Source organism: Haliotis asinina, chromosome 2, assembly GCF_037392515.1.
Source record: "Haliotis asinina isolate JCU_RB_2024 chromosome 2, JCU_Hal_asi_v2, whole genome shotgun sequence".
Lineage (NCBI taxonomy): Eukaryota > Metazoa > Mollusca > Gastropoda > Lepetellida > Haliotidae > Haliotis > Haliotis asinina.
Genome location: NC_090281.1, coordinates 85,076,074 through 85,294,687, shown reverse-complemented (window position 1 = coordinate 85,294,687; position 218,614 = coordinate 85,076,074). Strand labels below are relative to the sequence as shown.

The following is a 218,614-nucleotide window of genomic DNA, read 5'->3' as shown; positions in this document are numbered from 1 at the left end:
TACTCAATGAAACGCTGATCATAATCAACACATCATACCAATTCTGTGAGTTTTTTTCCTCATAATAAAAAAACAGTTGTTTAACAAACTATCATTAAAATATTGACTTAGTTCACTGTTTATTACGATTGAGGAGTGCAGAGAAAGGCACAGCCAGGTGTTCAAGAAGCACGTGCACAAGTGCCGAGAAAGTTATATATTCATTAACCGGTGCTGTTTCCATGCTTCCTCGCACACCTGGCTGTCCCTTTCTCTGCACTCCTCCCTTGTAACAAATAGTGAACTGTGTCAATATTTTTAATGATAGTTTGTTAAAGAAGTTCTTCTTTTAAGGAAAAATATTCTGCAAAGACCTCACAGAGTTGGTATGATGTTCTGATTATAATCAACGTTTCATTGAGTATGTTATGTTTATTAGTTTTCGAGCTAGACTGCAATTCATCGGTACACTATTAAGCCGAATGGACTATAAGAGAGGCCTCAGTTATTACAGGGACAGGTAAGATGGGATAAGGTGGGATTGGGCTACTGAAAATTAATTCTTCTTCAAAGGTAGGTCTTGGATTAGTATAGTTGGAATTTAAGGTTGTTTTAATTAAATATGCCCAATCATTGTTGATATAGAAGTTGCAGACATTTTGGTAAGAGTTACTGCAAAAACAGTATTAAAAAAAACATTATTTGATAACTTGAAATAAATAATGGACAGTCAGGTCATGAACAAATTATTGTAGGCTAAAAGTTGAGTATGTTACAAATTTCTCTTTATACATACTTTGATTATTTGTATCGAAGTAAAACTGACGTTTTGTAATGCTCATTGCTGAAAAATCTTTGTTCCTCCCCTCATACATACAGTATGTCTATTGCAGTGTTAAATATCTACATTTGATGGCTGATGAATATAAACAATATGTGTTGTTCACATGTGGGTTGTATATCAGTATAAGTCTGTGTATAAACAGGAACCATCACTGACAAAGATACCTGTATATCTGTAGATGTGTCTAGACTGAGTATGCTGACTTGTGATACAGTCTGTTGAATGTGCCAGTGAATGTGAAACATGTGAAGCAGTTGTGGTACATATGCAAGGAGGTGAGCCTTTCAGTCTTGTGTTGTCAGCAGCTAAGGCCAGATGTAGTGGGGTTTCAGATTTTGATTGTAACTATTTGGTTGGTAGGCAGAAAAGTATAAAAAAATATCATGACTTGTACAGGAATTGTTAAAATCCAAGTAGGATTTGGATTGGTAAATTGGCTAAAATGTACATTTGAGGAAATATTTATTTGTTAATTTTATAGTATTTTTAAAATTATTTTTATTATCAAAGAGAACCTTACCCAAAGCAGTTTAATTTCATCCAATATTTTATTCATTCTGTTACCACTTTTATTTTTATTTTTTGACAGATATGTGAATCAAGCAAAACAGGCTGTCGAGGCCTAACTGTTATAGGTGTGCTTGATGATATTACTTTGAAATACAAACAAGCTTGTTCAGCATTCACAAGACTAATACCTAATGAGTTAAGTTAAATTTTATCTCCATACGCGAAAAGTTAGATGGTAAGGCTTGTATATTCTTTGAGGTATTATTACGAAATGTCAGCAAAAAATAAACAATGTATGATTTGATTCAGGTAAACTCTTTGCTCTCAGTTGTAGCTGTATTTGAAGTAGTCAACACGTGATGAGGTCTGTTGTGTGTTTATATTTATACTCAGTCTTCACTTTTGGAAAGAGATACCTCTGAAAAATGTGACTTAGGAATCACACTGATCTTCTGTCCTATCCTTTGACTTTGCCGAGACTGTCTGGATGTGGAATCTTAATTGTTTTTGTTGTAATCTTTGGTAGGACAGCACTGACACACTGTGATATGAATGAAAAGCTGAATGAAATGATAGTGTTCAACTTAACTGTCTATCAGATTTAACTGTTTATCAGACTGAAAACAGTTTCAGTGTTTAGCATTAGTAAATAGATACCATATGTACTCAAGTGAAGGGCGATGGGGTAGTCCATCATGCAGACTGCATGACTCACGTGGATGCACTGCGTGAAGCCCATTTCTGATGTCTTCACAGTCATATTGCTGAAATATAAAAGCGGCGTAAAAGTAAACTCACTCGCAACTCTAGTGAAGCTTAATTACCAAAATCTTGCTGAGTGAAAACAGGATTCCATTTGTCCTATATTTTGCTTTCATCGATGTTATGAATAGGTATTCATTTTCTGGGCCTTGCTGTCTTTGTCACTAGCCCTGAATATGGCTGTTTATCAACAGGTTTCCCCGCTGCTGCTGTTCTGTGAAACACTTGAATCATTCCATGTTGAAATGTTTATTTCATATTACCTCTGTGAATGATATTATGTATATTCTGTGCCATAGACACATCTTATGTACTCAATTGCAATATGTCTGAAACTGAAAGTATCTGTGCTTGACTTGTAATTACTGTTGTCATGGTAACGAGATAATGGTGTGATTGCCAGTGAAAATATCTGCACAGTGTTGCATTGCTGATTAAATTAACCCATTGATGCTAGATGGTGTTATGTTTTCATTTGCTTATACAGGAACCACATGGATATTGTTGAAGGATTGCAAGGTGATTTGTTAAATTGCCCAGTACAATACAGCTAGTCAGTTTGATATGGATCTGCAAAATGGAAAGAAGCAATAGTGAAGAAAATAAGGTATGGATTCACCATGAAAGATATTACTTTATGCCCCAATGCACCAGTCAGAACAAACGCCTCTTTTTCCTACACTACAGCTGTCTGTGTGAAACATAATCTCTCAATGCAGGTTTGTGTGTAATTATAACTGGAACGCACGGTCTATTGAAGCGTTCATAAAATCTACAACACATTTCACGTAGTAGAAAGAGCTTTCTTGAAAGAGATGGTAGACACGTCTCGCTCAGCTGTGACCCGCCAGTGTTTATTGGTAATATATATGCTCATATCACCGCTGACTCATGAAATCAGCCACATCGCTTTGAGTGTTAGAACTGATCCCAACAGAACGTGCTTTTCGTAACTTGAGATCCATCACAACCATCGCCCTCAAATGTGTGTTGATCATGCACAAGACTCTTTATTTTCAGACCGTTATCACACAGCTTCAACATTGTGTGATAAACACCACACAATCGAACACGACATATGACAGAGCCAGGGGTAGTTTAATAGTTAAAGTGTTCGCTCGTCACGCCGAAGATCCGGGTTCGGGGAGGTCACGTGGTCCATGATTGAGTAAGAAGTCCCCTTTCAGCTCTGCCACTAAAGTGAAAATACGGGCCCCTCAAACTCGGGTACACACCCAAAACGGTAAGACAAAGTAGAAGAAGTCCGAGACACCAAACAAGTAAGCACAATATTGACAAACACTGTGTCAATAATAAATGCATACTCATGATGCACCTGTTCCACACCCTAAGGCATGCTCAAAGCGCTACAGAATATTTACACGGGCGTATATACAGCTGAAATTATTAGTAGTATGCAGAGAAATGGTACGTTTTCAGTCAATTGTGTCCAAGCTTTTAAGGGAGCTTAAAAGGAGACAAGGGAGAGAGTTTGGGGAGAGAGTTTTGTGAGCCAAAGTAGATCTTGTGATTTTGATTGGAAGTTGCGTGCGGGGACATGCGGGTGTGGGAGTTCAGACAGGTAGGAGGGAGCCAATCCATGGAGGACCACATGCAGGTAGCCACTGCAGGTCTTTCAACACGGGTGTTATACGTGAATGTTAAGAAGACATGCTGATAATGCGGGCAGAAGTGTTTTGGATCTTTTGAAGTGTTTCGAGGGTAGAACGGAGGCCTGAAAGGACGCTGTTGATGCAACAAGCGCTCGAACAAGGGCTTCAGTTGCACAAGTTGTTAGGAATTGCCGAATGTTACCGATGGATCTCAGATGAAAGTAGCAGATCCTGCTCAAACAATTGATATGAGCATCCAGAGTCAAGGACGAGTCAGTGTGGACACCCAAATCCTTAACAACGTCAGAGAACTTGATGTCTGCATCTGCAACTTTAAGGAAATCGTTTTTGACTTTGTTGAGTTGTTGCTATGCACCAACGAGAGCTGCTTCTGGTTTAGTGTCATTGTATTTAAGCATATTTGTTCCCATCCAGCAGTTGTCAGTGCAGATGCCCTGTGTACATTTAGCTATGCAGTGAAGAGATGTGGAGAGGTCTGACAGATGAAAGGCTTTCTGGAACTGAGTGTCATCCTCATAGGTATGGTGAGAAACTATGTGGAAACTGCAGTAATCATTCCGACATATCCAGTATTCACAACAAACAGGACCGGACCAAGGACTGACACCTGTGGCACACCACATGTGACTGCAGCGCCTTTAGATCTCTCGCCACCAATGACAACAGATTGCTGTCGGTCAGACAAATAAGATGACACCCATTGAAGGGCATGGCCGTCCGTACTGCTGTTTGAGCCTAGACAGGAGTCTGTGGTGGTCAATTGTGTCGAAGGCCGCAGACAGGTCCAACAACACTAGATCAGCAATCCTACCATCATCGACAGAACGACGGAGCCCATTCGTCACCTGCAGTAGGGCAGTCTCTGTACTATAGTATTGCCGATACGTCGACCGGGATTCATCCAACAGAAAATGTTTGGAGAGATGGTCTTTAAGTCTCACATGCACAGCCTTCTCCATTATCGTGGAAACGAAAGATAAATTTGAGACAGGCCGAAAGTTCTGAAGATTCTGAGGGCCAAGATCCGTTTTTTTCAGCAAAGGTGTAACTACAGCTTGTTTAAATCTGTTAGGAAATACACTGCTCACCAAATTTGAGTTGACAATTTTGGTAATACTTGGCAGAAGCAAGTCAAGATACTGAAACAGAAGTTTGGTTGTGTGGGTAAGAGTCGCATTTGGTTTGCTTTGAAGAGCGGATAATTGATTCAATGTCCTTTGGACTGAAGGGTGCGAACTGCGTCAATGGATCCCCTGTGAAGAGAAGTTCACTGAAACACCTATCAACGTCCTTGACTGAAAGTCCTTTTCGAATGGTATCAATCTTTGAGATGAAGAATGAGTTGTAGGAATCTGCTAGTTCCTTGTGACTTTGTTATCTGTCACATCACCTCCATTACCAAGCAGGGTACAGATAAGCCTGTACAGGGAAGCAGGTGTCCCCATACTATCCTCTATACTGTGAAGAGAATATTTCCTTTCATCGGAGATGATTGGCAACATTTCGCCACTGTTGATACATCTGCCTGTGAATTTCCAGGCGTGTCTTACGCCACTGACGTTCAGCTCTGTGCCGCTGAGTCTTAGAGCGACGAATCGACACGTCGTATCATGGAGGGTGAGGACGGAGTATCTCCTTGTTCTCAACTGCCGGAGCATGTTTTTCAAGAAGAGATGTGAGGGTGTCATGTCACAATAATGGCCGCTTGATTTATGTTAATATTGAAATTAATGGCACATACTGCAAGCTTATTAATATTTATTCACCAAATATTATGAGGGAAAGGAAAAATTATATTTACGAATTAGAAAGAATTTTGGCCAATAAGCCCAACCATGCTATTATTACTGGTGGTGGTTTTAATTGTGTGTTAAAGCCTTCCCAGGACCGTCTTGGATCAAACAACACTCAGTCAAGTCTTGCATTGCATGAAGTAATTGATATAGTTTAGTAGATGCTTGGGGAATCTGAATTCTGACAAAAAAGGATTTACATAGAGGAGAAGTAATCACATTCACTCAAGGATAGATGTTTGGCTCATTTCTTGTCCCCTTGTAAAAAAATCAAATCATGTAAGATTAAACCTAGCATCAGAACAGACAATAAATACATTTCTCTAGAGATATCTTTAGGACAACAAATCAAATATAACTTCAGGAAACCTAACACATTTTTGTCACATGACTATGTTTATGTGGAGGAAATAAGTATTTGATGACGAATTCAATAATCCTGCCTCAAAATGGGAATGGATCAAGTACAGAATTATGGATATATAAGTAGAGGTTTTAGTAGACAGAAAATGAGAAACACTTAAAGAGGAAAAGTGGCTTTTCAAAGAACAAGCCATTTTAGAGGATATGTTAGTAGATTACCCAAGTCATAATGTTTTGACGCAGAAGAATTATTAGATAAAATGGAAATTTAATATAGAAAGAGAAGTGAAGGTGCATTTATTGGATCTAGAGTAAGATAGGCAGAGAAAGGAGAGAGGAGTACACGGTATTTTTATAACTTAGAAAGAGATAGGCAAAGTAAAAGTGTTATATTATGCTTAAATAGAAATGATGGCTCTTTAGTAAAAGAGGAAGTGAAATACTTAATGAGATCTTTGATTATTTTGAAAATACGAGTAAATCCACGATTACAACAACTCGTAGTGATATTAGTAATTCTTTTATCAAGAAATCTCCCAAGTAGACGATAAAGATAGACATATTTTATATAAAAACATATCTGAAAATGATTTAAAACCATCTCTAACCGTTATGAAATCAAACTAATCGTCAGGCACTTATGTACTACCTCGTGAATTTTACAAGAAATTATTTGCTACACGGAAGTCTCTCGAATCTGCTACTTGCCAACAATATCACTGATATCACTGTTATCAGTATCGATGACAAGTATTTCGATTTCATCTTCTAGGGCAATTTCTCAATGCCAGTAACGATCCTCAATTTCAATCACATGTCTCCAACAGTCTAACCATTCCTTCTGGCCAAGAGGTGACAATCGTGATTCGCAAGCTCTTTGTACAGAATCCAATTTGAGATCTCAATTCTAGGACCCAATCCAATTTTTAAATTCGCCCAAGGTGGCATTAAAATCGGCGTGACATGGAGATAACTGGAGAACAGTATGCCTCTGAGTTTACAGAATTTCATCAACATGATATACGGGGTCTCGCTGACATGATTTCTCAAGTATAAGCAACTCAGCATTCAACTCTGAATGTGTAAAAAGGTATATCATGTCCTTGTAGCCACGATTTGATTTCATCTTTCCGATTGGCAGTTGTTGGAGCTTTGCCTATTTGTTTGTTTTGGTAAGGGGCTTTGACCATTACAACTACCGTATTTTGGGACAGACTAGGGGTACGTTTTTCTGGCAGCCACTCAGAGAAATTGTTGACATTCATTTCGTCATGGTAATCGCCGCTCGTTTGTTTGGCTTTACATATCAACGAAACATTAGGAATGAACCCTTCACATGTACCAGCATGGACTATCATTACTTGGAGCTGTCCCCGATGGTACCCGAATACCGCCAACAGCTGCCTTCCCATCAGTTTGCCAACATTTTGATACCGTGTTATGGCCGTGTACACGTTACGTCGATGTACACGACTGGATCGTTTTCTTTACGGCACTGGCGAATCATTCTGAGATATGATATGAGAATGTTGGCATTGTCTTGGTTACTGTGTAGCAGTGTTGAATGTACTGGCAACTTGCGCGCTTGATCAAAATCTTCAAATTCAGTTTTCCTTCGGTACGAGTACGCACTTTCCCTCGGCTTTTGAACTTACTGGTACCCATCGTGGGAACGCATTTACCTTCGTCACTTAGATCTATTTTGCGCATGGTACGGACAGATATACTCGTAGAATCGCTGGCTTCCCTCAGTGCACTCTGTTTACTGTCGGAAATAGTACACATGTACTGAATGACATTGTAGGCAACCTCACGTGTTTGTGAATGAATGTCTTGACCCCGTTCACCTAATTTAGAGTGCAACATGATAAGTTTCCAATACTTGCAGTGTTTACTTTTAAGGGTACTTACTACCCTTTTCACAGTCCACTTTACAAGATACTAGTATACAAATGCTCGAGCAGAAACATGGCGCTTCCGAATCACTGCGCAGAAAGTGAGGAAGGACCACAAAAATCACATGCGCGAAGTTTTCAAACCTGTTCCCCTTCGAGTAGGTAGTGGATCAGTTCACTACACTGTCCCACCTCTCTTTGACAGGTTTTGCTCTCATTCTGCCTACAGACATGATAAAAGTGTAGGCAGAATGAGAAAAATGAGACCACCCCTGATTAAGAAAGCAGATTTGTACAGATAAAATAAAAAAAATCCTCATCGCTCCCACCTAGTGATAAATTACGAACGGTCCCTTAACACTGAAGCTTTGTCCTCCTTTAGTCTCTGCAAACATATATCATGTCCATGTAGAAGGTAGTTCAAATGCACAAAATGATTTTATAGAGAAACCAGTCTGGTCATTATTTTCATGAAATAATTTATAGAGAGAAGTAATCAGAAGAACAAAGGGGATTAAAGGAGGATGAGAGAGAAACTGGTCTGTTCGCTGTTTTTAATTGATTGGTGGCAAAACTGACTGGAAAACGGTAAGTACCAAAAACATAGGAATGTCCATGTAACATGGATGAATCAAGCAGTCTGCATATTAATACAACTCAAAGAAAAAAAACGAAAATCAATCTCTTTCATTTTTTCTTGTATGGAGGCAGGGCCAAGTAACTATCGTTTCATAATTCTGCCTACACAGTAGAGACCAACAGATAATGAGATGTAGGCTGAATGACAGGACACCCCTTTCACAAACGCATCTCTGGAGCACCTCATTCTAATGATGGTTGGACAGTAACAACTAGCTGAAGAGAAATAAAACATTTTAATAACACAATCTGTACATATTGCAGTCAATAGAGATTCACAACTTTACCAAGCATACGTCATCAATATCATGTGCTCATTACCACACATACATTACATCACAGTTAGCTGAGACGGGTACATTCGGAATATCGGCTTCCATCATATACACCAGATTATAATGCCGATGTATGCCGAATGAGACAGTTGCATATCAGCAAGGATTTACACAAGCCATATAGAGAGAGCGTAAGATATAATAAATTGAAAGCCACATGGAACGTATTTTTGTGCACATTGAAACACTTCAAATGATTGATGCACGAATATGTATTCAAACATCTAATTCTACATTCGTTGTAATTCGCCACAATTCGTAACCATTCGTGATCCCCTCGTGTTATTCCTCACCACTTGTTCTTTTCCGTAACCTCCAAGAAGATCGGTGTTGGCCTGTTCCTGAATAACACGAGTTGGTCACGAATGGTTTCGTAACCTCCGTGGAGCAGTCGGCTTGTTCCTTCATGGCACGGGGTCACGAAAGCCATGAGAAGGTATACTTCTAACTAAAGAAACAACATACTCTTCTAAAAACACAACACTTCAAAAAGGTTTTGCGACTACAACACGCAGACGCAAGGCATCTCGATACCAATGACACACACGAGTCTTTCAGCTCTCATTACAGAAAGAAAACTCGTTGACCTGGGTGACACATGCCATCGATCGCAACTGCGTAGATGGTCATGCTGTTGATCACTGGATTTCATGGTCCAGGCACATCGCCGCCTTAAAGCTGAAATATAGCTACGTGCGGCGATATAAAGCAAAGAAACAAACAGAAAAAACACTATGTCACATCAGACTTTAGAACCTTTTCATACCTATGTTTGTGCGAGAAAAAATTCATGATTAGAATATACTGAATTCCATTTTTTTGTAATGCTCATTTCAGTTTACAAAAATATAATTATTATAATTCAAATATGTAATAACATGTCACTAATAGCAAAGAGACAGCTAGCGAAGCCCTTTTAAGAACTGTAATATTTACATTTACTTATTTGTTGCAGGACGAAACTAGAATGGAGCTTCCAAGAAATATACACTTGAAAACAGAAAATGGACTTCATACAGTTGACATCGCTTTACAGGCATGCACTAGAGTTTGTCAGGCTCGATTCGAGCCCAAGTACCTGTACACTTCATAATAAGGCAAAGAGTGTTGTACATTCTTATCCGAGCTAATTGAAATTGGGAGAGAACTTTTGTCTAGTATTCCATCAACATATTACCAATATCTAAATTCTGGAGAACATCATTGGCATGCCCCATATTGTCAGTCCGAAGGGATCAAACCTCCGAACTGACTTTTAGGAATGCATAGCCGCAATGCATTATCAACCGCATATACATCGACTGCAGTGATATTATAAGTTCGATATATCCCTGTTTTCTCATCTACTTCACGTACTGGTTGAGACGTAAAGCACGTCTGAGACACGTGAGCCAGACAGAGACCAGACACCGCACCTAAACGTATCACCCATTGTTGAGCGCTATGGGCGACTCCTGTCGCCAACATCCATACAATATCATGAGTTCATGATAATCCGTCAACCCCGGGCCAATTTTCTAATCCCCAACCAGGTGTCAGAGACCTCCGAAGGCACGCTGATCATTTGATCATGATATTAATGTATAAGCACTTACACAATATTTGTACATCAGATACAGTGCTGTAAATATTATTAATTACGTTCTACAGATTGAAAATGAATGCAACATATGGAGTTTGAGTAGTCCCAGCACAGACAACCTGGAAGGGTGATAATAATAGTATTAAGCTCATTGAAGAATATGCATTTTAAGTATCTTGCAGATGGCATATTGATGGGCAGATTGAAGCATCTGGATCAGCTGACTGTATACTATGAGACCTACATGGATGATACGAAAATAAAAAAGAAGGAGCACATTTTGGATGAGTTTGGCGTTTTCCTGAATCTTCCATCTGACGAAGTCTTTGCACAATCGCTGGCGTATCCTCGGTGTACTGACACGGGTAGAAATCCGATGAGACTACCGTTCTTTTTGGACTAGTAGATTATGTAATACAGATTGATCTTGGGACAGTTCAACTCGCAATGCTGCAGTTGGTTGAATCGGAGAGCGCTTATACCTTGAAACGCTCACGATGGCAAGATGACGATTATAGGGACACACAGACAGAAATCGTGTTCACACGAAACCGGAAATTTCACTAATACCTGCAGCTCACAAGAACCATCTCGTTGTAGAAGTCTGAGACATGTTCATACCTGGTCGTGACACGTGACAGCCTCTTTCCACATATGGTCTTCTCAGATGACACATGGTGCCTTACACACTAACAGGCGGGAATACAGATTATGCTACAAATGACTTGTCTCCATGGCTGTGATGGCCATGTTGGTTTTACGTTTGAGGGACAACCTTCTAAGCACTTTGCCGCGTCTGATTTCGTTAACAAGATCGTCCACAATCTTCTTCTTCTCATCCACGGAGCCCTCTCGAGTACCACCTGCAACATTCAAGTTTAAGATTTTTACAACACAATCATCACAGGTACGTTTATGAATCGCTATCAAAAAGTGATTATACCAGGGTTTGGGGAAAAAATATCCAACTTCATCGGTACTCACTCGTCGTGTGAGTTTACCATTACCTTGGTTAAGCAATATTCCAGCAATATCACGGAGGGGGACATCAGAAATGGACTTCACACATTGTACCCATGTGGAGAATCGAACCCGATCTTTGGCGTGACGAGAAAGCGCTTTAACTACCAGGCTAACGCACCGTCACCACAAAGGCACGTAAAGGCATGACTTATACAACATTGTCAACGGCTTAGGTTACAAGCTTCTCTGCAAGGATTTATGTTCTCTCGGGATTGACCAACAAGGGGAGATAACTTGTCTAATACAATAGTGAGACAATCGTGCCCTCAAAAACCTTGTTTTCAGATACAGGAAGCCTTGATAAGGAGGGTTACTCACTTCTCCTTCTCTCAACCAGCTCTTGCTGAGCCTTCTTCCTCTTCTCCGCCCTCTCGGCCTGCAACTTCCTCGTCTCCAACTCCTGTGCAAATAAACCCGGAAGTGATCATGAAGGAGAGTGAGTGATATTTCTTTTTTCATTTTTCTGCCTTTTTCATTATTGCAGCAGGCTGTGGCAAGGTGCCACCACCAGGGCCATGCTTCATGTACATGAAAACTATCTGAAACATCTAACCCGTTGATGAGCAAACGCTTTATTTAGATGGCTTTATCAGCCCCGAATCTGTGCGTGTGCGTGTGCGTGTGCGTGTGCGTGTGCGTGTGCTTGCGTCACAATCTCCCTTTTCAAAGAATTCTTTGAATACTAGCGTATGATAAACTAGGAGAACAATGGGATAATTATAGGATTACATGTATAGGTCATTCACCACCCATTTATCCCAAAGTGGGCTACACTTTAAAGATTCCACGGTCGAAGTTGCCAACAATACGCATGTCTTGAGTTAGGAGTAACAATTTGTAAGTGAACAAAGTTTTAATAATAGCACTAACTGGAGGAGGAACGGTGACATATCAATCTGTCGCAATAAGAAAAGCCAATAAAAAGATGAATATATGATGTATATAATACGATAATTACAGAAAGTGACATTACAGAATTTCAATGATATATATGCATCCTTTTCTAGTCATAGACTGAGTATAAACGAGTTTCCTCAAACTGTATCCTCGAGGGTGACCTTGACCTTTGTCAGGACTGATCATAGTGTCACAGCAACACTTATTGGTTGTCAAGGAGATAAATAGCTCTATACAGACATGCTATCTCGGTATCCAATTTCATGGAGTAAACATGGGAATCCCACCTAGTTCAGAGCTGCTCATAGTTCAGCCTGGATGCCACCTACCTGCTCCGTCTGCTTGACCATGTCACAAAACTCGCGGAAGGATTCCAGGAACTCGTCTAGCTGAAACGTCTTCTCGTTTTCACAGAAGTGGTTCGCCAGCCTAACTGATAGTTTAGTGAGGCGGTCCAAGCCCTCCTCCACATCGCCCAGGTCGGACTCTGCCTCCTGTACAAGATGAATAAAAGTCATAGGTCATATTACGATCATTGTGTTGCTGAAGATAATTCTTACCGGTTCTGCACGAAACCATTGGAAAATAGAGACGAGAGATGCATCAAAAACGTAAATAATCCTGCTGGCATTGATGTTGTTACTGTCCAGATATTATGAAAACAATCGATCAACATTATCCTCACATTTGTTGAGCTAGCTGTCTCTTCTACTATCTTAAACATACAGTCTCAATACAACGTAAGACAAATATTATACTCAAGGATAGCTGTATAATAAGTGGCTTGTAAATGAACTTAAACCTCACCTCTAGGAAGACCTTGAACTTAGATTTGACCTCTTCATCCACATCTTCTAGTTGCCTCTGTAATTTCTTAATGCTGACCTTGACCTGGTTGAACTCTGCCTTTAATGTGGTAAGACTGAACCTACAAAAATTGGAACAATCATCTCCAGACATTAAAAGAACATTTAGATGCAAGACCTAGAAGCTACTAAAGCGGTTGTAATCGAGGATAGGGTAGATAGAAAAAATATCTTTTAAATACCACCTGTTGTCCCTTCATCGCAACTATTTACTTTACTAACGCTTAGTCACAGAATATGCATGTGTGTAATTTGATTGTAACAAAAACCCATTTAAAGGAGCCCCAAGGAGGGCAGACAGCCTGGGTAAATCTGGATTTGCTTGATGTAGGGCTTCAGCATTTGAGGGAGAACAGAGCTGTAGCGACAATAATATGGCTTAAGGGCTGCGAGACCGAGTACTATCTATTTTACCAGTGTTAATTCATATCAGATCATAAATACCCGTAGGCCTCTTGTGGAGCAAATAATATGTCACTGACCATTCATCTAATTTGAATGACCTCAAAGGTACTGTTGTATTTTAATACCCGATGTTTCAGGTTACACTGTTATGATCTGAATCTCAGATTTGTCGCCATTACTTTACCGGGTCTGCCAGCAGTATTCTCAAAGATTTCAAAAAGGCTTAACAGGTATGGGAGCTCATTGAAAAGATTCATCTGACATGAGACGTACTACCGACATGTATAATGGTTTTAAGACAAAGGAAAGTAACAGACAGTAGAAGCTGTGTAACCTAGACGCCCTTGTACCTATGTCCTAAACCTACCTTGTTTTTTTTTATTTACCTTGAAGCTTTCTGTAGATTCTCAAGTAGATCATCCACGAACTTTAGAGAGTCTTTGTTTTTCTGCGACACCTCCTCCACGACGAAATGTAACAACGTCATCCGCGGAACGTGCGACTTCGTCATCACCAACTTGTTGAGGGAACTTATCCGGAAGGCCACGGCATTACCCGAGTTGCTTTTCTGTCAACATAATACATTTAAAATTTTAAAATTCCAAACTTTCAAACGTTTCTAAATGGTTCCTTTTCCTTATTATATACTCATGGACTAAGCCTGTTTAATATTCTAAAATTCCCGCTAAGTGCTAAGAGCTAAGTTTTTCAGGACAAATGCGTTTCCAGAATATAAATGGGATGAGCTTTAACAAATTCAGTTCCAACAGATTCGGTCAAACCTTTTGACATGTACACACACACATTCGCTCACCTACGCAAATATACGCTTAGCATGGTACATATATTAGGTTACCGTACATGACATACGTGTTAACTACAACTCACATTGCTAAACATATTTCTTTCTGCCAAAAAAGAGCTGGACTGACCTAACAGTTGGTGTCGGCTATATACTTTGTTGTACTGTATTACACTATTCACATGAAGTTAAAAAACACACCATGTTTCAGAAGAAAATAATTAATATGTCATGCCATTAAAATCCCATGAATTTCTTTTCAGTGGTATGTATTGTGAATGGTTTATTTGGTTGGTTTATTGTTTAATCCCGCACACATCGGTGTTCCTGCCACATGACGGCGGGTTTGTAAACAATCGAATTCAGACCAGACTGACTGACATCATGATCACGGTTAGATCCAGTGACTGACATCATGATCACGGTTAGATCCAGTGACTGACATCATTATCACTGTTAGATCCAGTGACTGACATCATGATCACGGTTAGATCCAGTGACTGACATCATGATCACGGTTCTGTGCAATTAGGAAATAATGCCATGTATCAACCAAGTCTGCAAGCCAGACCATCAGCTCCCGTAAGCATAGTTTGCTAACGACCAATAATTATTCTAACCCCGATCTTCACGGTGGAACGGTTTCTTAATGTAACCTACGTTGTTGATGAAGTTGCCAGCGTGGAGGACGTAACGAAGGAAGCTCTTGAGAGACTTGTTGTCGATGAGGCTGCGACAGATGGAGTTGAGAAGCTGGATGTTGGGCCTGATGCTGCCCAGTTGGGAGTTGAAGTCGGCCTTCAGAAGCATGCCCTCAACACGCACCTTGTAGTCGGACAGGTTAACCAGCTGATGGAAGAACTTCTCGGCGCTCCCAAGACGTGTGACGTCACCTTCAAAGTGCTGGATAGTGTCGATCTGGTAAACAAAGGTTACCGTGGTTACTTGAATTATAATGACTGATTATTGTATGTAAGTTTTATGTGTTGTTGAATGCATTTCACAATATTTCATTTTTCTGATGAAGGTCCGGACTTGATCAATTCTGGACCAAACAATCCAATGATTGACATCATGAGGACCGTGACACGATTCTTAGTATATGTTTACCCGTCGTATACGACAAAGGGGATTGTGACTGATAATACACTGTACGATTTACACCCAACGACTGAGATTTACATCCAATGAATGAGGGAAATAATATCAGCACCCTGACCAAGCACTAGTTGCGTTGATATGTGCCCTATAGAAATAAATCCTATAATAACAAAAATATGTTATTACCTGAATTGGTGAAGACCTTTCAAATAAACTTCAAACCACGGACATAAACACATTAAATTCACATTTTCTCCTGGAGTTGGAAGGTGTCAGACTGCAGCGCCAACTGACAATGTTTATACAAACTGTTTGAATGACTGGACGGTGTATGGGAACCTTTACCGTGAATACCTGCAGTCATCAAATATTTTCACTGATACCTGCATATCCACTCACATATGTTTCACAGCAGTGTTGTCGTTTGGACCCAAAGGAATGTGTTTCGCTGATAATCGATATTCTGTATGGGAGTAATGTCCAAGTAACTCTCCGTTCCCTAAAAATAATGGAGTCGAAGCACATTATTTTTACGGAATCGTGAGTTACGAGGATACCACCCTATTTATATTACATTCACTGGGAATATTTCTGTTATGAAAATAAATTGTCAAAATGACAAAATGAAGTCATTTTGAAACTGGTACACATCGCTCCATTCTTGAAAAAAAAAATGGAGTGAGCAGACAATGGAATGACGTCACAAATGTAATTTAACTATTTGATGTTCTATAGCCCCATGTTTTATTGAAATATTACTATCTTTCAAGGTTAACCACCAAACAAGCTCAAGAATTGACCTCCATTCTTTGATAGGTAATTGGTATATGTATGTACTGGTGTTGATAATGAGCATTTAGTCTGAACTGTCTGCCTACCTCATCCTGAGACGGGAGTATTTTCAGCAGACCTTTGAGTTTCTCAGACCCAAATGCTCGAGAGTCACATTTCTTGACGAGATCAATAATGGCGTCGTTGGACTTCCGGAACTGCTTCAGAAAGATGTTGACGTTCATACTTCTTTTTGGATCAAGGAGAGTTATCTGGGGACAGGTAAACATGTTGGATTTAATATCTGAGAACAAAAACAACACTGGCTGCAAATATACTCATGGAAACAAATACAGGAACACGAAAGTGAAAGTGTTCAGCAACATGTTTCCAAAGTTTCACCCACAGTACAATAAACATCTTATGAAGAATCCTTGAAAAGAATCACACCTGTTTTCATGTGTTCCCTTATTCGTTTTCATGAGTATATAAACATGATGAGCTCCAGTGAACTAAAAACACTGATGGAAGTGAGTACCTCTAAGCTTGTGGACGGTCTTCTCATGATGACCTTGTCCTCTGGCTTGAGGTCAGAGGTTGAGTTTTGAGAGGTGAAGGTCTTCTGTGCGAAGAGTTCCTCCAGCTTGCTGTATTCTACTGGAACCTGGTCCTTCATCTTGGATACATCACCCCAGATGCTGGTCTCTGTGAACATGGGCATATTTCAGGTGTTATTTGAAACTTGAATAAGGAATGAATAACACGAACAGGTGTTCCGACAGCCACAGTGATTCTTTCCCCACTGTCCTACATCATTGCTGAACCACCCCAAAACGACCGTCCTGTCTGGCGTTAACGGTACGGCAACGCTGATTCTATCTACACCACACTCTGTTGTTATTGTCAAGGAAATCCAAACTGAACCTCGTTTCATCTGAACACATGACCTGTGCCAAAAGATGATTGGCCCAGCGTTGCTGTTCTTAAGAACAACGATGTCATGTGACCGTTCGACAATGTGGTAAAACACTTGGACGTTGGGCATGAAGCTTCCTTCTATGCAGATCATGACGAACCTTATCCATATCGAGTCTATCTCCTATTTAAGGGGCACTTTGACCGCAGTTTCGAAACGATTTTGGGCACCAGTTTTCAACCAGACCTCTTTCATCAAAGTTATTTGCCTATTGATATTGTGACTAAAATCAATGTGCAAACGTTAAGAGCTCGTGCCAAAATAGTTTGTCTGGTGCCAGTTGCCGAATCACCTCATTAATAAATATCCCATACTTTAGGTGAATAGAATATTTGGATAAAGACTTTGTTAAAAATATATCAACAGAACCTACTTGGTACACTTGTGGGAGCCAACTTGTTCCAGGCAAGAGTCTTCATCTTGCACTGAGGTTCTGGTGTTTTGATGAGGTCGACCTGAGGAATTGGAGCAAGATTCTGTCGAGATACATTTGACGCAGGTAGAGGTGGTGGAACTCCTGGCATCCCCGGGGGTGGTGGGGGTGCAGGAGGACCACCTGGAGGGGGTGGGGGAGGAGGAGGTGCACCCCCTGGGAGTGGAGGCGGTGGAGGCGCCCCACCAGGTGGTGGTGGAGGAGGATGTGGAGGTGCACCACCAGGGGGTGGTGGAGGCGGTGGTGGTGGTGGTGCTCCTCCAGGGGGTGGAGGTGGTGGGGGTATACCTCCGAGAGGTGGAGTAGAGGCCGGTGGGGGCCCGGCCTGACTGTCGACATGCTGCTGTCTGAGTATTGCACTTCTCCGCTGGAGACCTCTGGATGAGATTACTTCCTCCGTCTGTACCTCTTTGTCAAATTTCTTGCCGGCGGACTTGAGAGTCCCTCCCACCAACAGACGCTCTGCCTCTACAGCATTCTCAACGGCCTGGGTAACAAGCTTCTCTGCAAGGATCCACGTGGCCTCGCTGTTGACCAAGAAAGGGAGATAACTTGTCTACTACTATAGTGAGACAATATTGCCCCTAAAACATTAAAACCACCGAGACTATTCGTGCAATAGTATTCAAAACCTTAACAGCAACGATAAATAATGATGCATTGAAAAACATCACTGGCAAAGGCTTTTTTAATTTTCTGAAACAATATATACGATTGATTTAAGGTGTGTAGTATTAAAAGAGGTCATATCTATATCAGTCAATTAACCATCCAGTCAATCATCATCATCATCATCATCATCAACAGCAACATCATTGCCTATCTGGTCTCACCTTTGTGGTGATGTGTGGTCTATCTGGTACAGGCTATACAGAATTGCTAGTAGGGAAGCACCCAGGGGCGTGTCTTGCACCTGCACAAGAAGAAAAGTGTATTCATTAAAATAGTTTAAGTTTGAGGACGCCATATTTGACCTGGTAACCTTGATTCGTACAGAGGATGTAGATCTGTTTGAGACGCCGTCAACAAACGCTAAAGGTGTCAAGAGTCCCTAGTCCTCATTACGTAATGTAAAGGACGACGAATGAGGATTTGGTGGCCACTTTGTGTCTCACAGCGTTCCTTGACACAACGGATAGGTGCATCACCCACTTGTTTACTTTATACGTTGTCTTTGGTTCAGCAATATTCGATCTAAATACCGTGCGCCTGTGAATAATCATGTCTGGACTAGACAATCAGCTGTGAAAATGAAAGCAACCTCTAGTGTCTGTTGAAGCATAATCCGAAAAGACGGTCTTTCCTGAAAGTTTCATGAGAGCGACAGATCAACAGACAGTTTTTGGACAGAGTTCTGAGAGGCAAGGTGTAATAATCATCTTTCAAGGAGTAAACGACATCTGGCAGCGTAAATTATTCACATGACCGACAAGCGATCCTGCTGTTACAGAGGTAGTTGAGGTGAGATACGTCATGTAATGGATTTAGTATCAGGGGACTGAAAAATAGAATTAAGGACTGTCTAACTGTTTCTTCTTTCATTTGTGTGTGTGGGGTTGGGGTGGGTGGGTGTGTGGTTCGACAGTTCGGTCTGACCTTATTGTATACAGCCTTGAACAGGTCGTCGTGCTTTCTGAGGTCGACAGTGGTGTTGTTCATCTCCTCGAGGGCTTCAGAATCAGCAGTCAGCTCCTCCTCAAACACATCACACTGGACGTGGAGGTCCTCGTCTTCGTCGGCGCGGATGCTGTTGATGACGTCGAGGATGTTCAGAGCTGAGGGAGAGAGGGAAACCATTTAACCAGCATCCAAATGAATGAGAAAGAAGGGAATTCTCAAAGACTAAACCCGTTAATGATCAACGTATCTATAATTCTTGTCAGGTGTGTCATCGTGAGATAAATGACACTCCAGGATTCGAAATGTAGATTGTTGTGATACAATCACACGTACCGAGCGTGTCTCGTGATTACGTGTATTAATACACAGGGTGAGTGTACCGAAGATACACATGGGCATGTTATCTCTAGTTATACGCTGTGCGACCAACGGCTGTGAATGGAAACAATGTTAACGATCGCAACACACAGTAGATGCGACACCGTTTCACTTAACCTTGATTCATACTAATATAATATTACCCATAACAGCACCCATATAAGTCAAATTTGTATCTGAAAATTTATATTAAGGATAAGAAGGATTCTACCCTTTTCACTGATTGGTCATACTTCCATAGCAATGTGAGACATTGTCACAAATGACTGAAGATGATGTCATCCATTGTTCGCGGTTCCCTAACGCTTTTTGTTTAAGCTGCTGAGTCTATCGGTGAAATTGCCGACTGAACATAAAACCCTACATTTCAAAAACCTTTCTCATAAAAAAGACATGATATACAGTATTTATTGTGACCTATCACCACTTATCCATGCTCATGCTGTCGATCACATGCCGCCGGGGCGTGTATGAGGCGTTGTTGACAATGAACGAGTGAGTGAGTTTTAACCCGCCACTCAGCAGTATTCCAGCTATATGGCGGCTGTAACAATGACGTAGATTATTCAGATATATGGGTTAGAACTGATCTTCAGTAACCCATGCTTGTCGTTCGATGCGACTAACGGGATCGGGTGGTCAGGCTCGATCACTTGGTTGACACATGTCATCGGTTCCCAATTGCGCAGATCGATGTTCATGCTGTTAATCACTGGATTGTCTGGTGCAGACTCAATTATTAACAGACCACTGCCATATAGCTGGAATACTGCGGCGTAAAGCTAAATTCACTCCTTGTCACAAACATATCAGCTTACAGACGAAGTCATTCCTGATCCTAACTCTGTCCCTGATGTTCTCGTTGGCGACAATGATGGAGTTGATGAGGGCAATGACGCTGATGCGATAACTTGTCAGGTCTGCTCTCTTCAGCTCGTTGACCAGCAGGCTGAACCGGTACGGCAGCTTCTGCCACGCCTGCAACAGCAACGACACTACTTGAGAGATGGTGACAAGAATCACTGCCACACACAGATACTGCTTATAAAATACAGTTTGCTGTAGCGCAGGTACAAAATGGCGTAGGTGAGCATGGCGCTGACAGACTTAGACATAACGAACGAACCTAATTCGAACCCACTATCTTAGTTTCTGAGTTATGACGAGTGGGCCACCTTGAATAGAAGAGTGAGTGAGTGAATAGGGTTTTATGCCTAATTATCATGGAGGGGGCCACCAGAAATGGGCTTCAAACATTGTCCCCCATGTGGGGACTCGAACCCGGGCCTTCGACGTGGTGAGCGAACATTTTTACCACTAGACTACCTTCCTGCCCCACTTGCTTGATTGACGGACGTACATCATCATATACCAGTTGCGTAGATTAATGCTCATGATATCAATCACTTGATATATTCTGGTCCGGTTCAACATCGATTATTGGCAGCCAACGAGTGGAACATGTGTGAGTGCAGCGATAAATAATAATACTAATAATTATAACAAGAAGAAGAAGAAGAACAACAACAACACTGTTATCATGATCATGTTATTGTCCATCATATATGCAAGTTATACACGAGTAGTTCCACCTGAAGTCAGTCGTGTGTAGGATGAATTTTAATGTGTCGATTGATTGTGTGTTGTGACTAATAGATGTGACATTAAAATTACAAATAACAGATGGGTTTTTGTTTCATTCTGGTTAGTCATCAGAGACATGCACATTCTCTTTGCAGCCCTATCTCTCTGATTAACTGAACCGGACGGTAGTTCGGATGGACAATGTATTTTGATGTCACGGAAGAAACAATGCAATATTGTTTTACTTTCATCTGCAGGAGTTTAGTATTTACATCAAGTCTGGGGTCAGTTGGCAGTATGCCATGAATGCAGTTTCACAACAGCCATGTGTCTGGTCACGTGATGTTAGAATACATATATCTATTTGTTTGTTGTTTAACGACGTATAGCACTGTTCCGGTTATAGGAGTAAGAGAGTGAGTTTTGTTTTACGTCGCTTTCAGCAATATTCCAGAAAAATCACGGCGGTGGACACCAGTAGTGGACCTCACTCATTGTAAACACGAGGGGTAAACACGCTACCCCGTCGTGTACAAACATACGATTCCAGTCATAGCATAAGTATACTTTTATTAATTATTGAAACTGATATAACGAGACAGTCACAACGTGTTGTGTGAAACACAGTTACGTAATTAACACATGACGAAATCCTAAACATGGAACCACCACACCCGAAGTTAGATAGTGTGTACAGGATATGTGTTGTGAATATATTTAATAGAATGGAGAACCCATCACGCCAGGAAACAACCTCTGGAAATGTCAGATGGCTTCCTGTTTCCGGTAAACATAATTATATACCCTGCATCTCGCCATGAAATATACATGATACTGACATGCTGTAATTCGGCAATATACATGTTACTACCTACCATTGCAGTGCAATATAAACGATATTAACATGGCATATCATGTTCAGTGTTCCTACAGATACTGCAGGAGCGAATCTTCAAGGATTTGGCAACGGTTATGTGGCTAGGTGAACTGGTTAATTTTTATCGGGATACATTAGTTTGTTCCTCACCTGCGAGTTTGTCATTGTCTTGTTATTTTTCACAATACGTGATATAAGCAATGGCTGTTGTTTATTCACTCGCAGTATTATCATAGTGGCATACGGGCGTATCTTACTCGATGCAAGTTTACAGGTTGGTGGAACTATTTAACAAAGACAGGGTGTGGTGCAGGTAAACAAACCCGATGAACGCTGTGTGTTTGATAGCGTGTGTTGAAATATATCACAGAGCCAGATCAAGTCACTGCTAACCAACATAGCTGTTACCAGAGTCAGTTTTGTTAAGGACCGACTGATTTGACATAATTCTATTTTCTTCATTTTATTTTGTTTTGTCTGTTTTAATATTTGTAAGTTTCATTTTATTCATCACATGCTGTTATTTTGTTTGGAGGGGTGGTGTGTGTGACATGTACATATTGCGTATATTTAAACTGGAAAACTATATTTCATCAGAAAACAGAAACATTCTGGCGAGTAGATGTGTGTAGAGTGGAAGGGGCAGCGAGAGATTCTGTGGGCACAGGTACGTTCGAGCACTGGGTCTCAGAGACGGTCTGTCTTGCATATAGGTAGTATGGTTGCATTTGGTGGCGGTGGCGGTGACGGTGTTATGGTGTGGTGTGGTATGGTGTGGTGTGGTGTGATGTGGTGTGGAGTGGTGTTGGGGATGACGGTGGTGGTGGTGTTGGGGATGGCGGAGGTGGTGTTATGGTGTGGTGTGGTGTGGTGTGGTGTGGAGCGTGGTGTGGTGTGGTGTGGTGTGGAGTGGTGTGGTGTGGTGTGGTGTGGTGTGGAGCGGTGTGGTATAGAGTGGAGTGCAGTGGTGTGGAGTGGAGTGGAGCGGAGTGGTGTTGGGGATGGCAGTGTTATGGTGTGGTGTGGTGTGGTGTGGTGTGGTGTGGTGTGGTGTGGTGTGGAGTGGTGTGGTGTGGTGTGGTGTGGTGTGGTGTATTGTGGTGTGGTGTGGTGTGGAGCGGAGTGGAGTGGAGTGGAGTGGAGTGGAGAGGAGTGGAGTGGTGTGGAGTGGTGTGGTGTGGTGTGGAGTGGAGTGGTGTTGGGGATGGCGGTGGAGGTTAAGGCTATATCACTAAACACACGTACGTACATTATCATTTGTTCATATGTATCGATCTGGTGATTATCGGTCACCTCAAGGTCTACAGACTGCCATACCTTATATCTCTCGAGGGCGTCCAGAGTCAGGTCGTAGCCATCCCTCGAATACACACACAGGGCCGACAGCAGCTCGAATATCTGCAGCTTCACCATGACGTTGTTCGTCTCTAGAGCTGTGGAGAAAAGGACATCAGTTGTAAGTACACCACAGTCCATCATATTAATGGAGGAACAGCTCCACTCACTGGTCTTGACGTGCATTTTAAAGGGTACCCGGTATTTTCACTGTTACCGTTGCTTAATTGTTTGAGACACTGCAGTCTACTAACATTCACTATATAACTTGTGGATCCATGAAGATCCGGGTAATATTGGTCTTTTTTCAACCCACTATCGTCGTCAGAGGAAGAGAGCTGGATGATGCATGCCATCGTATTCAAACTTAGTAGATCGATGCTCATAAGGTCAATCACTGGATTGCCTGGTACAGCCTATATTATGTAGAGACACTAGCTGGAGAGAATCCGGGTTCGATATTAACCAACCAACCAACCAAACAAACAAACAGACAAACTATAATGAGTGAGGGAGTTAGGCTGAACGTCACAATGAACAGTATTCTACAGTGATCTTGATTGTACGTACAGTAAACGCAGCTTAAACACATGGTAACTGTTGGTTGATTGGTATGTTGTTTAACGGTACTCTAAGCAATATTCAGTTGTGTCACGGAGTGTCAGTTTAATGTGGGAAGAATGTGATGCACTTATTAGGCGTTTAGCATTTTTGTGAAACCCTCCATTGGTATGGGTTTGACAAACCTAGGAACATAAAGAGGGTGAACTAGGATTCGAGCCCACCATCAAAAGTTTCCGGTCGAGTCAAGGGACGCAACCCTGACATCAAATTGCGGCGCCTTGATCGACCGAGCCATTCGTGTCCGCCGTTACAGTAACTTGACGAAGGTCTAAGGAAGTATAATTGGTGTAGTTACAATAATGTGTGCAGGAGCCAAATATGTCTGCCACAAACGTGCATTTCATGCGAGAGTCTATTCACTCAGTCATGTAGATCGGTGTCGCGTTGTGAGATACATCATCTCACACCTGTCGTGTGTTTCCAGTGACGCCTGTAGTCTCGGTTGCTGACAAAGATGTGACACGTAAATCTAAAAATGTTCTGAGGTATGTGAAAAACCATATTATTTCTTCCCCGTAATTAACAACTCTCATGTTTCCAAGGAAACCAAGGGTTACTGGCACCCTACTGTATGGTTTATACAATATCTGGAAAACCAGGAAACTTCCCGCATATCAGTTATCATATATACCCTGTACCCATAAGCGTCACCTCAATGACTTCTCCATCTCGACAGGTGTTCCCTATAGCATCCGAACACAGGCGACGTGGGAAATATTTTTATTGAATTTGGCGTGGATGTATTTTTCAGCCCTGTGAATTAAATGAGCTCAAAGAGAATGTTACAGATAGGAGGGAGTAGATGTTATGAGACGGAAATATGCTACAGTGAGACAAGAGGTATGCTCTACAGTGAGACGAGAGGTATGCTACACTGAGACGAGAGATATGCTACAGTGAGACGAGAGATATGCTACAGTGAGACGAGAGATATGCTACAGTGAGACGAGAGATATGCTACAGTGAGACGAGAGATATGCTACAGTGAGACGAGAGATATGCTACAAATACGTGTGATAAAACACTGCAGATAGACGTAATATATGCGAGAGATACATGAAATAAATTACACAGATCGACGTTATATATGTTACAGATATATACTACAGATAGATGGGATATGTGCTACAGACAGACCGGATATATACTACAGATAGAAGGGATAAATGCTACAGACAGACCGGATATGTACTACAGATAGAAGGGATAAATGCTACAGACAGACCGGATATGTGCTACAGACAGACCGGATATATACTACAGATAGAAGGGATATATGCTACAGACAGACCGGATATGTACTACAGATAGAAGGGATAAATGCTACAGACAGACCGGATATGTACTACAGATAGAAGGGATAAATGCTACAGACAGACCGGATATATGCTACAGACAGACCGGATATATACTACAGATAGAAGGGATATATGCTACAGACAGACCGGATATGTACTACAGATAGAAGGGATAAATGCTATAGACAGACCGGATATATGCTACAGACAGACCGGATATATACTACAGATAGAAGGGATATATGCTACAGACAGACCGGATATATGCTACAGACAGACCGGATATATACTACAGATAGAAGGGATATATGCTACAGACAGACCGGATATGTACTACAGATAGAAGGGATAAATGGTACAGACAGACCGGATATGTACTACAGATAGAAGGGATAAATGCTACAGACAGACCGGATATATGCTACAGACAGACCGGATATATACTACAGATAGAAGGGATATATGCTACAGACAGACCGGATATGTACTACAGATAGAAGGGATAAATGCTACAGACAGACCGGATATATGCTACAGACAGACCGGATATGTGCTACAGACCGACCGGATATATGTTACAGTCGTGGAACTCGCGGTGGCTGAGCGGATTGGGCGCTTACGTAATGTGCTGGCGATTGGGTGTGGGTTCGAATCTCGGATGGGACTCAACCCAACAAAAGTACTCGAATTCGTAGAAAGTGTAATCCCAAATATAACACGTCACATGTTACGGGTGAACCTGTAAGATTCTACAGATGGACGGGATACATGCTACAGATCGACGAGAAATAACTCATATGTAGAGGCGAGTGAGTGAGTGAGTTTAGTTTTCGCGGCACTCACCAGTATTCCAGCTATATGACGGCGGTCTGTAAATAATCGAGACCGGACCAGACAATCCACAGACCAACGGCATGAGCATCGATCTGTACAATTGGGAACCGATGACATGAGTCAACCAAATCAGCGAGCCTGACCACCCATCCCGTTAGTCGTCTCTTACGAGAATCATAGTCGCATTATATGGCAAACATGGGTTGCTGAAGGCATATTCTACCCTGGACCTTCGCGGGTCAGGAAGCGTGGACATACGCTACGATGAAACGGGAATATGCTACCAATGGTGGGATAGATGCCACAGGTAGACCCGATATATGCTACAGACAGAGGGGATATATGCTACAGACAGAGGGCATATATTCTTCAGATAGACAGAATATCTGTTAAGATATACGAAAATATGGATTGGATATATGCTATAGATATTCTTGATAGCTTCTACAGATAGACGGAATTGAATGAAGACAGACCGGATATATGATATACTATGATACCTGAGATAAATGCTACCGATGTGTTACAACTGAAGAGGATATATCACTAATGCAAAATGTCTTTTAGACAATTCCCCCATTGTATCTTTATAAAACTTACTTTATGGCCATCATGTTATATAATTTAACACTTTCAGTGTGGACTATGGAGGTAAACCTATTTTTCTTTCAGTGCCGACCTATGATGTCTACAACTGTAGTGAGTGAGTATGATGTTACGCCAATTGTAGCAAATATTCCAGCAATATCACGGTGAAGGACGCCACAAATTGGCTTCAGACATTGTACCCATGTGGGGAATCGAACCCGGGTCTTCGACGTGACGAGCGAACGCTTTAACCACTTGGCTACCCCACCGCCCCTCAGCTTTAACATCGCAAAGTTGGATGAAACATGAAACATATCACGATATTGCCGCGGATGTGTTACAAGAATGATACTGAAAGAAAATACGACAGACGCCTACAGGGTCTGTACTTTTTCCAGACATTGCGAAACACAAGTGCTGACATAGCATTTACATATATAGCTGTTTCAAGCTTACACGAAATGCATTAACGTATATGAGACAAATTGTATGGATAATAACTTCTTTATTTGTTTATCACGATGACTCTAGGCTGGTCATCATCATCATCATCATCATCATCATCTACCTGAAGAAGAGGCAAGAACTAGCCCAGAGGCGTCGTGATAAATATATACATATGGAAATTAATTAAGCAACACCAAATTCAAAGACACATAAAAACTTAACAAAGTTTAACGAAGTAATTTTGATGATTGATTATTCAATTTTGATGTATTGACATACAGCATGAGCTTTTCATGGGTTGATATGACGCGCGTGAAGCTTGCACAGCGCACGTGCATTGCTTTAACCTCAACTTTCGAAAAATGCACTTTTTCCCTGGGGTGTTTACAAGCGCAGGTTGTCGATTGCATTCGGTTTTTCATTCATTTCAATGTCATGGCACGTAGGAAATTATCAGAGGCCACTCGTTGGCAAATAATCGGCATGAGGAATGCTGGTATGTCTCTAAGACAAATCGGGACTCAAATCGGACGACATCATTCCATAATTTCAAAACTTTTGAAAAAATACCGGGCCACTAATGAAGTTAAAGACCTGCCTAGACCAGGAAGACCCAGGAAGACCACAGTCCGGGAGGACAGAGCTTTACTGAGACTTGTACGGCGCAGGTCCTTCGACTCGAGCTCTCGGTTGAGACAGGAGTGGCTTCCAGGGAGACCCATCTCGAACAGGACTGTTCGGAATCGTCTGAAAGCTGCAGGATACCGGGCAAGGAGGCCAATCAAGCGACCCAGACTGTCTCCAGCCCATAAGGCAGCCCGACTGGCCTGGTGTAATGACCGTTTGCACTGGAACATTGCCTCTTGGAGGAAGGTCCATTTCTCAGATGAGAGCCGGTTCTTGCTGCACATGGTGGACGGTCGTACTCGGGTCTGGAGGCAGAGGAACACAGCAATGGCTCCACGGAACATCCAGGAGACTGTGGCCTTTGGGGGAGGTTCCGTTATGGTATGGGGGTGCATTTCCATGAACTGCAAGTTGGATATCATTACCATCCGTGGCAACCTTAACGGTGTTCGTTACCAACAGGAGGTTCTTGACAGGGCTGTGGTACCTCATTTTGAGAACCATCCTCTGGCAACGAGACCCATATTTATGGACGACAATGCTAGACCTCACAGGGCGCATGCTGTAAATGATTTTTTGCGGCAAAATGCAATTGACAGAATTCCATGGCCTGCCATGAGCCCTGACCTCAACCCCATTGAACATTTGTGGGACTTTATTGGCCGTCGTGTGAGGCAGAGAGACCCACCAGTCCATAATCTCAACGAATTGACGGCTGCCCTGCATGAGGAGTGGAACAGGATCCCCCAGAATCAGATCCGGAGACTCATCCAAGGAATGAGGAGGCGTCTGGAATCGGTGGTGCGTGCGCAGGGAGGACACACTAGATATTGATGAAAGTCGGTGTGCAGACTCTCAGATGACTGTTCTTTCTTTCCATGTGACATTTGTGTTAATACACCTGACAACAACGTCTGTGGATGAATAGTAAATTGTGTCCATTTTTTCATGAATTTAAGACAGTTTTAAGAATTTGGATTTCGTTGCAATAAAGCAAAGTCTTGATACTTTTTCCCTTTAAGTTGTTTGTCAGAGATCGTCTGTTGAATAAAAAAGTGTCAAACTATATCAACCCGGCATATTTTGATTGTCAGAACACTTCAAAGTTGCTCCAATAGAAAAAATTGGGGTGTTGCTTGATTAATTTCCAGGTGTATATATAGAAGGTGTTATCCATAATATGAGTCGTGTATGATTTCTAAACGACTTTGAAGAAACTTATACTTTCAATCTTGTACATGAAAATTTTTTACACCTGCAGAATACCGAATGCCTACAAGCGCTAGACATTGTTTAGTGTCACGTCACCCTAACCCTTATCCAAACCCTAACCCTAATCCTTACCATGGCAATCAATAACCCTAGCCCTAAACCTCACCCTAACCCTAACCCTAAACAAACCCTAACCCTTGCCATAGCAATAACACTGACCCTAACCCTAAACTTTCCCCTAACCCTAAACCTTACCATAGCAATAACACTGACCTAAACCTTACTTATCCTAACCCTAAACCCAAATGTGTGCTTACAAAGATGGCGGAAGGTATCTGGCATTCACTAGTCTTACCGAAAATATCGCTATGGTATAATGAGTGAGTGAGTTTAGTTTTACGCCGCACTCACCAATATTCCAGCCATATGGCGGCGACCCCTGAATAATCGAAGCTGGACCTGACAATCCAGTGATCAACAACATGAGCTTTGGTCTACATAACTGGGAACCAAGTTAGCGTGCCTGACGACCCGATCCCGTCAGTCGCCTCTTACGACAAGCATAGCCGTCTATTATGGCAAACATGGGTTGCTGAAGGCCTATTCTACCCCGCATCATCACGGGTCTATAGCATATTGACAAAGTAGTATGACTGTCAAGACAGGTATTAAAAGATACGTCCACGGGTACGACTGAAACCATTAAGCACGTAGAGTTACGACTGGCGTAAGCCTGTGTAAAGGAAGGAAGTTACGATCAAGGCTGCGCTAAGATCGTTTTGAGGAACAAGGCCTAGAATACTGGGAATCCATGCATATCTTCATGGTTAGTAGACGTTTCTACAGAATCAGTGCCAATTCCCAATGCATGGAATACGAGTACCATTGCAAAGGACAAGCATACCTCCTGAATAGTTCCGTCAAGAAGCCTACGACTTAATGCTTAATAATTAATGCCGATCCAACAACTCATGGATAAAGATAATGCTGAGGAATAAATTGTCGAATCGTTTGAATTTACTTTTTGACTTCAGTGATTTTTACATGACATACTGGTTATGTTACATTAGACTATTTATTTACCGACAGGTCAATTTTTCCAAGTTCGGTATGGCAATCCAGTGATCAACAGCATGAGCACTGATCTACGTAACTGGGATATGATGACATGTCATCATAGTCAGCGGTCCTAACCACCCGATCTGGTTAGTCGCCTCTTACGACAAGGGGAAGATTTTAACCCGGATCTTCACGGGTCGACAATAAAATAGCTTGCAGTCTTGGACATGTTAGCCCACTGAGATCACATGTGGTAACAGAACATGGACACGACTCTATTAACGCCATGGTGTGACGCGACCGGGATCGAACTGTGGATAATTTCGTCTCAGAATAGACACTGAATCCACATACACCACGGAGTCGTGCTGTAACACACGAAGTATACAATAGGTACCGATACTGATATCCCTTCATTATACCACATACCGTATTGAGACGAAACTGACGACTGAACAGCTACCTATATGTAGTCCAATATGTTCGTGCATCGACATTATTTGTAACATGGGCTCCGAAACGTAATCTAAAGCAACGTGCTTGGCAACGTTGAACACTGCTGTTGACGACGAGTTGGCTTAGTTACAATGTTCTTGATAGATACAGGCATGAGCAATAAATATACTGATAGGAAAAGCCATGCCACACAGAAGTTTTTATAAATAGGTTTCCAAGATTAGTCAGTTATAGACCTGACAGTCATAGAAAATTAACAAATACACATAAATAATATTTAATATATTTTATATTATTATAATAGTTCATATTTATTTACCCGATATGTATATCATTTGTCCGTTTTGAGATAGATAATAGAAGAACGCTTTCGACTTTAACCTTTGACCTACGTTTAAATGTATAATGATGTGTTTTTCATTTCATGAATTAAACGACATTAAACAACTTGGTTTTGTGTTGGGGATCTCTCTGTCGTATTCTGCAGCATATACTGTCCAACACATGCTCTGTGTGATTGAGATCTGGCATCAGTGTGCGAAACATACTGGGCAAAAATAATTAGGGATATATGCACATTTTGAAATTATGAATAATGATCTATATATTCACAAATACCAATATCCCTAACTTATTTTGTCCGGTGTTTTGTTTTAGTGCTTAGCTAGCCAGTCGGGCTAGCTATGCCTGATAGTTACAAGCGCACAAAATAATTCACCTGCCCGAAATTTGTATGTAAAACAAAGTAAAGGATTAAATAAGTTACAAAAGATTACAATAAGATGCTGTCGGTATGATGGGCTTCATCATTAAGCTGCTAGTATGATGATAATTGTTATGAGGCCATAATCTTGCATGATTTAAAAGTGTATTATGAATGAACAAGTCGAAAAGAAAAGATTTACAATATGACCTCATGAAAATTCACTAGCCAGTAAGGCCAGTGACGATGGAGATTTACTTGCAGGACAGTATATATACTCCTCACGGACTAGCTGGCCAGTGACGATGGAGATTTACTTGCAGGACAGTATATATACTCTTCACGGACTAGCTGGCCAGTGACGATGGAGATTTACTTGCAGGACAGTATATATACTCTTCACGGACTAGCTGGCCAGTGACGATGGAGATTTACTTGCAGGACAGTATATATACTCTTCACGGACTAGCTGGCCAGTGACGATGGAGATTTACTTGCAGGACAGTATATATACTCTTCGCGGACTAGCTGGCCAGTGACGATGGAGATTTACTTGCAGGACAGTATATATACTCTTCACGGACTAGCTGGCCAGTGACGATGGAGATTTACTTGCAGGACAGTATATATACTCTTCACGGACTAGCTGGCCAGTGACGATGGAGATTTACTTGCAGGACAGTATATATACTCTTCACGGACTAGCTGGCCAGTGACGATGGAGATTTACTTGCAGGACAGTATATATACTTTTCACGGACTAGCTGGCCAGTGACGATGGAGATTTACTTGCAGGACAGTATATATACTCTTCACGGACTAGATGGCCAGTGACGATGGAGATTTACTTGCAGGACAGTATATATACTCCTCACGGACTAGCTGGCCAGTGACGATGGAGATTTACTTGCAGGACAGTATATATACTCCTCACGGACTAGCTGGCCAGTGACGATGGAGATTTACTTGCAGGACAGTATATATACTCCTCACGGACTAGCTGGCCAGTGACGATGGAGATTTACTTGCAGGACAGTATATATACTCTTCACGGACTAGCTGGCCAGTGACGATGGAGATTTACTTGCAGGACAGTATATATACTCCTCACGGACTAGCTGGCCAGTGACGATGGAGATTTACTTGCAGGACAGTATATATACTCCTCACGGACTAGCTGGCCAGTGGCCATATCGCACACTGTCTGGAATCCTGGCGGGCCACGGGAGAGTTAGCACCGACCTCTTCACGGTAGGAAATCACCAGCGCCCTGCCCACCATGTGATTTAGTGTTGTCGTCCTTGAAGACTGTCCTTAAGTTCAGAGGATAGTCATCAAAATGTGGCACAATAATCAAGTCTGGGGTGCCAGTGATGTAACGCTTTCCGTTCAGGTTTGTCTGATCACCACAAGGTCAGGTTTACATGTCAAGTGAGAGGGGCCCCAACACCATCAGTAAAAGTAGCCAATAGGTACCTGCTCCAAGATATTCCGTTAGGCACGTGCAGTGTTCTCCGAACTTGGACATCAGTCACGAACAAAAATGAAACCGACTTTCGCCCAACCAGTGGACCTATCCATTGAGGTCAAATTCCGTTCAAGCTTTACACCTGGGTAGCTGTGCTGTGTCGTGCTCTGGGGATAATCATGGATCTGCACCTACCGACTTTAGGAGATTTCGGACCGTTCTGTGAGAGAAAACGCGATATGCAAGCCACTCTGTTTAACAGGTCACTTGAAAAGGACGGAAGAAGTTTTATTTATGATTCTGTGTCGTCCCAAGAAGTTGTCTCCAGTGGTCGACATGTATGCTTCTTGAGGTCATGAGTTTGCTGACGTTTTCTGGTAGTCGGCATATGTTGCGATACTTTTTTCCATGTATATACATGTACTCAGCAGCCCTTACGGTATTTGTGGTATTGTCTCCGTTTATAGATAACTGTCTGGTCCCGGGTGTTCAAAACTATGGAATCCTAGAAGGGACACTGAATGCGACATATTCACTATGTTGCTCAGTCGCATCGTCAAGCATTTTCAGGCTTTCTTGCATATTTCAGATGGGGTGACATTGAAGATTGTCGCTATGTCGCCCTTTGGATGAACAGATAACTATTATTCAAACGCGACAAATGGCCGAAATGTCGTATATTCGCACTTTTCTTAATTTTGCGCCCCGTGAAGGTCCCGGGGTAGAATAGGCCTTCAGCAACCCATGCTTGCCATAAAAGGCGACTCAGCTTGTCGTAAGAGGCGACTAACGGGATCGGGTGGTCAGGCTCGCTGACTTGGTTGACACATGTCTTCGGTTCCCAATTGCGCAGATCGATGCTCATGTTGTTGATCACTGGATTGTCTGGTCCAGACTCGATTATTTACAGACCGCCGCCATATAGCTGGAATATTGCTGAGTGCGGCGTAAAACTAAACTCACTCACTCTTAATCTTGCCTCTGTTTGCTTGTTTTTTGGAGAGGGCGAGAATGTTCTTGCTGGAATTCCATAGATACCTGCAGACCCAAAGTGCGTGAAGTCTTAATATCTGTCTATCCTTTAGGTATGGCAGGGAGATAAAGGCAGTGATAAAGGCAACTCCACTAGACTAGTGCATGGAGACATGTACCACTCATCGACTCAAGACATGGAACAAGAGGTAGTATATACGGGCACTTATACCGCCCTGGTTAGTGTTACTTGTATGAGCAACTTCTTGGTCCTGATATCTCAAAGCAAACGTAAGAAACAGATGATATAGTAGCTTAGTCGCGTTTCTCAACCATTTATTATACAACACCCGAAACCCCTCTGTATCTGTCCATTAAACTGAAATTATTTTTGAGTTCAGTATAGATAATTGAATTTATTTGGGAAATGCATTTTGTCGAGTTTGTTTGGAGAAATGGAGGTCTGATCAACTGACACAAGCTACAGACACGAGACACGTCTACCGAGTCTGGGTGTTCAAATTCATCCGTCAGCAAGTGTTTCATCCTTTATTGGATAACATACGCAGAACAGAGTATTGTGGAACCCTCGTGAATATTTATGACAGTTGCACACCTCGTCCACTGAATGAATAACTGCTCAGTCACCGCTATGTTTAACTTGACACCACAGAGACCGGTGTGTCGGTGATGCATGGACACGGGCGGCTTGTGGGGTTTGGTGATTATGACTGACGAAACCTGAAGGTATACAGCGAAATGTTGACAGAATATGGGGACATGGTTTACACAATGCCATTTAGAAAGTGGTCAAATGTATCATATGTTATGTTTGGGATTATACTTAATGAGGAAAGTACAAATTCAAGTTCTGTTTTCAGTTGAGTCCCATCCGGGATTCGATCCCATACCGTCAGATTCAGGCACCTAATCGCCAGCTTTTATTGGGACATGTTTCGCAACTTTCGTATGACATTGGATATATAGCAGAAGCAAATGGGGTTTGGTGCGTTAGTATTTATAGTGCTCTCTGTACAGTAAATCGTACCGAGGACAGGATATGAGTGTATGTTGTTTTTATTAGTCCCAGATAACGGCAATTCAATAAGTCCTGTGTTTTAATATTTAATTCACATTAAATTTACACCAGGATGGCTGAGGTTGACCTTGGACTTTCCAAACAGTCGTACGACAAAAAGAATAATATCAGAACATATGCAGTATGTCGAGAAAACGGGTAATATATTTCTGTATGCGAACCTGAGCACACTTTACGTATGTCATCTGTCCAAATAATCTGGGAATACATTATTTACAAAAGAATGTGTTTTGGAAAGAACACTGTGTGTGTGTGTGTGTGTGTGTGTGTGTGTGTGTGTGTGTGTGTGTGTGTGTGAGAGAGAGAGAGAGAGAGAGAGAGAGAATGTATACAGGCACACCTGATACTAATTAACAGACCCCTCCAAAATCCGTTTCCTAGTCCCCGACCATATTTAGTTATCCTTGGCGACTGCTCTTTACAGAGAACTACATACAAAGGTTACCTACCAATAACTGGTACTTTTCAATTTCAGTGGACATGTTTCAGAACAGAGGTTTCAGAGACGTGTATGCGTAAAATTCCAAGGTAAACAATAGACAAAAATATAGTCATCGCACAATGTCAGATAATAACTGGCACCTGACACTTTAGACTAATGCTTAGTCTGTGAGTATTATATAATTGTTTCATTCCATTGAAGGGGGGCCCAGAACCCTTACTCTAAGGCTGCACAGAATGATGTGCCATGGATGTATAGTAATAAAATCCTTCGGAGAGACAAGTCTAGATCAGGGGTCAGTACATCTATGGTCCCACTGTCTGTTTTACATTATTTTAAAGAAATTATCATTCAAACTATTATTTTGTACCTTAGAGACGTGTGCAGATCTAATATCCTAGTGAAATGGGATATCCAGATTGCTTAACCTTGCGAAAATCTAGACTTGCTTAATTGTAGGCTCTTGCAGAAAGGAATGGAAAATAATATGGTTCAGGAACTGCGAGACATACTTCTAAATCTATATTCAGTTACTCACAGTCGACCAGCCGTGAACTTTCAAATTAGCATATCCTAACGACTCAGTTGTTGTTCTCTTTAACGGAGCATCTGTTGAATGCATACAAATAATGACAAGAGAAGGTCAACTAAAGGCCAAACGCCGACACGCAGAGTGGTGAACGTTTACGTAGAGTTCATGGGTAATAGGCACAACGGGGAATATCCCAATTCCATACACCCGATTACTGTCGAGATAAGCCGAATGAAGATACGGAAAGTGGTGAGGTATGGTTATCTCGACGGAACAGACTCTCGACACACGAATAGGTGTTCTTTCTGTTTTCGTTGCAACATGAGCCGATAACTGTCTACACATTGTTACGATGGTACGGTAACCGTCTACACATTGTTACGATGGTACCTAGTACCCTAGTACCATATAAAAGGAAAGGTATGTAACGACGAAACCACCACTACTTCAGTCAAAGATTTCACCACGTAAAGTATATATACGGCCTACGGCGCAGCGGAGGCCTACAGATAGAAAGCTGGATGATTTCCCTATAAAATGCGCTGTAAATGGCAACAATCGGACCTTTATGTGAAAAGTTATACACAACTCACCGTGGCAGCAGCATTCCACGGGTCTGAAAACTTACTGCAACATCTACAAATCATTTCCTCGACATTTTCTCCCAAATCATCGGCAATCATACTCACGTGTCGGCCATAGATGGCCTTTTATATGGCACTAGGGTAGGGGCTATACACCTATATGTCTTTCGAACACCACTTCTAAGCGATACAAGCCCCTATGGTTTGCGATAATGCTAAGGTCACTGGAATCGAGTGTGTGAGTGAGTGACTTTTACGTGGCTTTAAGCATGTGTCCAGTAATATCAAGGCGGGGGACACCAGAAATGGGCCTCACTCATTGTGTCCATGTGGGGAATCGAACCCCTCAATGGAATTGAACACAACTCCAATACATATGCAAAGACCGTTGTGTCGATCGTACGGTTATCTCGAAAGAGAGCTAGATTCCTTTCTATTCCTTATTTAGTCATCTTTTTGCAATGTACGTAACCTCTGATATCTTGAAGCTTTTACGTAGGCACCTTCGACTTTGACACAGCGGTGTTTGGTTGTAACACGCACCTGCTATACAGGTAAACGACAGTATATCCGTCTCTTCTCAAGTTCCAGGCTTAATATAGTTAAAAATAAGTACAATGAAATGAAAGAAAAAACTGTCCAGACGTGAAGAGCCCACGCTGGATGTGTATAACGCTGACACTTCACATATATCATATTATAATAACATGTTGACGTTTTGAGAAAAAAACTACTGGTTCAGATTCACGCCAATGTCAGCGTCATGTTACGCGAAAGTGTAGCAATGACACTCTCCAAACAATACACATTAATAAGTTCTACAGTCGCTAAGCGGCCAACGTAGGCTGTATACTCACTACGTAAATAACATAAACTTCTTGTAAATATTTAACTCTGAAATCTATTTAAATATCACCATAAACACATGGTCTTTAGAACGCCACAACTCACAGACGCTGACAAATTAGTTCACGTGTTTCTATATTGGATAGTCAGCCTATATACACGAAAGATCTCATGGGTTTACAAACAAGCTAACCATTAAACGCAGCCCTTTATCTTCGTAGCGGATATAAACTTTCCCCGAGACTTTAAACGACATGTTGTAGGTTAGGGCATGTAATGATATCAGCCTCGTAGCTTACATCTAGACTGTGAAATGAACATATTTTACAGAAAATTACGTCCAGAAAGAAGGATATTTTCTCACTAGTCATGCACCAAGGCAGAACAGAATGGTATGTCTGTGGCCGTAGCGAATATATTTGCAGAGATGTTCAAAGAAGCGAATGCTAACAATTAATTCCTCAGTGACCTGTGCGGATCTACTGTAACAAGAGTTGTAATTCCTCAGTGACCTGTGCGGATCTATTGTAACAAGAGTTGTAATTCCTCAGTGACCTGTGCGGATCTATTGTAGCAAGAGTTGTCTGCCATGCACACCCTGAAACATACACCCAATGCAGCTCATCAAAGTGCGCAAAATGAAGAAGGTTTCTATCCTTCTTTTTTACGAACTGTTTTTTCTGCAAACTATGAGACTAGATGTTAGCCTATACCAAGGGCTGCACGGGAAATATGCTGGAACCTTGTCTTGAACCATAACTAGTTTTCACGGTAATGCTATTAACCGAATCGGAGCAAGTATACACTTTCAACGAATTCTGAATTTTCCATGTCGCTGGACCTCCGTTTTACTTAAATGTAGTCGACTATTTCTGTCAAGAAACTAACCGTTTGTGTCATGTGACTCATCGAGATGTAATGAGAGGGCTCGCATATTGGTGTGATGTTCAGAATCAGCACAGTGTGTCTGCCTACCATCTAAACATTCGCCACATGTTTCATACCTGCTGATATAAATGTTAATATAATAGATTAGCCGAAGAGCCCGTTGCATAATTTTGTCACAGCGGGGTGCTACGTTTGAATTTCCGAATAAGACTATGTAATGTTTGATTCAAGCTGAAACAGAACCTCTGGGAACAGTAACGGAAATATCCCTAAGATCGAGAATACCATTTCCGGTCTTGTGATACAGTGCATATATTGTATCTACTAGTTCCAGTTTAATACCCCCAGTCTGGTGTAGTTTACCGCATGCGACAGCCTAACATGCATTACCTACTCAGGAAAAGTATACCCCATCCATCACTGAGCAGTTTTACAGAGGTTTTATTTTGATAAAGTCATGGGGTTATTGAAAAAGGTTTCGGATGTATTCCTTAGCCTGAGGCCAAGGCGGGCGTTTTACTGTCTGATTTTGTGATCTTCACATTCAAGAGTTGACCTCCGTTTTGTGTGGTGGGGGGAGGTAGGTATCCATGTGTGGTTGTTGTTCGAGGTGGCGGCTGATGGTGATACGGAAGAGCGTTTGTTCAGAATGTTTGATTTTGAAACGGTGCATGACGAGAACTTAAAGATGGGGCATGACTATTCCTTTCGCGTTAGTTCTCAGCTTTCATTGCCTTTCGGGTCGTCTTCTGCCATTACACGATGTGAAATATCTACCGCGCAGCTGGCGATACACAAAACCCACGAGTCGCAAACCAAATTCACAAAATCACATAATTAATTTGGGACATAATTCAGATAATCCATAGTTTGTCTGGATTGTGTACATGTGGTATATATACAACAAATCCAAAAATAACGCAATTTGGAATTTCATTATTTTTCTCATCTGCAGCATAGAGACGATACTGTACAAATGTCAGCTGTACAGATGTCAACTGTACAGATGTCAACTGCACAGATGTCAACTGTACAGATGTCACAGCGGTCTACTTCATGGGCTTCATCTTGCTTGAACGCAGGAGAATGGGGGAGGGTGAAGGGGGGAGGTGGTGCATATTATGCATGTGTCAGCCTTCACGGTGTACATTTTCGTGCAACAGCAAAGCAGCTTGGAAGAAACATGTTAAATAGAATAGTTTTCCTTTTCCAAGATAGCTAAATTACAGTGCTGCATTTTTACATAGACAGTACATGCGAAATACTGACGCGATGCTAACTAGTTCTTACTGTATCCTTTCAGTACCGAACACCAAGCAGCGTGAAACAAGTACAACCATCTCAGAGTTGTTCGACATGACCAAAGGATAGAACCGCTGACCGAGCCTTCTCCAGACAGACGCTATATCCACTAGACTAAGGGGAAAAAGATATTAACTGTCTATGATATTCCTAACATTGATTGACACCCAACTTAAAACAAGACACACGACCACAACGGTTAACTACCTTAAAATTGCAAAGAATATACACAATGAACAATCGAAGAGGAGGTATCTTCGGCTCTCTGGGTCAAAGTATGATATTATACGAAACGCTGCTGAGAGTGTCCAGAGAGGGAATATGCAATCACTGAAAGCCAGGGACCTCGCATCTCAACTTCTTTTCCTCTTGGAAAATGTAAATGGTATGGCTTTCAGCTGTCGGAGTATGAGTACAATATTTACATACAACTCTATGTATACCAGATCACAGACTCTGCTCCGTGCGTTGGCGGGAAGGAGCAGACGATAATGGAATCAAGCCGCTAGGTGGCGCAATTACATCAACATCTGACCTATCATGCACACAGGATGGTTTTGTTTTGGAAAGGTAGCTCAGAGATTTGGGAAACATTAAGCCAATTGGGTCAGTAGCACACACATGAACCATCCTCGTTCCTTCGTTGTCAGGTTCGTCTTATTGATTAATGAAATCCTTAAGCGAAGATCATGACGTGTTCTTGACGAAGAAATATCAGCGTGCGTTTCCCACAAATACTCGCGGATTTGATACGTAAGGTCCGCATGGCGGACAGCATAGAACCCAAGCATCCTTTGATTTGCAAAAGAACAGATTAGTGGACGTCTGATAACCAAACGTGACCGACTGCACGTCATTTACCGTGATGGTGTAAATTTGTTTGTAAAGTTGCTTGCGATGTATTGAAAACAGTAATAGGTTCTCGAGAAAACTGAAATGACATTTACCTGAAAACGTTATACTTACAAAACAATGTTCGCTGAATATGCCGAGTGCTCTAAAATGGGTAGTGAAAAAGGGTTCTACTTTCAGAGCAACTAATCGCATGACTTCGAGTGCCCCTGCATCTGAAACCGGACGCTCTCCTTGGCGGCACCATTGTTTCATTGATACAAAGACCTATTGGCATATCTTCTTTATAGTCGAATTGTCAGGTAGATCTGTCACCAGGTCTTACAGAAATATAATGCTGCCCAATGTTCAACCACATACACATACCACACATGTACCTCTAAATGTATGAACATTGTCTTTGTCAGAGACGAAAGTTTTTCAGATGCAACAGTCTGTACCCTTTGCAACTGATTAATCAGTCCATGAGCTTCGATGTCTTTGTGAAGGTGTGGCCAAACCTAGAACATACCCATGGCGATCTGGGATTCGAATCGATGAAAATTGGTCTTATAACGACTGAGGTACATAGCTCTGTACAGAGACTCCCGTCACACTGTCTCTTTCTTTTTGAAAATGTATCAACCTCGGGTACTAACAGTCAGAAGGATGATCAGTGATTGTTTTCACAAGAAATTGAGTGATAATTTAATAAACTTTCAGAACTAGAGGGAGGTGGGAGTGGGGTGCGCACCCCTGGAAGACCATACCCTGGATTCGCATGTTGGTCGCATGATAAATATTGGGACGCTAACAACCCACTGACCTACAGTCTGTGTTTCCTGAGGCAACAACAACATACCAACTGCACCGACACATGCACGCACCATACTGCACTGACATTCACCGAAGTGCGGTAGTTCAGTCTTGACCTTGCTCGACGTGCAGGGCTGTTCGCTATTGTATTCATAAGACAACAACGTGTGTCTTATCCAGGTCTACCGACATATTGAATTCTTCCCGATATATTCTAGGAACATCAACACGTGTTCTTGCGTGACATGCTTCTTCTCTTACGCAATAAGAGGCCATATCTGTTCCGTGTAGTCGGACGGACGGAATCAGTCGCCATCAGACACGGCATCAGTCAGCAGCCAGACACCAGACACAGACTCTTTGTCTCTCCTACAGGGAAGTAGAGGAATGGAGATGTGGAGATAGTTCACACAGTCCTTATCTTTAATTTCTGGACTTTACATATATAACATCTTAAATAACGCATAGTGCACTGCAATATTCATTACAGACACATTATTGTTGGTGGTTTCAGTGTTCCTTCGTTTTTCAGAAGACCAAGGTTTGTCTCCACGTGAGTACAGTGTGTGAAGCCCACTTCCTTGGTATTGCTGGAATATTCTTAAAAGCCGCTTAAAACCATACTCGCTCACTCTTCCTGCCACAAACCTTTCACCTTCTGGGTATTTCTCGGGTAATCACCTACGCTGACAGAAATAAATCCAACTCTTGTGAATAATGACCGCAGAATCTAAACCTTCCGGGTATTAACATAATAGTCTCCAGCTCGTGGTTACAAAATCAGTACTGCAGAATTCACATCCTGGTCTAATGGCATAAGATTCTCCGAATGTATCGATACGTGAATCTCAACCTGTTGTTAATGACAGTTATGTCCTAACCTTCTTGTAATGACAATTGTGTCCTAACCTTCTTGTAATGACAATTGTGTCCTAACCTTCTTGTAATGACAGTTGTGTCCTAACCTTCTTGTAATGACAATTGTGTCCTAACTTTCTTGTAATGACAGTTGTGTCCTAACCTTCTTGTAATGACAATTGTGTCCTAACCTTCTTGTAATGACAGTCGTGTCCTAACCTTCTTGTAATGACAGTTGTGTCCTAACCTTCTTGTAATGACAATCGTGTCCTAACCTTCTTGTAATGACAGTTGTGTCCTTACCTTCTTGTAATGACAATTGTGTCCTAACCTTCTTGTAATGACAATTGTGTCCTAACCTTCTTGTAATGACAGTTGTGTCCTAACCTTCTTGCAATGACAATACAGTACATGAACCTTCACGGTACAGCACCATAGCTCAGCAGTATTGGGTAGTCAGTTAAACAGATGAATACGTTTATACCCCAGTATTTTCTGCATCATCACTGAAGAGTAACGAAATACCACGCCAAAGCGCACCTCCCGGGGCTGTCTGTTTCGAAGAGGAAGAACATTTCAAGGCCAATACAGCCACGACAGAATGTACAGGCGTATGCAGAACGTTTTCGTAGACGTCGCAAAAATAGTGCATATCTCTTGAGCCCCACAAGCCGTAACACATGAACTGTATTTCATTCTAGGTTAAACGGGCATGACTGAGTGAAGGCTTTTACAATAAGGCGGGTGAGATAGCCCTATACAAAAGTAGATTTTGAAATGTTGAGTCAAAAGTTACGGTCACGAAAATTACATTTGAGTCTCCTTCACTATTTACAACCCATGTGCAATAGATACACATACATTTCTATGTGAATTGAAATTTGGTTCCCCATCACTAGTGAAATCTTTAAATTAAGGGTTGCACTGACCTCAGTTTGGGTTTCATGTTATTTTGTTAGACATGTTTGCTTTTAAGAAAGAAAACCTTACTTCTGGGATTAAATGTCAGGCTGCTTCAATGACTCGGGTTTTTATGAGGAGATGCGGAGAACTGACAAACATGCCTCGACTTAGGCTCTCTTGACTTTCACTCTGGTGAGATAAAAATTAAAGCATGTTTTCTAAACATCAACAAAATAATAGCTTTTATTATAACCTTGTTTACACACACATATCTATAACCCCAACACTGTCTAAAATGACGAGATGACACTTTGTAACAGGCGCCATTTTGTTTGGCGAACAAATACGCCTGCAGCATGTATATCCGTACTACCAGCGGGTAATTGTAATGCCGAGTTTGTCCAAGGCAAACATGGCAACCTCAAGTGTGACATTTCAATTTAAAGCCGTCGTTTGGTCCTTCCAACGGGGGCAGTTTGTTTATTGTTTATTCAAGAAAGTATTTGAAAACATATTTTTTGCGCTTTTAGTCCCACAAATAGAAAAAGGCGTTATAAATGTACATACAGCATGTGAAAGCGAATGTTTAGAATTACAAATCTTAGTCCTTTTTTAAAGAAAGTACAGGGTATAACGGTATAACACACAGTTAAAACACAGTAACTGTGGCTAATTGTCAATTTCCGATAATTGTCGATAGGTTTTAACATCATAAAATAAACATTACCATATTTTCCACTATTTAATATCCTACAAGGCATACCCCGCCGACGTAATATCTGGAAATGTTAGCTTGAAATTATAACGTAGCGTTTCACTAAGTACATGTATACGTATATTAATATATATAACATATGACATTTATAAATTGTTACGTTTAAATCACAATCTGCGGTCTGACGCCCGTTTCGCGAATTATAAAAGATGTTTAGAGAAATGTCATGACTAAATTAGAACAGCATTTCGACGTCCGTAAGTGAGATACCATTTGTCTATAGGCATACATTACGTGTTATGATCGATTACTGAATCACGTAAGAAGAAATGTTCTGAAACATGTGGATGGTATACCGTGCCTTCCGACATTTACCCTGCTAGTGTATCATTACAGGAAAACCTGGGATTCGAACCCACCACTGTCGTCTGCAGCATGGCTAATAGTGACAACAGATGACCCGCTACCATTCAGAAACAAGTTACCATTCCCTGATACGCTCCATGGTTTCCACTCAATCTCCTTATTTAAGAACACCAAGACGCACCTATGAAGCCTGCTCTGCACTAAGTTTAGAACATGTTGTTATCGTTTTCGAATAAAAAACGTGGTGATAATATGTAGATAGTAGACATTACCCCTCACCCTCTGTGCAGGTTATATCAGAGGAGCAACATCTTTAAATAGCCCGGCATTACCGGGATTTCAAAGTGCAGTACGCTCGCCTTAATGCAGCTTCATCTCAAGCTACCGATCCGGTCGAGCAGATGCCTGACTGTTGACTTCATATCACTAACTGCGTATATACCCTCTCCTGGGTCCCTTTCACAAAATACTAAGGTGATCGTAAGTCACTAAGGTAATCTTAGTGCAGTGTTAAAGAATGGGATTTAAGGTTAACCTTAGTAAAGGTTACTCCTGAAAATATCCCCTGTTACGTAAGAACCAGATGATTGTTGCCACCTGTCTGATTCGTAGGATACATTTAAAGCAGATATAGCCATGGAGCTAGTCAAAATAATCCATCGTTTGTCGGAATTGATTTTACAAATTTTGTCGACTCAAGTAAAGCAGTATAAACCACGACATATTTCATATACACGTTAACTCTGGTTAGAAAACGTTATACATGTTAACCGCAACGTAAACCGTCTCAAAATTGGTCATCCTACAGCTGACCAATGGTTCTCATACCTCGGGTGCTCATACCAACTACTATGGCTAGCAGCCTCAAGTGACGTCATGCACAACGCTTATCAAATGCGTAAATATAACATAACTATGTACGGTTGGTATTGAGGTTCTCTAGCTGATAGGCGTCATAGATACACAACGTCCTAGTTTACATACAAAGACATTAGAATCAACAATGTAACTTTTTTCATTTCTGTTTACACCTGTGGGTTATTTTGACTTCCTTTTCGCTTTACATATAGAACAAACAGGTACAGTGGCAGTCTAACAATATAACATGTTTTAACATCTCCAAATTGTGTTCTAGCAATAGCCTTATGGTTAAAGCATTCGCTCGTCACGCCGATGACCCAGGTTCGATTCCCTACTTGTTTAGAATGTGTGGAACTTATTTCTGGTGTTCCCCGAGGAAATATTGCTAAAAGGGATTTAAAACCCAACTCACTCACTTAAAAGTGAACCAAACACGTCAGTCTGTTAAAGGGATATTTAATATATTTTCTTGATATCATCATTAAAACTATGAATTATTATCTTAGAGACCTGTTCAAGCCTACACATGTGGCCGTTGTGCTTCTTCTTCTTTTTGACAGCCATTGCATCTTATGTCGTCGTCACTTGTTGACAGAACTGGGGTTACTGTCGTTAACTGTTAATAATCGAAAGAACCCTCAGACGAACGCTAACAACAAAGCTGCTGGATAATCGAGGGTGCACATTTACACGCTGGCGTGTAACTGATATATTGTTCAAAGCATCGTCAGATACAACACTCACTCACTCACAGGCCGAACCATGTTGTGATCAGGAGGTATATTGTGATAATTTACACATTAAACTGAAACTAACTGAACGCGTGGTCGTCTATCTTATGCTACATCCGTGTTTGAATCCGAGTTCGCTGTGTGAGATGTTTGGTTCGTGATTCCTATTAAGGCTGTGGCAACAACCATCGGCGCCTATCATATTTAATTATCTGACGACTGATGTTGGCAAAGGCGGTAGATGCCGTTCCCATGCCAAAAGTAACTTGACACCTCAGATAAGACCAAATCAAACCACAGGCCCCTAACCCATTCCTGCTTTTCCAACCATTCTCAGAAACAAAGCATCACTATGTATGAAGGACACATACATATTTGCAGTCACCATATATCAGTCTTTCCGACACCTACATAATATAATCTCAATTTCTATATCTACTCAACCTAAATATATAAGCAGATTTCCTGTATAGAAGCAATAAGATATATTATAGACAGCTAACAGACGTGAGGTTCTGTTAGGACAGTTAAGCATGAAAGCTGTCTTCTCTTCGTAAAATATGTTGAACAGAATCTCAATACAACACCGTGGATTGTCGAGGATGGTCTTAACGGTTTTTGGTGTGGGCATGAGTGAATGAGTGAATTTTGTTTTACGCCGCTTTTTCAGCAGCATGACGCGGAGGACACCAGAAATTTGCTTCGCGCATTGAACCCATGTGGGGAATCGAACCTGGGACTTCAACGTCACGAGGGTACGCTTAACCACTAGGCTACCCCACCGCCTCGTTTGGCTATGAAGAGTGCGTTGATGGATGACCACTAGCAGAGTAGAATCCCACGTGGGATCCATCCGATTTAAACGTAAAAACTGGACTAATATAGAGTTTTCTAACTGATGGCATGTATATGGTTAAAAAAGTACAACAAACTCAAATGACTACTAATTGTACTTCGATACAACCGTTGTTCGTTATACACATTCAGAACTAAAATATACACCAAAAGGTCGAGACAAAACATAGTTCGCTATAAACACGAGTTGGCTATAAGGCTGTTCGTTATAAACACGAGTTGGCTATAAGGCTGTTCGTTATAAACACGAGTTGGATATATGGCTGTTCGTTATAAACACGAGTTGGCTATAAGGCTGTTCGTTATAAACGCGAGTTGGCTATAAGGCTGTTCGTTATAAACACTAGTTGGCTATAAGGCTGTTCGTTATAAACGCGAGTTGGCTATAAGGCTGTTCGTTATAAACACTAGTTGGATATAAGGCTGTTCGTTATAAACACGAGTTGGCTATAAGGCTGTTCGTTATAAACACGAGTTGGCTATAAGGCTGTTCGTTATAAACACGAGTTGGCTATAAGGCTGTTCGTTATAAACGTGAGTTGGCTATAAAGATTTTCGTTCTAAACGCGAGTTGGCTATAAGGCTGTTCGTTATAAACGCGAGTTGGCTATAAAGATTTTCGTTATAAACACGAGTTGCTTATAAAGCTGTTCGTTATAAACGTAGTGTACAGTAATTCAAGAGAGATTCCCTCGTGTATTAAAGAACCCCTACGTCTCTATATAATTGAGCTACAAAAGGGCTGAGGGTGAAATGGGAGTAATGTTGTATTAGATACATGTTTCGGAAGACCATGCTCGGGCAGGGCCTATAGTTTCTTAACGTACATGCGCATCTACATTATGGAGTAGGGGTAGTCGGGGTTGTCGTACCTAATGACGCTGGGCCTTGTTCAAGCTATTACCCACTGGTTGGCCATCAGTGATGGTGAAATATTGATGACCGTGGATAATGTCATCACTCACTCACTCACTCACTCACTCACTCAATCGATCAGTCCCTCACTCACTCACGATAGACACTATATATTGCAATGCACTGATACGAACAGTCTGAGTCACGCAAACGTTCTGTTCTCATGGCAACAGGTGAGAGGCGAATACAAATCCTGGCCGACCGCTACGAGTTGCATCACGCTCTACAAAGCCATGCTCTACAAAGTCGCAACTTTATATCCGTTTCGAGACCATAAAATGTATAATCATACTTTTGACTGTACTACTTACGATCTTTTACTCTGAGTTTTACTGAAAGGATTGCATGTGATAATAGCAGATTCTGAAGTAAATGAGACTTTGATAGACATGTAATAACATTTACTGAACAGCGGAGTGAATAAGCTTGATTTATGCGACTCTTAGTGACACTATGTACCGAAACGACGGGTGGCGCTTAGAATAGACTTCATACAGTGTACCTATGTTAACAAACGAACCCGTGGTGTTTTGGCGAGATGTGCTACAGAGCACACCGCAATCCAACCGTAAGGTGGCGCTCTTCATATACTCGACTCTGAACCAGACAATCATGTGATTAACAGAATGAGTGAGCACTGATGTACGTTTTTGGGACACGATGACATGTGTCAGCTATGTCATCGAGTAGTCGGGTTGCTGTGGACCAATTGTAGTAAGTCATTAGTGGTAAGAGCAAATATGCTATAACGTATCAAGAAAGAAACACAGTTTTCTATCGCCACCTCATCACACAAATATACTTTGAAAGATAATGTTTGTTGTTACCCTGCCTGTTCCATGGGGAAAGAAGAGCGCTATCAAATATGTGGCCGCTAAAAATATTCGACCGTAAAGCGCAGAAAATATCCCATTCTACAAGTAATTTGTTTTGTATTAAAACTGTCTACAAAAGCGGAACTAAGTTTTCATCACAAACATTTTGTTAGTGTTACTCAAGACTACTGCTTTACAAAACACAGACCATGTATAATTTATAGCATAGACTTTGTACTCATTTTTATTCGAAAACAATTTTATCTTGTTCTATACGTCATAATATTTATATTTATGTAACATTAAACATTTACCTCTATTGCATTGAAACACTGCCTTAGTCTCACGTGTGATATCATTTAGAACGATAAGAACTAGACAAGCTATGGGCATAGACTCTTTAGAGACAATCATCGATTGTTAATTTCAAGCGCTGCTTTTTGTGACATAGCGATGTTTGCGTCACAATGACTCTTGTAAACAGCATCCTCGATATGGTTCAGGGTATACGTTCCGATGAATTTCCACCACAAGGGAGACTTAATAGAAACAGAAGACCGGGAGAGGCCGTGCCTCAGATTTCTAATGTTTGCAAATTGAATATACAAACCGTCGATAGTGGACCCCAAATTAAGTGCGGGTGCTTAGTCAGCACACAAAGATGAAATCTACATAGGCCTTTTTCTGAACTATAATTTGATTTAAATCTTATAAACTGACTAAATGAAATCCGCATCATACACACCTACTGAATGGTTTCTTTTGTAGAAAAGGTAAAAAATGTATTAAACAACCATTCTTTCAATTTTCAGTTACATTAAAATTTAAATAACGGCTGTCTATTTTCTTTTGCCCCTCATTTTATGTGTAACCAATGTATATAACCTAGCCTAACGCTTAGTCTCTGCATACATAATTTTGATTCTAACAAGACATCCCATTTAAATCGAAACTGAGCCCCTATGAGATGAAGATACAGATTTAAGACTTGCTCATTTGGGGCTTCAGTGAGGTCTAGACTGTGGGTCTAGTAACGCAGATCATGTAGAGTTGTGAGGCAGAGATGGAAACAGCCGGTCGGATAACTACAGTCATGCTTGTGTCGATGACAGTTGGAGACAGCCTTGTTCAAGTCTCTTTGGCAATAACTATTAATGCAGCCCATAATGGGGTAGGTTAAATAAATAATAAAAACAAGTTATTCTGATAGATGACTGCCGTCCTAGATGTACTGGCTGCTTAGGTAGAGTTTCTTGTCATAAGGACAGAATTACTCCACATCCATAAATTTTTCATTTAGTACAGCCTTGCAGCAAGCCTAGGCAGCGTTGGGGACCGTGTACCAGGAAGGCTGTTGAACATAGCCCGTTACAACAGATAATGACTACAAAGTGTCTTGTGTGTATGTAATGTGATTAAATATATCATAATTCTGTCGCATGGAATTGTTATGCTACAGTCACTATAAATTTAGAGTCTAAGTAAACGTGATCAAAACTGATTCAGAAAACCGTTGATATTAAATTGATATTGTACAAGACATTTTGATAAACAACTGCCCATGCAATATGCGTGTGTCTAATTCTGTATGAGATAATGCAACTTCAAACTACCCCTGCGTAGGGTGAGAGTACGTCTCCATCATTTGAGGTCATATACATGTACATCACTGATACAGAGCGTCGTTGCCATTCCGCCCATCACTTACTGGTCTGAGTGAGTAAGTGTGGTTTTGCGCCGCACTCAGCACTATTCCAACTATATGGCAAGATTCGAGAAATTCAGAACAATCCAGTGGTAAACAGCATGAGCATCGATATACGTAATTTAGGATGCGATGCATGTGTCAGCCAAACCTGTAATCGCCTCTTGCTACAACTCTTGGTTCCTGAAGATAACTTCTTAGCGATATTCCAGCAACATCACGGCGGGGGACACCAGAAATGGGCGTCACTCATGGGGAATTGAACCCGGGTCTTCATGCCCCTAAAAACACACGCACGCAGGCACGCAGGCACGCAGGCACGCACGCACGCACGCAAACACCACGAATCTCTTAGAAATGATAAATTTGAGAATTCGTGAGGACTGGCAGAATTGTGGAAGTTTTGTGACGCATTGCGTTTTAGTTACGATACAGGTGCTATAGAATGACGAACATTCGTGGGATTCGGCTGGACTCGCATGAATATCCGCAAGAATTCACAACGATTTACAATAATCTATTACCAACACTGCATGGACGTTAGGGATCACTTTCGAATAGGTTTAGAGTACGCTCAATGCAAGTACGAATCAGGTACGAATAAATGAATTCGTGAGTATTATTGATAATTTGTGGGAGACAGATCATACAAAAAACGGTCGTTACCCTGTTTGGGCATCAGATCTAAATGGATGTTCTAGGTAGGGCAGCTGTAGTATTGGTCCTTGAACTGGAGTTTCAACACCAGCTGCTGATCACTAGAGGACTGCTTCGAATATGGAGGAAAAGAAGCACCCAGACGGTGGGATCATGGCTTACACCGGGTAGAAGGTCAGAATATGATCCCCACAACAGACTCATGCAGTTGTTCTTGGGACCTTGCTGATTCGTGGATTTCGTGGAACAATCGTCAGCAGCTAATGATTTGAAGTCAATGTTAAACTCTTTAGATACCGAATTTGCCAGCAAACGTAGAAGAATCGAAGATAGTTCTTATCTGCTTCGTACCTACGTGTATTTGTTGGATTCCCTACAGATTCATAGCCGATTCGAATCCACAAATGCGTAAAGAATACCTACAAATGCCTTCTATTCAGCTACGATCACTTAGAATGCACTACGAATTTGTTACGAATTAACTACGATATTTTAAATCGGGAGTTCGTGGACAAAATGTTGAACAGTTCAAACGTATGCCACGAATTCCCCGATTGGTCAAGAATTGCAAGAACTAACTACAACTACATAGTGAATTAGTTAAGAATTTCACAAACTGGTTCTTGTGGCTGTGTATATTTACAGTCGGCATTTGACTGAAATACTGCTAAATGTGCTGTTAAGTATTCATTAATATAACTTCCTTTAGTTAGAGTATTTAGTGTTTGCTTTTACTTCTTGTGCTGTTATTTTTCATTGCCATTACTGCTTCCAGTAATTCAGTGATTCGTCATTCCTTGATATTACTTCTTCAAGGGAATTAAATTCATTTACCGTTATTCCTCGTGAAACATATATATTACACGTCTTCAAGTATGAATTAATGACAGTTATTCCATGACGTTATTAATGAGTACACAGCCATGGGATACAAAACATCATTACACGCTCGCTGACTCATCATCATAGCATTAAGTGGCACGAGACACTGGCTGTATCTCTCACCCTTGACATAGTTACTCCGTCACGTAATTAGGCCCAATGTCATCAGTCGGCATGTAGTCCCAAGCCACATCACCCGCAGTCTAAATCTCATGATTGTCAGTTTAAGTAAGAAACTGGGGGAATCCAGTCTGAAATATTCTAATTTCAAACATGTCTTAATAAATGAACTCGAGGCTGGGATTAACTTGTCCCATAATCCCTCGATATATCCGATGTGGCTGATATACATGATTCATATACGTGCCATTCATACACTTATCTACAATCAGACTGCATTCCTTTATCCTACACTATATGACTCATAAAGGCTGACATTTCGAATATTCAGGAAAAGCCATTTTAACATCGGATATGATTTAAATGTAAGGGAAACAGCATGGTCGTTATACAACTTAACTAAGGGTGCACATAATCCCTATTTCAGAGAGTGAGGTTTGTTTTACGCCGCTTTCAGCAATATTTCAGCAATGTCACAGCGGGGATATCAGAAATCGGTTTCACAGACTGTACCCATGCGGGAAATCGAACCCAGGTCTTCTGAGGTACGAGCGAACACTTTAATCACTACACCACTCCACCGGTCGAGTGAGTGGGTGAGTGAGTGGAGTTTAATACCGCTTTCAACCAGCTAGACAACTCAGTAGCACACAGTTCCCTCCCTCACCCCCTTCATATCTCGTAAACCGACGTAGTATCATTAAGGATGTTTTCACTAAATTCAACGAACACAATGGATAGTCTCACATCCTTCCTGCAAAGCTTCACCTAACGCGATTGAAATAGACGATATTACCAGAAAACAACAATGCATGGTTGAAAACGTTTTATCATAAATGTAGGACACTGACTGACATCAAGAATCCTGCATCTTCCTTGTTTAAAGGAAACAACTTCACATCATTGTTAATCGAATTACCAAACAGACATACTGAAACTAAAAAGGGGAAGTTATCCATAAAACACCATTGTTTGCAAACGAATTCATTACTTGTAAAGCTTGAACTGCGCCGAACAATGTTGACAAGGTTATGCAAAGACATAAAAAAGTCATCTGTGGTCCTGTTCTGTTCATGGAAGTTTCTAGGGAAAACAGTCTCAATTATATTTGATTCATCCCACTGAACATGTCAAACGTCATTTTAGTGTGTCATGCTGACCCTGAACAAATACATCCGATATAGCCCAGGCAAGTCTATAATGGCTTACATTACGCTGGCATGTCAAGATCAGTGTAGGTTCTGAAAACAAGTTCCGGTGTCCATACATATAGTTCATTATGTAACTTATGAACTCTTTTTTCTGTATTTTTTCTAAAGTTAAGAGACTAGCTTTTAACTATCGAGCATCGACCAAAACGTTCATACAATTTTAGGGACAATTTAGGACCCGAAATCATCCGTTATTTCTTTAGTTAAAACTGATGGAACACGGGAACGTGTATATCAATGAAATCTGGGCACTTCCCTATTCGCCGTATGTAAATGTAAGCAGAATATGCGTGTATATATAATGTATTTGTTTTTTGTGTGTTCAGTTTATATTTTAGCTGGATATACGTTTCAAAAGGAATACCAAATGGATGTTGCTGTACCGGGTATTTCAAATGAGCCCCGTTTTATTCTGTAAAGCAATATTTTTCTTCTCTTCTTTCCCGTATTCAGTTACAACATCACCATCAACTCAGGGCTGCATCTACAACGACGGCGATGTGTTGTGACAGGCTCTGCCATCAAGCGTTCCTCCCGGGCGGTGGTGTGTGTTTCATGGTAGTTGTATATTTCAACAGAGGCCAGATCCAGCTGTGCTGGGCAGGGAGGGCAAGTGTTTAGACAATCTTGATATCGTGTCAAGATCATTGTAACGCCCATTTATGGGGTTTCTACAAAAATATGTGTCATTCCATCGTATCGTAGTCAGTTACGCATTCTGTTTAGATCTTAATACGTTTTTTCACTTAAACAATTATGAGCGGATGAGGGTGCTTGGATGGCAGGGGTAGCACTGTGGTTAAAGCGCTGACTCGTAACGCCGAAGACCCGGGTTCGTTTCTCCACATGGGGACAATGTGTGAAGCTCATCTCCGGTGTGATATTGCTGGAATATTGCTAAAGGTGGCGTTAAAGCATACTCACTCACTCACTCACTAAAACTCACTCACTTAAACAAACATGTCTCAGTATTACACTGGAATGTAATCAATCACTGGATTGTCCAGTCCACAGTCGGTTTATTCACAGACCTTCATAAAATAAGATCCGAATTTTATCGCATAGTTGAAACATGTATATACAGCAATTCATATAGCTTGAATATTCTTGTGTTAAACAGAAAACACGCAAACATGAAACACCCAACTATACAATAATGTAACACTCATATACAATCTGGACTTAAAACAGGCATATATACAGGGCTATATTTCATCAATTAATTAATTCATTAATTGCTTGCTTGCTTGCTTGCTTGATTGATACTTCATTACATCATTCAACCGGAAATTGAGTGAGGACGATATAATGTATAAGTCCACTACTGAGTGACGTCTACGTTGGCTGTGCCACTCAGCAGTGATGACGAGGAGTGAAGATAGACCACTTCCTCCTTGACGGCTCCCTCTACTTAACCATGAAAGTACCATTTCGTGCAAATATCTTTAACAGACACTCTGAGGGTGATACTGCTACTTTTCTGAAATTCTTGTTAAGTGTACCTTTATAGCCGCTAAGCTGACAACACCGTTGTCTCGATGTAAACACTTGGTCCGAGCGTATTCTGATATAGTCACCATTTCGCGTTTGTATAGAAACGTGTTCATGCTGTTGGTCACTAGGTTGTCTGGTCCAGATTCGATTATTTACAGACCGTCGGCATAACGCTAAAAATACTGCAAGACGCGACCGCGTAGGTTTAACAGATGCTAGTTCTCCATAACATGACATAGTGTTTCATTATTATCCACCAGGGATGGTCTGATATAGAATTGACCGTCAGTTTAGAACTGGCGACTAACGGGATCGGGTCACACTCGCTGACTTGGTGAACACATGTCATCGTATCCCAATTACGTAGATCGATGATCATGCTGTTGATCACTGGATTCTCTACTTCAGTCTCCATTATTTACAGACTGCAACCATATAGCTGGAATATTGCTGAGTGTGTCGTTAAACAAACAACCAACTGCAACCATCCAACTATAATTATTATCATTACTGTATAATAACTGTGGCAACATATAATGCCATTATTATAATTATGTACCCAGCACCCTCATGGATGTAGATATACAATACAATTGTTTTATTATTAATATTATTAGTTTGTTTTTGTGATTGGGTCATTTATGACTGTTTAGAAGCCAACAGTTCATAGTCTTATATACATTGATATACGTTGTTTTTCCCTATAAACATGCGCTGTTCACAACACATCAGACAGCAGATGACTATAAGCATCCTTCAAATGCCGATGAATCATATTATGGTCTGTGTTAGATATTGGGTGTTTCGGTGCAAATACGGGTTTAATAATGCATTTACTGATCAATGAGCTTTTGCGTTGTCTCAAGAGACCACACCGTTTTAGACAGATCCAACTGGGAGGTGAGTAACAGTTTCGACCGCACCTTCCCCAACAGCACTGCGAAAACACACATCAAGGAAATGAAGAATTTTGTACTATAACGAACATTGTAGAACATTGCAGAGGTCTTCTGAGAAGAGATGAGTCATCGCTATGTTGTCTGTCACCTCTAGGTACACAGACCTTATGACGTCACAGTGACTCACGTGACCTTAGGGTTTCCCTCTGTTGAGGGGCGGGACTGCGAGTGCTTGTTTGCATTGTTTCAGTAAATGTGTCAAACAGTTCAGCCCTTTCTACTATCATTAATGGGAACAAAGTATGACAATAGCACCCGTGGCCAACAGCACAAATCGATGAGGAATTTCAAAGGGGGTTTTCCGTGAGCGGAATAATAAAACAGGGATTCCCTAACGCTCCATCTACATGTGCATGGCGGGCTGTTTAGAGAGCGCGTGTTACCATGGATACGTCGCGAAGTGAATGAGTTCAGACGATATTTCTTAAAAGCTTGAAAACCCGTTCACAATAATCGTAAACTGCACCTCCTCACACGTGTGTCCATATTATAAACTAATACATGCAGATACATGTGGCGAACGTATCGATATATGGGGAATATATTGCATTTGAAAGGCTTGTTGTCCCCGTCATTGTACACCTGGGTAAGATGATGTATCGACAAACTTGGTATTATACTATAGTGAATACTAAGCACTTTTAAACATGTTTATATACTGATGGCTCCGTTCATCTTGTGGCTGGTTGAAAGGAATTAAATTCCTATAAATACATCACGTTGAGTGGTGTTTTGTGAAAAAGGGGGACGTTCGTGTAGAAGTAAGATGAAGTGGTTGTACATTCCACCTCTATTCTTTTGGTGAGAGGGTATAGTGAATAGATTCCACCACTGCTATTACTTTGAATGTTATTTGTAATACTTTCAATCTAAATAATATTACCACCAAAGTTTTCATTTACTGATGGGACAACTACTTCTTTCACTACTACTACTACTACTACTACTACTACTACTACTACTACTACTACTACTACTACTACTACTACTATTACTACTACTACTACTACACGTTGTGCTGCCACCTCCAGTACTACTACTACATCAACACTTTAAACGTCACGACATGGGTCAAGGCCTATGATTGTAAATATCAATCAGTCAACAACATCTAAATGTTCCGTGTCATGTATTGCGCTTATACATGTCATATTTTTTGACATATCACTGATAACAGAATGTTTAAAGCTGTCCTACCTGCAGCCAATCTCCGGCCGAATATATTGTCCTTTTTTCCTTTGAGTTGGAGGAGACAGTCCAGGCCACTCTGGGAGTTGACCACTTCCCTGACGCACATGGCACACTCCATCCGAAGCACCATGTCGGACAAACTGACCCCCTTGTAACTGGACAAGTTTTTGAGGCACTGGAACAACAGCCCTAATCCATCGAACTCCAGGAACTCTCTCATCCAGTCACGGTCATTTGACTTAATAGCTTTCCGAAGTTTGGCCAAGCTTTGGACAGTAGGGTTCCGTATCCACAACAGGAACTGCAGAGAATCGGAATCCAGTTTAGAACTATCATCTTCATCATCCGAATTGGCAAGATCCAGTCCCAGAACAAAGCCATCTGACCGGGCTCTCTTCCCTCGTTGTTTCTTGCGTTTAGCTGCCGCGAATCGCGTTGACCTTTGTACAGGTGGTGAAGCAGTCTCCCCGTTCATGACGACGGCTTTTCCGAATGAACAGTGTCCACAATCTCCAGGAGAGAAACAACACGATATTTTCACTTGAAGTAAAAGCTCCGAGACTCCTCTCGCTCAGAACGCGAGTAACCCATCTGTCAGCCACATGCTAGAGTGAGCGGTGGAGCGACGAGTTGCTGGAGCGGCGTGGCAGCAACTGGTCGACTGAAGTCAGCTCTCACAAGCTATAAGGAGAAACTGTAATGAAACCCTCGCCTACAACCACCTCACTTCTCCTGTATCTCCTGCACTCTCGCTGACTCCTGAAACACGGCGGGCATAACATAAGCGCTCGTTCGCCCTTGATTAGCGGTTAACTGTTTCTAATCTTCACTTGTTTACCTACCGTCTTTAACAGTTTTCCGGACAAATATTGACAGGCTGTCCATGCTGACAGTCGGTTCGATCAGCACACTGATAGTATTATCTGTTTTCTAGATGCCTTGTTTCTCTTCACACTTCAATACACAGGTCGAACTACGCTTGTCCTGTGTATTCTACTTTTACAACAGCAGTAAAGAAGACATTTCAATATATGGAATATTTTCACGGCTGACGGGTTACAACATGCTGATAACGTCCTGGGAACGCAGTAGTAAGGTAGACTGTAGCCCAGTCTCTGAATGTTAATAACTCTCATGGAAACAAATAGTTATTTTTGTATTGAAAAGGAAGCCAGTGAGATGGGCGATCCTGAACTTGAGGAAATCTAGACTTGCTTCATTTAGGGCTTTAGTTTTGCACAAAGGACCAGAAGGACGAGTAAATAATGTGGTTCATTGACTGTGAGACAGGCTATGGTGGAGGCTATGAGGCGTGGTATGTTGTGCTTTTCTGCTCTGCTGGTTACTCTGACATCCAGTGTTATGCCTATGTGCAGTTATGATTTGACAACAATATACTGCTTTATGGCACTTTACGCATGCTCGTATAATGGGAAGGTGACTAACAGATAATTCTATGGCTATATAGCTTCTTTTCTACAAATATTAATGAAAGTCGTGATGTTTTTGGTTCTCCAGTCAGTATACATATATTCAGAATCCGAACCTGGGGAAAACTAAGATTCACTTCATTAAATGTTTTATCATTAACGGCTGTGAGGAATGGACAGTAATAGGGTTCAGAGGCTGTGACATGCGGACCACTGACTAGAGCAGCTAGGTGTTAGGTAAGAACATAGTCGGTGGAGAATGGGTCGGGCAGGCTGTATGTAGGGGGTGTAGCTGTGTGGGCAATCTCCACAGAGTATGTGCTTACTTCCGACAATATTTCTGTATGTGAATGGAGGAGACGACAGACTAGAAACGGGGTTTAGGCATTGACCTCATTTAAGGAATCGAACCCACAGCTACGAGCTAAAACTTTCACCTCGAAGCTGCGGGTCTATCCACACATATATACATTTATGTATACAATATAGTATATACTATATGGTATGTATTCAGAGACTAAGAGTTAACCTAGTCACCATCACCCTTTCTCTATAATCCACTCCACCTACTCCTAATTGTCTTCACCTACTCCAGGTTGACCCGATCGTGACTCTCTTAGCCCCTCCGTCTACCACACACAAATGAAACGTTGTCCGTCCTAGCGCCCCATCCAGTCTACAAGCATATTAACCTTCCTCACACCCTGACACCCTCAATTCTAGAAGTAGGGCCTATATAAGGTCTTTTTTGCATTATTGACCGAGAGACTCACCTCGAACAGAGGATCGCTTGACCCGACTGAGACTCTATAACGCTGAACCTGATAAGGGGCGAATGTACAGTTGTACATTTATATGTACCGTGTGTATTTATAGCTATCTGACTGCAGTGTCGACACAGTCAGTATAGCGTATAAACCGCAAACAAACAGTCCCACTTCAACATGCTTGATACCCATGCGGCAATAGAGAGGAGTGTTAAATAACTGGTACAAAGAACCCTTTGAAATTCATGTGACAGATACTGACATTATTCCACTCAGAGAACTATGAACTATTTCTGCAAGAGGGCAGCAGTTATGTCAGTTTCAGGCGAAATGATATAGTCGTATAATAGTCGGTATATGTCCAGCTGACATCTACACTCAGATCAATAACAGAATGTTGCCTTCATTGCTGTTGGATATTTCCTTCATTACCTATTGCCATGGAGAAGATTATAGATTACGTTATAATCCACGATAACAGTCATATGTGTACTGCTGCAAGTATCACTTCAAACAACAGGGTACTGTTTACGTCACGCGGACGTCATAGATCACATCATTCAAAACTGTTTGTGACGTCAGGGAACAATTATCACCCACTAGAAACTATCCGCGCAGCTGTAAATTGTTGAGACCATCTAACAGTTGTGAGCGTTGACCGCTTCCCCATCTCTCCCTCCTCGACACAGATGCATCACTTCCGTTTGATTTTAAACATTTCTGTAGTTTAGCTCGTTCTCTTTTTTCGTAATTTAAAAAAAACACACCTGACTTGCGGATATCAACAGAACGATGTGTAAACTCAATGTCAACAATAAATACCAACATGGGCATGAAATAAGTATATTCTATACATCTCTAACTACTCGTGACACAAGCCTTGTAAATATTAGTTCAACGCTGTCCGTTACGTATGACATGATACATCCTCTTGTTGAAACAATAAATAGCGTGACGTTTCAAATATTCCATTGTCTCCAACAGTTGAAAAGTAACTCTCATATATTTTCTCTATCTCTTGATCTAAAAAAGCACTGTCACGCTTACATGTGACTTTGTTTTTGTTTGCTTTTTCTTTACCTCTATACGCAGGTGGCCGAGCTGTATTACAAATACAATCCAGTGCTTCACACCGTGCCCATCCATCCACAAGCACAGTTTGATGGGGACATATCTTTCTTGGAATCCCACGGATCTCGAATGCTGTAGTAACCTTGCATGCTGTCAACTATCATTCCACATGAATACCTTCACAATTCCCACTGATAAAGAATGAGGAAGAACAGCTTTCTTAATGATCACTTCTGCGAAAATGCAACCATCAAATCATTTACAGGTGGTTACAGTGATTTGAACCTTCTGATTGATCAGCTACAATCGAGGATGTACAATATTCTAAGTAATATTGAGCCATGTTCCATCTATATGACGGTGACCTGTAAATAATCGAGTCTGCACCGGACAAACGAGTGATTGATAGTTTGGGTTACTTCCGACATCAGTCTGTCAGCTTATTAAGAGAATCTGATCACCAGATACATTTGTATCCGTTACAAAGAGCATAAGATTTCTTCCTCTCCGGGACCGTGAAGGTCCCGGGGTAGAATAGGCCTTCAGCAACCCATGCTTGCCATAAAAGGCGAATATGCTTGTCGTAAGAGGCGACTAACGGGATCGGGTGGTCAGACTCGCTGACTTGAGTGACACGTCATCGCTTCCCATTTGCGCAGATCGATGCTCATGTTGTTGATTCTTGGATTGTCTGGTCGAGACTCGATTATTTACAGACCGCCGCCATATGGCTGGAATATTGCTCAGTGCGGCGTAAAACTAAACTCACTCACTCTTCCTTCACGGAATCTTTCTGTAGTAGCACCTGCAGCATTAGACAGTAGTACTAGTAGCAGCAGTAGCAGTAGTAGTAGCTGTAGTTGCAGTAGTAGTAGTAGCAGCAGTAGTAGTAGTAGTAGTAGTAGCAGTAGTAGTAGTTGTAATTGCAGTTGCAGCAGTAGTAGTAGTTTTGATTGCAGTTGCAGTAGTGGTAGGCTAATGATAGCAGTTGTGAACTTTGGCCGCAAAAATGCCAATGCGTAATGCGTTTTAAAAAAGGTTGCAAGAGTAGCCCCCCTTGGTTTTCTATGTGTATTTTCAGAAGTTTCGGTCATGCAACAAGTTTACGTAATATTTTCCGACCTTTTTGGCAATCATTTCATTAACGTGTAGTCACAACTGCCATTTATGTGAAGTTGAAACAACCCGTTCAGTTATCAAACGGACTTTGATAGTACTGATGCAGTAAAGGTTCTAGTTCTTCAGTTGACGATACGGAATTTGACATTTTACGCGCGCTTTCCGACATATGACAAAATGCGTATTTCGCACACGTTTTCCACATTTCACAAAGCTTTTCATACCTACCTCAACATCTTGGTAACAGTACCTACCCAAGCAGTGGCCCATAGAATATTGGTGCCACCTACAAAGCCACGGATGGAAATCGAAATTCTTACGGCGAATCCTCAATCAGTGAGTATGACATGAGTGTTTTTGTCATTTTTGTGAGGCAGAAAACTCTCTCTCTCTCTCTCTCTCTTGCCTCAGCCAGAAATAAAGGACTTTTCTCTGTAGGACCAGTGTGCTGCCATTTATCCAACAACTATATGTAACCAACATGATAACTCAAGGCATCACACAGCAAGACTGACTGACTGCTTTCTGCATAACGTCAAACACCTGCCACCTGCTACAAACATAGAACAACGTCTCCTACAGGAATGGCAACGGATAACGCCTAACGTTAGCGTTGTCCTCCGTCATCTGGCTAGCTATTCTCGAAACGTTCGTAGCCCTAAGAACTTCTTACGTCCATACTCAACACTTTGGCTACGATCAAAGTTAAGAATTCTTAGGGTTACGAACGCTTCGAGAATAAGGGCCCAGTGCATGGACGTGTTTGGGCGTGTATTGAAGCCATGACGGGTGGACGCTCTACTCGCTATACTTAACAACTTTACCTCACCCCACCCCACCACCGAAGAAATGGGGATGAGGATGGAGGCTCCCTTTTGCATATAGTTAAGGTACAGTTCATATTCATTTCAGTAATACACTTCAAAGGAGACCAAAGAAGAATGAAATATTCCACTAACTTCAGCCTTCACTCCCGACTTTTGTTTATTTTAAACCATTTATATCCACAAATGGAACCGGATTAGTAAACAAACAGTATGTTGCTTATCCGCTCCGCAGTGCAAACAGATTATTCACATAACAATCATGAGGTGAAAAGCATGATATTACCAAACAAACAAGCAATAGCTTTCGGGTAATGTAGTAGTGAATAATTGTAAATAACTGCAAATAACTGACTTTCGTTTCACTACATTTTAAAGAAAAAAACGATTTCGAAGATTAATATTTTATGTTATTTCAGCCGATAACAACGTTGTCATGGGCATCTGATATTTCTGTTTAAGGGCTTGAAATGTAGTCTTCAAGGGAATAACCTCAACGTTTAGTATAAATCAAAAATTCTATATTCTCTGTTTCAGATATCCGTTTTGAAAACGCCAGCATAACATGCAGGTTGTAAGCTATCAACACTCTGATATGGTGCTGATACATATTGACACAATGTAATGAAACTGTCACGAGTCTGAATTCGTCCGCTCGACGTCTGTGAATGAATTAATCTTTGGTCCATGAATGAAGCATTATGTAATCAGCTGAAGACTGAGGACTCATTTCATGGTATATATAACTAATTCACTGTATTTGCACAAATGTAGGCCACCACTCCATGGTACAATAGTGATCCGTATAAAGTAAATAAACAAATCAGAAAAAAACTAAAGATGTATACATACTTGAAATAATCAAATTGCAAACATGTACATGTAGTATTATTTCCATACAATTAATTTATAGTCATATGTCGCAAAATGCTCGGGTGCTTTCCACAGTATATGAATGCAGTAACATTTCTAATAAATATTTATTACATACTCGGTTTCGCAAGACATTAATATGTTGAAGAGCAGGGGTTGCATAGTATATAGCATGGTCATAGTATATACAAATATTTAGTCCCAGAAATAAGATATCTATATAATAATGTATACTTCATGGCTAGGTCCGATGAAATATAGACTTGCCAAATATTTGCAGTCGGACATATTAAAATCATTTTCTTGTCACATTGTCAAATCATGCAATGTTCAAATATATATTCTTTGACAGACTTTTTCTCAAACACCTTGCATTTTACACCATTTTGCTTGTACTTGAGTACATATTGTTAATCTTGACAAGGCCGCAGAGGAGATAAGTGGAAGATTACAGCCCAATTAGCATGCTTTCGTTAATTCGTTTAACTAACCCAGACTGAGTAGTGTTCACACGCCGACACGTCAGCTCTCTCCAGACACATTGTTCTAAGCCAAGCATCACATTCCTAATGCGAGTATTCAACAATCAGGTCACCCCATGATGAAGTCGTAATTAAGCGAACCCGCTGAGAAGATGATCTACAAAAGGTCCAGCAACAACTGCTCGAGTCATTTACATGGGATTGTTTGGTTTTAAGAACCTTTTTACATTACTACTGTTACAATGAATCTTACTTCTGTGTCATTGATACTTGTCTGCATGTGTGTTACTTCGTCTCATGGACATGGGTTTAACCGTGAAAGGAGGAGAAAAGGTGGGAAAATAGACAGGAGATATCGAATGAAATTCGGCCGACTGCAGCGAGAGGTTTGTCATTCACCTTATAACAAGTAAACAACTTTTGACTTTTCCCCAGAAAATGAATCCTGCTTTGCATTTCACTTTCAGAATATATAGGTTTCTAAGTATGTGTACCTATTTTGTAATTGTTCAAAGACAATTTGTATCGTGTAGTGCTATGGATATATTTTTAGGATGATATGTTCGTTTTAAGTCGGGATATGTGATAGTCTACTTGCTTTACTGTCCGTGTTTTTTAAACTTTAAATGTATTTTTTATTAATATATATTTGTTCCCGTATGGCTGACATATTGACAGCGTGACGTTAAATATTAACTCACACACTCATCCATAGCCATGTCGCAGGAAACAGTTCTCACATGGAAATACGAACTGGTGAGATGTCGGGTCTATCTGAAGCTCTCGTACAATCCCTACCACCATGTACGTGTATATTTACATGTTAATCAGTACTCCTTGCATTTTCACAAAGTTTATACCGCCTTGTGACATAGCCGGGCACTGATGTTGTTTGCAAACTTGTTACAGATACATTTTTACCATCCGTTATAGACAAGATCTAATCCCTGAAATGAACACACTTAACAAAAGCGGTTCATAAACTAGACCCATAATATATAATAAAGATGAACCAAGATATTTTTTAAAAACTTGAGAAATTTAGATTTGTATGGGCTGTAAGTGATATATTTGTTTCAGGGTCTGTATGACAGATATTCGTTATTGATTTATGTATAGAAAGGGGTATGCTACCAAAAAGGCACGAGCTCTGTCCGTATCACCCACCCCATAAAACAAACAAACAAACCCAAACAAACCAAAATTACACACTGACATGCATACCCCACCCTAAATATACATTCAATAAACTAGAGCAGGCATATAAACAATCAATGAATACTCTTCAGTGTTGGAATATTACACCGTTGTAGGACTCCCCACAAGAGGAAATTTACTATGTTAAAACAGAGGGGTAAAGGCGGAACTCTTTCCAAAAAAATTCTAATTGTTTACCCATCTCGACCAGTAGTCGTTATATGACCTTGATGTTTCTCCGTGTCTTTACAGCATGGCAGCGCCGGCGGTTTATACAACTGGACTCGCCAAGTCACAGATGACGTCACGGTGACGGAGAGAGCATACGTCATCAAAGCTACCAAGACAATTTATCTCAAGTCCAAGGACAGACTGCTAGAAAACATCAATATACAGGGATCTGCCTCAGTGTACGACTATCAGAATGTAAGTAGTGGAATAAGAGTTTCTATTTTTTGCCCAGAAAACAGGAAATTGGTCATCTGGTGTATTACGTTGTACGCTGAAGAATTCCTTCCTGTGGAAGAAACGCGCGTAGAGGTCTTAGCCTAAAATGTTTAATTACAATCAACAGCGTCTGCTCTTTTAGTACTCCGTTACTTTTATATTAGACACGTGAAGATACGCGTATGAAAAGTCTTCAACAACCCATGCGTGTTATGAGGTGCGACTTATGGGATCGAGTAGTGAGTATCCCATGGGTAGATCGACAGTCATTATAGTGACATTCACATCCTGACAATGCGACTAATGCCCTGCTTGTCTGGCCCGATTAGGTTAAGAACAGACTGAGGAGATATTTGGAATATGGCTGCGGTGGTAAAATAGTATTGACTCACTCTATCCCCTGTGTTTGTAGAAGCAGGCTGCTGTGAAGCTCCAACTGAATGGGAGGAAGTTTTGTTTCCTCATCCCCGGGTCTATCCTCCAACATGGCTTCAAGTTCTCTGTCAATGACGTCACGAAGCGATACGTGAGTGCACTTACTAATCATACCTCATTAATTTGACGAAGTTTATGATTTTGGTTATTTTATGAACTATAGTTTCTTTATTAGATTATGAATTGCAATTTGCAAAGGTTGTGGCAAGACTGAAAAAGAAGTTCTGATGTATAGCCAGATAATATTTCTAACCTTTTTGCACTTTTTTTATGCATATTCGTACTGAAATTGAGACAGCATGGTATCCTAGTGGTTAAAGCATTCTCTAGTCTCGAAGACCCGGGTTCGATTCCCCATATTGCTTCAGTGTGTGAAGACCATTTCTAGTGTTCGCCGTGATATAGCTGGAATATCGCCAAACGTGGTGTAAAACTCAACTCACTCATTCACTCGTTCTGAAATTGTGACCGATTTCACGTGGGCAAGTTTTAAGATACCTTCTCAGCGGCCAGTTCATGTGGTAATTTACAAATATCCCAAACTTGTTTAAATGGTATATATTAGAGCGACTGATTTTCATCATTTTGAAACCGTGTAGGAAAGCGGTTTTCAAATGGACCAAGGATATCCAGAAATAGCCCTATAAACCGAGGCCGTTAACATGGTGGTCGTATGTTGTTCAGGTCGTCTCGCCAACACTGAGGGTTGAAGATTTCATTATGACTGGATTCGGCCCTATGACCCACCGTGATGTGAAGGAACTCAGCCGCACCCACCCAACAGTGGCCAAGTTCTGTCGTCGCGCCCGGGATGATCGCCTTGTTGATGTTGTAGACTCAAGGACTGTGGTAAATTCGGGTAATTATTACTACTGTTTCTAGGAAAATACAATTTATCATGCCACCTCCAAGCTTAGTCTGTCATCCTTTTTCAAGACCAAACTCATGTAAAACTTGAACACTGTAATCACTTAACATTGTTTAAGTATACACCGTAGCGGTTGAGCTGTATTGACCACACCGATTTAACTATAATGACCCACGTTTCCTGTCAACTTGGGTAAAACTATAGGCAATAGGAATGTTGTCACTGTATTTTGTTTATTATCGATAATGAGATGATTTTGAACTTATGTTTACTTTAAGAATGCGTCATGCTCTAAATCTGCTCGTGTAATTTTGCAGACACAGATCGCAGTGGTGCGGCCCCAGTGACGGTGCTGACGCTTGGAGGCAAAGTCACCATCTACATCAAGCCATCACTTAACATTGACTGATTGCCAGGAATTGTTCCGACGGATCACGAGCATGTAATGAGTTATCTCCTTTGTAATGTAGTTACTGTGAATTTAATAGAGCTGTGAAATACATTCCACCGTTTAGAAGTATGGGCCGCAAGGACTAGCATCTATATTCCTGACACAATGTGGATGTTTTGCCCCAATTGTGATAATATAACTTTGAAGCTGTTATTTTCTGAAAGTATTTTATATGCATTGTCCAGATTTTAAATCCAAACTTACCGTTTATATTTGACATTTTATTTTTATAAATAACACTGACGCACTGTCTTTCGTTTGTTTGTTTGTTTGTTCCTGAACGACACGCTCAGCAATATTCCAGCTGGATAAAGGAGCTCTATGTAATATAGAGAATTTGGACCATATAATCCAGTGACTAATACGAGCACAATGGCGGACGAAACAGACAGTCTTCAATACTGTATCTCTCTCTCTCTCTCTCTCTCGCTGTGGACAGACCCCTAATTATTATCTTAATGTCTTAACAAAACAGTTTACTCAAAAGAAACAAGGATTTTCAATTCCCTGCATGTGTACAACGTGTGAAGACCATTTTTGGTGTCCATCGCCATGATTTTCCTACGTAGCGCAAAACTCACTAAAACAAAAGATTTCACGTGCGCCCACACCTACTCTTCCGGCAGAGAAGATAGAAAGACAGAAGATCAACAAGCTGAAAATGCATAGATGTTTATTTGTGTAAGAGACTACACGCAGTGGTAGACTGGCTGTTCAACAGTTGTATCGACTAGAAAAATAGAACAGTTTTAGATGGCTCTGCCGAGTTCAATATTGAGCTTAACTGAGGGTCCATGTTTTATCAGCTTTAGCTAAAACCATCCAATGTTCAGTATTCGTGATGACATGCCGCTGTTCATTCGTCAACACTCGCCCATTTCCGTGGCCTCCAAGAAGATCGTCATTCGGCTTGTCCCGGAATAACACGAATGGAAAGACCGCATTCGTGACTACCTCGTCTTATTCCGGGACAAGCCGAATAGCGATCCTCTTGGAGTTTACGGAAAAGGCCGAGTGGCAACGAATGGGAATGTATTAAATGAATACCTGTAGTTGATTATGTGGGATTTCCGGACAATCATGACTTCTCTGTGTCAGCTGACCTTTCTTCTAGTAGAGACCCCGAAACAATGCCAGCTTAATCTCTACAGTAATATGCCTTCTCGTCTCATTGGGAACATACAAATATTGCTTTCAGATTGTCCCGTCACAGCATTAAAATGTGATGTCTTACCCTGTGAATATATTGCAGCCATTGTAAAGCTCTCTCTGTGAGGAACCCTTAAAAACGAACATTTGTTTAAGGACAATAGTAACTTTCGTTAATCTTGACGATTATCATTGGCAAGGATGGTCATATGGAAAAATGCCCCTAAGCCTTTTACTGATGTATCCATAAGTGAATTACTGATAACAGGATACGAATCACTTCATGTAATTACATCTTCGGGGGATAAGGGTTCATTTTCCACAAATTGTGACTATACCTAGCTTGGATTCGGAATGAGGCTTAATGGGTTCGTGTCTAGAAAACATGGACTCTCAATTCAAATTGTAAATGCGTTATTTTAATGTTGTGAACGGAAAGGTTGGCAAATATACAAAAAAAATATATACAGTAAGTATAGGTTATGTACATAAATATACAGATATTAAAACACTACATCGGACTGAAAGTAATTATGCTGAGATTGTGTTTTAAGAATGTAATTCGAAATGAAGCATTATATATATATATATATATATATATATATATATATATATATATATATATATATATATATATATATATATATATATTATAACGTATTGGCTGCCTAATGCTTGTAGATCCAAATTCCACTTGAAGCATTGGAATATTACATTGAAAAACATTGAAAACGTATTCTCAACTTTAATAACCAAAAAACAAAACAAAAAAAACAACAACAAAAGGTGCGTTTTTTTGTGCTCAGGTTCATCACTAAGCCTCTGTGTTCAAGAACTGCTTGCCCTTAAACCCAGATCACCATAATTGGATTGTAAAAAACTGAATATGAATATTTCAAATTACTGCGGCATTTAGATGATGTATCCTTTTGAGGTTAAAAACTTTTAATGAAACAGAAATATCATTCCAGCCTTGGTAATATTAAGTAATAATTAACAGTGTTAATTGCAATACATGTTGTCTAAACTGGATCATTTCTTCAGTCCCAGTGAGTGCCGGTTTAGACAGCTTCCATAGTACAGCCATGTACAAGGATAAAGGAAGACTCGATTATCTCCCTTATACAATGTGTGATCATACACTGTACTTTTCTGGAAACTATACACGCTATATTGCTTACAAACAGTTGATAAGCGTGACAGTCAGATTATTGCAAGTCTATTATTTATAGGCGTTCTAAATATTGGGATTAATCAAGTACATATTGAATATATTTTTTAAGAAACGTGCTGACTCTTACACGCTGGGGTAGTCCGAGAAAAGTTTTTTTAACGCTCATTTTCAAAGAACTGAATTTTTGGCTTCAAAATTCCAATTTAACATATTTCGATTGAATATATTACAATCATCAACAATAACGTTCTCAACAAACAACGGGTAACTGAGATAAAAAAAATGTATAACTATTGGATCCAACTCGGGTCATTCCCAGAAACGCCGAATGTCTTTTCAGTGACGGAAATGTGAGAGTAGTATCGGATCCGTCGGGTTTTCGTCAAGTCAGTCCAAAACGTTCACCTACACAAAAACACCTCGGGCATCTTGACGATACCCTTAGTTACTATTGTGACTTGAAATAGGCATCACAGTCGGAAGACGTCGCTTCAGACGTTTTAATAACGAAAACATTGAACTTTAACTTTCAACAAACATCAGAGGTCCATGTCAGCAGGTAGACTCTGTCTTGGAAGGTTCAACAATAACATCTCCGTTGGCCATGGGTTTCGTGTCCTCTTCAACTACCACCTTGCCAAACGTGGCTTTCTCCGGTCTGGATTTTGTTGGAGCTTTCCTGAGAGAGTAGCCTTTCTTGATGTCCTTGAGGAGACGGTCGATGATACACCCGTCGTCTTCTTGGGGTGGCTTGGTTGCTTTGTCTGTAAGTAGGAAAACACCCGACTTAAGTATCTATAGGTCAGGGCTTTTGGGTTTTTTTTACTGGTTTTAATAGCGATCCATAAACATATCGGGGTGGTGAGATAGCCTAGTGGTGTAAGTGGGTTCGATTACCCACATGTGCACAATGCGTGAAGCCTATTTCTGATGTGCCCCGCCATGATACTGCTGGAGTGTTGCTACAAGCGGCCCAAAACTAAACTCCCTCATTCACGTGTGCTCGTGATAGGGTCGGAATTGTACAGCTGTTTCTGCTGCCGATTTCTGAAGGACATGGGCAAAGTTTTAAACATTTTCTTTCATTAATAGATACGCCGACCATATGAATCCGTTTTGTACACATTCACAATTGAAGCAATCTAAGCGAGTGAGTGAGTATGGTTTTACGCTGCGTTTAGCAATATTCCAGCAATACCACAGCGTAGAACACCAGAAATTGCCTTCACACCTTGTACCCATGTGGGGAATCGAAGTCAGGCCTTCAGTATGACGAGCGAACGCTTTAACCATTAGGCTACCGCCCTAAAGCAATCAAAGGGTTTTCATACGATCCAAAGAGTTTTGTGCAAAACACTGAACAGTATGATATCACCCTTTCTGTCCGTGATACGCCATCACAACGACGGACACCAAGATTAACACATAGAGGGATCGAACCCCAGTGTTTGTATCTGACCAAAACAACACATTATGTGCTTAGCTAATGGCATTATGATGTAATTCTAAACATCGAGTGAGTGAGTTTAGGTTTCCAGCTATATGGTAGCGGTCTGTAAATAATCGAGTCTAGACCAGACAATCCAGTGATCAACAACATGAACATCGATCTGCGCAATTGTGAACCAGTGACATGTGTCAACCAAGTCAGCCATCACCCGATCTCTTTGGTCGCCTCTTACGACAAGCATAGTGGCCTTTTTATGGTATAGGCTGCTGATGACCTATTCTACCCTGGACCTTCAAACTCATATCGACAATATATCAGCGCCATAGAGTGAATGGTTAACAGACCAAAGGGTTATGAAATAAATCTGATATACTAAGATGCTTTGTAAATGACACACAACTAAAAATACAATATTTTCGGTAATGTCTTGATCATGTTTCCCTTTTGTTAGTGCTTGCTGTCTTTACTTAATTGGATTTGCTGCAAATAGCCAAGACTTGGTGTAAGAACTGCTTGTGTGGTATCAATAATTTCCAACATACGTCACGTAAGTTGCCCAAGGCGATACGTGATGTTTATCTTTAACGAGACTTAGAATAACCGGCCTCTCGATCATATGACGGAATAGCAAAAATGTACCTTAATATTTCGCAATATTCTTAGACAATTTAATTTGACGTTCACGCACATCAGGTATTATTTGCTGTGAGGATAGCTGTGCTAAATGTTGAACTTCAGTCCGATATAAGTTACATCATATATATGTGATATTTCTGCCTTGATCGTGTTTTTCATGAACCACGTTCATCAGAAAACACCGCAGTCAGAAGTTGCTGACTACGCACATAATGGACAGACTTCAAGCAATGAAGTATCGAATACCACTGGGATTATGAGAGATGTAACAGCCTTCAAGGTTTATCTTGATACACGTCATGTTGACAGACTTATTGATCGCGACATAAAGAGGCATGTGTATGAGTGAGTTTAGTTTTACGCCGTAGCCAGCATTGTTCCCGCTATAGGGCGGTGGTCTGTAAATAATGGAGTCTGGATCAGACAATGCAGTGATCAATATCACGAGCATCGATCTTTGACATTTGAGATAGGATGACAAGTGTCAACCAGGTCATTGAGCCTAACCACCCAGTCCCGTTAGTCGCCTCTGGTGACAAGCATGGGTTGCTGAAGACCAATTCTAACCCTGACTTTCACAGGTCTTCAGGAACCGTAGGGTGTATGAACCGTATAGTTACTGGAAGGTACATAGTGTCTCTGTATGGACAAGAACAAAGGTTAATCACTCACTTCCGTGTTTGGCTTTCATAGCTTCTTGTTCCTTTTTCCGTCTCTCAGCCTTTTCCTCTTGAATCCGCCTTTGAGTGTTTTCCTTAAATTCAGCAACAGCAAATGATTTTCTCAAATGCAGTAAGCGTAAATATTCTTCTCATCATGATATTCATCTGTATCATTCTGCTATACGATTCTAAATAAATAGTCACTGTGAGTGAATGAGTGAGTTTAGTTTTACCCGGCAAACAGCAATATTCCAGCTACATAGCGGCGGTCTGTAAATAATTGAGTCTGGACCAGACAATCCAGTGATCAACAGCGTGAGCATCTGTTTATGAGAACCGATGACATGTGCCAACCAAGTCAGCGAGCCTGACCACCCGATTCCGTTAGTCGCCTCTTACCACATGAATATAGCCGCCTTTTATGACAAGCATATGTTGCTGAAGGCCTATTCTAACCGGGACCTTGGCGGGTCTCTAAATAAATAAGTACATATTAGATAAAAAGAATGTAACAGACAGTATTATGTAAACAATGTCAACTTCAGCTGTCAATGTTAATTTTACCCCGGAATCCGCCTTGGGAAATAATGTCTCTGGAAACGGTGGACCTACCTTCTGACATTGATTGACCTTCTCACAGAAGGTCTTGAAGGTCGTGAGGCATTCCTCCATCTTGAAACTGTTCTCATTCTCACAGAAGTGGTGTGCCATCTTCTTCGCGAGTTCATCCACCTCCTCAAATTTATCATCAACCGCTTTTATGTCCTCGCTGGCTGACTGAAAAACAGTTAATGAATATGCTTAACTGTGGCTAAATGATGGAATATGTGATATAAGCGCTTTCCCATCGTATCCTCCGTATATCGAGAATGACGCTAATATTACATATTATAGCCTTTGGTGGATTACCTTTTATTACATATTTCTGTTACTAGATAATACTTGCATTACCAAACAAGCAAATGTAATGTTCGTAACCATTTTTTAAAATTTCAGTAAAAAATTTAAAAGAGACAGTAAACATCCCGTGATCACCAGAAATCCCTACAATATGTAGATTTATGCGAAATTATAAACTTAAAATACCAATAAACCAGTGCATTTACTGAACAGAGAGGCATGTTTTATTAAAGCGGCACGACTTGAGGAACGGGGCCCTGATCCACTATCGAATCTTACGATCGGTATTGCTTGTTGTGATTATTTGTAACTCCGCATCCCCATAGGGGATCGTAGTTGGGTAGATGTGGCCAACAATGATCACCCGGAATGTTTTGGTTCTGGATTATAACTGATGGGATGGATACCCTCATATATGTAAATATTTGCTGACCAGCATGAACTTCTGGAACTGGTTTTTGATGTCGTCTCCAGACTTGTCCACCTGAGTCTGTAGCTTCTTGACGCTGGTCTTCAGCTGAGCAAGCTCAGATTTGAGATTGTCCACTGTTAGTCTGAAAAAGCAACAGCAGGAATAGTCGGGTAATCACGGGTACGATTTAACTAAATGATTAGTTATAGTAATAGTAATTTTAGATAAAATGATTAATTCATCGTTACATTAAAATATTTATTCATGAGGTGATAAACACAACATTTGGAGTGAATGGAATTTCCCTGCTTTTAACAATATTAAACCACACCTATATTTGCTTCACGCATTGAGTAAATAATTTTAGTATTACGCCGCACTCAGCAATATTCCAGCTGTATGGAAGTGCTCTGTAAATAATTTGAGTCTGGACTAGACAACCCAGTGATTAACAACAAAATCATTGATCTAGGCACTTGAGATTCGATGACATGCGTCAACCAAGTCAACAAGACTGACCAGATCGAAGACTAAGAACTTCTAAGGTATAAGACTATTGTGAGGCCAGTGATCCTGTCATCACGCACCTGCTTGCAGATGTCAGTGTTGGTAGGAGGACCTGAGCGAAGTCCAGTATCTCCCCACTCTCCTTCTCCGCCTCCCCTACCAGGAAGTGTAGCAGCGTCACCCGGGGTTTGTTGGCCCGTGTGTCCATCAGCTTGGTCAGGGAGGCCACCTTGAAGCCGAGAGCGTTCCCCGCGTACCCACCCTGAAACGCGGATATATAACACGTAGTTGCAACAGTCATAAACACACGGTTAACAATCAAACAAACTTCTACGATTGCTAAAAGTGAAACAAAGAATTGGTTATAGAGCCTTTCAGTCTCGCGAGGCGCCACTTTCAGTCCTATGTTGGTTCACAGCTCCTGCGCGCGCCAACTTGCGGTATGCAAGCAACCAAACCTGCTTCTTGAATACTAGTATATATGCTTGTCACCGCTCCACTCCGCCCACAGAACTAAGGTGGGATTTTGACACTTCCAAAGTATTGCCTCCATCACAGGATGCATGTTTCAGCAAACACAACTTAAGCGTCATTACTATAGAGTTTACACGAACCCTACAATATGAAGCTACTTGCAGAGACTCACCGAGTTCATAAAGTTGCCCGTATGTAAGACGTATCTCAAGAAAGCTTTCAGCGACTCGTTATCCATGACCATCTTCCCGGCATCGATGACGACTTTGACGTTGGGGACGAGAGTCTCCATGACGGTGCGGAACTCGTCCTTCAGAAGCATGCCTTCGACCCTGACCTTGTATCCAGACAGGTCGGACAGCAATAGGTAGAATTTCTCAGCGTTCCCTAACTTTGCCTTGTCCCCGTCATACGCCTTAATGGTCGCAATCTGACAGTGAAAGATGTAACATGTCAAACGTATGTTCCAAATATAAAGCGTCCAAGAGAACTGCCGAAACAGAATATAGTGGGTGTAAATATGTAGGTGAAACTTTCATCGATAAATGAAAAGGAGTAAGCATGTCCTGTCCTAATGGTAACATCCGCCCCTTACACAATGTGATAACAGTAAGTGTTTGTTGTGAGCAATCTTGACAAGACAGGTGATGGGCCATACCACCCAGTACTGACTTTTGTACAACTTAAAACCGTGTGCTAACTTTGATGTACGACATCTCCAGAAACCAGGTTCGAATCCGTAATTACATGAATTCTCCAATTTCTTCCACAACGCCATCACACGAAGTGAGTGAGCGAGTTAAGTTTTACGCCGCACTCAGCAATATTCCAGTTACATGGCGGCGGTCTGTAAATAATCGAGTCTGGACCAGACAATCCAGTGATCAACAACATGAGCATCGATCTGCGCAATTGGAAACCGATGACATGGTCAACCAAGTCAGCGAGCCTGACCACCCGATTCCGTTAGTCGTCTCTTACGACAAGCATAATTGCCTTTTATGGCAAGTATGGGTTGCTGAAGACCTATTCTACCCCGGGACCTTCACGGGTCCATCACACGAAAGTAGTGAAATGTTTGAAGTGGGTCTAGAAACCAGAAGCTTCCTGCTGAAAAACTAATCAACTTTAACTGACCACATTCCGTGAGTCCATGATCTGTGCTGGACCTGCCTAGGAGATTTTTCTATTTCATTTTACCTTTTGTTCTTGATACACATGTCGGACGATGTTGTACACAGGATTGATGGCAAACACAATTGTACCAAAATTAAGAATTGACTGCTATCCTTTATACCCACCTCATCTGGTTCCGGGATGATCTTCTGTAGTCCGCGAAGTCTTTCCGCACCAATGACAGCATCATCACCATCTTTAATCATCTGGACGACTTCCTCATTTTTTGCTTTGAACTGCTTGAGGAAGATGTTGACGTTCATGCTGCGCTTCATGTCCAGAAGGTTCACCTGCCAGATGGTAGTTGCTAGTTATTAGATGTCGCTCAGTACAACACTAGTATTAGCAAAACCCAATAAAGATAACACTATCCCCAAGATAACAGCTAACACACAAGCAGCCAGATGAATTTAACACCACAGCATTCTTTCATATTACTTAGTAGATCTGGCATGAGATGTATACGAGGGAGGTTTTATAGTACTGTCGGAAATAGAAATAAACTGTTTTTTAACGTTTATCTCTACAAATCTATGTGGCTGACAGTGTGAAAGTGTGAAATATCTGTTAAACTAAGTTCGGTCTAACTACAGTTCCAGTGGTGAGGAGATAGGAAACATGACAAGAGGACTTTACTGAGAAGAGATTTGTGCAGAAAAGACGAATCCGTATTGTTTTAAAGTCAAAAGATACTTTTTTTTAACAAACTATGGCTTTATGCAAATTAGTGGCGATGATTTTTGATTACAATTTTCAATGCCCATTTGGAAATTACTCTTAGCTTCATTATAAACGATAGCTGAAAGTATTAATAATTTAGCTAACATGGAGTCTCATTATCCCTACAAAAAGCAAGTAGGAAGGGTCGCCTCAAAAGCTAAACCACTAGGGGTGAAGCTGACGATGGCTGGGGTCGGGCTGGGAACAGAGATATCACCCACGATATGATAATCCCATCGGGAAATTAAAGTAGGGAAGTACATGGCATGTCCTAAGATATATAACAATATCCAGCCCTGTCGATATGCGGGTGGTCATGCCACCTATATATTTTGAGATATTTAATACTATGCTTTTCTATGGGTATCAGGTATCATACTCTTTTACACAACATGAATGAAAGAAACATAAGATGTTAATCAGTAGAATCAACACACATGAAAAAGCACAAAATACCATGATCTTTGAGATGACTCCTTGTGCCAGTAGGCGGCGCATGCATTTCATGCCAGGTGAGTCGACGGTCCGTCGTCATATCTGGCTGAGCGACCAAATTGCCATCTATAGTCTGATCAGAGACTATAACGAACATTTGAAGGAAACCGAGTAACACCCTAAAAAGAGTCCGACAGAACTTAAACTTAAGTTTCACGCGGCTTTTAGCAATATTCAACCTATACCACGGCCCAAACCAGAAATGGGCTTTAGACATTTAACCCATGTAGGGAGTCGAACACGGGTGAGTGAATGAATGAGTTTAGTTTTATGCTGCACTCAGCAATATTCCAGCTATATTGCGGTGGTATGTAAATAATCGAGTCTAGGCCAGACAATCCAGTGATCAACAACATGACCATCGATCTGCGCAATGGGAACCGATGACATGTGTCAACCAAGTCATCGAGCCTGACCACCCATCCCGTTAGTCGCCTCTTACGACAAGCACAGTCACCTTTTATGGCAAGCATGGGTTGCTGAAGACCCATTCTACCCCGGGACCTTCACGGGTCCGAACTCGGGTGAAATGTGTAGGGGCCTAGTGCTGGCCAGCATACAAACATCAACGGGCCACAACCTTCTGGCACCATGAAATACACTGAGCCATAACCCGAGGTCCTAGGGCATTTATTGTACCATGGAATAACCCTGCAGTCGCCTACCAATCAAATCATTTAAACTAGCACAAAGCATTTGAAATAAAGCTCAGTACAGGGTAAAACAGAAGTACAAGGAATTTCCAGTTTTTGATGATTTGTTCACCGTTTGTATTGTAGGCCTGAGGAAGTCTCGATAGTCTTATAATCTGAGCTGAGAGTGGGTTGAGTACAGGCAATGGATGACCTTTCGCTCTCCGGACGGACGCTCTAACCACTACACTATGAGGACCGTTTGTAAGCGAGAATATCCAAGGGAGCCAAGCATTATCCCCCTTGCCTTACCTCTGTCGGAGCCTTGACCTTCGTCTGTTCTACAGGTTTAGTTTTGTCCACAGTCTTCTGACAGAAGAGCTGTTCAATGGTGTCGTACTGGACCTTCACCTTGTCAGACATGGTCAAAACTTCCTTCCACACGTTGCCCTCACCTGGAATGTACACATGTAGAAACATTAGACATTTACGTATGATGAAGAATTGGTATTCAGATGAATACACTCCAGAATCAGATGGTTCTTCTGTGGCTGTCAAAACCAACTGCAGCTTTCGGGAGTTAATGAAATAGTTCAATGTTTTAGAAATCCTTCTTTACAACAGAGATCCTTCTATCGTTATCATACGTGTGTATGAACTTGATGCTTGTGTAAGCCAAACCTTGTGTGCATCTGACAAAACGTCAGCACCAGAGGATAACAGGTCTCGATTGCTCCCGAAATTGTGAAGGATGTATGACTGGATAACTAAAAAATCACTTCTTTTTCACAGAGCGTATGTGGACCATCGGCCCACAATATAACATTACTTGCCTGCAGCTATATTTAATTGGCGGTACTTTACAGCATGAATCTATGGTGACGCTACGCGTTCACGAAAAGGATAGGCATCTTCAGCTCCATCAGTCGCACCCTCCATGTTATCAATTATTAAGTCAGTTCAATGAATGTTATTCCAAACATTTACAGACTAGAGTGTTGACTGCCCCAGTCAGTGTTTGGCGAAACACAATAGCAAAGTCAAGTACCTATTAATCACTTTAGATGATTAAATGGACATTATGAGGTATATCTCTGGAGTCCATGTTTGCGCTCAGTCTGTACTTACTGTTCATTGCCGTTGGCGGCACCTTTGACCAGTTGAAAGTCTTCATTTTGTGTTTCGGTTTTGGTGTTGAGATGCCTTGGAAACTAGGAACAGGACTCCGGAACTGAAGAGGGTGTGGTCGGTTTCCACCTGGCGGTGGTGGGGCACCAGGTGGAGGTGGGGGTGGAGGTGGTCCACCTCCTGGCGGTGGAGGTGGAGGAGGAATGCCGCTGCCAGGTGGGGGTGGGGGTGGGGGTGGAATACCGCTGCCTGGCGGGGGTGGAGGTGGAGGGGGAATCCCACCCGGTGGAGGTGGGGGTGGAGGTGGAGGGGGAATCCCCCCTGGTGGTGGAGGAGGAGGAGGTGGAGGGGGGATTCCTCCTGGGGGTGGTGGTGGAGGTGGTGGTGGTGGTGGTGGTATCCCACTTGGTGGAGGAGGGGGCGGGGGTGGGGGTGGGGGTGGGGGTGGGGGTGGCGGAACCCCAGATGGTAGCGGTGTAGAAGACCCTGAAGCACTTTGAGGTGGTGGAGGTGGGGGTGGAGGGATAGCACCATTTGTTGACGAGTTCTTAGCACCATTTGACAATCCATTACTGGAAGAATCTCTATCACAGACGGCATTTGATGACGAGCAGGAAACTTCACTGGCTGTGCCAATTTGACTCTCTTCAGTCCAGGCTTCTGTTGGTTTTGTTGGTGGCAAAATGAGTCCATCCGTTTGATGGTCTAAACCATTCACTAACACAACCTCTCCTGTCGAAGGGGAGACAACTCCCTCACTTCCTGGCACTTCTCCATTACCAGCTGGCAGTTTTTCAGTCTGTATTGCAATGTCTTTACGGTGGACCTCGTCTCTCGGAGGCGACGCCCGGGGTGACATGATCCTGTCAACCACCATCTTGTTGACGTCTTCTGTATCTTTCAGCACCACCATCTTGCGCGACGCTAACTCCATCAACTTCCACTGGTTGTCACTGAAGATGACAGTTGACTAGAATCAGTGATTTTAGCAATATTCAACAACCATGTTGGGCAACAAAAGCTGTGCCTCATAAACTGTAGCCACGAGAATGTTATGCAAAGTGTTGTTATAGTGGGACATATTTAACATCGTCATTTAACTGGATTTGACAACAAGACTATGATTCACATGAAGAATATAGATCCAGCTGGCGCTGACGTGCATCAACCAGGGCAGTGAGCAAGAGTGAGTGAGTGAGTGAGTTTAGTATTACGGCGCTTTTGGCAAACTTTCAGCAATATCACCGCGGGGGACTCCAGAAATGGGTTTTACACTCTGTGCACATGTGGGGAATCGAACCCGTGACAAGGCTCCCTCACTGCACTACAGGCCTCTCCAGTACTAAATAAACGGAATTAATATACGCGTTTCCCTACACATGTGCTACAAGAGGTATATGTTCTCTGAGATATGTGCTACGTCAGATAGGAGTTAGGTGGGGTGTGTTATCTTACACATGTGTTGTAAGAGATAGATGCTACGTGAGGAGAGTTACCTGAGATGTGTGTCAGGGTCGATCTGCAGCAGCGACTGCAGGATAGACAGGAACACGTCGGCGTGGGGTGTGTTGTACACCTGGAAGGGAACAATGGGTATCTCAACAAGCTGTTAACATAAACACCATCAATGTGTCACATCAACACCGTTTACGCGTTTCACCAATACTCCCACCTGTCCTCGTCTGTAAAGTTGCCATCTTGATAACAAGATGATTGTATAGGTGTGGAGGTAAGAGTGAGTGTGAATGAGTGGTTGAGTGAGTGAGTGGTTGTGTCAGTAAGTGGTTGAGGGAATGAGTAAGTGTGTGGTTGAGGGTATGTGAGTTGGTGAGACATTGGTTGAGTGTATGGGTGGGTGAATGAGTGAGTGGTTTAGGGAATGGGTGTGTGAGAACCGATGGGTCCAACATGCACGTCACATGACATCGGATAACAGTATGAGAAGATTTGGTAATTACTGTCTCGACCTTAAACCATTCAAGGTTACTAGTTAACCACACGGCAAAACCCTTTCTCTGGATTCGACCTTCCGACCGTATGATTCCTGGACGCAACTCTGAAGAACGAATTGTTGCGCCTAGCACGAAAGGGCACGCTATGCCCGTAATCAATACACATCCGACCCGTATTTGTCCGGGGCGTAAACGTATGATGCGAAGCGCCTCAGCTAGCGGACACTGATATTCAATAAATCAATTTTCAATGACACTTTCTGAATTCCATTTTTAACTTGAAGGATTATATTTCAGATTGTTCATATTTTAATGAAGGGAAAATCGCTGACAACTGGAGAAGCTTAGGATGCGGACTTCAGATTGATGGCGCTGCCAGCGGTTGTTCTGAATCCGCCATCAATATCCATTTGAAACCACGAGGAATAAACACCGTCCACCCATCAAGACGCAGGCACGATCCATCACTTCAGCTCCTTTTCACAAAGCTACACTGCTGAATTTAAACTGAGAGGTCTCTGTCGGATATCTTACAGTTCTATCAGCGGAAAAATGAGCATTGTGTTTCCCCCGCCGTCGTGCAATCGCCACACTAACATATCACAGCGGTATGTCCACACCAAAGAGAAACCCTGCGCTGCTCGGACAATAACTTCCAATCACCTCTCGTCTTGGGCAACAGTTGTAAGCCGAAGAACTAGTTTCGATCATGAGATAAGAAGGAAAAAATGGGTTTTCAATTAATTTGGGAATGCGGATCAAGTAGAGCTTAATCTTGATTACGAGTTGTGGTAACCATTTTATCGAAGGTTGTATCAAAATATTTAATTTCATCAGCCTGGGATCTCATCTGTGTAATGTGATCAATTTGAAGTTTGCTTTAAAGGCGTGTGCTGATGCAAGTTATGAAGTTGTTATGGAGATGAGAAATATTGAGACGTTCCAGGTGAAGTCGAGGATTGGAAGACGTCAATATGAGAGAGAGAGAGAAAGAGAGAGAGAGAGAGAGAGAGAGAGTGGTAACGGCGAGACAATTTTAGTGTCACAATTCCGTCGTAGAACATTGCATGAGAAAGTGTTTATGACTAAAAATTACAACTATGTCATTTGTTATAAATAATTCTTTCTGAGTCCAGTTAGAATCAGAAAAACCACTAGACAAGTAATAACAGCCCAGCGTCGGAATCTCCAAAGGGAGGCAACGATGGGCTACATGAGATCAATGACATGGAAGTACCTACTTTGTCCTTCATTCAGACATTAGTTTTGTATTAAGGTTTTAATCGAACGATTCACAAGCAAGGGGATGTAGATATCTGTGTCCGCATTGCGCAGTTTGGGCCATCTGTCCAATAATTTCATAACGCCATATTTAAAGTCCAGCAACACATCGCACTGCATCGATGTTAGATGGAGCGGGAGATGGGGACTAACGTCCACAGATACATTATCAGTTGCCTGGGGTAAAGACTGATGGCACACTAAACATTACACACGTCTTCTCCTATAGGTCAAGTTTCATATAATAACACGACAATAATTATCTCGCCACAAAACACGGTAATGACATTAAGACGGAGAGACGTGCAACGTGTCATACAGGTGATGCAAGGAGTGATGTAGAGGCTGATGGTGGCTGGCCAAGCCTTCCAGTGACCGATGGGTTACACAAATGAATTAGCTCCGACCATGCTCTTAGCTCCGTTTACGTGACTGGAAAACAGCGCGGAGCGCCGTGGCTCGAGGTTATTCAGGAGGCAACTGACAGATGTAGATTTCCTTCGAGACTTATTGGCCATTTTGACAGTCTTTTTTCATACTGTTCGCGCCTGAGTTCACTAGGTTTCCAAAATCATATTTCAAGGTGTCAGCAGAGCTGAAGATGAATCGTTTCCCGTATCATGGTTTACCGCCATTGTATGAATGAGGTTGAACACAGAGACAGGGAATCATTGAATGGATGAGGGGCGGTGAGGAAGTTGTTACAGCGTTCGCTTGTCACGCCAAAGACCCGGGTTCGATTCCCCTTATGGACACAATATGTGAAGCCCATATCCAGTGTCCTCCGCCGTGATGTTGCTGGCATATTGTTAAAAGCGGCGTAAAACCGTACGCACTTTTTTGAATTGATGACAGTGTTTGGCAGCTTGCAGTTGGCGTCTGGTTAATTTCAGGGTTTCATGTAAGATACATTCAAATTAATAATTACTACTGGAAACCCTAGGGGATCTGTAGGTAAATGAGGCAAATAGGCAATAGATACGGCGGTGAAGGGCGCCTCGGTGTAATCCGAAATAGGCCGGTATTCGTTCCGAATGAAGAAAACTAAAACAGTCTGAAACCACATGGAACTATCGCAAGCAAATAACATGAATGAGATTAAGATTTAAGATTAAATGGCTCTATTTGAAAGCAGAAGCTGTAAGCAGATTGAGTGAGTGAGTTTGGTTTAACGCAGCTCCTAGCAATATTCTAGCAATATCGCGGTGGGGAACACCAGAAATGGGCTTCACACGTTGTACCGCTATGGGAAATCGAACCCGGGTCTTCGGCCTGAGGAGCGAACCATTAGGCCACCCCACCGCCTGGTAAGCAGTCAGGGAGAGTCTGTATAATTGTATTAAGAGACCATGCCATTTGCGTCAATTTGATCAGATTTGCTTAGTTTCACTTGTTTTCTAAAGGTACACATCGACCTACCTTCTGAAGGACAACTTTGAACACCTCCTCTGGGTTGCTGATGTCAAGTGCTGCTGACGTCATGGCAGCAAGCTCCTCGTCATCATCGTGCTTCTCGTCGTCAAAGACGTCACACTGAATGTTGAGGTCGTCGTCGTCGATGTCGCGCATCTCATGGATAAGGTCAAGGAGGTTGAGACCTTTGACAATAAATCAGTATTACAATGACGTTATATTAAGGCTGTGACACGAATTAAAGCCACGGTGTTTGCACACATACAAATCCCATGCAGCATTCACTGTCCCACTGGAATATACATCGATTGGATTTACTATTTACCAGATTAGCAAATCACAAATACAGATATATGCCCCTTTGTTCAACATACAATGAAATTCAATACTATCCGTCATGGAACGTTATCAATACATAAATCTGAAAATGTGTTCCACTGGAGACACCAGAATTGAGTTCAATACATTGAACCCATGTGAGGAGTCAAACCCTGACCTTCCGTGTGACGTTTGGGTGTTTTACCGTGTAGGCTACCCCACTGCCCCACTAGAAGCAGTATCATATGTCCAACATATCTAGTAATAAGTGATGTCATGCATTTGGAACCTGACAGAAATCGTTCTGCTGCCAATATCCACATTTTGAGCTGCTAGGCAGACTGATATCACCAGCAGAGAGAAAGATGCGATTCTGATAACAGAGAGTTAAAAAAGTATCCAATTGCTTGTGTGCTAGAACTATTTAAAATTACCCCATGCGTGCAATAATTATGTCAACATCTATCTTGGCTTTTCCAATATTTGATATTCTACAAAGGGGTACTTCTAATGGCAGGTCCAGTTAAATCGAATTTAAACCGCCGTTCCCTGTCAATTGAATTAATTATTCAATTATGCCTTGCCTCTAGTTAGCATTGATACATAAAGATGCAGAAACTGAATTATATCGTGATTTGGGTTGTGGTTGTCACAAGATTGGCGCCAAACACCGCTAAGTGTCACGTGACGTAATTATTCATAAATACATTCCAAAAATAAGCAAATTGCTGAATTTCGAAGCGTTGCTCGAGGCAACATTAACCACCTGCTTCACAAAGATGCCTAAGCGCTGAACAGCTGTCGTGAGATAGTGAGAAAAGGCGTGGGTTTAACGATGATTGTTTTGTAGGGCGGGTTCCTGGACATATGAACTCACCATGGATAGATTTCTGCTGAAGTGAGTGAGTGAATGAGAGAGAGAGAGAGAGAGAGAAAGAGAGGGGGGGGGGGAGAGGCCACGCGGGCGTATGTGAGTGAGTGAGACAGTGAACTTGTGTTTTTGTCCAGTCTCGTAATAGTCCAGCCGTTTTGTGTTGAAACGTCTCAGCAATTTTGTGACGAGGATCCCGTACAGTGGATCCTGTCAGTGTGGAGCCGGCTAACCAGAACACGGAAGTTTGATAATCAGGAGGTTGTGCTCGACATCTCGTCGTGCCGAAGACGTTAAAACATGGTAAATGTCCTTACCCTATCTGACGCGCGGCAAGATGAGGATAAAACAAGGATGGTAGGTAATAATTAAACAATCGCGTGCTTTGAATAACCACGACAGTGCGTGTCATTTCACCCATTTAACGATTTGAATTTCCCACAAAACAGAGAACAGAAACATCACTGGGACTCACCAGGTCGAGGGCTCATGGCAGGGTGGCTAAGTACCCTCATATTTCTGGTTTATGATGGAATCTAAACCTTAAAATGTTCCACTAACGTGACGCAGAATCGGCATTCTCCGATTGCAGTAGTGGAATGGAATGAAATCTGTTCTTATGGACGTGGAGATGACACTCTGGTTTAAACTGGAGACAGGTGTGTATTTCATTCAGGCATCTTTGTTAATCATCCCCGATTAATTACCTACCTGTCGGAGCGAAGCGTTGACTGACAGGGACAGCGTATATTGCAACGCGTGGGTATTGTGAACACTCATTTCCTGGTATTGAAAACGTGTATTGTCAATTGCAGCACGAAAAAATATCAACGGTAAAGTATTTTGTATATAAGCTCTTGTTCCCCATAGGCCATATCATGCCACATGGCCTGGTATCTGTGTTTTGGGAACATTTTCTACTTGTTCTTCAAAATACGCGCCACTATAATAAAAAGTTGGATTACATTTTTGTTTTATTCGTCCCTATTCCTTGTATGAAAATAAAGTAGAAACGATGCTTGTTGTTTCCCTGTCTTTGCTGGGTAAAATTGTGAGTCCACTATGAGACAACCAAGCTCTCATACCCTCAACACCGCTACCCCACCCCAACAAAAAAGGAAAACCCCAAACCCTCTACATTCAAAAACTAAAACATCCCCTAACACCCCACAAAAAATACATTATTAACAGTAACATAAAATATAACTTTAAAATATAAACAATTCTCTCCCTCTCTGTTTCTGTTTTTATTATCAAAAGTACACTCTTTAGGTCTGATGACGCTTTCGTTGAAATAGGTACCTCGATTCACAGATACTAATTTCAAAGAGTCTCAAGTTGCACTCAAGCTAACATTGTATACATGTTATTCACTTACAAGCCTTTCCGTTGAGCGCAGACCAAATTGAAGTACATGTCAATGATATAGCTATTTTGGAATCGGGTCACGAAAGTCTTTTACGATCCAGTTATATTGCCAATATCGCATTATCTTATTGGACAAAGACAAGGACCCAGTGTTTCACAGAACAGTCGTCCAAACCTGGCCAGGATGTGAGGGTGAGGAATATACTGCCTTGTTAAAAACACACCACTTTATCGCCAGTTGAGAGCATGTAGTATTCATTCCATACTTTTAGCTCGTATAACACGATCCGAGTTTGGGTGATAAATCTACTTTTGGTGAATGTGTCGTTATTTTTGCGTCCATTCAGTTCAGATTGAACTGACGGGTCAAGTGTTTTTGAGTGAATTAGATCCTACTCAGACCCACAATCTTAAGAGAACGTGTACTACTCAAATAAAGGACTCGGTCATTTGATGTGAGCATGTATATTTTGAAACATATTTTTTTCCACAAAAGGTTAAAAACGGATTCATGATAGTTGACAAAATGGAAATATTGTGCTTCATGGTCTGAAAAATATGTTATGGTTTCAAATAATACTCTGTAGTATAATACTAATAGTCTGTGACAACGACGGTGGGGTAGCCTAATGATTAAGGCGTTCACTAGTCACGCCAAAATCTAGGGTTCGATTCTCCACATGGGTAAAATATGTGAAGCCTTTTTCTGGTTCAGATTAGGCTAGATTAGTCAAATATTGCTAAAAGCAGAGACAACCCTTACTCATTCACCCCTCAGAACCCACCTATAAACTCGCTCCTAATCATAGTTCGTTCTCTGAGATCGTCGGTGGCCACCAGGATACAGTTGATGAACGCTACCAACGTTGTCCTGTACGGCACCAACTCCGCCCCTTTCAGTTCGTTCACGATCAGACTGAACCGATATCGTAGTTTCTTCATCGTCTGAAAGGGATGTTTGTAAATCTCCCATCATTAGAACAGAATCATAGTAATAACAACACCACTATTGTCATTACAATACATTGTTATCTTTGTGGATTACTCCAATCCAGTTTACTGCGAATTTATTTTGTTATCATTGTACATTTCCTCCCCCACCCTCTTCTGGTGTGTAAACATGTTATAATCTATCTATCTATCTATCTATCTATCTATCTATCTATCTATCTATCTATCTATCTACTTTTTTACTGACTCAGCATTCACCGAAAGAGGAAGAATTAGCTCTAAAACGCCATCTGTAGAATAAGATAACAGAGAAGCTGTTATTCATGCATATTCATGTACTGCCTGGACCATGCTGTACACGTACTTGTTCGCTACAATACTCATATTTGTACAAATTCGCATATTGTTCGCAGAAAGGTTTAAATAATTAATTTAAAGCAATAAAATTCTGTCATGTTTGTTAAGCTTCATGATTGAAATACTTTTCTCCAGACTTGTCTTAAACTTATGGCAGTGGTAAATGGCCGCTCTCAATACACATTATTCTATGTGTATGACGGCGATCTGTCAATAATAAGTCGTCATTTCAAGAGTATCCATCCAGTGTGAAACGTGATATGTTTACACGCATCAACAAAGCCGGCAACTCTCAACACCGATCCCGTTAGTCGTCTCTTACGACAAGCACGTGCTGCTGAAGACCAGATCTAATCCGGGTCTCCAGGGCTATATAAGATCGGGAATGTTTAATTCCATACACGAACTTCAATTCTTTAAATTTCCATTAATGAACTGACTAATACTCATGAAAAAATGTTAAAACAAGTTTTACTCAAATGTTTGTGATTAAATTGTGAGCGTGTGAAACTATGGGTTGAGTCATCAAACTGGGATATTTTTTAATTATTTTAATTTTTTTTAAATTAATATCATTTTCTTTAAATGCAACATTTCCAACAGCCTGTTTTATGGAATGCAAGTATTGATCATATTCAGATTTGATTAAATCACACAGGGGCAGCGACGTGGCCTACCTTGAACGTCTCCAGGGCGTCTAGGGCAAGTCGATATCCCTCGGGGGAGTAGACACACAGGGCAGACAACAGCTCGAACACCTGCTTCTTGACCATAGCGTTCGTCGTGTCCAGGGCTGACAACAGACATATACAGATATATATAATGATCTTTCTACCGTATATTTAAATATGCCTATATTGTCTAAAATATGTCTATATTGTCTAGTATATATATAATGTCTAAAATATGTACTATATATTGTCTAACATACGTCTGTATTGTCTAAAATATGTACTATATTGTCTAAATTATGTCTATTTTGTCTACTGCAGTCTAGCGAATGAATGAGTGGATGCAATGAATTCAGTTTGTTTTGTCTGTCTGTTAAAATCGTGCTCAGCAACATTCGAACAAAACGGCGGCGATATGAAGATTATCGAGTCTGGACCAGGCAATTCGGTGATATGAACTGCAAACTTTCATCAACCACAATGGAATATGACAACCTAGTCAACGATCAGTCCAGTGATTATCGACATGAGTATCGATCTATGTAACTGGGATACGATGACATATGTCTTCAAAGTCAGCTAGCCAGATCTCCCGATCCTATTAGTGTCCTCCTGTAGCAAACATGGGTTCCTGTCTTCTGTCTTCTGGCAAAAATCTACCAACTATATTACGGGAGTTCCTCTCAGAGTAAGCTAACACGTCGTAATAGAAGTGAGTGAGTGATTGCGTTTAGTTGTACGCAGAACTCAACAATATTCCGGCTATTTGGCGGCGGTCTGGTTTGGACAGACACTCACTCACCAGGTCACTGTCACCCATATCAAATGGTGTCTGCACAACCCCCCAATGTAGGCTGTCACTAAAATTTGAAGACACCGGATACAACAGTTCATGAGATATCGGTGCGGCGCGGAGACAACAGATACATTTAAGGCGTCACTTGACATGCGCTTTCAAATTCGTACGTTTTCAAGCATGTTTGAAACGCTACATAATGTTGCAAATGTTAAGCCTCAAGTCTCACAGCATGACCTACTTGATGTTTATATAACAGAAAGAAGTGCGAAGCTGTCATTTCAAATGAATGTGTCTGAAGGTAACAGCCACAGTCACTGTGGCATTTGAATCCTAGAACAGGAAAGTTATCAAACATTACAGATAAATTGCACAAACCGATTGGTCTGATATTAAGTTGGTCCACTGCCTGTAGATGAGATGCTGTTACTGATGATGAAATATTGATTTCAGAGGTTCCCAGACAACCGAGATAGACGCACATTGGTCTAGTAGACATTCCTTTGTCTGAACTTGAATACTGTTCAATACCACTGAATATCAAAGACAACAGTGTCTAGTTCTAGGTGATTTCTAAAAAAAAAGTGACAAAGAGTGCGAAATGAATCCAGGTCGTGATCTCGATTTACGTGAGTGACCTTTTCAGAAGCAAACAGATCATGAAGTTAGTTGCACAACATGTTAAAGGGGCATACTCCGCACTGACAGAGAGTGAGTGAGTGTAGTTTTACGCCGTAGTCCGCAATATTCCAGCTACGTGGCGGCGGTTTGTAAATAATCGAGTCTGGACCAAATAATCCAGTGATCAACAGCATGAGCATCGACCTATGCACGTGGGATACGATGACATGTGTTAACCAGGCCAGCAAAGAGTGAAGAGTGAACACCCGGTCCCTTTAGTATCCTCTTATGGATTGCTGAAGATATTCGATTATAATCCGGATCTTCACGGGTTCACTGATGGAGAAACCACACAACAGGTACCCGGTTTAAGAAACCGTAACTTTCTACTATAAGCCGAGTGTGAAGTTGAAAAGGAAATCATTTTTGTTGGTTTCTTTGTTATTTAACATCGTACAAAGCAATATTCCAGATAATGGTGACGGTAGATAAAAAGAATCCAAAGAGACGGGACCAGACAATCCAGTGATTGACATCACAATCATCGCACGCCAAGTGCGTAAATCGATCTTCAAGATGTTTATCGGTGGATTGTCTGGCCCAGACTCTAGTATTTGCAGAACGCCTCCATAACCATAAAAATATCCACAACAATACATCATTGTACCCAAACCCCTCTCTCATCACCTCACCCCCTCTCCCACCACCTCTCTCATCACCTCACCCCCTCTCCCTTCACCTCACCCCTAATTGCATCACCTCTCCCCTCACCTCGCCCCCTCTCCCATCACCTTACCCGCTCTCTCATCACCTCTCCCCTCACTAATCACCTCACCCCCTCTCCCATCATCTCGCCCCTCTCCCCTCCCCTCACCTCCCATCACTGCATCCTAGACGTGGCACATGCTATATGTAACTTTGATAAAATATGGACATGTATACTCATAATATTTCTCTCTAGTTATTATTCGATAACAGCCCAAGGTATTGCGACATACGCGTCTGGTATTTTGAAACACTTGTTTACCATCCAAACATTGAAGCTATTCTACAAGGGGAGGTAAATCATTACCTTTACACAACAACTAAACATTTAACATGTCACCGATCGTTAGCACAACACCTTCATATTGAACAACCTAAATAGTTTCCTGTTGTCAAAACAAATTAAAAATGACTATCACTATGTCTCTCTTCCCCTTGAGAAAATACACCGAAACAATCATCTTCTTACAAAACACATAAAGAACACTACTGAATAATTCAGTGAAAACCAACCGTTACTTTAAAATATGCTGACAAAGTACCCGGTCATGATCGGGCACGCGCGCGTTAGGTATGCATGGCGTCTCCTTGTCTGCCTCACAGACAGAGCCGTTTTCATTGAGTCCAGTCATTTCTGTAATGCTAAAGCTGAACTAGTCTAGATTTCCTCTGTTTCCGAATCTCCCATCTCACTGCGTCTCCTTTTCAATTTCAAAGGAATTATGGGTTTCCATCCCAATATATACTAAGAGACCGAACCTTAGTCCAGGCATCTCCCATCTGCATCCCCGCCACGCTGTGTGAGACGGCTGTTCCACAAAGTCACTGTCCGAATGACTAAAACATCAGCTATGATGTGCCCACTGTACCGATAACAGATACCTTTGTTTCTGGTTTTATTGCTCAGAACAGGGAATGATATATTTATGAATGTTCGTCTGAAATATCTAGAACCTTCCATCACCGACACACACAGTTGTGCAATAACAGCTTCAAGATATAGAACATGAGATTCGCCGATGCTTTGGTATTTAGTATTTTTGTAAGAAAATGAGTATTTAAACAACATCAAGAGGCACTGTAGTCATATCGGGAGCGTCGCGAGGTGACATGCTACACGATACATGATTCAAGGTACCACTTAGAACTGTAGCAGGTTGGATTACAGGGCAATGACCGATCGCGAGGTTTTATGGGTGTTGAATTTGACCGATGTGGTGCAGCATTTGAAATCTCCAATCGAAGGGCAGTAGGCGGTGCTTATATAAACATATTGATTAATATATTGAAAAAATAAGCCCACTAACCAATACAATGCACTTCGATGTCACGAAGCATACATACAAAGTATTGTGTAGTGAACGAGTGGAGAAGGTAAGAAAAGCACGATTATGGATGCGAAGTTCTTTACTGCGAATAACACGACATTTCGGAGCGTATACTTTCTTCTTTATCAGTTGAAGCTGGTTATTGGATATGTCCGGCCTGTCCGCTGGGCGTTGAATGAATATACTTCACATTGAGTTATTCAATGTCCAGCGAACACAAGCGGAGCTCTCATCATAACACTTAATTGACAGTAACACGACATGACAATAATCTTTGAAAATGTTTCTGATCACATGGCAAGAATTACATGTGAATGGGTGCGTCATGTTATAGGCAACAGGGGAATATAGTTATACAACTAAAGACAAATGCTTATCTATTTATCATCAGTCGTGTGAAGCGGGACTAACGTCAGTTTGATTTGTTTGTTTGTTTGTTTGCTGCACTCAAGAATTTCCCATCTATATGAGGACGGTCCATACATCTCGCAGTCGCGTCCGCCGCTTTGGGCTGCATTTCAGTTATATGACGGTGTGTCAGCTTTGTGTCCGCGAAAAACCCGAATTAACACAACTTGATGAGTGAGTGAGTGAGTGAGTGAGCATACCACGTGTTATTCTATTACATGTTGTTAATGTTAATCCGCTGTTAGTCACAACGCACCATGCATATAAGCTTCTCACCATCTGGCTACAGTCACTTTTAGCTTGATGACGCGTACGATGAAAGAATCTACACCGAAACGCCGTTCAACGTAATAAACAGGAAGTTGTAATCCAAAGGTTTCATTTTTGAGTGTGTATGGTTTTACGTCGCCTTTAGCAATATTCCATCAATATCATGGCGGGGGACACCAGAAATGGGCTTCATACCTAGAAACCTGGGGCAAAGAGGTATTCATCTCCATTTGTGTAAGATGAAGCTTAATTATAGTTGCAAATTGATACCTTATAGTGTATCCCAAAGGTGCTGAACGTGAGAGCCAGTAGAAAACGCTTATCTATAACACACTAGTCTCATTCTCTATCTAAAACTGCCTTCACTGTTTAAACCTCACGACGCCGACTTTTTATCATAGCTGTAATTAGTTGTAATTTAAATAAATTAAATTAATTTAAAAACAATTTAAGACAGCCATGCCAATTCTATGATCATGATTAAGGTGAATCTAGGAAAATGTGATCTCAGCATAATGTAACGGCTCAGGGAGGCAACTCCACACAGAACTGACACAGCAGTTCGCTATTCTACATAGAAGATTATAATTGATGATGATTGCGACAGTGGTGACAAATCGGTTTGATAAATAAATTACATGACACCCACACAGCTAACCGTTTAAAGATGTGACGCCAACGGCAGCGTCAGTAACGTCTCTGTGACACGCTATAACAGGAGGCACTTGGGAAGTCGTCATAAATCAAAGACAGATCTGTTATGCATATCAATGGCTAAACGTCCCCAGCAATACTAGCAGGTAATATGCCGCTCAAAATAAGTTTAGCATGTAAGATCGTATCTTATAACTACAGTAAACTTGACATGGCATGAATATTAATCTTATTTTATTGTGAAAGAAGGGGTCTGAATTGGCCTTCAGTAACCCATGTATGCTTGCCGTAAGAAGCGACAATATCGGTATCGTGTGGTGAGACTCGCCGACTTGCTTGACACGTCATCGCATCCCAGATGCGTAGATCGATGCTCATGCTGTTGATCAGTAGACTGTGTAGTTCAGATATGACTTCTTACACATATAGCCATACAGCAGGAACTTTGCCAAATGAGGCGTTAAACAAAAAAAAAAAAAAACAGCGACAAAAACACCCAAATATAGAAAAAAAAAGAGTTTAGAAGTACGCAAGAGTCACAAGTATTGTATTTCGTCTGAGAGGCATATGTTTTGTATTCATAATATGGATGCTTACATTTTTACCAGCGTTGCAGTAATACAGTTTGTGATGGCCAACAAGGGTCCCCATACAATCAAGCGACAGATGTCAGGCGCATTCTGAGGCCCAATCCGGATGGAGTCAGTGGTCGGGTGGGCAATAAAAGAAGATTTACACTAGTGTTTCCCAGGGATAACCAAGGTTTTCCGGGTGTGGATAACAAAAGCAAATGACTCAGGTAAGTTTTATGATAAAATAAAAAAGAGCCTTGTCTGGCTCAGCGAATACATATCATGTGACACAGTGCTGTTGTTTACTTAGATATTCAGCGTGTGAATCAGAAAGGCAATTCATGTGCTGAAAGCGATCCATGTCTTCGAGTAGAGGAAAAAGTCAACACAGCTGACCACCAGATCCAGTTGTTCGCCTTTTGCGAGTTTGTTTTGTTTATGTTTATTGTTGAACGTCGCACTCAGTACTATTCCGGCAACATGGTGCCGGTCTGTAAACAATCGAGTCTGGACAAAACAATCCAGTGATTAGCAACATGAGCACCCATCTACTCAACTCTCTCTCTCTCTCTCTCTCTCTCTCTGTGTGTGTGTGTGTGTGTATGTGTGTGTGTGTGTGTGTGATATGGTCACATTTCAAACTCACGGTGGCTCAGCGATTACTGATTATAAAATTTATTCATCGGTCTTGGTGACGTTTGCTGAACTTCAAAGCATATACGTTTAACATACATAATGCGACAATACGGAAATAAATATTAATGCAACATTGTATAAGGAGCAATGATGCGAGACAAGTGTGAAATGAAATGTTGAAAATATCAACTTATTTGTGAATGGCCCGGATGAGGTCAAAAACGCCATATCCTTTCTAACACCTTGGGTCATTGTCAGGGTCAATGATTCGGCTGCCTGTTTTGATTGCCCGTGGCCCCTGGAGATGCAACCCGTTTGGACATGGGTCACTTCCTCAAATAGGGTCAAGTGTGCATTGATGATTAGACCCCTTCACCTCCCCAACCCCCTACTCCACTTTGAACGTGAGACAATAAAGAACTCAAGTAGCAGATCGTCTCACAGTCCCCGAACTACATTATTTTCCATGCTGCCGAACCCTCCTAGCAATGCTAAGCCCTAACTGAAAATATAGATTTCCTCAGGTTCTGAATCTCCCTTCCAAACTTGAGCTCCTTTAGACGTTCAAAGCGATTATTTGTTTCTATTGAAATTATGATCAGAGACTGGACATTGTTGATATTGGGATTCGATTTTATATTGAAATCCTGATAGGGGTCGATGGTATTTATGGTTGATCATGAGGACATCGTTCGTCTCTAACTTCCAGAATGGAAAAGGTCTGTACTTTAATTTTCGTTAATCCAGTAAATGAAAAGTAATGCATATGCTTTCACGCGTCAGCCAGTTTGTTTTGTAAGGCCTCGCGGACTCAGTCACATAACGGTGGCCAACCCAGTAATTTCTATTGTGAAAAAACGACACCAAAGACACACCGTAAAGCCACAGGTCTTTGCTGGGACCTATTCTAATACGCAGTTCACACAGGGGTTCTGGATCACTGAATGGTTGTCGAAACAGGTTCTACATGGCAGGCATGAACGCTGGCCTGACCAGTTTATATATACATATGGGAATATCATAACAAAACGGACTACCTTGGTGGTTAAATCGTTTGTTCGGCAGGTCCACGACACGGGTTCGATTCCACACAAGAAAAATGCTTGCAACATTTTCGGGTGTTTCCCGTTTTTGCTAAAAGCACAAATCGTTACCCACTCTTTACAAATGAATTACCTCACAATTTAATTTCTTTATGTGTAGAGAGTGAACATGAATATCCACCTGTAAGATTTCACATTGTTATTTTCTAGATAATACCGCCACTTTCATGCACTAAGACTTACATAATACCAAGCACGACCTTACTCCCTGAGAACCACTACCATAAGTCACCTATCACCATTATACATGTTTATACCTACCAAACACAAACTTGTCACAAACATCGCCGAACGTCAAACAACATTCAGTCATCAAATACAATGTCTGCATGATAAAACAGCCTACCGTGAAGCATCTTATCAGGTGAAATACCTGTTTACAAAATCCATTCCACATCTCACAAACGTCAATAATCGCTGGCTATAAATCCTAACGACAAACAATTCCCTTCCACAAAATACCACTCTCAATACATCTCGATCGTTCTTTACCGTGAACAGAAATCCTGCTTTTCGAAAAAAACCCACCATCTCCGTCCTATCATTAAGTATTTGCAACCACCACTTGCCCTTCACAACAAACAAAAAGGAGGTCTCGCTTCACAAATTTACGTTACATTAAAGCAGGGAGCCTATATAGAGGTTGTAGAGTATCCCTGATTAAAGTAACCAAGATAATCAAAAGGCTATGACTGAGTAGGGTACAAAATGGGTTTGATCAGGGTTTCAGCGATACTGTTCAACACATGTTAAGGAATAAGGCCTCCACAAATTAATCATAGTAATATGAAAGAATAGGTTGTTCTTATTTTTTTCAGTAATTATTATGACGGTGTGTCAGCTTCATAGCGGGTGAAGGTGTGCTCGCGTGATCGTGCACATGTGTGTGTGTGTGTGTGTATTTGTGTGTGTGAGAGAGAGAGTGAGAGAGAAAGGGTGGTGAATACATGTCTGAGACATTGCTTTAACACCCAAACAACCACCTGCACGCTGTCGTCATATTGAAGAATTGTTGCTGGGTGAGCCAATAAACAACAAAGCAAACAAACAAAAGCAAAACATAACAGATGCGTCATCAAAACACCTAGAACCGGTAACGTGAAAGATAAGAGTTAGCCATCATCAGAACCGAGCTAAAGCAGGACTTATTGATTGCGACAAACCGACTGGTGTTATACAACAGCATCAGCGTTTCCTGTATCAAACTAGAGATACAAGGAATCTGGCCACGACGCCGAGGACATGGGCGTTAAGGGGAATGTCGGAGAGACCAGATTGCGAGATCCGTGTAACATGAGTGACTTCAGTTTACGCCACACTCAGTAATATTCCAGCTATATGGCGGCGGTCTGTAAATACTCGAGTCTGGACCAGACAATCCAGTGATCAACAACATGATCATCGATCTGCACAATTGGGAACCGATGACATGTCAGCCAAGTCAGCAAGTCTGACCACTCGATCCCGTTAGTCACCTTTTGCGACAAGCACACCTTGTATGGCAAGCATGGATTGCTGAGGGCCTATTCTACCCCGGGACCTTCACGAATCGCTGTAACACCCAGATCAGGTGATTACACTAGTTTCTAGATTTGCTGGGGCTGGGTGATCCTGGTGTGCAGTGACACGATGTTGCAAGTTAGTAATGAAAGTACAAGTTGATATGGAAGTAATTGTTATGTGCTTATAGGTACTGGAATCAGAATTAATATCAGGATAATATATACCGAAATACACCAAGTACATTGTCTGCCTTATTTTGATATCAGAAAATCAAGTGTTCTTGTGCTTCAAACACAACGAATGAGATCTGAACCCAGATATTGTCGCGTTTGATTTCCTCAAGTCTAAATACCTTGAACATCGCGATAGTGTTTGTTTGGGGCATTTTGCCAAATTAGCGAATGAGTGTACGAACATCTCGTGCTTAAAGAGACACATCGATGACTGAAAACACGAAGACTAAATAACGAGTGAGTGAATAAGTGAGTGAGTGCCCATGCCGTTAGAGCAATATCTCAGACGTCCCTACTTAGTCTGCATTAACATTTTCAGTATCAACGGATACAACTGACTTCCAGAGTTCTTGGAAATTAGTATAATCGAAGTAAAACAGAATAAAGTATTACCTATTGCGAACTTGGGTACGAATTGTCCACTTGTGATTAAACACTGTAATCCAATGGCAGAGTTCATACAGGCTTTAACGCATAACACGCACTCCACACAGAGGACGGCATTGTAGAAACTGGCATGATGACCCAGGTGCTCTCCCATACATTCAAAAAGCAGCTCCAGGCCATGGTGGTCCAGAAAGTCCACCATCCATTGTTTGTCATCGGAGTTGAGTTTCTTCCTCAGTCGAGCTAAGTTGGCCACGCTGGGGTGATGGAGAAAATAGACACACGAGTGCGAGAGGTAGCAGTCGTAAGCAACGTCAGCAAGACGTTCCAGAGACCGTGTTCTCCGTACACAATCCCCCTCCCCCACATCAGCGTCCAAATCGGACAAACTCTCCCCCCGTGGTATCATCATTCGGTCTTGGACGGCAGACAGGAACATATCCGTTTATATCCCGGTAGAGTGTTAATACACAGCTAGATAGATACGATACATTTGATATTGGTAATGGTCATTGGTTAAATGGTGTTAATATCGCTGATAACTCACGTATTAATCTGTGAACATGTTTAATCCAATTTGGATTAAGAACACACGAGTCAATCCGACTGTCATCCGAGAGAATCCGAACGTATTGTCTCCTTTATTGACACAAACATCCGCAGTGTCTTGGCGACAACCGATCCGATTTACACAAGAAACTTGGAGGTGAATGTGACAACTTTTATCCTGGAAATTAGAAATCTGAAAATCATCCACTGTCAAGAAATGAGGCCAGTGTGACCATGGTAACTGTTCCACACTCTCAAATTTGCCATATCATTGTAAAAATCCGGATTCTCGTCTGTCAAACAAGACCCATTAAGCACAGGCCACTTCTTCCCACGATAGGCATCCTGGCCTCACTAAGTCAGGTAGCTGTGCAGAGCCAGTGCGGTAAACCGCATGCCTCGTTCGTTCTCGATCGATACGTTCACAGTTTTAAACGAACCCAGTGTGTGACAGGTCATGTGACCTAGCGGCGCCGTAAGTGGCTGATGGTTGATGTGAATTCTGATAATTTTGAACTGTTAGCAGCCTTAGTCTAATTCCATAATATGTGTTTTCATAGTTTACAAATATATGCTGAAAATGGCGTTTCCGTGTCCGCACATCTTAGCCGATATCATGTTGCCCAAGAACTAATGACAAATGAGCTGTCATATGCCATGTCTATGAGTGACATATATATGTGTGTGAATATGAATGTGGATACACAATGCTAGATATGTCTACGTCTAACAATAAAGGTGACCCAGTATCATGAAATTATTTGTGATGTATGTGAAGACATATTTATGCGTAGAGACAGTCTTTCATCGCGTAGTGTGGCAGGGTGGCCTAGTGGATTTCAAATTCGCTCGTCATACTAATGACACGAGTTTAGTTCCTCGTATGGTTGAGGGTCTTCTTTCTAGAAACAACCTTTACAAGGTTAACCTATTTTCAACACTGCACTAAGGACACCATAGTGACTTAGGAACACCTCAGTGCTTCGTGAAAGAAGTCCCTGGTCTGAAGCTTTAAGTCTGGTCTTTGCGCCCTTCACGATGATACTGGAAATGCATGCGGCCAACTACTGTTACAAAGAACTGGAAGGAGCCATTCACTTTAGTTCGTTCTAACCGCAGTTCTACCCGTGAAGGTCCCGGGGTAGAATAGGCCTTCAGCAACCCATGCTTGCCATAAAAGGCGACTCAGCTTGTCGTAAGAGGCGACTAACGGGATCGGGTGGTCAGGCTCGCTGACTTGGTTGACACATGTCATCGATTCCCAATTGCGCAGATCGATGCTCATGTTGTTGATCACTGGATTGTCTGGTCCAGACTCGATTATTTACAGACCGCCGCCATATAGCTGTAATATTGCTGAGTGCGGCGTAAAACTAAACTCACTCACTCACTCTAACTGCAGTTCGTTCTACGCATTTCGACTAAAATACACAGCAGGTGGTCAGGACAAAAATAAAACAAAAAGGATAATATATCAAAACAAAACGAAAAAACCCGAACAAACACTGTTGCCTGAACCAACAGGCGACCAACAGCGAGAGGCCTGAACCAACAGATGGTCGATAGCGAGAGGTCTGGACCTACAGGTTGTCGATAGTAGGAGGCCTGGAACACACGGGTGGTCGACAACGAGAGGCCTGAACGAACAAGTGGTCGATAGCGAGAGGCCTGGACCAAAAGGTGGTCGATAACGAGATGCCTGGACCAAAAGGTGGTCGATGTCGAGAGGCCTGGAACAAAAGGTGGTCAACAACGAGAGGCCTGAACCAACCAGTGGTCGACAGCGAGAGGCCTGGACCAACAAGTGGTCGACAGCGAGAGGTCTGGACCAACACTTGGTCGATATCGAGAGGCCTGAACCGACAGGTGGTCGATAGTGAGAGATCTGGACCAGCAAATGGTCATTTTTCACAAAAGCACGTACTTTAACGTGCTGAATTTAATCTTATGATGAAAATCCTTCACATACAGGAAAATACTGGACAGGAGGATTAAATCATATCAAAGATTGATGAGTACAATTCTTGTGTGTTTGTTAAAACAGTTCATACCTACTGTTCTCAGAGACTTGAATCGATCAGGTCAATGCTGTCATGATTAGTGCACGGTGACATGTCATACCGCAACATTAGGTGCAGGTCTCCGTGCCGTTACACTACACTGACTCGTCATTGAAATGTTCTACCATCATCCATCAAGGTTAGATGTGTTCCCTGAAATATCACACGAACAAGCACACGCCCTTTCGTTCCGTGCGTCTGTGATACGTTTATGTTTAAAATGATTTATCATAAAGCATTGTGGGCACATTTTACACAGGGCAACAACGTGATCGGTAGCATCGGTAAAACATGACAATGTTTAAACCATCGCCATTATTCAGACCTTGCAACAAATGATTCATCAAATCTTTCGTTAGACACAAGCGGCTTCGACAACTATAATTAACGTAAACAAAATAGAACAGAAAAATCCATTTTTTAAAATTAGTGTTCTGCTTAACTCTGCACTCAGCGCATTTGCTTTAAGATGGCCGGTTATGGGAGTCTGGACCCAACAATCCATTGACTTATATTACGAGGAACTATCCTAGCCACTTACTCACTCACTTAAACGGAATCGTCTCTCAGTTTGGTGTTTTTCTCTGACAATACTGAATAGGGCAGTGTAAGTATGTATGTATCGACGGTAGCTTTGGAGAAGACATTGCTGTGATGAAGATAAGAAAGGATGACTGTCATGATACGCAAACAGAACATACATGTCAACCAACTCTACAGCTACCCGTATCTCTACATCAACTGTACGGCCAACCGTATCTCTACATCAACTGTACAGCTACCCGTATCTCTACATCAACTGTACAGCTACCCGTATCTCTACATCAACTGTACGGCCAATAGTATCTTTGCATCAGCTGTACGGCTACCCGTAACAGAAGCGGACGTGTTCACAATCGTGGCCACACCATCGTTCCTGAAATGCAAGAAGTGAACCACTCACGTAGTCGAAAGTATGGCTGAAAAACGACTCTGAGTAACTTCGGTAGACAAGCAGATATTACACATGCAACAACCTCTTTCTCTTAAAACAATTCAACAATCGTGCTGTTATCCTCCTACTCGAGAAACAAAAGGTCAAGTCAAATGCTGAGCAAGTTTTCTTTGAGAAGAAACTATTTCAACGGCCGCCCACAAGGCTCATTGTGTTTGCTTAGAGTTAAGTGCAAATACCACTGCTAAAGTTACACAGCTTGCAATTTTGTAAGAGACTGTCGTATAACCTGGATCACTTTACTCAGTTCATTTACTGGATTAGGAAGATATGTTCGCTTTGAGAACCTGGCCCATCCTCTAGTTTCAGTCTAGGCTGACCTTTCCGGACAGTGACATAGAATATAAGGGGGAACTATGTCGCCTTTCTATATCTAGCTGTGACGACGTATCCATTGCGTTACTATGGCAGGTGTGTGGTCATAACATTGAACTAAACATTACAAGGATGGATCCATTTTCTTCATGCACTTTGAGAAAAATGGTGTAAAACAACATCTGAGTACGTAAACTTCCATGTTTTCATAAAGGTCAGTTCTTACACCTCAGATCAACATCGATTCAAAACACAGGACGTCGAAATAAACACACACCGTGTGTAAAATGCGTAAAAAACTCGCTAGTTTCGAAATAGTGAGTTTAGTTTTACGCCGCTTCAACCACAATCACAAGATATGTGTACTCGTTGATTGAAGTCATGTGGTAGTTTAGGTCCTCAAAGCCACTTCGTGAGGCTCAATGATTACCTGTAAGCAAGTATACTACACCACCGCTAGTGTACGTGGTATGAAGTGAACTTGATGACCCTGGTTCAGTTACGAAAACGGATGATCACATGGTTAGACTTTACAAGCAGATCTGAATCTGCGATTCAACGTTCCCTTTTTCAAGTTATTTCCACTCAAGGCCACTTTACCAGCAAAGACAGTGAGAGTGGCCACGTGTTCTTCGTCACGGCGATGTATAAATGGGTTGTTGAAGTACAGCCATTAACACATCAAAGGAAGGAAGACGTTTATATAGGCTCAAGGCCTCGTAATTTGAAAGGGGTCAATAAAAAGTCTAAATAAAGAGCTACCAAGATTGGTCTCATCTTGGGCTGTCATCTGTGTAGTATGATTGTTTTTGTGATGAGCGTGAGTGAATACAATTTTACGCCGCTTTAACATTATTCTAGGAAAGGGGGAGCCCAGACATGGGCTTCACTCATTGTGCCCAAGTGGAGAACAGAACCCGGGTCTTGGGTGTGACGAGCGAACACTTCAACCACTAGGTGGTAGAGTTAATATCAGAAAGCTATTCATGCTTGGGTTGTTGCTCATAATATCAAACCCTGGTGTGTTGTGGTTTGCACTGGATTAGTTACACGTCGCCTTTGAAACCTTGGAACAGTGCAACGTAAAACCCCAAACAGTTACTACGATTTCAAGTTTTGTGTTATCTCAAACATGATGTACTCGACTGACACAGGGCAGCTCATGGTAATTGTCACTTGAAAGGACAAACAGCTTGATCGTAGGCGTTATATCGCCACTCGGCGGAAATGTGCACGCCCCGCCTGCAGCAACAGTCTGGTCAATACCGAAGCGGGGGCATTTATAGTCACTCTCTTTGACTGTAATAACAGCATTCGCGTGTGCGATCGCATGAGCGTAGATCTGTTTGTAGTCGCGCGCGCAGTCACACACACAGATGGACAGACGCATGCATGCACGCACGCACGCACGCACGCACACACACACCTGGTCCTGACAATCCGTCCTTAGCTTCTTTAAGGCGCGCAGGCTGGGGTATTGAGTTAATGTGCACTGAAAGACTAGGGTCTCAATGGAGTTAAGCGTAGAGGGGGCGTGAGTGAGGTTTTACGCCGGTTTTTAGCAATATTCCAGCAAGTCGACGCATATTGAACCCATGTGGCAAATCGAACCCGCGTGACAAGTGAACGCTTTAACCACTGGGCTACCCCAACGCCCCAGAGCTAGAGTTAACGATAACCGAACATATATGTACAACATGCGTTGCCATGTTTGGTGTGCCCGACGCTTATACCGACAGAATATTGAATAAAACACTAAAGCTCAAGCTCCCGAACAAAGAAACAAACTGTTACAGTACACTGCGTTTTTAGTGGATGACCTTTTCGTTTTTCATATTTTCAGGCACACCACCTTGATACTGAATAGGGGAAACGATAACCTAAACGCGAATATTGTGAAGTGAGCAATTCTATCGATATGTACATTAGATGGTCATAAAATGTTTTCGAATGAAACGGTCAGCATTAAACCATACTGAAGATTGTCCCTACTTCGACCCCAAAACACAACAAATTCTGTTGACTACCAGCCATCGCACCATTAATTTCAGTCTCTTCCTGCATTAAATGTCATTTCTCCCATATAGAATAATCACAAAACACGCACCCCTTCGTGCTTTATCCGTCCCATGGGAACTTTCACCGTATGTTTCCGTGGGGACTTAACGGTCGTGGAACGTCGACCAATAAAGGAACAATCGGACCACTGCAGGCGACGTAAAGAGCCCGTCTCATTAACACAAGGTACACCTGTCGCTCGCAGTGGGAGACTAAGGCTGTCGAAATATATTCGTAGTGCCAGGGACGTTTCTAACTCTAGCAGCCCTGATCGAGTTCACGATGCAGAGGTCCAGTGACATGGTGGGATAGAGGATGGTGACGTGGTGGCAGTCAGGCAACGGTGAGGATGTTGAAGGTCAGCCGCCAGTGACGATGTGCTTTTGGTTTCTACGTAGGCACGCAAAAACAACTTTGAAAATCACAAATAATTCACCAAAGGTACTGAGGTGAATTATGATCACTGTTTGTCAGTTAGGGAAACGGGTAAATTTTCACACTATCTAAATAGAAAAAAATAAATAACGAAGAGTCCGCGACTGTTTCTTTTTCAAACTACCGAATACTAAATATATATATATATATATTCCCCCGTCTCCTCGCAATCTCGACCTTAGGAAGCAGGTTAAATATGCCAAAAAGTCCGCGAAAGTAGAGCATGACACTTGGTTAATGCTATTTGGTTTTGTTTTGTTTTTCAATGAAAAAGACAAACGTCAACTTAAACTTCTGGAATGAACTAATCTATAGGCGGAAAGAATTTAGATAATCGCGGGATGTAATCAAGACTGCCCTTTTCAGCATTCCACATGTTAACACACTACCAGGGGATAAACATGTCCACGAGTCCATGGTCAGCTGTTTGACATGTACCTGGGATGAAATACCCACGGCCTTGGTAAGACAGACACATATGCTTGAGTGTGGACACATCCGATTTGAAAACGTAAAGGAAATTAAAGGAAAGCACATGCAACTTATCGGGTAACTCCTACATGTAACAGCTGACTCTCAGGATAGGGGTACATGTAACAGCTGACTCTCAGGATAGGGGTACATGTAACAGCTGACTCTCAGGATAGGGGTACAACTTGTAAGCTGACAGAAGCAAGACTGGGTAGAACATTTTGGTGGTATCTGAATACAAGTATTGTTGATGAAACTATTGGTCGCTTTGTTTTGCCTAGACTCGGGTTTTCAGAATAAATCCCTGCAAAATGACGTGAGGCGAGGGGAATAGCGAGGGAGAGAGTTGTATTTTACTACACCTTTCGCAACATTCCAGCAATATCACTGGGGACACCAGAAATGGACTTAACATAATGTTCCCATGTGGGGAATCGAATCCGGGTCTTTTGCGTGACGAGCCAACACCTTAACTACTAGGCTACACGGCCTACCGTCCCTTGGGCAAGGTGAAAGGGCGTTTAGCGCGCCTTTTGGTGACAAAACACCATGCCGAAGTTCACATGGATATCCCACTCCGAAAACTCATAGTGACCCGGTGGTGATCAATACATGGTATAACCCATTCATTAGGACGTCGTATCACACTCGTGTAGATCGATGCTCTTGCTGATGATCAGTGGGTTGTCTGGTCCAGACCGCGACCATATTGATGGAATATTGCCGAGTGAGGCGAACAACCAAACAACCAACCCAAACACTCATTACGAGGCAGAGTAACTACTGCCTTCCTTTATCGTCTTTTGGTATGAGACCGCCGAGAATCGAACCACTGAATTTACACTCGCCGGGAGGGCACTCTCACCACTGGACTCCAACTATGTAAAGGTCAAGATGATATAGCTTAGGATATCGATACTTGCGGCGTATAATAGCGTTCGTTTTATCGCAACGTTAAACCTCAAAGCAGATAAATGTCCAGGCCGCTCTTGACGAACACTACCCATGTCTTATATACGACAAAATGTTATGGATGTCAACTTCTTCTTTACTGTTTTCACAACGTTTCTGGGCTATTCCTTGCCCCTACATCAGGTGGATGCTAACTAACAGTTAAACAGGATATATATACAGGATATATATACTTGTAATGTACATGAAGCCAGAGTGATGATTTTAAGCATGTATATACCATTAAAACATAGCAGATGAAAAGAAAATTAAAATATACACAAGCTGGTGTGGTGTTGTTACAATGGATTAAGCAATAGAAGCCAATGTATTTGATTGGTGTACAATAGTGGGGGGATGATAGTATACAAAAGCTAGGATAAGATACTAAGGGTTGGATGATCCTGTAACAGTGGATTAGCCGGTGATTGGTGAAGCCTTGCGTTTAATTGATTTCCCAGGCACTGGGTAGGTAAATACCTTGGTCTCTGTTCATCTGTGGGGCTAATCTCTTGATGTTGATAGCTTCTGAAATTTTGCGTCGTCGCAAATCATGGATTTTCGATGCTGTGATGTTTGTTGCTTGCCAGTCAATGGAGTGTGACGGATTGCTCACAATATGTTTGGAAAGGGCTGATTTTAGATCTGATTTTTCTTCTGAAGTTCTGTGTTCTTTAAGCCCATTGTCAATGGGGCGACATGTCTCTCCTATATAGCTGCTGCCACAGTCACACATAAGCTTGTAGATGCAGCCCCTGGGCTTGTGAGTGGTCTTGGTTCGTGTACATCTGCTATTGACCTTCAGAATGGTCTTCAGTGTTTTGTCAGACCTGAAGATCACATCTATACCGGCAGTTTTCTTGAGCAGTCGACTGATGTGGTGGCTAATCTGACCTTGGTAGGGAATGTTAATTGTAACTGGGGATGGTTCAGATTTTGGTTGGCGTTCTTCTTGCTGTTACAGGGTTGATGGTTTGGTTCTGTCTACAAGTTGTTTGGGATAGCCCTTGAGGTTGATGAATAAAGTTCTTAGATGGTCTGTTTCAGTTTGGAGATGGTCAGAATCGCAGATAGATTTGGCTTGTCTGGTCAGGGTGGAGACAACTGCATGTTTGATCTGGAGGTGACGGTTATAGAGGTAGTGAATATACTGGTCGGTGTGGGTGGGTTTTCTGTAGACGGAGAAGGTAATGTTGTTGAGGGAGTTCCGCAAGGACCCATGTCTTGTCGAGGAGGTCAAGTTTATTGTACATAATCACGGATTAAGGAGTGTATGATATTTTGATGGTGACTGTCTGCCTACAAGGCGTTAATGACGTGTTTATGTTGGAGGTGACAAATATCACCGCTGTATTCCTAAGTCTGGGATTTACGCAGACACGCTTGGGTTAATTCCAAATCAAAACATGCAGGTGTCATAGTAAACAACCTTCTCAGGTTACGACCTTAGAGGGCACCACGTGACAATACCATGTGATATGATGACGTAAATAAATCTTGTATGATATGCGCAAAAGGTTTGTTCCTAGTACGTATCCGGGAATTTCACAAACCTATCGCAGCGCTACGACTGTCGTAAGTCAATGTTACAGAATAAGAGGTACGGCAGACTTAGCGCTACGGCAGCTTTGTGAAAAGGGGCCCGGGGTGGAAACAGTTCCATAAAATTCTTCACAAAATACCACGTGTCCCCTGACAACAACATACATAAATGATGTAGGATAAGTTATTGTTATTTTTAAGAGCTTGTCTACTGATTTTACAGATCCGTTCATACTGAAGCGGTAAAGATCCGATTATGTGTCGTCAGCAACCCCTGTTTGTGGTAAGAATTGACTAACGGGATAGAGTGGGCAGACGCTCTAACGGGATAGAGTGCTCAGATGCTCTAACGGGATAGAGTGGTCAGACGCTGTATCAGGATAGAGTGGTCAGACTCTCTAACGGGATAGAGCGGTCAGACGCTCGGACTTGCTTGACTCGTCATCGTATCTCATTTACATGGATGGTGCTCATGCTCTTGAACACTGGGTTGTTTGGTCCGCGTTATGTAGATACAATATTGTTGAGAGCAATGCATAACACATAAAGACAGAAGATATAAGATCTGGGCCTAGATTTTCGAAACTCTCTTAGCGCTGATAGTCGTAAGTGCCATTCATTTACATTAACTTACGGCAATCTTAGCGCTAAGAGAGCTTCGAAATCTAAGCCCTGGATTATTAAAAGCCCACGGTTGTTGGTATGGACTTTGCAATCGGCAAATTCCCTTTACCTAATTGCTGAAGTCATGCTTTTTGCTGGTAAGTATACCTTACTTGCAGCAAAGTCCCGGTTAACTTGCGCAATCTTTTCCTGTAAGATCGTACACGTTTAAAGGAGATCGGATAAACGAATCGGGTGTCCCGTTCCCGAGTTGTGTTACAACATTGTTCACATATAATTTGCATCATTAGTGAGTGAAAGTGCGAGGTCTTACGCCACAATATTCCGTGGTTATGATAGGTCCGAGAGGTCGTGATTTGAGCCGAGGAAATGAAATTGACAGAACTACGGAGTCAGATCTCATCAGTGTGGTATGAATGTTTTCGTGATTAGTTCAATATTCTAGCAATATCAGGGTGGGAAACACCACAAAAGGGCTTAACACATGCTCTCGGCATGACGAGCGAACGCTTGAACCACTGGGCTACCCCACCGCTCTATCTGTACCATTAAGGCTCACTTAGGTGATTGTGTTTATGGCATATTAAGAAATGAAACACTGCCCCAGTTTGTCTAAGAGAGAGCGAGATGGACTCCTTCTATGTCATCGCGTCCACACAACGTAGGAGGTGTAATATAAATAAACGATTTCTGTAACCTGACACCTGTCAATTAAAACAAATATATATGGTCGGTACATGAGTAGCCTCTCGGAAGAAATAGTCACGTTAAGTGTATATAGAGTCACAATCGCTACTACACGTATCAGGTTCTGAGAATGGCAATACCTAGCATAGCCGATTGCCACTTGCAGTCCTCATTTGTGACAGGAAGCCATGTTAGAAGGGCAGCCGCTTCCTATAGGAAGAAACACTAGTTCGATATATAATTTGACTGACAGGCGTTCTTTGTGTCATCGACGCGCACAGATGACTACTTCGTGATGAACAAATATACAAACAACTAAAAATAGGCGTTGATAGAAATGAAAAAAATCGGACATCGCCAAGGGCTTCACTACTTTCTATTTCTCTAATCCTTGTTAAATATGTTCTAGTATGTTTTTTATTAATAGAAACACATGTTATTTGCCGTTCAGAGCTCTTAACACGACATTATAACTGTAATTTATCTGTTACAACAGAGTAGGAAAATCTTTAAACGGTTATGCGGACATTTATCGCGATCGTCGATGGTTGAGAATATTTTCTTTTAAGGTGTGGCGGGACAGCGTTAACTACAAACTTTCTCTATCAACCCAGTGGTTGAAGGTGTGAGCAACAATAACCACCACCGTCACAGCTAGGAGCCCGTTTCCCGAGTGAGTGAGTTCATTATTTTATACCATTTTTGTCAATATTCAAACCTTTAATCACAGCTGGGAACACCAGTAATAGACTTGGTACCTATGAACCCAGTGCTTTAATGTGACGAGCAAACACGTTATCCATAAGGCTACCCCTCCAACCAAAACAAGGACAAAATCAGAGGTCATAGTGATCACCCAATCCTCAGACTAGTCTAACCTGTACGAGAGATATGGGACATACTGTGTACAGACAGGATCCATGTTTGTTACAACAAATTCATCAATATTACTCGTCATTCTATCGTGGGGAAACCGCGAAAGCTGGACATTTACGGAAACGCAATGATGCCGCCCTCGCAGCATAATTTCTAGTCATTTCCATTATGCTTTTTGAAATGCCGATTATTTTCTCGTTAAATCAGTTTTATTTATGAAAATCGAAATTTTCATTTTTTATACTCCCATACGTTTTTCGTGAAGCCCATTATTCTCGTGTTATTTCAATTATTGTATTTTGTAACATTTCACTTTTTTCTGTCCGTTTGTTTTCATTGCAATCGCTGTCTCTCATTTAGTTACATTAAAGATCTAGATAATAATCATAATGATGAAAAACATAATCCTATTTCGATTCACAATACAAAGGGGCAGGCCAAAGCGCCACCATGAAAACGTAGTAAACATGATGCTATGTTAGTATATTTTGGGTTGATGGCATGATAATAACAATCATAAAGCATCGTCACTAAGGTGAAATAATCCCCCGCCGCAAATTATGAAACTAAACTTAAAAAGTAATGAAAGCTTAAGATGAATTTAGAATGTCAACAAAAGCATGACCAGTCAACCTCTCTTGATATCTTGCTCTTTAGTTTTCAAGACCGACTTTGACCTTGGCATGAATGTCATTGAAATTGCTTATTGAAAAACGTGCTATAGAAGTCTTGAAAGTCTATGAAGAAAAGAATCTTGCTGGCAATTCAGGTTAACATGCTGAAATCTTCAAATTGACGCCGAGACCTTGAAAATTTCGTGAAGGTCACAAACATGTCTTCCCTAGATAAAGCTTGGCGTTGAATATGAAAGAATATCCAGTCAACGGTTTTTGAGATATCTCACTGACAAAGATAAAACGATAAAATACCCTTGTGACCTTGAAATGAAGGTGAAGGTCATCAAACCTGACTGGGGTTTTTCTCATATTGATCATGAACCTAGGTAGGAAAAGAATCTAGTCAACGGTTCTTAAGACATACCAGTTTGTATATACGAGCGGACATACGGACGTACGGACGGAGCCTGATACTATATCCCCGTGCGGCGGGGAATAATAATGACTGATACCGTCGGACTTCATCGGCTTGTACTGCAGGGCACTTCTATTGGTGCTGCAATTTTTCGTAGTTACAGCCATAAGAACATTCCGAAGAAAACTTGATATCCGCCCAGCCCTGGTGCAAATTCGGTTTCTGTGTATGCTCAGCTGAGACAAATATTCACTTACAATTAACAGCCAGGCTAAATAGAAAATTTTTTTACCTGAAGCTTGTGGTTGCCTCCTCATGATGGGCGAGATCACGTAGGAAACTGGCAGGTGTGTTGTCAAGGGAGTTAACTCTTATCACCTTGTATTACGACAGTATTCAGAAAAACGGTGAATGTCGACTGTTTGGATTTCTTTCTTGTTTTATCTGCATACAACACATTGTCCTACACGCTGTTGATAAATGTATTCTTTTAACCGTCGCCTTTGTGGAACCTGAATCGTCATTTGATGAATATTTTGAAATAATGAGCGAAGCGCAGTAAAATCATGTCTATGACTCTTCAGATGTTCAAGGTACGGAGAGATGTTTCACTTAGCTCTTACAGGATTCAAAAGCAATATTGGTAGCGTTAGTATATAACCTGTACATGCGGGTTTCCCAAAAATGCTTCCCATCAATTTTCGGCAGATGCACTGTGATATATATTGATGAAGGCAAACCAACCTACTTAAATCAGACTTCGCAAGAGGAATTAGGTGGCCAGGCTCGCTGGCCTGATGCATGCCATTGAAACAATATCACGATGATATTGTTCAGTTGTTCACTGGATTGTCTGGCCCATACTGGGATTATTTGCGGATACACGTAATTAGGCTGGAATACTGCCGAGACCAACAAACTGAAAATGTCCATAGTTGATGTAACTGAACTTACACTTGGCCACGTGTCACTTGAAATCACTGTGGTGAACTCAATTATTTTACCAAGGTAACACCACATAACACCTGAGTATGATTTTATACCGCTTTTACCAATATTCCGCCAGTATAACGGAAGGGGCAGGGGACGGCAAAATTGAGGGTTTCACGAGAGGAGAATCGAACCCGGGCCATCGGTTAATCACAAGGCTACCCCACCTACATGTATAAGAATTGATATCTATTAGAACCTGTTGACCTCAGAGGACGTGCATCGATAGTGACGTTGTGACGTACTAAGACATTGTCTCTCGATTATGATGCGTTCATGTTAAGTACAGAATATGGCGGACTGCCTATCAGAACAGACTAGATAACCAGATGCAATCCCCGGTGTGATTATGTGGCTGTGGTCAGGTAAGCTCCAGATCCAGCAACTTCTTCAATGGAAAAGAGGTCGGTGGTAGCCAAGTGGTTAAAGCGTTCGCTCATCTTGTCGAAGACCCGGGTTCGATTCCCTATATGGGTACAATGTGTGAGACCTATTTCTGGTGTCACCCGCTGTGATATTACTCATGAATATTGCTAAAAGCGGTGTAGAAATAAACGCGTTAAGTGTATTAAAGACACAGCATGGTTGAACGTTAGCTATCAGATTCCTATATGTCATTACGAAAAGTATGGGACAGTGGACCTCCCTGTTTCCTGGAATCTCCAAGAGACTCGTACTGATGTCAATTAATGTCAATGAGTCTGGTTACACGTTTAACCGCCAGATCAAACTCAACGTGCTTCTAGGCCGTTGCATCTCATAACGTGCTCATACGATATTGAGTTTATGTGTTTGTGCTCATTGGCCGCTACACTGAACTCCTGTAGGCTGATACGAAAGGTACATCACGACCCAGACTTTCCCTGCTTAAGTTTGCTTTCTGGTGGTCGAAACGTTAAAATGTTATTGATATTTAACCACGACAAACATTTTTTTCGACCCTAGCTCAGGAGCAAAAGAAACTGTAATCATTGACAGAGATCAAGTTCAAACAAAAAGAGAACCCCGTAGCAAGAATATTTGAGGACTATGTTTCTGAACCATTTCTCATGGCTCAAAAGACGCTGCAGTCTGTAAGAGAGAAATGGTGCCTAATGTTTTCCCGGTGAGCAGAGCTGACTCGTATCGCGATAGCGAATGAGTGGATGTAATTATATGTCTTTTGTAGCAGGATTCTAGCAATTCTACAGCAAGGGACACCAGACACTGGCTTCACACATTGTACCCATGTGAGGAATCGAACCCGGGTCTTCGGCGTGACGAGCGAACGCCTCAACCACTAGGCCCCCATACAACATATTAAACAGTTGGTACAGGCTATAACGCGATGATAAATGGGGATGTGGTAATGACAGTTCCTGAAACATGTTCATCTACTGAACTGTATCAAAACCGGAAAAACGGGTACCGTCAAGCCTAATACATTTACACGACCTTTCCACACACTATTCTGTTTACTTTGCATACCGTGTCCAAAAATTCACTGAAATAGAAATGCCACTAAAAGCAATTTCCACACGAATTAGCTCATGCAGCTACTAGGGTGTGGGGATTCATGATGCGTTCGATTAGCGAGAATTTAGAAAACGCGCTGTTCAGGGAAACAGACCATGGTCTCTCTGTCCTACATACTTTAACAGACACATGCCGTATGCCACATGCGTAACCACTTGAAAATGTGGGTGAGTGAGTTTAGTTTTACGCCGCACGCAGCATATATTCCAGCTACATGGCAGCGTTCTGTAAATAATCGAGTATGGACCAGACACTCCAGTAATCAACAACATGACCATCTGTGCAAGTGGGAACCAATGACATGTCTCAACCAAGTCGACGAGCCTGACCACCAGATCCCGTTAGTCACCTCTTACGACAAACATGGGCTACTGAAGATCAGTTCCATACAGGATCTTCCCGGTTTCTCATGATTAGAAACGTCAATATATATCTCGCGTCAGAGGCAGACATTCGACAACATTATTTTCGTTGAAAAAGTTTCAATAACAATTAGACAATTAAACAGCATTAATACAATAACTACACGCTAATCAAACACAACATTAAACACTCCCCGACACGTTCATATTTGACCGTATTTCAACATCACGTTAAGGTTTCAAGCTCAGGGTTAATTTGTCCACGTATTTAAGAAACAGGCTATAGCTGACCCACTTGGAATCTAATTAAATGTCACAACTTTGTTTTCTCAAATCCCCCCACACGATGCTGACATCAACAAGAAAGCAAAATTGCAGCAGAAACCATGACGTAGTAACCGACTGCTCCATTCGTACATGATGTAGACATGAAGGATGATCCTAGGGTCATGGAAACAGGTTTCAAAATGAAGCTGGAACGAAAGGATTTTTTTGCTGTAAAAATACCGCTGAGTCAATATCCATGTTGTGTTTTCTTGCCCAAACCTCCCCAAGTTGGACGTAGTTGTCGAGAAGCCCGGGAACACTTTTGTCCCTTGTGTTGAGAGACGCTTGTTAAGAAGAGTGACACGGCCCTCGACGGCAGGAGGACGCCGTGCATGGAGAAAGTGCATTCAACGCATTTATCTCACATGGCCCGCATCTCTGAGATAACCGCCCTAAATGTCGAGTGTCTCCATCACACGTGGGGATGAACAAGGTGCTCGTTTTCGTAAAATGTGTCAAACCTTTTAAGTGCTATCTAAAGAAATCCTTCATCCAAATCCGAAATTTAATGTTCAGAAAAGTTGCCACTGTTTGCCGGTTACGGATTTAGATCGAAATGGCGATATTGTCTTAGCGGTGAGTTTGAATCTAGCGATGTTTGTTTTTTGTGAAACATTGAATGCGAGTGAGTGAGTCGGGATTTACGCCGCCTTTAGCAAAAGTTCGGCAACTCCACGGCGGGGGACAACAAGAATGGGCTTCACACATTGTTCACACGTGGGGAATCGAACTAGGATCGGACAAGCGAACGCTTCAACCACAAGGCTACACCACCGCTCCTTAAGAGTGAGAGAGAGTGAGAAGGTGAGTGAGTGAGTAAATATGGCTTTACGCCACTTTTAGCAATATCCCAGCAAAAACACGACAGGAAGACACCAGAAATGGGCTTCATACATTGTGTACCCATGTGGGGAATAGAGCGAACGCTTTACTATTAGGATACCCCACTGCTCCTTACAGAGTGACAGAGAATGAGAAGGAAGCTGTAGCGCTACAACTAACCGCCAAAGAAGAGACTGAAGATTTGTCTCTGCATATATACGCGCATAATTTACTTAGCCACAAACGGTATATACTGAAAACGAACTCAAAAGTTATGAGAGATTCAGAACCTTTTGAAAATGTAGGCTTGCCTCATTCTGGATAATGTACAATAATTAACTGTGTCTGCACAATCGCCAGGCCAAGACTAATTATCGAGAAAATTGTGGATATATACTAAAACATACCATACTCGTTATAACGCTCTTTCCCGCGAGTAATGCGAGTTATAACAGTGTGATAAACAGGCCCTACCCCTTTTAGCAGCAATCAGAAGCTAGTATATTTTGCAAAAGCGTTTTTGTCCAGTTTTCAAAGCCATTCATTCTACATGTAAAAAGTTTTTATTATCGATTCTGGTCTTTCGTCGACATGCCTTGGCAACCAACGTCCGCAGCGCAGGTGCCGCCGATATGAAACTAATTGAAGCTGCAACATCAGGTCGGTAGAACCAGGCTATAAATGTCAATGTACTTTAACGAAGCCCGCTGTTATGTCATTTCCAACTTCAAAGAAAGCAAACATTGTGTTCGAATTAAAGGTGTTATGGTGTTCGGGTGCCCTGAAGGGTGCCCTGGGTTGAGATGGAATCTTATCGATCGATCGATCGATCGATCGAGAGAGAGAGAGAGAGAGATTATTTGAATTACAAACAGAATTCACGGTTATCCAGTATCTTAATCACTAGTTTTTGCGTAATGAGGTTTTGTTAGGACGACGTACTGGACATGAGTAAACACACTGGTCCGAGTCTACTGGAAAAGAGACGATAGAATATACCTTGTGCCCTTCACACAAGTTCAGTTTGAGTCTGTGAGTGGCTATAATGCATTGACCTTTAATTGTTTTAAATGTTCACACTACCTAGCCTTTCACAGATTCAAAGGTAACTATCATCTACGTCAAAATGTGTGGCTTTAAATGTAGTTATGATCAATCTCCTCTGAAACGCATCGACCTCGTACTTCGGATAGCTCGATATGGAGTTCGACTAAAAAGATTCGGTGTCGTAACTGCAATATTCAACATATGTCATATTTGGGATTTCACTTTCTTAGTAAAGTATGACATATGTTGCATTTGACAAATATGACATATGTTGCATTTGACCACTTTCTAAATGGCATCGTGTAATCATGCAATATTCAGTCATCCATTTTCACAAAAGTTCTGACAAAGCAAAACATACGGACAATATGATAGTATAGGTCATGGAAAAAAAACCCTAGGCTACACACAACACGTGTACACATTATATATGGGTCAGCTTGTCACTTCTAGATGCAATCACACATTCCTGTTTGGAGGGTTGTGTTGAAGTGGTAACTCGGTCACTTCACTACTAAAACACATAGTGCTTGTGACTATAAAGAGAATGCTCAGTGACCTGTATGCGCGCTATGTACAAGGGCCCCACTGATCTTGTAATTTACGACGACTCGTATGAGAATATAATGTCATAAATGTCACTCCGCTTTCATCTCTGTAGAAGCAGTATGCAAAGTGTCCGGCAAGTGTCGTGTATCTACGAGTACGCCATTGTATGTCAACTATTACGGACGCCCAAACGTGATGGCGGTGAACTTTAGACTCACTATTTACAGGGTGTAAACACACAAAAGCAATGCACTGTTATCACAATAACCAACAATTAATGGGGCATTTTATTCTATTTATTACAAGGTTTTATTCATTGCAGGCTACCTCGTGGCGTACATAATCTGTCTGAACAAACAGACATCACCCGGATAAACGGATTTCTTAGTTAGGAGAGGAAGGAAAAAAGAGATCACAACATTATAGCAAATTTGTTTGTTTGTGTGTGTGTATGTTTTTTGCGTGCGTGGTGCGTACATGCGTTTGTATGAATGTATGTGCGTGCGTTCGTGAATGTGAGCGTAAATGTGTGTATGTGTGTGTATGTGTGTGTGTATGTATATAAATACTGGATTTTATAACATAATGATCAAAACTGATTTTTATTTCAGTTTTTGTTTGTTTCAGATCTTCTGCATTTTGAGGTTAGCTTTAATATAATGTAACATTATATCTCCCCTTTTGTCACAATTACAGTTAAGTCAAAGGTGAGTCTTTAAAAAACAATTACACCTGTACAAACTAAATGCACGCACAAAGGTAATTCATGCATCAGGTGGGCACATAAAGTGTATGTAACCATATTATACACGGGAATACAGTACGTGACCGTATTGTACGACTGTTTGCGGAAGGTGTCTTTGTTTGTTGTAACGAAGCACTTCAAAAGATCCACTTTAAAAAAAACCAAGAATGAATATGCCATGGTTACCGGAAAGATCTCCTTGCACTTATATCTGTCAACGCAACGTGTAAACATGGCCCTTGCCGAGAGACACAATGTAAAGGTAGGTGTAACAAGTAGACTGTCACAGACGGAAATATGTACACGAATCGCCACAATTATATAATCATTACGTTTAGAGGCGAAGGAGGGTTTTCTTTCTCTCTAGGTGTTCGCAAGCCAATTTTATACGGGGCAGAGAAAGAACTATCACTGTATATTGCAGTCTGACATCCGGGAAAGCTGAATGTCGATGATGTATACAACGACTCCCCAACCCTTCTCTCCGTCTGCCATCACTTAATATTCAGTCCACGGAAACATTTACAACAGTACCTTACATACTCGTATTTTGTCACGCAAATTATGTGAAAATGTAAATGTAACATTTAGCAACGGGCCCCAATTTCATTGTCAAGTATAATAAAATATTAATATTTGGCATTGCTAAAAAGCAGCAAATCTGAATCTACTTCAATGTTCGCTTTATTGAACAGGACTCGTGGTCACATTATCGCTGTTCGAAAGTAATTTCACACCCAACGGCTGTTACATCTCTCTGAACAGAGAAATCCTCTCAATCATGACAGTAATTTGATTCACTGGATATGTCTGGAGTCTTTCTGTCCGTATTGTGCTATAAACATATCTGTGGTTACCAATTTTCCCAAGGACAATATCATCATACAATGGAGTGATACTACACCACGTAACCTATAAGGCCACCAAGAATGGGCTTGATGCACTGCGACCCGACTTGGAATCAAACTAGAGCCTACATTGTGACAAGTGAATGCCTTACCTACTCGGTGAGACATACTCCGTAGTCAGATAAAAAGGTCGATCAATAATTGAAACGGTTACCTTTGTGTGAATTCAGTCTTTGAAATGTGAACACGTCTGTTGGCAACTCTTGTGCAAGATCTAGAAATGAGGTCCATTTCTATACAGCTCTCCGATCCGGAAATTTCTATCTGGCTATGTAAATGTTCTTGAACCATGTTTACTGAGAATGGGGTTGAATATGGGGGACCTTGTTCGCCCTTACCAGAAAATCCATCACGAAGCGGCTGGTTCACACCGATGTGTACCAATATCTCGACTTAAGCCAGAACCTAGGGGCATATGACTTATGCAGGCAATTTGGACTGACAGTGTGCATAATTTCTGTATTAAATTGTGTTTTATTATAGCTTTAATCTAAGCTGTTTAATTTGAATTTATTTTCGCGGTCATAAGCAATGCAACGTCATTTTATGGACAAAAAATCCCATGGCCCCATTAGATAATTTCTGTTTCATCACTGGTCAACTGAGGGGAAACAGGGTATTGACCATCAGAAACCGTATCGTCGAAAATGTTGTTTGCATTCTTCAGTGGCGGCAAAAACTTTGATGCATGTTTGCTGAAGGAAGATCTGAAATTTATAGAACGTTGTGAAAATGCCGGCAGCATTTTTATATAGTCAATTGCTTCACCCTAAAGTCACTTTTAATGCTATTTAAGAAATATGACCAAAACACTCGTAACAAAGATATTTTGATTAATGAATAGTTAATGAATAGTACTAATGAACGACCCCTTACCTTTGTGTTTCACACCAACGCTTTAATTACTGATTTCTGTGCAAGTGAGACTGCCGAAAGTGCAAACGCATTTGATGTAAACCTTTAGCGCATGATCCAGTTATATGGCAGTAGGATCAATTATCAGGTCAGTGGTAGTGGTCACGACAGAAAATATATCATTACCTCAGTAGCTGGGTCAATGTTTTTCACTCTAAACATGTTTTCACCAAAGCGGCAGTGTACGGCACTAGAGATCTACTGTCACATCACCCGTGAAGATACGGGTAAGAATTGGTCCTCAGCAAAAAATACATGTCGTGAGACACGACAAGCGGGATCGGGTGGTCAGGCTCGCTGCATAGATCGACGCTCATGTTGTTGATCACTTGGTTGTCTGGTACAGACTCCGTTGTTTACAGACCGCCGCCAAATATCGAGCATATTGCTGAATATGGAGTTTAACAAAACAACCTCCCCCCACCCCCCTATCGGGTATCCACTCGCTGCTGGTTGATAGAGGCAAATATCCTTCAAACGCCACACCCATCCTATCTGTCACGATGAGCTATCCATCTTCTCTCTTGGACCAAGGTGGCTTAGATGTGTGACCTGACCATAGTACACAGGACCAGGAGAAATATCTCTACATAACGAGAAAATGTCACATTTACTTTAAGGGCATGTAAATACATTATTAGTTCTTCAACTGGAATAAACGATAAATGTTTGCTATTTCACGTAACATTGGATTGACTGCTAAGCGATCACCTGTTATCGACCCTTTTTAAAGCATGTCATAGTGGGTAAATTCGGAGTGTAAGCGATGTTTATAGTGATCTTCAGTCCTCGTTTCTAAAGCGAAAGAGGAAAGTCGATTTCGTGATCAGATATGATACAGTCAACTCGCAATGTTTCATTCCATTCAACATGCCATATTTAAGCCACCTTGGAACCTGGTCCGACGTTCTCTTCATTCCAGACGTGGACCAAAGTTAACACAACGCTAAAGTAGTAAACCTTTACGCCAATCCGAGCTTCAAGACAGCTTTGTGAGAAGGCCGCCAGGTGACCTATCCGATACCTACACTGCAAGAACAGAATGGCCACTGTTGTGAAGCACCACAAAATATATTTCATGGTAGATCGGATATACGTGTACAAAATATTTGTTTTGTGATATATTTGACAACCAAACGCAGATAGCTTCACTACACCTACAAGTATATTTGTGACTGAAAACACACCTTCCCTTCTGAGATCTATTCCTTGTTTGACGATCTGAAACTACATGTAATACAGGCTACCCTAAGTAAAGCAATGGTACACCAAACTGATATTGCGTTGACCTGACATGTCTAGTGATGAAAAAATAATCACGTAATTTAAAAATTCTTTTTAGCAGCCTTTCATAAATGTCGACGGCGTTCACAAAACAGTTAACAGCAAATAGACTGGTTAAAACTATCACACCTTCCTGTTATTCGTGTCAATTGAACTTTCCTTTCCTGTGTATAATGTAGGCGAGGGCTGACATGTTCCGGGCGAATCTCTTCCAGCACATTAGGACTGACCTTGGTAATATGTTTGAATGGCAATAAATATGTCCATTGCCCTGGCCGTGATCCCCGAAACCTACGATCGAACCCTGTTCGCTGCAGGCAGCTTGTTTATGTGTGCGCATGACGGGGCATTCACGTGAATGAATATGTAAGTTTTATTTCCGCTATATAATACATCAGTTATGTATTGTCCCACAGCTTGACTCCTGAATGTTGCCAAGGCGGACCTGCCCCCCGCAGAAAACAAATCCGTTCAATGGAGCTGAGAAATGATACCCCGGTCTACCTTCTACCGCATCACACTGAGCAATATTCCGTTTATATGGCGGTGGTCTGTAAAACCAGATAGTCCTGTGACAAATAGCATGAGCACAAATCTAGGATACGATGACCAAGTCAGATGACCTAACCACCCAATCCCGTTTGTCGCCTCTTAAGACAATCATAACTTACGAAAGACCAATTCTAACACGAATCTTCACAGGTAGCCTTGGTGGAATCCATCGCAATATTTAAACAATATTACCATAATTATATTATTATTGGCTTTCGACGTGAATCATTGATCGAAAATGGACTGTTATTGTCTTGGCCATGGTCGTTAAAAGATCCAATTTGACATGTCATGTATATTTTTTTAAGCTAATGTCTAATTTGTTACACATTCCTGTGAATGCATCTTTGCCGTGTAATTATTACCTGATGCCATGAGAATATTGCACAATATTGAATCAACACTTAATATCCACGATTGTCATCCATGAAAACGAACAGCAGTGCATGCAGAGGCAATACTGCGCCAAGAGATGGTGAGTAAGTGAGTGGGGTTTGTCGAAGCTTTGAACAGCATTGCAGATATAAGGGGACCTGGCACCTTACTCTGGATGGAAACCCCTCATGTTTGGATGGCATTAACCGTTTAGACATTAACCATTTAAACAGTTGATGTATCTGTTACATGCCTTTAGCATTGTTTCAGCGAGTGAGATTAGGGTTTACGCCACTTTGATCAATATTCCAGTAATAACACGTCGGATTACATCAGGATTTAGCTTCACACATTGTACCCACATTATGGAATCGAACCCAGGCCTTTGGTGTGACCAGCGAAGGGTATAACCACCTGATGACATATAGGAATCTGATAGCTAACGTTCAACCATGCTGTGTCTTTTATACACTTAACGCGTTTATTTCTACACCGCTTTTAGCAATATTCATGAGTAATATCACAGCGGGTGACACCAGAAATAGGTCTCACACATTGTACCCACATGGGGAATCGAACCCGGGTCTTCGACATGATGAGCGAACGCTTTAACCACTTGGCTACCACCGACCTCTTTTCGATTGAAGAAGTTGCTGGATCTGGAGCTTACCTGGCCACAGCCACATAATCACACCGGGGATTGCATCAGGTTATCCAGTCTGTTCTGACAGGCAGTCCATCATGTTCTGTACTTAACATGAACAGGTCATAATCGAGAAACAATGTCTTGTGACGTCATAACGTCATAATCGAGAAACAATGTCTTGTTACGTCACAACGTCATTATCGATCCACGTCCTCTGAGGTCAACAGGTTCTAGTAGATACGGCTCCTGTTATCCTTCTTATGGAGTACAGATTACCATTGTGCGAGGATATTAATCGCACATAAATAATGGACATAAATAGCATACAACATGTTATGCAATTATTGCACGACAGGCTTTGTCCTCGCTTCATTTCCATAATAGTCACAATGATCAACACTTACAGAGGTTATAACAGACTTGGACTGGCATTAACTGTTATCTTCATATGGTGATAAACTTTAAGGAATGTCTACATCAGACACATTTGCTCATATTATTAGATTGATATTATTGTATACCATGGTAATAACACTTAATTATCTTCAAAGGCCAAACGTCATTTCATTTTGTCGTATTTAGCTACAGATACAACATCCGTGTTGGCATTCACACTATAATGACAACCAGTGGACGACAACCACGTTATTGTGTCATGCTGAAAGCTTATATTCAGCAGATGGCAATTCCGTGTTTAATAACGCCATTGGTTTTCTAAATGACCACGCCCCTTTAACTGTCATAATATTCAAAATCCCAAACAAATTGGGGCGTAGATGTTTAGAATTTTCATATATGAAAAAACAAGAACGAATTTAACAAACCAAATATCGAATTCATAATTCGTGTCCATTCGTGTCTTCAATGATTAAACAGACATGACTTGCGGCCTACATCTTCGAGGTGCTCTGTCAATGCTTGGTGAAAACAACACACTGGGAAGGCAAACTACCAAGTGATCAGACAATGAGCTCAGCCTTCTGTATGGAAGTTATACAAGCGTGACTGGCCACTGGCGATAAAGAAACAATCATTCCTTTCATAACTATTTTCATGGGACTTATAATGTATTTGAATATTATAAATGATCATTACATGTTTGGAAGTGTCTGTTTCCAGGTCATATGCTCCAAGGCAAGCAGCTGTCGCCGTAACGACATACAACGCCTTCCTCACTATGTCACTGTGATCCTACTGGCAACTTTACATAGGGTTGATGTATATAGTATTTTTAAAGTCCAAGTAGTATTTACAAAGTGTGTGAGAACATATACGTTACACTGATGATTTCCTGGAGCAATTTATCAAATCAACATTAAAAGATCCACGTTCTTGACAATGTCTGCCAAATATTCGAACGCCCAGGGTCCATGTTTAAGCTAATTCATAATGCCTGCAGGTAATAAAACAATTAATACCGGGATCGTATTACTCTCACAAGAATGAAAACGGATCGTTGAATGAGTGAGGTTTTACGCTGCCACAAAAAGTATTTTTGAATGTTTCACTGGGCAAAGTTAGATCTTAAACATTGGTCTACATCGAATCCATCCCAATTATAATCTGTTCTGTTCATGGAACGTTTCCAAATACATCAAAAGCGTATGTTGGTTTATTCCGTGATATAGTGATGACACCAGGTATTTGTGAGACATGCGAGTACCGTACACCATCGGTGGCATCCATTATGTTGGTTGGTTGGTGTTAAACTCAACAGTATTATAATACTCAGCAGTATTCAAGCTAGATGGCTGCAGTCTGTAAATAATCCAATCTGGACAAGACACCACAGTGATCAACAGCATGAGCATCAAACTACGCAGCTGGGATAGGATGACATGTGTCAACTACGTCAGAGTGTTTGTCCACCCGATCCCGTTAGTCGCCTCTTGCAACAAGCATGGGTTAGTGAAAAACAGCTCTATCCAGGGTCTTCAAGGATAGTCTTGAAGGAACTCATCGCGATATTTAAACATTGAGCAATATAATGATTATCATTATTTCTGACCTTTCATCATGCATCATTGACGAAGTCAACGAAAATTGTCTTGAACGTTAAAAGAGCGAATTTGACATCTCACTTATAATTAAAAACTAATACTCATTTATTACACATTCGTTTGAATGTATTTTGTGTAATCATTTACTGGTGTCATGGGAACGCTTTTACCACAGGACTGTCACATCGTTGCATGGATAAGGGTGGATATGTTTAACTGCGTAACAGATGCTACAGATACTACTACATACATATGTAACAGATACATGTGTAAAAGCTGCAGATGCATGTGTAACATATACATATGTAACAGATACATGTGTAACAGATGCATGTGTAACAGATACATGTGTAACAGATGCATGTGTAACATATGCATGTGTAACAGATACATGTGTAACAGATGCATGTGTAACAGATGCATGTGTAACAGATACAGGTACAAGGAAATTAGTGTTGATATTATGAACAACGCCTGTTTCGGGATCCGTGCTCACATATGAATTAATCCAGGGAACTCTACATATGATATTTCATATTTTAAACAACCTTAATTTCTGCCATATTACACGTGCCTTGCTGGGAGAAAGTCACAGTGAATGGTTATGACATTTGGCGTATTCCAGTTTTCTACAGTTTTCCACAAAAGAAGGAAGCCTAAAGTGATGTACTTCGAATAACTCACCCTATAGAAGGTATACAAGGAAATAATTCTTTTCATAAACACCCATTCACACAAACATGGCACATTTTCCTTATAACGACATCATCGTGATTCCAGTAGTTATTACACAAGATCTGAATTTAAAAATGTCCGAACCATTTTTAATAAAACTAATCAGTTTGATATATTTCCAAATGGGGGCTGACACAGAGTAAACTGAAGCAGCAACCCTTCACTACATGACTGTCAATTCCTTGCTCTTCACATCACTAACGTCATGGTGGTTATGTATGTACGTTCTCATGACGACAAAAAGACCCTCGTCGCGTTTGAGACATCATGGTACCTTTGCATGTACTTCTGTATGCTGGTAATACGGTTTGTGTCTCTTATACACCAAGCAGTAACTACCACTCATATAATGGGGCCTGGGGAAGTACGTCCTCGTGACGACTGTATCGTATCGCAAAAACGTTATAATGGTATTACTGATGTCTCCATAACAACTCGTTGTAAATTTAAGTGATAAGTATAATATGAAAGACATACCATGTCAAAAGATGTACGTCTACGTAACGACAGTTGGGTGTGCTGCTGTGTTTTGGTCATTTCCAAGATCAGTACAATGTATCATGAATACATGCAGTTGTATTGTGACGACGATGCGAATCACGACATTCTCAACATTTATTACAACTTGACGTCAACCTAAATAGCTAACAATAGATTAACGTCATCATGACGACATAAGGTGCCCATTTCGCTGTGCACACCACTAATCACAGGTGTCGTTTCCGTGGATTTCTGGCCTTGCATCACATAACGATACCTTTGAAAAAACGTCACCATGACGGCACTCGGATTCACAAAGCAAATATAGTTTTTTTTCCTTACCTTTGACGAGTCTGTTGACGTAATCGGGATGTTGGACCAGGCATTCCAAGCCCAGTTTGGAGTTCATCACCACTTTGATACAAGCCACACATTCAAGGAGAAGAAGGGCATCGGACAGCTGGGTTACCCGTTTACTTCCAAGTGTGTCTACACAGTCCAGCAGAGCGTCCAGGCCTTTGGCGTCCAAGAATCCTTGCATCCATTCTTTCCCACTGGACTTTACCTTCTTCTTCAAAGCCCCGAACGTATTCACAGACGGGATTTTTAACACGCTCACACAAATCTCTGGATCACACTGCTCCAAATCAATATTCATCAACGTCGCGCTTATTTTTCGACGAAGTATGTGTTTAATTCCCTTTTTAGACTTTTGATTTTCTTTTTCAGATCCTGTTCCATGTTCCGAATCAACAGAGCTCTCACTGTACATTTCGTTCAGTAACAAACTCGCTTCTTTCTCCGATATGTTCTCCAAGTGACTCAAGCTTGAAGTTTGGGACTCGCCAGACTCGGTCAATTCACTTTCTTTCGAGCCTGTCTGTGCAAATTTAGTATTCGCGCCCTCACGTTTGCTGTCGCCTGAAGCTTGTGATGCAAGCAAAGTCACATTGTCGTCTCCACAAGACGGTGAACTGTTTAACTGAGCACTATCACAACCGTTCACCGTTTCCTCCTCTCGCACGTGAGATTCAACGCTGGACTTGTTGGTATGGATCGTGTCGTCTGCTACTGAGGTGTCCGCCATGTCTTCAGAGTGCGCGTGACGGTCACGGCTGAGTAGCACAGCTTGATCCGTCGGGCTGTTATTTATAGTTCGTTTCACGGAACTAACCTCGGCATGTTTCGTCTCCTCCTCTCTATCTTTCTTTCCTTTCTTTTTCCTCCCAGACTTGGGGCTCTTTTTGTCTTTTTCTCTGGGAGCCGAACGACGGGACCCCCAGACCAGGTTGGACACCCGCCTGAACAGGCTGGACATGTTGGCCCAAACCTGAAACAATATTATGTTTAAATGTCACATATTTTCATTTCGGAAAATTATCAGCATTATCACCCATCGCCCAAACACAGAATACACCAACTCGGGCATTCATATTGTGCTAAGCAGACCGGCCATGACGATGGAATTTCACCTATGGCCACTCACCTGAGGATACTATGAGTTGCTGTTAACCGTCATATATTCACACTTTTTCGAGGACGTCGATCTGTACCAAACGTCCCATGAGACGACATTCAGCATTCAACAACGACTGATCACGCAATTAATCCAACTTGTGTGGAGTTTTGTTGACCTGTGGTCTCCCGTTTACCCTGAATACACCACGAGATGGGTATTCCATGTCGACCCAGTTCATCACACACCCATCCCCGATAACACTATCCCACATAGCCCGCCCTCACATAACCTGTTACCCGTTGTTGTCGTCTGCTACCCACGTTCACATATCACTGTATGTTTCCATCCTTATGAAAGAAGTCTTTCGATTTGTCGCCTACTCTCAGGCAGATTGTGTCGTCATGTAGGAATACTTATTACATTGATAATGCGTGTTGAGATTTAATTCGTATCTCTTAGAAATTTTATTAAATATAAGGTGGAGTTAATGTGTGGATATCTGAGGACGTCACTGGCAATAGCCTGTGTTTCAATCGCTTCATTTCCGCATGGAGGTATATGGTGACCTACTATCACTGGACACTATGTATGGTTTAAACATTTTCAAACCTTTGTCGGGCCATTTTAACACTACCTACAAGGATTTTGTTATATTCAGACGAGGATGGAATTGTGTGTACACTGTCTATGTGTTGTTGTTTGTCTAGCTGTATTTGGAGTGTGTGATGATGAGACTGTAACAAAACTGTTACCAAGAGGTGATTAATGAAAGGTGAACTAATTGATAACACGATAATGACCTTATCCACTTAATGGTGACCCACAGACACGACCATACTGGCTTCAAGCATATAGAAACATTACACCTGCATAATGGCGACTAATGGTCACGGAACATAGACTAACAGATCCTAACACAAGCGTTGGTGATGTAACTACGCCAAAGGTGACGTGACATAAGTGTTTGGGGATAACAGTCCTAACGGTTACTTGGCACAAGCGTTTGTGATGTAACTGTCCCAACCGAGACATAACACAAGATTCGGTGATCTAACAGCCAAACGGTGACTTAATTCAAGCGTTTGTGATGCAACAATCCCAACGGTGACTTAACACAAGCGTTTGCGTTGTAACTATCCTGACGGTTATTTAACACAAGCGTTGGTGATGTAACAGTCCCAACGGTGATTCAACATAAACGCTTGCGACGTAACAATCCCAACGGTGACTTAACTCAAGCGTTTGCGACGTAACAATCCTAACGGTGATTTAACCCAAGCGTTGGTGATGTAACAGTCCCAACGACAACTTAACACTTTGTACATTGAAGAAATATTTTAAAGGCAATGATCACAAACAAGTTGCTGACACTAGGTACAAGACGTCGTATGTTGTCGTTGAGAAAGATACCATGAGAAGTATGCTATGCATCGCTATATTTGTTTGTCGTTGACGATGTTTCTCCATACCCCCCCCCCCCCCCTGCATATCAGGTTTAACATGCTACATAGTGTCTAAGAGTGTGGCTTGAAAACGACCCCATGTACCCGTATATACCCTACCGCTCTTGGTTCACACTGACAACATTAAACATAACTAATTAATGCTTCCTCGTTCGGTTTGAAAACTGTACAGGTCACATCACTAGGAAATAAGCTAAACCTGAAACAAAGGAACAATTCATCAAATTACACGAATAAAGGAAGTTATGAAGTATATACGTTCCGTGTTGTTTCAGTGTGAATCTTGATTAATAGCCAGCAATGTGTTCTTAAAATTTTTTGAGTGGGAGCACTGTTGAAGAAGTCCAATCTGAAGCGTCAAGTTATTTGGCTTCCTTTAGAGTTTTTCCTGTTCTACTTCAGCTAAAGTCAACACTCCAGTGTCTTGATTTTCCGCTCGAAAAGGACCGAGACACCAGCCAGTATACCAGTACTACCAGTGACTGGTATTATGAACATCGTTCTACGCAATTTAGATTCGATGACATCTGTCAACCACGTAAGAGTGCCTGACCACACGATCCCGCTGGTCGCCTCTTACGACAAGAATGGCTTGCTACAGACCAGTTCTAAACCTGATCTTCACGTCTACACGTTACTACAAAGATATGCACCAGAAAAGTGAAAAGACGATAAATTTACACAAATTTAATATACAAACAGAACATTATAATAACTATATCTGCAAAATACTTTAATTAGACGATACAAATAACAGTGCACTTTTCATGATCGTCTACGATATGCTGCTGATTCCGTAAGGAGTTTAAACAATTAACAAGGCGAATGTGATCGCCTGGCAAACTTCATCATAAAATCAGATCGTATCTTCCACTAAGGTAACAAAAGCAGTTTGTTTAAAGGACAATCTACAGATGAGAATTACATTTCGATTGGATTCCCTTTGAACGAGGCCTACAATAAATATTATCTCACGATACTGCCAGAGTACATTTGACGCATTGATCCTTCACACGGGAAACCCTTCACAAGAGGAAGCAAAGAAGGCTTCGTGCGTTGTTGCGTCGGCGTAACGATCGCACTCTTTAACAGTTTGGCTATCACGTATTGTAACGTTAAGTCGTATTTTATCGCCTATTTTTTATGAGATATGGTTAAGCAGTATTCTATCTGTATATTGGGGCCATGAAATTTTATGTATCAGCTACGTAAAAATCTGTAGCAATCTGACTCATGATGTCACTGGATTGTCTGGTCCAGTCACGTTTACAGACCGCAACCATATGGCTGGAATATTGCTGAGTGCGATGTTAAACAACAAAGAAACATGTTATCGGAACCTATCCTTGATTATAATCGATCTACCTTTTTAATCGAGTTTCTGTCTCGAATATACGATATTATGTGACCAGACACGACTAAATATCGTTAGTGACCCGGACCAATATTGTTTTGCAGTTGTTAATGGCCAGCGCTCGTGGTTTAAAATTCAAGGTGAATTTTTTATGATTTGTTTTGATTTTCAAATGGTCCAAGTATGACTGAAAGCTTTTATATATAATGATAACAGATGATTACTCAAAGTCATCATGAAAAATATTTATAAAATTCAAATGCCACATTTGAAAATTAACTAGAGCAGAAAGTTGAGGTGTTTTCTATATTTGTTGATAGATTTGAATAAAAAGACAAAGGACAAATGTAATCAAGTCATCTATTTCTTCATTTTGGGCGTCAACAGAAGACGTAGAAAATACTTGTTCATTACACGAAGTGAAAAGAAAAAAAGAATCTTCGCTGACAATGTGATAGAGTAAGTCATTCGTCCTTGGTTAGAACACAGCGTTCGCCTTCTGTGGAACTCCCCCTGTCAATACCACTACATGTATCTATAACACAAGACCTTTACTGATCCCCTGCTATGTACCTAATTCATTAATGTGTTTCCTGAAACTTTTCCTTTCAGTCCGAAGTTAACAACATCGACGTATAAATCAGTGCTAAAAGGTCCGTCCTGAGCGTAATCACATTGCGGTATTGATTTATGGTCTAAGGGAGTTAACCCTTGTTGACCCGATGAAGATAAAGTTTGCTTCATTTTATACGACTACTTACAGGCCAAGAGTACTCAAGCAAAGTCAAGGGGGTTGTATAAAATTTGAAAACATTTGGTACTGACAGGGCTCCGATTTAAAATATAATTTGAGAAGTGGTACTGGATAAAACATGTCAGTAAAATGATACTTGTAAAAAATAATCCTAATGTTCACATTCGTTAAGATAATGTTGGTTTTATAAATATACAGCCCTACGGTGATTAGGTAGAATGTATACAATAATAGTTTTTTTTCTGTCTTATGAATTCTTTACATAAAATACGGCCCAAAAGCAACACTTGAAACAAAAACAATATTTGTTAATGGTTATGACTTGTGAGCGCTGATTTCTTAATACACGATAACGTTTCAACATGAGCAGGGGCATTTTCTCAGCTGAAAATGAGTGAGTGAGTATGGTTTTACACCGCTTTTAGCAATATTCCAGCAATATCACGTCGGAAGAACCAACAATGGGCTTCACACATTGTACCTATCTGGGTTCTTTTACGATTGCATGGGAACTTGTTGGGGAAAAGTCGAAGTGATTAATTCACAGCCGTTCACCACTACTGCCTTACCCACAGACCCAGACACCAAATCAAGAACATATATCATGCGGACGAACCGGAACTCGAACCTACAATCATAAGATCCTTGCGTTGCAACGTGTCGCAACACTGCATAGATTTGTGGGTCATTGGTGGCCTCAGTGGGATGACTCGGGATGAACAACAGTGAGTGAGTTTTAGTTTTACGCCGCCAGCTATATGACGGCGCTCTGTAAATAATCGAGTCTGGACCAGACAATGCAGTGATCAACAACATGAGCATCGATCTGCGTAAGTGGGAACCGATGACATGTGTAAACCAAGTCAGCGAGCCTGACCACCCGATCCCGTTTGTTATCAACTTACGACAAGCTGAGTCGCCTTTTATGGCAAGCATGGATTGCTGAAGGCTTATTCTACTCCGGGACCTTCACGGGTCGGATGAACAACAAAACATTATTCATGAAATTGAACGAGTGGATGGAGGCTAATAATTAGACCGAATCTGAGTAGGGGAACCAGACAGGAATTTGGCAACCGAATGACCAGTGTGTCACCATGCAATAAACGTCACATACGAGCTGTTTTTCTCGTCACAGAATGAATAGAAATGTCTTAGTTGTACACGAGTTTTCTTAATAACTAACCAAGGTATGGTCTAAAGGACGTTGTGTGGCCCAGTGGTTAATACGTTTGCCAGTCACGCCGAAGGCTCGGGTTCGATTCCTCATATGGGTAGCCATTTTGGGTGTTCTCAATCATGGTAATGCTGTAATAATGCTTGCAGCGGCATTAAACCATACTCACTCACAAACAGGAACGTTAATTTCATGGCAGGCACAAAAGGTTGGAGACATGTCCCCAATAGGCGTCTATTGTTGTACATGTTCCCTGCAATCGAACACTTTGAAGAAACTATATTAACGCTTCTATCAATTTACAAATTCTGTTCTGTAAACTTCAAAACACACTTTGCCATTTAGCCTCCATAAACTCCATGTCAGCTACCTGCTAGATGAAGTTAAAGTCTGAAATTTCCTCCACCTCCCAAGGATTCCTCAATGTTAAAACTATCTGACAGTTCTCACTGACAAGGCAGGGCAGACGAGGGATAGATTTCTCATTAGAGGCTTGCGTTCGGCGCATCACTGGAGACGACAGTTTTATGCAGTATACTACCGCTGCTCAGGAAGAGATTCAACTGTGATGATGGTGTACAAGGTTCTGCCCGAACCACACTGGTATGTCCATGCCAGTGTTTCCAAGATCAATAAAATTTTGAATAACGGTAATGAATAATTTTAGAACTGGAACCAGAAATTAAATACTGCGGGTTTGAGTTGATGGTTCTTGCCTTCCAGGTTATTTTTTCGACCGGGTTTGCGCGCAAATCGAACGACTGAGTATTAGCAGTACCTCAGTCTATCAAGAATTAACTCTTGTTGAACTACCATTACCTACGTAAATGAAGATAAGTCTTCCGGGAGATTGTTGGTTGAGTAACTGTATTGACTGGGCAACAGTAGTATTCAGAACAGGCTGATGACCTGACTGACCCAATCGCTCAAGGCTGTCGGGAGGTTTCACAGAGGTCAACGAGACGATGATGAAAATGGCCATTCCTTCACGAACGTTCTTTAATATTAATATGCATTGGGGTGGGGGTGGGGGTGGGGTGGGGGTGGTGGTTTGTCACTAGGATGTTTGAATATGTTCCTGATCTGTCTTTGATCTACACTTTGGCAGGAAACTGATGGTATCCCATGCGGCGTACTGTGCACAGGCGTATCTTGTATATTAAGGAACTACTGCTCTGAAGTGAGTGAACATGGTTTCACGCCACTTTTAGCAATATTCCAGCCAAATCACGAGAAATGGGCTGAACACATTAACTTCATGTGGGAAATCGAACACGGGTATTCCGCGTGACGAGCGAACGCCTTAACCACTGGGCTACCCCAGCGTGCCTATTGGTCTGGAAGCTTGGTTGTGTTGCTGTTGAGTTTGAAGTCAGCAAGCATTGTGAATCCTTCATTGTGACGAACTGACGAATAGGTAAACGTTTTCGGCAACTTTAAGCATTATTCCACGCATGCAAGGGTGAGATCGACTCGAATGAACATGTATTAATCGTACCTGTTCAGAGGTTTCAGCAATAAGACTAGCTCTGGTGAATGGATGGTGGAGGTGATGAGTGAGTGAGTGAGTGAGTGAGTGAGTGAAAAAACGTGTGGTGTGAGGATAAGTAAGCGCATGGGGGTGAGGTGCTGTTGACGTTCAAGGTCATAGCATGCACAACAAATGCTGGTATTACACTAGTGATTTTCCGTTGATATGCCATGCCACGGGTACTGTGATACCGCAATGAGACAATATACTGACCCAGTAATCCTACTGTCGAGCGTTCGGCAAGACAACAAGAAGTAACTCTTTTAACGATCATTGCTATGACATATCGATTGCTGATTAAGATGTACCTATGGCTTGTTAAGTAAGTTAAAGGGGGCGGTGGGGTAGCCTTGTGGTAAAGGCGTTCGTTTGTCACACCGGAGACCCCAGTTCGATTCCCCACATCGGCACAATGTGTGAAGCCTGTTTCAGGGTGCATTATGGCTGGGACGATGTCCAAAGTTTCTACCCGGGTACCCTACCCCTCATTACCCTAAACCCTGATTTTTAAGACATAATCATGATGAAGAAATTATGAAAGAGTAAATAAACATGGTATTTGATATTAATGTTTACTGGACTGTTTATCGAAAAGTGATAAACAGCGAAAAAGATAACCCTGCTTTATTACCATTGCGAAATTTAATAGTTACATTTTGAGCAGATATGGAAAGAAATCGAAGTATATTTGCAGTTTGAAACCGTAAGCGGAAATTATCAGGTAGCCCATGGATAGGTACGATGTCATCATTTGATTGCCCGAAATGAAAAGTGAGTTGTCCCGGGCGTCGGGATTTTTTAACCTCTGCCCTACCCTATCCTGATACCCATTTTGTTTCTAACATAAATTCATGAGAAATGGACATATATATTTCAGCTCGGAGGCTAAAATTTAGAGTTTTTCAATATCTTAACTATGTATTATATTCAAAAGAGGTGAGTGTAAAATATGTCTAATCTTCAAGGACAATAAAACCTTCACTCATGAAAGAATAACGTAGTACATTGTTGAATCTATTAGTCACGTGATATAACTGGTCTAGGCATTGAGGTGGGTGAGATTTTGAAAAGTGTCATTTGACCTTGAATTAAGGTCAAAGCCGTAAAATGATTGATGTCTACGCTCTCAACATAATTGAAGACACTGGGTGCAACATTTTGAGGGATATCGATGTCGCGTTTACATAAGTTTGAAAAGTGGTCAAAGAGTGATTGTGACCATGAAGATAGGGTGAAGGTCACCCACATCGACTGGTGTCTGTGTAATTACCCAATGTTTACAGTCACTAAATGTGACGAGATTGGGTAGAACAGTGCATGAAATATCGCGTTAACAAGAGTTTAAAAAAGTGGTCAAAGACCTTGGTCTCACAAGCCACAGCAAACAAGTAATCGTTGTTTCAGAACATAACAGATAACGACAGATCCAAAGATTAATATTCCTCAGAGAAACTGAAGATATTGAAGCTTTCCCTCCACTGGCATTTTTTTGATACTTTAATGCAGGATGGTGGAAAAATATAATCTAAAACATTTCCCCTCATAAATATTAAAACCTAGTTGTTGCTAAACCACTTATCAAGGAAATATGCCTCCTGTCAGTTATTCCTACCTAAAGGTTTTAAAAGCAATAATATATATTACGGCGTAAAGTCATCGGTATACTTACAGATGCTCAGATATTGGTACTGCTTGGTTTATGAGGCATGAATGTAATATGCTAAAGGTACAGTTTTGATCGCTTTTTTCCTGACAGATGAGTTAGTTTATTGATATTATTACGGCTGTAAATAAAAATATTCTAATTTCACGTCAACAAATTAAAATAGAAAAGAAACCTACCTTCAAGAGTAGACTCTACAAAACTCATTTTCTATCATAATCAGAAACATAAATTTTACACAGTAGACAAACGGCTGAGAGTAAGAGATATTTTTTTTCAACATGGAAATTAAGTATAGTTGTTTGCATATCAAAGAGTTATAATTCTTTCAAAGAGCAATATGCGGGTGTTACTGTAACGATTATTACTATGGGACTAAGCAGAAACTGTGGAATTAGTTATCTTCTCGTTTGAAGACGTTCTGGTGTTTAAATACCAATATGAAATCTATCCGAAGGGGCACTAGTTCACATTCAGGTTGTCCCAGAAAGACAAGACTTGGACAGGGGTGGATTCGAATGACAAGACGTTAAAGCCGTGAAACAACACACCTACACGAGCGAAACAAATTCTGTGCTAGGTTGGGCATTGGAAAATGAAAGTGTGACGTCACTACAGTGATAGATAGATCCATTTATATAATGCTAATTGAATAGGCATTATCCTGTATAATGGACGATGTTACGCTTGGAGAAACAGGCGGCGATATAAAAACGATTGGTGAGGAGTTGCACTCGACATACACATGTACATAACACTGGTAAGTCGTTATACTGTTAGGATTATTTATCACTGACGTAGACGGATATAATTACTACAGCTACGATTTATCAGTTCAGATATAAATGCCAAGTTGATTAAGGACACTCAAATTTCTGCGATGTGTTGCGAAGGATACACTAGTCTCGAATACTAGTGTGTAGAATTACTTTGCCAATCAACACACGCGGCGTAAACTTAAAAATGATCAACATTATCAAAATGATAATAAGAATAAACATGAGGCGGGTGGTACAAAGTGCATTATTGTATTTAAGTGTTTTTGGCGGTCTCATAGTGTTAGTCCACTGATGCTAATGTTACCATGGATACAGTTCTGGGAAGGAAGAAGATAATGATTATAACTGCGTTGGTAATGTTGTTGTTGATGATGCCGATGATCATTATCATGAGGATAATTTGAAATATAGTTTTGTTATTTTGAACAGCAGAGACCTCGGGTAAACTGTAGCGCAAATGGGTTGCGCAGCATAGAGAAAATGACCAGTCTTCTTACACGCGAGCAAAGGTTGGCAACGTACTTTCCTCGCTTCGGTTATTTGTCATGTCAAAATAAAATATCGCCACCATCAAAGGCATACATCCATTTCTTCACCGGGTTGTGCTCTCACATTTCCAACCCCATGTTAAACAATTACTCACGTGAAATATTTTTATTCAACATCTTAAACGCAACTCGTGGTGTATCGGACCGTTTTTAGCCTCAATACCACTTCAAGCTTCCTGTTCCAACGGAGTGAAGGAACAGGAGGGTATTATTCCATATGGAATACTTACAGTTACCTTCCTTGCTTCATTCGACCATTACGCCAGAAGTGTTTTTAAGTAGACTAAATGTTACGACGACAGTGAAGACAAACAAACCCCAACAGGTTCATGATAAAATTAGGCAATATGGTATTTCTTTTTAATTTCTGCTTATTCTTGTTCTGTCACTCCATTCAACCGGAAGCTGACAGGGGTAATGGAGGCGAAGAAAGATCTGAATACCAGGAGTGGCGTTTAAAAGGTTGAATAAAACATATTTCACGTGAGTAATTATTAAAGATGGGGTAGAAAATCTGAGAGCACAACCTAGTGAGGAAATGGGAGTGTTCCGTTGATGGTGGCGATATTTCATTTTGACATAAAAATATTTTTCAATCCGAGGCGAGGGAAGTACGATGCCAACTTTTGAACTTCATATAAGAAGATTTGTCATATTCTTATGCTGCGCAACCCCATTTGCGATACAGTTTGCATGTGCATAGACTCGCGGCTTTTTTTTGACATTTGTTTTAGTTTCAACTTTCCTGAAATATAAATCCCTTTACGGTGCCCTTAAGGGATCAAGATTCCTTACACCGACAATAAACCTCTATCACACAGCATATATTGGCATCAGGGCATGAAACGAACGTACATTCATTAAGTACCAAATGTCGTGTCGTGTGATTTATGCCTGGCTCGGAAACAGCCGAAATACGACGAAGAACGGTGCATTCTCTCCGGAGACACTGACGATGATACATCGGTACTTTCCGTGCTGGTTTGAGACGATCCTGGAAATACGATCCCATTAGAAATCGACGTGAACTCGCTGTAGACAAAACACTGATTCCACTGGAGATATAGTGAAAATTCATCATTATAGTTTAGGGGGAAAAAAAGAGAGGTGGCCGATTATACTGCAACGGCAATCAGACAGTGGCTTGGTCCGTGGTCATTGCTCGACTGAGCAATTACTCTCGACAAATGAACACACTGTGAAAAATGGTGGGTCGATGTGAGATTCTCAGACGAGCCTGTGAACCCATGAAGCAACCGAAGCGTGGGCAATCCCACAGAACAATCAACCCTCTTGAACGTGAGTTAGACACGCCAGAAAACTATGATTGTGGGTTCGAATCTCGGTCTGCCCCGAGTCAGTATCTTGGTTTGTCAGCACCATGCACATCCATCGAAGTGATAAAAGTGTAATACCTTTATTAGTCTGAGACCCTTTAGAACTCATCTTCAGAAACACATGCTTGTCGTAGGTGGCGAATTATGGGATAGGGCAGTCAGGTTCGCTGACTTGGTTGACACATGTCATCGTATCTCATTTGCACAGATTGGTGCTCATGATGTTGATCGCTGGATTGTCTGATCCACTCGATTATTCACAGATTGCCGCCATATACATGTAGCTGGAATATTACTGAATGGGGCGTAAAATTAAACTCACATCATTACTTTGGACTTTAATTCCATATTAAGCGGTCACTCTGTGATGTAACTGGGATATGACTGTGATGTCACAATAAGAATGTTCATGTGTGAGTTTTTTTGTAAAGTTAGGCGTTGCTTAGAGCAAGTAAACTACTCCCTCGCTCCACATATGGCAGCGTTAATATGTCAGTGGATATGTTCCAGTAATACAGTCGGCATGTATCTGCCCGTCTGTGAACTAAAGACTGATGAAAGGGCGATGCTCACATTAAAATGTTGTGAGTAGAGGGTACTTGGAGTGTCCTTCGAATGCTGTACATCCCTGAGGCCAGTCCCATCGATCAGTGGTCGTCAAGACTGACAGCGTGTATGTGAACGCCGGGTCATCAGTTCAGTTTGTACCTGTGCTGTACACGTGGTATGAACACACGTGTCATCAGGTAGATATATAGAGCTGATAATCCCTCAGCCAAACCCTTAACATGGCGAAAAGGATGTAGGGGGTGATTGTCAACTCAACCGCCCACGTCATCAAAACGATATACAATATCTAGGTCGCTGTTGACTCCGAGGATTGGTTGGTCACTCGGTGATATTCCAGCAATATGGCGGCGGTCTGTAAATAATCGAGTTGGGCCAGACAATCCAGGGATCAACAGCATCGATTTACGCATCTAGGATACGATGACATGTGTCAGCCAGGTCAGCAAGCATGACCACCCGATTCAAGGATATGCCTCCGAACTGAGAAATAACCTGATGATGAGAAAGCAAATTCATTCACTGCATACTATACAAATATCGCATGTATCCGCACGTCATATGACCGATGTCCGTAATGCTTGACCACGACCACATTATATGAACTGAATTGAAATTAATCCAGTTTGGAAAACGTGCCGGATTTTAGAGCTGGAGACAAATGTACAAGATTTTATACCACTGATGACAACATTCCAGATTGGACAGATGCCGGTTTAGACAGCTTCAACTGCATACACTCTTACGAAACACATAGAGACCGAGATTTGAACTTTTCATACATTCAAGCACCTTTATGTCGCACATGGACAAGCCTGGTCCCTCCGTAAAACCGAATCTACGATAGCTCGAATAATTAAGCAGTGGGAGATGATATCCTAACAACGGAATCAGTTAATCCTGAGGCAAATAGGTATAAAGTATCTATTCCTTTTATGGAGATAAGTTATTCTCACTATTTGTGAATGAAAGAATAATGATTTAAACAAGTATTTTCCTTGAGACTTGTGCACGTCTAGGCTGCATCCTGTAGCCAGTGTTATGAAAACATGAATGGGCGACTGCAGAGTAATTATGCTTGTTTACACAATGATGTAAGTGGTCACGTGAGCGATCGTACATCACAATTTTTAGATAACGTCCTTCAAGGCCTTTATCATATGTCAACTTAGTCTGTTTTCCCCCCACAGAACGTTTTCCCACCGTTATTGTATTGCAACATATCCGCTGTCCGTTACCAGCTCCCAGCGTGGCCTACATTGCAGTGTAAGATAATTTGAGTGGTCATTTTAAAACTCAGATGACATCCACCTACCACCCCACCCGACGACACACTGACCCTCCGTCACCACCCTACTCCTTGCAACCAGACCTAGTCAGTGTACGTCTTTATGGACAAGAGACGACGCGGGTCGGTCGCTTTGATACAGGTAGTGCATACCTAAACACTGCTCCCCACCCCACCAATCCACACCCTGGCCCAACTTCATAAACCGTCGATACCGCCCCATTCATGTCTTGCGTGGCAATTTATTCAGTATTGATCTGGGTTGGTTATTGAGGCCATTTTGTCAACTGGCCACACTCGTCATGTGAATATTCGACACTCCCCGATTTTCATCATCAAGAGTACTCCACCCTCGCTATTTGCATATTCACCCCTCCGCTCTAGTTACTCACCATCGTTAGGTGCACCATCCGCTCTCCACCCTCTTTATATGCCCATTGACTGTTGTCACTGACACCATCCACCCTTATCACTTTCACATGCCACAAATCAACCCTTCCAAACAGTTCAAGAGGTCGTTGTGACCCATGTCTGATTTGATCCATTGGTTTGCCGAGCTACAGTTATAAAACCGTTGACAGCGGAGTAAACCAATTTTCAGCATCACTTCATTATCAAATGCCGATTTTTCGATGATTTACTTGCAATGATACATATCCACATTTTGTTTCTGTTAATAGCGTAACTGACTCAGCCAGTCCTATTTAACGAGCTTCAGAAGTGTCGTGATGAGTTATTATTGGTGAACGCGGCCCCCAGCGTTATTTTCAACATTAAACACACACGCCCACGGTGTCAGATTGTAACACAAGTGCAATCACGCTACAGACGGAGTCCTCTAACAAACCAACATCTCCCTTGTTTGTTACATTGCTGGACGTTACATATTAAGGACCACCATTAGAAATGAATCAACTGCAAACAAGAACTCATCAAGAACAGGGCGACTAAAAAGTCACGGATATAAACATGCTCACCTATATGGGCAGTAAAGTAAATCCTATATCCAGCGAGAAGGAACGGCGCCTGTGACAACACTCTTGACTTAAACACACATGTACACAATGGCCCGTACACTGTTTTAGGTGGAGAATCGAGGACTTCCTTCCCTACAGATAGTCACGTTCCTACACTCCTCGTGGTTCAAACAAATCTCCCTCCAGGCGATAAGCGTTATAGCGCAGGACATGCATTGACAAACCAAACTCTGTCTGAAGCAGGTGCCCGTTCATAAAGTCCCTTCAACACTTCCTCTGTGGGCAGACGTCCCGACAGTGAGAAGTTAATCCACTGCACAGAGCAGAGTAGGAGCGCAATGGACACTTGTACGTCTGTCTGCACTAACTGTATTGTAGCACTGGTACAAACAGGTCGGGGCCATAGGCAACATCGATCTGAGCACGATCCACAAGTCTTACCCAATATTCAGGGCACTTGAATCTAGGGAAAGGGTTCAGCTGTATTGGGGTGAGTAAGGGTAGATTTGATTGTGTCCGTTTGCATAGTGTTGATCCACCCTGCCCCATATCATGTAGTGGATGGCAACCGGAAATCATTCGAAAGTGTTTTCAACCGAAATGCTTCAACCAGCAATATCACAACGGGCGACACCAGAAATGGCTTCACACACTGTACCCGTGTTTGAAGTCGAACCCGGATCTTAAGTGTGACAAGCAAAACGCTTTAACCACAGGGCTATGCCCCAACGCTCTGTGACATAGTAGTGCATCCTCAAATGAGGTCTTGCTTAAAAACATTATGTTATCTATGCTCGTTATATGCATTTAGAAATAATAATATGGGAATAGAGCTCAAATATGTACTATTTCAGTCTGTTAGGAAAGTTTAGAATATGTTACTTGACCTTGCTTATAGATACTTTAATCTCTTATCCGGTCTTTCGAATAACTTTGAGTGGTATAAACAGGAATGTGTGTTCGTTGAATAAAGTGGGATATCAGTGACCGGAAAGTTGGTGTGATGACAGAGTGGATTGTCTGTCCCATACGGTTGTATTGGACAGAGGAGCGCTTGGCTCAGCGCATATCCACAAACCTATGTAATGGACATATAATATGCGATGGAGTGTGAATCAACATCACAGGAAGCATGACCTTCCTTCAGTACAGAGTAGCTAAGTGGACACGCGGAATGACGAGTTGAGACTTACATGTAAATTCAAGTTCACTACATGTACATCACATTCAGTGTGAGGAGAATTGGTGCCTGTGTCTGTGACTGGCTGTGTTATACAAAGTGAATGTGAGGAGTGTGCCTTCACATGGGATGGAGTCAAGGAAATGACCCGCCATTGTTTCCGACCTGGGTCAGTAGTGCCTAGCTGTGAACCGCATTTATCACATCGGACATATCAGACAGGTGTCACGTATTACACACTAACAGCCTGTACAAAGCGGCTAGCAGTGAGGGGAGGACATCTATAACCCACTTGTATATTGCATGTGTATTATAGACAGTTCCCAGTCTAGCCTCCTCCTTGACTTGACATGAACTCATACATAACCCCTTTCATATGCAACATACGTATTGCAGACAGTACCCAGTCTTGCCTCGTCCCTGACATCAAATCATACTACATAAACTCTCCTTTTAGGTACACAAACAACATTTGTATAATAGACAGTGTTCAATCTGGTACCACATACCAAACACGCACGATAAGACTGTACCCAACTGAACCTCGACCTTAATTGACAGCAGGGCACACTCTCTCTCACTCACATACGTCCGCATGGCCTCTCTCTCTCTCTCTCTCTCTCTCTCCTGCACATTGTAAATTACGTATTACAGACTGAACCCAGTCTACTTCTGTCCTTGACGGGATGACAAATATGATCCCTTCCCCTACGGCCCGTCGCATTCCTGACAACACAGAGAAAGATGGAATGCTTAGATGTCAGGAATGTGCAAAACGTCATTCATTGTGCACCAGGCAAGGGCGGCACATGTCTGTTATCACCCCGAAGTGTGGGGGAGTGGGATGGAGGGGTTTGGAAGTCGTCAGAATAGACGTCTCCGAAGGGAATGCAGGATACAATCAGAATTAATGAGGCTCCTGGAATTTTATCATTAATGTTTCATAGCATATCATCATACAGACTGGACTCGTCTCTTCTGAAAATATACTAGGTATTTCGATTTTCGTCGTTTGTGACATTATGTTTACATTCAGCATCTTTAATATTACGTGATCATAATTTTCAAGTTATAGCTGGTACCCATTTTCTCCTTAGCTCTGGGGAGGAAATAAATTTAAGTGATCGTTCAATATACTCTTGGGGATATAACGCCTATACATAGTGTTCACGTCGTAATATCTAAGGTCAAGGTCAACATCAGCTCATCGCTCATCAGATAAGACTCTCAATTATATTGCAGGTGTGAACTCTTTAAACTTCTGAAGTAGACAACAAAGATAATTCAACACTGAAGTGGAGTGACGTCCCGGTTACCTGTCGGGAAGAAATTTATGTCAGTTTCCATTTAGATCTGAAAACGGTCAGTGTCCTATCCTCTCTTAAAGGGGGATTACGTTCGGGCGAATTAGCAGTCCCAGCAAATGGTTACATCATTCGAACTTGTTGGAGTGAGTGGGTTTTACGCTGTATAGTTTTACGATGTATGTTCACCTATACATCTGGATGCTGGTCACTTGTACATAATTATAATAGGAATTAATTATTGATAATGGCACTTGTTACACAAACACTCCCCAAACAGAAAAATAGGTTTTTTTTAATGTTTTGCGAACTTTCACATAAATGACATTTCTTTGATTCTAAACAATACATTATTAGTCTTTTGAAAGCCAAAACAAATCAGTCCTACAAAGACTCGAGAAACCAACACATTTAGCGATATTCCAGCAAGAATATCAAAATACGAGTAGATATGTACTGAAAGAAAAAATAAAGTTTACATCCATGTTTGATGGCGACTTATACTGAAATAAGCAAAACCCGTTATCCCATGACAATGTGTTTGATATACAATGCAGTTACAATGGTTGTATTTTGGATCTGCAGGGTTTTGTTGAGTCCTTGCTTTAATACAGTATTAAAAAGTCAAATACAGTTTTCATGTGCATACAGGCGTGACAACACATCGCTACTACTTATTGGTATTAACCTATAGCACCAGTACTACAGACAGCGGTGACCAGGCTTTGGACCTTATGTACTCGGTGATACTATCAGTGTCAGTCGCACATCTTACAAGAAACCAATCAAGTGTCTGGAAAGTAACGAAGAATAACCCTGCACAAGCTATCATTGATTAAACAACATTCACGCTAGCACTATGTTTTTCAGATTTCCTGGTCACAACACTGTTTACCTGGCACTGTCTTTTCAATTATTGTAACTGCTGACACTAAGGATAATCAAACTTGACACAACCCCTATTTCAAACTGTGGGTATACAGATTCAGGTTTTGTTCATGGTTTCCTGTCAAATGCTTTGATCAGTCTATAATTGAGGCGTCAGGGATCGAAATTATGGCCAATGCATCCCTAAGAAGTGTTCATGTATCGAAAAACAGACTCTTGTGTTTGCCCCATGCGCGTGTTGAGTACTTGAGGCACCTGTCCGATATGATGCCTGACGCAGTTCCCTATTTCTGTGAGCACCATGTGTCCTGCATTTTTCTAATAACACTTGACTTGCCTCTGGGTGTGTTTGTGACACAGGCCATGCATTTGTCAAGGTACGTTCACCGGAATACCTGGTGTCGTCACTGTCTGGGTTGGTGCGGTATTAGCTGCATCATCGTCTTACTGACCTTCATGTTTGGTATAAAATATCAATTATTCACTGGTGAAAGCTGATGGGAGTAACCTATTTTAAATGCATATCATCAAACACTATGGCCGAAACGAATATTTCGGCAATGATAACTCGAAAGTGCCTAGCATAATCAGGCCATAGAAATATTAGGCAAAACGGCATGTTCACAGTCGGGCAAGTAGCATGTTATAATGTACCATTGATAAATCATCCAGAAAGGCAAACAGTTCTGAAAACAGGATTAACGACAGACACAGACATAAAAAGCATGGGATTTGTGTTTCAACGCTCCCACAGAAAAATTGAGTGTGTTACAGGTAAAAATTTGCCCTGACAAAAGAGGTAAGAAATCCCCTGAGAACCAGCAAAACAGAACAAAGACAAGTCTAAAACATTCAAATTTTGTATTATTTAGCAAAGAGAGAGCACAAGTCAATTTCACAATACCGATTTCATATACAATACAGATGAGACAAAATCTAAGGCAATGGGTCACAAAATATATAGCAAACTCACCAAGGTCTTCGTGCGAGAGAGAAACAGTTATGCAGAATGTAACACAGCGAGCGGTCTGACGGCGGCTATGAAGATCAAGCGTTGACGAATTTGTTGACGATGATGTATACTCCAGTGAATGTAGGACCGTGACCCAGCACGTCAACTAGCCTTTGTATACATATTCAGTCATAGTTTCAAGAACTTTCGAGCACTTACTGCCATCGCCAACACCGTATAAAGCTCCAGAACTCGTGTTTATATGTTTTTCAAAGGGAGGTAACTCGAAAGTGCTGCCCCAGACGCGTGCCGCTTAAATAATTCTCTGTAGGAAATGTGTCCCATAATACCTAACACTAAAACTTTAAATATTGTGACCCAATTACAACTACCGCAATAATAAGTAATAACAACTCAAATCAGGGAAATTACACTCTCCTAACAAGTGAGTGAGTGAGTGAGTTTAGTTTAAAGCCGCTTTTAGCAATAATCCGGCAATATCAGGACGAGGAACACCAGAAAACTTCATATATTGTGTCCTCGCTGAACAAGAACTAAATTAGACAAGACTGGACGCAATGAGCTCGAGGTTAATACTTTGCAGAGTGATATTCGACCAATACGACATTGTACTTAATAGCCAGTTCATATACATTGTGTTCATTCAAGAAGTCTACATCTACCAAACTTCAACAGAATCAGCCGACTTGGGGCCACTAAGAAAGACATTAAAAAGAACCGTCTCATAATTGCTCTTTGTCTTACACCACTTCCAGACTCGGAACAAGATCGAATCAGAGTACTGGCTGTTATAGGTCTTGTTTCAAAATTGATGACTTTAAACGAGCGAATAGTCCTCTCCCTTCACTTAAAAGAAACAAGTGTCAATCTAATCTACAAAACACAGAACAAGGACTGAAAATCAATCGTTTCCCACGAGTAAGTCCCACGAGAAATAGAATGATCAAAGTACGCTACTGATGGGTTACAAAATAAGGCATTATGGCGTCCAAAAGCGTAGCGCCTCGGTCTCCATGAGGCGAAAACTCAGTTGGAACCCCATTGTCGGAGGCAGGATGATGATATGTCTGAGTGTTAATCAAGTTAAGATGAAAAGGCATGTTTTCGCATTTCTGCCACACATGACAGTATGCACTAGCAGGCACTTAGCGTAGCACAGAGGGCGGAACGCTACGGTTGTTGCTGTGTTCGATTCTTGACTGAACTCTATTTATGACCCTGGTATTGGTATTTCTGATTTTACAACCCGACTCGGGTGGGGTTGTGGTACGATATGTGCAGAGTTGTGGCCCTTTGTTATCTTCCATCAGTTGTGGGTTCGAATCCTAGCCTCTTCCGGAATATCGTGCTGGTAGGTTTTATAGAAGTAGTATATATCACTTCAGGTTTACGTCCGATGTTAAGCATAAGTCCAAAATGTATAATGATACAATGGTCAAAGAAGTGAATACACTTAGTACAGTCTACTTGCCATTGCACGCCAAGTAGAATCCAGCGACGAGGACACGCGAAAGCCTGCAGTACTAATCGACACATGGCACAACAAAAATTCAGACATAAACACACACAGGTATTTTAGCATAACACTGCACGTTGGCTTGATGAGAAACGAACCTATGCACACAAGTACGGTGATGACAGAATTAACAAATATCAGTATGAAGGGTTTTCTGCATACATATGGGACGTAACTCTGCACGAAGAGTTGTCAGCTAAAACATTCAAGAAGCCAAGATGATCTGACATAGTCCAAGGAGAGATAGATAGACGCCACCCGGTAGAAAGAGATAAGACGCGAGACTAATGTCAGCCAAGTGCAATCGGAACCTTCATGGCATACATATTTAAAACACTTGTCGATTAGACAGGAATGTCACATTGAACACTGCCGATCTGAGGACGTTGCTGACTCAGCAGGTATCATGTGATATCAGGATATTATGACTGGATGAATATTATATTCATCTAAAAATATATCGAGGAAAACAAGGCTTTAAAATTAGCTACCAGATAAAAGCGGTGAAACATGAAATACATAAATACAGTATAAAACGTCTAGTCAGATAAAGACACAGTTCACGATACCTTGGGAATCTTACATTGAATTGCAGATGTTCACATGACTTTGAAGAGGCCTGGGAGCGTCGGCAGCAACTCGAGACAGTGGCGATGCCCAAGAATTGGGACATATACAGGTAAATGGAGACTTCACTTGACACAAGAGGAAATTAAGTAGGTCAACCATAAATTTCAGAATATCCGTTTCTGAGCTGGCACATCTCACGTCTGTAGCTTGCAAAACTATAATTCACAAAATATAATTTCTTGTTGCTACAGAGTGGTATTAGGTGACTGTGACATTTCAAATCTGACATTAACACTGTAAATCGACACTGTAGGCTATATGCATTCCTGATTAACTACAAGTCTTGACTTTGCAGACGAACTGCAAGAGTAAAAGAATAGCAAATATCAGTGTTGTTATTGATTTATGCCCTACGGCGTAAAATGAACAGTGAAGATTAACATCGTCACAAACACACTGAACATTCACCCAGTATATTCTTTAATGTTTTCGTATCGTGGGACAAGACGTCACGGTTTTAAAACACGGAACGTCGAGCGTATGGTTCGCTCTGTTGGCAAAGGCACCGCAATCCACAGTTCGGAGTTGCGTCCCTTGCATGCATCAGTACTCGCTTCTGGTCGTCGTTGAATTTCAGTCACAGTACCCTCTGGTTGGGACATCTGGTTTGTCAGCTCATAGATTAAACATGTTAAACGTTTACAGAATGAGTTTCGATAATCTGGTTTTGGTTTCACTAAAATGTCTTTATATATTAATCTTTCAACATAGATCTCAATATTGATGTGGAAAGATCTCAATATTGATGTAGAAATATTTAAACAAAAGCAGTATTACAAAGGCTATGGCGTTCTTCATAATATTACAAGACTGATCCTTCAAGAGCTTATTTTTCAATAGTGTAACTTTAAATCCGTCCTCAGGGTTGTTGAGCTTCGGTTCCCTCTGAGGGTAAATGGGCCCAGAAAGCATCCCGAGTTCATGTAATGTATGACACAAAGTCTTTCAACGGTATCATTAGGAACAGAGCGAAAATATGCTCTGATCACATTTCCATAGCGGGACAAACTAACTAAGTAATGAAATCCCCTTTATTTTATCGAAAGAGCCTTCCAACATGGTGGGGATAAACACCGGTGTGGACACGTATCGGTATTCACACTACAGAGGAAGAGTTATTGATTGGGAGATGACCCATTAGGGCACTGGGAGATGATCTACTGAAACCGGACAGGCTTGGAGAGTCACCTGCGATTGGGTCTAGACTTACGCTAAGTCTGAGAAGACATTTTTTTTTATTTTTACTGAAAAGGAGCCCAAGTGAAATAGCTAAAAAGCTAGACATAATTCGTTAAGGGATATTGTGCACATTACTTACAGACATGCAACAGTCCACCCGAGCCATGAAACATACATTTTTAAGAACGACATTTGAGAAGACTGTTCCTAGACCACGCCTTAGTGTACGAATATATATCATTTCGATAGTATCCATTAAAAGTGAGATAGAGTATCCAGAATCTGAGGACATGTAGACTTGCTTCAATAATGACTATAGAGTTGCATAATTAGCCTGGCAGAAGAGAAAATGGTTCAGGGACTGTAAGGTAGACTAGGCTGGTTTCGGGTTCACGTCGATACACGGAGTGAGTGAGTTTAGTTTTACGCCTCACTCAGCAATATTCCAGCTATATGGCGGCGGTCTGTAAATAATCGAGTCTGGACCAGACAATCCTGTGATCAACAACATGAGCATCGATCTGCGCAAATGGGAATCGATGACATGTGTCAACCAAGGCAGCGAGCCTGACCACCCGATCCCGTTAGTCGCCTCTTACGACAAGCATAGGCGCCTTTTATGGCAAGCATGGGTTGCTACGTCACAGTAGTCGGTGTAGTAACACCGCGGTTAAGGCGTTCGCTCACCTAGCCGAAGGCAAAGGTTTGATTCCCAACGTAGGTACAATATGTGAAATCCATATCTGGTGGAGTAAACCCCAACTCACTCATACCACTAAGGCCCAGATACATGAATTAGGCCTAGTGTAGAGCTATTGGGGCGAGGTGAAACTAATACCTGGTTATACTGAACGACTGGGTAAGTCATGAATTATGAAAAAACGGTTGTTACTGATATCTGCACTGACAAGACAAACATATAAGATTGTAGAAACATCCGAAGTGCGTATTTTCATTTAACCCATATTCGTGAGTTGAGTGTCTCCATCCCAATTTTCAGCAATGACTAATGTACAAATTTCATTGTTTTGTACGACGAATATGTGATTTTGTGGCTTTGTCGCTTTGCACCAAACCCAGCAACGTGTCCACTAAATCATGGCATTGACTACATAACCGTGTCTAGCCAAGGAAACCAATGGAGTTCTAGTTGACATGAGATGGGAGTATGTTTAACGTTGCGTTCAAATTATCGCCACTTATCTAATGTGATGCAACTCTGACACAGTATACTGACCCCAAACCGACCAGTCCTTGCTTTAGCCAATTAACGCCAAACGCCAGGAAGGACAATAACAAGTACCATAGTTTGGTATACCGAGGCCAGGAAGTAGAAATCGGACGTTCCCTAATCATAAAGATACCCTTATCAACCAAATTAGAAGTAAACTCAACAAACAACTCGCAGACGGACGAGCCGATACCTATTTCAATGGGCAACCCGGACCTACATAGGACCCGTTGTGACCTAGAACTCACAGATGCGTTAAGGAAAATGTAACTTTACTGCAGGTAAATGAAGGCAGGGCACCGAATGAAGTCCTCATACATAATGAACTTAAATTTCAACAGTGATACCCTTTTTACGATAAATATAAACGACCTACTCAAACATCTGATGAACTGCACTAAAATAACAGAGACACGTGTTATCAAATCGAACAGAATTTTGACGATTTCAAGGGAAGAAAAGTCAATCATTTTTCGGATTTCGGTCTACAGTATGGTAGACATGGCTTGAATACAGCCCGGCTGTGGGTCATCAAATACTCCTGAGTCAGCAATGATGATGCTCAATAACTTATCATAAACCCGCATTGACACCAGATTTCAAAGATGAAGCACAGTTAATAATCCAGGACTAGTGAATACGTCAGCACATTTATCCAGTTCCTTAAAGGCAGATCGCCCATCTCTTGAGGCAGAACTGATTGAACAGAATCCTAAAACTAAACCTTATCTCATGTCAGATCAGATGAAATGGTTACAAATGATTTTCGCGTCCATTGCTTACGCTATACAAACAGATAGGATCCCAGTGATGGTTGGAAGTAATACAGAGGCAGATCATTCCAGTGGATAAATCTCTATTCATCCTCGGGGAGACATTATGACAGAACGTCTCACTGTAGAATGGCGTGTGGACATAAGTAAATGTTGCTTGAAGTCAGGGCGTCTCTTGAGATTAATGCCCGAGATAACGATTGTGACCTACCCTGCTGACAGTGGTCTGCGTATCACGATTCCACTGGTTTCATCTGACTGAGGAAGCATGGTTTTAAGCCGCTTTTAGCAATCAATAATCCAACGGGTACACCAAAAATGTGCTCCACATATAGCACCCATGTGGATGATCGAACACAGGTCTTCAGCATGACGAGAGGACGATTTTACCGCTAGGTTAGCCCATCACCCCCTTGAGAACGTGATGGGAATGTTAGCTTTAATTCATCTTAGTAACTACCGAGAGGGGTACGTTATGTTACATTTGTTAGCGGAAAAGGTTATAGAATTGTTTGTTCCACGAGTGCTGATGTACTGCTGTAAAGATCCCATGAGGTTCGGAGTGGTAAGTCCTGTTGCACATCTTAAACGCTTATTTCGTAAGATCACATTTTTGCAAACCATAACAAAGAACGATTTACCTCGACTGGAATCTCCGAACAGCGATTTTCGACCAATCCTTGCCCGGTGAGCGTTGATCAAGTGTCACTGCCCTGCTAAGAGCAAAGGCATGATGTCGTCTGAGACTTAAGCGACTGGGAACTGTCTTTATATCCGTCCTCTGCCTACAGGACATGTAAATCCAGATTTATAAGATGAAAAGCTGATGCTGCTCAGCAGACTCAAGCATATACAAGACAGTGCCACACTGTCGGAGACATCGCCCGACTCGGCAACTATCGACCAGACGTGGAGTCTCTGAGCAGACGACACACGTTAAAGCTACGCGCGCATTAATGCATGTTGAGCGAGAAAAATACTCTTCAATAAACATTTCCAACAATTGTGAATCCAGTCCTTGTCGTGGATATCTGTCAAAATATGACGAAGGTTTATCGTGGTTGCCATTGAAGTGTGTCCACCATTATGGAAGACTAGACAGGATGGTGCGCCATTTCTTTAAACGTTACTTATTGTTCTGTCCGTGACCCTAATCGTGGTCGTCTAAATTAGATGTAAATGTATAAGGTCAGTGCAAATGAATACACCATCTTGAACCTGGGCATATATATTCACAATAAATATTTTCATGTCCTGCCTTATTGGCATCATCCGCCATTCAAACAATTTTCTCTAAAAAAGTATTTTCAGCAGGTCAGCGCACAACAGTGCTAGTGTTGTCTCACCTGTCTGTAAAGAAACTAGGGGATCAAGTGATCGATGGCCCGAAAGTCCCTGTTGTTGATATTAAATTTCGTTATATCCCAAAGAGCGAGTGAGAGATTTTAGTTTTCGCCCACTCAGATATACTCCATGGGTAACATACCTATTGTTCCGATCATTGTCCCGAAACATCGGCGAACGTATCGTAATAGTTTAGCAAGGGTAGCGTGTCCTATCGATTTCTAAAGTCCGTGAAAAAGGATTTGCGATTGGGAGTAGTCATTTGGCTCAGTGTGTTGATGTGTATTAACATCGCGTGAAGCTACGAAAGTGATTCGAATACACTAAATCATGCTCAGCTTAAAAGACAATATTTTCCAACCAACATATATGCACAGGTTTGGAGTGTGCAAAAACAAAACACAACTGACAAGTGAGTCATTCTCGCTGCAATAACTCACGATGTGTATTTGAGTCCTCTGTCAGCACCTACATCTCTTAAATTCCATACAGATACAAGATAGGTCCCCGAACTGTTAACGAGCGGATCGGATAAGCAGTTAAGATGCACTACCTTTTTAAAGCTGGTTGAATATCAATCAAGAGAAATATCCTCGCTAAACCGGGCGATACCATCCTTAGAGAAATCACCTGGATATAGAGTACTCAACAGTTTCCGGATAGTGGGGGTTTCCGTATTATCGGGGTACCACAGTACAATTCAGAGGATGAGTAATGTTCCACAGCACCTCAAGATAAAGGCTGCGTTAACTGTCCCCCAACCATGTTTCTTCTCGTTTGGGTAATCATCATAACTATTACTACTTAAAGATATATCACCTGTAAGCTGTCCTCCTTAAAACATACTTGAACGTATCCCTCCTTTAAACATACTTGAAAGTAGTCCCCGTTTAAACATACTTGAAAGTAGTCCCCCTTTAAACATACTTGAAAGTAGTCCTCTTTTACATATACCTGTAAGTACATATATTCGTTCTTTAAATATACTTGAAAGTAGTCCTCTTTTAGATATACCTGTAAGTATTCGTTCTTTAAATATACTTGGAAGCTGTCCTCTTTTAGATATACCTGTCAGTAGTAATCCTTAAAACAAAGTATCATTCTTTAAATATACCCGTAAATCTTTGAATATATCTGAGAGAAGCCCCACTTTAAATATACCTGCAAGCAGCACACACATCCCCCCTCCCATCCCAAAAAACCCTTAAATACGCATGAAAATAACCCTCCTTGAAATATACCCGATATTAACCCCCCTTTATATATTCCTGAAATAAGTCCGCCTTTAGATAAACATGGAGGTAGTCCTCCTTTAAATATAGATGCAAGTGGTCCCCCTTTAAATATACCTGACAATAGTCATCCTTCAAATATACCACGACGAATGAAGCAGCAGACCGAATGAACACCCAACATATATCCTGCTGTACAAGCGTGTATGGTGGTGTTCTCAGGAAAGCAAACATTGACTTGCTTCAGACCCCAACAATATGTTTCACATCTCTACACGGGTATGTCTGTCATTGACGAAGGCATTCAGAGCACACCATCACATAACACGGTACAATAATGTGTACTGAAGGACACAAGTAGGAAATATGATCCCATTGTGTTATACGGTTGTAGCAGAGACACGAATACCCCACGGGAATGAAGTTTCGGTAGCGACAAATACTGGTTTGACTCCATGACAACTTCTGGGAGCGGCATCTTTTCAAACCAAGCAGGCGAGTGCTCCACTAACGTAGACGCGCCATGGCTGACTAATATGGCGTATGACTTCTTTAAGTGGCGTTTTAGAAGCTGGTATGATGATGATGATGACTTCTATAGCTATTCAGCTTCTTTCTTGAAGTTGTATATCCACAAAAGTGTTCATCATAATATGGCCGTAACGGCTGGTACATAAAGTGGGTCCTTGTTTTCAGTTTCAAGGGTAAAAATTCCTTTTCTGCAAATCTAACTATTGCAGTTTTTCACAATTCCATTGTCAAATCAAATAATGGATAAAATGCACGCCCTCACTGGGTCCATGACTGATCTCGGGTTCATGTGACGCATGTCACTTCATCATTTGCTTGACAGCGGTGTTACACCGAAACGTCGCGTTCACTACAATAAACAAGTTGACTATCCATAGAACTTGGTTTTCCTTTATGTTTGATTGATGTTCATTGCCATAGATGTTCATGATATACAATGAAACTACATCAGTCAACATGCCCCTATTTAAGGCAATTACTGCTAACAAACACCCTAAACATACTATGATTACTGTCAGCAAGACCAAGGTCCACTTGGACCCACGCCCATCCACTCTCCGACCATCCTGCTCATATGTCCATTCGTTAATGTAATCACTGGCTAGCCCGGACTGTTTTTAAACTGTATATAACCATTACCTCGTCAAAATCAGCCATTGTATCCAAGCGCATATACGGCCAGATTGGCTCCACAGCTTCACCGCCAATGTTGCCTGTTCAGCATAAATGAGTTTAATGATACTAGTGTGTGTCTACAGTATACACGTGGCCAGCAGTGCAGTGAACAAGACACACCAGGACAAATGGCGCATCATCAGGTTTCTAGAAGCCTGTGATTTTCAATAATGCACAACCACAGCTGCGGTTGATAAGATTTAGGCAACAACAAATGCATTGATAGTATCCTGAACTCATTTGAAAAGGCAAGTTGGCAATAGAAAAACACAAACAAAATTAATAGTCAGGCATTAATTACTCTCCAGACACGTAATTCACAATTATGAGTGAGTGAGTGAGTTTAGTTTTACGTCGCACTTAGCAATATTCCTGCTATATGGCGACGGTCTGTAAATAATCGAGTCTGGACTAGACAATCCAGTGATCAACAACATGAGCATCGATCTGCGCAATTGGGAACCGATGACATGTGTCAACCAAGTCAGCTAGTCTGACCACCCGATCCCGTTAGTCGCCTCTTACGACAAGCATAGTCACCTGTTATGGCAAGCATGGGTTGCTGAAGGCCTATTCTACCCCGGGACCTTCACGGGTCAATTCACAATTATGAGGATGTTAGGGTTAGGTAAATTCTCTGCGCTGTATTCATCTTCGACATTTGTCAAATGAGATCAATGCCATATGCATGAAGTTAACATTTGTGCCAGTACCCCATTTGACGGCTATTTCAATACAAGAGACGATATTGAAACTATTTCCACCTCAAGTAGCAGAGTCGGTTACACGTCTCCGACTGTGCCATGGTTGTAAGCAGCATTATGTCAATCCGCCTGATACATCTACAGGGAAGATGGATAAAAAATTGTTTTCGTGTACTAAAATATACTGACAGAAACAAATAAGGTACACGTAACTATATAAGTGTGGCTTTATTAGTTTCAAGGTTTCATCACAAGCATTGCATTGCACTGTGCTGACAAAAAAAACGGAGAATGAATATTAAGGAGATAGGAGCACTGCGTCTGAGAGGTGCTCCCTTATTTGTTTCCCTCAGTATATTATATATTGGTGTGTTACTGTGACTGTAGCACAACAACACATCACAATAGTGTACCTAGTGCCTTTAGGAGTCAGCTATTTTTGAACTAATGTGCTCAGTGGTGTTGATTGAGCATACCTTGGGCCTGGCTCCGCACACAGAGTCATTTGTTGCCATTCTCATGCTCATCACTGGTACCATGGCAACCGTGAATACATTCCCACGTAGTGTAGGTTCTCTAGATTTGTTTTATATTCCATGCAACAACGAGCTTGCACCATTCCTACAATATCACACAGTCGGATGGCGATAAAACCGCTTTGAGCAGCGTTACTGAATCACGTCTATCATGGGGTGTACGCTATAAACTGGACAAAATCCCAAAGTTAAGCAGATATGTATGGTTACTATTTGGATGATCCAACGAGCACAGATACGGTGCTGGAAGCCCAATTAGGGGATTGTATAATTCGACGATACTTGGCACAAATGGAACCACAGTGCCACTCATGAATTGTCTTGAATTGGGAACAAAACGTGGAAATTAGCGAGTTTAGTTTTACGCCTCACTCAGCAATATTCCAGCCATATGGCGGCGGTCTGTAAATAATCGAGTCTCGACCAGACAAACCAGTGATAAGCAGCATGAGCATCGATCTGTGCGATTGGGAACAGATGACACGTGTCTTCCAATCGGCGAAGTCAAGCTCCACTGAATCTTAGAACACGGTTTATTGGAGCAGACCGGTGAATCCTTGCACGAACAAGGGATGTAACTCTGTAAGGCGTAACGAAGAGCCTTTGCCCATCATCCCGCCATTTCAGAGTGGCTGCGTGGGTACATGCAGTCATTAGCCATGTTCTCGCTATAAAATACATGCATTCGTGGGGCAGTCCCGATGATCAGACAAAAATGCGGAAACTACAACTTGTCATGTCAAATGAATGCGTCATTTATCACAAACTACACAAGCATCGTGAACAGGTGTCAGTTCATTAATTAGCACTATACGCCCGGGCTAATAAGCACAAGTTGGTCTCAAGCCACGAAAAGAACGGTACTTTTTCCGAACACCGGTCGAGGTCGCTCATCTATCACCAGGAAAAGGTTCCCTCAAATCAGTTAAGAAAAATAATAGTGGAAGCTAGACTAAAGCCTAGTCTCTGAATAGATATAATGTTGATGGTAACAAACAAACCAATTATATTTTGAAAAGGAGCCCTAGGGAGAGCAGTGATTGTTATATGTTGGGGCTGTTACACTGCAGAGAGGGCTAGACAGTAGGGAACATAACGTGGTTCAGGGACTGTGAGACATACGAAGTAGAAGCAGAGGAACTTAGAATGTCACGTGGGCAAGTAAATTTACTAAGCGTAATTAAAAATATGTACAAAATGAAAGATACAATAAAGTCGAAAATGTCACACAGGACAACGCTTTACGTCAGGAGCTTAAGCCAATCTGGACTTCATCAAAAACTCTCTAGATTTCAATTAAACATACTTTTGAATATATTTTCAAGGGAAGACAGATTATGGTAACGCTTGCGCCCTCGACTATCTGGAGTATTATACACACATCATGCAATTCCATAAGAATAGCATCAGAGAATTAGACGGCCTGGATAGTCGAGTAGCAGTAGTATCAGTAGTGAGCAAGTGAGTGAGTGAGTTTAGTTTTACACCGCTTTTAGCAATATTCCAGCAATATCACGGCGGGGGACAATAGAAGTGGGTAACGAGCGAACGTTTTAACACATAGGCTACTCCAATTTCCCTAGAAGTAGTAGCAGCAGCACTTGTTGTAATACTGGCTGTGGTTTTATACACTGAAACAGTCCTTTCACTAGATGCGAGTTGGTCTTCAGTTGGGACTGGTCCGGGGCAATACTCTAGCAATAACACTGCACATTGTCTGGACCAGCAAACCCAGCGATTGAACGTGGGAGCAACGGCGCTCAGTATTGGGGTGCGATGTCTCCGAATCTGAACAAACTATCCATTTGGTCGCCTCTTGCGACTGACATCGGTTCAGACTCGGAGTTTATTGGATGCATTACAGAATTAAAATATTAATCTCATCAGATTAGACCTTAAATTAAACTACCGCAAACTTTCTAGAAGACTTCTAAAGTAATTCACATCCAACTATGCATGTAATCTGTAGATCCTTCAGGCGTATCATCAATAACGATGTCAATGCATAATTTACCTTTTCTAAGTCTTCTTCCAAAAAGTGATCGTTTCACCTTAACCCCAAACCATCAATCTCACCCACCATCCAGGCCAATATCCGCCGATTAGCCTCTTGACAGCTTATCCTTCCGCAGCGTGGCGGTAATCAGGCACATAGATAGTCCCACAGACTAATAGGTTGAGCGTGTCAGTGTCACCGGTTATTAGGAAGCGTTATCGAGGTGGCGATACCTGCAGTGTGAGAATGATGTTCTGTCTCTATGGGTCTGGTGGACCGCGGAGGTGTAGAGTTTTAGGGACATGAGGCAAGTTCAGGAAATGTTATAAGCCAGCCTGTCGATGATTTTGTCGCTTTGAGACTGGTCGTATGTTATTTCACTGCGTCACTAATTGGGCGAGTTAAAGCGATACAGCGTATAGGAACTATTTCTAGATTTACACTTAACCTCTGAAAATATTCAATTTGGATAGAAACAAATAACTTTAAAGTAATGTTTACATTGAAATGGGGGGATTCAGTACTTGAGTAAAATGTTCACTTGCTTCATTTATAGCTTTGTACTCAACAGAAAAGGGCTAGGCGGGAGGGTAAATGATATGGTTCAGGAATTGAAGACAGACTAGACATGCCCCTCAAGGCGTTGCATCTAGAAACTGGTTCGTGGCAGCGTCAATGTGTCACAACATCAACGTTTGATGGTTGTCTGTCTGTTGCCTCCGGGTCAGTAATATTCTTGAAGGTCAATCATCTTTATTAAAGAATCGATCCTGCTGGAATGTGATTGTTGTAAAACATCGCACTCAGCAATATCCCAGATGTACATGGCTGCGGTCTGTGAAGAATAGAACCTGGACCAAACAATCCACGGACCAACCTATCCTGCTGGATGTGTAATACACAATGTTGGACGTAAAATGACGAGTAGAAGGGGAAACTTTGGTATTGTCATCTTTCGGTAGACTAGTGCTTAGTCTTTGAATATATACAATATTGATAGTAACAAACTAACCAGGGAGACCAGAGATTCAGAACCTGGGGAAATATAGACTTGCTTAATTTAAAGCTTTAGCATTGCAGAGAGGGCTTGGAAGTAGGGAAAGTAATCTGGTTCAGGGACTGTGAGACAGGCTAATCTTTCGAGATCGAGATCTTAAGAAAGAATTGTAAAATGCCGAGCAAAGAATATTAGAGTAGAGGGAAGGAATAATAAACGTTAATGATTGTGTTGATCGCTGTTCATGGTGTCCGTCACTGGATTGTCTGGTTTACGTAAACTGGATTATTTACAGAGCCCCGTCGTATGTCCGGACATTTGTGTGTGCTGCGTCTGGCAGACCTCGATAAAACGTCAGGGTCGCCGAAATAATACAAACTGAAGGCCCAAAACACAACTCTAATACACGTGCAAAATACGTCACCATGAGAAAACATTTTGTGTTGGTTGCATTTAAGTCACCATCTAAGTGGATGTCAACTTTCTTTGCCTGTCAGTTTGTGTTTTGAGGCTGTGACCGACAGTACGTTTGCGTGTCATAACACTCTTTCACTCACATTCCGAGAACATTAAATGTTGGACGACGTTACACTAAATACTATGTTTTTGTCGAGTCTACAGCAGACATGCGATAGATTGCATTACTACCATGTTCCACGAATACGAAGAATAGGGGGTCCCTTACTTTTGTTATAGTACATTGCGATGTTCCCTTCGGCTTTGAGCTATCAAGATTTAACTTTGTATTGTCTTGTAACACATCTGACTCTGACACGAGTTAGTTGTGTACAAAGGATGGATGTTATTCTCGCCGTACAACTATGTGATTTGAGGTGAAGAGACCGACAGAGACTACCATGGGAAGGCGGAGTAGTCAAGCTGACACATGGGCCAGACTGGCTCGTCAGTGTTCGTCCCTCTTTGTCGCTTTGCCTTCTGCTGATCTGTCCGTTCTCTTCCAACTGTCTGCCGGCTCACTCTCTGCTTGCCTATCCTCTTTACTTTATATTTGCTTCATACCACAAGAATCGGCGGCTACAATGTCACAAGGCGATTTTGTCTTTCCGTAACCTTGCAACGGGATTAATCTTCACATTCCATCGCCTTAAACTTTGCGAACATGTCTTATATCGTTGCTCTTATCACTCGCAGAGTAACAACGTACGTCCATGAATGTAATAGGTGGCACTTTAAATTTCACATCTAAACACAGATAATATAAAAAAAACTAACACGAAGAAGTGACTGGTCGTCTTGAAGGCATCAGATAAAAAATATCACTAATTTCTTCATCAAAACGGACGACGTATCCCCATAATCAATAGTTCTTCAGAAGTACGGTTTTTCATTTAACAAATGCTGACAAGCGCCTACTTAAAGGGCAATGAAATTAAACGGAAAGCCAATCAAACCGCCGGTGAGCGTTATAATGAGGGATGAATTACCTCGTATCCGGAGAGTTATTTATGAACATCTATGACACGAAGCGTGAATGTCAGCCACGTTTCAGCTCTCCATAATTAGCGTCAATGTTGGGACATTATTAGCGTTTTCGTCGTAAATTCTCAACATGCAGCTTTGATGCCGGTAATTAAACTGATCGAAATAGTCCATTGGTAGATATCACAGATATCAGTGCTCATTATTCTAAGGAGAAATACTGAAATTACAGAATTAAAAGAGATATATTATTATAGGATACTTATGTAGCCCACACATCCATGCAACTATTAGCTCAAGGCTGTGGTTTCACAGTAAACTTCGGTTAAGAGGAACTCAAAGGTATAAAAATATTAGTTCGTTATAACCGACGTTAGTTATATGGATTCCGATTGAAACATACAGCAAGTGACAAACACAAAGATAAGAGTGTTCACAATACACAGGTTACCCATGTTCAGTCAATACACCAGCTACTGTGATTTGCCGTCCGCTTCAATCACTTGTGCCAGGTATAGAAATCAAGCAATCGTTTGAAGAGTCAACAAAAATCAAGCGTGTAATAACATCAATGACGTTGTTTGTTTGTTGGTTTTACTGCTGATGGAGGCAAGTGGTACTGATCTGACAACCTTCCAGTCTACAGTTACCTAAGCAAATACGCCGACAAACGAAGCGCATAGGGCACTGACTGACACGTTTTGGACAGGTTACATCCAGGGTGTCATAACACGTTAAAGGGTGTCATTTTGCTGTTTATAACAGTCTCAAAATAGGCACATGTTGAAACATGTTGACGTTCGTTTGTCATGGTAAATTTAGCTAACTGATAAATATTAAATTGGTGTGCAAAGTATGATTATTGTTACATGAGAGTGAAAGTGTTATCTGAACGTAAACAAAACCTCTGACTGCGTTAGTTTAGACATCATTTAAGTCACAAGGACCACCGCTTTCACATCCACCTATAAAATGTTTTCCCTTACGATACATTAACAAAGCTGTACAGTATCCGTTAATTTTACGCTGATCAAATAACCATGGTTTGGTGATGGAATCCGCCCAGAGTTACCAAACCTCGGTCCTTTCGAACCTACGTGGAGATAGGTGCACATCGCAATCCTACGACGCCATATAAGGGCACTCGGGAATGTTCTCTATGAATAGTGAAACAATATTCCCTTGGCAGCCATACTCACTTCAATGGGAGTATGTGATGGCGATGTCATCACCAACGCGTTGCCGAGGGACGTTGAATTTGTTTCCGTTATTTCCTGCCGTTTACGTTTTGGCCAGATAACCCCTTTGGTGACGTGGGGTTTTGCCATTGTATGGATTCTTTTCATTTGAGTACTATTGTCTTAGACTAGTTCAAAAGATGCACTTAAGTTTCCTTTTACTTTTAAAAGTGGTGGCTCTTAGCAAGTTTGAGTAGCATGTTATTACATAAAAAAGATATTACAGTTCCCCAGACAGCTAACTTAAAAGTCTCCGTCCGGTAAAAGTGTGTTCTTTATACAAGTATAGACGCAGTGATAAGCGTCATGCTCGAGTCTTAAACATTATTTGTGCACTTCTGGTCATCGCTACATGCGTGACCACCTTGCAGTGAAGCCTCATTATTCCTGAAGGCAAATTGTCCGGATAAATGAAACACTTGATATAAGTACAGTCATTGCAGAAATTCGTTACTGGATACAACCAGGCTCTCTCCCACGAGTCTCGTCCAGAACATGTCCAGTTCGGACTAATGTTGATTGGTTTGTTGTTAAAGCCACAATCAACAGTATTCCAGGTATATGGCCTCGGTCTGCAAATAATAGAGTCCGGACCAGACAATCCAGTGATCAACATCATAAGCATCGGTCTACGCAGTTTGGAACCGATGACATGTGTCAACCAAGTCTCTGCGAGTCTGGCCACCCGATCCGGTCAGTCGCAAACATGGCTTTACTGAAGACGAATTCTCACCCGGATCTTCACCGGCAGCTAAGACTAAAGGGTTTCCTATTAAAAACGTATTTTAGCATGGTTTAACACCAGGGAGGCGTTTCACGCATGAAATACCAATGTGATAAATTCAACCCACACCTTCCGGGTGGCAGCCCTTAAAGCCACATGACCAAAAAAAAAAAAATAACAAACAAAAAAAACCAGGTAAGTGCAATTATAAACAATAAACGCGTATCAACTATTGACATTCTATTTAAACATTAAAGTAATAGAATTCGTTCAACACTTTTTTAAAATATATATATTTAGTCGTTCATGTGTTTAACTAACCTGACACAAACAACTCATCCCCATTTGGTTGACGGCACCTCGTCCAATCACTGCACCGAATTCCAGAAACACCACGGCAAATTCCAATGCAGGAAAAAACGCACTAAAACCGCCCCGTCACAAAAACAGTGAGTGCAATCAGGGTGTCCAAACACAACATCAAATGCACAAATACCTCATAATCCTACAGACTGACAACTACGCAAGCTTAAACAAAGCGGTGTCTATTTTGCGCAGCAAAAAGCAGTGTCCAAAAACACCCTGTTGATTACTCCACATGTCGCATTGATTTACCTCCGTACTCGTCACGAGGGCTGTTCACATTCCTGTACATTTGCTGGTATGTGTGATATGGTATGATATATTACAACATAACATCCTACAACTTCATCATGCTAGCTGTTGCTAGGAGACGTAACGCTGTCCACGTGTCATTGGATGACCGAATGTACTTGGCTGCAATGTGGAGTGGTCATGACACTCACTACACATCTGACACCTTCACACGGAATTACTTCAATAATTACAAGGGAAAGGTATTAAACTCGCCTATAATGCCAGGTGTTTGTAAATACAATTAACAGATTCTATAAATAGGTTTGTTATCCGGCAAAAATATGGTTTATGAACATGTCGAATAAAAAATGATACTACACATGACTGTTGTTATTGTTGGTGCAGTTGTATACCTATTTTCCTATGTCGAATATGGAAATGGAACAACAGATTATACATGAAACCAACTTACGCGTGGACCCAGACACTTTGCGTGTGCGTGTATATGATATGGTGGGGAGGGGTGGGGTTGCAAACACATGTGCATTTCAGATAACTGTATAAATTATTAATCTTAACAGGGTGACCTTATTTGCTAAACCGTTTTCAAAAGGCACAAGAAATCCAACCTTCTTTTCCTAAACAGTAGTTTGTAGTGATATATGGCTATTGATGCTGTACCAGGCAAATCTTCTTTGACGTCAAATTTTCAAAGCTTAACTATTGCGCTTGAGTGAGTATGGTGTTACGCAGCTCTTTGAATGGGAGTACACTAGCAACAGACTTCCCATATTGTGTATCCATATAAGACAACGAATCGGGGTCTTTCTGTGACGAGCGAACGCCTTACACCCTGCACTAACAAAAGTCCTATCACACCCAAATCACGGGCCTGTATTAATTCCGTAAAGATTTTAATACCTTCCGGAAAAGTGAAATATGAATATTCCTGTTTCCAATATAATGACAAGGTTGGTTGATTTGAAATAATTATTACATTCCTGCTAATTGTAATTGTCTTTAGATGGACGAGTTATTTAACGCCTTAATGCCACCGTTTATTACGTAAAATGTTTGAAAAACAAACCCAAACAAACAAAAACACGAGGAAATTCCTGGTGTAGTGTTTCAATATACTGGTGACTTGTCAGTAATATTAAGTCACGCAAGTGTCGCTGCCATCTGTTCCATAAGCTGGTCTAGGGTGACAAGTGTCGACACCAGTGGGTGCACATACACATCGGTGTCACAACGTTAAATGCCATACACAGGTTATGCGTGGATGTTCATATCACATGGTTAATACGCACTAGGCAATACTGACGGAAAGAAATAATGGAACGGTCATCACGGGAAATGTGCGTTTCGAGTGAAATTTTCCGAGGATATCGATCACCAATACTCGTCGCGATGCAATAATGTGTTTGGGTTTAAAAATCGTGAATGTCCTGAAGATATCAATCATGGATGATTGTGGTGACGCAGCCGTTTGTTTGGGACGAAATATCGTAGAAGTCCTGAAAATATCGATGACCGATGGTTGACGTGAAACAGCCACGGGTTTGAGGTTGAATACAGCAATGTCCTGAAAATGTCTTTCCTCCATGATTGTCGTGAAATTGGGATGTGTTTCGGCTTAAGTATCGTAAAGACCTGTAATATCAATCATCAATGATTGTGGTGACGCAGCCGTTTGTTAGGAATGAACTGAATATCGTAAATCTCCTGAAGATATCAATCACCAATGATTGTCGTGACGCAGTCGTTTGTCAGGGACGAAATATCGTAAATGTACTGAGGATATCGATCACCAATGATTGTCGTGACGCAGTCGTTTGTCAGGGACGAAATATCGTAAATGTCCTGAAGATATCGATCACCAATGATTGTCGTGACGCAGCCGTTTGTCAGGGACGAAATATCGTAAAGGTACTGAAGAATATCAATCACCAATGATTGTGGTGACGCAGCCGTTTGTTAGGAACGAAATATCGTAAAGTTACTGAAGATATCAATCATCAATGATTGTGGTGACGTAGCCGTTTGTCAGGGACGAAATATCGTAAATGTACTGAGGATATCGATCACCAATGATTGTCGTGACGCAGTCGTTTGTCAGGGACGAAATATCGTAAATGTCCTGAAGATATCGATCACCAATGATTGTCGTGACGCAGCCGTTTGTCAGGGACGAAATATCGTAAAGGTACTGAAGAATATCAATCACCAATGATTGTGGTGACGCAGCCGTTTGTTAGGAACGAAATATCGTAAAGTTACTGAAGATATCAATCATCAATGATTGTGGTGACGTAGCCGTTTGTCAGGGACGAAATATCGTAAATGTACTGAGGATATCGATCACCAATGATTGTTGTGACGCAGTCGTTTGTCAGGGACGAAATATCGTAAAGTTACTGAAGATATCGATCACCAATGATTGTGGTGACGCAGCCGTTTGTTAGGAACGAAATATCGTAAAGGTACTGAAGAATATCAATCACCAATGATTGTCGTGACGTAGCCGTTTGTCAGGGACGAAATATCGTAAATGTGCTGAAGATATCGATCACCAATGATTGTGGTGACGCAGCCGTTTGTTAGGAACGAAATATCGTAAAGTTACTGAAGATATCAATCATCAATGACTGTCGTGACGTAGCCGTTTGTCAGGGACGAAATATCGTAAATGTGCTGAGGATATCGATCACCAATGATTGTCGTGACGCAGTCGTTTGTCAGGGACGAAATATCGTAAAGGTTCTGAAGATATCGATCACCAATGATTGTCGTGACGCAGCCGTTTGTTAGGAACGAAATATCGTAAAGGTACTGAAGAATATCAATCATCAATGATTGTCGTGACGCAGCCATTTGAGTGACGTATCATCAATGCCCCAAAGAAACAATCCATTGCTGGTACAGTGTTTTAACATGCTGGTGGTACGTCGCTAACACCCAGCCACGCAAGCATGTGTACCACCTGTTCCAGAAGCTTGTGGAGGCGAAGGCGACAAGTGTCGACACCAGTGGGTGTACATACACACAGATGTTGCAATGGTAAAATGGTATTGCGAGAGCGTGTATTATACAGTGCCATATATCCATATTCTGTTAAGGGAAGCTGTAGGGTAGTCCCACTTGTTAAAGTTCGCCTCGCCGAGGACTTGGGTGAAATTCCTGATTGAAATGAAGGAAAACCAGCGTAAAAGTACAGTCCCTCACTCACAATTCTATTACGTCACAAACATGGACAATCATGAAATGATAGCTAATCCTAAATCTCTAGTATCACCTTTAGGTTCTTAGAGGATATAACCGTGAAGACCCGGGTTAGAATTGGTCTACAGTAACCCATGCTTGTCGTAAGAGGCGACTAATGGGATTGGTGACACATGGTGTTGATCATTGGATTGTGTGGTCCAGACTATTTACAGACCGCCGTGATATAGTTAGTATATTGCTGAGTGGGGCGTTAAACAACCAACCAACCAAACAACCAACCAACCTCAGGGGATATGTTTCCACCAGAATCCTATTGGAACATGAGGGCAAAGTGTTGCTTCATGGGTAATGTGCTTGCTCGTGTCACCAAATACTCGGTTTCGATTTTCCCTTGGGGGATCATTGCGTGAAGACCATTCTTAGCGACACGTATCGAGTTATATGGGGAGCTAAGATATTTAAATGATGTGTTACCATTCTCGTTTTTAGCACAAATAGGGAAAACTGACAATCATTGTTACAATCGTTAGTGATGCTTTTAATATTATAAGTTACATGTATAGGTAAATATAGACAAAAACATGCCGCTAGGAAGTGGGAAGCCAATAATCAATTATCTATTCGGTTGAAATACGTTTCATTATCATCACCCTTCGGGGTAGAAGCAATTCTGGAAAAACAGTAATTTTCCTTTAATAATCACGTCAGTTTGACAGTTTATCCCTTGATCCAATTGGCAACATCTTAAACTCTATCAATTACACATATTATATGTGTCTATATAATGTGTGTTCCATAAATCAGTATCAGAACAGATATGAAAGAAACACAGAAAAAGAGTTTGTAGCTTACAAAACTAAATCTTACCTCCCATGAGAACATTGCGATAAGATCTGCTACAATGACCCCCAAGGTAAGCGTCACCAACGCTGCCCCGCCCCATGGTCCCAGTTCCATAACACTTGGAGATACCTGGCTACCTGTCACCGTGGCTAACGAGCAGAGTAGGGAAACGGGCATGTTGTTTATGATGGCGTATATTAAAACCAGTCAATGGCATTGGAGCGTGCAAAGCAAAGCGGAAGGGATATATGACGGTTGGCGACAGGTTAAGATACAGGTGAACTCATTTAACTTATTTTATGTCCAGATGTTGCCTTTATTTATACATATTCTGCTCAACGTTTCAAATGGATAATTTCATTATATCTAGGCTTTGGGTTGTTGGGAGTTACCTTCACTTTATGAGATACCTCCTGTCAGGCACGTAGCAGCCATTTTTTCGTGTAAGCCCGATCGATTTTTTTATTGAGTATTGAGGGCTTGCACAAACCTTTTCAGCAACATTCACGTGTAAGCCCAGGCTTTTTTCATAATAGCAGGTATGCCGCTGCCTATCAGTGTTAGGGAGTATGACTTTCAGCCACATTGTATTATATTTCAGCAATATCACAGCAGAATGTGAAAACACTAGAAACTGGAATCACACATAGTACCCTTGACAAGCCAGGTCAGCCAGCCACCACCCTCTCGATCCGGTAAGAGGGAAATATTCCAGTATTCCTGTCAACATGTGAGCAGTATATTTATCTACCGTTATTTCTGTCAATCTTTAAAACGGGTTAAAACCTTTGTTTTACAGTTTTAACCATAATGATGAGAATAATTATCTGTGTTAAAACCTATTTTCATTAAGATGAGCACATTAAAACGTTGGTTTTTACCGTAAAGATAAGCATAATTATCATCTGTGTTAAAACCTTGGCTTTAACAATAAAGATGAGTACGTCTGTCTTAACACCTTAGTTTCTCAGTTTTAAAATACATGTGTATATCTGTTAAAACATTAGTTTACTATTCTAATATGAAGAGGACTATATCTGTTAACTCCTCACCTTTAAGCTATCTGTATGAATTTTCACTGTTGCTATCTTCGCTATAAGAGATCAGTTTCTGCGGGTAATTTTGTGACGTTGGAACTGTAATTTTTAAGCGGCCCGGTAACCGTATTATACCACACATCAACTAAGAGAAATCTAGAAGCAACAGATCATACCCACCAATTATACCATTCGAAGTAAGTGAGTAAATTGTCCACTGCCGTTTGTGCTTGGAAGTGTTCACTGTTTGCCTGCAACTAGTATACACCGCCACTACACACAGATATAATTACATTTGCGTCTCCCTGCATGTACAACGTAAAATATAAACAAAATGTCAAATGTTCAATGAAAGCACGTGCAGCATTCCTTGTGGAATTATGAGAGACCAAATCTAAAATAAAGTCTACTAAAAGTCAAAGAAAACGTTTGCGTTAAGAAAAAATACACAATTGCAATCTAACTATTGTACAGCAAAGGAATAAGGAATATGGTCTTGGCAACACTACAAACAACTTCATAATTTGACATTAAAATACAAAATTCTGTTCTTTGGTAAGATTAAAAAATCACTATAAATAGTACAAACACTTTAAAAAAAATGTGATGACACATCACCGTACATCGAGCACTAAGTTCGCTACGCGCTAACACTGGATTCATCTTCCATACAGTTATCGCCATTGCACAACTGGCATGTTCGGGTAGATGTTCATAACGTCCCGTTTCAATTCTAACTGGAGCAACCTCAAATCTAAATTTGGCAAAAGCATTAAACATACGTTAATACATAGTACTATAGACAACATCACCAGAGTGCATTGCGTGCTTTCTCGGATCTACTAAATATACTCATCTTCTACATGTTTATATAGTGATTATTGCGATATATACACCGGGAACCGCTTTTAACCATATTCCAGGGATATCACGATGGGACACGAAATAGGCTTAAAACTGAGCAACCATGTCTGTAGTCATACCCAGACATTTGGTGTGAGGAACGAACCCGTTAACCACTTCCATCTGTGTTGTATTCTTTTAAGTAGCAAACATCTTTTGGCCTCAGAAATACACGTGGTTTTTACAAATTACGTGAATGATACTTATCAGTATCATGCATGTGTAATGAGTTGGACGAGACAGATAATTTACTTACATCAGCGACTGTTCAAGACATGGTTAAATTTGGCAACAAAAACGTAAAAATAATGAAAAGAAACCTACCCTGTTTATGCCTTTGCATCATAATTGCCCAAAGCAATATGCCAGAAATACAATAGCTGTTTGGCTTTATCAAGAGAACCTTATGCTCTTCTTAAGACAAAGCAAAAGAATCCAGATACACAAGGACAATAGAGTTGTCTCCCTTACATTAATTCCCCAAAATGATTTCCAGTGCCTACAACAAATCGTCTCCTTTGAACTATGCACGGGCGTTTCTTCATCCAATTTACGAACCATCATAACAAGTGACATAAGTTAGTGCACACGTGAAACAAACGAACAAACACAACACTGAACACACACGTGCAGGTTAGATCAACCGTGAGAGTTCTACAGCTACAGTGCATGAGACTTACCAAGTCGGTAGCCTCAGCGAGTTCATCGCTATAGAAAGAGTTGGTCTCGTCCATTACTGATGATGGTATATGGTGTCTCACAGATCAGTAGGTTCCTGTAGAGATGGGAAGGGGCAAAAGTATTTCCACTGTTTATTCGGTTCCAATACTGAAACCACTGCCTGCCTAGCAGACGTGTTCTAAGTTCCTTCCCGGAATGTAATCATGGGATTATCAGGGATAATCCATAACATAGCCTACCTGCCTATGTCAATATACCGTAAATCTGCCAATGCATGTGACTAAATCTCGGTAACGTTATACGCGGTTTTAAAGTTTATGCGACGTGCATACATGTGTGTGTGTGCGTGTGTGTGCGTGTGTGTGTGTGTGTGTGTGTGTGTGCGCGCGCGCGCACGCGTTTCTAGAATTTGTCCGCGCTAATGGGATACAATACGTCAGTTTGAACGTGAAAAACATTACTCGGTCACTGTTAGTGACTCCCATTCTACAACTCTACTAGACAACGAAGGTGGGCAGACTTAACAACAGTTATAGGTTACAGTGCACGTCCCGACACACAGATATTTCAGTGAGAAAGTGTAAAACAATTTGAAAAACTTCTTTATTGCTACGAGAGCGACGTTTCTGTGTCTGTTCTAACACCGTTACCAAGTAAGTTATCGTAGCAATATACAAGGTGTTCGTTCATATATTGTCATCCTTCTTTACTGGCTTCCAAATGCCTCTTAAGGAAGGTCTCACAAAGTACTGAAAAGACACACAGACTGTAGGGGAATTATATCTCATCTTATACGTTTAACTTCCTAATATATACGTAGTTATTGTGTAAGAGGAGGACACTCGAGCAAGTCACTTTTTTGGTGCAATACGGTGCTACCACCCAGCTGAATGGCGGTGGATCACACGGTGTGCAAGAACATGTGTTACGTTTCGTACCGTAACATTATGGAGGGGCAAATGTGCGTACTACATCATTATATAACACCACACAAAGATTCTTTTCCAAATGTTATGGAAAGCTTACTTTAATATTAAACCATGTGTGTGTATATATGTACACACAAAGACACGGGGTTAAATGCTGCGAGTAGTGATAGCCTAGTGGTCAAAGCGTTCGGTCGTCATGCCGGACACCCACATTCGATTCCCCACATGGGTACAGTATGTGAACTTTTCATTTTCCACGAACAGCTATGTGTACATTTGACTCAAGGGTTCTTTCCGAGGCTGTAAAGTGTATGCTGGAGACATTGGATGAGCTCTAGAACGTCATCAGTGCACACGCTCAGGTGTCCAGTTGATGAAAGTCACCTGCCAACAAACCCGTAAAGATCCGGTTAGAATTGCTCTTCAGCAACCCATGCTTCCCCCGTGAGGCGACTAGCGATATCGGGTGGTCAGGATTGATAACTTGGTTGACGCGTCATTGCAGCCGAAATGGGTAGATCCATGTTCATGTGGCTACTGGGTCAGAAACGATTATTTACTGTTCACAGCCATGTAGCGGGAATATTCGTGACTTTGAATAATTTTACTTGGAAAATATTTCCACGTAGAGGGAACACAAAATCGACAATTTTCATAAGCTAAATGATTTAAGGAATTCTTTTCGTCGCCTAACAGGACTATAAATTGACTGCGTCTGTTTCCACAGCGTATGCCAAAAGGAGGCAATAGTTTGCGCCCGACAAAAGCAAAATTACGTATGTTGAACTACTTGTCGAATCCCCTTGTTAAGTATTTCATCAGTTTGTAAATTTCTAAAATTTAATCAAATCAGACCTCAGTTATTACGTAGAACGTATGTTCATGGTTATCGTTATAGTTACTTACGCGGAATGCGTTGTGCTGCAACTAAGGATGCGAAAGGCATCTGGCTTTGAAGATAACGAGTCACGTTCGGGTTTTCTTTGTTTGCTCTAGGTATAGCGGATTTATTACAAATGTGGTAGTGATATAGCTAGGGATGAGTAGCTAGGGTTCGGTAAATATGCCACATAATTCTCTTTGATTATGCCTATCACCTCTGCACATGCACATATTTGGTATATATATATATATATATATATATGTGTGTGTGTGTGTGTGTGTGTGTGTGTGTGTGTGTGTGTGTGTGTATGCGCGTATAACCAATTTAACATGACAAGTTCATCAGGTAAATGTAACTTTTGGGTGACATATACTATTCAAACTTTGCTAAGGGTCAGATCATCGATTCAACAGAAAACTACGATGGTCCAAGCTATCTCGTGGATTGTATACCTGCTACTGACTGGTGTTGTGTAATTGTCAATGACTGGTACCATGATTTGCTTAAAGTGGTCAGCTTAAAGTGGTTGTTTTAATAAAGATGTGTTGCCATATCATTACTTATCCAGTTTTAAGCGGATACAATTTGAAATTATAAATGTACGTTTAAGTAAAGTTGCGAATGTGTGTGATCCTTAGCAAAGTGTGATCAGTATATTTGTGTGAGACAGTTGAGGGTGCTTTGTTATTATCAGGGGACTTTGCGGTTTGCCAAGTCACACTCCGAACCGGGACAAGTTCATGACAAGCAATTGATGAACAACTTCTTTAACGAACGATGCTATTTGTGCTTACAGATTCCAATTACGAATCATAAGCAGGGCGAATCTGGAATTCCAGTTCAAGGGCACAGGATTCTGATACCACTATGGGAGGCAACTCTGTATAGCAAAATGTGTCGCCATAGACTAGCGTTTAATGTGGAGATAAGTATCCTATTGTTCACAGCGTCAAGAAACCCCACTCACTCACTCACTCATCTAGCCAACTAGTACAGTATCTGTCTGTGAAAGAGCCAGTAAGGGAATATGGCGCGGTGGGCGAGCTGGGTAAGTCGCCAGGCTAGTGATCCAGCGACGTTGAGGTGTCGGGATCGAGCCCACCTGTGATTGTGTGTAAAAAAACCTTGTGTGCAGACTCTTTACGTGTTGTCACAACCATGTGCACTTAAAAGAACCCACGAATCCGTTGGTATATGACCAGATGGTGGCCACAGGAATACATGTACGTGCAAACACCTAGTTGCGAGTACAGCAACGTGCAGTGTACTTGGACAAAGTACCGTGACTATGTGTCCCAGTTCACCCAGCTGTGAATTGGTACCTCGTTAGGATGAGAGAGTCTCAATAAACTCGGTACGCCAAGTGGCGATTGAAAAATCGCTGATAAATCTTCAATTTCTCGTCTGCTTAATGTTAAGTCCTTTCATGTAACAGAAAACTGTTTCGCCAGGTCATGCAGAAATATTCCCCTTTGAAATATATTTATTCACTCTTAGTTCGTAGAAAATGAAAGTTTATCTGAATAGCTGAAACAATCAGGATAGGAGGCACAAATGCTGATTAAAGGGGTGGACTAATAAACACTCAGGCGTAGTGAAAAAGCGGCCACTTAATCTACTGCGATGAATCAGATATTGTACACCTCATATTGGAGACATTACAGCCTATAACAAAGGCAACGCGTGTGCACTATGAACGTGGGAGGAGTTAGTGACTCAAACCCTGCAGTAATTCAAACCTTTAAATATAGAGCAGATTGAGTTTGTACTTGATACACAGTTTAAATGATTAACTTACCGCTCCATTCTCAAGAAGGTATTGCATATTCCATTTACATCACGTTATATCAATAAACGCAGGAGAATACGTCCACTTGTATATTCCAGTTAGATTAATGTGGATGGAAAGTTATGTAGAAATGTAGGTCTCAGAATACCCCTTTGATGCCTAGGAGTATGGGTAAAATCTGGAAACAAACCCAGGAAGAACAGGGATTCGAACTCACGATCAACTGTGCTGGCGTGGTCATGTCATGTTCTGTACAGCCCCAAAACGCAACTGACTAAGAATGCATTTTTAGGATTACCTGAATACTATATACTGATAAAAGACATCATGAATAACGATTATATATTCCACAGCACTATGTTTAGATTTGAAGCCTTTGAATGGGAGATTACACACAATCTGCATCAAAGACTTTATCATAAGAAGTACAAAGTGCTGGATTATGTGATTACTCGTTAACCGGGCGCTGTGCTCCTCGTCATAGAGAGTGAGTGAGTGAGTGAGTGAGCTTGGTGGTAAGCCGCTTTCAGGAATATTCCAGTGATATCACGACGAGACAAGGGAAATGAGCTTTATGCATTGTTCTGAAGTGGGGAATATCATAAGGAAGATGACACTCGTGAATTCTCTCCATTATTTATTTAAAACGACCAAAGCAAAGCATTTTATGCTGCAGTTGTGATAAGAATGCATAGCCCTTAACCGTAACAACTCCCAAATTGAACACAGCAACAATTTTTACTTTGCAGTCACGGTAAGAATCAACATCAGACGTCTGTCTCCAGACAAAAGGAAGAAAGCATCACATCATGTCAAAGTGAGTGAGTGAGTTGGGTTTTAAACCGCTTTTAGCAATGTTCAAGCCATGTCGCGGCGGGGCCAAAGGAATGGGCTTAACACATTGTACCCACGTAGGGAGTCGAACCTGGGTCTTCAGCGTGGCGAGTGAACGCTTTAACCACAAGACTACTTCACAGCCCCGGAGCTCGCGTATATCATATGTATCCAAATAACGGTAATTTACCTTCAGACAGATACGTAACTGTACAATATAAGGTCTTATCATACACGCCTTGGTGGCAGTATAACTTTATAGATACATTACTTAGTTGTAAAAATATCTCATACTCACCAGCAGTGCTACAATCACAGTAAGTAATAATCCGATAAGAATGGTTAGCCATATTGAAGGCATAACGGTCACAGTCGGCATCATCTGGCTTAATTCTTCATACTGGCGCGAACACTGACGCCCCTGCGATATGTAGGTGTTGAAATCACGTGCTGGTTCCCGCCAAATCCTGTTGAATCACAGTCTGGGTGGAGACAAGTCTAGGTTTACATTCAGTGAGCGCGAAGCAGATGTTGATGTGGACGATGAGAGCACGTGACATTCCGGGGGAGAGGGCACGGGGGTTAAAGTGACTCAAATAGAACAGGATAGGAGAAATTTATGCACATTTTGTCGACGAGTTTGGGAGTCAGTCGTGCATTGTGTTTGCATTACATAATCTGGATATGTTCCCGAGATTAAAGAACTGCATTTGGGACGCCCCACGTTAAAAGCAGACGACACCCAAAAGTGTGAGGATGCACGGGCGACTGTTGACATCTGTCGTTGCTGACGCACAGTGGAGTCTGTACAATCACGCGTGAAAGTCGAGAAATATCTGTATCATAGATCGACGTTTTCTCTCAAATGATATTCGTTTTATGTGTTAATTGTTTAACATAATAACCAGTATTCTGATATACTAATATATAATCGAGTATGGATCAGACGATCCAGTAATTGATAATGCCAGCAACGCCCCTGTAACCGGAGTGGTGTGGCTGGGCCAATAGCAACAACTGCAGAATGAGTAACTACAGCTACGATCGCAGTAGCATCACCAGCAACAACAACTGCAATACAATTATGATATGAGCGATAGCCAGAGGAGCATTGTGTGGTAGTAGCGGCTGTATATGCAGTAACTACAGCTGTGTGTTAAAGTAACAGGAAACTCAGCAGACACATCCACCTGGATGTTGTATAACGCCGCACTGACTAATATTGCAGGCTGTTCGGGCAGTACATAATTTCCCGACATTAAACTAATGTTAAGTATATTCTTGCATACAATGGCCGTCTGGAATAGTGTTTTTTTCATATTTACACTGGCATACCATTTCCTCAGCTGCTTGATTCATGAGTATGAGGACAACGCACTATTCCAAGAACAGGACGCGGTCTCCTGTGAATGCTGGTTCTACACCATGGGAACATGCCTCTATGCTGTAGTGTGGTGGTTGAGGGCGACACAACGAGGACCACATTGAGAGGGAGCCATGCCAATGTGCTGCCTACAAATACATGGCGAAGCGTGTCTTTGACATGTACAAAGCGATCGTTGAAATATATCCTTTCATAACATAACATTTGTGCACAGAGGTCCTATCTGCCGCATGGAGTAAACTTCGCATTAATCGAAGTTCGATCCCCTAGCACATAACAAAACGTCGACAGATAAATTTCGGATCAATCCTTTTTCCTCAAAGCGACCTTCACGCTGTGGCCTAATGGGATGCGTATGGGATGGGGGGTGGATGTGAGGGGCAAACGGGATTTGACGCATGCTTTCACGTGTATTCTGCGTTTCCCGTTATTATAGATTTTACAGCCTATCACACACACACGCACACGCACATATACAGTATGGTTCAAAATTATTGAGAATAGCTAAAGCATTTCATATTATTAAACGAGAACAAATCAGATAAAATTGAATGTATTGTAAAAGTGAACTGACCTTTTCATGTTGTGTAGGTAACAATTTAATATTTTATCAAGTCTCCTTGAGCTTCACGGCACAGTCTAAGACGGGTAGGCATACTTCCTATCAGAGAGGTTAGTGTCTCGTGAGTTATGCTGTCCCAGTATCGGACCACTTCTCTCTTCACGTCTTCAATTTTTGTCAACCCCTTTTGATTCACACATTCCTTCATCATCCCCCAAATGTTCTCAATGGGATTTAAGTCAGGACTATATGCAGGAAATGGTAATGCAGTCATATTTTTCTCCTGAAACCACTGCTTGGCATGTTTTGCGGTGTGTTTAGGATCATTATCTTGCTGCAAAATCCAGTCATTTCCATAAAACACATGTGCACTTGGAAGGAGAAAATTATCTAATATGTTAGTGTAGCGTTGACTTGTCAGATTTCCCTCAAACACACACAGCGGGGTCGTTCCTAATAAGGATATCCCTCCCCATACATGAAACTTTGGGCTGTATTTAGGTCGTCGATACAACGGTGCTGACGCAGACTTTGTCCATATTTTCACATTATTGGGATATACCCATATTGAGCTTTCATCAGTAAAAATCACATTTTCCCAGTCAAAGTTTTCATGTGCCAAACACCACTCAACACGCCTGTCTTTATGTTCTTGTTTCATGAGAGGAGAAGGAATTCCAGTCTTTTTCTCCCATCCAAGATCAATCAAATTTCTTCTAACTGCAGATTTTGATACAACTGTTGATCCCCTTTCTATCATTTCATACCTGATGTTGGAGATGCTTGCCCTTTGCTTTTCAGACGCTAAAATTCCCAGCCGGACGCAATCTGAGAAGTCCAATTTTCTGGGTCTCCCTGCTCCTTTCTGGTGCCCAAAGTCCTTTACCTCTTTAAACTTCTTCCTAATCCTATACACAGTAGAAAGAGGAGTTCCTGTTCTCTCTGCCAATGTATTTACATCATCAATTCCTTGATTACACAACTCAAAAATCAACCTTCTTTTATCTTCAGCAGACATTGTTGACAGTGCTGAGGAAAATGACGTCTGCTGCAAATTCAGGGGAGGTAACTCTAATTGTACTATACTCAGTAGGCCAAGATGAGTTACCTCCCTTATACCATTACTTAGTTTTAAGTATCAGTGAATCAGTTGAGGTGTTAGGATAGCTCAAAGTAAGAAGAAAAATTCTCAATAATTATGAACCAGACTATATATACACATATTTTTACAGCCTATCACACACACACACACACACATACACATATTTTTACAGCCTATCACACACACACACACACACACACACACACACATATACACACATACATACGTGTATGTATGTCTAGGAAATGTGGCAAGTCCAGATTTTCAAGTCTCAGGGCTCCTTTTCATTATAGTTTATTTATTTTGCCATGAACCTTTTTTCTGTGGAATATGTTCATTTCAAAGACTAGTTCTTATTCTATGCATAACGGAAAATAATATGTCTGAGGGACGGTTACACAGACCTGTGTCTCACAAGTGAGTCTAGGTCAGTTGTTAATGAGATAAGTGGTTTTATACACTCCCTTGTTTAACGACTTCAAAGTATCTTTGCCAAACACATCAAACATCGTCGTGGGTCATGACTATACAATACTGTGTGGACACACACTCCGAGGAAACTTGTCATGCACTGCACGAATAAAGTCTTCAAAATTAGCACTCAGCTCACCTCCGCTTTATATCACCACAGATGACATTAATAATAATGAGTCATCCTTTTGCATACTTTTCTGAATTCACCATAAAAGCTGTAAATGTCTGTAAGGTTGATCCTTAAACCTTATTTTTTAAATTTCAGTTATCAAATGTGATGTCTTTCGGCTACGTTTTGAGTTGCTCATCCTGGTCATTGCATTCTGACCCACGTTTTCATTTTATGGAATTGTTTTTTAAGCCAACATGCATTTTTCACATTTTCCGTCACTATATTAATGTCGTATTGGTTAAAAACGACGAATATGTCAAAATCCCTTTCACAAGAGGAGCAACAGAAAATTAATGGTATGATGGGGTAGTCTGGTGGTTAAGTGAGTGAACGAGTGAGTATGGCTGTACTCCGCTTTTAGCAATATTCCAGCAATATCACAGCAGGGATCAACAGAAATGGGCTTTATACATTGTGCCCATGTAAGAAATCTTACTCGAATCTTTGGCGTGACAAGCCAACGCTTTAACTACTAGGTTAACCCCTAACCCCTAACCCCAACCCCCCAAAATCCCGTATGGTGGGTAACGGGTTATCAAGTCCAGACCAAACGTAGGTTCGATTCCTACATGCATGGAACAATGTGTCAAATAGGTTCCCTCTGTACTCCGCCGTGATATAGCGGGACTATTGCTAAAACCGTCATAAAACTATACACCCGCTTAAAACTTTCTCTGGACCCAGTTCGTGTCTTAACATGTTTTATTCAAGTTGTTCTAGTGGACAGATTGGAAGCTGCATAGTTCCTGATATGTATTATGCATTTTTCTAAACAAAATGTAAACATAAACTTGATTTTAGATATTACAATTTTATTTGAGTATGATTATCTAAAATTGGTAAATATGAACGACAAAAAGTCTCGATTATCTGTTGAAACAGATTCATTCGGGCGCAAAATGCAAAACAATAGTGTAAACCAATTGTAGTGGTGGCCTAGAGGTAAAAGCTTCGCTCGTAACGCCAAAGACCCGGATTCGATTCCCCATGTGACGACAATGTGTGACGTGGTGTGCACCTTATTGCTGGAATGTTCTTAGAAGCAACATAAAAACTAAACTCACCCACTTGTCATTCAATTCACATAAAAGGATGGAAAATAATATCGTATATCGTCGAGTGAGTGAGTATGGGTTTACGCCGCTCTTAACAGTAATCCAGCATTATCACCCCGAAGGACATCAATGATGCTTCGCCCATGTAGGATATCGAACTCGGGTTTTCGGCGTAGCGATCGAACACTGTAACCACTGGGCTATCCCCGCTCCCGGATAAAATCGAAAAGACGGCAAGAACTAATACCTGATACAAGCTATACACATGTTATTCATATATTGTAAACATGGCACATTTATGAGTAAACCACACTTTAAGACTCTTCGGCTATCTATCCGTCTTACGCTGGCTGTAGCATCGTTAGTGGAACATTCCACGACTGGCCGTAAATCTTTAAGTATCTATATCCTGACAAATATTTGACCTGGTTTAAGACCTCCCTGGCAACTTGTAACATCGTGTAAATGTTTCAAGGAGATGTCCTACAGAAGCGGGTTAGGTCAACATGTCGCCCCCTCGCTTATTCGTGATGCTAATGGGCAGGTGTTTGTCAAGCAGGGATGGAGAAAATCGTCGCTGTAGTCTGACAAACTGCGTGTACCACTGTGAACCCTTAAATCCCCATAGGGTCGTTGGGGTGGTGTCCTCGCAACGTGCCTACGTGTCTAGTTGTTAAAGCGCTCGATCTTCACGTTGATGTCCTAGGTTCGATTCCCAACATGGGTACAATGTGTGAAGCCCATTTCTGGTGTCCCACGACGTGATATTGCTGGAATAGTGCTAAAAGCGGCATAAAACCATACTCCTAACTCAGCTAATTTCCATACTTCATTCAGTGTTGGACGTTTGTGTGGTAAAGCCATATTTGATTGCTAATCGTATCATTTGCGATACAGACATTAACCCCTTATATGATACTGATCTGAAATGTGAAGTCAGTAAATGACAGACGAAATCAATACATTATGTTACTGGAAAGTAAATTATAAACAATACCCGCGGATGTATGTATCAAGTCTCATGAAGTCCAACGCGGAAACTTCTACAATCATAAAGACTGTTATTTTCAAGAAAGACAGGACAAATCTACCACTGTTCGCTGCTGTTGAAATCGGGCAACAACACTTGCACATGAGAAAACAATACTAGCCACAGTGAGAGCTTTTCCACCAATGTTACCAGTACAAACGTCGTTAAGGATTTATGCAAGATAATGGTTCATTTTGTGACCGATTTGCTTCAGTTTGATTTTTATATGACCAGGCACCGCATCCATGCTAAGACAAAATAATGGGATTGAAGTCATGGTGATCATTACGTATATGCATTGTGAGGGGAATTCCCGATAGATACTTTGTGATTAAAGCATGCAAAAAAGGTCTACTCCCATTTGTGAGAACTCTCAATTATGAGACACCCAGTTGTGAGGCAGTGGAGTGGGTAATTAACAAAAAATAACACACACCATGCTCCCCTATGTGATAGAATGAATTAACCCTAAATAATTTGGGATTAGTTATGTAACTGAATCTTGTGACAGAACAGGACAGATATTTTATTCTAAAAATCAGAGGACGTACATCATATTGATATACATATAAAAATTAACAAGGTCCGGGTTTGATAAAATTGATCGGGGTCATTAGATGCACTATCCTGTTGGATATGCTTGACACTTGTTAACAATGGAAAATTAAAGTCAGCATCTAAAGACCATAAAGTTTACATAACATTATAAAATATTGTATTTAACCTGCCATTTCAAAGTAGCGTTTTAGTCCAGTTTGATATGATAACTGATACTGGTGGAGTATCTACTAATTCACCGTAATTTACATGCTTAGATTCGCATGTTTGTAAAAGTAACAATAACGGTTTTAACTATAATTAATATAAATGTATTATATGACACCTGTTTGACTGCTCCTTGCGATCACCATTATATGACAGGCCTTCAGCAAGTACCGATATCAGCCTGGGTGCTCCATATCTTTGATAATCTATTTCAGTATTTCTGTATCTATCGATGTTCTTTAGTGAAAACAAAATTAACGCTCTTTAACGAAAAATAGTAATTCATTAATGAACTATGATTGTTGTGTCTACTTATCAGCAACAGGTCTGTTCCCACTTTCATTGCAGGGGTGAAGGAGCACCACCTGTGTGCACTGAACCGTTAATCAATGTGTCTCACAAATCGGAGGACACGAAATAATAATGATAAACTAAAGGAGGGTATTCGAACTTACCGACATATTAAGATTGCCAGCTTACTCAGCCTTCAGTGGAGATACTATAGGGCGACTCGGAAAGTCACCTCTCAGATCTTTATATACTGAAACTTATCTAACATGACACATGTTTCCGCTTCATGGACACTCGAAGTGACATCCATATCTACGATGATATATATTCATATAGTGTGTTAGTATATTAGCTTATTCGAGGGGACCAAGAAAACTGATCACATTGCCGAGTGAATGAGAACAGTCGGCAAAACAATGCAGACAGCTATTTCTATTCGTAGTTACCAATATATGTATGAGTACTGATATGTATCTGTTTGGAACTGTTAGATGATCAAGTGATAGGAAGTTGGTCATCCAAGCTGTCTATCCAGCCACATGCCCAGGACATGTGTTTCAGTAATACTTACACAACTTTGAAGGGGCGACCTACAGGGACGGACCTCTTACCCCCGAAACAGACTTCCAAACGCCACCCCACCCACCCTACTCCGAAATCCGGGATTCACCCCTGACTTACCGAAATGGCAGCCCTGGCAATATACAAGGCATTTTTCTCGAACGCAGAAAACATGCTAACATATTTCCAGAAGTGCCATAAAATAACACACTTTGAGCGAATGTGCTAACAGTAGCAAATGAAGCGGTCCATATATGTGAATATATGACTGTGTGCATGGTGTGGGGAAATTGTTGGCATAAACAATCGTTTTTCTTCATGGGATTATTTGTTTTGTGGATTCATTGGTCCCCGTTTTTGACATTTTCTTCAACATGTTCTTTCCGTTCTAATGGGTGACGAAATTACAAATTCCCTATAAATATATGTTGTCTACACATATCAAAATCATGCGTTGTCATCCGAATTGTCATGTTAATGGGCATAAATGTATAGCAGGTTTACAGATATTACAGCATTGTTCGCAGACTCCATGCTGGTGTTTTAAAGATATCCGTCCCACCGGATACGAAATATGCCTGAATCCACCACAAACCGGCAGGGAAATTAGTACATAGACCTACTACTAATCGTTCAACTATATGTTAGTGAATCAGTCTTTTTTAACGTGAACGTTTTACATGTACTTTTGAAATGTCGTTGTTATTCCTATAATCAGTGTTTGCCCTTAGCCCAGAAAAGTTGCAGGCCCTGAGAACCCAGAATCACAAAAAGTTGTGGGTCCCGAACAGTACGTGTAGACCCCGTATATTTTAATACGGAAATAATACAGTTGGTTATTTGGTAATGAAAAGGCTAAGGATCTACAGAAAACAAAAGGTGTGGGTGGGAGTGGTTTTCAGTCGTCTAGCTTAATTTCGAACGCTGCCTTGAAACATTTTGTATTTCTCAGAGCAGAGGTAACACAACAGCGTCGTCACCCCCACAACCGAGTGTCCTATGTCAGTTACGACCCCTGTGGCAATGGTTACCATGGCAGCTGTTGTTTTTAACCAAAAGTAACACATCTGTTGCTTCTGATTATCGCCCCATTCGTCAATCTCACAAATCGTACAAAAAATGAAGTACACTTTCAAACTGGCATATATTGTATTGATCACGCGTCAAGATTACATTCACGTGACGATGTCGCCGGTGTGACCTTTGAGCCCGGAAGTACTTGAGAATCAAAACAAAAATGGCGAAGGATGAGGTAAGTCGACGCTTTTTGGTTTCCAAGCGGCTCTGTTTCCATTTGTGCTGTTTCAAAACTTTTTGTATATTTTCTTCGTATTCTTATGTTTCAGCTATCGAACGAAAATATTGAATATGTTCGAAAAGGATTCGAGAAGAAATATGCAGGTGAGACATACTGGAAAGAAAATTCCAGTTGACAAGTCACATGGTGCTACTGCTTTATATAATAGTATTAGTAGCAGAGTCGTATAACCTTGTTTGGCAGACCGTAGTCCGCAGATAATGATTTGCTGAACATATTTTGAATTATGTTGCTACCTTCAGAAGCTGGTGTAGATACTGTTGAAATAAGTTACGAACTTGGGTTAGAATGCATCCTGTACAATTTAACATTAAGAATAAATTCAAGTTTTCCGTTAGACAAGGATGATTAAACTAGTGGAAAGATTTCCGCCTGTTTGTATACATGCTCTAGTTTACTAAATGCATATTTAGGGTGAGGTATACATGTCAGTTTGTGAGTTTGATTTTTGATGGGGTGGGGCACACAGGCATTACCAACCTAGCTCCTACAGGAGAGTTTATTTTTGAGTTTGAAATTCTAACTTATATACAGCTTGCCATTCTTCTCATTTGCTTATCAAGGTATGGAAATGTTCCCAAACTTGTGATACTGTTTTAAGTGTACCAAAAATTGTGCACAGTATATTTACTCTTATCGTGGGTAAGTGAATTGAACAGGTTGTGTGTTACAAAACCCATAGCAATCACTGCACGAAACTGAGTGTTATCGTTGACACTGACTTCCATTTTGCTACTATGGCCAATAGTACTGGTGATGGGGTAGCTTTGTGGTGGGATAGAATTGTCACACCGAACACCCAGGTTCAGTTCTCTACATGGGTAAAATGTCTGAAGCCCATTTCTGGTGTTCCCAGCTATTATATTGCAGGAATATTAGTAAAAGCAGCATATACCCATACTCTCTCACTGTATGTGAAGTCTTCCAATTGGTGGAAAATTGTGCCATTATGTTCAGGCTTGCAGACAAGAAAGTATTTGCTATTAATTGGGCTTATAATGCTTTCAAACCTATCATCATGATCAGCACTTTTAAAAACATTCATGATTTGAGTTTCTTATAAAGGACTGTCCCAATGATTTTAAATATGCTTAAATAACTGAGGTTGTTTCTTTGATTTGTGTTTTAACCTCGACCATTTGTCTGTCATTTGCTAATTGTGATAATTTCACTTCTTAGACAACCTGAAAAAGAATGATGTGTATGACAAGCGGGATGTTGACAGATTTAAGGATAGTGATGATTATGTCAAGACATTCATCAGAGGCAAGGAGAGGCTAGATGAAGCGGTAGATCTGGTCCATGAGTCACTGAAGTGGAGATTAGAATGGCACATAAATGGTAAGTATTGACAGGATGTCACTGAGGTAGATCATGGAGTGGTGTATAATTAATGGTAAAAATTAGAAAATGTCACAAAAGAGGAGAGTTGATAAGCATAGATGTAGTATATCATTACTGATAGCTTACATTAGTAATTGGAATTGTTTATAAATGTTTGTTTTTGTCTACTGCGAATATGACAGATAGAGAGCAAGTTTATCATTTACTTCTGGCAAACAAAACTGCAGATTCCTCATAATACCATCCTTCTTGATGAGTATAATGCTATAATCACTCATTCATTCATAAGATTGCACCAAATACTCAAGTCTTTAGATTGGTTCTCCCACAGTTGTCGATGTTGACGATGATGTTGATGATGATATTTTATCGGATTGTTTCAGATTTGACGGAGGACAGCTTTGATAGATGGGTGTGGGACAAAGGGGCCATATTTTTCCATAACATTGACAAGGATGGCCACAAGATATGTAAGTCAGCTGCAGCACTTTTATGTTTGAGTATCAGGTTTTGAGTATCAGGTTCTGAAATTGAAATCAGATTAATTTACCATATCCTGACTCATACTCTATTGCAATTATTATGAGTCAGGATAAGTATCAGTGATGTTTTTATGAAAAATATACAAGTTGTTGCTGTTCCTGGGTTGTTCATAGCATTTAGTCTATGTAAAAATATTGGATACATGCCTGTTTAATATATTTTATCAATATCAGGGGCATTGGTGGCTCGGTGTTTCATCCTGTGCAGAGTTGCCCCCCTTAGATGTGCCAGAAACCTATGATGAACAGATTTAGTCCCAGATTTACCCAGAATCTGTTTCTTTGTTTTACAACACCCCACATGTGGCATGCTGAGTTTTCTGCTCTGTAGAATGTCATATCTCAAGTTATAACAGTATAACACAATCTTTTTTGACTCCATATGGAGTTGTATCCACAATTTCTGAAACCCAGTCAGCGTAGCTGCATTGCCAAAACCAATTTTTCACCCTGTTTGAAACCAGTGAACAGGATAATTTGGGCTGATGTAAAGAACTCATTTACGAGAAGAAGAGAGTGTACGGCAATGAGCAAACCCATTTGGTTTGGGAAAGGTAGAACATATGTGGCCTAGTGCATGTGTAGTGCATGATGAAGAAACTGATTCCACACATAGCTGTACTTGCCTTGCTCACAAGACTCTCATGTGATCTGTAGCAAGTTGGTAAACTACACTTGATCATGGACAAACTGGGACCCCTTCATTCACAATGCCAGGCACCAGTGGGCAGCACTCATACATGCTAATATGGGTCAATTGTCAGGTCAGTGCTCAACTTATCCTTGTTTGCCAGTAGAATATGGGTTTATGTTGCTATTTAGCAATGCCTTAGCAGTGTTGGCAGGGCTTCACACATTGTGGGTGTTTGGGGAATTGAACTTAAGTCCTCTGCAGACAAGTTAATGTTTAACTGCTAGGCTACCCCACCACCCCATCTCTCCAGGTAGATTGTACAGTAATGATTATGTTCTTGCAGTGACTCTCCGGGTGTGCCTTCACAAGAAGGACCCACAAACCCTGCCTGTCATCAAGCGGTTGTTCTCCTACCACCTGGAGCAGCATTTCAAGGAGACACCTCATGAGCAGGTGGTTGTAATGTTCGACATGCAGGATGCCGGACTCTCTCACCTGGTCAGTAGCACTTTTGTGTAGAGGCTGCCCCGAAGACCCTGCTTATCACTATTTGTGAATAAGAGCATGTTTTTCATTTGTCCATTCAGAACCTCTGAAAGTCCAAAATGGTTAACACCAAACCAAACTTGTGGTCAGTACAATTGTAAACAGCTTCTGTGTAGATTCTGTACTTAGGTATAGTGCATTGTTGACTTTGACTTCATATCCCAAATGGTCCTGTGAAGACATTGTGGTATACAAGATCAGGGTGGTCATGTTCGCTGACTTGGTTGACACATGTCATCAGTTACCATATGACAGATAGATGCCTGTGCTGTTGATCACTGGATTGTCTGGTCCAGACTTGGTTATTTACAGACTGCCGCCATATAGCTTGAAAATTGCTGAGTGTGGTGTAAAACTAAACTCACTCACTTATATCCCAAATGAATGCTAATGATATAAATCACATGATTATACTTGCCATTACAGTCTAGACTTAGTTGAGTTGTTCGTCCCCTTGTTTGCTGATGATATTGTGCTTTTTGATTATACAGTTGAAGGTTTGCGAAAGGGCCAAATAAGCGAGTTTTGTATTGTAACAAGTGGAAATTGAAAAACGATATTGATAAAAGTATCTTCAAGTCATCGGTTAAGAAGTTCTATAATCTACAAATTAAGGATCTGTTCCATGTACCTGATGTCAGGGTCTTGCCATTGTTAGTATACAGAAGTGAAGTTTCCATCCATTGCCTTCTGTACTGAATGCACACGATAGGTTCTGTAGACAGATTTTGGGCCTTTCAAGAAACATGCCAAATGTTGTAGCGCTTGCTGGGATTGGTTGTTATTCATTAAAGGTAAATCAGTATATTAAAGTTTTTTAATATTGAGCCCGCCTCTTGTCTAAGTTGAGAATGTAATCTTACATAAGGTATATGAGTATCACTATTGTCTTGCTGAAAAACGTGTAGATTTTGGGCTTTTGAGGTGAAGACTTTCCTACAGTTATGGTTTTGGCAATATGTGGGCCAATCAGTGTGTTGGAAATGTCTCCACTTTCATATCATTGTTTAAGTAGAGGTGCACTGACATAGATAACAAGCTGTGGTCATCTGGTATTACACTTGTTTTGAAAGTCGACTTCTGTCATAAGCTCAAAGAAGGTGTAGCTTTGGAATCTTACGTCAGTAATGTTAGTGTAAAACAGTTTTGCATTTTCCTAAGTCCATTTTGTTGCTAAAACCACAAGTATGGTAGACATTTAGGTCCTAAAAGGGAGGATCGCCTTTGCCTTCTTTTTATCTTACCTGATGTAGAAAATGAATATCACTTTTGTCTGGAATGTCCTTTTTGTGGGAAGTTAAGAAATGATACTCTCCCCAGATATTATCACACATATCCATCTAAAGTGAAATTAGCTCAATTGTCTTCATGAAAGAATGCTTATATTATAAATTGTCTTGCAAAATACTTACTTTTTGCCATGAAAAAATGATATAAATTTACTCTCGCACTGTGTACCCACAAATATGTAATCGTGCAGTTTTCTTGATGTTGTACAATCCTCTGATGACTGTGTATTATGTACACCTGAATATAATGAGCCTGTGGCCCCTTTTCTGAATAAATCTCTCTCTCTCTCCACTCTCTCTCACTCTCACTCTCTCTTTCTCTTTCTTTCTCTTGCTCTCATATCGAGGTCCCTGGTTTGATTCCCTACATTTGTTCATGCAACAGTGTGAAGCCCATTTCTAGTTACCATGCCATGATATCGGTGGACTGTTGCTTAAAAAAAGTAAAACCATACTCACCTATTCACTCGTGCTTGCAGGACATGGACCTAGTGAAGTATGTCATCAACAGCTTCAAGTTCTACTATCCCTGTATGCTGGGTGAGATCTTTACCTACCTCCTTACCCTATCACACACAAGAACTAGCTTAGAACATTTTGGATGCATCAACTTTGCTAAAGATCACAGACCCCTGTTTTGTCGATTGTGTTAACCTGTTTCAGTTATTACAATGATATGCCTTGCCTTGTATTAGAAGAGGTATCTCCATTAATAAGTAAATGAGCTGTCAAATATATTTCAGCTGGAATGTTTCCCCTTCTTTAGTTTATTAATATTCGGGGATCATGCTCGATCCATCGTGTTACGATAACTTGCAGTTTCACTTCCTGATATTTTACTGCAGTGGCGCAGGGTTGTCAACACTAGTCTGACAAGTAAAAACTCCTCTGTGTGCCATAGGCTTCGCTTGATCTTGTAGAAATAGTGTGAAACTGTGTACAGTGCAGTCTATTTTGATGTTATTGGTCCTGCAGATTTAATTCAGGGTCTGTAGATATTAAAGCCTGCAGGTAGCAGCAGGCCCTGATGGCCAGCTGGTAAATTGAAGTATTGCAAACACTGATTTTGTGTACTCCATTTTTCTATGTGGTATTGAACAAGTTGTAGGATATAAGTACTTTATCATGGCAACAGCAATGTAATAATGGTGAATCTGTTTACAGCATACATGTTGATATTTGAGATGCCTTGGATTTTGAATGGTAAGTATTGTCTTCATAATCTGTATATTTATCATGTATGGCATGTTGTGTTGTAATTCAGATACCTTGGAGACCAACAAACATTTTTGTGAGGTATCATTGTTAGACAAATTAGATTTTTAAACATGTTTGTGAAAACATTATTGATAGTTTGCATGAATCTTTTTAAGTTTGACCTTGGTGACGTTCTTGTTAGTCATTTGTGGCAGCTACTAAGAAAAACATTTTAGATAGATAAACGTTTTGCATGATGATGCAGTTTGTTTTGGGTTTTAGCCGGTGGTGATGGAATGAAAAAAAGTTTTTGGGTGGTTGTTGGCATTAAAGTTATAGGAGTCAGTTGGGCGATGAAAAACTCAAAAAATAAAATGCTACCCTTAGATATATGCCATTAAAATAACAGTGTGTTTCTGTTTGTAAACATTTTGGGACGGTGGGGCAGCCTACAGGTTAAAGTATTCTTGTCATGTGGATGCGCCAGGTTAGATTTCCCACATGGGTACAATTTGTGAAACCATTTCTTTATGAGATTTATTGACATTTTCATTAAACATAATGGAGTGCAAAGCATTTCCATTGTTGCTGAAAATGATAAACAGACTTGTACAATGAGGTGCTCCTTTAACCTGTACAAATGCTGGATGTATTATTTGAAAATTATACTTGTTACTTTGCATCACAGTGGTGGGATAGATAAAATTAAGAAAAATATTTTTTTTAATTGTATAGGTTGTTCGAGGTGTTTTATATCCAAGAGTATGACTGTATCTCCATTTTAGCTGCCTGGAAGGTGATAAAGACCTGGCTGAGCGCGGAGGCTGCTGCTAAGATAAAGTTTGTGACAAGAAATGACATTCAGGCCTACATCAACAAGGACCAGCTGCTGGAGCACATGGGTGGCACGGTGAGTTGCTGGGGGCAAGGGATAGGGTCAGAATGTCAGTAGTGAATCTGATAGGTATAGGATAAAGTATGAACCAAGGACCTTACTTATTCGTAATGCCCTCGGCTCGTGCTTTATCCAACTTATAAAGTGACCAAAGATATACTATATAAAGATATAATTTCAATATCTGGTACTCACTAATGAAAATCAGCTGGGATGAGACCGGTAGCTGACGCCTCACACAATGCCCTTGCGCAATGCGCGCTACACATGCACTGCACCTGTGCTGCCTGCACTACCCATCTTGCAAGGAACACACAGTTCATACTGAGAAACAATTGCATTCTTAACAGCGACCCTCATCCTAATCTATAAATTGCCAAGCTGGTAAGTGAAGGGATGCTGGTTTAAAACTGTGTGTCGGCACTATACATGTTGGAAATTGTCAGTAATGTCTCATATTCAGAGATGGCGAGACAAAATCATATCAGTCTTCAAAACAAGTAATCATTCAAAGTTTGAGGGCAGAGGGATGATTTTGAAGTAGTGCCCCCTCATCGATAGGCGTTGAGATATGACAAGAAATGTTGCCTTGTGAGAACAATAGAGTGTCATTACTAGAGGTTTATGATGCTGTCAGAAGCATGGAAGAGGCCCATTTTGTACCAGTTACTGATGATGTGTGAAGGGAGTTTCCATTGGTCATCCAGGCAGTGGTATATTATTCTACTGGTATAAGTCATTTCTGACAATCAAATTCAAAGACTTGAATTGCTATATGAGGGTGCAAGAGTTTGCATTACATGAACAAACAGAACTTTGGCATGTGACAGCAGTTATCTGCAAGATACTTGTGTTTGAGTACTGTGTGGTTATTAGAAAAGTTGTTGATGTTGTAATGCAAAAAATGGAATGACAGAGTGTCATAATGTTGTCATAATGAGAATGATCAGGTTCCAATAGAGAGGTAGCATGTGACTTGCTTGCTTTCCAAGTAACCTGTTCTGGGGCCCGTTTCACAAAGCTCTCATAAGCCTAAGATCTTGTAACTTCTAGTAACACTGGTATCTTCTATCTTACAGTATAGGAGGTAGTGATGTTATGAGGAAACTTACGAGATCTTAAGCTTACAAGAGTTTTTTGACACAGGCCCCAGGTCTTAAGAGGCAACTTATAGGTCACATGCAACCAACAAATCAAACATAAATAAAGTTATCACTTATTCATGATATATAAAATGCATTGCTGATTTAGAAAACCAAACAAACAAAATTGTAAGCATATAATCGCAAATCAAAAGTGCAATATTGTGTACTCGGGTTTACCTCCCTCGAAACGAAGCAGCTGCGATACTGAACCCAGTGAGAGCTGGTGGGTGTGCACACAAGTGTAACGAAGCCCCTTCATTGACTGATTCATTTGCTGATATGTTATTCCGGCTCTTTGTTTATGGCTTACAGGACTGATAGATGTTAATTTCAAATTGCATGTGGTCAGTGATTGAAGCTGTGCATTGCATATTGTCATTAGCAAACAGACAGGTACACATAGGTGTCAACAACCAGACATTGAGTTTTCTCTGTGACAGAGGCTGCTTATCACAATCAACATGTTTTTTTATGTAACAAGTAGATTCTTTACTTGTTTGTGTACTTAACCAAGATTAGACTACTGCTCACGACCTCATACTCCAAGCAAGCATACTGTTTCAAGCTCCACAAACTTATTCACTGCGCATGTGTTATGAGCGCAGCGCAGCATAGCTTTTAACCACTTTTACCCCCAACACTGGATGAAAATAAGTGAATCATTTTAACTACGATTTTGCGGGCTTTTTCTTCATTGGTTTTTTTTTTTGTTTTTTTTCCCAACTTTATAGGTTGAATTGGCATTTTTGATGACTTGTTTTGGTAAGTGAATACTGAAAAGTATCAGAATCTGCAAAGTTGTGTTTTACGTTGCATGTGACCTTTAATGGTTTGGGTACATGGGCCTTGTATACTTCCTTGATTGCACATGTTCATATCGTGACAGCTTTTGTTGTTGCTGGTAGTATCATTCACTGAAATGCTGGCCTAGACTTGAACTTTTCCTGGCTATTGTAAGATTGCTGTAATATTACTGAATTGTTGAATACTGTGTTAAAAGAAAACAGTGTTTAAAAATGAGCAGTATGGACAGTATTCTTATTCAGGACAAGTCCTCCTTGGGGGGCTAGTTTTGTCTTGTGAGACCACTCCTACAGCCAAGAGTAGGTAACTCTTGCCATGTACCCCGTACCTAGCTTTTCATTCTGTCGTTCTGTTGAATAGACGTGTGGTGTTCAAGTTTGTTCTCCTACTGACGCGATGATAGAAAAAGTGTGTAAATCTGTATATATTGTTCCTTTCTTTTCACATAGGTGTTAGATGTACTTCATATATTGATATTCTCATTCATCTTTAGTTGAAACTTTGCCATGGGTTCTGTTTTCCAGCTCTGTGGTAGGCAAATTGGTGGACTCTGCAGTTGTGTTTTCCTTGTTACATGTTCTTGGTAGCTTGGTGTTCGTTTCGTATCACTCAACTTTACTCACTGGTATGTACACGCAGATGCTGCTAGCCTTTTTTTCTGCTTTACATTTTATGTGGAGTATTTAAATGGCAGTAGCATTTAAATATCGACTGTTTGTTTTATTTCTTGCTATTTACTTGGGTGTATATGTTTGCTGCTTCCCAGTTCCTGCTAGTATCACTGGCACGGTTATGTTTGTTACAGTTGAAGACCTGTGCGTCGTGCAGTGCCACGTTATTTCCACAGGATGGTCATAAGGTGTACCGCCGGTGATAGCCTAGGACGCTCATGACGATCAAGGATGTCTATAATAAGTGCGCTGTTGTGTTGTGTTATGTTGCACATATATGCATTTCATATGTTTACGCTCAGTGTTTCTAATGGTGGATGAGATTTTTCACTAGTCTGCTTCAGATTGGGTTTCTAAGGAAATCACTTTATTGTTCCCCGTTCCTACACCTCCCCTAGCACTAATGATTGATTTCTTATAGCAGCAGTGGAGATCATTGGTTCACACTCCAATGTAAGATGTGGTGTCCAAGAGGAGAGTGGTACCTGGTCTGTGGGTACAGATTCCACTGGTGGAACTGTTAGTGGATTTCATGACCCCAGATCCGGCTATGGGAAGGGTACGAGATCCAAGGGACAATCAGACCTTAGCTTCGGCTCTGGGCAATGCTCTGAACCAGGGGACTAGCACTGACCCATGCTTTGGCCCCCATACAGCACAGATCCTCAGCCCCGGTAGCTCAGGTCTTGCCAATATGCTGTTTAGTGTGACAGAGCTACCGATCATCTCAACGCACCGAGGTCTACTCATGTACGCCAGGGGACCCCTGCACTGTCAGACCGGGGTTCAAACTCAAACCACCAACCCAAGTATGTATACACTGCAAATCATGAAATTTTTGAGAGCATGATATTTTTTGCAAATGACTTGAGCTCGCAAAAATATTATAAACAGTGTGTCCTATCATCGCTTTATTATTCACCAGTATTCACCAGAACAATACCACGTGCTGTGGCAAGTATAATGTGTCTGTTTGCAATACCACCCGCTTTCCGAATTTCATTCAGATGGTCTACAACAAGTTTATCCAGTTCACCTAACAGTAAAGGTTTGCCTCGTTTTTGATGCACTAGTTCAGTCACTTCTGCTGTTTTGTCATTTGACTTAGCCATCAGGTTGGATTTCTTCATAAATCTGACAGCGCTTTCCTCAAGATTGACATCCAAACATTTGCTAAAGTGTTTAGCAGCTTGTGTATTGCCGTGTTCAGATACATATTTTGCAATTTTTGCCCGAGTCTCAGGAGAATAGTGGTTATTATTTCATTTGCCGCTTCATTCTGCGTGGAGTTGTCGTGTTGTCAGGTGTAGAAGAACTCTCCATTATCGTCTTGTTCACTGCTTCCATACGAGCAGCTTTCTCAGGTGTGGAGGCTTTGGACGGGTCAGGTAAATCAAATGACTGGCACTATGCAAGAGGAACAAACTTCAACATGAATATGAAGTGTATGTCTGTTTAAAATTGGACACATTATTTATACTTTGCTCTTGAGTCCACCAATTCAATAGAGTTATTCCATTTGATTTAATCCCTTTGAACTGCTTTAAGCTTATCTGGCTTATGCAGCGTGTGTTGTTTTTAGGAAAACATCACTGATTACATACATGCGGAAGAACACCACTGAACCAAATTCAAGATTAGTGGCAAACTTTAATATGTTATTGGATTTACTTCAGCTAGAACTGTAAGATGCAACTAAGCTATGTTTTAGAATTAGGCAAGTCGCAAAAATATCATGACAAAAATGTCTGTTGGTCACCAGTCGCAAAAATATTGTGACGCAAACATTTTATGATTTACAGTATGTATATATATATATATGTATATAATCATTATAGGCTATGTATGACTGTGCTCAGTGTGCTATTGGAGAGAGTACTTAAGGGACCATGATTTATCAGGCTACTCCTATGTGTCTCAGGCTTGTGGTTCAGATTCAAACCACCAAGCTTCAGCTACACAGGTGCCCCAAACCCTGTGAGTAGCACCAACCTGGGCTTCAGTACTGGTAGGGCTCAGATTGCCAGCGCCGGTAATTCAGGTCTTGGCTTGATGTCTATCAAGGCCTTGACCAAGGAGCTATTGAGTGTGCTAGATGTGCCAGTCACACCAATGCTCGGGTCTTGGCTTGATGTCTATCAAGGCCTTGACGAAGGAGCTATTGAGTGTGCTAGATGTGCCAGTCACACCAATGCTCGGGTCTTGGCTTGATGTCTATCAAGGCCTTGACCAAGGAGCTATTGAGTGTGCTAGATGTGCCGGTCACATCAACGCTCGGGTCTTGGCTTGATGTCTATCAAGGCCTTGACCAAGGAGCTATTGAGTGTGCTTGGTATACCGGTCACCTTGATGCTGTGGACCTTGATTTATCAGGCTACATCCATGTGCCTTGGAGTCAAAGGTTGAGGCATGAACAGTGGTAAAGTTGACTTGAGCTTTGGCTCATTTCGCTACTTTGAACATTACACTGATTAGGTTCATCCCTGAGGCAGGTGCAGGACAGAATCGGAGCTTTGTTGCCTCAGGTGCAAGTAATCCAGGACAAGGCCCCACATTCAACTGTCAGTCTGCCATCTTTCCACTGCATCTCTCAGCTCTGCAGACGGAGCTTTTGGAAAGGGGAAAGGGCTCAGGCGATTCTTTACCACTGTGTCTGGGTGGCATTTGACGGGTCCACTCTCATGTTATGTTGCTGACTGCAGGGGTTTACTATATTCTGCGGCACACACCAGAGTCGGCTTCCCAGGAAACGGCAAGAATACTACTTGCTGATATCCGGTTGTAACCATTAGACACAGAATGTCGAGACCCATTCTCATCTAAGAGCTGGACAAGTTAATAGAGGTACTGTCCTTTAAGTTGGAAACACCATGTTTATTGATCCCATTTGTCGAGACAGCGGATTGCGCACGTCAATTGACCTTGAGATCACGTACCTCCATGTTCCATTGCACCCTGATTTCAAGAATTGCCAGGATGTGCTACTAGGTTTGTGTGCTCTTTTTAGGCTACATTATGGTGCCAAGGGTTTTCCCCAAATTGAGGTTTATTACAGCCCAGGTGGTCAGATCACAGGGCCGGTGTATGATAATATCATGATCAGCGTTTGTCACTCTGACAAAACGGGACCGAATTGTCAACCTCACAAAGTCAGACCTCATCTTGAAGCAGGATCTGGTCTTTCTTGGGGGTTATTCGAGTTTGAGGATGAGACCTGTGCAGCAAGTTTTAGATGCTGGGGCCCCAATCAGATAGCTATGTGAACTTTCTTGAGACACCATAGTGATTAATTTCTCTTTTGCTGTGGTGGACAGTCGTCGGGCATCTCTTTGAGGGGCTCCCCCTGATTTCAGATTCAGGGTTCAGATTTTCACTCTGTTCTGCTGATTTAGTTTATATGTTGTAGTTACTATAAACCCATATAGGTTTAGGGCCTTATGATTTCTACCATTCCTGGGTACTCCCTGGCACGTTTCACACCCCATTCAATAGTGCTCAGTCTAGGCAGCACTCTCTCATACAGCACATCTTAGCTGGCTGGAACAGGGTTCGACTGCTTCGGTGGTGACCCCGTCCACTTTGAAATTGCCAGTTATTCTCAGTTGGCTGTCTGGCCCTGACTTTTCAAGCATTTCATCTCTCTCACTTCGCTTGTTGATGTGGAAGACGAGTTTACTTGTGGTAGTGAGCTCTGGTAGAAGGGTTGGGGACTTCCATGAGATAAATCTACTGACCTGACACTGACAGTATTTCATACTGATCATGTCTGTAATCGCCTCCCTGATACCTACCACTCCCTGTGTTTCTGTCTGGTGGCAATCTGATTGCAAGCAGATTTTATCTCGTTGGCTTGTTAGTAGTATAGGGAATAGTGATTCTGGACCACTTTCAAGAAATGTCTCTACAAAGCCTTATTTACTAAATAAGGCTTTGGTTGGGCTATTAGCTCTTGCTACTATTACCCCTACTATAAAAAAGTTGGCGGTAATTACTGTGCCTTGGTAGGAGGTAATACTGTGCCGTACGGTACGATCAATAATTTGTTGTAAGTTTTGACTGACCTATGTCACGTTTACCTCGATGAAACAGTTTAACGTGAACCGCCTACGATCTCTTTGGTGTTCATAATAAAGGCTTGCTGGGCTTTTTGTATTCCCTGTTCTATGTACTTTTTTTTCTCGTCCTCGCTGATAGCAGACTTACGAGACTTGGACCGAATATCTTGTTTCATTCCGTTATATTTTTTGAGTTCAGAGAGGATTGAACGAAACTCCTCTTCTGAGATCTTACTGTCAGAGAGTGCCGTGGAAATACGCTCACTAACTGTGTTCAGCTTTGCTTCGGCCAGAACCCTGATCTCATCGTGTTTCAATGCCTTACGATTAAGTCTGCGTGATACTAACTTAAGCGCCAACCCTACCAACCCTGTCACCCCAGCCGTTATTTCAATACCTAGCACTATAGGTGCAGCCACGATGGTGGTTAACAACCCAACGCCTGCCGCCCCTAGTCCCATGCTGGTTACCATAAGGGTAGTGTCAGCCCCGTCCACGATATTGAAAGCTCTATTGTACTTTTTACATAGTGCTTTCCGCGTGTCACGGTCTTGTTCTAATTGGCGTTTCACATCACATAACTGCCTCAAGCGGAACCCATCTGCGGTTTCCAATGTCTTCGCTACTTCCTCTACAACTGGGTACAGGCCCATCCTATAATGTATATTTTGAAAGATATTTTAATTGGGGTTCAGTTAATATTCTATCAATGTATTTGAAGTCTACAAGTTCTAGACTATTAGTCAGGGTAATAGGTGAGAGGCTAATAGAATTTCCTGTTGCAATAAAAACCCTACTGAGGCTTGTTAAGTGGTTTATAGGACCCGTGGTATCCTGTTGTATAACAATACGGCAATATTTATCTTGGTGTTCTCTAATCCAGCTTATATACACCTCAGGTAAAATTTGGTGTATTATTGGGTCTCCATCGGATAAACTCGTAAAGAAGACTTCTATGATGAGGGTGAAAGGGGAGGATATTCTATCAAGATTACTGCTAAATGTTAATTTATTGTTTGGATAAGCACTTAACCCCTTTTTGCCGTAACCAGTAGATGGTATGTGTAATAATACCCTCTCCGGAATGAAATCCCCGGCCCAGATACCGTTGTTCTTAATCTTAGAGACAACCCCATTATTTAATGTGATATAAGGTGAGGTGAATGTTAAGTTGATCAGCCATTTGGGCTCTTTTAAATCTGGTAACGGCACCCGTCTGTACACGTTGTTTTTGAAGTGCAGGATGTATAATTCATCTTCCTCACCAGGCTGATCGAATCCCTCTGTATCTCCCAGGTCGTTAAGCGTAGTGTTGGGATGATGACTGGTCATTATTATAATATTATTATATAATTTCCAACTGGTTTTCTGTTAATAATTCAGGGATTAAATTCATACCAATAAAGTGTATGTTGTTAGGTAGGAAGATCTTGGTTAGTGATATCTTGTTTTCCACGATCACGTTGACACCCTGCAGACTGGTGTTGGAGCCGACACCCACCCGCACGTAAACGTTGCAAACTTGATCCTTGTGTCGTTTCTCCCACCCTAGTTTGACCCCCTTCACGATCTCGACGTTATCCCCCGATGATTCCCCTAGGTAGACTTTGATGACCAGTGTTGTGTTTGATGGTATACCATCTAGTATTTTGTCCACGCCTTCGAATTCAGACACCAACTGTAATACCACGTTTTGTATGCCCGTTTTACTCGATAGCATGTGGAGTGGTGAATTGCTGATTGGGCTGACGACTACGCTACGTCTCTGAGTTGGGACGTAAGCCACGAGCAGGAATCCATCGTTCACGACTTTGTTTAGGTAGTGGTCTTTGTTATCAGTGAACACGTAGGGGGAGAAGAGCTTAATATTGAGAAACCAGTAGTTGCTGTAATCGGTTAACAACACCCACTTGTCATCTTCGGTGAAGACGAGCTTATATGGCCGGTTCTTTTTGATGGTAGTTCTCTCAACATCATCTAAGTCGAACAGTTTACCCCCGAACGATGGGTATATTCTCCAGTTGTCATCACCGGTGTTGACGAGGGCGTACTTAGTGTTGACTGTTGCTCCTGTGGTATCTACTACATCGCTTAGGGCTCCACCGGAGGAGACTTCAACGCGTTTGTAAATGTTGTTTTTCAGTTGCAAGGCGTACGTTTTACCATCTACTCCGGGAGCGTCGAAACCGCGTGTGTCTCCGAGGTCGGAGATCCCGATATTGACGCATTTTTTCACTCCGGGTCCTTGTGCGCTGGTCATGTTACATGAAGTGTTAAGCTGAGGTATCCTATATTTACAGGATTATGATTTATATCTAACACCGATATTGTCAGCTCAGGTATGTTACCCTGGGTTAATTTCTTATACTGCCGTGGTGAAAATGACTCGGTTCTACCGTCGTTGTATTTCTCAGTTTTCACTGGCACTGCTCTCAGTATAGTGGAAGGGTGGCCTCCTTGAATGTTGTACGTTGTGCTCACCTGATCGAGATGAATGTACAGCTCTCGGTACGGTACTAGGTCGGGTAACTTCGTGCCTGTGACGGTTGTTGTTGGTTTTATCTCGTCAGGAGACATACCGAGCATCCTTGCTAATGGTCGGCCGAGCCTCAAAGGGTTTATTCCATTGTTGATTAACACCACTGTACCGTTTGAGTCGTTCATCTTGAGTTCGGCTCCCAGGGGTTTGAAGACCTCGTCGTTTAGAGAGCACACGCTGTAGTAGCCGTCAGTTATCTGACTGCGAGTTCCACTGACGAACAGCTTATTGTTGCTGATATTAATGTTAGTCCATTGCGGTAGGTAGGTGATATCGCAGAGTGCGACTTCGAGTTGACCTGACGTGTTATCGATCGCGTGCGTCAGCTGAACGGCCTCACCGCTCGTTATTCCTGGAAGTGTTATGTACATATTATAATATATGAATTATAAATTATAATATGGATTTAGCACACTTGAAAATCGTGGTGAATGCAGATGGTACGGGGTTTAAAACAACCTTTATTGATATCTTTGAAAAGTATGTCGTGTCCGTTAATAACGTGCAGGCGGTGGTAAACTGGAATCAAAACCCAATGCAGTTTTGGCAGAACCAACTCAACTTTGCTGTGTGGTGTGCGACGACAGGGTCGGGTGTGAAACCAGACTACGGTATAGACGAACTGAGTAAGGCGGTTATTTTGTTTCATATTTATTATCAAACGAGACGAATATTGAAGGAAATAAGTGCTCCTCTTCCCCAAGATAAAGCGTGGAGTATGACGAATAACCCCTATGATAGACGCGCTTATGAACGTGTTTGTGGGGAGTTTGAGATTCCAACGAATAAAGACTTTCGCCTTCCTGGTGTGAACCATGGTCTCGGTATAGTTCTCGTGTACTTCTACAGGTCCGGAAAATATTATGCCGGTTCTAAAGATGGTTCATACAACCCAAACCGGCATACATTTACAGGCCCCACAACGAATGAAAAGATCCATGTCAGCTGTATAAAGCAAACCAGTCCTGATGCAGCCACAGCCTGGACTAAAATGATCTCAAAAACATCGAAAGGATTCACTCGTGCTGGTACAATACGCTTGAACGACTCGATTCGAACGTACGTGTGGGCGCTGTTGGGTGCGCAGTCGATGACGCGTTCTAACATCCTCGGTAAGGGAACTGCTTACGACGCTCAGACACAATTCGTTTCCAACGTTGAGGATGCTATCAATTCTCCAGTTGATCTCCCGAGGGCTATCGACCGTTACCAAAACGTGTTAGAATACGCCAGATCGAAAGTCAATTACGTGTTCGGCGTGGGGTTGTACATGGCCCCGAGTGATATGCAACTGAGAATAAAAAAAGTGGTGGGTTATAACAACAAAATAGTTATAGCCACGAAGGATCAAAAGTTGGGTATCAACTCCGATATTAACACCCCCTATATCCCACACATCCCACCACGTGAAAAGGGTATAGTGGCGCCACCTCCGGAGTCTAAAGTTCAACCAACACCACAGGAGGTGGCCCCTCATATGCAGGCCTCCTATCAGCAGCATATTGATAATAAAACAGCCTTAGTGGTTGGTGGGGTAGCTTTGGGACTTATTTGGTTAAAGATTTCTTAGCCGCTACGTACACCAGACCCGCCACGGCGACTATGGCTGCCCACAGGTTTTGACTGAGCCACATGGCAGTTTTAGACAGAGCGCTCAACAACCACGAGACGATGCTACCCAGGATGCCGGGAAGGGCTTCGGCGGCTTTACCAGCCAGTTTAGCTAGGCCTTCCCCGAGTTTTTTAATCCAGTCTTTAACACCCCCACTGCCACTTGGAGTTCCCCCGCCGGCAGGCCCCACAGGGGTTCCTCCTGTTAGTGACACCACCAGGGTTGATATAATTAAACCCAATGCAGTCAGAATGCTGGCGATGGTGATCCCTTGCTCCCGGAACAATATCCGAATCCTGTCTGCTAACGTGGTGTCTCGGTGGAGGACTTGATTGATGGTTTCCCGTATACGGCTGACCTGGGATCTAAGCTTTTCTTTGTAGCCGGACGCTGTCTCCAACCAGGTCTGCCTTTCATCTTCCAAATTACGTATTCGTTCCTCAATGGTGGCTTTCATAGACTCGTCCTCAGTTTCACCGAGTTTTTTCTTTTCATAGGCGATGTGGTCGTTTATCTCACTCATTTTGGCTGTGCTTTTCCAGAGCTGACCACGAATGGTTTGCATCAACAGGTCCAACCCCCTCAGTTCCCGAACGGTAAATTCGAGTCCCGGGAAGGGTTCGTTCTCGTAGTCGGCCAACATCTTTTTAATATCATAAGTCATGTTTTGATCTGATGTGGCGTCCCTGATGCCTTCCAGACCTTGAACTAACTTCGGAGGATACTGCTTAGGTCGCGCGCCACCGTAATCTATGAAACCTAGTTCATCTTGGACCAACTGGCTTCCATGTTTACCGGCTAATGTTGATAAAGCAAGCGGTTCTCTAGTGCGTTTATTCATGAGATCGATCTCCGGGCGAGACTTCAAACGCAGCGTGCCATTGCTGAGGGTAAAATCGGAATAGTTCCTTCCCAACGGCTTGAGTTTGGATTTATTTTCAACTGCGTTGTAATAATCGTCGACGGCGCCTTTAAGGAGCTCGTCACCTTGCGAGAATGAGGTCTCCTGGTCATCATTGAATGCCTGGGCACTATCGTCCCACATATCATCCATAGGTATGTCTTCATCCATTAGTATTAAAAATATATTTCATTTATATAACAATGTACGGTAGAAAATTAGATCCTTTCAGAAAATTGAGAGAGCCATTAGGTGCCAGAGCCGTGCGACAGTCGGTGACTATCACCAACAATCCCAGCAAGATAGACCAGAACCAAACTCTGCTGGTTAGATTTCCAAACCTTGGTGAGAATGACCTCATTGTACCAGGCACTGTTCGACTGGCGTTCAATATCACGTTGACCTCCGACAACGACAAACGCGAGCTAGTGCGGAACGTGGGTCGAGCTATCATCAAGAAAACGACCGTCAAGATCAGCGGTAACGAGGTGCTGAGCATCGACGACAGCGACGTATTTCACTGCTACAAGGATCTCTGGAAAAGCGATGGAGAACGAGTCAATGATGTGTACCAGGGTATCAGCAAATCAACCCGGGCGCGCATAGGGTATGTCTTCACGCAAGACCAACAAGACAAGCTATCGGCCGGTGAAAAGGCCATCGCTCGAGCATACGGGAATCGATTCTGCGTGCCGCTCGACTTCGAGTTGCTCACGGGACACGCGCCGTTTTACCAGGCCGCGCTGGGTGATAGGCTCGAATACGAGCTCACGTTTAACGACTATAGCAAAGTAGTGCGTACGCCGAATGGTGATGAGGCCAGTTATGCCATAGACAACATCTCTCTGGAGTTCGACATGGTCACTAGCCCGGAGCTGGCCAGGCAGGTTCGAAGTCAGTACTCTGGGAAGATGGCTATCCTGTACGATCGCGTACTGAGACATAGATCAGTCGTGCGAGATAAGAGCGACACTGTGTGGAATATCAACCTAAACGTGCCGGCGAGATCGATGAAAGGTATCCTGGTCGTCCCCGTGGAGGATTACGAGCCATTCCAGAGGGACAGCGAGAAGTTTTTCAACCCCGAGATTGAAAAGGTGGAAGTGACCATCGAGGGCGTGCCCAACCAGCTGTTCAGTCATGGTATGAGACCACACCAGCAGTGGGATGAGATAAAAAAGCTACCAGTGGGGGATTACATAATAAAGGACCTGGACCTAAGCTCCGTGCAGATCGGTGAATACCTGACCACCAAGTACGCCCTATGGTTGGACATGCGATCCACGGATGATGATAAACTGCACGGTAGCGGACGTCGTATAGATAACGGCAGCGAAGGGATAACCATCCAGATTACTAAGAAGGCTCAAACCGCTGGTAAGTTGAAATTATATCTGTACGTTATTATGGACGCGCAACTTAATATAGACAATGGGAGATTCGTGCAAGCCATCTACTGATGGGGGGTACCCCCCACTACCCACTGACCCACACTGCGCTATCATATGCGGGCAGACTGGCTGTGGGAAGACCGTTTTCGTGTTGGATATGTTGGAGGGTTACTACAAGGATGTGTTCGATAACATCGTTATCATGTGCCCTACTCTGGGCATGAATAAAACGTACGCGCGACCTTGGGTAATGACGGACCCTGACGTACACAAAATCGACCCTGGAACACGCCTGCAGGACTGGTTGAAAGCTCTTCACGAGAAATTTAAAGGGGAACCGACGCTGTTTATACTGGACGACTGCAGCGCTAATCGCGAGATAACAAAAAAGAGAGACATGCTATCGTACCTGGCCTTCTCTGGCCGGCATGCAAATCACAGCGTCTGGGTGCTAACGCAGAAGTTCAACTCGGTGTTGAAAGACCTCAGGGAGCAGACGCGATGGGTGGCCTTATTTCACTGCAAGGACAGGGATTCGTTCGAGGAGTGTTTGAGAGAGAACGATGTGATGAGTAAATTAGAACGGGAACGGGTGAAGAAACAGCTCGCTGAAACTAAACACGCTAAGCTCGTTCTAAAAACCGACCAACCAGTAGCATATATAGTATACTAAAGCTAAGCAAAGCTAAGCTAAAGCTAAGCAAAGCTAAGCAAAGCTAAGCAAAGCTAAGCAAAGCTATGATATTTGAAGTATTTGTCGTGTGCAACTTAACCTTCATTTCTCTGTGTTTTGTCTGCATCGGGTATTATATAGTTAAAACTAAATCTTACTTGTTATATTATAAGATGGAGTGTGAGGAATTGCTCGAACAGTTGGGGGGTACCCCCAGTGGGGGTGTGGGGGATTCCCCCAAGCGAGAGAAACTGGTGGCGTTGGCTGTTGGCGGCAAAGCCAAACATTACTTTGGAGACTACACTCCAGATAAAATCAACAAAATGTCAGCCGAAGAAATCGATAAGCTGTACGCTAGATACGAGTCCCGGCTCGGAGCAGAAATGACAAAGACAATAGGATCGGCTATGACCCAGATATACACCGGTATTGTGTCACATTTCCTTCCCATTCCACCAGAGCGCCGACTTTACCTGTGGGAGGACCTCGAGAAAGACCCTTTTATCGAACACGCCGTGAGCTCTATCAGCTGCGGGTTGTACCACAAATATGGTATGTTGTTGGCTCCAGTGACGGCGGCGATTATCACGGCAAAACATTGCCAATTTGAGAGAAAGAATAATAATAATAGTATAGATGGATGCTGCACAGGAGGAGACCCCAGTGGTGGTACCCCCCACACCCCAAACAGTGAGTCCTGAGGTGACGGTGGAGACCACTTCAACAGTAACCAGACAGAAGAATCCTAAGAGAGTAGCTGCCGGTAAAAAACGGTGGCAACATAAAGTGACCAACCCAACCCGACTGTTGTTGGCTGTAGGTGTAACTGCTGCCTTGGCTATCTCGTGGTTATATACACGTGAGGGACGTGAGGTGGTACCTGAGGTGGTAACCCCCACAGTGGGGGGTACCCCCACCGTCGACCCGCATATCATGTTATAATTTTAATATTTTATATCATATACATAATGTCTGAGGGGAAAACGTTCGTCAACGACGCATACCACGCCACAGTGGTCGCTAGTCTAGCCGTAGGGTACGCTCGGTTGACTAAAATGGTGCTTAAACAACCAACTATCAAGCTAGATTTCAACCTGCAGGATATGGGTATGCTCATAATGAACCTTGGTATGGCGATGGCCACAAAAGACATCCTAGTAAAACAAGGAATAATACCTGATAATATAATGAAATAAATATAGGGATGGCCACGATAGCTATGATGGTCGGTGGGGCGTTAGTGAATGCCCTGGCATTTTCCGGGAGTAATTACCTCTTCTCGAAACTACGAGATGATCACGCGGCTGAAATACAGGAAGAAAGGAAGCGACACGATCTCGCTACTGAGAAATTACAAAGAGCACAGGCCGAGTACGCTAAAAAACGCCTCCAGAGGATCGATTTTATTAACGAACAACTCACGCGTGAAAACCATGCCGTTCAAACATTCAACGATGTCGATGAAGCAATGAAAGAATACTATCTACTAACTGGTAAACAATTGGAACCGCTCAATAAACCCACACTCGCTCAGTACTACACACCATCCAAGGGGCAAATGAATCGTGAACTGGGCTTCATAGTGTTGGGTATAGCAGCTACTGCGTTGGTTGCGAAGCAATTAAACTAAAATACCTATATAAGTAAACATGAGACCCGCTCCATACCGATGCGAATATATACTTATGGGGAAGACCGAGGCCTGTGGTAGGAAATGCAGGAATCAGGGGTTCTGTTGTTTCCATATGGGAAGTCCTAACTACACGTGTTCTGTGTGTGGTATCGGGGTTAAAGGACACTACTGTCTATGTAAAGCTCACGGAGCGAACGTAGTCAGACATCAACTCATATACGAGAATAAAAAAGGCTACATAAAAGAACGTAGGCGACTGCTCAAGATAGCCACTTAAGAGTTACCTCCCCTTACTGTGAACCAATTAGACATTAGTTTTCTTAGGTGTAAACACGATGTCTACTGTGCGCGAGCTCAAGAGGGTCGCAAAACAGAGAGGTGTTATCGGGTATTCTAGAATGCGGAAGCCAGCATTGTTGGGATTACTAGGTTTAGAAGTCCCTCCTACGGTAAAACAGTTAAAAGCTCAAGCGAAACAGCTTGGGCACACGGGTTATTCACACATGGGGAGAGCCGGGTTAACCGCATTGTTATCACATGCCCCCGTAGCAAAACCTCCCACTGTAAAACAACTGAAAGCCGAGGCACACGATTTGGGTTTAGGTGGGTATTCCCGTATGAGGAAACCACAGCTCGTAGAATTATTACAACAGAATAGAGCTGTTGACCTGCAGTTCGTTCGCACTGAGCGCGCTGTAGGCAACTATTTGAGAGGTTGGCGCATGCTCGTCGATAGAAACATAGACATTACAGATATCAAGCCTCTGATAGCTGATAAGGTCAACCAGGAACTAAATAACCTAGGAAGTATCAAGTTTCAGATCACGGTGAAAATGTCGCTCGATAAGGAGGGCACCACAGGGGCCACTGAGTATGTTCAACCTTACTTCCGAGGCAAACAAGAGGTCGCCACACATACAGAGACCATTGACGCATCAATCGATACCAGTTTTCAGCAGATACGAGAATACCTAGAACGCTACACGCACATGGGGTCCGGGTGGGCTGTGGATAAAATCGATAACGTCTATCTAGACATAGCTAACTACGTGCCGTTCAGAGGCGGGTCATACCTAGCCTTGCCTCCCTACTATAAGAACAAAAAAGCCATAGTAAACGTTAAGAATACAGGAAACGATTGCCTGAGGTTAGCTATCAGGTCAGCCTTATTTCCAGCTGGCACTCATTCAGATAGGCTTTCTAGCTATCCCCAAGATGATTGGCTTAATTGGGATGGTATAGATGAACCCACCCCCATATCCCAGATCACTAAAGTAGAAAAACAGAATAATCTGGCTATAAATGTCTTTGGGCACGAAGGTAACACAACAATAGTACACAGGGTCAGCCCGGTGAAGGATCGCCAAGTTATCAATATATTCATGATCCAGCGAGGTGAAAAGTATCACTACACATGGATAAAACACTTTAGCAGGCTGTTGTGTGACCAATCGGCATACAGAGGGAAAAAACACTTCTGTGAGCGATGCCTACACGGTTTCACACGAGCTGATTTATTAGAATCCCACCGGGAGGATTGCCAAGGTGTTGGGCAGACGGCCATACGAGTCGACATGCCTAAGGAAGGTGAAAATATCCTAAAATTCGACAACCACAAGAACCAAATGTCTGTGCCTTATATCATATACGCCGACTTCGAAGCCTTGGTTGTGGGTGGGGATTCCCCCAGTGGTGCCTTCACCCACAAAACCCAGGAACATAAGGCCTGCGGTTTTGGGTACATTGTCGTCCGTTGTGACGGGGAAACGAAAGCTCCGGTAGTGTATAGGGGTCCTGACGCGGCTGAAAGGTTTCTAAAGTGCTTGCAGGAGGAAGAAAAAATTATTAGGAATGCATTGTATAAAATCGCTCCCATACGTATGACCCGAGCCGACAGGCTAGCCCACGCTAGTAGCACTAAGTGTCACGTGTGTGACTCACCGCTTAACGGTGATTCGGTGAGAGATCACTGTCACATAACTGGTAAGTATAGAGGCGCCGCTCACAACGCGTGCAACCTCAAGCTTAAAATCAACCCTAAGACAATAAACATCCCCGTTGTCTTTCACAACTTGAGAGGGTACGACTCACACTTGATCATGCAGGCCATCGCTAAAATCGATGGTAATATAACGTGCATCCCCAACAACATGGAGAGATACATCTCCTTCAGCTTAAACGGACTTAGGTTCATTGACTCGTTTCAGTTCCTCCTGTCGTCACTCGACAGTCTGGTCAAGGCCAACAATACCTTCCCTATCACCGATCGATACACAGACGCCGAGACTAGACCCCTGCTTATGAGGAAGGGTGTGTACCCATATGAGTACATGGATAGTTGGGTCAAGTTCACCGAGACCAGACTACCTCCTATCGACTGCTTTTATAGCAAGCTGAATGAGGCGTCCGTCTCACGAGACGATTACTCGCACGCGATTAACGTATGGAATAAACTGGGTTGTAAGAACCTGGGCGATTATCACGACCTGTACTTGAGGACAGATGTACTGCTGTTAGCCGACGTGTTCGAGACGTTTCGGCGGACATGTTTCAAGCAGTATAAACTCGACCCCGCATGGTATTACACCAGCCCAGGTCTGTCGTGGGACGCCTTGCTTAAAAAGACCGGAGTTAATTTAGAATTGCTCACAGATTACGACATGCACCTATTCATTGAGAAAGGCTTGCGAGGTGGGATTTCCATGGCATCCAAACGATACGCTAAAGCAAATAATCAATACGTGAAAGGTTACGATCCTAACAACCCAACCAATCACATTCTCTACCTCGACGCAAATAACCTGTACGGCTGGGCCATGAGCCAGTATCTACCTACAGGGGGATTCGAATGGGTACCCCACGTTGACGTTATGAGCATTGCACCAGATTCGAACAAAGGTTATATCCTCGAAGTTGACTTAGAGTATCCCAAGGCATTACACGCATCGCACAACAGCTATCCCCTTGCACCCGAACGTATGAGGGTTAACCCAGACTGGATGTCTGAGTACCAACATAACTTGTCAGGTGGTCGTGTGACAGACGTTGAAAAACTCGTGCCTAACTTAATGAATAAGACCAAGTACATCGTTCACTATCGCAACCTACAGCTGTACCTGTCGTTGGGTATGAGGCTGGCCAAAATACACAGGGTGCTCATGTTTGACCAGAGCCCATGGATGGAGCCCTACATCAGAATGAACACAGACCTACGAAAAAAAGCCACCAGTGATTTCGAGAAAAATCTCTACAAGCTCATGAACAACTCGGTGTTTGGTAAGACTATGGAGAACCTGAGGAAACGCGTGACCGTGAAGCTGGTTAGATCTAGTGAGGAAGACAAGCTCAGGAAATTGATAGCCAGTCCGGCATTCAACCGTAGCAAGATATTCACAGACGACCTGGCTGCCCTACACATGAAGAAAAGCCACATAAAATTCAACCGACCTGTTTACGTGGGGATGAGCATCCTCGATTTATCCAAACACCTGATGTACGACTTTTACTACAACGAGCTCAAGAAACAGTACGGCGACAGGTGCGAAGTGCTGTACACTGACACGGATTCCCTGCTGATGGAGATTCGAACCGAGGACGTGTACGAGGACATGAAAAAACACATCGATTTATACGACACCAGCGACTACCCTAAGACCCATGCCATGCACAGTACGGTAAATAAAAAGGTCCTAGGTAAGATGAAGGACGAGTGTGCTGGCACGCCCATAGCCGAGTACATAGGTTTGAGGCCTAAGATGTACTCCATACTGAAAGCCGACAATAGCGAGATCCGGAAGGCTAAGGGGGTTAAGAAGTATGTGGTGAAACAACACATCAAACACGCCAGATTCAAGGAAGCCCTGTTCAAGACCCGTACCTTTAGGCATAAAATGAACACACTTAGAAGTGATGGGCACAAGATATACGGACTGACTATAAACAAGACGTCCCTATCGCCTATGGACACGAAACGTTGGATAGCTATTGATGGGATAAACACATACGCGTATGGACATGAAAAAATTTGAGTCTATTTACTACAGCCCGCGTGGGTACTGGAAAGGAGCTAGCGCAGTAGATAAGCTAGCTAAACTAGCGCGAGTACCCCCGGAGGAAGCCAAAGCGTGGCTTGAAAAACAAGCCCTGTGGCAGATCTATTTGCCTGCACCACGCTACGTACCTAGAAGGAGGTTCGGTATTAACATACCTAATAGCATTCACCAGGCAGACCTACTGTTCCTACCCCACGATAAGAGGTACAAGTATGCCTTAACCGTAGTGGACGTAGCCAGTCGTTACAAGGAAGCCGAACCCTTGACCACGAAAGATTCGGCCCAGGTAGCCAGAGGATTTGAACGTATATACAAACGCAGCCCGCTGACGTGGCCAACAGAGCTGCAAGTTGACCCCGGACGGGAGTTCATGGGCGTCGTGTCACAACTGCTAGCCAAACACGATACAAAGGTCAGGCGTGGCACGGCCGGAGCCCATCGCAGCCAAGCCATAGTTGAGAGATTTAATAGGACTTTGGCTGAGCGCTTGTTCGGCTATCAGTATGCTAGGGAGATGACCACCCCTGGAAAACGATCGACTGAATGGGTCACGAGGTTACCCAAGGTGGTGTCGGCAATCAACCATGAAGTCACCCGTCTCACCGGTAAGAAACCGGCAGACGCTATCAAACTAAAATCAATAGTTGCAGAGTCGGCCGCTCCATTGCGTGGGAAGGAGAAACAGATACCAGATAGGGTCCTAGTGAGGTATCTATACCAGCCGGGGGAACACGAGGGCGATAGCCGTAAGCGAGCCACCGATCCTATATGGTCAGTCAAAACTTACAACATAGATAAAGTGGATATGAAAGCCGACGAACCTAACTTATACTACTTGAGGGATGGGCCGGGTAGGGGATTTGTAAGAGAAGAATTATTGATCGTACCGTACGGCACAGTATTACCTCCTACCAAGGCACAGTAATTACCGCCAACTTTTTTATAGTAGGGGTAATAGTAGCAAGAGCTAATAGCCCAACCAAAGCCTTATTTAGTAAATAAGGCTTTGTAGAGACATTTCTTGAAAGTGGTCCAGAATCACTATTCCCTATACTACTACTATACTATACTACTTTGTTGCTCTACTTGTTTTTGGTTACAACGCGAAGGTTTGCCTTCCCATGTGGGATTGAAGACAGACTTAATAGGGCAGATGCCGCTTTGCACTGCTCAGTGAGGTGATCGGTTCTCTCGCTCTTTACCAACCGAACACCTTCACTCATCATTTCCAACTTGACACACATTTTAAGGATCTTGCTTGGGTCTGTCTTTCAGTTGTCAATTTTTCAGGGCTATTTAGGTTGGGAGTTGGCACAGCATGTCCTCATACATTCCTGTCCATTGTAATGGTTGCGGGGTGGGGTTTTATGGCATAATTGATTTAAGCCAATCAACATTTAAGCATGGGCTCTCTATTTCCTGCCCTTGCCAGGCACCAGCGTGATGTCCATGGTGAGGTGGCTTGGTAGGCGTGTGTTTTTCTGTTTCCATATCAGTTGTAGATTTTACTCCAACATGGATTTAGTTGGTACCAGACAGAATACCACTCCTGACTCACAGTCTTTGGGAGTCTGACAAGGCAGGAGGCCGTCTTATGAAAATGATTTGTACAAACCTGTAGAGGTTACTGATTCTGTGAAGAAAGTCCTCCTTGGGGTACGGCCACCCTCCTCCCCTCATTCTGTCTGATACATTCAGCATGAAAAGTGAGGTATGGGGTCGACGTCAAGAGTTACCTGCTCTTGGCTGTAGGGGGCCCAATGGAGTCCTTCAGAAGTGGTCTAACAAGACAAAAACTATTTTTTTTGTTTTATGTAAATGTTTAATCGAAAAAAATAGTTACAACTGTCATGAGATTTTTAAATGGACATTTTAATGTTTACATGTACCCCAAGAAGGACTTTCTTCAAAGAATCAGTAACCTCTACGGCTTTGTACAAGTTCTGTTACATTCACACATTGTAAACCTTAGTGTTCTTCTCTTTCAGGATAAGTTTAAATACAAGTATGTTCCCAGTGCCAGTCGGACTGAGGGGGATGGGAGTGCTACGGTCAACTCCGCAGCAAGGAAAAGGGTGAGTACGGGACAATTCACAATAGAGCGGGGGCTTCACAGAGGAAGGACCTGTTCCATCATGGGAGAAATGTCATTAGGGAGGCCTAGTGGTTAAAGTGTTAGCTTGTCCCACTGTATACCTTGTTTGACTCCGACATGGGCACAGTTGTGAAGTGCTTTTTGATGTCTGGACGAAGTGAAACAGAATAGAACTACACCTAGGAAGATTGTTTTGATGCATTTGGTGGACTGGTTAATGTTATTTCTTTCAATATATATTTAATGTTTGTTTGTTGTTTTCTGGGTGTTTGATGATGACTTTATTATTTCCTGCTTTGTTGTGACCAAATTTATTTCTTGTTTGGTTTTGAAATATAGAAATGATTTTGTTGCTTTAATTGTGATTCTGTATTTGTGTATATACACACCCAAATCATTGTGTCTGTCTGCCAATTATGTCATCATTCTGGACGAAGAAAACTCCATTCCTTTCCAACCTCCAGTAAATGTTCTGTAGTTGGATACCAAAGTATTTTAGTTGACCAGCAGAAACAAGAAATGAAATTGGCCTGTTTAATATCAATGTTTTGCACGCTGCTGAAGGTACTGCTTATTGTTGTCTCTGTATTGAAAATCACAATATTTTCATTGCATGGTTGTTGAGTGAAAATCCTAGCTTATTGTGAGAGGACGTCCAGAAGAAAAGTACCATTGTTTTGTTTTTTGATAATTTCAGAGCAAAGAGGTGAGCTGTTGCCATGGTAACGGGAAACTCAATAACACCAAAAAACAGTAAAATGAAATGCAGTGAAACTAACATACCTTTGATGTTTATTCTACACTAACACTATTTACGAACATTTGAAACAGGTAAATCTTTGTAACAGCACTTGAAAATACCCTTTTTTTTAAATAAATGTTTAAAAGGCTTCTAAACTCTGCCTCACTTTGCAATTTCACTATTCTCAGCTGCTCTTGTAGTCAGTCCTCTAAATGTAGCCATAGCAACCCTTTGTGATGTCATCGCCACTGTTTTCTGTGTTGGCTGACCATGACATCATACCATTGTGATGTCATCTAACACAGTGTTGCTAAGCACCAAGTCAGTTGTAACAATAATTCTGCTGCTCCCTGCTGAATGCCTGTATGTATTTACTGTGTGCTTTTACAGACTGCCTTGGAGCTAGTAGTTGAGTGTTTTCTCGTCTTTTTCTACAAGGTTTTTATTTTTGCAGTCTTCTGTGTTTTCACCATTGTTTGTATTTACACTAAATTACAGGTAACTTTTGCGGACCAAGATCCAGCTGTCTTCAAAAGTATCAGTGTAGACAAAGAGGAAATCAACACAAATTCTAATGCAAAGGAAAGTAAACCCCTCACACTGGTATGTGTTTTATGGTTTCTTTGTATTCTGATATTCATTGTATATTGTCATATAGTTCGAGTGCAGAAATGAATTGACATACATTATTTGGTTGTTTTGATGTTCATATTATTTTTGTCATGTTTTTGCTTTTGAACACCAATGGTTAGCTGTTGACAACAGAAATTCAAGTCAAAGAAAAAATATTTAATGTTGTATCAGTGGTCAATCAATCAATCAAAATCTATGGGTTTTATTGACCTCTGTCCCCTGAAACCACATTTGAATGTTATTAGTTGCATGGGAAACCTTGAACCATGACTAAGGCAGCAATTATTTGTTAACTGCATTGTCACCCCATATGACTTCATTATCAATCTACCCATGACAATCCAGGTTAAAACTGGTCTTCAGTAACCCATGCTTGTCTTAAGAGGTGACTTACAGGATTGGGGGGTCAGGCTCACCTACTGGGTTAACACATCTTCATACACCAGTTGTGCAAACTGATGCTCATGCTGTTGATCACTGGATTGTCTGGTGCAGATCTGATTATATACAGACTGCCGCCATGTAGCTTGAATATTGCTGAATGCAGAGTAAATTTAAACTCACTCTCGCATTGTCAATTGTTAATAAGATGATTTTGCAGAATCTGTCGCCTTCAAATTTACGCCCCCCACGAACAAGTCCCTCACCGATGGCACGGAAACAACATAGAGATGAGAACTCCTTCATTGGCAGACTACTCACAGTTAGGTATGTTACTCTGTATTTGTATTTTCAGCTTCAACAATTTAACCAGTCATACACTCTTAAGAACCTTTCATTAGCAGTGTTCCAAATTATTATGATGAAGGTTGGACTGGTGTGAATTTGTAGCATCATTTTAAAAGTTACGCGTCATGTTTGTGATTGGGTGATATTGTTACCAAAATGAACATGAGCAGCTTAGAGTCATTATTCCAAAAGGTATTTAATTCGTGCTTTGGGCCTAGTTATATTATCCAGAAACTTTTGATATTACATGCCTGAACTGTCCTGTTAGCATCATTTTCAGATCAGTGTAATGTTGCAAACTATTATCAGCTGAGATTAAAGAGAACCAGCAGAATTTTACAAGACTTGGCCATCATACCAGTGGCTATGGTCACAGACAGAAGACAATTTGAAAATCGGTACAATGTTTTATGCCTGTATTGATTTCAAACAATTTTAAGTCACATTATAGTGCTTAGTCATTGAAGATGGTATGCAAAAAACATTCATGTTACTCTGTCTAACTAACATGTTTTGTCTGTTGTAGTCCTGCTGAGGAGCTGGAGTTTAATGTTGATGAGAATGGTCGGGAATCTTATGACATTATATCTCTAACCAACACACACCCGTATTCAGTGGCATACAAAGTGAAGACAACATCCCCTGAAAAGTACCGTGTACGCCCCAGCTCAGGTGTTGTGAAGGCTGGAACTTGCACAGAGGTGTATGTTTACCTGCAGGCAGGTCAGTTAGCAGGGCTCTGAAAGGGATGCTCACCATACCTCTCTATACAAAATTATCCCAACCCATCACTAGCCCCATAACCATGTCATAAGATGCAGTGGTTAGAGCTCTTATCCAAGTTTGCTGTTTGTTTGTTTGTTTTTCTCCCAAGAGACATTGTTTGACCTCGGTACAAGCAATATTTCCTGTACAAAGCAGATTGAGATGATAAATAAGCTGTGTAGATCTGGCTGCAGACTAGGGGAGAGAACAAACAGGCAGGATTTGACTGCCAATGGGTTTATAATATGCAAGCATTGTCTTTTTGACCCTGCCTTATTTCCTTGCCGCAAAAATGTGAAAGGTGTGTCATAAAGTCTTTCTCCTCTCTTTTGGTACTTTGTTTAAATGTCTGATGTCAGATGGAGTTCATGTATCTAAATTTGAATTGCTTTTCCACTTTTTGCTTATGGGAATTAATATTTTGCTTAAGAGAGTTAACATGTAGTCAATGGTGTGTCCATATCTGTGTGACTGATTTATCTTCGCTTGTGTAGGCTACCAGAATAGCACCATCCAGAAGGACAAATTCCTCATCATGGGGATGGATGTGACAGATGACAGCTCGTCCATCAGTGAGCTATGGAAGACTGTACCTAGGGACAGCATCATGGAGCACAGGTAACAGCAGCACTCCCCTCTACCACCACCTTCCCATGCCCCTTGCATGCACTACAATGCACTTTGTGTCTCTTTTCTGTGTCGTCATTTTTCAGTGAACGCATGCTTGTGGTAAGGGGCTACTAACGGGATCAGGTGGTCAGACTCGCTTACTTGGTTGATATCATTGTATCCCAGTTGCATAGATTGCTGCTTATGCTGTTGATGATTGGATTGTTTGTCTCAGACTTGATTCTTTATAGACTGCTGGAATATAGCTAGAATATTGTTGAGTGCCGCATGAAAAAACTCAACTCACTCACTCACTCTCTAAGTCCCCAGCCTACTATTCCTATTCCTGCTGACACCTCTCTTTATTTGTCATATGTGATATATCCATCTTGATGTATCTTGCTGTGATGAGTGAAGAGTAGTATGGAAAGTGATGGTTTTGGCCTAGGCCAAGAAGCCTCCAAACGGCCACCTTGGCTCCCACACCCCCGAAAAAAGTAGAGATTTTGTTCAAATGTAGTTGTGGGCCCCGTTTCACATAGCTCTCGTAACTTTTCTTGTAGCATCCGTAGCTCCTGTGTCACAGTGTAGGAGATACAATGGCTACGAGAAAACTTACGAGGTCTTAGGCTGACAAGAGTTTTGTGAAACGGGCCCATGGAAGACAAAGAGTGTCACTACAAATTACGGGTGCATAGCTATAGAAAAGATGCCGGGAACAAAGCTATCACGCGAAGCTTATGCCAAGATATGATCAGGTCATTTGTCCCTTCGAGAAGCTTAGAAGAAATACCACATATCGCAATCGATATACAAGAATCCGAGGTAGTATAGACTCCAAGCCACAAACAAAGACAACTTCCGACATGGCTGAAGTCTTCGAGATCCTGCTGGAGAAATGTTCTGGTGTCTTGCTCTCCATCCTAGAGCAACAAATCCTAGAGCATTCGGGCCGCACCTTCTACCAGATCCCTCGCCAGTTTCTGGAACTTGCCGCCGACCACTGGTGGAGAAACAATTACAGTGTACAGCTACAAGATGCAAGAAACAGTTCGAGCCACCGGTGGAATAGAACACCTCCAATTGGCGAGAAAACGTTCATGTGCAGACTTGGCAAAATCTGCCATTCACCCATATTAAACAGGAAAGACAATCAAGAAGTCGAGCTGCAGTTCCCCTAGTCCATGTTGTGGGGGTTTCCGGGTTTGGCCACATGTTTGGGTGTCTACTCGCCTACCTTTCCTTCGACTTGTGCGTTGGCGGGTGTGCTGGACCCATCTTTGCAAAAGTCATCTTTGTATATGGTTCGTGGTCTATACTACCTCAGATTCTTGTATATCTGATATGTAGTATTTCCTTTACACTACCCGAAGGGACAAGCGACCCGATTGGATCTCGGCATTAGGCTTCGCATGATAGCTTGGTTCCTGACATCTTTCTATATCTGTGCACCCACAATTTGTAGTGACACTCTTTGTCTTCCAGAACCAGATTTGCACAAAATCTCTACTCTTTTCAGGGTTTTGAAAGCCGAAGTGGCCATTTTTAGGCTCATGGGCCAATGTGATCAAACACTATCACTCTCTGTACTACTGGAGAAGGGATTTTCTGACCCAGATTCAATCAACTCAAACAATATTACCAAGTTTTAACAAACCAAATGTGTCATCAGATATACCACGGTCCACTGATACAGTTCATTGGTCATAGTATCAGTCACTGGAAGTGCAGCCTATGCATAACAATCATCTTCTGCCTTCCTGTAACACAAACATCCCACCTTTTGTTTCAGACTGCGCTGTATCTATACAGCCAGCAAGGGCTCCCCAGACACACCCAGCAAGGAAATACCCTTGTCAATGCCAGAACAAGTAGCACGCATGTCGAAACAGGTGAGTTGTCAGATTGTAGCTTTCAGGGATTCTAACCTCTTTGGGCAGTGTGGTTGACACGTCACCTGTGTTATTATATATATATAGGTAATCAGTTCAAAGTGGTCAAGGTCTTGGTAGTTCTTAGTGATGTTTGTCCCAAACAAAGGAACGATGTAACACCCCTGATTAGTTGGTTGGTTCATTTACTACCATGGAGGGGTGTGACAGTTGACATTGCATTGCTGGAAAATTGCTAAAAGTGGCGTATAAAATTTGTTGTTAACATGGTGAAACATGACAAGTTTCATTTATATCATGTATGCACATGTGCACATTTCACTTTTGTCTATCAACTATTGTTTCTGTATTTTGTCATCGGACATCATTAAACTATACAATGTGAAGTTAGTGAAGAGGACAGTTAGACTTGTTTACCTTGATTTACTGCATACTAGAACATGAATAAAATGTATAATGAAGAAATTATTCCATTCAGGCAAGTTTGTGATATGACTACGGCAGTACAAAATTTCACACTTGTTTTGTTTACGTCATACAATACGCTTGCTCACTTAGTAATCTCAATACTCTGCTCATTTCTGGTGTCCTGGCTTCGAAGGGCATAATGTCAGTAAAGTATTGCTTTGCTTTATTTAAACATTCTCAAACGAATGAAATGCCTGAAGATCCGGTATAGAATAGGCCTTTTAGCAACCCATGCTTGCCACAAAAGATGAATATGCTTGTCGTAAGAGACGACTAAGTGGATTGGGTGGTCAGACTCACTGACTTGGTTGACACATGTCATTGGTTCCCATTTGTGCAGATCGCTGCGCATGCTGTTGATCACTGCAACCCATGCTTCCCATTAATCCTCTCAATGCTGCCGTCGAACCCATTCGACAGGAGTGCAGGATAATGACATCTCCAAATAAAACTTGCAATAATTATTCAACGAGTCGGATTTACGTGTCATATGAATTATGTATGGAATGTACTAATTCTCACCTTTTTAAATATATAATGTTCAATACGTTTATATACCTTAAAATGAAACGCCCGCGAAATAAAAATGAGATCGCCGAATTTCTCGGCACGCAGTCGAAAATAATGGCCATTGTTGACTTACAGCGCACCACCGTCGTGCGGTACCCAGTCTAATATTTTCTTCATAATGAAATATTTTTTGATAGTTTAATCAATATTTTTTGTTCCTTGACGAAGAGAAAGCCCGTAAGTTTCCCATTTTCTAAAAATTAGTAACTTTCGGCACAAATAATAACAAACAAAACCAATCTCAATGTTACATCATCGATTGGACGAACAGGAACGATCATGGCAACGGCGGTAAACAAACAACTCCACATGTATCGTGATGCCGAAGAGAATGTGCCATCCTTTTGACATATCCAACTATTTTATCTGGAATTAATTACACGGTGTGAATAGGTAAATGTTATTGTCTCTGCACAGAAATTACCAGATTTAGCGATTTTATTTTGATTTTGTTTGATAAACTTTCCAACATTCACAAAGTTGACAGCCGTAGATGACCCGAAAGGGCGTGGCCAAACTCGCGGTCTTTCTAAGTGACAAGATACGAAGGATGTTTGAAAATGCGCGTTCATAAGCAGAATCTGAACACATATACATTGAAAGAAAACAACTCAATACCTATATAATGCAGATCATGAAACAATATCACAATATTTGTAATTGTACCCACCCTTGATGAAACCGGAAGCACGTACACGGCATGGCACTCGTGGAAGTAAAATATGAACGAGTTGGAAAACGACCATTGATACATTTTCTAAACTGATTCAAATTCCCGTAAGATCCATACTATACACCAGAATTACCTTTCAGTCATCCTCAGTTATTTACTGTTAGTTGTGTTCAATAGCAGCTGTCATTTGTTGCTTGTGTTGTAGTATTTCTCCTCGATGTGTTGATCTTTAGTTTAGCAAATCCGAAGTCGATGATTTTCGCGGTCTATTTTTTTCGAAGAATGTTCAGACACGGGGAGACTTATAAATTGTCAGTGTGTCGTAACAATAACATTATATTGTTTTGTGTATATCGTCACAAGAAGTACAATTTTGATGATTGAAGATGTCATGAAAAAAATCATTTTTCCTTTTGCAGAAACGAACGAAACCAGAGCTAGTGTGAGAATGTAACGTACAGTAAATGTATTTCATAAAAATTAATTACTGCTTAGAAAACAACTGTCATCGTCTTTGTGAATCGGTATTTATTTTAGACATTAAAACAGCTAAACATCACATCTTTTGTTCACGAATTTGGAGCAAAATTGAAATTATTTTGTTACTCCAAACAGCAGAGCTTTCGGAGTTAATTCTACCTAGTATAATGCAGGTAATGTTTCAGATCAAATTGTTTGACGTGTGTGCATATTTGTATTAAAAAAATCATGTCATGTGGCTCAGTCCGTGGCTCCATACTGGTTTTAGATATTGCACTAGTGCAATCTGAACTGCAAAATGTACCTCATGTTTATGGCCATACTTTTTAAAGTGTCTATATTCATATTTTACTGCTATAACAGACTTCATCTGGGAAACAGACTGATGATCAGATATATTGGTCTTTTCTTTAAGGGACCCGTGAAGGTCCGGGGTATAATAGGCCTTCAGCAACCCATGCTTGCTATAAAAGGCGACTCAGCTTGTCGTAAGAGGCAACTAACGGGATTGTGTGGTCAGGCTAGCTGACTTGGTTGACACATGTCATCTGTTTCCAAATACGCAGATCGATGCTCATTTTGTTGATCACTGGATTGTCTGGTGAAGACTCGATTATTTACTGACCGCCGCCATATAGCTGGAATATTGCTGAGTGCGGCGTAAAACTAAAACTTGCTCACTCACTGTTGATCACTGGATTGTCTTGTCCAGACTCAAGTATTTACAGACCACAGTCATACAGCTGGAATATTGCGGTGAGTGCGGTGTTAAACTAAATTCACTCACTCACAGTGTTTATGTACAGAAAAAAATTATTTCGTATTTATTGTAAATATAGACATGATTCCTTTCAGATGGATGAACTGGTTACCACTAACAACCGCCTTGAGAAGCGCATTCAATGGCTGGTGTGGTCACAGATACTCATGCTGTTTGCTGTGATAACTGCCATTGTAGCCATGTATTTCTACGAGACATCCTCAGGTGGAAGATATGGTGCCTGTGTTTCGTCACTATTCTAAGACATCATTTTCCTCTCAGGCAAATAAAATTTAGCATATTCTTGTTTAAAAATTGACCATCAGTGTGACAAGTTAAACTGAAATATACCAGTAGGAAATTTTTTGTTAAGGTCCAGTCATTGCTTATGGTTGTATCCAGTGTTCCAGTCAACAAAGCTGATATTTTGTGTCAGATATATGTTGAAATGTGTTCATTTGTTGTAAAGGAAAGATCACCTGAAAATTCAAAATTTCCAGTATTTCTCAGAAAAATCTCTCTCACTTGTATGTATCACAATTTTGGATTGAAATGAGCTCATTCATAATTAATTTCTGAGTTTGTTAACATGTAAGGAAGAAACCTCGAATATGGTATGGAATAATAATTTAATCATATTCTTGCTGTGATACAAAATACACAAAAACACTGTTCAGATATTTTTGTAGAGAGCCAATTTTTTCATGCTACAGGTATAAATGCGAATAAGACTGGAAAATATAGAAACAATATTTATTGGTAGTTTTGAAATTTTTATGATGATCCAAAGGGAATATTTTTACATGCAATAGTTTCTATATATGAAATCCATTTAGATTTCTTCTGTGATATTGATTTATAATGTAAAGTATTTCCTATATTATCCATGCAAGTGCTTGCTAGAAATATTTGTAGAAAGGAGAAGATACACTTTCTCGGTATTTGAAACTCAGCAGACCATTGTTTGACCAGGAAAGATCATCAGATGGATGCTCAAGTTCACAGATGTGACATTTTTTAGCTTTGTTTTCCCAACCCAGTGACAGGGTTCCTTGGCCGTATTGATCTATATAAATATGGTCACAGCTGTTCTTGTTGCAGGATTCCTAAACTGGTGCTGCCTCGTGGTACCAGATTAGCTCTTTTAATTGTTGCGACATTTTTGTTTTTTTACATTGCAACATTTTGTTGTCTCTGCTGATGCCTTCATCAGGAACTGATTGTTGAGGATTTGGGATTATAATAAAAGCTATATTATTTAGATTGGTACATCCTGAGTTTTGACAACTGTGCAATTTCAGTAGCATTTTTTGGATTAGCTACGTGTCAGTGAAGGTTTTCAAGGGTGTTTAATTTCATTCCGTGTCTCAGTTTTGGAATTCCACCACAATGTTCATTCCAGTTGCTCTACAGCCATAATAAGATTTTTTTGCAGTGTCAAGTCTTATTTGATAATCATCTGATTGATCAGTCTGATGTCAGAGTTGTACATTAGCAGTACATTAGCATACAGTCTCGTTAATCTGACCTCCGTTTATCCTCAGTCGGCTTTATCTTTTGTTCATAACAAATTGAATAAACATAACTTGTTCTCATTTATCTAGTCCGACATCCTCGTTAATTGGCCAATTTGCAGTGCAACAGAAGATGTCAGATTAATGAGACTTGACTGTATTACAGGGTTTCTAGGCATTTTGGATTTGCCTGAGACCTGCATCACATGAGGTGTTACTCAAACATTATGCTGTCATGCTATAAAATACCTGGAGTACTTTTCATGGGCTTTTAGGACAACTTGCTTGTTCGAGAAGTCAGGGTTCACATACATTCAAATGCTCATATAAATGGTTAAAAACTTAGTTATGTAACTATTAAATAAATGCATACTCAACAAATAGTGCATGCTGTGTACATCAGAATGTATGGATCACAGTTTCATTAAGCACTTTACACATTGGTCTGTTCCATGATGAAATCTTGGTGACAGGATGATCATCAGTGTTTGTTCATGTTTGGGAACTGACATCATCTCAGCACAAAGATTATGTTATGGAACAAGCTCCCGTTCTGTAACCCTTTAGTTTGTACATCATACGAAACAGTGTGTAGTATGCATGCAGTATGAAAAATGACAAATGTAGAAGGTATCTTATCTGTGCACTTTTAGAAATGGATAAAATGTTATTTATGAAACCATTAAGTGTGTACAAACAGAAAATGTGAAAAAGACCAGATAAAAATGTGTAGCTGTTTTTTGTTGATGGAGTAAGATAATTATCCTCCTTCCTGTAAAGTGCTTTATCCATAAATTGGTCAACATTAGGAGTTTTGGTTTACTAATTATTCTCGTCATCTATGTGAATGTTTGAGATCTTCAGATTTGTGAGCCAAGTAATACAAAGAAAATGTACTGGTATGTTATGAATGATAGAAAAATTGTGATGGAAGATGAGTGTCCGAACAAATAAATTGTTACACTATTGACACAATGTGTTGTCTGTTCTTCATTAACTTGAAGCGGCCCAACACTTCCACAACAGTCTTTCAGAACTCAAGGTGGCTATGTATTGTGTTCCCAGTCGTTTTTAGAATGAAACATGAAACACCTTGAATGAAACACCTTGAAACATACTTAGCAGAAAAAATAAAATTCTTATTTGAAACCAGATGAACATTTTGAAGAGAGTCAGAGGTTCTCACTGCTGGGAACAAATGTGAAGAATAAACTTCACCAATAAAGAGCTTTCTGAGGAGATGAATATTACATTTTGTCAAATTTGGAACAATGTGAAATTTAGA

General features: G+C 41.5%; 4 protein-coding genes across 8 annotated transcripts; 2 read left to right on the top strand and 2 right to left on the bottom strand.

Annotated features, from left to right (window-relative positions):
- Window positions 1-8,640: 8,640 nt before the first annotated feature.
- LOC137274480 (inverted formin-2-like) lies at window positions 8,641-57,030 on the bottom strand. 2 transcript variants are annotated; one of them, XM_067807687.1, is made up of 15 exons: window positions 56,277-57,030; window positions 23,387-23,502; window positions 20,427-20,586; window positions 19,207-19,385; window positions 18,444-18,523; window positions 17,797-18,137; window positions 17,551-17,766; window positions 16,740-16,906; window positions 16,309-16,473; window positions 14,990-15,247; window positions 13,914-14,095; window positions 13,064-13,184; window positions 12,586-12,750; window positions 11,678-11,759; window positions 8,641-11,199 (listed from the first exon to the last, which is right to left on the bottom strand). In XM_067807687.1, the coding sequence occupies exons 1-15, from the start codon at window positions 56,743-56,745 to the stop codon at window positions 11,051-11,053; spliced, it is 2,850 nt and encodes a 949-aa protein (XP_067663788.1). In that variant the 5' UTR covers window positions 56,746-57,030; the 3' UTR covers window positions 8,641-11,050. The 2 variants fall into 2 exon arrangements, with proteins under 2 accessions (XP_067663788.1, XP_067663787.1); XM_067807686.1 differs by having other exon boundaries at window positions 17,551-18,137.
- A 6,048-nt stretch (window positions 57,031-63,078) lies between these two features.
- Window positions 63,079-66,192, top strand: LOC137274479 (uncharacterized). Its single transcript, XM_067807685.1, has 5 exons — window positions 63,079-63,222; window positions 64,286-64,477; window positions 64,893-65,006; window positions 65,600-65,774; window positions 66,101-66,192. Exons 1-5 carry the CDS (start codon window positions 63,079-63,081, stop codon window positions 66,190-66,192), a joined length of 717 nt encoding a protein of 238 aa, XP_067663786.1.
- Window positions 66,193-68,108: 1,916 nt separating this feature from the next.
- On the bottom strand, window positions 68,109-171,422 carry LOC137274478 (inverted formin-2-like). 4 transcript variants are annotated; one of them, XM_067807682.1, is made up of 16 exons: window positions 171,061-171,422; window positions 166,327-166,421; window positions 123,396-124,383; window positions 86,938-87,053; window positions 85,738-85,897; window positions 82,402-82,580; window positions 79,246-79,325; window positions 77,750-78,702; window positions 76,934-77,076; window positions 74,900-75,064; window positions 73,771-74,028; window positions 73,205-73,386; window positions 72,639-72,759; window positions 71,918-72,082; window positions 71,316-71,397; window positions 68,109-69,321 (listed from the first exon to the last, which is right to left on the bottom strand). In XM_067807682.1, exons 2-16 carry the CDS (start codon window positions 166,378-166,380, stop codon window positions 69,110-69,112), a joined length of 3,858 nt encoding a protein of 1,285 aa, XP_067663783.1. In that variant the 5' UTR covers window positions 166,381-166,421; window positions 171,061-171,422; the 3' UTR covers window positions 68,109-69,109. The 4 variants fall into 4 exon arrangements, with proteins under 4 accessions (XP_067663783.1, XP_067663782.1, XP_067663785.1 ...); XM_067807681.1 differs by lacking the exon at window positions 166,327-166,421 and having other exon boundaries at window positions 171,061-171,314; XM_067807684.1 differs by lacking the exons at window positions 166,327-166,421; window positions 171,061-171,422 and adding an exon at window positions 137,951-138,310.
- Window positions 171,423-179,373: 7,951 nt separating this feature from the next.
- LOC137274477 (motile sperm domain-containing protein 2-like) lies at window positions 179,374-218,296 on the top strand. The gene is made up of 15 exons (XM_067807680.1): window positions 179,374-179,410; window positions 179,505-179,559; window positions 180,656-180,817; window positions 181,204-181,290; window positions 182,340-182,494; window positions 184,311-184,371; window positions 184,996-185,034; window positions 185,814-185,938; window positions 207,388-207,474; window positions 208,735-208,839; window positions 209,471-209,577; window positions 210,125-210,321; window positions 210,858-210,981; window positions 212,765-212,864; window positions 215,911-218,296. The coding sequence occupies exons 1-15, from the start codon at window positions 179,396-179,398 to the stop codon at window positions 216,076-216,078; spliced, it is 1,587 nt and encodes a 528-aa protein (XP_067663781.1). The 5' UTR covers window positions 179,374-179,395; the 3' UTR covers window positions 216,079-218,296.
- The last annotated feature ends 318 nt before the right edge of the window (window positions 218,297-218,614 follow it).

Coding starts and splice junctions, on each gene's coding strand:
- LOC137274480 (XM_067807686.1), bottom strand. CDS start 56,745: ATGAACGGGGAGACTGCTTCACCACCTGTACAAAGGTCAACGCGATTC. Junction 12,751..13,063: donor AGTTCAAGGTCTTCCTAGAG/GTGAGGTTTAAG, acceptor CATCTTGTACAG/GAGGCAGAGTCCGACCTGGG. Junction 11,760..12,585: donor TGGTCAAGCAGACGGAGCAG/GTAGGTGGCATC, acceptor TTATTTGCACAG/GAGTTGGAGACGAGGAAGTT.
- LOC137274479 (XM_067807685.1), top strand. CDS start 63,079: ATGAATCTTACTTCTGTGTCATTGATACTTGTCTGCATGTGTGTTACT. Junction 63,223..64,285: donor TCGGCCGACTGCAGCGAGAG/GTTTGTCATTCA, acceptor GTGTCTTTACAG/CATGGCAGCGCCGGCGGTTT. Junction 64,478..64,892: donor ATGTAAGTAGTGGAATAAGA/GTTTCTATTTTT, acceptor CTGTGTTTGTAG/AAGCAGGCTGCTGTGAAGCT.
- LOC137274478 (XM_067807681.1), bottom strand. CDS start 171,144: ATGATGCCGACTGTGACCGTTATGCCTTCAATATGGCTAACCATTCTT. Junction 77,077..77,749: donor GCCGCCAACGGCAATGAACA/GTAAGTACAGAC, acceptor TGTACATTCCAG/GTGAGGGCAACGTGTGGAAG. Junction 69,322..71,315: donor TATGAAAGCCAAACACGGAA/GTGAGTGATTAA, acceptor TCCTACTTACAG/ACAAAGCAACCAAGCCACCC.
- LOC137274477 (XM_067807680.1), top strand. Junction 209,578..210,124: donor GGCAGACTACTCACAGTTAG/GTATGTTACTCT, acceptor TGTCTGTTGTAG/TCCTGCTGAGGAGCTGGAGT. Junction 210,982..212,764: donor GACAGCATCATGGAGCACAG/GTAACAGCAGCA, acceptor CTTTTGTTTCAG/ACTGCGCTGTATCTATACAG.